Raw genomic sequence first — 288,358 nt, 5'->3', positions numbered from 1 at the left:
GTGGCTTCAGAGAGCACACCGGAAGCTCGCCGTGGGAAGCGGCCATAGAGCATCATACACGTTTTTAAACGCAGCCATGAATTTCGACTCCGCCAAGTCACGCCTTCTGCAACGCATGACGCTCGCTCGCGTGCTTGTGGGTTTGCAAGCGCGAGGGACAGCCACGCGTTTTATCATTTTCGCTTAGCTTAACCACGTATCTAGGACCCTTGTTACAGGGGCATATCTTTCACAAATTAACGATGGAAAGAAAAATCGAAAAGGAGCCGATAAGAAAAAAATCATGCGCTCGTGAAAATGAAATAAGAGGTGCATTAGTGGAAAGATCAAAGGCGAGGCATGCGGAGAAACAGAGCCGATTACTTTCCCGCAGTTGGAAAATGTGATACACAGCACGGTAAGAAAAAAAATCGTGAGAGAGAGCTTAAGGTCGGCGCAAGCTAATGGAAGCGCCATTGTCGCTAAGCTGATGGGGCACGGAAAGGTTTCGCATTTGGTCGGTGGCCGTGCCGTGCACTGGACAGTAACGATCGCCACCTACACAGTTGTCAACGCACCATTCTTTTGTGCCTTGTGAATGCGGTCCCCAATTAGCATAGGACGGATGCAGCTCCTTCGACGTTGCATAAGTTCAAGACAACATTCATTTGGGCTAGATAGTGCATACTTGATTTAGGAAGGAACAGCGCCAACTAAGACGATCACGAGAGGGAGAACGACACAGGACAAGTGTTCTCCCTCTCGTGATCGTCTTAGTTGGCGCTGTTCCTTCCTAAATCACGTTGCATAAGTTTGGTGAGGTGCAGTGCTGTGGAATTGTGACTTTCTGTGGTTAGGTACAGTAGAGCGTCAACTCGGGTCTAAGCACCGAGGCTTGAGGCAACGTGTTTCCGGGTGGTTCATTTCACTTACCCTGAATAAAAGAATGTGCCTGAACAAAATATTAAAAATAAGATTTAGTCGTAATAATGATACGTAATATAAATATATAAAGCGGGGATATTAGTAAGCGCAAACACCGATATATGTGTGAAGTACTCGGCAAAACGAAGTACAGAGTAGCGTTTCCTACGAATAACAAGACGCTGCCCAGCTTTTTATAACACAGAATAAGGTTTTACGTTTCAAGACCACATTCTATTTATGAAAAAATAAATTGTCTTGGCTATTATACACCTGCAGCCCTTCTTAAGAAAGCAGCTCGTCACCCGAGCGTGTAAACATTCTCCTCACAACAGAATGCGGTCTTTGACGCCGGGAATGGAATTTTTGACAGTATGATCAGCAGCAAGATGGTGTACCGTGTTTCCCAGCTAACGTTAGCAAAGCCGCTCTAAGAAAAAAAAAGATTCAAAATAACGGTGCAAGATTAAATGATAAGACGTACGGTGTTCGGTCGTCAGAGGTTTGACGACCGAACACCGTAGGCCCTAAAATTGTTTCTTGCACCGCGTTTTTTTAAATAATTATTTTCTTCGAAGGGCTTGGATTCCCCAACCTCGTTGAAGAATGGACACAGTGGGAGAAAAGGATTCAAAGCCCATTGTTTCAGGACCAACTAAGGGCCGTCCAGAGGGCCCATGATGTCGCTGAAAGGCTTGGCCTGACAGTGCCAACGTGGGAGCGGCCCGCCTTGACTCAAGAAGTCGAGCCTCCGGACCTCATTCCAATAAATGTTTTCACACACACACACCGCAGACAGGTTAATCAACGTCACTTACTTTATTTTATTATTTTTGCTTGCCCAATTCGGTTACTAATATCAACTACTCAGGATTTTGGTCTCAGATGCCTGGAACGTATTATTGGGAACACTTTTTATATGCAGCGTACAAACGCATACTGGCACTCCATCACGGTTTTCACAACCTTAGACCACAACCATCTGCAAAAGACTGTTGCTTTGTACGCGGCCATTGGTCCGCACTTGAAGCGCTGACGAAGTGTCCTGGTGTAAGATTAAAGGGCCCCTATAAAGCGCGCGTGACATATCGAATACATTTTAAATAAACACGCTCATCATGGGCAGAACACTGCAACAATAATCTTAAGTGAACATAGCAGCCAAGGTAAATATACCTGATAACGATGCTTCCATAGGAGCCCATACGTTCAAAACATGGCGGTTCATCGGCGGTTCATCGGCGGTTCATGGGGCTTAGCGCCATCTGTATGTGGAGGGAACACTTCTGCAGGAAGAAAAAAATAATGTGATGCCATATCTGTTAAAAGCAGAAATGACGTCATTTTGTTTTCGAAGGCGCGAAATTTGTTTTGTTGGCCTACCTTTAGAGCTTTATATTCAAATGTCCCGCCACTCGACTTTATGGGCGTTTCGAGCTTTCAGTGCCGAAAGCGATGCAGGAAAAGGCCAGCCGTAGGGTTGTCGAAATCGCACCCCTGCACAGAACATACTTTCTTTGGAGGGCGACGAAAGCTTTAGGTGTAGAGTACTGATCCTATCGTCGGATGCCAAGCCCGTCGGCCAGCGCAGTCGCACGAAAACAACTACTCAATTATCTGGCGGTCGTAACTCACTACTTTTGACTAAACAGGTTAAGAAGCGCTGAAGCTACCCGTGTCACCAAATTCAGACAAACTTCGACAAGCAAAAAAGCACAACGTGTGAGGGGGGCGGATTTGAACAGGTGAAGCTTACGAGCGCGCCTTTCTGCACACTCCAAGAGGTGCATTGCATTGCGAGTGATAGCGGCGTCAGCGCCCCCTGTAACGATGAGCGCTCAAAAGAAATGTATTTATTAATAATAATAAAATTCAATGAACTTGTTTTTTCTTAACTTGTCAAGAATATATAAAATTGACCAGGAATTTTATTTTCGTTGAATGAATCTAACTGTGGTCTCGCTTGAATTAAAAAAAACGCTTTTTTCTTTCGCAATGTTTGTTCCCTCCAAACATAGTTGCGCTTCAATAGCTGCTCCCACAACCACCCTTGCCTGATGTCGGTGACAATTTGTACTGAACCGCTTTTCGCCCGAAGCTTCGCGACCTATTTGGATTGACCTTGTAGCAGCGCTACGCATCACAGGGAAGCTCAAAAATTGTGGCAGAACGCACCTCACGATGACTGTCGATGATAATGCGTTAACATTGAATCAACGCAGCCACACAGTGTATTGCCACCGTCGAAACGAGTTATGTATGAGGTGTTTATACTGCAGCCGGACTCCCCTATATCGCGCTTCTCTAAGAACACTCGGCGCCATCTAGAGCAGCTGCTGCGAAGCCTGCGCGTTGCCTCCGAAATACATGGCACAATGGTGCGTGCGAACGCTGAGAAACGCGCCATGCAGCTACCGGGCGCCTCTTTCGCGCTTCTTTTTGGACACGCTGCACCATCCGTGGCAATGCCGAGAAGTCCGCGCGTTGCCTTCTGGACGAGAAGCGTAGCGTACCGTGCCTGCGAACGCTGAGAATCCACCTTTTTTCATGGAGCGACGGCGCATGCGCCCTGTCCTAGCGGATTAGTCGCAAAACGTTTTGGAAGGGTCGCGCGCGGGACGGTGCGCCGGAAGGTCCTCCGAAAAAGAAAAAAACAAGCACTCGGCCGCGCGCTGCTGCAAACACTCGTGCCATGTACCGCGTTCAAACTCCACCGGTAGCTCGAAGTCGTTGCGGTGCTGAAAACGTGCGCAGTGTAACACTGCAACTGCACTATAAAACAGAAAGGGGCCAGGACTTCGCCCGAGTGGTTCAGACTGCACCGTGAACCACGTAGTTGCCGCCTTTCATTGATAGCTAGCAAATTTAACAAAAAAACTCGTGCGTTACGCTTGAGCGACACTTGAAAGCATCACGTTGCTGATGAAGTCTTCTTGCAGCGCCTGTCCTCACTTGCTGGTGGGAGCGCGTGCCTGAATACACGTACTCGTTTAAGGCGCTGTAACACCGGGGCGATACGAGACTGACAAGACGTTCACGTCAACAATTGACCGACTCTTCAGCACAGTGTGCCGCTGAAACTATTCAATCATACCAGGCCGACAACGACGCAACAGACGAGCGGGAGTTGTCGTACTGTGACGGGCTTTCTTGTCGACGTCCCCCCCCACAATATCAGCGTGCCGACCCTCGTGGGACTCTGCGCGATCGGCCATCGAACTGACAACTCAATACTGACAGTGCTTTCGCTTGTATATATAACTAATCGCGCTAACAGTGCGTCGAAACATGCCTACGGAGTTAAAATGCACAAGCTTCAACCCTCTCAAGCCGTGCACATGATGTCTGAGCCAATGTTGATACTGTTCACCGAAGGTTAAGCCTGCAGCGCCGGCCAGTTTATGCTCCCGCTACCGGCGGACCTGAACTGAAATCTAAGCAGTTAGGCTGAAAGAAACTGATTTTATATTTCAGTTCTGTCCTTAGCAATTAGAAATCAACTGCACTTCACTTCGCACGGCGCGTACACAATAAGCGGCTAGCCGTGACGGAGCGCTGTGCCAACACCTGTACGTCACTGTTCCCGGCTGCCAGTCGCATTCGCTAACTAGATGGGTGGGTCTGTACGTGTTTTTATGCCGACATATTTCTCAATTCCAGAGGTGTACTGTTTACCTCTGCGTCAAAGAGGAAACAAGAGACATTGTATTCGGTTTTCAGCAGCCTAAACAACCACCTCGCTTATAGTTACCAACGGTGTCAATGATGGCATCCGCGTTTTCGCAAGAGAACAACACGGCCTATAAGTGAGCACTTATGAGAGCACAGTTTTCTCTAATAATACTTTATGGCACGCGCAAAGTGTAAGTATTATGGAGTTAAAGAAAAACGAGAATCAGAAATAAATTAACAGCCCGTAATATGTTATCTGGATCGCAGTTGCCGTAGGTTCGGCCGCTCATATTGACTTGTCTCAGGGTGGAACAACACGGAAAATATGCACAGATACGTATCTTTTGCTATGTTTTGACATTATTTCATATCAGCGATGTACCTTTTTCACAATATTTAACCCTAACGACAATCTGTGTCTGTATGTGTTGATGTAAACAAGCGCACCGCTTTGATAAATCCGGCGCGGAAGGCTGCGCTCGAACACTTCTTGAATATGCGAATTGTCTAAATAATGTTTAAAAAATACAAAAATCTAGCTCCAAGTGCAGAAATCAGCGACAACAAACTCCACGGCATCCGAGTCGGCAAAGGGAACTCGGCGTGCCTTTATATAGGCCGAACCGTTTCCACAACAGCGCACTTAGGCCTGCTCACCCAGTAGTCATTGAGTGCTTCATAGCTTCCAGAAACGACATTCTGCCCCGGAGAAGCCATTTCCATGTAAAATTTCCGAGCACACTCTATTTTCAAATCTTGTTTCTTTTCTTGAATCGAATTAATTTTTTTCGCCTTCACAACATGGTTTCCGCCAGACATTCTCGTGTGATACTCAACTCGTATGTTTCACTCACCGTCTTCAGGCTACCCTCGATCGTTCTTCTTTAGCTGACTGTATATTTTTAGATGTTTCAAAAGACTTCGATAAGGTATGCCATAATCTCCTTTTATATAAGTTGCAGTTACAATATTTGGATTCCAAACTGCTTGCGTGGCTCGAATGTTTTTTACTAAATTGTTCCCAGTTTGTCTCTGTTAATAACACTGACTCTCCTCCGAGTCCTTTTCCTCAGGGGTACCACAAGGATCGGTGCTTGACCCTCTCCTATTTCTAACGACTTACCTTCCTGCGTCTCTTCCCATATCAACTTGTTTGCAGATGACTGTGTAATATTTCGAGAAATAACTAGTCCTAATGATACTACTATTCTACAGTCTGATCTTGATGCTGTGTCCGCTTGGTGTAAGACTTGGTGCATGGAAATAAACGCTAAAAAATGCAAAGTCATGCGTGTAACTAGATCTACTAATGCAAATGTTTCATATCATCTTGATAACTTTCCTTTGGAAGTACTATCGTCATATAGATATATTGGCGTCACTATATCCTCAAAACTAACCTGGAATTATCACATTGAATCCATAATCGCTAGCGCCCACAAAACACTTGCATATCTTCGCCGGAATTTCTCACGCGCTCCTCAGGCTCTTAAACTTTTGCTTTATAAAACACTAATTCGTTCGAAGGTGGAATACGCCGCCTCTGTTTGGGACCCTTTTCATGACAACATAATCTACTCACTCTAAATGGTTCAAAATAACTGCACGTTTTATTATGTCTAATTATGCTCGAACGGCAAGTGTGACAATATGAAATCGAGCCTTGAACTACCATCACTAGCATCTCGCCGTAAGACTCATCGCTTATGTCTTTTTCATCGCATATTTCACCATCGTTCACTACACGAAGATTTCACCTTTCCTCCCCAGTACATATCATCACGCATTGACCACCTACATAAAGTAGCCGTTCCTTTTTGTAGGACTTCTACGTTTCAGCATTCGTTTTTTTCCCAGGACTTGTGAGGAGTGGAACCATCTTCCCACCACTACTGCAGAAATTACAGACCATCAACGCTTCAAAAATGCTTTAACTAACAGTAACTAATTAGTCCTTTACCTCATGTTATTTCTCGTTTTTTCTTCTTGTTTGTTTGTGCTTACCTGTATCATCTAGTCATTTTACATTGTTTTGTAGTTGGGTGATTTGTATTGATTTCATTTGTTAATTAGAGCATTGTATTTGTATTGGTACATTATATAACTCCATGTATAAGTGTATCTTTTCACAGAATTTTTTTTTTTTGCTGCTCCCCTCTGTAATGCCTCGCCCCTGAGGGTACGATAAATAAGTAAATAAATAAATGATGACTCGGGATCCACGAAACGCAAAACTGACGCGCACACAACGTTGGCGCAGGTACATAAATCAACTGGCGTCAACCCCGGCACCCTCCCAAAACGTTTCCAGCGGCGTGCGGCAGAGGGCAGCACAGGAAAATGAAAAAAAGGCGGCTGTTCCCTCTCTTGCCGAACACTCAGTGGCCCAAGTTGGCGACAGGTTCATTGAAGAGCGGCGAATACCCAGCGCATTCATGGCGCTGCTTGCTAAAGCATTGGCGGGAAACGCGTTCATTGAAAAGTGGCACATCTCCAGTGCATTAATGCGCAGCCTGCTAATTGGTCGGGTTGCTGTCCGTGAGGAACCCTTGCGACGTGGATTCGATTCTGCTCAGCATCAGAGAAATTTAACCGATCTTTCTCGTCATTGTAGAGCGGCACATTTTCAGAAGCACATACCTATGTTACCCAAGTTGGAGTACCGCTTCTACAGTGAGCATGTCAGTGTGATAAGGGTCCTTTGAAGAGTGACATGTATGTCTCATTGAAAAATACTCAGTGACTCAAGTTGGTGTCATGGTTGGTTTCAAACCCGGTTCCGTCAGCACAGCAGCCCGATGCGCTAACCATTCGACCACAGACTAGACTACCCAATGACCGAGGTAGGCGGGAAAACGGTTGTATGTATATATATATATATATATATATATATATACACATACACGCCCCCGGAAAGAGCGGGCATGCAATGACACAGTCCCCCCAAATATACTTCGAACGAATCACCGTAGCTGCACCGTGTCTTTCAAGATCGCATCGGCGCACCATTAGCCGGTGGAACCTCGGAGGCCACGTCTGCATGCATACAGGATACGTGAATAAGGCGTAAAGGATGACGACGGATTGCACAGAGCTGTCATGGCCTCCAATTTTGCAAGTAAAACATGCCTGCTGAAGTGATGCGGACGCACGAAATCGAAATAAATGTGAAAGGCAAATATTGAGGCGGAGAAAGCGCTATAGATAGATGACAAAAAGGCGACGAGGTCGCGTGCCTGCGACAGAGGTTTGCACTAAAGTTTCTGGAGGGAACTCATGCACTAGTGTCTGCGGAAGCTGATATAGTGGCGGATAAGCCAGCCCATGGCATTAAACGGCAGTAGGTGGACTTCAACCTTCTGGCCTCGAGGCCTTCTGGATCCAAACGACTTTATGACTTTCGAAATTTTCAACAAAATCATTTTCAACAAAATGTTGCGTTTTAAGAGCAACAATTTGCGAGGAATACGCATTTGCGCGGAGACTTAAGAATTAAATTGTGGGGTTCCTGACTTTGCCCAGCGGGTTATTGGTGTCGCGGTAGCGGAGGGTCCCGTATTAAATTTGACCATCTGTGGTCGGTGCACCCAAAGCATGGTGCACAAGCGTTTTTCGCATTCCGCTCTCATCGTAATGCTAAGGCGCAGAATTTTGTTTTCACCCCTGAAGCTATAGTTCCTAGCAAATATATATATATATATATATATATATATATATATATATATATATATATATATATATATATATATATATATATATATATATATATATATATATATATATATATATATATGTGTGTGTGTGTGTGTGTGTGTGTGTGTGTGTGTGTGTGTGTGTGTGTGTGTGTGTGTGTGTGTGTGTGTGTGTGTGTGTGTGTGTTACTTTTGCGGACCCCACTCACTGCGGTGATCAGTTGAAGCGAAACTTTCCTTACTGTTTGCTCTGATTGGCGTTTACGTGCTGATTCTGACGCTGAATTCTGTTGTTCCGCTCTTGGTGTAATACAACAGTGGTGAACTGATATTTAACCTTATCTTGTTTGGAGCACTTGCGTTTATCTACGCATTACCTACATTCCGCTTTAGGCATTAGGTGCGACACTGCGTAAGCTACGCGAGAAGTTCGGCGACGAAAATGTATCGCTCCGCGCGTTCCATCCATGCTTCGCTGCGCGCCAACGGCGTTCGCTCGCTTGACCTTCCGCGCCAAGCTGCCGCGACGCGCTGCCAATAAAAACCCGAAAAGAAAGGGGATGAAAAACAAATGGATCTAAAACAACGTATTTGACAGCTGTATACCACAGTTTGCTTCTGAGTATCAACACTTTCTTCATTCAATACTGAGCCGATATAAAGTACAGTTTCGCACAATTTAAATCAAGAATATCAAACCATTTGTAAGGGTAGACGCAGCTACTGCAAAAAGTCTCTCTATCCTCCACAGCGTTGCACCTGATGTCTGAAACGGAGTATAGAAAACACGAAGTAAGGCGTGTTAGCTTGCGGCGTTGTTGTGCGCCATCGTTTGTATAGCAAGCGAGAAGGTTTGCACTGTCACCGCCTCCCGCGGCGTAGCGCATCGTGGCCCAACTGTTGATGCACTGGGCAGCCGCTAACAATGCACTTTATAGTGTGCCCTAGGATAAAGGTATGTCACACACAATTTCCGAGCCAAATTCGGCGTACCTATTGACATAGTTGACTGAACGACCGAGCAACCGCGAACCCCTTTACCTACTGCTTTCTATCTGTCAACAACTGCCAACAAACTGGTAAGCGTTTTGCGTACGAAAAAAAAAACAATAATAACAACGTTGCAGCACCCGGTCCCTTTCATCAAACGGTGCGAGACTGCATGCACGCGCGGAATAATCGCGAACTGTTTGTGCGCGTTAGAGTACGCCGAAGGCTGGCTGGATAGCATACATTTAGCTCCTTTGGAAGCCTTAGTCAAGCGTCCTTGTTGAGCTCCCTGTATTTAATTTCCTTTCATTTCTTCCTCTCTCTGTTTGATAAGAACCACGGAAGAAACAAGGGCTGACTTGAGGCTGTGTATCCGATTACAAAAAAAAAAAAAAAAATCCGAGATTTTGGGTGAAAATCGGTGGTGCGGCCGTTAGACGGAAAAAAAGCGCAACAATTTCTTATGTAATGCAAATTTATTTTTATTTTATTTATTTATACAATACTGCACGCCCAAATGAGGGACCAAGCAGGAGGGGCAGAATACATAAATATTTACGTATGCACGTATATATATACATACAAACATGAAAAGAAAATACATAAGCAATGCAACATATGTAAACGTGATAAGAAAACAAAAAAATGAGAGCGACGACTAATAAGATTAAGAGAAGGTACACTGAAGGAAGGCAACTTGACAAACATTAGAACAGTATCACACGCATATATGAGCAATTGCAACCGCTATCGAGAGAGGGGAAAAAAAAAGAAGTACCAGAAGTTGAACGAGCGCTCATTGCAAAATACTGAAAATAATAGAAGAAGGATGATGTGGAAAGTATTATACAATATTCACGTGTAAAAAAAGAAAAAACAAAACAGTAACAAGGCTTACCGATATGGCAATACCCCCAGTATCAAAGACACAAGCTGTCAATAGAACCGGTGTTTATCAATTGTGATAATGGCCGGCTGTTCCAATCTGTTACAGTGCGAGGGAAGAAGGAAAACTTAAATAGGTTAGTTCAGGTGTTATAAGGCGTTAAAGAATCAGCGTGACGATGCCGTGTTCGGCGCGCTGTAAGTGGTTTAACATAAGCCTGTGGCTGGAGGGACAGACAGTTGTTTTTAAGCAAGAAAAGAAATTTCAGTCGCTGTATTTTCCTGCGTAGTTGTAACGTTTGGATACTATGTTGATTCATTTGGCTAGTAGGAGAGTCACTCAGTCTATATTTAGAAAAAATAAACCTGACAGCTTTACGTTGGACCATCTCTAAAGTGTTAATGTTAATTTTCTTATAGGGATCCCACACAATGCATGCATATTCCAGTTTCGGTCGGATGAGTGAAGTGTAAGCCAGTAATCTAGTACTAGAGGCAGCGTGCTTTACTTTGTGCCTGAGAAGACAAAGCTTCCTGAAAGACGAGTTACATACGTTAGAAATGTGGCTATTCCAGCTGAGGTCACTGCTTATTGTGATTCCAAGATATTTATATTGGCTGACCTTGGTCAGCGGTTAAGAGCCGAGGTTATAGACAAACGACATTTTATTTATTTTTTGTTATGGACATATAAACAGTTTTTTCTCTGTTCAATTCCATACCCCACCGACTGCACCAGGAAAGTATGTTTTGAAGGTCAGAGTTAAGCATTAATTGATCTTCGTGGCAAATAACCTCGTTAAACAACACACAAGCGTCAGCAAATAGTCTAACTTGAACAGGATGAGAAATATCGTTAGTGATGTCGTTTATGCAAATTAGAAATAGTAAAGGTCCAAGCACGCTACCTTGAGGTACTCCAGAGGTTACTGAAAATTCGTTAGAAGAGTAATTATCAATTGAAACAAACTGCTTGCGATTAGACAGATAAGCCGCCACCCAGTTAATAATATAGGCTGGAAGATCTATTGACTGTAGTTTTTCTATAAGTTTATTGTTAGATACAAGGTCAAACGCTTTCTTAAAGTCTAAAAATATTACGTCAATTTGGCTTGACTTGTCAAGAGCATTTGCAAAGTTGTGAATAATTGTGGTTAATTGTGTCACAGTAGAGAAACCCTTCCGGAAACCATGCTGATGAGGAGACAGTACGTTGTTGTCACTTAGGAATTTGGTTATTTCATTAGCTATGATATGTTCGATTAACTTGCAACATGATGAAGTTAATGATATAGGACGATAACTAGTTACTAGGGTTCTGTCACCTTTTTTCGGTATGGAAACGACACGTGCTGTTAGCCAGTCTGTTGGAAGATTAGCCGAAGATAACGAGGAACGGAAGATAACAACAAGAAAAGGGGCTAACGTTTCAGCACATAAGCGCAGAAAAGCGTTCGGTATGTTGTCTGGTCCTGGAGATGATTTAGCTTTGAGGTTCAGCAGCATCGACACTACATCCGGTTGCGAAGCAATATCAGAGGTCGAGTTGCATGACATGCGGTTAACGCTTATACCACCATCAAAATGGGAAAAAAACACTCTGAAAATAATTACTGAAGTGCTCCGCGGTGCGTTGTTTTTCGACAACGACATGGCCCTCGTGAACAATTTGGTTAATCGACTTGGTTTTTCTGCTTAGAAAAGCCCAAAATTTTTGGGGTGCCGTTTGAATTAAAGTTGGCAATGTATGGTGAAAATACTAGCGCTTAGCTAGCCGTACTTCTTGGTTTAATTTATTTTGGATTTCGTGAATTGAAACACGTGAGGTGCATCGTCGTCTTAAGCGCTTAACTTTTCTTTTAAGGTGCAACATCTTTCTCGTTATCCAGGGAGTAGTCTTGGGAAGTTTTTTTTTAGCTCTATTAGGAATAAAGTTGCTAAGGCAGTGAGTGATAATTTCTTTAAATTTGTCCCAAAGCACAGTAGTATTGTTACTGTGAAAGTTATCAAGGCATTGCTCAACATAATCCAAGACACTTTCGTCTCTGGCACGAGAAAAATCTTTAACAGTGGTTGTTTTACATTTTTGGGTGTTAAGCACTTCCAAAGAAGAAGAAAGATATACCAGACTATGATCAGAAATTCCAGGTTCAACCGAAACAAAAAAGTTTTCTAATGAACGACTTACAAAAACGAGGTCAAGTGTGGTTGCTGACGCACCATAGGTCCGCGTTGGCTGTCTCACAACCTGGTGTAGATTGTGAGACAGAATGATGTCATGCAAGTAACCAAAGTGTGAATTATTCCCGGTGCAGAGAAACCCGTTCTCCCAATCAATATCTGGTAGGTTAAAGTCGCCTATAAGTAGCACTTTATCGCTTGTGAATGAAACCATGTGTTCAAAAAGATCACGAAAGAATTCTGGGTGCGAGTCAGGTGCTCGATAAACTGCAAATAGCAAAAATGATTTATCCCAGCAAGTAAGCTTCGTTGTAACAGATTCCAAGTTATCGGCCTGACATAACAGAGTAGCGGACATAGTTTCTTTTATCAAAACTGCTATCCCGCCCCCTCTAGTACACCTGTCACGGCGATATGCTTAATAAGATGGAGGAAACACAACAGCATCTTCCATATTGTCATTCAACCATGTTTCTGTTATCACAACTACATCGTGATTGTAACCTATGATAGTTGCCTCAAGGCTTTCAGATTTATTAACGACACCGTGGGTGTTGATGTTTAAAATTCTCAGTTGTTTAGCACCAGGGGAAGTATCAGCGGAGGCAAGTCAATCATTTTTCGAAATATATACATGGCTGTCAATATTGATGCTCAAGTTCTTACTGTCATTCCATGTGAAAAGCTCATTGTTAATACGCATCTTAGCATAAATTAAGCGAACTTTCTTGCCTTGTTCTCTTTCACATTTAGCACTATACCACAAGGGTTTACGTTTCCTTAGTGTGCTGCGCGAGTAATCGTTTTGAATCGATATTCGACTACCCTTATGTTTGTACGCACTTTTTAAGACAAGCTGTTTTTTGGTAAAATCCTGGAAATAAATGATGACTGGTCTCTTGTTACATTTGTTACGAAGACGATGAATTCGGCCGACAGATTTGCAAGGAACAGCAAGCTTTGCAGAAAACACCTCGTCAAGAACTTTATTTTTAAGAATAAGTTTCGTTTCACGGACATCCTCCGGAACGCCAAAGACTACCAGATTGGATCTCCTGCTCCTATCCTCCGGATCAGTCAACGTCGCCTCCAGTGACCTTACTGTAACTTCAAGGTCATCTACACGCGAGGCTCGTTTTTCTAATTCAACGAATCTGGCTTCCCAATCAGCTATAACGTTTTCCACCTTATTCTGTTGCTCCCTGAGCGCAGTCACGTCAGCTGCCAACTTGTTCTGACCTGACAGCAACTTTTCCAGCATGGATTCGATAGAGACCCCACTACCGTCAGTGGGGCCGGGATTTAACTTGTGGGATGTCGTGTCTGCCAAAGGACGAATCCCAACATAAAAACATAACGCTTCTTTGTTCGACTAAGGATGGCAGCGGACGGGCATACCAACGCTACGTTCGTCACAGTAGCGGATGGTAGAAGGTGGTCTTTCTCAGCCAGGCAGCCTGTTTTTATAGCCACCGTCGGTGACGCATACCTCGGGTGACGTGGCGGTGGCGCTATGTTTTATCGACCATGCAGTCCAGCGTGCAGCTGTGTTATGCCGGGCCAGATGATAAGAAGACGGAGGGTGCGCAGAAATATGCGCGGAGTGTGTCGCCACAAACTCAATGTCGCCGCACAAGAACAGCAAGCAGACGCAGTACACATCATGGACAATAAAATCACACCGTAGGGGGCACGGCAAGACAAAAAGACCACGACAATCACTTCTAATCGTGCTATAGCAGTTACTAACCTGCAAGAGGTGACAGAACGGTTTAAGCCACATGCTAGTGGATGGTCCGCCGTGCCCACTGAAAGTGTAGGTCTGGAGCTGTTCCTTTATAAAGCGATGCGTCGACGTCACGTGAAGAATAGGTGGCGCCTCAAGTGACGCATCCCAAAACAGCGAAGGGTTGGCGTCATGAAAGCAGTGACGTGGCATCGGTGTTGCAGTTGTGGTCCAAGTGCACGTGGCGATGTTTGGTAGATGGGGATGGTCGATTTCATTTCTTGAAGACTGGTGAGGCTGCGGCAGTTGTGGTATCGTTGGTCCGGCCAGGCCATGAGCAAGCACCTACACGAGGTAGCAGAACGGTTTAAGCCACATGCTTGTCGATGGTCCGCCGTGCCCACTCTGAACTGCCCCCATACTTCCTCCATGCATTCGAATGAACTGCCCCCATACATTCGAATAAGTGCTTCAATAGTACGACTTGGCAAAGGGCCACGAAAGACGCCTGTTAAAGCCCTCCGATTCTCAAGCTTATATTATCTGACGGTATGTCATTTCATTAATGTAGAGAAAGACAGACTTGACATGTTGAAACCAGTTACGATAGAACATGGCCTCTACACAGTGGAAATTTTTCTAGGAATACACTCAATGTGAAGGTCTCTCAATGCGGTGTTCATGCTTCAAAACAACCTAGAATAATGAAGAAGGTGCTCCATGGGCAAAATTTTACGGAATCAAGAACTGAGAGGAGACAAGCTACGAATTACGTAAATTTTAGCTATTCTAAATGTTTTGTTGTGAGTGCGGCAGGTGTTTCAATTCTTTTTGCTGATTTTCTCACAACCCACTTTTTCACGTTTCCTTCATGCACCAACAACTATAAGTATATTGACACGAATGCGTTTTTATCTGTATACGGTGACAGCACTTCACCGGCTAACAAATGTTAAATGTTATCGCTCGGCGCATGACGCGCCTGCACGTGTCGGAAGTTTCGCGAAAGTTATCGATAGTTCTGTCGGTTGTCAGTTGTCGACGAACCTTGTATAACCTGATTGCATACGCAACACGAGTTTTGTAGTAGTTTCCGGAAGGCGCGCGGGCACCAGCGAGTACGCTAGAACTTTCGAGGAATGATATATGAAAGCTGACGCACTTGACCCTCAGATGAGATTTTCGACGGTCGCCGACTTTGCTCGCCGCTATCGTTGCAAATGAGTGTTGCTTTTGCCGGGCACAAGTTCGTCTAATAAAGAGTTAAATTTGTAACTCCCAGTTTTGATTCTGCATCATTTTTCACCGTCACTACTACGTGACAATATTTGTAACGCAGATTCTTCAGCGATACTTTGCACACCTAATTCTTGCATAGTTAGCTGTGCAGTGAGCTAACAAAAAACGAAATCGCACAACAGATTATGATACGATATGATACGGTCGTGCAGGTGTTCGCAAAGCTATCTTGTAGGCTGACGATGCTCGAGCGCGAGCGCTCATGTCGTTAATACTTCAAATTTGTAAAGAACTGTTGCCGCAGGCGTACATTCATTAACCAAACGTGTTCTTCATACTGATAATACAGTGGCCACTGATCCGACTCTGCATAGAGACTTTGTACAGGGCTCGTACGAAAGGCACCAAGTGCTAGGCGGATACCTAAGCGATAGATAGGATCGAGTAGCTTAAGTGCTGTCTTTCAAGCCGGCTGGTAAACAATACATCCATAGTCTATTCGTGACAACACAAGGCTTTTAAAAAGAGATAGGAGACAGTGCCTATATGTTCCCCACGACTGGTGAGATAAAATCTTTAAAAGGTTCATTGTTTTAACACATTTCAACTTCAACTCTTTTAAATGCTGCATGAAGGTTAGCTTAATATCGAAGCTTGTGTGATCTAAGTATGAAAGACGCTTCCTTGCTTCGTGAAATGTGTTATTTTCTTTGACTTTTAGTACAATGATTTCTTTTTCTTTCTTCCATTTAGGGAATGTACTGGAGTAGGCTGGATGGCTTCCTTCACAATTCACACAATGTGGAGATGAGTCGCAAGTGTCTGATGGATGTTCATTCGAGCTGCATTTCGCGCAAGTCTGCCTTCCTTGGCATGTCTGGGATCCATGCCCATACCTCTGGCACTTAAAGCACCGTCGAGGATTTGGAATGTACGGCATAACACGTACTTTGATATAGCCTGCATCCACTGTACTAGGCAACACACTGGTACCAAAGGTTAGTACAATGTGCTTTGCTTTGTTCGAAGTTGTTCGTTATTCCTGCGGATTAGAATTCGTTCTACCTTGATGGCGTCTTGGTCCTGAAAACCGTCAAGCAACTCTTCGTTACTAAGGTCCATGATGTCGTCTTCAGAGATTACTCCACGGCTCGTGTTCATGGTTCGATGTGCGGACACAGTGACCGCTACATCGCCTATGCATTTCAATTCATTATCATATTGAACTTGATCCTTCAATTCAAGGAGCAGGTCTCCATTGGTCATCTTTGTGGCTTTGTAGCCAGGTCCTATCGTATTGCCAAGGCATTTCGCCACCAAGAAGGGGGAGAATTTACGTACGCTCGTGTTGCTTTCACTATGAATTACATGGTAGTTAGAGAAATTTTCTTCATTGTTTTTCAAAAAGAATTGAAAGGTTGCATCAGTGCGCCCTCTTTTTAGAGGGCGATCAAGGGAAAGTGGTTTACTAGAAGCCATATAGAGGTCATGAGTTCGGCAGCATCGCCAACCGCCCACCACCGAGCCCAACATGGGGGCGTAGCAGGTCTTACGGGTAAGACAAGCCCTCGCCAGTTGTGCGGTGCTACTATAACCCAATCTGGAGTACCCAAGGTTGGCCACCCACACAAGGTTAGGGCATGTACTGGAGTAGGCTGGATGGCTTCCTTCACAATTCTCGCTACCAGGAAATTCGGAAGTAAGTAGAAGAGAGGAGAAGACAGGAAATATTGAAAGGAAAAGAAAAAGACGCAGAATGGAGAGGGGGACAGGAAAAGGCAACTACCGGTTTCCCCCCGGTGGGTCAGTCCGGGGTTGCCGTCTACGTGAAGCCGAGGCCAAAGAGGTGTGTTGCCTCCGACGAGGGGCCGTAAAGGTCCAGACACTCGGCATCGGCTCAACCCCCAGGATCCCCTTTTCCCCGGACACGGCAAAGCCGCGCACGGTTAGACACGGAAGGGTCCAACCCCCAAGTGCTCGGGTACGTGGTGTCACAACGCACCAAACGCCTGCTGGCGCAGACGCCCCTACGGGGAAGGGTCGTGTATTTTGAGTAATTACACTGGAATTACAGTCGCAACAGATAGAACATATAAAAAGCAGGAGTTCTGCAAAATATACGAGGGCGAGTCAACTGAAAGTGAGCCAATGCGAATATATGCCAAATGGTCAGTACTATATTAAAAAGTTGTCTCCATGAGCATTTAGACATTTGTCCCACTGACTAACGAGTAGCGTGATTCCCGTGTCATAAAACTCCATGGGTTGCTGCTTCGAAAATTCTGTAACAGACTACTTCACGTCATCCGACACGAATCTGGTTTCCTTGGGTTGTTTCTTCAAATGCCCCAAAATGTGGAAGTCCCAAGGCGACAGGTCTGGGCTGCATGGCGGATGTTGCAGCGTTTCACTCTAAAACTTGGCCAGTTTAGGTAAACCACATCAGCGACATGGGGATGGGCGTTGTCGCGGAGCAAGCTGACCCTATTCCTGAATTTTCCACATCGTTTGTTTTTCATTGCGACACAAAGCTGATCCGGCGTTTCAAATTATCAGAAACGAATTATAGCCTTTCCAGGTTTAGCAAATTCTAGCAGTAATGGCCACTGACGATCGAAAAAAAAAAGTCAACAACACCTTTCCGGCGGGAATGACGGCCTTTTCTTTCTTTGGCGGTGGTGAATTGGCATGCTTCCCCTGTAAGCTTTGCCGTCGTGTTTCAGGTTCGTAGTAGTGGCACCATGATTCGTTCCCGGTCACAATTGCAGACAAAAAGTTATTACCCTCATTGTGACACTGGATCGGCTGAGTCAAGGCAGCGCCGAACTTCTCTGTCTTCTGGCAGTGGTTCAAAATGTTGGGCATCCATTGCGCGCACAAGAGCCGATAACCGAGATGTTAATGAATTGTGCTGTAAACCGAAGCGTGACTGGTGCTCACACGCTCTGCCAGTTCATCGATGCTTATCCTCAGTTATTGTCTAATCAGCTCATCAACCTTGGCAACTGTGTTGGGGGCGATTGCACGGTGGCTTTGGCCCAGTCTTGGATCGTCTTTGCAACTATCGCGTCTTTCTTTGAACCGTTTGCTCCAACTCTTCACAGTGGTCAATTAAATGCAATGTTCAACGTACACAGCAGCCATACGGCGACTAATTTCTTTTTGGGAAACAACTTCAGCTGTCAAAATTCTAACGACACCGTGGTGTTCAACTTTTGGAGTGTCCGTTATGTCATGCAACCATGTTCAACCCAGTGAATGAGAGCATTAAAAGGCTTTATCCTCAAACGTGCGTGTCACTTTTGTAAATGAGAGGTGCCCCCGCGCGACGCGCATGCCTCGCACATAAAGAACCGAACCATTATTGCGTGGGGTGGGTTAGCTCATTTTCATTTGACTCATCCTCGTACATAAGAAATTAGATGATATAATGAAATATACAAATGTGAAGATACAAGTTGATAAAGGGGAACAGAGTGTCACTGGAAACAGAGTTCACTGCACCTATAGAGAAAACCTCGCAACAAGATATTTAGGTATACATGTAAGTCTCCAATAAATCTATGTATCTAAGAACAAGTCACTGTATATAATGGGTCAAACAAGGCAAATAAACATGTTACGAAATCAGAGATACAAAGATCACAGCGCCCCCTTTCTCCACTCCCCTTGATGTATCGTGCGCGACAGGAGGAGGCGCGCTTCCTCCCCGCTTTTCTCCCTTGCGCACACAAGACTGAGCCATCTCGTGAGCTCACCCTCACTCCCCTAGCTTTCGCTCGCACATACAGCATGCGGCGCGCGGTCACGATGTTATCGCCCTTGGACTTTATACGGAACATGAGGGCGATAGCGATGGCAGGAATGTGGCTAGAGTGTCCATATAATTACTACCGCAATAATATACTAAGATTGTCGGGAAACTCAAGCGTCCCGTGGCCCATTACTTTCGGCAGAAGAAGAAGTAACAAAATCGAACTTTCAGCATGCGATAATTTGCGGCACCGCAACAATATTTTTTTTTGGGGGGGGCGGGGGCATGGAAATAACAAGCACAAAGGAAAGCATGTTGTGCGCATTCGAATGCCTACTTTGAGCACCTAATGTCGCTACCGAAGGAATATCGAAGAAAACATGAGACGCTTGGTCCACAGAGATCCATACGCATACTGCTCGGTATACCCCATACCGGCGGGAAAAATTTTTTTGGAGAGGTTGCACTCAAGCGAATGCGTTGCAAGCCGTCGAGTCCCCGCAGTGATGGCGGCGAGCGACCATTGTTTATTTTTCTCGTCTGCTAGCCAGAAATCGTCCAAAACTCTGCCAGGCGAAAATCTACTCGGCCAGAGAAAAACGAACGCGCCTCGAAGTGCTCTGCGCGGTCGTCGAGGCAACACGAGAAAAGCGCATGCGCTCTGGCTGACTCTGGCAGCCCGCGGGTAGCGAGAACAAAAAAAAATTGAAGAGGCTCAATGAGTCCTTCAGAAAAGTCAAAGCAGAAAAATAAATAAGAACGTAGTTACATTTCTTGGCTTTAGTGTCTTGACATGGATACTTTGGAGCAGGTGAAAAAAAATTGACATTCTTCTCTGTGACATGACGGCAAAAATGAACTACCATAATGCTTCGTCTCATCGGACCTCGCTGCGTGCTTTGTCAACTTGTCTGAAAGTGTGTTCGTATGGCTTGTCTGGCTGTATGGTCCGATGTAGGACTTTAAAAAAAGTCAATCCACCTTTGGCCTCAAATGTTTATAACAACATTAAACCCACAATGTTCCAGAAATGAAAATCTAAATAAAGCATGACTTTGGAAATGTCAATGCACCTTGCATCAAAAGTTCATGAGAACTTTATACCCATGAAAATTCGGAAATGAAATTAATGCGCTCCGTGCATTCCGCGGCCTCCGCGAGGTGCCGCGACGAGCCCACTCGCCATCAAAACGCCCTTGAAATTTTGCTCGGAGGGGGCTGCTTGCGTTATCTGACTCCCGGTGCATGTGCGGTGCCGCGAAATAAAGTCCGATTTCGCAACGTTCGCGTTGAAATGTTTTCTCGAAGGTGAAAAGGACATTCTAGACAAAATCCAGCCTGATTTCCGGCGCCGGGGATTGTTTTCTTCAGCGCAATTTCGCATTCTATAAAGTAAATAACCCCAGTGCGGAACAATGGGAGGGTCTGCTCACCAGCAGCGAGCTCGCAGCCCAACGGGCAATTGTGCAGCACGCCTGCGAGGCAGCAAGACTCAGCGGTGCCCTGGAATAGGGGCGCCGACCTTGTGAGGCGGCCAGGACTCAAGACATGAAGATGCCTGCCCACCGCGAATCTCTATGAGATATAGGGCAATAAAGTTTTTCCATTCCATTCCATTTGGTCGGCGGTGAATGACAACATGAAAAAATTTCGGGGGGAGGGGGGCAAGGGCTTCATTCAGGGGTGCTTGACAACAAATCTTTAGTAACGAGGTTTTACCCGGTACAAGCACAGCCGCATAACTGAACCACATAAACCTCATGCGAAAACGTTGAATACGAGGCGATAAAAATTCTGAAGGATATTTTCCAAACAATGTTACAAGTGGTTTGCGGTCGGTTTCAAGCAAAATTTCGAGACCTTTGGCGTACCCTTCGAATCCTTCTGCCGTGTAAGCCATCGTCAATGCTTCCTTTTCAATTCGAGACTATGTGGTTTAAGCGGGCATAAACGAGCGCGACGCAAAGGCTACTGGCCGTGTTTGATTGTTTGGTTAAACTTGCACCATTACCGCCCCCAAACCGCATGATCACGCGTCAGCGGAAAGAATCGTAGGGTACTTTGCTTCATAGTTAGCCATGACGCGGCGAACGGATAACGTCTTTAGTGTATGACAGTGCTTGCCCTTGGGCTGGTCCCCACATCCATTCAGGACCCTTCAACAGCAAGTGACGTAATGGCGCCGTTTTCGAAGCCAAATCTGGTATGAATATTGTCAGATGATGAGCCATACCGAGCAGCCGTCGAGCGTGAGACACGTTAGCTGTGTAGTCAGTTCTCTAATAGCTCAATCTTTTTCAGGGTCTGGCTTGATTCCGTGTCGACTAAGCACACAGCCAAGAAATTTTATCTCGGTTACCCGAAAACAACACTTTGTTCAGCGTAACCCCAGCCTCTGTGAGACGATATAAATTTAGGCACAGGCGCTCGTCATGTTGAGTCTTGCCGCAGCCAAAAATTAGCGCACTATCCATCATGTTAATCACTCCTGGGATTACTTCAAGTATCTGCGACATTTTCTTCTGGAAGAACTCGGGTGCTGACGCCACTCCAAACGACAGCCTCTGAAGACAGTAACTCCGAACGGGCGTTAAGAATGTAGTTAACAACTGGCTTACGGGCGACAACTTAATTTGATAAAAACCAGAGTTGGCGTTCAGCTTTGAAAACACAAATGCCCCACTTAAAACACCGAGGCTATCATCAACAGTCGGCATGACACAACACTTGCGAATACACCTTTGTTTGGTTGCGTCAAGTCTACGCAAATACGAACAGCTCCAGATGGTTCAAGTACTGGCACAATTCCCGAGCACCATTCTGTCGTTTCATCTACTTTGCGGATTACATCTCGCTCCATACGCTCGAGCTCCTGTTTAACTTGGTCACCCAAGGGTAAGGCAATGCGACGCGCAACATGAACTGCAAAAGGTATCGAGTGTGGCTTTAGTCTAATTTTGTATTTTCCTTTTTGTAGCGCCTAGACCGCCGAAAAGCTACGGGTAGGAAGCTGCGATGGCTGGCGCGCAATTGACCGAGTCTGCGAACTTAGTAACCTCCAGGGCTTCAATCGCTGGGAGACCCAAAAGTACGGAGCGTAATTCGTAGGGCTTATTAGGGTTATGTGGCACTTGTCCAACCTCGTAGGCAGCTCGGGAAACGTTGAGGGTAGAACTGAAACTTCTGCACCCGAATCTAATTTAGCGAACACTGGAGTGCCGTTAATGACGACCTGTGCATACCGAGAATTAGAGAGCACCCCGTTCACCGCGCCAACAAAATACGCCCCCTTGTCTGTATGCAGAGACGAAAGTTGTTCCTTGTTTTGCTCACCTGCAGCCTTTTTCCGACAATGGCTGCAAAATGTCCGGAACAAGCGCAGTTGTTGAATTTCACTGCTCTTGCCGGACACGAGGCACTGGGGTGCGCTCCTTCACCCCAGTTGGGGCACAGACAGGGGGTGCCGGGACGGTAGGACTGTGCTCTGGTGTGCCGACCTTGTATGCAAGGTGAAAAGTTCTTTGACCAGCTGCCCGAATGCTGTCCTGAAGAATTTTTGCTGGGCCATGCTTGCTTGCTGACCGCGTCAAAGTTGGTGGTTGCCGCTGCAAGGTTTCGTCGCCGGATTCTCGCAGTTGTTGCTGCTGTCGTTGGACGGTCTCCTTTAAGCGGGCTTTTGCCAAAGTGTCGGCGAGTGTCAAAATTGCATCCATTTGAAATGACTCGGAGAGCTTTATATCATTGAAGCTGACAATAAACCTGTCGCGAATCATGCGTTCTCTTTCCTTGTAGTCGCACTAGTCCGCCGGCTCGTGCAACGCGGTAATGAATCGGTCGACTAACTCTCCAGGCTCTTGAATGCGTCGGTGAAACATGCGTTCTCATAAACAAAGTTTCGTGCGGCCACGAAGTGATTGTAAAACTTCTTCCTGATTACTTCGTACTGCTTCTGTCCTTCTTGAGATAATGCAAAAGTCGAGAAGATTTCTCTTGCTTCCATGCCTATCGTATATAGCAGAATCCGGAATTACGCTTCTTCATTGCGCTCATTGAAGCCAGAGGCAAAGCGGTAGTCATCAAAGAGTTGGCTCCAAGAAGGTCATTCGGACGTCCGGTCGAAGTCAAGGAGCTTGAACTGCGAACATGCCGTGAAAGAGCTTGACTTTGTTGTCTTCTGACAAGGCGCCGCTTCACGAAGATAGTGCAACGCCCCTCGTATATCAGAAGACGGTCACTCCTGATACCATGTGATGTTACGGCCCTTACCGAGCGCAGCAGGACTAGCCGCAAGAACTGAGCGGTAACTCCGATGGCGGGCTTGATAACAACCTTTATTCCATGCTAGCAGCCTGCATACATAGAGAAAACTCACAGACAACGTTTCCGACATCAGGGCCACAGCGCCAGATAACGTGGACACATGACACGTGGCATAGGCGCTCTCAGCACAGCTTCCTCTCAGCTGTCCTCCCTTGCGCGCGCCAGATTGAGCCGCGATCGTCATCTACACTCGCGCGCTTTCACTCGCGCGTACAGCATACGGCGCGCGGCATCGGTGTGATCTTCCTTCGACATTAAAAGGGACATCACGGCCACAGCGACGGCGATGGCAAAAATGCCCATGGAGGGCCCATATAATTGCAATATTAAGTAACCTCAAGTCTGCGACCTCTTTCCTAAAAATTTTTGAACTTTTACCATCATATGAGTGTAAATGGTATGATTTACAAAAATGAACTAATAACAGACATACCGAAACACATGGGTCGTCAGACCATCCCGGCACAATGTACCTTGTTTACGATACCCCTTAGCACGGGAGCACCCGCAGACCTAATGCACACGCAAGACGACTGAATGCACACGCAAAGTATTGGGTGGCTCGACGCCAAACAGGTTACAGGTTCGTAGTGTGGAGAGACCGCTCACGATGCCATCATCTTGGACCACGTTGCCCCTGGGTGGATTTCAAGGCCTTTAGGAGATAAAAAAACCGACCCGCCAATTTCTTACCAAATGTGATCACGTATGTCGAAGTATTGTTCCGGGGGCTATTAATAATAATAATAATAATAATAATAATAATAATAATAATAGGGGCTACAAACGCTCCATAATCTGGCCCTGATAGGGAAATTGTCGCCATAACAGGCAGATTCTGAACAGAGTGGTGATTTGGGCGAGTTGGGAGCGGGGCGGAACAGTTCAGTCCTGATGATGAAGTGCGCACTACGCAACACAAGGGACGTAAAACCAAGGCGGTAACGAGGACACTTCGCTGTATTCTCGTTGCATTCTTAGATTTTTGCCCGTTGTTTTGCGCAGAGCTCTCATCGCCATCATGACAGAACCGACGCTGAAACTATAAGCTTTTTTTTCGAAGGGGAAGGAAGGGGATGGCGGGCAATCCTGTATATCTTCTCTGCTAATTTTGTGTCTGTATCTTAGCGAAATTCGGGTATCTGTGAACGCCGGCCTGCAACCACAACTACGGCACTCATCTAACAAGTGGCTACGGGCAGAGTTAGGCAGGGAGAAATCATGCTTCCTAAGCATCTGGCGCTATGGCCCTGCATGTTCGCATGATTCCGATAATTTTTTTGTTTTTTTACATTGTTTTCACTACCAGGTAGCGCTTGTCGAAGATAGTTTTATATGCATTACCCTATATTAAAAAGAAAGACCCGTTGAGAGTTTGTGCTTGTGTGGTCCGCGGCTTCCCTTCTTTGCCATGTGTGATTGCGCTACCCACAGCATGGGTGTTTATGAAGGCTCTCTGTGAAACTGATCTCATCATTAAAATTACTGATAATTTCCTCCAGAGACTGCAACAAGAAACCATGAGGTAAAGTATAGAGCAGCTCCTGGACGTCAGCCCTAAAATCCTTGCAAAGGGTTGCTATTACTGAGGAAACAATCAACTCACTCAGAGTTAGTAACAAGAAAAAGTGCATAATTTATTATGCATCCTTACCAAATGCGGTGGTATCAACTCCGGGATGCCTTTTGATGCAAAGTTAACTCAATACATTTTTCGACGCTTGTCGTGGTTACAGAAACAAACTTTTTCGTCGTTTGCATCTCATTCAAGAAAATCACCGACATTATTCTCTGCTATCCATGCTTCAACTTACTTTCTTTACATAAAAGAGCGAAACTTTTTAGTTTCCTTCCTTTATGTGTTGCCAATAACTATTCAGTGTATTTGCCGAGACTTAAATTCAAGATGTAGCTTTCCATTCGCACTTGTGCCGCCTGTATGGCATTGAGCAATGTTAGTGTCACAGTTTTCGAATTGGGTAATACCGGATTTCAAAGGGACACACGTTCTGCTTTAGAGGTAATAAACGTGACAAAAATAAAGATTGCAGTAGTGTATAGATGTGTCAGATCTCTGTCGGCACACTTGTTGAATTTCTATAACGTCGACGCGGCTGTAATGCCAGAAATAGCGTAATGTCGATGTACAAAATGGTGGAACAGGCGCAATTGTGCATACTGAGACTTTCGCACAACCCTAGCAAACCCTTGACATATTTCGAGGGTTTCAAAAGAAGGAAAACAAATATAAAAAGAAGCGACAGAATGCGTTTGTTGCGTGCCATCACCGATGCCTGCAGGATTATTTCAGCCCTATTTTCGGCGGCTCGCTGTGCGTACGTTATTATTTCTCGCCTACATTATCTGAATGTAAGTCTCCAGCTCAGCAAGTTGTCGAGGGCTCATATTTTGGGGCGCCTGGAGCACTGGCCATCGGTACTGGGGCATGCGCTCTGCGACAAGCATCCGCATGAAATGCGAGGGCTGCGCGCCTCAGGGGTTGTTTGGTCTGTTGCGCGGCACTCGAGTTGCGTAAGTGAACGCCCGTGTGCGAATGAAGGACGCTGGTCTCTTTCTGCATGACTGCGGGGGGGAGGGGGGTACAGCAATCGAACGCTACAATATATATATATATATACACATCACGTACTCGTGGCGCCTGCGGCAGAAAGGATTTTCCCCATCCGCCGTCAAGGTTTACGAGTAGTGGCGCTGGCTAACACACGCAAGGTTAGTTCATGTAGTAAAAACATAAATACCTAAGAAAGTAGATGGGAAAACGGCGCCGCTGTAGCTGAGTTGGTTAGAGCATCGCACGCGTAATGCGAATACGTGGAATCGGTCTCCACTTGAGGAAAGTTGTTTTTATCCACTTTCACTGCCGTTAATTTATCATTTCTTTAATTCAATTAGTGAGTACGAGTTAATTTCCCATATGTGGCCATATATTTCCCATATATATATACAAAGAGAGAGAGAGAGAGATTGTCCTCTATAACCTCCTCTTTCTCGTGCACGAGGCGCAACGCTCTCCGGACGTTGAAAATTACGGACACCCAATTAAATTAACACGCTCACACACACAGTATGTGTGTGTGTGTGTCGCTGCCCTTGCAAGTGGCAATTAGCATTAAAAAGAAATTCTGGGGTTTACGCCACCAAACCAGGATATATGAGGCGCGCCATAGTGCAGGACTAATTTCGACCACCTGTGGTTCTTTAACGCGTACCTAATCGAAGTAAACGGCCATTTTTTTGCATTTCGTCCCCTTCGAAATGCGGCAGCCTTGCAGAGATCGAAATCTCGAGCTCAACAGCACAACACCATAGCCACTATTAGCTACCGTGGCGTGTGGCAATGTGCGGCAATAAGCCGAACGCCCTTACCACTCAGCTATATTTTTTTATTATTACTATTTCGCGCTATTTTTGTTCTAAAACAACTACGTGCATCGAGTGTACCTGTAGCTCGTTTTTTTTTCTTTTGGTCTCTCTTAGCTCAAACAAAGTTTTCAGAAACCACCTGTAGAAAAGTAGATTCACCTGCTCAGGTTGATTACCTGATGAGGCGGACATTACACGACCAATCATTATGTCCAAGCTGCTGATTAAATTGTTTCAAAAATTAGCTTTTTTTTTAATCGTCCATTAGTGAAATTAAAGCCGAGCATTAGTAAGTGAAGTCTTGGGTGCTTAGCGAAAATCGTGTCTGTATTGATCCTTTTCGCGGCGATCTCGTGGGCGCTGCCATGTTTGATCACGTGGTGACGCGTACATTGCTTGCCTTGAGCGCCTCCATTGCCTCCGCGTCCTCCATTGCCTCCGCGTTTACAATGGGTCTGTATGACGCCGGTGCGGCTTAGCAAACCTCTGTTTCGGGAGATATCGTAGACGGTGACTGGGTGGACTAAACGAAGCTTTGGCCACAGTTTCAGAGAACATGCAAAAGCGCTTTCGGAGCTGGTTAAGCTATGTCCAAATGGCGCGAGCAGCCTATATGTTGCTTGTTCTGGAAGTGGGGCTAAATATATATTCCAAGTTATGCAAACTTCCCGCTCATGAATTCGATCAGGATTAGTGTGTTTTGCTATTCGCTCTTTATTTGGCAAATATTTTGAAGCAGCGGCTTGTCACGTTTTTGATTCAATTAAGTTCCTCGATGCGGTCACTATCTGATTATTTTCTGCGTAATCGCTCGCAGGTGTGCTCACTTCTGATAAATTCGTTGTTACTGCGCACAAGGCTTGAAACATAGCTGTTTTGTACAGTGTAATACCTCGTAGCAAAGATCTATTATCGCTAGCAACTCGCTTATGTTACCCTTGTCGACCGTAACGAAACATTCGGCTTCGATCACTCGTGCGCTATCGGTGTAGTCCGCCATTTATTGTGCGTATAATAGTGCTTGTATATTGAAATGTGTGCCCATCGATTTATTGACACGTTCGCGATAGAGTGGGCGTGTGTTTCCGTGCCAGTTGAGTAGATACTGTGCGCGAAACGTACTATGAGAGCAAGCGGCTTTACACCCTTTGACATTGTTTAACGGGCGGTACTCACTCTTGACGACGTTCCGGAATTGAAGCCCTTTCCTTAAAGGTTAGTGATACAATGCTGGCGGATTAGCAACTTTCTGTAACCTCGAGGGAAGCCGTACATCTCGAAGTGGCGCTCACACGCACGGATAGTTGTAGCAGCGGTCCGTGAACTTGTCCCCACAGATTCATTCCATTCTTTAATATGCCAGTCCCTATTTTTGCAGTCAACTACTACACACGGCTTCGATCCATGTTATTCCATCCAGCATGACTGGAATACATTGGATTAGCGAAAACTCTATTGCATTTCTGACAGCTGATCGCACAGAAGGAAGGTGGAGACGGTAATGGTTTCGCATTCGTGCGCTGTCACTGAGGCCACGTGCAGTGCACCGCCTAAAGCGCCATCTCGTTTCTCTAGAACAAACTGCTCCGCGAAAAGGAACTGTTCCTTAACATTGGCATTCAGGTAAATCGTTTCCCAAAACCTTCACACCAAAAGTTAGGGACGATAATAACTGCAACGCGAATGCGTTGTTTAGCAGAATTTCGGGTCGGATATCCACCAAGTCCTGCTATTATTAGAATTTATACTAAGCAGACATGACTTCTCTACTGCTGTGCTTCGATTTCGCAACTTCAAGATTATTAAAAAAGTTATTATTCAAGCTTACTAAAAGAAATTATTAGAACTAAGGAATACATATTAGCGCTTCTAGGAAAGAATCACTTAGGAAGAAGGGAGTAGAAAGAAGCAGTACGGGCGCTCTGTTTCTACTCTAGTTGTCTAGTTCTCTTTTCCCTAAGTCTCCCTTTCCTTGTAGATTGAATATGTATTCCTCAGTATTTAACCAAATCGCTCAGCAACAAATTTTATTAAAATTATTAAAAGCACTTTTTGCTGAAATATCAATTAGCTAACATGGCGGAAACACCTGAACAGACCAAACTGTGCCATTTTTAAGATAATTTTCAACAATGTTCGAAAAAAAATATATCAGCAGGCTTCAGCACTCATTTACTGCGCTAGCAACAACCTTTCACATCGTACATCGTTCTCAAGAAAAACTTCTTTGCGATACATACGTTGACCTTGTCCGCTATATAGTATCTACATTATAGCCTTCGAAGTACAAGCACAGAAGCCACCACTCCCACGTTACTGCCAGTGGCTCCGCGGTGCCATTAAGTGTTGAACAAATTACCGAGCGCAAATGTTGCGTAGTAGCTCAGTGTTCAACGTGTCCGGCCCCCAAAGTGCACATTGCCAGTAAATGCGTTCAAGCCCTAAGAAGCAGAACTGGCCCTACTTTGAGGGCAAAATGCCGTGCTATATACTATATCTACGTGCCGGTTTATGCACAACCCGCAGCTTGAGCCCAGTAACTATGGCGTTGCGTTGTGCACTGCTGAGCTCCAGGTTGCGGGTTCGATTCCGGCCGCGTTCCTGTAGGAGCGGAATGCGAGACCGCGTGTGTACCCTGCAATGGTTGCACGTAATGTCATACACGTAATGTCATGCACGTAATGTCATGGTTGCACGTAATACGCAATGTCATTTGTACAAGCAAGTCTACGAGACAGTCACAAAAGAAAGAGCAAGCCTGAAAAGGAGAGGGCAGGAGAATATGGCAATTGAGGCAAGCCAGTGAAGGAACAAGCAAGGAACCAGCCGAGCTGATGGTGAAATCAGCGGTTAGCAAACAGGAAGCAATCAAGCCAGCAAGCAGAAAAGCCCCCATCCTAGCACGCACACATTGTCGTTCGTTCTAGCCGGCAGAGAACTGAGTATATATTTCTTTTCTTTCTTGCTGAATTTTTGTTCTTGTTTCTTTTTCTTTCTTTTTCCCCTTTCCTTCTCTTTTCCTTTTATCTTTTTTCTTTTCTTTCTCTTTTTTTGCGAACTGCGTGAACAATGCAGTGGTTGTGGTAGTCGAAGTTAGAAGCGAAATTCGGCATTTGTTCTAAGTTTTGTTTGTGTGAATGGTAATTCTTTTCCAAGGTATTCCACAAATTTGCACTTGCGTTTCAGCATTATGTCACGTCCTTCGAATACCACATGCGGTTCAAGTAAGAGTGCGCTAAGTGCTTTGGCTTCTACGGCTCGTTAGCCCAGAAATCTAGAAGTTAATTGTAGCTGGATCGAGAAAATGTACGAGCCGTAAGTGGTCCCGCGTACTAGGAGAAGTGCAATCTTATAACAGTTAGAAAAGATACCAATCGCTTGCCCTCGCGTGATTGGTCAGAACAGCGCTTTCCTAAGCAAAAGCGCCATTGTGACCACTCAATCGAAGGCAAGAGAACGGATGGCTTTCCTAAGCGTCATGTAACCGCAGCTGCTGTCGCCTCAGTTCTGTAAGTGTTGCACTTTGCCGACTGCCTCTCCAGTTCTTTTTTTTTAATTTTATTGTGGCGCCAGCACATTGTAGGAAGCTAGCAACCAATTTGGCATCACAGGGCAGGCATTTCCGGACAACTCAGAGAGAGAGAGAGTGAAAGCAAGGACAGAAAAGGCAGCGAGGTCAATCAGAAGAGCACCCGGTTTGCTACCCTACACTGGAGGGGTGGGAAAGGGTGGCGCCCTCACTGCGTCTATCTGAAGAAGAAGTTAGTTGCCCTTGCACAGGTCTTCAAATTTCTTTGCGGGAAAAACTGGGGTACACCAGTGCATTTTATGATGCAGCTGTACAGGGTACTGTTTCTCGGACTCCGGACAACCCAGGGTTCGTAGGGGCCAAAGCAGAACAAAACACCGTTCCACACGTAAGCCACGGGACAGCGGAAACACGAAGGTAAAATCGGGACGATTGGTCAGCCTTAATAATGTGCTAAAAAGCTGCAGCTCACTAAGGGGCGCGTGTAACTATGCAGCAACACTGTGAGTAGCTTGATCAACGGGAAAACCTTATCCACCGGCAACAAATTTTTATTTCTGGCAATAACCTCTCACCCATTTTTTTAGTCTCTACCGGCAAGGATCCTTTTTCAAAATACTAACGACAGGCAACGATTTGATAACAGGACTTCGCGATCTCTTTCTTAGTCTTTCTATTTTCACCAAGCCGGTCTTTGTTCATAGAAGACCCTTGGTATTTCTAAGCTCACTGTAAACTCAACACTGGCCCCGACCGCGTTGCCGCGTGGTTCCTTGCGTCAGCCGCAACCTCGGACACCTCGACGGGAATTCTCTAAAATACGAGGGGCTCTCGTAAACAGCTCTCGTAAATGATTCACGTTGTTCGGGTTGAGGCAGGCTAAGCTGCACGCCACAGAAACTGAAACACCTGTATTCAACTTCTTTCTCTTAACCTTACTAAGAAATACTTTACAACTTCCCTGGTTACTGATTTCTTTGCACCCGGAAATAAATACTCCCCAATTGCTGCACATTCGGCAGTCCCCACGTTTGTTTCTGTCATCTGCGCGCTTAACAAAAAATTATTTCCCAGCCAGTCCACTGCAATTCCTGTTGTGTTGTTGTCTCATGTTGTGCTGCTTAAGCATGCTGTAATGATCGATCTCTAAGCTGACTGTAAACTCATTTCGCGATTAAATGAATTCTCTCTTCACATTCCACTTAAGAAATGCGGTAGTAAGTGCGCAGTAGAAGGCGATGCATTATTAATGCCCATTTCATTCTTGTGGGGGATCCAGTGAGCTTATGGAGTAGCGGCACAGCACCTGCGTGACATTGACTAACAGAAATCCCAGCTAGTTGATAAGAATACATTGTTTGAAAACGTAGGCAACATAACACACGGATACAAGAGGAATGAATCAGAACATACAAGAACAGCGTCGCCTCATGGTTCTCCGCAAGCTGCTAGCAACATTTGAGAAGGCCCAATAACTATTCCACGAGCTTAAAGCAAGATACATTGCGGATTCAGCACAACCACAGTAAGCAGACTAAAAGATCACAGCGCTAGCAGATGAGAGTCTGATCGGCTTGATCACACTGACAGAATAACAGCGTTCCTTAGCAGAAGGAAAGCTGAATAAAGCGCTAGCACCGGACCAAGTTACAACACAGCTTCGTAACCTTACAGAAGCAGACCATGCATACTTACTTCAGCAAGTGAACAATGTATGGGAATCTGGCATCTTGCCAGAACAACGGAAGACAGCTAACATCATTTTCATTCCGAAGCCCCAAGCTATGTCGAATCTGCGTCCACTGTCACTTACATCTTCCGTCGGTAAGCTGATTGAGTGTGTCATGCTCAATATACTCCTTAGTCACCTTGAGAAAACCCAACACCTACCCCATAATTAGATTGGATACAGGCATCACTTATCTACTCAAGACGTTATGCTGTAACTCCGCGAAGAAATCGCGAAGGAACCAAGCAGCGCTCAGCTTAAAGGAATTCTTGCTACCAATCTAAGAAAAGTTTTTGATTATGTTAATCATGATGCTATGCTGCAAGAACTCGAAGCTAGTGGCTGAGGAACCAAGCTTTATAATTATATCAAGTTATTATAGAGCCGCCAAGCGAACCAATAGAGTGAAGGAGGCAGATAGGCTGCAACTGCGAAACTCACTAACTATGTCTCGGCTGTTGTGCCACCTGTCCTATACTAATGTCTGCCAGAGAATATCAATCGCCTTGATGCTCTCGTGCCGTAGGCAGCAAAGCGGGCCATCGGCATTCCGTTTAGTGCCCGCACTAAGCTCCTCCTTGACATGGGTTCCGATAAAACGGTGGCGGAACGAGTCAGTATTCATCGCCGTCGCCGATAACTCCATTTGCAAACACACATGTCAAGGCACACACATCCTCCATAGCATCGGTTATCATCCACGAGCTTCGCTTATTGTAGCGAAGCTCGTGTCCAATACACCCGAACCCACGCGAACTCCTAACCGTAGCTCCGCTGTCACGCCACATGAATCCCGAACGAGACGAGGAGAGGCGACGCCCACGGGCTGCCTACTTCAATTGGTATACGGTACACCCCTGCGTCCGCGGCCTTATCAAGAGGCAAGACGCAAGCTACCCAAGCTCAGCAAAGCACTCAGTCGTGAACAGAGTGTAACTTATTCGCCAGGGCCAGACTCAAACACTCCCTTTGCCAGCGTGAATACACTTCCTCCGCGGGCTCTTACCTGAGGATCCCTCACCGTGCTGACACTGTGGCCAACACCCGAACACATCGCATATCCTCTGGTCCTGTGGATCATCCCCACCCTTTCCTGCCTGTCCCCACAAACCTGTTCCCTAAACTCCATGCCGGGTGGCTGACAGAAGCCACCAGCGCCGACGACAAACGGTACCTTTCGGCATTTATCAGTGCTGCACTGAAGAATGACACAAACGAGGCTCTGGACTGATGGCCTTTTCATCAGACCCACCCGACATGAGTATGAAGTTTTTCTCTCTCTATCTCTTTCTTCTGTCTGCATTATGTTATTCACCTTGCGGAGGCTTTCGAGAGTAAAAAGTAGCCGGTTTCCTAGCTCATAGCTACTTATCGCAGTAAACTACTATAGTGAGAGAAAGGGCGACTGACAGAGGGCTGCGCAACTACAACGACCCCTGCACCATTCACTTCTGCTAGTCAAAAGGAAGTTATAGAATGGGTTACAATAAAGAGTGAAAGACAATATCCACACCAAATATCGCTGATTTGCTATTCATAAAAAAACTGCCTTACAGAGAAAACGATATCTTTCCGGTTCAGGTAAAATCAAGCGCCACAAAATCGGAAGCCTGCATAGTATGTCGAAGGTTAGGAAGGATGAAAATAATAGCAGCAACCAGAAAAACATTTCTACAGTATCGCCCTTCTCCACTAAGCATGAGTGAAGGAAAGCAGCACAAACAATATCAAGCATCATAAATGTGGCAACTTTTCCCGAGTGCAGTACATAAACACAACGTTCGTCAAAATAAATAAACTAATAAGGTAGTCACCAATACAAGGCATCCCAACAGATGTGGAGCACTTTAATTCGATCCAATAATTTGTTGAAAATGCGCGGCGTTTCCAGCGTGTAGCTCGAGACATTGTTCGCCGGACCGGAATATATCCAAAGTCACGTTATTCAAACAAAGTAACTTAGCACATTGAAATTATGGCCTTCTACTTACTTTTGTTTCCCCGGTCGCCTTAGCGGTTGTCGGACGTTGATGCCTCGTGCAGCACGAAGCAGGCAACTCGCTTCTCTTGTCTTTCATGCCTCGATGTCCCTTTAGATGAGCGGCTACACGGTATCGCCAATCAATCAGTGTCGAAGGGCGAGCTTTAACTCGCAACAGAAATAGGACGAGACTTCACGCATAATACACCCACAAATAAGTGAACGAAGTACGCCTAAAAAAAGTGTGCGCACAACTCAAAGTACTTGTTGACGTGCACTCATTTCACAAGATATTTTCTTGTGTCCCTGATCCACAAGGAAACACAAAGCTTGCTGGAACTCGAAAACACCAGCTTTTTTTTGTAGTTGTCGTAGTTGTTGTTGGTGTTGTTGTTGCCCGGGGAAAATAGGCTTCTCGTCATTTTCTCTGTACCGTAAAGTATGTTCATTCTATAGTCACGTGTGTGATGGAATTGGTTGCTTATAAAATCATGAATGCGTAGGTTACGTAGGCGCGTTAAGTCTACGTATATCCTATTTACGCTCAGCAATGTCACTTCGCTCTTCTCAATAGTCATACAATGCGCACTTCTACTGCAGCACTCTCGCCTTGCTCACTATAAAAAGGTATTTTAATGGGTGTGCCTTGAAAAAGATCAAGTTTATTGTGGGTTGTTTAGATTCTGATATTTATCCAATGACCTTCCAAATCCAATGACCTTCCGAATCCAATGACCTTCCAAATCCAATGACCTTCCAATTGAGAAAACGTAGTATCTCTAAGCAGGATAGCTGCTTTACAAGGAAATAAATACCAACAAAGTGGTACCTTTCTTCACATAAAAGTATCAAATGCAGCTCATAGTTGTGTATCAGATTTGCTTGTGCACTCTTATATCTCCCAAAATGCTTTACCAGATTCCACTGCAGTACGATGAGCTTTTTCTCAGATGACGAGATTGCCGAGACCTTGCTCATTCAGACCTCCCGCGCCAGCCGATCGTTGCATGTTGTAGCTTTTGATGCGCAAAGAAAGAATAGGCCGGCCTTCCCTGCTGCAAAGTACTAAAGGATGGTATCTGCTCGCCTATCCCTTACACTCGTGCCATTGGGTCGTCAGTTATCGCAAGAGAACAACGCGATAACTGACGACAGAGTGACACGAGTGTAAGGGATAAGTGAGCAGAACGCCTTACAGTACTCGACATGCCGAAAAGAATAACATAGGCTCAAACATTTCAAGAACTTCAAGGGAAAATCGTACTCAGACAACTGGGTGTGGTTTCGCATGTGTGATACTTCATTAAACACTTTCAGTACGCCATCTCGCCATCAATAGACGAAGACTAGCGTGACAAGGACGAAGCGCTGTCTCACGACATTGTTCGTTCTCGTTTTTTTTTATTGCGAACTGAAAGTATGGATTTCCCACATGATCAATCCTACATTATTGAAATATTTCATTGAAATATTTGACAATTAATCAGGTTCCATAACAAGAGTCTTCAAGCAAGACATCTCCAAACATACTAACATCAATACAAAAAAAAGTTGCCGTCTGTGTATACGGTGAGGGCAGTCATCACTTAAGTGCACTCGATTTCAATGATACTATGCATATTTCAATAGCGTAATCATGTAATAATTGTAAAAGCTCATAGTTTCAATATACATCATCTTCGATTCACGGAGTACAAACCTCCGAACAAAGCTACCATGTGGAAAGCCGAACATCGCGTAACTGTGTGCTCAGCTACACCTTATATGTTATTATGAAAGCTAGACATTCTTGGCATGTACGCTTTCGTTGTTTGTAAAATATTTGTAAGTGGACGCTTCAAATCTGCTTTTTCACGCTCCTCAAGAAACAACGACGCCGGTAGTCCGCGACAAAACCAGCCCGTGCAAGCTTCATTTATTTCCCCTGTAAAGCGTGCTCTTTCTGTAAGACGACGCTGTTCGACAAAATGCCCACATACTGGAAATGTATGTGAAGAATTCAGACGTCAAACTCTGTAACTTTATTACAGAAAGGCTGCCTCACTTTAGCTCATGAATCTGACGGGACGGGACCTTTCCGGGATCAAATTTGCATGAAATATGATCTGCGCGTTTTAGTGAAAACTGAGTTGAAGGGCGTGCGTCGAGCGTCTCATATTCCGTTTATTATCGTGTGATGCTAGGCAAGACATCAAAGCAAAACAGAAAATTGATGAAAATTATGGGATATTATCGCGCACTTAGCTGAAGCAGATAGACCTACTGTAAAGATAAAGCAGCTGCTCACAAACAGTTATCAATCATTTATTTTTTTCTAAATTTCTATGGAAGCGAAATGCTAAAACACTAGTCAGGATGTCTACCTAGTTGACATTTCCCAATTCCCCCAGTTTTCCAGGTTTTCCCTGAGCATCTTTGCTAAATTCCTTGAATGAGCCAGGACATTGTTTTATGTCAAGACGGGCTGACACCACGATGCCCGATGCTGTCACTCTCTAGTAAGCATGTTGAAACAAAAAAAAAATTGCTTAATCCAGTTTGAATAGTAAGGAGTAATATCTATTTTATTCAAAAGTAAAACAGAAGGAAGGTGTTAGTAAAATGCACAACGAAAAAAATGATAAAACCGATTCAAAATCGAGTCGAACATTTTCAAATACGACTAAAAAGGAGATGCATACAAAAGTAAATATTTTCGAATACGAGCTATTTCTATGAAGTGATAGCAAGCTCATCGGTATGAGGCCTGAACTTTGTCACAACTAAGATTTTCTCTCAGTAGCTGGGAAGTCAACGTCAACTGTCCTGACATACTCTAAGCTGCACAACATCTCAGTGCTGGGTTTCACTGCTTTAAAAAGTTTATTTTGGTTTGGATGAGGGTCACTTGCATCTCGGCGTCAGCCAACACTTTGTTTTTTGAGCTCAAGCTCCTCCAAAGAGGCGGCGGCACGCTTCCTTTCTCGTTAATTCCTCAGTGCGTCGGTCCTTTCTGTTCTCATCCTCCTTCCGCCACGCGTTCCCTCATGGACCATTTGAAGCATGCTCTTGGTCACTTGTACAGTCAACGTCCGTTGTTTCGGACTCCCTAGGGGCCGCAAGAACATGCGAAAAATCGGGCAGACCAAAAAAAAGAAATGTATGCATGTCTTTACCTGCCCTTAAGGGCTCAAATTGCCACAGGCACGTCCGAAAAAGCACTTAAGGCCTTCCAGTACACTTATTAGGCATATCGGTGCTCGTACTGTGACAGGAGACGGGGGTGCACGCGCGTATAATTAAGGAATACATACTATGTCCCGTGACAATTGCCCCTGGACACGCTTGTGATGCTTCTCTGCATTACAATTCTGTATGGAGGCGAAGCCAACTTGTAAAGACGCATTACCCGATGCGTTGTGCTTTGCGAGTTTCGAAGCCAATCGTGAGGAATACAAAGGCGAAGTCGGTGCTATTGCCAACAGCGGCGAAGTATTTCGATGAAAAACATGGCACCGCACGGCAAGAAGCTTAAGCGCGAACGTAGAAGCAGCTAAGTCTAACGTTGCCGCGGTGGTGGCTACGGCTGCCAGCGTATCTGCGTGCGAGAGTGTCGGTTCGAGGCGGCGAAATAATCAAAATGGCGGCGGTGGTGGCTTTGATTAATGCCATTTCAAACCTGCAGTCAGGGCAATATACACTGACTCTATGGAGTTTGTGGTGGTGCCGCGAAGCCGTGCAAATGATGGGGCATGTCCGAAAAATCGGGCGTCTGGAAAATCGGTCAACTACTCCCGCAATACTCCGTGCCGATGACACGGCGTCAGTGACAATTTGTTGCGATTCCTCAGTTACGAAGCCAGCATTAACACTACTTTCGTTCCCTTTCAATAAAATTACAGCTAATTTTACCTGATAGAAGCACAAATTCCCTGAGTCTTCCCTGTGTATTTCCAGACTGTTCCAATTCCCTGAGAATTACTGGTTTTCCCGGTTTTTCCGGTTGGTAGACACCCTGACTAGTGTACTTGGCCGCAGATTGAGGTGCACGTTGACGTCCCCAATGTTGTCAAAATTAACCCGGAGCCCCCACTATAGTGTGCCTCATAATGAGATTGTGGTTTTGTCACGTAAAATCTCAGATTTACTTTTCCTTTTTCTAGCAAACGTACTATTATTAAGACAACATACGGTGAAAATATCTGCTAGAAACCTCCTCACAAGATGTCGATGAAAATTTATTGAGATAGCCGTTCCAATCAGTGCAATGAAAGTTAGAGGTTATGTCAAGGGTGATGTGTGAGCGTTGTAGTGTGGGGCAAATAGAGGCGTTGGGGTAAATTGCCAAGGTTCTCCTAATTGGGCTCTGGAGTTCTATACGTTTCTCAAGAAAGCGCGATTTGAGAAGTATCGGGTGTATCAACATTAAACTTGGCGGGAATAACGAGTGTCGTTGGATGAATATGTTAAGGGAGTGGCAGGGGGGCCCTTTAAAGTTTACATGCTTTATCATCATCAAAATTTACTCTGCATAAAGGATTTCAGATGGAATGCAAGGAATCATCAAATACGGCGTAGCCAACATGAAATAGGACTTTCTCCACAGCCGCAATATTACCAGTAACGTATGTCAAATTTTTTTTATGTTTAAGCTTTTGGAAGGCCCGTAAGGCATTAATAAGGGAGGGGTACCTGAAATACAAAAAAAAAACAAGAACAAATACAGACATCAGAACACAACATTCTCGTCAAGTGCATTTTAAAAGAGATTGGAACTTAGAAACAATGAAGGTGGGCAAGTGGTTCTAGTCATTGCATGTTTGAGGAATGAGTGAATGAAAGCAATGCTTTGTACAAGGACAAGGAACATGCGCTTTATGACGATGGTCGATACGAGATGATACGAATGAAGGAAGTTGGTTATTCACGCGTTTTATAATGTAAAAATTCCTGAATTACCTACGAACATTTTGGTGTAACACCTTGGAACACCATGTAACACCTTTAAACAAGGTGTTACGGACACACATAGCTTTATGCATATGGCTGTAACTAACAGGAAACCGAGCCCCTTGGATTCATTTAGTCTTCTCGCTCTTCTTGGAACAAACTTTAGATCAAGGTGCACTTAAGTGGCACCGCGCAGTATCGTTAGATTAACTAAATTTTTTCCCACCGGGAAGCGACGCATTTTCACGGTACTCTCATTACGCGCACAAGCAAAACAAAAAATGCGACATGGAGGACTAGAAACTTTCAGAAAAAAAGGCACTATGTGCATCCTTTCTGTTGTGTGTAGATAAGCACGGAGCGTCAGCCGAAGCTTTCAGGTCGTCTAGTGAACTCAAACAGGCTTTTCGAAAACTAGAGGAAGCCGATGTCAATTGGACTGCAACAGCCCTGATGGCGATCAAACGAGCTAAATAGTAGGAACAGAGCATGATTGAATACTAATTGTGGGGAACGAGCAATTTGGAGAAAAATTGTGAACTCCATGAGGTTCTCACCTTCGGGTTAATTTCGCTTCCAATCCAGCTAACGCCTTTTTTTTTTCTTTCGTCTTCTCACTCGACGCAAAAAGAACAAACAGATAAAGGACAACAGGATGGTCGCCATGAAGGGCGTTGCAGCAGCCCACGAACGCGGCTGGAATTTGGAAGCCCCGTGTAACATCAACCCTTTAATAAAAGTGGGTGTTAAACAAAACAACTCTGTTGAAGGAAGTCAGTACTCGTTGACATTATACAGGACCCGAACAACGTGTTTACAGATTTGTCTTGAAAAGGGTGAGACATTAAACGTTAAAGTGTCTGACTGCATGAAAGAGTGGCTGCTGACTCATGCCTTATGCTTAGAAATTGCCTCGTAGGGCGCAGGTTTTGCGAACATTGGCTAGCTAGCAGTGTTCTTCGTGTAAGTACGAAAGATACGCTTCATATCGTCAAGCAAATCATAATTTAGTACAGCAATAGTACAGTACCGGACTGCTGAGATGTTCCTTCTTAAATGCCCCCCTTTTTCTGATCGAAGCGAGCGCATCGTGCACGTTATTATTACTTTCACACGCAAGTAGCGGTATGGGGTCTATGTCACGAAGAATCCGGTGGCGCAGTCTTCCGATTCGTTCGTGAGCGGAAGCCTCCGCTTATATGTACGTATGTGTACGTGACAGTGCAGCTTATCCACTTTCGACGACTCTGTCTTTCGACACAGCACAAGATGGAAGCACTCCGTGTCTTGTGGCCTTGCGGGTGGGAGAAGTTACCAGTTCCACCATTATTTTACCCCATTCTCGTTTTAAGTGCTGTCCGAGGCCGTCGAAACGTCTATATAGTTTATCAGAAAAACACATCTATCGTGGATAAATTAAGGACGTTTATAGGCGTGTAAGATCCTCTGGGCTGAAATTCTCCGCCATAAGAGAATCTCACAGCCTGCAGGGTTGTCTGACTGAGGTAACTTGCATTTTCGGTTGTCGTAGTCAGAAGTTCGAATCCTTGAGGTTTTTTTTTTGTGATCTGAATGTGATAATCTGCAATTCACCATTTCTAGTACTCAAACATCTCAAAGCATGGAGTGGCGCCTCACATCGGCTAACACGTCGAGAACCAGTGGGGATATACTAATCAAATTAGGAAGGCCCACTAAGCTACAAAGTCACTCCTTCACCAGAACAGGAATTTGCCTCCCTGGTGCAGTATTTGGCCATTACCTCCCTCATGGCTCCTACAACTAACCCATGGCCCTCAGTTCCCAGCAACTGCGGAGCACCTTACCAAGGCGGCGGTCGGACCTGTAACGCAGCAGAGGGTGCTCAGAATCTCTGGACACGGACAGGCCGCCATTGGAAACTGACCCTTGCAACCTTTACCACCCGAACTCTTTCGAGTGAGGCTAACCTAGCAGCACTCTTTGAGGAACTATCAGGCATTGTTTGGGATATCATTGGCTTTAGTGAGGTAAGAAGAATTGGCGAGGCTTATACAGCGCTCACTAATGGTCACGTCCTCTTCTATAGAGGTCTCCTAGATAGGAAGTTATACGGGGTGGGATTGCTAATACATACAAACATAGCGGGCAACATTGACAAATTCTACAGCAATAATGAGAGGGTAGCAGTAGTCGTAATAAAACTTAATAAGAGGCATAGATTAAAGGTGGTACAAGCCTACGCTCCAACCTCAAGTCATGGCGATGATTAAGTAGATCTGTTTTATGAAGACGTGGAATTGGCCATGAGAAAAGCGCACACTTAGAATACTTAGTAATGGGCGACTTCAATGAAAAAGTGGGGAAAAAGCAGGCTGCTGAACAAGCAATTGCCAACTATGGCATCGGCTCTAGAAACACAGGAGGAGAGGTGTTGGTAGAATTCGCGGGAAGGAATAAGCTACGAATAATGAACACCTTCTACAGAAAGCGTAGTAGCAAAAAGTGGACGTGGAAAAGCCCTAATGGTCAAACAAGGAATGAAATCGATTTCGTACTTTCTGCTGATGCCAGTGCAGTGCAGGATGTAAAAGTGTTAGGTAGGGTAAAGCGCACCGATCATAGGTTAGTGAGGTCTAGGAGTCACCTGAATTCGAAGAGAGCAAGAGTAAAATTGATCAAGAAGAAACAGACCAACTTAGACGCAATAAGAATAAAATCGGACCAGTTCAGGCGGGTACTTGCAAATAAATATGCAGCCTTAGAACAGCTAGATGTAGATGACCTAGAGGTAATGAATGAAACCATAACTAGGCTGGCTTCAGAAGGAGCACTTGAAGTGGGAGGCAATGCACCAAGGATACCAGTAGGCAAGCTCTCCCAAATAACAAAGGACCTAATAAAGAAACGACACAGAATGAAACAGTCTAACAAGAGAGATCAGATGGAATTCGCGGGAATTGTCGAAACTGATCAAGAAGGAGAAAATAAAGGATAATCGAAATTACAGCGTAATAAAGACTATGCTCGCAGTAATAAATGAACGCAGAATGAAATCAGTGAGAAGAAAACTTGGTACAGGACAAGTCAAGGTGTATGCACTGAAAGATAAGCAGGACAATATCATCAGCAATTTCGAAGATATAGTAAAAGCAGCGGAAGAATTCTATACTGACCTGTACAATACATAGAGCAGCCAGCACACCTCCCTTGAAAGTAGTAATGAGCAGGTTACAGAGGCTCCTTCTACAACTGACGATGAAGTTAGAAGGCCCTTAGAAGACATGAAACGAGGAAAGGCGCCGAGTGAAGATGGAATAACAGTCGATTTAATCAAAGATGGAGGAGACATCATGCTTGGAAAACTGGCGGCTCTTTATACGAAGTGTCTATCGACTGTAAGGGTCCCAGAAAACTGGAAGAATCCAAATATTATACTAATCCACCAAAAAGGAGACATTAAAAAATTGAAAAATTATAGGTCCATTAACTTACTTCCAGTATTGTATAATGTATTCACGAAGATAATTTCCAATAGAATAAGGGCAACATTTGACTTCATTCCACCAAGGGAAAAGGCTGGCTTCAGGAAGCGATACTGTACAATGGATCACATCCATGTAATCAATCCGGTAATCGAGAAATCTGCAGAGTACAATCAGCATCTCTACAGGGCTTTCACAAATTACGAAAAGACATTTGATTCAGTAGAGATACCAGCAGTCATACAGGCACTACGTAACCAAGGAATAGAGGAGGCTTACGTAAATATTTAGGAAAATAACTACAAAGATTTCACAGCGACCCTAATTCTTTACAAGAAAAGTAGGAAGATACATATAAAGAAAGGGGTCAGACAAGGAGACACAATCTCTCCAATATTATTCACTGCGTGCTTGGAAGAAGTATTCAAGCTATTAAGTTGGGACAGCTTAGGGGTAAGGATCAACGGCGAATATGTCAGCAACCTACGGTTGGCATATGACATGGTCCTGTTCAGCAACACTGGGGACGAGTTACAACAAATCATTGAGCACCTTAACAGAAAAAGTGTAAAAGTGGGGTTGAAGATTAATATGCAGAAAACAAAGATAATGATCAATAGTCTGGCAAGAGAAGAGCTCAGGGTCGCCAGTCAGCCTCTAGAGTATGTGTAGGAGTACGTTTACCTAGGTAAAATTACTCACAGGGGACCCTGATCATGAGAAAGAAATTAACAGAAGAATAAAATTGGGTTGGTGCACATACGGCAGATATACTCAGATCCTTATCGGAAGCTTGCCATTATCACTAAAAAGAAAGGTGTACAATCAATGTATTCTAGCAGTGCTAACATATGGGGCAGTAACTTGCAGACTCACAAAGAAGCTCGAAAACAAGTTAAGGACCCTACAAAGAGCAATGGAATGAATAATAATAGGCGTAATGTTAAGAAACACGAAGAGAGGGGTGTGGATCAGAGAGCAAATGGGCATAGCCGATATTCTAGTCGACATTAAGAGAAAGAAATGCAGCTGGGCAGGTCATGTAATGCGTAGGTTAGATAGCCGGTGGACCATTAAGGCTACAAAATGGGTGCCAAGAGAAGGGAAACGCCGTCGAGGATGGCAGAAGACTAGGTGGGGTGATGAAATTAAGAAATTCGCCGGCGCAAGTTGGAATCGGTTGGCGGAGCACAGGGGTGGTTGGAGATTGGAGGGAGAGGCCTTCGTCCTGCAGTGGACCTAAAATAGGTTGAGGATAATGATGATTGGTGAACCGTTGGGTGAATATTTTGCTCGGAAGTATGTGGCTGCATATGCCCTCACACAGCCTATCAAATCAAATCAAATCTGGTTATTTTAACACCAGAGAAAACAAGGGAACAGTTCCAACAGTGAGGCTGTCGGGTGAAAGCGAAAGCCATCAAGGCTGGACGAAGGGAAGGCTTTCACACCGTTTAACACATAGCCAACAGCAAGATGAATTGATGAGTGTTTATACAGTGGCAAACATGTCTTTGAGTATTATATCGATAGCATTTTAAATGTACCTAAAAAAGGATATTTGTTGAAAAAGAACAGTATCGTTCATTTATTGTGTAAAATCTGTTTTGTGTTAGTGGCAGTAAATAGTTCATAATTTGGCGACCTTAGTTGGTACGTGTGCAAGGGATTTTCCAATCATTAGTGACTCGCGTGCTATATGGACAAGTGCAGGTTGTTAAATGTTCTAAGTTTATAAGAAAAGAATCATGATTATTTCGGCAAGTACGATATCGCTTAAGTAATACCGAATTGTAAATGTCAGGTATTGGTCGCAAATTTAGGGCTTCGAAGATGGGTTTAGAGTATGCATCGCGTGAAGCATCTGTAATTACACGTACAGCTTTCTTTCTGCAGTCCATATATTCTGCCTAAGTTCTTTTCTGTTGTGGTGCCTCATATTAGACAACACTAACTTAGTGTAGATAAAAATAGAGAATCATATAGTAGGAGTTTAATTCTTGGTGCCAAGAGAAAACGCAGAGGCGATAGGACACCTACGATATGAGAAAGTTTAGGGTGAACAAGCTGAGCCTGACTGTTCCATAGCATATTTTCGTGAAACATCACTCCGAAGGTTTTCACTACAGGTTCAATTTAATTGTTTCCAGGCCAATCGTTAGGGTTACATCGCAGTTTACCGGCTTATTTTGAGGACGAAAGAGTACTGATTTTGTTTTAGATGTTTATATAGTTAACGAATTGCTTACGTTCGATGTGTTCAGTAAGTCCAAGGCACCGTTTGCTTTACCCACCAGTTTATGCAAATCACAGTACTTAAAAAATAAGCTTGTATCATCTGCATAAATAATGAAAGTTGTACTATTATTGATGTTCACCAAGTCATTTACATAGATATTGAAAAGTAGCGGCCCCAGGATACTACCTTGGGGCACGACATTTGATAATTCTTTAAGAGGAAGCTTTAGCTCGAGCCCAACTTCGCTGTCGCCAAGTCAAATATGTGTAAAACGCAAAAACGCTCTTGTGAGATAACCCCTAGACCGATTTTAATACAATTTGTTGCATTTGAGAGAGAAAGTTAAATTCTAGTGACTGTTGGAAGCAGTATTTCGATTTGGGGCCTTAACTCTCTTTAAAAAAATTTAGAGAATTCGCATGTTCGGAAAACATAGACCCGAGAAATTTATAAATTAATCGTTCTGCAACAAAAACAGATAACGAGGTTCTGTAAACGGCATCCATTAAATCATTCATAGCGGATTTTATATCTTACAGGAATTTGTTACGTTGTGTACAAGGGTTCGGAGAAGCTGTATTTCCATATTACTAAATTTTTTTCAGAATCATGTGTAACATATCAATTTTGTCTGCTTTAGATGTACTATTAGATGCAATTCACGGAAATGTGATATCATTCTTCCTTGCTGAGTTACCAGAGTTGTAAACTTGATAGTTTCATTTTCTGCAAACTTTTAATAAAATATTGTAAATTTAAATAAAAAATTCGAAACCAACAGTCACTAGATTTCCGTTTTTTCTTTTAAATGAAACAAACATCGTCAAACTTGGTGCAGTGGTTGTCGGGAAAAATTTATTATCCGTTTACATGTATTTAGACAGCAGCAACCGATCTAAAGCTTCCTCTTAAACGTAGACGCGTAGCCATTAATTTAACCTTTTTGCTGTCGGTATTCCAAATATGATTTTATGACATTTCAAGTTACACTTGAACCCATAGTGGTCTAGTTCTTTAATTAGCGTGATGTGGATATTTCTATCGAAGGCTTTTGAGAAGTCAACGAAAATTCTGAGTGTGTATGTTTCCTTTTCGAATGCATCCAGTATGATTTCTTTTTGCGTTAGTAACACTGATTCGGTTGAACGCTGCTTTGTGAAACCAAACTGAAAAGGCTTCATGATGTGGTGCTTGGTTAAGAACGAAACTATTCGTTAAATTTTAGTTTTTCAATTACTTTAGAAAAAAACTGACAGAATGGAAATGGGTCTTTACTTTGATATGCTATTTTTCTTACCACCCTTGAAAATAAGAGAAACTTGTGCTATGTGAAGAAGCCTACGAAAAGTGCCTAATGAAAACATTAAATTAATGATATACATTAAGATAGGGCATACAATATGAATAACGTTTAATTGGACGAATTTCCAGGCCGTCAGCGTCACAACATATGCTGTGCTTTAGGGACATGAAATCAGCCGTAGCCTCCTGAGTAGTTACCGGAAACAGAAATGCACTTTCGCTCGGTTGCGTGCCCATGAAACGGGTGAAATTATTGTCATGTCAGCGCTCTCCGATTGACGTAAGAGAGACAGAGAGAAATTTATTTACAGAAAGGCAGAGAGATGGGCCTGAGAACTAATGGACGCAAAGAATTTATTAAAGGCTTCGGCAAGGTCCTCACCAGTGAGGATCAGGTGGTCCACGGTAAATTTAATCGGGTATGGGCTGCCGTCCGAGCATGGCTTAAGCAACACATTTGACTTTTTTCCAGACGGCTTCAGATGTTTCGGTTTTTTCAGGGCTAAAGAGGTTAGTGAAATATTCAAGTTTACTTTTCCTTAAGAGATAATTTATAGTATTTCTGTCTTTTCAAAATGTCTCAAAGAGTTCTTTGTCCCTAAAAAGCGCTGGTAAAGTGCATATTTTTATTTTATTCCTTTAAGGCACTCTGAAGTAATCCCTTGCCTTGTGTGGCCGCTTTTTTGTTGTGAATGGTAAGCACTTGTTATGGGCTTCTATGAAAGTTTCAATAAATACATTATACGCTGTGTGTGCATCAGTTTAACCGAAAACGGCGTCCAATTTTATCTTAAATATGCATGCAGTAAACATAACAATAGTGCTTGGGCATATGTACCGGAATCGTGGAGGCGAGGGCTTTGCATCCTTAAATTGAAAGTTCTTTTGGCTATAAATTACGTATCCAAGTAAATGATCCCTAGCATGTGGTTTAAGGACACCAGGACAAATAGGTCCATTTGTGCTACTAGTTATAATGACGCCAATAAGTGTGCATAATTGACTATGCAATTGAGTATGTCTTTCTATAAAATATTTAAATGCGTTAGATTTGAAGGTATTGCAAAGTTCAAGATGTTAGGGGCTGAAAGTTAGCATGTCAATATTTAGATCACCGCCAATAGTAAGGTTGTAACCATTTTTATTTGACCAAGACAGAAAAATGTCCGAAAACATAAGAAAGCTAGAAACGTTGCATTCAGGAGGGCGGTATGTCACAAAAAAAATTCCAGAACTACATTTCACATTCAACATCTCGTGATCGTCCGTAATCATAGAAAAAGCCTTAACGATTTCACACTCGAACACATCATTTACTAAAAGCATAACCGCACCACACCTTATTAGCCAGCTTCAAGAAATAAGTAGCATAACTAGGTATTCGAAAAACTTCATACTCGTATCGATACCAGGTTTCGGTAACCATGACGACGTCGAAGGAGAATTCAAACGATTTAAGCAGCATCGTTATCTCGTCTGCCTTGTTCCTGGCTGATGGTACATTTACATGAAGGAAAAAAATGTGGCGTTTTTTTCTAGATAACGATAGACTCAACCCGTGTGGCGTCAGAAAATCTGCAGGCATATTGATGCTTTAAAAAAAGATAAAACTCAGCAAGTTTAGACGATCTGATGTAGATCGCTTTCATTTGTTATCTCAAGCACCCATGACTTCTCATCTTTTCGTACAAAAACTTGCCGCCCTTTGACCAGGCAAATCTCCGTTCGGGTTCCTTCTTGCGCGCAACAGTTTCTCCAATTAGCTGCAAGCATACGTGTTCATTTACGCAGAGAAAAGTCTTTCCTGGGCAACCAATATCAGCTGTCGTTAAACGCTTCTTCACCTTCTCCAATAATGCGTCGCGCTTTGACTGGCTCTTGAACTGCATAGCAATATGGGCGCAAGAGCCATCTTTAGTAGTGATGCGATGGCAAATTTCTATGTCACCTTCCCTCCCGGATTCGCCGGCAGCTTCATCAATTTTCTTAATGGTCTTAGTCAACTGTTCACGCTCCACGAAAGGGACGTTTTTCACCTCAATATTTGGATTTCGCGAATACTGCTCTAGGGTGGTAGTTCAATGTTCATTGTTGAGAACGAGCTTCAGTTGATCGCATTCAGTTTTGAGAACGTCATTTTGAGCCTTTAGCTCACCATTTTCTTTTTCAAGCCGCGAGCACTGGATCCACTGCTGCTGCCAAAGTGTGAATCAGCACACCGGCGTTTCCACGAGCTAAACAGTAATCCAGGTGGCGCTCACAGTGGGTCACAAGAAAATCACGACCGCGATTATCACTGTCCTGCCCTGATATGATACGGGGCGATGCGTCGACCTTATACAAGCAGCCGGGTCACGAGTGACTCCCGCTTTGACCACCTTCTTCCTTGAACACGAGCAGATGCGTCGACGATATGCCCTGTGGGTCGAAATAAAGCGCGTCAGCACCAACAATACTTGAAAGCAGAAATTCTTGAAGCTTTCAAGTTTCATGGCCGCATGGACACTGCCTGGAAGATGGGTAAAAAACTTCTCTTTCAATACCTCTTGCGATGACTCAGCCTAGAAAGAATAACGGACTTGAATAACCTTCTTGCTTTCCATTGTAAGCTATCGCAAGTTCTCCAATCATTTGTCCTTTTGAGACTCCTGTTAGTGATCACCCGCCGTGGTTGCTCAGTGGCTATGGTGTTGGGCTGCTGAGCACGAGGTCGCGGGATCGAATCCCGGCCACGGCGGCCGCATTTCGATGGGGGCGAAATGCGAAAACACCCGTGTGCTTAGATTTAGGTGCACGTTAAAGAACCCCAGGTGGTCAAAATTTCCGGAGTCCTCCACTACGGCGTGCCTCATAATCAGAAAGTGGTTTTGGCACGTAAAACACCAAATATTATTATTAATCCTGTTAGTGATCACATATCGCAAGTAAATTATGCATACTGTGAATGCCCAATTACTGGTTAACACTGAAAGGAAGGTAGCGTTGTTCGCAACTTGTGTCAGGTTTGGCCCTTCAGTACGTCTGAGACAAAGAACAAAGAAGGCTCAACTAAGATTAATTTCAACTAAATCTGCGCTTCTTGGCTTGTTATGATGAATCCATACGAAATTATTATGCTTGCCTGTGGGGCAAAGCAATCTCTTTGGTGTATTCACCATTAACACAACACATACACATAGCAACAAGTGTAACAATATGTGTCACACTTTGGTTAAGTTCTGACGTTAAATGACCTCGTAACCGCGTGCGCCCTACGGGGAGGCAAGCGGACGCTTCGAACTGAGTGCTTCAAATGGCTCCTGGAAAGAATGGCCATACGTATTGCCATTGGAAGAACTATAAGAATTCGTAAGTCGAATGCCATCTTGCAAAAACGTATTAGTCTTCACAAACTCTTCCTAAAGCACAGCTATACGGTGCAGGTACTGCACGTAAAGTCACATGCAGAAACAGTTGCGAACTTAAAAAGTCTTCCCTGATGCACTGCGGCGAGACCAGTACTCTTTTGCTGCAAATTCAGAGGTTTCACATTTGGCAACACAATTCATATTCTGCACTTTGCGTGTTTTTTCATAAACGTCAGAGCAGATAATCCGACTACCGCTTGCACAAAGTCGTCAAGCACGTGCGGGAATTACTGGAGCGTTATCGTGTTTCTACGTCGGTGCTGGTAAACGCCATTCACCGTTAGTTACGAACGGTGAAAACGGAAAAATAAATACATAACGGTTTTCTCCTATCTTGTATCCCTGAGCACCTATTTAAGTATGGAGGAACAGTGAATAAAACGTTACCAATCATGTCCCTGCATTGCGTCGGTCGAATTGTCGCCTCATATACAATTATACGAGAGAAAATGTAAAAAAAGAACATGACTTATTCGTGGTCCTTTAAGCATTGATGGCACTGCAGTAAGTGCCATAAAATTGCGTCTGAGTCAACACGTATTTTTTAATGCGTCATTACGCGATCGAATTTTATATACAACTAAAAGAGCAATAAAATAAGTACTTCAGCTCCTCCATGTCATAAGAGCAGATGAACTCACTGAGCTTTGAGGAGAAGCTTTATATTATTACACCAGCACTCGACGTGACGCCGCGACCACAAAGTCGGGCCGTAATGCCGCCGTGTCTTGCGCTGCAGCACTGCACCTGTTTTGCTTAAATTGACAGACTGCATGCGGCCATGTGCACCGATGGGACGGATCGATCGGCACATAAGCCGTCCCGGCAGAGACGTCACGACATATCTCATCGCTCGCGCAAATCTGCCGTCACCTGGCAAGCACGTATGTTCGCGAGCCCGCAACTCATCCAAAAAAGCGCCACGTTGGAGGCAGCCGCAGGAGGACTCCGAAGCCTACAGCCACAGTGGATGTATGGCGGCCACAGATATATGCGTTCGCAGCAGCCGCGTTCTTCCCAGGGAACAGGGCCCCCACCTAACGTCCACCTCTCACTCTCGTCCCAGCCTCCCCTTCCCCTCCTCCGCTCAGCCAGCCCTCCTCTCGTATTCTCGATAACGCAGTTGGCCCCTTCCCTTTTTCCTAGACCTCCCCCTTCCTCTATTCCTGCCGAGATCCGAGAATATTGGAAACAATAACATCCGCCAGTGCTCTCGAAAGGTTACACACGCCACACTAATACGCTTGCCCAGCCTGTCCACTGTGCTCAAGCATCAAGATTCTCGTTATTCGTTCTTTTTTTCGTTTCCCTAATGCCGCGGAATTTGCACCAAGTAGGCAAAGAATCTAGAAACTTGGCCTGTAGGACGGCCGTAAGCGGGTGGTGACCGTAAAGTTAACCACGAAAGTTTACGCAGCACGCAATCTCAGAAAACGTTTAATTTCATAGCAGCCTGGTATGCTGGTAAAGGCTGTAAATGCGAATTATAGGCTTCGTTGTCAGGCTGCGCAGATATTCAACTCTTTTTGAGATTTCGTCTTCAATAAAATTTTGTGGTTTACTGCTCAGAATCCACCTAATTTGTGAAACACCCGAGAATCTGCAGTTAAAATGGTACTCTAAACAGCTGGTTCCTTTGAATTAAGTATTAAATTACATTTAAATGCACTTGGCCTAACCTAAATTAAATTACTAGAAGTGAAATACGCCACATTTGTAGTAAAAAACGCGTATAGCGTCCAGCTCTCATGTGGCTTTTGTGAAGTCAGATCTCTTACACATGCAGACAGTGTTTTCAAGGTTTTGCATTTAAATTAAATAAAGTTGAAGCTTATCTTGTGTGTTGAGTGCGTGTATGTGTGTGTGTGGGGGGGGGAGCTATTTTTTATTTTCCTTACCCCTTCCGGCATATGAGGAGGTTCCCAGTTCCTGAATATGAATTAACTACATCTCCTCCTCTGAGAAAAGAAAGTTCGTCAGAAATATGCTTGCATTTAAAGGAATTTAAGTCGAACAGCATGAAGGCCGGCAGTTGTTTCCTTTCTTTCGTACAGTCATTAATTCTTATGCTCCGCGTCCTCTGGTGAAACAAGGGGGCTAAATTAAGGTTTTTCAACTAAACAGCCTTAGTTTCTCTGGTACACATTCAAAGCACCTTTATTCAGACGGAACGCCGAGGTTATGAAACATCATGCAAGGAGACGATGTGATTAGCCTCGAAAAATACTCATTCTTAGCTTTTTAGCTGGCCTTGGCGGTGCCAATCAGAGCCGAAGGAAAACTTCAGGTCTTCGAAAGATTTCTACACATGCTCAACGTTGGCTGCGGCAACATCTCCAGTGCTAGCATCCACATTGCTTCGAGTAAAGTGAAAGGGGAGAGAAAATCCCTCTTTCGCAAGGTTCAAAGCAAACGGGAAACCGTAAGCAGGAAAACAATTTAGCACGTTTTTGGCTTGCGTACTATTTGTTCCTGTGTAAGAGGAAGAGCTTTCAAGAAGAATTGAAAGAATGGAGTCTGCAAAGAGTACGTGATACTACGACCAAAACCCAGTCAACTACTGATACGAGTCTACTTGCTTTGTGCAGACAGATTCATCCTAAAGCTGGCCACAGCTGCGTTCTTTGTCAAAGTAAGCTGAGCTTGCTTGCGCGGCGTAAAGCAGTTCTGCCTGTGAACTATTCTTCTCTCATCTCACGAAAAGCTGCGCATGCAAAACAAAGTGGACGAGTGAAGAAAAGAAGGGCTTTCGCTTTTTATGTTTGATTTTGGGTGCTTTAGGTTAGCTTACTTTCCTTCATTGCTTGACAGCGTGCATACAAAGTGCTCATTGCCTGCAAATAGCGTACAGGCAGATGTACATGCAGGGGGACCGTTTTTTTAAGTTTTACGGAATTCTTTAAAATATCCTGTGACAGATAGCATAATTCTTTTCGTTGAGCTGGATTATTCGAAGAGGTTGACATTACCAGCACGATACATCGAAACATGTATTCAACTAATTGGCTCAAATTGACTAATTAACTTTTAGTTCTTTACTTTACGGAACATATTGCAATTAACGAGTTGTAGCCAGGGAGTTTGACGACGCATACACTTGAAATGAACGTCTAGGATGACACTGATATTGAGTTTATATTTCCCAAAGTGTGGGACGAAATACATGGGCGTTCCAGTTACTATTGTGCTTGAATGCATAAAATAGTGTTTTGGTAAAAAAAATGAAGGGGACCAACAGTGCATTTTGGCGGTAAGTTTGATGGCATATATCTCCAAACTTGTGTCATTCTGGAAATTAATTCCTACTGGATACGCCTGAAAACTCACCGGCTACATTTCGTAAACTTCAATATGCTCTGTAATACAATTAATTAAGAAATTAATTGGCGGATTTTTGTAACTTAGTTGAATATGCGTTTCGATTTTTCTCGCATGTCCGTGTCTCTTAAAAATCCAGTTCTAGGACTAGAATTATGATGTAAAATGATACATTCGCGTGCGCGCTCGTGCGCACGCACGCACCTTAGTACTTAGAAATACTAAAGTGCTAAGGTGCTAAGGTGTTTAGTAGTACTAAGGTAAGCAACTTAGTACTCTTTTTTTTAAAAATCAGGCAATTTACTGTGGCAGTTGCTGCACTGAATGACTTAGACTCGAAAATGAAATTTTCAGCGCAATTTCAGCAAGAAGACTGTAGTGGTAAGCGTAAAATCTCTTCTCAAACACGTTACGTGAAATATGCAGGACCCTGAATAAGAGGACACCTGTCATACTCTCGCGGTGAAAAGCTGCAGTGTACCTAGACATACTCAAAGTATGAGTCACCCTTAAAAAACAAGAGGGCTGCACTTGCTTTCGACGAATATCACCTCTCATACGAAGGATTGCTTCACTGCTTCAGTACCAATAATGACACTTCATGTCACCACTGGGACTAGCAACCGTCCTGCAGACAAGCTTCTGACAGTAAGTAGGCTTGTTTCCGGTTGCTTCATTTCTTTTTGGCCTTGAAGAGGCTGGCGCAAGCGTACAGTCTCTAGGTCAGCGATGCCGCAAACCGCAGTGGTGGCGCAGCCGTAAGGTATCCGCCTCGTATGCAGCAGGAACCGAGTTCAAATCCTGGTGCTGCGGGAAACCCACCGGTTTTTTACTAATGGGTATAGATGTTCCTTGGTCTGGTGCTCGGCTTCTGTGGGGGTTCATGCAGCATTGTTTGTTTAAACCCAGGCTGTTGGATAGAAAAGCTGTCTTTTCCACGAAAAATCGTCTATCCTTGTATAAGAACTTCCGAAAAGAAGCAAAAAAAAAAACTTATTGGGTTTAGTACTTCAAAAGACACTTGGTTCATTTCTCTTCGGAATAAATTCACTTTACTACTCTGATGTCAAAAACAATCATACCGACTGGATAGTCATCCGACGTTGCCGTACCAAAAGTTGTGATTACGCAATTAATGAACTGACGAGAATTGTCCTACCTCGTTTCCTTGATGGTTCCGAGGCTCTAAATTGGGCAGCCACCTCTCAGTAACAAGGACACACATTCACAATAAATACGCACTCATTAATCGCCCACGCTTTCATTTTATATACATAACTCGCCCCCTTCACCCTTGCTATGCCGCCGGCGCTTTTTCGCATAGAATTCTCGAGATCATGCAGAAGCCTGTCCTCGTAAGAACACCTACACTGCTATTTCCAATCCCTCCAGCGCATAGTTAGACTGCCGGCACGTGCGTAGCGACTGAAACGCCTTGCGATTCACACTCTTTCATTTAGGACCGCTCATGCACAAAACTTTCTCCTGCTTGCATGTTCTGAAGTTCATATGATCCCACGCGCGTGAGAGTAATACGAAACAGTGTTCAACGACAGAAAGAAAACTACTTTCATGGTAAAAAGAGAATAAGGTGCACCGGCATGTGAAGACGCAACGCAGCACAGTGAAGTAGGCATTCCATAAATGCCAACGTTCCTGTTACAGCTACACAAGGCATCTGAGTAACGAGAACATACTAAAGCAGTTGCTCCCCCGCACGAAGTGCTTTAGGTAGCTGTTGCACGGATCGGGAGCTTCAGAACCTTTTTTTTTTCGCGGGAATGTGCGATCACTGCTCAGTCTGAGGGTGAGCTTGTCTACATCTCTGGCTCTTCTTTTTCCTTTAAGCGTTCGACGCTAAGGGTGCGCAGCGAACGCAAGCCTCTTCTGAACGATCAACGGCCTGGAGGGCGGTAAGCTGGGCCGCATACGAGACGCCGCTTTCTCTCTTCGCCGGCTCACACCGTAGCATGTGTTGTCCTGAATGCGAAATGAAAACACCGCTTTGTTCCACAAGTGAAACTGACAGTGGCGCGCTTCCCTCTGGCGCACTGTGTCAAATGCGATGCACACGCAGCGTCGGCAGGCGGGCTGGGGCACTCGTATAGGGGTGCGCACGAAAATATCGCGTCTGTGCATCGCATATGAAACGCGAGCGGTCGTGAATATAACCACGCTTCCAAGCAGTCGGTCTTGCATGCGCTTCGCGCATCGGCCGCCACTCCAAAATATATCGGTTTTAGGCTTGAGCTCGGCAGCGCACATATTCTCGCTCTTTCTCCGAGCTCCTAAGCGAACGTAAGAAATTATGGAAGGCGAAACCGAGACTGCTACCAGACGCACACTAATTGCAGTATAATTACTGTATAAGAGTGGCATTACTATAGGAGGTAGAATTTTACGCGGACGTACATTTACGGATTGCATGTTTTCGCTCCTCTAAACTTCAAAGTCGAGGTTTCGAAATTTCCCTCCTATCAATGAATCATAAAAATCTGCGCGAACTTTCCCTCCCGAATTACGAACATTTAGCATTCCCTTGGTGCACCAAATTATTTGGAACACGACACCTTGAAGTCACTGTCATAAGGCTTCGCTGCCGTGATCTTTGAGATCCATACCTTGTCAGGAGATATTAGCTTTGCGTTCGTTCAGCAATGAGCCCGAAACAATTGATCGCTTTTTGTTAACACGTCGCAGGTTTACCGCTTTAAGTGGAACTACTTTTTCAAAAAAAAAAGAAGATTAATTCCGGGGTTCTACGTGCCAAAAAAATGACATCTGATTAAGAGGTACGCCGTAGCGGTGGCTCGGTATTAATTTTGACCTCCTGGGGTTCTTTAACGTGCACGCACTGCACGGTAGATGGGAGCTTCTTGCATTCCACAATCATCGGATTGAATCCGCATGCCGCGGCTTGAATTAAACCCGCAACCTGGATCTCAGCAACCCAACGTCACGGCTATTGGATTACTGTGGCGAGTCCGAAGTACTTTAGATATTGCCGTAAGTTTGAACGGTGGTTGCCACGCATATACATTTCTTTTATTTTATTAGTACCGTTATTTTTCAGTCACAGGAATACCTACACTACCATAAAAAAGTTTCACATTGAATCTCACCATCTACCCGCTTAACATTATGTTTCTATTTTTATTATTTTTCGGTCTGTTTCTGGGCTTCTTATATTTACCTACATTTGCCTTTTATTTTATGTATTTATTTCTTGCAGTCCTTGTCATCGTGCTAGTCTTGACTGCTCGCCCTTTTACGTTCTATTTTCTTTTTCAGTCTTCAAAGCTTTGGCGTACACAATACGCATTTGCACACTTTAAAATATTTCCTCCCCTTATGCCGGCACGTTCAGATTCTTTGCTGATCCCATACAGTGGGTATGTGCCCCACGATTTGAGGCTGTCATCCGCATCATCACCATATTAGTATCAGCATGCTACAGACCACTCCTTGTGCAGCCAGGCGGTACTGAATTGCAATATGACGTCCCATCAACTACGGCGTGTTGCTTTCGCACCGAGAGAGAAAAACCAAGATCACATGCACGAGCGCACAGTGCCTCGAATTCGAGCAGACCTTTTGCGTCGTTGTGATCAGAGGGTAAACTGCATCCTCGCAGAGCCGTCGACAGTGACTTACGGGCACGCGTCGACGCCTGGGCCGCCTTCGGAGAAGTCTTTGGAGACGAAATAGCAAGGCCAGGGATAATACGACGATTGTATTCCAATGCTATTTCTTTTCGTGCTTCGGCAGTGGTTGTAGCGGCGTTCCTGTCAACGTTATCAACGGAATCGCCTGGCCGTGAACAGTGGATGATGAGAAGGCAATAGAATCGAGCGAAAGAGTCGTGGCATCGTATCCCTCCAAATCGCGCTCCAGTAGCGAATAGCCCCAACGAGAGGGCGCTTGGAAATTATAATTCTAGTTGAGATTGGCAGTGGCTTGAGATTTTGTGGCAAATGAACGTGCTTTTTAGGGCTCCGTGGTGGCGACGAAATCATGTTTTTGTACATGCTTTGAGCTTGCTTCTGTTTTTGATTTGCAGATTTTTTTAGCCTTTAAATAATAATTGGGTAGTTTTCTTTTTTTGTATCCCCTTTTTTCGTGTGCGCGGGTGTGTTTCGGGTACATTTGGTTTTGCAGGATAGTCAGAGCGTCCTTTCGCGCCTCGTGCTTCAACACGTGCAACCGGGTGGGACGTTGAGTTTTTATAGACCTTAAATAGTAGCTTGGAAGTGGCAAAACTAATAGCTATTAGTGGTTTTACTGTGTGTGCGTTGGTAGGAAAGTGAGAGCGTGGCCACGTGGTTCAACACGTGCGAAAACGTGTCATACCTTAAGTCTCTGCGGCATTGATTGCTTTTTAAACATTGGTGAGAATTACTTTGCGACATTTTAAGGATTTAGATCCTGTGCGTATCGGTTTTTGCCAGAAGGCACGTGCTCTGCATTATTACAGTATTGTAGTATTTGCATTAGAAAAAGCCGTGCAATACCTGACAAGCAAGCCGGGAAAGCGGGCAGTGTGCGGGGGTCCCTCAAGGTGATGAGGGGACGGATGAGAATAGAGAGCGAATTGAGTCAATCGGCACACACTGTGATGTCGATGCTAAGCTGAAGAAAATGGAGGCTCTCCAGGAAGAGCTTGTAAGACAGGTTGAAGAGCTCAAAAATGATTTAAATAGGGAGCCTGATGCACAGAAAGTCGTGGAAAAAAGACTTGAAGCAGCCAAGGAAACGCTGCACAGGGCCGCCATTGTGAACGAGAATCGTCGTGGCAATAAAACGCAGTCTCCGGACGTCACAAGAAAAGGAGTGCCAGCAAACTACGTGGAATGTGTGCAACGTGGAGAGGGGTTAGCTGTAAAAAGCGGCACCTAGCTTGAGGCCGCCCCGCGGAAAAAGCAGCAGCGCAGGGGTCAATGCCACTCGTCGAGTCCGAATCACGGGGAAAAGGACAAAGGGAAGCAGGGATAGGTAGGAGACAGTGAAATAGTGATTATCGCCAGCGACTCAAACCTGGCTAGCTGCTCAGAAGCAATTGTGGAGAGGGTGAAAGGCGATAAAAGAGTGGCGGTAGGGACATTTCCGGGGCGGACGCTGGGTTCTGTCATGGAGCGAGCAAAAACAGAGCTCGCGGAAAATGCCCACATGCGCAACCTTGTCATAGTAGCAGGTAGGTTAAATGACGTCCTAAACAGTAAAGGCACAGGACTAGCCCAGCGCTTGGCGAAGGGGGTGGACGGCTTACGCAAAATATCCCCTCAGCTGCAGATCGTGGTGTGCACGGTGCCGTAGGTGCCTGTACTTGACAGTCACATACAAAGAGCCGTAGTGGCTGCTAATGAGGCGATGTGGAAAATGAGCCGAGAGAAAGGCTTCGAGGATATCGAAGTAAACAGGGAAGTGAGAAGGTGTGGTGGTTTTTAACAAAACGGGATCCACTTCAATTACAGGCTTGGACGAGAAGTAGCCTGGTGACTTGCTGGTCGCGCTGTTGCTTTTTTAGGTGGCCCACGGGCATTTAGGAGGCCAGAGTAGGTTTGTAATGAAGAAGCTCCCCTAAGGGATCCCCAGTATAGCATAGCCGTCGATAACACAAAAAGGAGGAAAGCAAGAAAGAGAGCTCGCCATGCAATAGGCTACATAAACATGCAGGACGGCAGAAGAAAGGAAAAGTGGGCAGAGATTGAGGAGCAGTTAAATAAAGAACAAATAGGGGTGTATGCGGTTACAGAAACGTGCCTTAGAGACTCGGAAAGGCCGGCAATTATTCAGAATTATGTTTGGGAAGGATGCAACAGAACTAAGTCGGAAAGAAAGGAAGGGCGAGTTGGGATGCTCATCCATCAGGGAGCCAAATTGAAAAGAGTATATTCAAAATGTCAAGAGCATCTTTGGTTGTCACGTACAATGAGTGGGGAAAAAACTTGGCTGGGCGTTACATATTTGTGGACCGGAAATAATTGCACAGAAAACAATAAAGTGTTAGTGGAATGCATAAGTGCTGATATTAAGGAGTTCGGGAATGATGCTGAAATTATCCTATTAGGTGACGTGAATGCCCACATACAGGATTTAGATGGCTGTACCTACAACAACGGGAACTCAATGCTAGACCTTTGTGAGCAACATACCCTCGTTATCGTGAATACAGGACCTAAGTGTGAAGGGCAAATCATGTGGTAAGTGGGATTCCGGCAATCAACCATTGATTACTGTCTGATGACAGAAGGAATTCATGATAAGTTAAGAGAAACGGTCATTGATGAGGAAGGGTACAGCAGCATAGGGAGCGACCATAAACGCAATATTTTGAAAATGGGATATGTAGTTGGGAAAGAGAGCAAGGAGTGCAAAATGGCCAGTCCAAATTTGAGCGCTCAACAAATAACAAATATAGTCACTAGAATCAAGGGAGAACTTGGCAAATGGACAAGAGTGAGAATATAGTGTGCTTCTAAGTGTAATAGCGACAGAAATACGGAAAGAGAAACAACATGTTCGTTGGAAAGGAAAAAAGAAACCTAAATGCTGGTGGAACAGGGAGATACGAGAAGCAATCGCGGAACGACAGAAAGCATCTCGAGAGCACAGGCAGGCAAAGAAGGCGTGGTTGCCGCAGGATGAAGTAGCCAGTAAATGGGAAATATACCGGGAGAAAAAGTCTATTGTTCAAATACTGGTGCAAGCAAAGATAAAAGGTTAAACTGAACGTTGGTTGTCAGAAATATGTGATAAAAAGGAGGCCGCACCTAGAATAACTTGGAGCCACATAAAATTATGAGGCAGGAAGTCAACAACAATAAACAACATATCCTAGACGAAGATGGAAACAAACTGTAAGGGGAAGCGGCAATAAATTACATCCGAAAAATAACAGCCGAATCTTTCCAAGGCCATGACGAGGTTGTACTTGAAGAAAAAAAGAACATGAAAGAGAACCAGGTGGAAAAGGAGATGTTGCTGACAAATTTCAACTGGAAGAAAGCCGAAGAGAAAATTCCTAAGCGCGAAGCCACAGGGCTAGACGAGGTTCCCGTTAGGCTGATTAATGAAGTATGGCCAATAAGTAAGGAAGCTCTGGTGAAAGCGGTGGAAAAAACTTTAAAAGATAAACGAATACCAGACAGTTGTCGACAAAGTAGAATGAATTCAATTTATAACGGTAAGGGGGAGAAATATAGAATTCACTCGTATAGACCGTTGACCATTACATCGGTAATATACAGGCTAGCAATGCAGGCAATCAAATTAAAGCTGCAAGCATGGGCAGACAATAATGACATTTTGGGAGAACTTTAGAATAGGTAGGCGTTAGGATGATAACTTATGTGTTCTTACTCAGTGTATTGAAATATCAAGAGTAGAAAGCAGACCGTTATATGCGGCCTTTTTAGACATTACAGGCGCCTATGACAACGCCGACCGCATCATTTTGTGGGATATTCTGGAAGGGGAAGGCTTAGGTGGCGATTGTCTACAGCTTTTGAGAGAGATTTATCTAGAAAATACCGTTTCCATTGAAATGGAAGCGATGAAGAGCGAGTAGAAAGTTGATATCAACAAGGGACTGAAGCAGGGGCGCCCTTTATCCCCGCTGCTGTTTATGATGTACATGGTGAGGATGGAGAGGGCGCTAGAAGGAAGTAATATCGGGCTTAATCTCTCATACAAACAGGCGGGTACAGTGGTGGAGTAGCAGCTTCCAGGTTTATTTTATTCGGACGACATTGTGTTGCTAGCTAACAAGCAAAGTGATTTACGACGTCTGGCTAATATCTGTGGAGAGGAAGGCAAGAATTTAGGTTTGAAATGTAGTGTTAGAAAATCAGGTGTTATGGTATTCAATGAAAAAAGTGAACAGACAGTGGCAATACAGGGCCAGGAAATACCTGGGGTAAGATCATATAAATACCTTGGTATATGGATAAACGAAGGCAATATATATATCGAAACACAGGAAAAACAACAGTGAAGTGTTAGAGAAATGGGCAGCCATAATGAAACACAGAGCGCTATGCGGATACAATATGTACGAGATGCTCCGGGGTATGTGGAAAGGTGTAATGGTTCCAGGACTTACTTTTGGAAATGCGGTTGTTTGCTTTAAATCAGGGGTACAATCAGGACTGGATGGGAACCAAAGGTCAGTGGGGCGCCTCGCATTGGGCGCTCACGGGAAAACCACAAATGAAGCTGTGCAGGGTGATATGGGCTGGACTAGTTTTGAAGTGAGGGAAGCTCGCAATAAAATTGATTGTGAAGAGCGACTGAGGAATATGGAAGAAAGTGAATGGGCTGGGAGAGTGTTGAGGTATTTGTACAGGAAAAAAAAAACATTGATTCACAGTGGAGGAAAAGAACAAGCTTACCAGCAAAAATCCACTAATTAAGTTTTTAATTAATTACATCATGACCCATATTGCAATTTGCAAATTCTAGCGGTGGTGTTCACAAGGCAAATCCCCTTGGGACGAATTTTCAATATTCCACCAGTTTCGAGATATAAATTCCCGAACTTTGCGGAGAAATGCATTGGCGTTGCAGTTAGTTTGTTAACAAAACGTCGTTTGATGCACCGAAGCACACAAGTAACTGGGACGCCAGTGCATTTCTCTGGAAAGTTCGGGGAATTTATATGTGGAAACTGGTATGGTATGGTATGAAGAACTTAATTTAGGTCCTGAGGGATCAGTCTGGGACCGATGCGGGCCGCTCCCACGTCGGAACAGCGAGGCCGAGCCCCTCTGCCGTTATACGGGCCCTCTGGACAGCCCTGAGTTAGTCCGCCAGCATTTCACTGTGCATAATCCGCTGCCACTACTGTTCACCTTGAGAAGCATCCCCGGTCAACGCCAAGCAGCGGCAAAGCATGTGTTCTAAATCGAGCAACCCCCCCCCCACCCCCCACCAGCTACAATAGACTGGAACCCCGCAGTCCAGATTAATTTTATTCATGACGACCGGGTTAGGGTACGTTCGTGTCTGCAGAAGCCTTAATGTAACCGCCTGTGGCCTATTTAATTTAGAATGTGGCTGGGAGAATGCCCTGCGCCCTAAGTAATAGTGCTTGGTGATCTCGTAGTAGGTTAACGGCTGGTCCCTGAACTCAGGAGCGGGAAGTCCAGCCCCTTCAGGGAGTACACGGCATACTAATCCTCCTGCCTCCCAGTGTGCCAACTCGTTGAGGTTCGCGAGGCTCCCTCCACTGTCCCCATGTGCGCCGGGAGCCAAGTAACTGTATGCGAAGTGATATCCCTACCCTGCAGCAGTCTGTTAGCCGGTTCCCCCACAAGTCCCCTCGAGAAGGCTTTAATCGCAGATCGCGAGTCACTCTTCTTGAATCAATTAGTGCTAGAGCAAAAGCCACCTGCTCGGCGACCCCCGGATTTTTGGTATAAATGGAAGCGGCGTTTATACCGCTCCCATTGCCATCTACCCCCACACCGAATAAGCATCTTTCCCATTAATCCATGCGGCGTCAACAAACGCAAACTTCTTCTACTGATCCTTTGCCTCTCGCAACTGAGCCCTACCTCTCGCGACCCGTCTCCCTACATTGTGCACGGGGTGCACATTCCGCGGAAATTGACGAACCATGATATTGGCCCTAAGGTTCACGTTCAACTCGTGTAGGGGCGCCCCATCGTGCGACACAGCCACCGATTCCTCAATTAACTTTAAAATATACCTACCCGCTGGTGCACCTAGCAACCGCTCTCTCTGTGCCGTACGCTGAGCCTCGGCAATTTTATGTAAAGTATTATGCAAACCCAGTCGTAACAACATATCGTTTGACGTAGTCACAGGCAGACCAAGCGCAGCCTTGACAGCTTTTCTGATTAAAGCTTACAATTTATCTTTCTCCCCCTTATTCCAATTTACCATAGCTGCCACATACGAGAAATGACACATAATAAATGCATGAACTAACCGCATCGCACTTTCTTCTCCTACACCCCTATGCCTATTAGAGATTATTTTTATAAGTCTTATGGCCACTTCCGTCTTCTTGGTAATACGCTGAATGGTTCTAATATTCGATCCATTCGCTTCAACTACAAGACCCAGGAGCCTGATTGCTTCAACTTTGGGTATCAAGGACCCTTCCCTAGTATGGATTCTAATGCAAGGCTCAACTTCCGGTACTGAATCCTTCGGCCTACGACCTAGCTCCTTAGATTTGAAGATCAACAGCTCCGATTTTTTAGTGAAGCACTTGAGCCCCATAAGACCTAGATACTCGTCCGTAAGGGTTACCACCTTCTGCAGCCTAGCCTTAAGCGCTCCATCCTTACCACCAACACTACATGTAGTAACGTCATCCGCGTAGATTGAATAGCCAATACCCTGGACAGTGTCCAGTGTATCAGCCAACTTCGACATCGCCAGATTGAATAAAATATGCGCGAGTACGGATCCCTGCGAAGTACCACAGCAACCCAATTTAAAGACTTACGACTTTATCTCCCCAAACCTGAGACACGCCCTTCTATTCAAAGGAAAGCCTTGACAAAATGGGAAAGCCGCTGCCCCATATTCAAGTCCGAAGCACCCGTAGAATGAAATAATGTCGGATTTTATCGAAAGCTTTTTCCACATCAAGTCCAACGCCTTGTACATCCAACGCCTTGTACAGGAAGAAGTCAATGGTGGCTTGGTAGAGTCGTGCCACAGAAAGACGTTCGTGCTTGTGTCTATTGTCGCGAAACTAGACGCAGGCCGCCCGCGGGCGATACGAGAAGGTGTAGGTCGAAGCTGGTTGAGCCAGGAATGTAGCCTCTCGTGCATCGCGGCCGTTCGCGGAGTGCCTTGCTGGGTGACGGAAAACTGGCATGGATCTCGGCTGCTGACACCGAGGTCCTCCTTGATTACTACGTGCAGCCCCAGTATAGTACTATACGGTAGCCTCTCCACCCAGTGCTGTCTGTCGAGCGTGGCGGTCAATGACGCCTTCAAATGTGGAGACGCTCGACTATGCCGTTGGTCTGTAGGTGATAAGCCGTGGTGTTATGAAGGCGCTTGCCGAGCAGTCTGCCAGCGCAGAAAAAAGCGAGCTTTGGAATTGTCGGCCTCGATCAGTAGTTATTCGCAAAGGACAACACCCACGTAACAACAAATGCTTCCACCACTGTTTCAGCCGTGATGTCTAGTAGAGGCGTCGCCTCAGGCCAACTTGAGTACCGGTCGACACACGTGAGGAGGTACCTGAAACCTTGGCAGGGCGGAAGAGACTCCACCAAATCTAAATTCAAGTGATCGAAACGGCTCTCTGGTGGTCGAAACGGCTGCACCGCTGAACGCGTGTGCCGGGTCACTTTCATGGCTTGAAGCAGGAGACACACGGTACGATTCGGCGCCTGATCCCACGTGCGGCGCTGCATGCTCCGGCATGCGGCATTCGACGATTCGGGGCACACGGTGCGTGCATCCGAACGATCGAGCGGCGCGTGAGCTCCGCCCACATCCAGCGCCCCAGCTTGTACACTCGGATGACGTCATATCCACGTCAAGAAACTCAATATAAACAATTTTGCACAACACTCATTTGCTTTACGCGATCACTGTCAATAAAATTATGCCCCTGCGAGTGACAGAACACTTCACGACGGTGCGTTGTCCACTGACGGCTCCGCTGACTGCCAGCGATTCGGTCGGTAGGCCTAGCTAGGCGGACGCCGCGGCCTACGGCGTTGCGATCTAGCCCGAGCTCAGCGAAGAGCGCTTATGTTTCCCAAAACGATTAACACTGTACACTTAAGCCGCCCGTAATTAAATACAAATGGTTTACTCGATGCAGTCGTTGCGAAGGGCAAACGTGCAAGCGAAGCGAGCAGCCTCGCTCAGACGGTCGGTATGTCTGCCAGCGAAATGAGCTCGCATAGCGGCTTTCGATTTCGCCAGTAGGTTAGTACTAATGTACTAGGCGCCGCTTTGCAAAACAGGCACACATTCGAGATAATTTTTCTTAAATGGTAACTATATTTCGTGCTACCCTTCGTCGTTGCTCAGTGGCTATGGTGTTGGGCTGCTGAGCACGAGATCGCGGGATCGAATCCCGGCCGTGGCGGCCGCATTTCGATGGGGGCGAAATACGAAAACACCCGTGTACTTAGATTTAGGTGCACGTTAAAAAAAACCCAGGTGGTCCAAATTTCTGGAGTCCTCCACTACGGCGTGCCTCATAATCAGAAAGGGGTTTTGGCACGTTAAACCCCATAATTTAACTATTTCGTGTCGGAAACAAACTGCAGCCGGCAAGGGAAAAAGTAAATGATGGCGATAAATCGGCCCGCCAGCACCGCCTCTGTGGAGGGAACGTCACATGCCAGCCGCGCTATCATCGGCAGCGGCTAAACGACGGTGGGGTTGTCGGATGCGTCGGACGATGAAAGTCCGTCCGGTTTGTCGCACGCCGGGCGTCCGATCCGGCGCTTCGGCACAGCAAAACACGTCGATTCCGCGCGTCAGACGCCGGATCCGACACCGAATCGGACTGTGTGACTCCCGCTTAATGCCGATCCACACGACGGACCAAATTGCTCTTTTGGGCCGCGGTCCGCGCATCACGTGATAGGACGTCACCAGTTCGTGCGTACCGCCGTTGGCCTGCGCAAAACCGCGGCCCTCGCGGTCCAACAAATCGCCAAGGCTTTTCCCGCTTCAGTTTTGGCGGCGGACCGCATTCAAACCGCAGCGATTTTGGCGTAGCCAACGAATGTTGTCCGGCAACAGAGTGTCTTTAGCCAAATCCAATCTAGTTTTCGGCTGAGCAAAAGCCAGTCAAGCCAGTCGTTTCATGTCCGCCGTTCCGCCTACACGTGCGTGCAGCAAATATATTTTTTAAACACCGTGTCCTCTTGGAGTGACGAGGAGGTTTTTTTTTTATTTTGTATCCCTCGTTGAGCAGTTCCCGGCTTTGTGGGACTCGAGCCGGAATGATAACAATGATAACACTCTGGCGAGAGTGTAGCTGGTTGGTCTGCTCTGCCGTCTGCTATGGCGGTCCGCCGTGTGGATGTGCTCTGCGCCGGGCCGGACCGCGGTGGGCCGTGACATCGGATCACGTGACCGATCGGCCCGCAGACTTGGTCCGTCGTGTGGATCGGCCTCTAACAGACTCGGCAGCTTCTTGTCCAGTTTCAGACATTTTGTTGATCCCTGGCCAGACGAAGCGGTCTGGGATAAGCCTCTGCGTCGCTCTGATGCCGGAATGACTTAGCCCGTGCAGTGAATCAAATATTGGCCGCCGAAACTGATGGGGCACGAACAGTCGAGGAGCTGCCTGCGATGTGTTGCAGGTGACCAACGCTGTTGTGTAGGGAATTGGTACCTCCGCAAGCTGGAGCGACGAGCCGTTTTCCGGCAATTAGCCCAGCTCGGGGTCATGTTGCTTGGCCGAGGCTAGAGCTTGGAAATACACAGGGCCAGCAGGCACAGCGCCGATCCCCGACGGTGCATCAACTGCCTGATTTTCGGTCCCAGAGATATGAAGGATGTCTGTAGAAAATTCGGAGATAAAGGAACGTTACTGAAGCTCACGTTCTGAGTACGATGAACTGTCGTTCTTGAAAACGAAGGTTAATGGCTTGTGGTCGGTCAGAATGTAAAAGCTGCAGCCTTCAAGAAAAAAAAACGGGAACAGCTGACAGCGCAATAGATGGACAACATCAACCTCCCAAAGGTGCTTTAGTGAGCTTCTGAAGGTTTGAGGCGCTTTGAAAAGAAGCCCAGCGGCCTCCAGTCTGTGTCTGCGTGCTGCTGCAGCGCTGCACCCACTACAGCGGTCGACGTGCCTACTATAAGGCGAGTTGGCGCATTGGGTAACGGATGAATCAGCAGCACGGCAGTCACCAACCGCGTTTTGGCTTCCGGAAAAGAGTGTTCGTGCTCCGAGGAGCAGTAAAAGGTAGGCGGTTTTTTGGAGACGCGATGCAGCAGGTCGGTAAGCAGCAGAAGAACTTGCACGCTGGATGGTACGAAGCGCCTGTGAAAATTTATGAGCCTCAGAAACTCGCGCAACTTTCGGAAAGATGTTGGAGAGCGGAACTCCTTGATTTCCCGCACCCGTGATTCCCGTGGTTTGATGCCTTGAAATGTGAAAGCCGAGAAAATCAAGGGCTTCAACTCCGAAAATACATTTCTGGGTCTTTAGGACCAGGCCGTGTTCCTCCAGTCGCTCAAGCGGAAGGCGAAATTGCTCTTTGTGCTCTTCATCTGTGCGCCTCTGCAACGACATGTCGTCAAGGTAGACGAAAATGAGCGGGACTGCGGGTGTAACCTCGCCGATGAACCTTTGAAAACATTGCGCCGTATTCTTCAAGCCGTAACGCATACGGACAAATTTATATAGGAAAAATTGAGTCGTGGTTGCTGTGTTCGGAACGTCGCTGGCTTCGAACGGAATTGGATGGTACGCGTTCATCATGTCGATCTTGCTGTATATTTTGGTACCTGCGAGACGAGCGCCGAAGTCATGTATGTGGGGCAGGGGATATTGATCCGGAGTAGTGACGGCATCCAAAGCTTGGTAATCACCACAAGGACGCCAGTCACCCCTGTCCTGCTTTGGAACCAGAATGAGAGGTGAAGAGCAATTGCTGGAGGAAGGACGGAATAACGCCGAGCTGAAGCATGTGTTCGAACTCACGGCGGCCGAATTCCAACCTCCGTCCAGCGAGCCTCAGTGGCCGCGCGGCGACAGGTGGGCCGGTGGTGGTGATATGATGCGTCATTTTGTGTTTCATGGGCAGCGCATCGTTTCGGGGCTTCGTGAGTTGCGGGTACTCAGCAAGTATCTTGCCGTAGGTTGAGACCGGCCGAAACGTACGGATGCCAGTTGAGGCGGGGTTGGACGGCAGGCCAAGTACATCGAGGGATGTGACGTTATCCTTTAAGCGCCCATCGTGGACACTCACATCTAGGTGGAAATGGCTAAGGACGTCCGCTCCCAGTATAGCAAAGCTGACGTTGCCGATCACGACCACCCATACATGCAAGTGCCGGAGTCCGATGTCTAGCGTTATTGACCGGAGACCATACGACGTGATGCCAGTGTTGTTCACTGCGTGGAGCGTGGGTGTGGATTTGCCGCGTTGGCGATCGGCGGCCGTGGCGAAAACGATAGACAACTCGGTTCCGGTGTCGACGAGGAGGCGGGTGCTGGTGATTCGGTCAACTACGAAGAATAGGCGGCTTGCGCAAGGACCGATGTCGCATGCCGGTGCGTTTCGCGTCCACGAACAGGTCTGAATGCAGCGGCTTGCTTGTTCGAGAAAGCGACGGTGATACCGGAACAACTGCTGCGACGAGTCTCTAGGTACGCTGCGAGATTGTGAAGGCGAATGATTGTGTCGAAGTTGGTCGTTAATGTTGCCGCCTACCGTCAGCTTCTCCAGTGCACTGGTAAGGCAGTCGACTGTTTCCTCCAGGCGCGAGAGTCGATCACCTGGCTCTGAGATTCTTGCAGCGGCGATAGGTGGCTGCGCCGCAGACGTGCAGTCGTATATGCGGTCAGCGAGTGCAGCTAACCGATCGAGACTCGCCTCGTCGGAACCCGCCAGCACCACGCGTGGGAGGCGCCGCAAGAACAGCTCTCGCAAAATTGGAAGCTGGCTCTCGTTGTCGGGGTGGTCATTCAGCAACTGACTCAATCGGTGCAGGAGTTGTGACGATCGTTGGTTGCCGAGTTCCTCGGAGAGGAGGCGTTGGAGCCTACTCTGTTGCGATGGCTGGAGGCGCTGCAGGACGATGCGTTTCAGGTCGTCGTATGTTGTGGCCGAAGGTGTACCCGCTAGCAAGTCGTCTATGGCATCGGCGATGTCGGAGGATAGCGCGGCGACGACATGCAGGTACCTCGCTGTCTGTGAAATGATGCGCCGGCGTTGAAAACGGGCCTCTATTTGCATAAACCAAACTCGGGGATTCTCGGGTCAAGAGCTGGGAAGCTGAAGCTCTGCGGCGATCACAGGAGGCGTAAACGTGGTGTCGTCTCTGACAGCAGGAGTAGGAGCAGCGTCGTCCATGGCTAGTGTTCGAAAAAAAAACGTTAATGTCCTGGGTCACTCCGCCTTGGCAATACACGTTTTGACAGGTTGAGAACGGAGAGTCGACTGGCTTTATCCTAAAGTAAACTCAGGTTTGCCGAGTGGCTGTGGCGGTGCCCCAGTCGGGCAGCCACCTCATTTTCAAGAAAGAGCACAGGGCAATGTCCCCCACGTTGAGGCAAGGCGAGTAAAATGGATTTCCCAGAAGCGGAGACAACGTATAGTGACGGACAGTCGCTATAACTCCATGCGACGTTCTAGAACAGTCGCGCCTCGCAACCCGCCTGCTCTACAAGCAACAATAACGGGGACGTTGTGCGGGGCCATGCAACAAACACTTGGTAACAGGAACTGGCAACAGGAAATGCGTCGCGCTTGTATAAATACCTACCGACATAGCGTAGCGTGAAGGTACAATTACAAAGAAGAAACACAGAACACGTCACAGGCGTTCACTAGTAGTATATAGTAATAATGCCGTCCGTTAGCTATCGCGAACATCGGAAAAAAAGAATGTAAAATGAGGTTACCATTGTTTTATATTTTATCCATTCCCGCTGAAACTAAAACTCTTGAGTATAAATGAACTTATACTTTGTGACTGATTTTTATTGCGTTACCTAGCGACAGGCCAATGACACGCCAGACGCTCCAGATGCATGCCTCATGCACCAGACACGCCACGGCTGCGCATGTGAGCGTTCGCCTGTCCAGCGACCCGTTCGTCTTTTCTTTTTTTTTTCTGTTTTTAAACTAACCTGGTTTGTTGGGCTCCCGGCGCAATCTTGCGTTCCTTCTGCACTTCGACACGGCACCACTGTACTACTGGACTATGGCAAGGTGGGAAATCTTGTGTGACAGTCTGCGACCCATTTCAAGCAATTTAGGCTCACTGCGCGGGTCTGACCCTTGTGACGCACTTAGCGAAAAGCTAAGTGCGTCAGATCTTTTCTTAATAATTTATCAGATCTTTTCTTAATAAGTTATGGTATTATTTGGGATATGCCGGGTACCCGCCGTGGTTGCTCAGGGGCTATAGTGTTGGGCTGCTGAGCACGAGGTCGCGGGATCGAATCCCAGCCACGGCGGCCGCATTTCGATGGGGGCGAAATGCGAAAACACCCGTGTACTTAGATTTAGGTGCACGTTAAAGAACCCCAGGTGGTCGAAATTTCCGGAGTCCTCCACGACGGCGTGCCTCATAATCAGAGAGTGGTTTTGGCAAGTAAAACACCATAATTAAATAAAATAAATTATATGCCGGGTATTTTCTACGCCATGTATGTAAAAGCGAATCGCTTTTGTTTGTAATGCCACCCATTTACCACTTTCGCACGTTTCACCTCTACCCACATTTTTCCTATAAGGTCTAAAACCAAAATGACACATGCTTGTAACTTATTCTTTTCAGCTGTTGCCGTCCGGTGGAACTTCGTACGGTAGCTACTGCTGCTTACTTGGTGCTACAACATTGGAAGAAGGCACAAAAGGCCTGGAACCAGCATTTATATAGAGCAAAACAAACATTTCCGCATTTCACAAGATGTCTTGCGTCTTCGTTATGAAATCGCAAGTTGCACAGATTCGATGGAGACTTGTAAAGATCGTTCGAAATCATTTTTACTAAATAATAAAACGATTCCGCACTAACCGCGCGTGGTTGAGCACCATAAGCGAAAGATAAAAAGAAATAGACGCGCCGATCAGTGCAGCCGGCGTGACGCGTTCTAGCTAGCTTTCAAAACGCGCGCGTCCGAAACTGAACCCAGAAGTATGGTTTAGGTATTTAATGCCGGTGGCTTGGTGCGCTGCAGCCTATTCGGTCGCTGGGCTCTAAGGGAGTGTCTACTCTTGTAGAATTTCTTTCTCTATGCTGCAAGTGAGCTATGTGTGAAATGCTCGCCTATAGTCGCTATCTCTGTATAACTGCGTATAGTTATCTTCTATGCTATTCTTTCTCCCTGTCCTTTACTCCAGTACGTCACCCCCCCCCCCGCGCCCCTTCTTTTGACCTCTGTTCAGATGTCAGCAGCCAAAGCTAGGCAGAGTGTGTCCAGCATCTATTTCCTGCCTTTCATATTTTCTTTATAAATTAAGTAAACGACAATCAACTACTATACAACTATTTGCGAACTGCGCCTCGAAGCGTCATTCAAGATGGAAACTGTTGCGATTGCTGCCATTCGTACGCGCGCCGGCTTTCGCACCAAACTTCAATAACCAACAAACTTGCTCTTCCTTTATGACGAACAGGCACTACAGTGCAGTACAATCCAATCCATGCGCAAGCCAGCGTCTGCTATTACGTACATGTATTTACCTTGATGCTTTTAACTTCTTTTATTGCGGGTTCTCTTTGCGCATTATCATAGCGCTATGGTTGGAATAGAATTTAAATGTAACGCGATGATGCTAGCTTTTGCAGGGCGGTTCCTAGTGAGGAAAACGCGGTAGTAGTGATGCACTATGCCCATCCATGTATTTGAAACACAAAGACACAATTAAGATGCACATATTTTAACGACATATTCTACGCCAACCTGGTGGATTCAGCAGCTTTATGGCTTCAGCCGCAGAGGTGTCAAAATCTAGCAGCCCTCGAGCGACTGACCCAAAATAGTCACTTATTTGCAAAGCGAATCATTTTTTTACAAGAGCGTGCGCTTGCAACAATTTCTTTGCAACGAAGTAAGTCGCGGGTTCTCCCTGATTAGCTGGTGTGCTTTGAAATGAGGGGGAAATGGGTGGAGGCAATGCAAGGCGGTATTTCTTGAAGTACGCTGAATGTAACTCTTTTCATACAACGCGGATAGCAAGTAACTGAAGCTGCCACACCACAGTAGCTTTTGATAGCGAATCTCAATATCGACACGCGCCTATACACAAACACATGCACATGGACATACGCATATCACGCAGTCACAAGATCACACTCACATGCAGGCATTGTATTGTGCGATAAGGCACAGACATGAACCAACTCTGAGGACCCCAGGAGAAATAACTTAAATGAGGCTAGAAGCACAAAAGGAAACACAAGAAAAGGAAGAGAAAGAAAGAAAAGTAGACGCAGCGGTTATCCAGATTTGCAAAATACAGTCTGTTCACTTAATCGCGCATCTTCTGCAACCATCCAGAAATGCAGTGATGCTTACTCGTGGAATGTGCTTTTCCACGGCAAATATTGGTTCGTGCGTTCATGCAGAGCTAAGCATCGCAAGTCTTAATGCGTCCAATACAGCGCTAGTGGTAGCTGTGCACTGCTTTGCATTTTTGAGAAAGAGTGCCGACAGTGAATGGCAGAGAGCCCAATGTACGACTCCTGCAGGTGCGAGGACACCATCAAGCGCCTCTTATGTATCTGTCCTCGCTACGATGTACAACGCCTCTCTCTCAGGACAACTTGAAACCGACTGGACTCGAGTCCGTTCTCTGAGTCAAAGATACTCGGACCGTGGCCACAACCGTCATTGACACAAGAAGCGACTCGTGCACTAGTACAGTACTTGAAGTGCACCAGTTTAAGAGAGCGCTTATAGTGTTCCTGTACATGCTCCCACGTGCACTCTTTTGATCCCTCTCTTCCTCTTTTCCTCTTTATATTACCCCATTCTCTCATCCTCCAGTGTAGTGTAGCAAACCAGATGGTCGTCTGGTTGACCTCCCTGCCTTTGCTCTCCTTGTTTTCTCTTTCTCTCTCTCTGTGCCAACAGTACTTATTATCATCTGTCTCTGGCCACAAGGGTTTGCACGCCCGCCATGGTCTAAGCGAGCCCGCGCTATCGACACAGTTGTGCCTAATGCAGTATATGACAGTGCAGTATAGTGCAAACTGTAAAGTTGCCTTGCTCCGAATTGGAAATTTTGCACAGCTGTCGCGCATACGATTTCAAAGAAATATCTGCCGCTGTGTAGGGTCTGTGAGAAACTCAGCATATATAGTGCTACAGTTCTATTGTGACGGCGTTGCTTACTGAACGGAACAAATCTGGTAGGCCGATGACAAGATCATCACTACCACGGCCTTCAGTAAATCAAGGTTTCTTTCTGCGTCAAGTGTTAATCTGTCGTCTCCCTGTATCCTTTTCTTTTTATGCGTAAAAAAGGCATCGTTTTAGTGCGCTAGCGCTAAATTATTGCTGAGTATGGTAGATTATTTTTCCGGGAGCCCCATTTGCAGCGGAGAAGCCGAAAAGAATGCCACTCATGTCAGCGATTTCCGGCGCCGTTAATTATTGTGCGCTGTCAGCGCTTCGTTGTCTTCAATTAACTGTAAAACACCCAGAAGCTTTATCACACGCTCCGAGCAAGCTGTCATCGTTTCGCATATATATAGGTGCCGGGGTGGCTGGATGTCGGTCTATACACATGTTTTTTTCATTATATCATTTACATAATTATAAAAAATTGCCTGTGGCATGTAGCACGATTCGCCTACATCATCTGAATTAATCTCAGAGGTGGACGCTATTAGTAGGAGAAATTAAAAAGAATTTTCGACTAATTAACAATGTTTCGCTAATTAATTTCCAGACTAATTACTTTGCGGCGCATATTCCAATATACAAATTGCAGCCGGTGCAATCGAAAATCATGCAGGAACGAATTCTGTGAAAGTTCGACGAAATGCATTTGTGTTCCAGTAACTTTTGAGCTTCAATGCGTGAAAGAACGTTTTGCTAAAAAAAAAAAACGTGCGCAGCTTGCACTAGTGGTGCAAAGCTGGAGTCAACAGCGGAGCTTGTGATCACCTAGTTTTTGCACGGCTTGCCTAAATTGTTTGTAGGTTTTGCGAGGTTATGCTATGTTTTGCTAAGTTGTTGGTAGGCTTAGCTAAGTCGTTTCTAGGTTTCGCGAGCGAATGGTAGGCTTGGCTAAGTTGTTTCTAGGTTTTCCTAGGTTATGCCAAGCTTTGCTAAGATGTCTCGGCGGTCTTGACGCTGGGAGTTTTCGAGCAGTCGCAGGTCGGGATCGCTTTCTCGGCGGCGTCGAGCATTCAGGCGCCCTACTCTCGCGTTTCCTGGACTGAAACTCCGGATCCTCCACTCGGCGTCGCCTCTTCTAGCCGCAGCTTCGGCACGGTGTTCCGGATGAGCTTGGCGGCGACGCAACGCTTCTCGTTTTGCAGTACGGCGCTCTTCCTGCTAAGCGGGTTCTTCTTCGGGCGTCCGGACTTTCTTCGGACTTCCCATGGAGGCGAGAAGTGTGTCGCCGCGCTGGCTGTTCCGAGCTTTTACTCGCCTGTAACGTCACGACTCCGCCCTAAGCACGTAGGGTGCGAGTAGGTGAGGTGGCTCAGTGGCTCGGTGCTCTCCCAGGTGGTTGCAACGCGAGGCGGCGCACAGCTGGGCTGAGTTTACCTGTAACACTCCACGGCGCAACTAAAAGCTTAAAGAGCTTCGCTGTTAAAAGTATGTAGAACACCAGTACGTAATCACCTCAAGTTTGCCAGCTCCTATTTCAAACTTGGTGCTATTTTCAAAATTCTTTCCAAGTGGTTGTGCCCTGTGAAATCACTGAATTCAGTTCCTGTATTGCAATACGTGCGCTAAAGTAATCAGTTGGAAAGTTGGCTTGTAAAGTTTTGGTAATTATCTAGTTACACATTTCGATTTCCAGTGTTAGTAATGTCTGCCTCTTCGAGAAATCCGACCCAGTAAGGTTTTGCGAGGTTATGCTATGTTTTGCTATTTACGGCAGTCTGCTATATATGCCACCGACGATGTTTGAAAATTCTGTTAACGTTGGAATCAAACGCCTAGTATATACGATGACAAGGTGACTTTCACAAGCGGCTGTCATACATATTTCACAGGGTGTTTACAGTTTGAAATAAGGATTTCGACAGTGCTAAGAAATTCCACCATCTGATGGTAACTATAAGCTGCAAATGTTTGCTAGTTATTGGTTTTGTAAAGTTTCAATTAATATGGCGGTACTCGTAAGAGCTGCTATAGCTATAGATATATCTATGGATGGACAAAATGGCGTCAGTGCTACAGCAGATATGAAATACAAGCGTAATTAACGAATACAGTAGAGGCGGCGACTGGCCTTCGCGATCCGCCCTTCCTTGTCCAAGCGACCAGAAGCACAAAGTAAAGAAACAAATGGAAACGCAATCTGTGTTCCCTGCCTTGTTAGCCGCCGCTGTGGGTCAGTGGTGGTGGCATGCCTCTGAGTCCAAGGTCGCGGGTTCGATTCCCAGTTGCTGCAACCGATTGGCCGTTGTGACGGGGTTGAGCGCCAGAAAGCACGTCTGTCGAGGATTCCGCACACAAGAAGTAACAAAGGGTCCGAATTAATCTAGATTCGATCGTTACGGTGTCGCACGTTGCATTAGCGTTGCTTAGGAACGTAAAGCCCAATCAATCAGGAAGCCAGTCTGTGTGCTATTTATTTACTCGCAGACGCGTTTTTCCCAGTGATCTAGTTGCGCGTCTGTAAGCACATATCATCCATTACTTTGTGGATCGGTCCACTCGCCTTTCCGTGCCCATTGTTTCTGTGATTGACACAGGCCGGCTAGCTTGCGCTCGCTCCGACCTGTGTCAATCATGTGCCCTGTGTCGTCCTGTGTGCATGATGGTATACCATCATGCACATAGGACGACACAGGGCACATGATTGCACACGCCCGCTCTGGGCCTGAGGTGCGTGATGGTATACCATCATGCACGTCAGGCCCAGAGCGGAAGCGCCTGCTTTTAAAGAACGCTGCAAACATTTCTAATTAATCAAGTAGTCAGATTACGCGCTGCACCTGAAATTCCATCACAGAGTTGAAGACGAAATGCATACTAGGCAAGCTAACACACTGCGTACGCTATATCTTAGACAAAGACTGGAAACGTAAAATACAGAACATGAGGGCGAAGAGTCCGGCAGAAGGAAGAGGTCTGGACACCGACCAAAATGGTTTAAAATGGTTATTTACGTTTCAGCTTCCCCATGGGAGTCTTGTTCACAATGAAAGAAGCGCAGAGCTGGCGCCCCTTTTTATGTGTGTCTCAAAACCTGACTAAGGCACCTGGCATACACGGGCGGCAGATTGCCTTCGTTGCGATTAAGAGTGTGCGCCGTCCGGTACTGCATGGTATCAGTCAGTTTGAGATTAGGGACTTGACCTCGCTGTTATTGTGTTGCCCAGTTTAGGCAACTACAGCAAAGCGTAGGACGAGCCCACACCTGCTGTATCGGCCAATAACCGGAAAGCCGGCCAACTCGGAACAAAAGGGCACAGGGGCCGATCTGAAGGGGAGCGTTCGGGGAGACGAGCGTGAAGATGAAAGAAGGGGGGTGCTTGAGGTCACCGCCACCGCTAATGCCCACGCGCTCCCCAAATGTCCCGTCACGGAATTTGGGCAACGCGACGCTGCCCAGCCGCTTTGATGTTTGGCATCCGCGTGCCCCTGCTAAGGATTCCCGTGAAAATGGCGGTAGCTTTATCCCTTAGCCGGCACACAGCTGCACGCGAGACAGATTTCTCAGTATTGGCAGGGTAGCCCGCTGTCCGGCGGATATGAAGTTAATAATCCGCGATTTCACGGAACATTCTCGGCAGCTTGTATGGCGGCCGGTTGCAGGTGAAAAGAGGGAAGACATCAGGGGCGGATACTCGCAGCCCAACGTAGGGGAGAGGGAGGTGGCACGTGTCTTTGAGAAATCCTATCCCCTGGCGTGTTCTAAAGAGTGCCACTGTTTCCACCAATGCCGTGTGCGGCACGAAAGTGGTTGTGCTATTGGTTACAATGATGTGAACTCGCATGTGTGATTGGCTGGTTTGCGAATCCTTTGTACAACTGAGGGCTTAAAAAGTCATGTTTGGTTGTGTGAGGGAGAGAGCGGAGCTTCGGGCTTGGACCCGGACAGACGCTTCGGCGTTTGAATAAAACGTCACTTCGTCGGACAACGGCTCTTCCTTCGCGCTGCCACCGTGCACTCGAATCATCGAGGGGCGCCGACTTCGGACCTTCATCACCTTCCCTCCTTGACTAGCGTTGAAGCTACGAGAGGACAAGGGAAAGGAAATTAACTGTATCTCTTTTTCATGAGCGTAACATGAGAATTGCAGCAGATACAAAAACCTAATAATACTTTAGGCTGAGGATCTCCCAGTAAATATGTGGACACACATCTCCCAATATATCTGCATCATAAATCTTACGCTTAAAGAAAGCACTTCTTGGACCCCATGACACAGCGCTCGTGGCTTCTGGTCTTCCTTTTGTCCTTGTGTAATTTTCTAGCCGTAATTTCAGCACGAAGGACGTCTCACCAGACCCGTCATCAAAAATTAATTAGTGCCCGACTTTGCTTTCGTTAATTGTGAGCTTGAGCTTTCTGTCTTTCTTTTTCTTTTCTTTATAGCTATACGCGCCATGTTTTCTTGCTTTTTTGTCACGATTCGCGGAGATATATAATTTGTGCATCTTAAGAAGTAAAATTACTAATCTCGTTAACGAATACATTCCTTCGACGACAATTTCTCAAATATCAAATTGGTTTCACGGAACGCTAGTCACCTTTGAATAAAAATAACCATTTGTTTCGTAGAGTCACGGCTGACGATAACTAGCATGTTTGGTAAGTTCATGGTCATGCTATCTCCCTGTTTCGAAGCGTAGCCAAGGAAGTAGAGCGTGACTTTTTTTTTCGGAGCACATTTTCATCATTACTGGTAGCCAACACTAAAGTATGGTTTGGTATAAGCCAATACATATGTTCCCTGAGGAGAAAGAAGAAAAGGAGAGGGAAAGACAAGGACGTTAGCCAGTGTGAGTGCGGCTGACTACGCTGTTCTGAGGAAAGGCGTAAAGGGAATAAAATGTGATAGAAGGAATAAAAAATAAAGACAATTCCCAGATGCGTGTTCGCACTCCAGGGTAGGAGGCGGAGAACACGTGACAGCGTCGCGCCTGACAGCCGGAGAACCAACGCGCAGTGATAGAGCCCGAGATGCACTGGGAAGCATTAAAGTACTATAGCAAATTTTTGGAGAGCTCGAGTGACATGAATTTAAACAAAAACTTTATTTGACAGCCTAAACACGCAACCTGAATTCGAGTGCTAAAATAAACGTTTGTATGTTGCATCAATGCAGTTGCATGTACCAAATTTACGTTAGACGCTTCGTCCCAAAAGAAGACTTAACATTTTCGCTGCCAAAGTCGTCTTGAGAATTTTGCCCGATTGTAGCGACAAAGGCTGCCGCCGCCATATTCATTTCGCACATAACGCGAAGACTCTTGGCCCCATTACTGCCACCTTCACAAAACTGAATCTACATTTTTATGAAGCGCAATCTTTCTGTTATCGCTCTTTACATCATCGCTTCCGTGAGCACTGGTGACGGCGGCCGCCTTTCGGCACTTCCGCACGCTACGCTGGAATGGAGATGCGACGGACATGCTCGCAGCTGCATTCTCAAACATTTCCCGCCACATTGCAGCATCGGTCGGCAGCAAGCGGGGAGCGCAGTCTGCACATTTGTACAGATAAACTGAACCGGAATAAACAAAAGACACGGAAGCCTCGTGCTCTGCATCCGCAACGAGGTTGCGCAGTGCTTCCGCCCGGCGCAGCGGACGTCGCTTCTGTTGACATTGATCTTCCGGCAAGGCCGTCGGAGGGAGGAGCTAGCGAAGGTAATACCAGAACAGCGAGAAGAGCCACGCGACGGAAAAAAATAAGAAAGCAAGTAACGGACTTACTCAGCACCGAACGAGCATAGCAATATAGGGAGACGGGTTTTCCGGTAACTTTCCTGACTGATGCAGTAATATAGGAGCGCTCTTGATTAGCTCCGGCCGTCCTAAATAATTTTTATGTACTTGCTTTTGTGTCAATTTGTACGGAAAGACAAGCATCAGCAAAGTTCCAGCGAAACGTAATTAAGGAGCGCTAAAGAGCCTTCCTCGTTTCGTTTGTTTCTTTCTCGCTCATATTGAATACGACAAGAATGTCTCACGCTGTGTAACAATGTGTTTTGTTAAAGTGATTTCGGGGAAAGTCTTAGGAACTTATCAATAAACAGCATAGCTTCACACCTCGAGCTTTGAACAGTCTTGAAAACTGTAAAAGGGGGCAAGGCTAATATTTGAGGCCTGACATCTGTCACTCACGTTACCTAATAACCGAACAAACGCAAACGCTGCAACTTAAACGCCTGCTGCAATGTTCCGGCGACATTTTCATATGCGTAATTCTGCATCGACAACATGCGTGTGCCGCCGCTCCGTGCATCGCGGGGTCCTAATTATAGCTCCGACAAAGACTGCTGCCCCGCTCGCGTAAGCCACCGGCAGGCACAATGTGCCTGTCGAGTGTTCTATCCGTGGCTCACGACGTGTGAGCCGTTGTTCAGCAAACTCAATTTTGCTTTCGTGCTGTCCTCTGTTGAAATTGTGGTTCATGCCGACTTTGCCGTCCACATGCAGTCGTTGTGCCGTCACCGTGACATCGCTGTCATCGACACCATGCCGTTTTCGCCATAGCCTTCGGGCACCTATGGCTGTTTCCGGAAGCAGCGAAGGCTTTCCCCGTGGCCGGCCTACAACATTTATATTCTATTATATTGACAATTGGCATCTCCCTTCCGTTACAATGAGAAAAGTTTTGAAAAGGACTGTGCGAGTCGGTGCGCAAGAATAAAGAAAATTCCAATGTGAATTCTCGTAATGCAACCTCCTGTTTTAAACCCAAATGTATAGAAATACGCGTTGAATGCTTGTTTTTGCCTTATCAACGCAGGTCGTAATGTGGCACACGCATATGACCGAAATTGTAGCAAGTACTTCGCATATAAAAGGGTTTTTTTTTTTGCGTTCAGCTGAGTCTATAATTGCAAACAAATTTGTGACTATTGGAAACAGAATGAGTGCTTCCCACGTATACTTTCGGTTTTGGCTGAAGACAAGCACAAGGAAGAAACAAAACTGCCTTGTTGTTTTTATGGTCAGTGACAACGTTTCTCCAGGCTATCAAATTACATTTGAATTTATTCACTATTCTGACCTTGCGTTCGGTTCTGGCCCCGATACTGTATCACATACACTACTTATGCTTAAACTTGACAAACTTACCCTTGAGCCGCATGTACTGTCGTACATTAAATACTTTCTTCAAGACTGTTCACAATATGCCGACACTAAAATCTGTCTTCGGATGTTTTACCTATAACATCTGGGGTGCCACGAGGATCTGTTTACGGGCCTCTGCTCTTTCTTATTTATAGTAACATCTTACCTGGCAGAGGTAACTTTTATTCTAATAAATAATTTGCTGACGATCGTGCAATTAAACAGAAAAGGACTAGCCCTGATGATTTCGTTCAGCTACAAAATGACTTTAGCAGTATTTCTTTCTGGTACAGCGACTAGCGCATACAAAGAAATACTATCAGATGTAACACTACGCGCATATTTCGTTGTCCTCCCCCCCCCCAACCATCCCAACGTACGTTCTTATTCCCTTAATTGTACTATACTGGACTACGTTGTTTACTATAAATAGATTGGCCTTCATATTACTATAAAACTTTTAGGGCATGTACATACGGAGCTTTCTAGGTGTTTATAAAGCTTTCTAGGCTGTTTGATGTGACTGACGATAATTAGCGGTTGATGCTGATGGCGAATGTGTAATTTCTTCGCCGTTTAGTCCAATGCGAGTGTGATGAATAGATGTTAAACGCTACTTTGCGTGCACCACTGGTGCTTGTCTGCGTAGTGTACAAAACACACAGGGAGACATGTTTGCTTGAGGCGTTGTTGTGCGCCATTGTTCATAATCTCTGAGAAGGTTGAGGATTATCATTGCCCAAAATGGCGCATCGCATTGTGGCCGAATTGTTAAACTGTAATTGAATCGTGGGCCCAGCGGCGCCATAGTGGCGGTCTCTGGATTAATTTTCACACCGCAGTGTTCTTTAACGTGTACCTAAATCTAAGTGTACTAGCGTTTTTGTATTTTTCCCCGTCGAAATGCGGCTGCCATGGTTGGGATTGACCCGCGACCTCGAGCAATACCATAACAGTCCAGCTACAGCGGTGGCCTCAGAAGGGTTAATTTGACGTGCGACCGCTTCCATAGCGTCGCGTAGACCCTACAGAGATTTAATGTGGCTTTGCGTCTGCACGCCCTGCGTCAGTTGTCCACTTTACAACTTTGCATGGTATTTATTTTTCATAAATAGCAGAAGTGAACCGTACCGTACCTCCAGTTCGCCCGCAACCGCTGTTTCCTTGGCTTCTCAAGTCATCTTTTCGCTCTCCAGCCTTCTCCTTCTGTAAAGGAACTGCGATAGTGGCAAGGCTGTTATTCACTCATTTCGTGACCACGTCGGTTCTTCTTATTTCCTGCCTCCTCTACCCCCTCACGGGGCGCGAAAGTTCCTCTGTAGCTAATGTTACCGACAAAGTTTCATATGTACATCATCAAAAAAGAAAAAGAAAACCTAAAGAGATCGTCCTCGTAGAGTTTCTTGCAAGTTAAAGGCGCATGCGATATCGTAACTCATGAAGCCATCCTCGACATCTTGAAGGATGTTGGATAAGGATGGCATGTCTTTCGGTGGATATACAGCTATTCAAAGAATAGTTAATTATTTATACAGACAGAAGGATCGTGCAACATCGCGCCATGGTACTTGCAGAGCTGTAGCTCAAGGTGATGTCTCTGAGCACCACACTCTTTAACAATTCACTCGTCGTCCTTGTTGACAGACGCCCCGATCCGTTGATGTGTCAAGCTACGGAGGATATATTCGCATTTGGCAGTCTCGGGTACATCTCAAAGTTCGTGCTAGGCTTTAGAAAGTGCCCATAGTAACGTATGAATACATTCGATGACGAGGAGTGGCTCTCACCGTCGAAGAAATCATCTGTCGTTCATTTAACGAGCAACGCAATGAGACCGTAAGTCATTAGCATTAATGAACAGGAAATCAGCTATGGGAAGACCCGTTGCTTTAAAAATATTTAATTATGGGGTTTTACGCGCTAAAACCACGATCTGATTTTGAGGCGCGCCGTATTTGGGGACTCCGGAATAATTTGGACCACCTGGAGTTATTTAGCGTGCACCTAAATTTAGCTACCGCGGGTGTTTTCGCATTTCGCCCCCATCGAAATGCGGCCGTCGCGGCTGGGAGTAAAAACAGATCGCAACCAGTCCAAGAGAATGCATGTCTTCTATTTGAAACAGTGATTTAATATGGCGCCCTAAGTACTAATATTTCTTGCGGGAAAGTCCTGGGGTGTATTCGTGCGAGCGATTCTTCAACTCTACAACGCACTACTCCCGAGTTTCCTACACTACAGCTTGCCTGTGCTGGGCAAGACCTGTAGTTCGAACTATGTGGTGCACGCTCACGGTTTGAGAATATGTCTTGGCCTTCCGAGGCGTGTACCTTCTGCGACGACTTCATTGTCATCGCGCATGACCATCCAATCACAATGTAACTTCCAGTGGACTCTTTGAGGATGAACATCAGACACCTCGCCTGGTTTTGCAATTGCACTATCTTATCTCCCTTTTTTGCGGCTAGGTCATGCTCACAATTTGGCTCTATTACTGCTGCCCATCATGCAACTTTGCCATCGAACTTCACGCCTGCAGCTAGACAATGTTTACCACGGTGGTGTATACATGCCCTAGAAGCCCTCCAAATTACCATTCCTGGCATAAAAAAGAAAAGCGAGCTGTCATCCTAAAACAGGATGTGCTACTATTTTAGAAGAGTTAACTGCTGGGCTAGTTGGTAATCTTGCATACTGAAAAGATTTTGCGCCAAAAAACAACACACACAAGAAAGACGACGACACCACGGGCGCTTTGTGTGTGTTGTTTTTTGGCGCAAAATCTTTTCAGTATGCTACTATTCCTGCTTAAATATCAAAGTAGACTCCTTCACGTCTACATAGATGGTTCCGTTTCATCTCCAAGATCAGCAAGTGCAGTGGTCATTGCCACGAGAGCAATCATCATCAAACTTATGACATGTGATTTGACGTCATCGACGGCTGCAGATCTCCCCGCCTTCCGTGATGTTCTGGAGTTCATAATTCAAAAGGCGTCACCGCCATCGACCATCTTCTCTGGCTTCTCTGACCATCTCCTCTGAAGAAAGTTCTGAAGTGACTTCTTTCGCCCCCCCCCCCCGTTTCATCTCAAAGCAAAATTAACAACCAGACGCTACCATCAGATCACTTCATCACCATGCCATCGATAGACTAGGCAACACGGCATATAAATGAACACCAGGCGATTGCGGCAGCTATGACAACGTCCGTGCGGATGAGGCCATCCAATCTGCCCATGGTGGTATGTATTGTGTACTACTCACTAACGAGAATCGATGCATTTACAAAGCTTCACTTGCTAGCACGCAAGCTTACATTGACACAATAGAACTCGACGGAATTTAACACTCGTTTCCATAGGTTCGATACCCGTCTTCAGCTACGTGTTCCACCTGATATATGCATGTGAATTCGAACGAAAAATTCATCCTAATAGATACTTCACCTTTATACAAATTTTTAATTTGTTGTATGTGAACAAAAAACATAATATAGACCAGGCAGATTACAGCTCGCTGTTGTGGAAATAGTCAAGAGGACATGCTGATACGTGCTAGCTCTATGATGCCCTGCAAGCCCTGCGCTGATAACCCGAGTTTAAGAAACACTTCTCTGCCCCCTGTAGCTTGGTGTGGCTTTCACAAAAGCCTATCCTTTCTGCTTCGCACTGCCATACAGCCCTAGATACAACAGCTTTGGAAACGGAGAGAATATTGCGCATCTGCTTTGTGAATGTACTCGCTTCAGTCGAGCGATATAGGAATACTCAGCCGTGCTGGATAAACTGACGGATTGCCCTTCGTCGGACTACACCACACTGATGTGCAGCATCTTTCACCTTTTTAATATTTTAGCTATTCCCTCCTTCTACCAGCTTTAATTCATTTAAACACATCTAATTCCTTTAAATCAACGACTCAATAGTTGTGCAAGCAATGAAGCACGGGAATAGAAGGGTATGCATATAGGGAATAAACTTACTTGCGCTCGTAATTTTTCACCACATACTTTGTCTTCACTCACTTCGGTGATTTGCGCTGCGTATCATTAAGTGGATCCCATGATGCCCCAAAGGATTGGCCTCCCGCAAGGATTGATCGTAAGATATGAATGGCCGTCATTGGATGAAATCTTCACACGTCTTGGTAGGCAAAAGTATATCGTGAGCTCTATATTTCGGAACCCGAGCGGCCTTGAATGCAGCTCGAGAAAATTCAACATTTAACTTACCCGGCAGATCGGTAAGTTTTGGGAGTCCTCCATGTGACGGACTTGAGCGGAGAAGAGAGCCAATCCAGTAGGAGCCAATCGTTTTCAACGGGAGGTAATACGGGAAGCGCAAATGTTACTTCCGGGCTGGCATTCGTTTCCTGTGCTGTGCTTATCGACGTGCGCCGAGTGGACACGGACGTGACATAGTGCGCCCCCTTGGACTCAATAATTGAGTGAACAATGGGCAGACAGTTCGTCCGCCTGATTCGACAGCGCGTTCTCCGACCCTAGAAGAGCTCGTCAATTTGCGCTCGGACCCCTGAGATCGTCCGGGCAAATAGATGTTCAATCACTTTGCGCAGCGCAATGCTTGTAGGGTATCGTAAAGCTTCTAGGTACCCACGTGTCTTGTTTACTATTTCCGCAACTGCGAACTGTATTGTGCCTGGTCGACAATGTCATTTTTTCTTCTTCACATACAACAAATTGAAAATTTATGTAAGCATGAGTTACGCATAGGGATGCATTCTGCATTAGGATTCACAGGCGTGTCCCGTAGCTTGTCAGTTCTGATCAGCACTGTGCCTCCATTGCCCTAGTATCTTCTAGTAAGTGCAATCGTAAAAGGGTTCAACTGCCAAAAAACACGCCAACACTGGCTTGTACTGAGATAGTACAATTCAATGCTGTGAGTTATTCACGCCCTGTTTTGTACCTTCTGAGTGTAAACTCTCTGGTGCAATGCGCTTCCTGAATAACTGACGCCATGTTCATGCATACTGTAACTATATTCACTAGCGCCTAACTCATATTTGAAAATTTTGCGCACAAAAACAAAAACAATATACTGAATACTGTGCAACTGGCAACACAGTACATCACTTTAATTTGACAGGTTAGAATAAGTTATAATTGGAGAAAAAATGTGCACAGGTGCCTCTTTGTCATTACCTTTTTCTTTTCTTTCCTTTTTTTCATAGGATATTCAGTGAGATGACCCAAACTGGTTCCTATGACACCCCACAATATTTTACGCAGTGCTGCAGGAAAGTTCGCTGCTAGTCGTTCCAATGAAGTGCTTGGAAGACGCTCCCGGCAGAAATATTAAACCGTCTTGCTTGGAGGTGTCTTGCTGCGAACAATCTACGCACCAAGCTCTATGTTCTTGCTGTATTGCATATGGAAGGATCTCTGCAAGGCATAGGTGCGAAGATGCGTTTTGAGTTGTGGACCTAGAAAATGTTAAATAGCTGTGTTGCCCATGATCATTAGGCTCTGGTCTTTTTGGGCGCTTAAGCTTTACTGTCCTAAAGTAACACATGTACAGCCTGTTCGCACAGGTTCAATAAGTGTGGCTGGCATCGCCCACATCAAGAAAAAATCGAGCGTATTCCGCACTGTGAAGGTGGATTACCAGCGGAGCTGTTAAGATTGGGATGAGAAAACTTGCGCTAAGGACTTTCGTGCATCGCCATGGCGACAGTAACGACGGTCACAGTGGCTTTGTTGTCGCTGTGATATACACTGATCGGCACACTCGCAACTGCCAACACATTCTTTGATAATGTCAAATCTATGCACGAGTATTGCTGGGCGGTCGGTTCGCCCGGATGGGTGTGGCATCGCCAGCGATATGTTTGCAACACGAAACGCGTAAACCACTCCCTTTTCGGTCCCGACACATTCACGTTGAAATCACCGACAACGACCACAGGGGTAGCGTCATCACAACAAATGCACGCAAAGTGAGTAGTCATGAACCTTACGGGGCTATGAGCCATGGCATTTTTTGCTTGCTTACGAAGGTATGAGCCATTGATTATAAGAGTACGAGCCATTGATGATGACAGTTTTCGACATGATGTTCTGTATGTTCTATGCGTCATTAGCAAGAATGTAAACACTGTTCCCTCCACATGCTGAGTGCTTGTAGCCTCTGCCTTGCGGGGCTATGAGCCATTGCATTCTTTGCTTGCTAACGGAGTTATGAGTGCGAACGGGTGTATGACCCATTGATGATGATAGTTTTTGCGAGCGGACACGAAAATTCTATGGTATCCTAGCCATGAACAGCTCCGTTGTAAAAAAGAAGCCCTTTTAGCTAAAAATTCTTGTATCTTTTCTGTGTGCGTCAACGTCACTCCAATACGTACAAAAAAAAAATTAAAAGTATGACATGCCACCTTAAAAAAGGGAGCTAAATCTTAAATCGAATAGGTTTCGAATAGGTTTTTCCACGGCTAATTAGACGAACAGGGTCACCCCATTTTCCCCAGCAGCGTTAAGATACAAGTGTGACCACTTGCGACAACTTCTCTAAAAAAATAGAACTGTGACAATGGTTTACACAGCTGCGCAATGGATTGCTTCCGCCATGCTGTCTGTAATTTGCTGCCACATTTGCAATAAATTGGCTGCACCCTTAGGCGGTGGTTTGGACCTATCTTTATGATAGATGACTTTATTACTTTGTGGATTTGCCGGTTTTGGTAGCTGCATAATTTTCGTGACGGATCACGTTGATCGTACTTACGAAAAAAAATATTTGTGAATTCAGCCTGGAAGTGCGATTTAGTATCACCATCATCATCATCATCCCATTTTTTGTCCACTGCAGGACAGAGGCCTCCCCCTGCGATCTCCAATTACCCCCGTCCTGCGCCAACCGATTCCAACTATAGCGCCCGCGAATTTCCTAATTTCATCGCTCCACCTAGTCTTCCGCCATCCTCGACTGCATTTCCCTTTTCTTTGTACCCTTTCTGTAACCCTAATGGCCCAACGGTTATCTAACCTGCGCATTACATGACCTGACCAGCTCCATTTTTTTCTCATAGTGTCAATTAGAATATCGGCCATACCCGTTTGCTCTCTCATCCAAACCGCTCTCTTTCTGTCTCTTAACATTATGCCTAGCATTCTTCGTTCCATCACTTTTTGCGCGCTCTTATTTAACTTGTTCTCAAGCTACTTTGCCAATCTCCAAGTCGCTGCCCCATATGTCAGCACCGGTAAAATGCACTGATTGTACACCTTCCTTTTCAATGATAAAAGTAAGCTTCCCGTCAGTAGGTAACAATGCCTTCCGTATGCGACCGAACCCATTTTTATTCTTCTATAAGTTTCCTTCTCATGATCAGCGTTCCCTGTGATTAGTTGACCTAGGTGAACGCACTCCTTCATAGACTCTACAGACTGAGTGGCGATCCTAAACTCTTGTTCCCTTGCCATTCTGTTCATCATTATCTTTGTCTTCTCCATATTAATCTTCAACCCCACTCTTACACTCTCTCTGTTAAAGTCCTCAATCATTTGTTGTAACTCGTCTGCAGTGTTGCTGAATAGAACAATGTCATTGGCAAACTGAAGGTTGCTGAGATATCCTTACTCCTAAGCCTACCCAGTTTAAAAGCTTGAATACTTCTTCCAAGCACGCAGTGAATAGCATTGGAGAGATTGTGTCTCCCTGTCTGACCCCTTTCTTTATAGGTATCTTCCTGCTCTTCTTATGTAGAATCAAGGTAGCTGTAGAACCTCTGTAGATGTTTTCCAAAATATTTACGTAAGCCTCCTCTATTCCTTGATTACGCAGTGCCTCTATGACTGCTGATATCTCTACGGAATCAAATGCTTTTTCGTAATTTGTGACAGCCCTGTAGAGATGTTGATTGTACTCTGCAGATTTTCATTGCCTAATTGATTACATGGATGTGATCCATTTTACAGTATCGCTTCCTGAAGCCAGCCTTTTCACTTCCTTGACTGAAGTCAAGTGTGGCCCTTATTCCATTGGAAATTGTCTTCGTGAATATTATATATGATACTGGGAGGAAGCTAATGGGATTCTTTAACGTCTCCCTTTTTGTGGATTAGTATAATGTTTGCGATCTTCCAGTTTTCTGGGACCCTTGCAGTCAATAGACACTTCGTATATAGAGCCGCCAGTTTTCCAAGCATTAGGTCTCCTCCATCTTTGATTAAATCAACTGTTATTCCATCTTCTCCTGCTGCTCTTCCTCGTTTCGTGTCTTGCCAGGGCCCTTCTGACCTCATCTCTAGTTATAAGAGCAGTTTCTCAATCCTGTTCGTTACTGTTTCTAGTAAACGTATCCTGACTCCTCTGGGTACTATACAAGTCAGTATAGTATTCTTCCGCTGCTTTTACTATACCTTCGAGATTGCTGATGATACTAGCCTGCTTATCTTTCAGTGCATACATATTGGTTTGTCCTTTGCCAAGTTTCTTTATCAGTGATTTCAGGCTGCGTCCATATTTTACGGCTTCTTCACTCTTTCTCACGTTATAGTTTTGAATATCACTTATTTTCGAATTTTTGATCAGTTTTGACAGTTCCGCGAATTCTATCTTATCTCTTGAGTTCAACACTTTCATTCTTTGTCGTTTCTTTATTAGGTCCTTTGTTACTTCGGAGAGCTTTCCTACTGGTTCCCTTGGTGGCTTGCCTCCCACTTCAACTGATGGCTCTGTAGCCAGCCTAGTTACGGTTTCATTCATTACCTCTATGTCATCTTAATCTCTCTCTTCTAAGGCTACATATTTGTTTGCAAGTGCCAATCTGAATTGGTCTGCTTCTTTCCCCAACTGCCTGTTTCTTCTTTACAAATGTTACTCTTTCTCTCTTCAAATTGAGGTGAATCCTAGTCCTCCCTAACCTATGATCACTGCACTTTACCCTACCTAACACTTCTACATCCTGCACTATGCTGGGATCGGTAGAGAGTATGAAATCAATTTCATTTCTTGTTTCACCTTTAGGGCTTTTCCAAGTCCAATTCTGTTTCTATGCTTTCTGAAAAAGGTGTTCGTTATTCGAAGCTTATTCCTTTCTGCGAATTCTACCACCATCTCTCCTCTAGCGTTCCTAGAATCGACGCCGTAGTTGCAAATTGCTTGTTCGCCAGCCTGCTTTTCCCCCATTTTTGCATTGAAGTCACCCATTACTACCATATACTGAGTTTGCACTTTTCTCATTGCTAATTCAATATCTTCATCAAACTGATCTACTTCCTCATCATCGTGACTGGATGTTGGAGCGTAAGCTTGTACTACCTTTAATCTATAGCTCTTATTAAGTTTGATTACGACTACTGCTGCCACCTTATTAATGCTGTAGAATTCGTCAATGTTGCCCGCTATGTCCTTATGGATTAGGAATCCCACCCCGTGTTGGTTTTTATCTGGGAGACCTGTATAGCAGAGGACATAATCGTTATTCAGCAATGTATAAGCTTCACAAGTTCTTCTAATCTCACTAAGGCTGATGATATCCGAAACAATATCTGACAGTTCCTCAAACAGTTCTGCTAAGTTAGCCTCACTCGACAGAGTTCGGCTGTTGAAGGTTGACAGGGTCAGTTTCCATTGGCGGCCTGTCCGAACCCAGAGATTCTTAGCACCCCCTGCTGCCTTAAAGGTCTACGTTACAGGTGCTCCGCAGCTACTGGGGACTGAGGGGCATGGGTTAATTGTAGATATCATCAGGGAGGTTGTGGCGGAATACTGCATCAGGGAGGCCAATTCCTGTACTGGTGAGGGACTGTCTTTGTTCAAGCTTAGTGGGCCTTCCTAATCTGGTTGTACCTGGATTAGTATAGCCCCACTCGCTCTCGGCATCTTTTACCGGTGTCAGGCGCCACTCCAAGCCTACAGATGTGTACTGGAGGAAGTGAAATTCAAGCTCACCATTGGCAGATTAAAAAAAAATATTGTAGAGGGATTCGAACATCCGACTATGCGAACCGAGCATTCGACATAGCTCAGTCAAATAATCCCGTAGCCGGCGAGGCCACCTCATCGCCAAGTAAATCCCTGAGGACTCTACTTGCCTAAAAACTCAAGTTAGAACGATTTCTAAGCGGTTCTGGCCGTGTAGTTCCGGAGTTCTCGCGTGCGCAGGCGGCCGTGAACTTGGCTAGGCAAACTATACAGGCGCTCCGACGGCCTCGGACAGCACTTAAAAACGAGTAGGGGGCAAAATAAAGGTGGAAGTGGCCGCTTCTCTCACCCGAAAGGCGACGAGACACGCGGTATTTCCATCTTGTGCTGCGTCGAAGGGCCGAGTCGTGGAGAATGGATAGCTGCACTGTCACATACACCTACCTTTATATACGCGGAAACTTTCGCTCCCGAACGAATCGGAAGACTTCGCCACCGGGTTCTCCGAGACACAGAGCCCAAACCGCTACTCGCGTTTAAAATATTAATAACGTGTACGATGCGCTCGCTTCATACACAAAAATGGGGGTATACCACTATGCACATATTGGCAGCGCGCTTCGGAAATTCCTGCAAACCATTTCGTAAATCTGACATGCCTAAAAACTTATTTCATTTATACGTGATAGATGTATTTTGCTGATTGCGATGGGTAACTCAATATAGAACGATTTCTAAGCGGTCCTGACTGTGCAGTTCCGGAGTTCTCGCATTTACAATTGGCAATTACAGAATAAACTGTTGAAGTAATGTGGCTATTTCACCTAAACCAGACAGTACACCGCCGCTGGACCCACCATGGTCCAACGCTGGCAAAACCTGGGAGAAATATTGGCCCTATATAAGAAGCGGTACCATGACACTGCATTGGGCCAATATTGTCATTTTATGCCGGGCCATACCTGGCCCGACGGTGGCTGTGCTAACGGGTGATATCCACTTGTAACGCTGGTTTTGCTATTACAGTTTATCACGTGTGTCCCCAATATTGGCATGCAGCCAGCTACAGTGGTATATTCATTATTTCTTGACTACCTTTCCATTGGCTGTGCTATTCATTACGTCCTAGTGTTTTTATGCATGCATAAGAATGCTTGCTGCCAGGACTTCCTGCTCTAGCCAACAAGCAGTGATATTTAGTAAAGAAAGAAAATACTGGCAGTAAAATTTTTACTCCACATATATATGTATGTATACAAATATTATAATGCGATTTATTTACAAGACGTTGTAAGGCCACAAAAGCAGTCCAAGCCCATGAACGTCAGGTGATGTGTCGCGCCCGCCGAGCTGGTAGCGCCGTGCTCTCGTTCTGCATTCAGCGTCCACCGAATAATGTTTCTTTTCCTCATTACAATATGTACATATATTCCAGCTTCGAAAAGAGTCTTGCACTTCGTTCTGTTATCCGCTTCGTCACAGGTGACAACTCCATAGAAATGATACTAATGCTATGACACCACACTTCAAAGGTATGAACCTCAAATAAGGCAAAAATCAGAAAGAGATATCTCCTTGTTGGCAGTTATTACAATTTTCCCTTTACTGACACCCAGCTGCGTTGTCCAAATTCTCACTTGGCCGCCGCTTATTGCCGACTTCCTGTCCATAGAAATTATCAGCTCTTGCATTTGTGTTCAAAAGAAATTCGCAACCTCATTGGTAAAAGAAACAATTTATCATATTCAATGCTTTTGTGATCTTGTGAACTTTCTTGTAAACAAAGTTGTAGAACACACTGTCGAGAGTGTAATGTCGCTCCGTTGTGTCGCGGAAATTATTTATCAAAACATGGCATATCAGCCACTTATAACTTCTGCATAGCTTATCGTCCTATTTATGTGAGCAGTAAACACAAACACGTCAGATGGACGATCTAGTTTCCGAGAGCTCCCGCAAAGTTTAAAAGCAGTACTGACCGTTACTAAGAGTACTGAACAGTCGCTTATTGCAGCACCGACAATATTATATATCTGTAGATCAATGTAGTTTCAAACATGTGAACAAGCCAGTCAGTCAAAGGTAAAATATGAAAGGTAAACACTTAGGAACAACAATGTATCGCAAATTAAGAAAATAGTAGTTGAGGTGATGAATTTCTGGCTGTTTCACAGGTCCACTTGAACCCTTGGAGAAGCTTCTGGGTGAAGCTTTTGGAGCCATGCATCAATGTTTGCGGGCACACCACCCTCGTAGCTTAGTACTATGGAGCTCGACATACAAGTAAATCTATCATGACGAGTTGTTTTTTTTTTCATTGCGCGCTGGTGGCAGCAAAATGGGTATTTAAATTACGGCGTCTTATTTACACACAATGAGGTACCCTAACAAGAAATGCAAAACGCCATTGAACACCTAGTGAATCAATATATATGGAGGGCCAACTATATTCTCCGGTGGTGTCACTCACAGCTGCGCAATTAAGAACTAAATCACTACGGTCTCTCATCATCTAAGAAGTTTTTATTGGAGCCGGTTTTGGTGCAACTAATGAAGTATTTTGTTTAATTTTTCTTCATAACTTTATTTCCTTGTACTTTTATGTTTCATGACACGCGCAAAGTCATCATGGGCACATATAATTAGAACCTACTGAAGCGCGTATGTTTCTTTCGTGTTATGTTGAGAGCTGTACGTTATATGTCTGGCGCTTACCAGATTGGGTAACTGTTCTGAGTACTATAGGGGGCGATTCACGGCACGCGTTTTCCGTGGGAGGGAGAACTTGCTGGCTGACGTCATTCTACTTCTTTGTACGCAACATTTCTGACAATGTACGTCATGTGTTCATTATTCATTTAACACCTTTGTTTTGATTTATTTAATGTCGTGTTACTCGATAAAAACAATGTCAATCAATCAACAAAGTTTCAAGCAGTACACTCGTAACAACAATTTCGCGTCCTGTTGAATTACTGTCGGAAGTATTGGGGTAATAAAATTTTTATCCTGTTGTGCAAGCAGAGGTTCGAACTATATTAGAGAAGTCTTACAAACTAAATGAAGCTTTTGCTGTAACCATATGAAAATCGATATATCTGCGAGCTTTTTACCTAAAGTGATCTCAGCTCACGACTCTTATTACATTTTCCCAATAGAACATAAGCATTATTCTTTCTAAAAGGTTTAACAAGGATTAAGTGCTCACCTTGTTGGCCTTACATAGTCGTTCTGGTAAATTAGCACTACATTGTGGCGAACAGACAGGGTGTTTCAGCTAACTTTAGCCAGAGTTTAAAAATATGCCGATGCACTCTAAGACGACGCAAACAAATACATGTTGCTCCCTTTTGTATGCAGTGTGTGAGGCTATTTTTGTATTTTGCTTAATTAAATAATTAGTCAAGATTCTTTACCAACTTCTGAAGCAGCGGAGCTAGGAAAAAAATTCCGATTAGAAAGCTGCAGAGCGGCTTGCAGAACGTCCGCATAAACAGTTTCTGTCTTTCTATCTATTAAGTATTAGTGTTTTTCAGCTTACCGCGGATGCCAGCGAAATACAAAAAAAAAGCACCACCTCACATGCCCACTTGCACGCCGTGATTGCAGCGCTCCGAAACTGTCCACGTACAAACGAACATAGCATCTAGCAGAGTGTGCTGCCGCTTAAAAGGCGACAGGGCAGTGATGAAGGCGTTGGCAACGCGTTGTTCCGCACTGTCAGAGCATTTTAAGCCTTTCCTACTAGAATCAATGTCTGGGAAAAATTACCAACTGCCAAAGGAGTTAATTTCATGGCTACTGAATGCAAACTTAGATTAAGCTTAATCTTAATCCCTAGGGATGCGAAGTACTCATTGCAAAGCAAAAAAAGATTGCACAAATATTTCTAAAGATAAGTTTAAGCTTTTGCGAATGCCAGCCCAAGTATCAGTCTTTCTTTCGCATTTTTTACTAGAAAAAAATGCTTTCATACTGTTAAAGATACGCAACATGTTTGCCTTAATTGTACTGTGAGTCACGTGCAAGCCATATGTTACTTTCTGAAACCACGTCTCACTTGCATAAGAAAAATTCGTTGACAGTGCCACTCCCGTTACACACTTTGGTCGGCCTAGTAAACCAGCGCCCTATTCAGATATTGTCAACGGCGATTTCTGCTCGTGTTGGCACTCTTTTAATGTATCGTGACATCCCGCGTATATTGCCACCCCCAATCCACATTTTACGCAATATAACTACTTCCTACATGCCACCGATAAATCGCACGCCCCTGTACATTGGGCTGTAGCTTTACAGCTCTGCACGCGGCATTTCTTTTTCTGTTTACCTGTCGGTGGCTTAATGCGAGAACGCAAGGGCGGTATTCGCAAGCTGAACCAACGACTGTCGTCCTCATATAATGCTGCTGCATTCACATATGCTCTAAAAATCATTGCGAGCTTCCAAGCCCACCGGTTTTTATTTTGATCCAGGTGGCGATGCTCGTTCTGAGCGACGTATGCAGGAGACCTTCCGCTACATCACTCGAAATCACTCGGCAGAGCCGCGACTATTCATCCGACGCCAGATTTCTTCGCACTTAGTTCATGAAGCTTATCGGCGTAAATACAAGCCATGAGGCCCCCTTGGCTCTCTGCTGCTGGTATGGTGTTAGGCGGCCACTGGATGCACAGTGTTAAGAACGGCCTGCTGAGGTGCAAGTTTTGCCAGCCAGGTGCGAGAGCGGCGTCGACTTTTCCTGGAAAGCCACCGCCACCCTCTAGCCACACGGCGTCACTAAGTCTACTCTGTGCGGAGAACAATACGCCGCGTCCTCGACGAGATGAGTTCGACGAACCAGGCTTTGTGACTGAACACGCCACCGCCGACCCGGTCTACCGTGAGCAAGGGAGGTCCGGAGGGAACGTCTTTGGAGGCCCTTTCCCACGCACCGTTCCTGACGTAAGCCCGAGTTCTGCGAAGTCTGTCTGCCCTCGGTGGGGTCCGTGAAACCGGTGCGGAAGCGTGTTCCGGACGTGAAACCGGTGCGGAAGCCCTCCCGCTCAAAGGTGGCTCGTCTACTGATCGAACGTTTCCCTCACCTAGGGATCGAGGGAGGACCGAGTGGTTATAAACCGGTGTTGTGCGGCTGCTCAGTGTACTTTCTCTCGCAGTCATGCTATACTGATGAACTGCAACGTGCTTATGTAGATATTGTACATAAACCCATATTCCTCGTTCTCGATGAGAAGCAGTCCTTCCCTTCAACCACGTCCTCAGCGTGGATAAGTTGGACGACGGCATGGGCCAGCTACCATCTAATTCATGCCCGACTCCAATCTTGACAACGGGTTACGAGCGGTGGGATTGACCTCCCAATCCTCGCAACAGCGATAGGTCTTTTGGGTTCTTTTTTTTCGTCTTTCCTTTTTTTTTTGTCGCCGCTCTGTATTGTAACCAAAATCGTTGAGATTGTGGACTTTCTGCATTTGTCGCCCAAAAACCCTTAATATTAGGAGAAATTAAATAGTGAAACCTTCAAAACCCGACTTTCTTACTGGACGTTCTTACTTGATACCAAGCAAAAGTATTGATAACATCCGCGATTGTCAATACGTTCGTCGTTCCTTCTCTTTTATGATAGTGGTATTTTGTTCACTTTAGCAGCCTGTATATTTTATTTCAGTTATTTTGTGTGCTCGCTTCGTCAAATGACGAAAATATTTGTTAAAGCACTGAGACACTGTTGTATACCATACAAGTACAAATACAAATTTTTATTTTCTTCATCACTCTTTATAAAAGTACAATGATGGTTAGCATACCGACGAAAAACTAGGAAAATTTCATCATGCTGCGTCTGTGTTACACACCGCCCGAACCTGACCGCACCCGACTGAAGAACTTTCCGGAGCACAACCACCCTGAACAGCTTGCCTATAAAATTTAGACACGGGTCCAAAAGGGTATGGATTAAGCGCTAGGAAGTTTCTTTTTCTTCTCCGAATTCTTGCACACGTGGTGTGTATCTCATTCACTTCCACACAGATGACATCTGGAAAAACGTGCGTTTAGGGGGAAATATGCAAGGCGGCGTAAGTTAGTAGCTTCTTTTATAGCTTCGTGCTCTGGTGGGTAAAGGAGGTTTCTTTAGAGCGTAACAATTAGACGCTCGATCCAGCGTTGAGCGTCGGCGTGCCTCGGCGTCGTCCATCGGCGTAACAGAGCGAATGAAAAGAGTGAAGCATGAAAGAGCGAACGCGGAGCGCAGCGACGGATGAAAGACGGCGAAAACGAAGACAGCGCGATGAGGACAGTGGAGGAAGCCACCTTGAAGCGTCACCGTATGGCGCTCACGTCCACGCATCGGCAGCAGTGGTGGCACCCAGCCTTACGGGGTTAAATAAAAAAAAGAACCATAACGCTCGCCTTCCCGCAAAGCTTCGCAGCAATCATTTCCCGGTGAGTTTTCCCTGCATAAGCTGCAGTAGCCGGGAAGCGTTGCGAGTAGCGGCTTTGCCAGTCGGTGCAGGGGTCGGTGCGATGCCTCAATATATCGCGAAATGAAAACACTCGTAGAGCTGCGCTCAAATTTCGCATTAGGAAGTATCTTAATCGTTGGCGATTTTTTCTTTTTTCTTTAATTTCATAGGTAACATCTACCTGTGAACGGAAGGATAGCGGCGCAGGAATGCGACCGAAAAGGGAAACAGTTAACGCAACATTCTAGCTCACGGGCTAGAATTATTGCATCTGCCGCAGGCAATTTTTAAAAAATTTTGAAAGTGTTTGCAAAACACGCGGTAGAGGAAAGAGAAAGGGGGGACGGAGGGGGGGCGGACGCGTGAAATGCGGGCCCGCTATGAGTTACGCCACGCGGCTGTCCAGATTGTCTCGTGTGAGCTCTTACGAAAGCGCCAGAATGAACACCGCCCATACAAGCGCGGACTAATGCTAACAAGGAGCAAACGGCGAGGAGTTATGCAAGTTGCTATCGTCACTGAGCGAGTTGTTTCCTACAACATGGAGGTGTGGAAAGATATTTTCCAGTGCCGTTAAGCGCAATGGTGTTACGCGATGCCATTGCGTCATCGCAACCGTAATTATTGGCACAGGGCACCCACACAGCAGGCCTGAGCAGTTAGCGTGTCGCATGTGTCGTGCTAGCGAGCGAACGATCGCAGCGCTGAGTTGCTCGCCACTTTAGGAAAAGTGGTAACGCGCCTGCAGTTGCCCACACGAGGCCGGCATTTAGGTGGTCCGACTCGGTGCAACATCGCCTAAATGAAGCTCAGCGCTTGCGGGCTTAAGAGCCTGACGTCACACAAGTGTTTTCATGAACGCCAGCAGTCGAGTAAGAGTGCTTATCGCATTCGAGCTATCGTCACACCTAACTTGGCAATGGGAAAGTTGGTGACGTGATGGTCCCAGGCGAGGAGTGCGTCGCATCGTCTAGTGTTGTTGCCCTCCGCACAACAGCCGGTAATGAAAGAAACACTTTGAAGTGAGACAAAAAGCTTGCACTGGTAATATTGTCTGCACATAGGCTACGAAAACATAACAGGGAGGTTTTTAAAAAGCGATGTGCCGACAAGAGCTAACTGAAGGGGAAATTATTCGAGTTATTTGAAGCAAGGCGGCAGCTACAAAAGTCGGCTAATGAACCTGCAGCATTGTGATGGTGCAAGAGGTTTTAGCTGGTCTGTTTGGTTTAAGGCGTTTGCAGCCGTAAAGTAAACCACAATACAGCCTTTACTTCGATGACGAAGAACAAAGGAAATTCTCGTACGAGTCAACATCCTCCCTACCCTCCCACCCGTCAAGAAAGGAATGAAGGAATGCCGCGTCTACATTTCCTTAAACGCATATTCGAGCGTCGCTTCTATACCGGAATAAAAAAGGGAAAAGAAGGAAAACTAAAATTAGACAACGATAACCGACCCCCCAAAGAATGCAAATAGCTAAAGCACTAACAATCTCTGATGTGCCTTGCCACTGAATGTTCTACATGAAGCTTCGGTCCTGTAATCTTAAAACGTTATTATTATTATTATTATTATTATTATTATTGTTGTTGTTGTTGTTGTTGTTGTTGTTATTATTATTGTTATTATTATTATTACAAGATGGCTCCTAGTACCGGACGTGTGTATTCTATGCTCGCAGCCTTTTTACGGCAAACAGCAGCTTCATCGCAGTATTTCTCGCTGAAAACGTGCATGCGTAAAGTGTATTGCATGGCCCGAGGAGGACCTCGAGCTTCTGAAGTCCGATGATAGGGCTTTCACGTGTAACCTGTGCCAGAACGCCAACATTCCTGCGGCCAGGCTTAGGTATGACTACACGCATACTGCTTCCCCATCGGCGGCCCCTGCACAGAGTGTTCCTCTCGTTGGGACCTGTTTCGAGGCAGTCGGTGACATGGCTGCCCTCCGTGGCCTTCTGCTTCAGGCGCTCGAGGGAATCTCCTTCCTCAGCGTTGAAGTGGCGAGGCTACGGAGTGACAGCGAGCGTCTGCGCAGGGAAAATGCGCTGGCATCCCCACAGCAGGCCCAGGCTTAAGTGCGCTACGGGTCGAGGTGCGTTCCCTGCGTGATGGGCTTGGTGCTGAGCGCAAGCCGTCTTCGCCTGTTTCATGAGCGCAAGCCGTCTTCGCCGTCTCCTGCTGCGCTGCCGGTCCAACCGCACCACCTGCGACCATCTGGACTGCTTCGCCGAGGGCTGCCGCCGTTGACCAGCTCTCCAAGCAAACCCAGAGTGAACGTCAGCTTCCCTGCCTTGTGTCTTCGGAGAGCAAGCGAATATCGGTGGTTTAAACTTTAAAAGCGCCCCGCAACCAAACGCCATTTTTTGTGTCCAGGCTCTCTCCTAAAACGTCGTCTGCTGATTTGAAGGAGCACCTCTCAGACGTCGCAGCATGGCCCATTGCCTGCAAACGCCTCAAGACGAAATGTGATTCGTATGTTTTGTTCCACGTCTGCGCCGATGAAGCCGTCGATGATGAAGAATTTAAGCGCCTGAACGACCCGTCAATGTGGCCAATGGGATGCATGTTCAAACCGTTCCATGGGGTGTTACACGACGACGTGCTTCATGCTTCCGAGATAACCTCCAAGGACCAAAGTGGTGTATAATTTGGACATCTTTTGCCATAACACTCGTGGGCTACACCAAAGCTCGTGAATTTTTCTGCAATGTTTCTCCAAGCTGGTGGCGTACTGATTGCTGTTGATAGTTCACTAAGATGCGTTCGACACAATCACATAGAAAACCTACAGGAGTCTGTTTGCCTAGAAGTCAGCCTATAGTGCGCTATGAAACATTTTTAATTGTGTCTTTGTATCTGCTGCCTAATATTTTCCCTGTCTTGTTTTATGAGGCAATCTTTTCTATTTAAGCTTTAATACCTTCCCATAGCTAGCACAGGATAGTCCTTGGTGATTTTAATACACCTGGAATTCATTGGAACACGCTCAACATTCACATTACAGTCATTACATAGAGAACAAATGCTGCTACTGCTACTGCTGAACTTTCTGCCCTTTTGTCACCTTCAGCAACACCACTTGATTGCCAATTCCTCTGGTAATGCCTTAGGCCTTTGCCTCTCGAATGCTCAAGTTATAGATGTCTCTCATTCGGACATTTCCCTTGTGCGTCCCGATGAGTTTCACCCGTCGCTAAATATAGCTGCACCTGTACCAGCCCTGAGGCAGAGCTCCTCCAGTGGCATAAATGAATTATCTCACTTTGATTTCAAGCATGGTGATTATTTTGATTTATATGGTTTCTTGTCGACCACCAATTCCACTGGTCACAGACAAAACCAATGTTCATGACCAAGTAGATTAGTTTACGAAGCTTGTTTTGAGCAGTATGCGACAATGCAAATAGCCAGTAGAGCCCTAAACGTATGAATATCCCCACTGGTTCTCATCTGAAGTTATAACTACCCTAATGTATAAAGATAGCGTGCAGCATAAATCAAGAAGTCCTGCGCCTAATGAATGGAGAGAAGAATTGCGCTTTCTTCAGAGTCTGCAAATGCCTCTATAAGTGGGATCACGACTCATATATTGCAGTCTTGGAAAACAGTGCCTCCGACCGGCCGGCGGAATTTCGGAAGCATATACGCAAGCGCTCTAGTAAACGTGGAAAGTGTTTCTGCCTTCTCGATTCTAGACGATTAGAAGTCCAAGCAGTGGCGTATTGTTCTGCTGCCCATTTATCATCCTTATATAAACATTAAGATTTTAACGCTAAAGTCAGCCAGCAGCACACGGCGGTTCCTACATCTAGGGCTGTGTTGTTTGGTGTTCTGACCTGTTTGACCTGTTTGAGTCTGACCTGTTTTCGCTTTCTAAATGGTTCAGAGATTATGACCTCCCCTTGAATGCTGCAAAGACCAAAGTAATGACTTTCACTTGCAAAAGAGCAGGTTTTTTTTGTTATTCTATAGATTTTGTAGCGTTGCGTAAGGTGTGTGAAATCAAAGATTTCGGAATATATTCTTTAGTACAACCTCACACCCGAGCTAAACGCGTTGCCATTCGGGATGAGCGCTCTCTGGGCACTGTTTGCAGACTATCAAGGGAACTGAATTCTATTACAACTTTCCGCTAGTTGCACACAACCATCTGTATTCTACGTATCAATCGTCTGGAATGGCATTGCTATATACAGCAGTGACATTGTAGAACGGTTCCAGGAAAAGTTTCTAAGCATATATCCTCACCGCTTTGCTAAGACGGACACTGGATCTTGTTCCAGCACTGTTGTATTATTGGCAATGCCTTACTTAGATGCCGACGTAATCTTGGTGACCTGTTTTTTTTTAATATCCTTCACTGTATCCTGACCTGCCCCGAACTCCTCAAACATAGACCTTTCCACGCTCCTGCCTGTCATCACCAACACTCAACCGTTCACAGAATGCGGAGTCTTTATAATGCTTATTTTAATGATGTCGATATTTTTCATAACTCCCTGCCATTGCTTTATTCCAACCTTTGCGTTATTGTTTCATAATATCCCACTTTGGTTCAACGGACTTTCTTCTTTTTCTTTTACATTTTGTTGCATGCGCATTCTTCTTTTTAGTATTGATCTTTTTATTCATTGGGGTATTTCTAATTATATTCCTGTGTTGCTTTTTTGTTTCATGTATGCGTGCGGGGTGGAGCACTAACTTAGGGAGCGCCACAACGTATACCCCGATGCCATGGCTGGTTTTAGAAGAGGCCGTTCCTCTATTGACAACGTCATCGACCTAGTCATGTCTGTACAACAAGAAAAACACCACAAGCGTATATCGGTTGCACTATTCCTCGACGTGAAAAGCGCCTATGATAATGTAACGCATGAAGCCATCCTTGATGCCCTGGAAAATAATGGAATTGGTGGACGCATGTTTCGGTGGATTCGGAGCTATCTATTCAAAAGATCCTTCTTTGTGCACAGTGCAGATGGCCGAACTGCTGACCATTACACTTACCGTGGCGTCCCTCAGGGTGGGGTTCTTAGCCCCACTTTGTTGAACCTTGCAATCCTTGGCCTTGCCGACGTTCTACCACATACAGTAAACCTTTCCATATATGCTGACGACATATGCATATGGGCCTCGGCAGTTACACGTCTCCAGGTGCGTGCACGGCTCCAAAAAGCAGTGACCCTAACATCATCGTACCTGCGTGCGCAAGGCCTCAGCATTTCGACCGAGAAGTGCGCCTTAGTCGCCTTTACCCGCAAGCCCATGACCTGGTACCCCATTTCTATTGACCACCAACCAATTTCCTACGCAAAAACTCACCGATTCCTAGGAGTTATTATAGACAGAGACCTTTCATGGAGCCCCGACATCACATACTTGAAGAAGAGGCTTACTTCTATCTCCCATATATTAAGGTTTCTTGCCGGTAAAACGTGGGGCACATCCGTGGCATCTATGCTTCAACTATACAGGACGCTCATCCTAGGATACTTGCGATACAGCACACCAATGCTGTCCAATGCTAACAAAACTAACATCCATGTCCTACAGAGCATTCAAGGCCAAACCCTACGAACATGTCTAGGGCTACCTCGAAATGCTCCAACCGTGGCAACAATTGCCACCGCGAGAGACCACCCAATAAGGACCTATATAGATATCGACGCACTCCGGGTGCATGTTCGCCATATATCCAGAGTCCCTGACCACCATCTCGCTCGCTTGCCTGAGAAAAGACCCAAGGCAGCGTTCTCCAGATCAGTTGCGGCTAACCGGCACTCTTTGTCTTTGAGGCACTCACCCGCAACAAGAACGCCATCCCCTATGTGGTGCTTGAAGAAGCCTCCAGTGTACCTTGCTGTTCCTGGCATAGTGAAGAAAGCTAGCCTGACGACCGCGGCTCTCAAGCAGATCACATTGGAACTTCTGCATTGTTCATACGCTAACCGAATTCATGTTTACACGGATGGTTCCGTCTCGGAAAATTCTACAGGCGCCGTTGTTCTACCATCTCAATCGGGCGTCATCAAGTTTAAGACTTCACATGTAACGACATCTACAGGTTCTGAACTGGCCGCTCTTCGCGCTACTGTCGAATACATTGAAAAAGAACCGCCCAACAAATGGGCAATATTTTGTGACTCGAAAGCAGCCCTACAGAGCTTGCGAAGTTTACGACGTGGCAATTATGAACAGCTGGTGTCACAAATCAACGAAACCTGCCATTGTGCATCTGAAAGAGGACATGATATCATATTTCAGTGGCTGCCAGGACATTGTGGCATCGTTGGTAATCACCTCGCCGATGACGCTGCCCGACGTGCCCAGGCTGGCTCACCGACACTCCTTATACCTTCATCCAGAGTCGACGCTGCAAGAGAGCTTCGCAGTCTCGCTCGTACAATCACGTTAGGTTACTGGCATACACCACAGAACTCTAAGTGTCGTTTACACAGCCTCGACCCATCACTGAAACTTACATTACCAGCGAACCTTCCACGACGTGACGCAACACTGCTGTGTCGGCTGTGCGTAGGAGTAGCATTCACCAACTCCTACAGCTATTGTATTGGAATGGCGGATTCACCAATGTGCGCTAAGTGCAAGTGTGAAGAGACCATCAATTACCTTCTGTGCCACTGTTCTCGCTTTGATAATCAACGTGCGACTCTCCAGTGTGCCTTGAATAGACTGGATGACAGGCCATTTACGGAAGCGAAGATCTTGGGAGCCTGGCCTCACAGCTCATTGGCCCAGAAAGCAGTTCGAGCGCTTTTTTCGCTACCTGAGGGCAACAGACTTGAGTGCCCGACTATAGACATCCTACACCTACGTTCTCTCTCTCCCTCTCTCACTCCCCATTCCCCTCCCCACGTGTAGGGTAGCAAACTGGACTCAGTCTGGTTAACCTCCCTGCCTTTCCGTCTTCCCTTCTCTCTCTCTCTCTCTAACTTAGGGTTGTTCCTGATCACGGTAACTGATTGACTGAGTGATTTATTTATTTATTTATTTATTGATCGCGGGATGATTCAACCCTTATAGGGGATGCCAGCCACTCTTTCTCGCTTAGTCAAACAGTACATATCAAAGTTGTTACAGCCCGAAGAAAGAAAGAAAAAATAAATGTAAATGAATGTCGAGTCGCGCTCACGTATCCTTCACAGAAAGAATATTATACGTTACAATAAGCACATATACCACAGCAAGTAATGAGGTTTGCAAATTGAAACATAGTCATTCTCAGTTGACATTCAATTCGAGTAAGTACCGTTGCAGCACAGCAGTATGCATGCAAAAAGTTTACCGGCGATTGCGATACTCCCTAACCCGAAATTTGATCGCAGCGCTATACGTGTTTTAATGTGGCTGGCGCGGACAATCTGTCTCGTGCGGCACGTTCCAAACTGAGCGAAGCGTGGCGCGACTGCCTCGCTAATTGGGAGATCGCGAGAGGCAGCACACGGCTGACGCGTGGGCGCGATTCACAGCAGCCGCCGCCGACAGACCCCCGTTCATGCAGTGCTTTGGTGGACAGACGACGCGCACAGTGCCTCGACGTGCGCGCCCCCGCGAACGGAGTGGAGGCGAAGCGAGTGCATGGAGACACCCTGACCACGCGCGCTAGCCTGGTGTCAAGCCCGCCGTGGTTGCTTTGTGGCTATGGTGTTGGGCTGCTAAGCACGAGTTCGCGGGATCGAATCCCGGCCCCGGTGGCCGCGTTTCGATTGGGGCGAAATGCGGAATCACCCGTGGTACTAACATTTAGGTGCACGTTAAAGAACCTCAGGTGGTCCGAATTTCTGGAGTCTCCCGCTACGGCGTGCCCCATAAACAGAAAGTGGTCTTGGCACGTACAACACCATATACTTTAACTCTGGCGCCATCTCGTGGCCATCGTCGCCATAGTCCCACTTGCGCGGCACCACGCTTTTCTTCTCAGGCTTTCGTCATAACCTCCTCCTCCACTTTTCGCCTCAAGGCCCCGCTGCATCCGCCACCTCGCGCTATCTTCCCTCTCGCCGTCTTCCATCGCCCGCTGCGCTCCGTGTTCGCTCTCATCTTTCGCTGTGCTCATTCGCTTGGTTACGAGGTACGGCGCCAACGCTCGCCGCAGGAACAGGCGCCTAAGAGCTGCGCTCTAAAAACACTTAACAGAGAACATTCATGCCGCGAAGCGGATGATCGGCGCCGCAAGGTCCTGGGAGCCTAGCCTCACCGCTCTTTAGCGCAGAAAGACACACGTGCGCTTCTTCAATTCCTTCAACAGTACCTGATTGTCTACGGTATGACTCCTCCAGAGCCCGTATTCACGAAGCCTTTGTCCGTGCATGTTCTGAATCAGCTAATGGTCTCGAGGCCTAAAATTCAACCATCCTCACGCCTCCAAGTTTATTTGCTTATCTATGCGGGCTGATAATTTTTAAGTTTTATGGAATTTTACAAGAAATAATCTGTTGCAGGTAAGATGATTCTAGTCCTTGAGCTGGATTATTTGGAGCGGCGGAGATTACTTGCATGCGAAATCGAAACTCATAATAAGCTAATTGTCAGACTAATTACCTTGCTAATTAAATATTTTACAGCACATAGGACAATTAATATATTGCAGCCGGTGAGTTTGCAAGGTGTATCTACTTTGAATTAATTTGCGAAAAAAATTGGAATTGGTAATGAATAAGATTGCCCAGTCTATGCGTGTGTTCGAAACGAGTAAGAGGCGTGGGCAGGGTGCGCCTGTGTTGACACACGTGGCTTTCGCGTGTTCCGTGGCACCTTCATCACTGACTTCCCGTCGAGCAAACTATACGGCGAGTGAGAAACTCTGGCCATCCTGCATAGCACACCAGGGGACGAATTAACAAACCTTTTCGTTTGCAGGTGTGATTTGCCATTGACAGACCACCTTCGCAAATTTGTCCGGCATCGTGATTGGCTAAAATTTTTCTTAAGAGCAATTCTAGCGTAAGAGATCTTTTTTTAATACGGGCCCTGATTCCCGAGCAAGAGCGCGCAGCACTTCTGACTCGGCCTATGTTATGTAAAAAACGCTTTGTACTCAGATCCTACAGAATAAATATCCTTTGCCTCTATCCTCTGCCTTTTCCCTTCCCCTGCCCCCCTTCCCCCTTTCACTGCTGACCTCGGTTCAGATCTGAGCAAACTGCGCTAGATAGTGACTGCGTTCCGCAGCAATTTTCCTTCCCTTCCTTTTCCTTTTTTTATCTATTTATTTAAATAAACAAGCAATTACTACAGATCTTATAGGCGCACTCTGTCTGTTGCTGTCTCTATTCAAGTGCTCAGAGTGAGTGCAATATTAAATTGTATATGCGTGTAAATTTGAAATGAAACAGAAATTCTTGAGTACCATTTTCAAATTATGGATCTCTCTAGGTGTGACTGCGGAAATTTGACGCAAACTTTTGTGTGCATATGTTCATGTCATTGGGTTTCCTATTGCACGGATTATAATGGCTAATTGCTGATAATCCCTGTAAATCAGGGCCCGTAAGCTAGAACTGTCGGTAAGAAAAAGTTCCCGCAATTCTGATGATGGACATTATTTTAGCGAACGCAGCTGGCCAATGGCTACGAGCATTTACGAACGAAAAGCTTTGTGAATTGGGCCCCAGTTAACTCTACGGCGTATACGTGTCAAGGGTAGAACTGTGATGTAATGTTAAGCATACAGCGCGCATACAGAAGGATGCGAGCGCCCACCAAAATTGACACACGCGCGTTTCCCCTTTAGCCCAAATGTCATTCATAAAAAACTAAGGCTTAATTTACAAAGCTTTATCGTTCGTAAGTGTTATTCCCCATTGGCTTGAGCCGCTTTGGTAACAATATGCCCAACATGGCGATTAATTGATATCTGCTCTTGGGAATGGAATAGCTTAAGCATAATAACACTATAGGGGCGCTAAAGAGAAACTCAAGTTTATTTCTTTAAGCTACCAGGTCCACCTCACGGGCAAGCAGCATTCGGGGTGCAGGCTGTGGAGCCAATTATTTGTTGTTGCATTAGGGCAGGATAGCACTTCAAGAAATGGCGAGAAGCTGCTGTAACGTAATTTCGTATGCAATGCTCAGACAGCTTCGGAGCGCAGGTGTCCGTTATTTATTATTGTGCGGTTCCTCCTTCGTATCCTTTCTCTGTCTCTTCGTTGTCTGTTCTTTCCTTTTGATTGACGTCTAAAAACGTTTTCAGTGGCGCGCACAATTTAATGCATCCAAATACTCCTCGAGGAAGCTTCCCTTTCTTTAGCAAGCAGAGCGCGTGTAAGAATCTTCGTAACGACCGCCCTGATTCAAAGAAACGATGGCGCAAGCTGCAAGTCCCACTCCCAATTCGAGCGAATGCGCGTCGCGCCTTCCTGTGAAGTATGCAGGGTCTCACATATCGGGTTTCGTATATATATATATATATATATATATATATATATATATATATATATATATATATATATATATATATATATATATCCGTGTCGCAAGAGTTCACTGTAGCCCTTGAAAAACGTCGGTCCACCGATCGAAACTGTTGGGGCAAATAAACCGAAGATAATCGTGAAGCTGTGCTTCCCATCTTTCGAATTGCGCTTGGTCCGTTCAAAATTCCAGTTAATATATAGATAGATATATATATATATATATATATATATATATATATATATATATATATATATACCTTGCTTTTGTCTCATGCATCACGTGCCGACTCATTTCGCCCTGTCCCTGTTTCGTCGTTTCACCCTGTTTTGCCCTGTCCTTTTCTACAACGCGCGATTGCGGCAATTGCGCATCGACCTTGCCCCCATCCCTCTTTTTCCTCTCTCCCCCGCAGCATTTCCTCACGCGGCCTCATTATGCTTTCTTGGTTCGTTTTTCCTTCTGTCGTTCTCTAATCTCGTACTGCACCTTTGGCGAACAAGCGAGCATTGGTTAGGTTATTGGGAGTTCGACATGCGCGTCGCATTCGACACGGACTGCGCCTTTGATGAACGCGTGCTGCGTGCTCTGCCCACTTTGCATGGGCCCGTGCCACCATGCGGAAGGACCGTGGCGGATCTCTAATAAGAGCCGACTTCTGCAAGCGCACGTTTCCGACAGTCCTGCGCTGTTTACCCCGTCGTCGTGTGCAACGCTTCCGCTGATTGTAAATTACGGCGCCTTCCTGCACGCACAAAGCTGTTCAGTATAACGTGGAGTGCCAGGCAGTTGTGGGCGATTTATTAGCTTCGAGCGGCCGAGCAGGCGAACCGTAATTTTCAACAGCGAGCAACTCTCCAAGCAGCGAGGAACGTTAATCACTCGTTAGCGAGCCCGTCATTATATCCGTCCTCGCTGGCTTCGAGGTGCGCAGCAAGGAGGTAAGGGCAGAATTACGCACGGCGCAGCCAAAAAGTGGAGCACGCGCACTCAAGATCTCCTTTGCGGAAACGGTGCTGCAATATCCCCTGCGTGCACCACTGCAGTCTTAAAGGCGTGGCGCATAGTCAGGTGGCGATAGTGACTGCTGGAGCTAAAGCACGAAATAAATAGCAATGCGCAAGGTGTCGTGTTTCGAATCAGTCTATACGGCACGCGTGTGGTACCACAGACGCCGAAGTAAAGTGCTCAGAACAAAGCTTGGCTATCTATGATTTATCGCCTTACAACGTAGCCTCCATAAAAATCCCCTTTATTGGTTCGCAGCAGTTGGAATGCGAAGCGCGCACACGTATGAAAAAAATTTTGCTTATTAGAGTAGTAAACTTCGGCAGAAATTTTCAACGTTACTCGTGCTAGTGGGGAGAGAGAAAGAGAGAGAAAAGGATAAGTGAAAGGCTGGGCGGTTAACTAGGACTGAGCCCGGTTGGCTACCTTGCACTGTGGAAAGGGAAAGAGATATTTTCTTTAATGCAACGCCTTCACTATGTTGCTGCGTGACTGAGAGATAAGCCTTGCGAGAAATAGTTAATAGTCTAGTGGCTAAGGTTCTAGTCACGGGTAAGAGGAAGGTTACAAGACTTCTCTGCAATGCGATTTTTATTACTGTATGCTGTTAATGGTTAATGGTTAAGAATGTTGAGGTTAATGGTGTCAAAGTTTTTGTTAGATCGAATACACTCCCAACAATCCAACCTTTATCAAAGGACATTTTAAATTTATTTGTTAAAGTTAGGATCACAAATTTGCTTGAGTAACCTGGCAGAAGATCATGCTGTTTATATGATAATAGATTGAATTTGGCTAGGTAGTATTCTAAACGTGTATAAAAAGGCACAAAAGTATGCAGACACGTAGCACCACGTGAGTCTATTCTTTTGTGCTTAATCGTGTCCTTGCTGCCTGTCCGCGCTACGACTTGCTCGTGCATGAAAATGTATTTCAAATATTTTACTCAATAAATGAAAGAGTACAGATAGATCTGTAGTTACTGGTGAGCTCCCGACTGCCTTTCTCGTCAACAGCTGTTATTCTGCCAACTTTCAAAGAATCGACAAATGTGCGTGTTTTTAACATCTTGTTGACAATGTCTGCTCTGATAGAAGTTCATTGGAAACTAACTTGATACGAGATTAGAGAACAGAGTCTATAGGTCAGATATCCAGTAGGCTAAGTGAGGATGTTACATGAAAATCTTTCTCTGCGCACGTTAGTCGCAAATAGAAAGAATGAGGATGGTGATGTAAGTTTGGTAATGGTGGATCTAGTACTTTAGAGTACCAAGTAGAACTAAAATGCTCCCTGAAGGCATTCGTAATGTCAGTAGGACGGGAATATGTTTGCGTGACATTCTTTTCTTTCTCAGCGTGCGGAGATTCGTTATTTAAAAATTCATTATAACCTGCCAGTTCCGCCTCGTATTGTTCCCATTATTTAGTTTCTTTTTTCTTAAAGTAATCTCAAGCTTAAGTAAAGTTTCACGCTTAAGTAAAGCTGCAAGTGCCTTAGAATACTTTTTTAAGGAATTTTAACTTCAGAGTTTAATGGCTCACAATGTCTTTTATGAAGCCGATTTGTCTTCAGGGCACATCGAAGCAGCGCCTTCGCCGCCCACGATTTCCTAGGGGAACCTTCAAAAAGTGAAATTTTGGAGTTTCAAGCGCCAAAACCACGATATCATTATTACACACGCTATAGTGGAGGACTTCGGATTAATTTTGACCAACTGCATGGGGTTTTTTGATGTGCCGCTAAACCTAAGTGCATCCCATGGGAAATAAAAAACAAAATCAGTTGCTATAAATGTAGTCGGTCGTGCATTCGCGAAGGCAGTTTGTAACTTCACTCAAAAATAACCGACAGGCCTTTTTCAACGCGGGACAAGTGGTACTGCAGTCCAGTCAATCGACTAGATCATGGAAATAAATTTTCCGGAGTCAAGCATACTCTCTCTTTGCTTTGAGTAAATTTAGAATTTTCTAAGTCTAAAGTCAGGAATATAGGATAGGGGTCCGCTATGCTGCGCTCCATAATTACTGCTGTGTGATATGTAGTAATGTTAGTTAATATGTAATCAAATAACGTATCAAAAGAAGCAGAAAACAGAATGAAAATAATAAAATAATAAAACAAACACTGCACGCACTGTAACACCAGTCGCAAACACGCAATTTGGCGGTCTTGACATCACGCTGGGAAAATCTCCCATAAAGAAATTGCGCATAAACTTAATGAGTAGAGCATGTAACGCTGAACTGGCACTAAAACGCGGCTAAGAGAGTGAGTGGCACACCCTTTACCCACATAAACCATATAGTATATTCATTGGCCAATTTGAATGCGGCACGTGGGCCCTTAAGAAGTACGGCACTGGGAAGGTGTAACGAACACTTTCATGATCGCTGCGCTAGGCGTAGATTGCCAGTAACGTCAAAGCAAAGCGAATGCAGTGAACGATCCAGAAGGTATATTCAAGTTCGCTTTTTTAAACAAAATTGGAGGAGAGAAAAAAAAGAAAAGCAACACAGTAGATCTTAAGCAAGAAAAAAAGAAAGCTGATATGTCATGCATTGAAAATGTCTTCTTTAGAGTAGAGGCATGTTGGCATTCTGCATTGCGTTAACGGGAGCAGGCACTCTCACTTCCCGGTATTCTAGAATTACAGAGAAAAAAAGTGGGGAGGGGGATAGTATTACGACGGGATCTGGGATTCATCAATGCTGGAAGCCGGAAAAAGAGAGAGAGAGAAAAAATATAAAGTAGTGAAGAAATAAAAGAGGCTGGAAGGGGCAAAGAGCAGAGAAGAACGTCGCGCGTAACACACATGTATACAGCAGTAACAATAAGGACGAGAGGAAGAGCACGAAGACGAGTACATCAGACGCCAATGCTGGCGATGTGCCATAGATTCAGGCAGCACGCGACGTCGGTGCGAGCAAGAAAACGCCCGCAGAAAACGCTGCCACGCGCTATTACTGCCAGGGACGGCATTTCGCATCGGCACACACAACGGCGAAACGCTAGAGTCCCCGGATATATATGTGATACAAGGATGAGAGCAGTTCGGAACGACCACCGGAGGAACGATAACAACGGGAAAAGAGCGAAATTGTGAAGCGCGGAACGCGCTGAAGATGGAAAAGACCGGATAAAAAACTACGCGGCTGCTTACATTGCTAAGCTAAAAGAACAAAAAAGCGGGGGGGGTTGGAGTATGAGTGAAAAGTATAGAGGAATTCATAGAACGGGTAGCTTACGTAGACTATAGTAAATTGGTTCTGAGATGCTGTTGCGTGACCCGGAGAGCGAAGCGGGAGGGGATGTTTCTGCCGCATGCAACGCATTGTGTGAGCAGAACAAGGTTCAAGCGTTGCATGAAGGAACCTTGTCGCGTTTGTACTCACTGCGACAGTCATTTTGCGAACCAAACCGCCAATAACTTCAGAAACTAAGCGCAAATTTCGATTCAAGATCACGGTAATCTGCATAACCGATTTATTTCTAAAACATACTTATTCTGTCGCATTGCGACAAGAAACTTGATCGCAAGGACTTTATAATTGCATGATTTCTTTTTCATGCTAGCACGGCGCAGTCCCCCGCAGCGCCATAATATACAGTAGGTTTAAGGGTCCTACAAAGCACCTATAGAAATCTCGCAGGCAGTTTTGCCTGGCCTATGATAGTACTTTCTTTTCAACCTCCTGTACTGATGTATAAATATCCTACAAAGGTAGCTGCCTAAAAAGTGCAAGACTGCACGTTCACAGACCGTCCATAGACGATCATGGATACAAATTCACGATTCGCGTACCATTGCTGACGTTGCGTAAGACTGCGTGGCCGAAGCATGCGTGGGACTGCCCACAGGGGCGTGCCAAGGTTACCAAGCTTGAATGAAAAACTGTTGAAAGGTCCCGATACAAAGGGCGGCAAAAAAAATAAAATAAAGAAAGAATAGTGTATTGGAGAAGCTGCATACAACGACATGAAGTGGATCGAGGGGCGAAGTGGCTTGCTGCCCAAAGCAAAGGCGGAGCATAGACACGAAGGGAAACCGAGAATAAAGAAGAACGCGATGCTCTACCACTGCAGAAAGCCGGCAACTTCAATGGCGCTCACTTCGAGCGCAGATTTGCGAACGACTAAGTGGCGATGCGTGTAATATTTGTCATACGCCGTGGCTTATGCGAGCCATGTCTTTGTCTGGTTTACAACGGCGCGTACAATGCTAGGCTTTCTGGAAGCGCTTCGAGATAAAACACTATATGGAGAATCGGAAACTTCAAGAGCAGTGATGGCCATATGCCACGCTCCAAGCGACGCAGAATAAGAGCGCATTCAAAATATATAAACATAATTTAGCTTCGGAAAGCTTAAATGCGTGCCGCGCAGATAAATCTACATATCGATTTGCGTACTCAATTAATTTACGGCGTTTACAATTTGAGAAAAACAATGTATAATAAGAAGCCCCTGTCGGGAAAATATCTTGGTGACCATATATATCTGCATATCTGCATATATCTGCATATCTGTATATATGCAGTACTAGCATTTGACCTGACCCCATGCTCAAACATTTGTTTCATTCTTAAAATTATTAAATTATGGAGTTTTACGTGCCAAAACCACTTTGTGATCCTGAGGCATGCCGCAGTGGAGGACTCCGGAAATATCGAACACCTGGGGTTCTTTAACGTGCACCTAAATCTAAGCACACAGGTGTTTTCTCATTCCGCCCCCTGCGAAATGCGGCCGCCGTGGCTGGAATTCGATCCCGCAATCTCGTGGTCAGCACCCCAGCACCAAAGCCACTGAGCAACCACGGCGGGTATTTGTTTGATTCTGGCTCATCCATGTCAAGTTCTAAGAAGACTGTCTGGGAACTTCGACGCTATGTGCCAAGTAAACCGCAAGGAACGTTCGATACGTATATTTTGTTAAAACTTTTCGACATATAGAGCCGTGCATGGATTTCTTACAAGAACCCTTCGTTTTAGCTTTTTCTTATTGTTACTTCGCCTGAAACAACCAAATATTCACAAAAACTACATAGTAAACTACATTGGTTCGCACAGTTATCTGAATCGCCAGGTTAGCAATACGAATTAGTAATGCAACGCGCGCGCATTCGAAAGCATGTTCGCGATAAGTATTGTGCTGGCCGTCGCACCCTCCCCCCCCCCACCGACCCCCTTCTTGTCGCAAAACATCGGCTTTCAACCTACTACTTTGATGTCCATTAACGTACACTTTAATGCTTGCACTATCCAAGGTGCCCTGCTTAAATGGGGCGCAGGCCACGTGCAAAACGGGAGCGCAAACACCTGCTGCTGTCACGGAGCAAGTGTATATTTACATTTTTATTTTCATTGTAGTACTTGCGGCGTCGATATAATTATTATTATTATTATTATTATTATTATTATTATTATTATTATTATTATTATTATTATTATTATTATTATTATTATTATTATTATTATTATTATTATTTAATCAACAGAGAGATATATATATAAATAGGATGGGAAAGGCCGAGAGGTTAACCCGAAAAGATTTTTGCTTGCTACCCTGGACTGGGGGAAGGGTAAGGGGAAATGAAAGACAGAAATAATATCGGAGAGAAAAAGTAAAAGCACGAAAAACAAATCGAGAAGGTTGGGAAAGTCCGTGAGAACTAGAGTCTCTCTACTAGTCCACTCGAACGCAAAAATTTCAAGAGTGCCTTGACCAACGTGTGCTGTGACGACTGCATAGGACAGTGTTCCAAGATTGTCTGCTCCGAAAGCGGCTGGTCGTCAAGACGCGCCAGCGTGGTCACGAGTGACCGCCTGTGTGTGCAGTATCGGGGGCGAAGGCAAAGAACGTGTGCGATAGCTTCCTCGCTGCCGCACTGGTAAGACGAAGCACCATAAGCGCGGAAAGTTTTCATTTTTCCGGGAGGGGGGGGCGTTATTATGTGTATATATTTATATATTTGTTTGACTATATTTGTTTGAAAATAAATTGTTTGACTCATTGTATTACTGTTGTGTCTTACCACCTTACTTGATTGAATAATGCATTGTAATATTGTTGTGTTTAACCACCCTGCTTGGACCTGTTTTAGGTCTGCAGTATGAAATAAATAAATAAATAAATAAAAAAATGTACATACATACTGTCACTGTCATATATATGTCATATATATATATATATATATAAGTATTTACAAGACCTCATAGTAGGAGACAGTTCAATTTCACAGCCTGCGAGAGTGAGAGAGAGAGAAAGGCAAAGGAAGGACAGGGAGGTTAACCAGAGATTATCTCCGGTTGGCTACCCTGTACTGGGGGAGGGCCACGGGGATGCAATAGGTGAGAAAGAAAGCAGGATAAAAGAAAGAAAAAAAAACCTAAGCACACACACGCACGTACACACGAACTATTTCTGTGGGCACTGTCACGCAGCCCGCAAAGGCGTTCCTAGACTTACGCAGTGTCACCGTACAGTCCTACGTCACACAGTGTACAGTCACAATTTGTCAGAAAGTGCCTTGTCTTTCAAGTATCACAGCAGCACCTTCATAGCGGATCGCGCTGATGTTCGCGTAGGCCAGGTTCCAAGGATCTTGTTTTCTGTCATTCGGCGTTTGTCCAGTTTGTCTAAGGTGGCTGAGAGGACTGCCCTTTGTGGGTTGAAACGAGAGCACTGACAAAGAAGATGCTCGATCGTTATGTTGCACCCGCATTGTTGGCCATTCCGATAAGGAAAAAGTAGGCATTTCAAAATGCTACTCCAAGCCATGGACGGACAAGAAGGGTGCAGTCACGTCGTGGAAGCTCGGGCTGAATATGGAGCTGTAAATTAGGGTCCAGGGTATGGAGGCGTGCACTTGTGAAATCGGATGAATTCCATTGGGCTAATGTCAGGTCACGCGCAAGTGCGGAAAGTTTTTTCGCTGCATCGGCTCTCGAAAGAGGAATGGCAACGCAGTTGACGCCGTCATGGGCAGATCGGGCAGCTGCGTCTGCTCGATCATTGCCATGTATGCCACAGTGACTAGGCAACCACTGATAATTATATAGTGTCCTTCGTCAACTAGTCGATGGTGGACTTCTCTGATCTAGGAATAATGTCTAGGAATAATGCAGCAGTGAGTCCTTTCCAACGTTTTTGATGCTGAACAAACGTAACCAAATCGATGACATTATCTATGGATGAGCGCCCATGCCGGAAGCCAGACATAGCATCTGGGTACACGTTGTAATTTTCCAGGTACCATTCCAGGCGCGTCAAAATCATTATTTCCATTATTTTCCCTATGCAGCTCGCCAGAGCGATGGGGCGGTGCGATGACAAGTTTAACGGTGATTTACGAGGTTTGAGAAGTGGGACCAAGCAGCTGCATTTCCATTCACGTGGAACCAAACCGTTGCGCCAAGACTCGTTGTAATGGTTTAGCAGCATGAGTCGTGCTTTCTGCCCAAGATTGGCGAGCGCCGCATAAGTCCCGTCCGTGCCAGGTGAGGAAGAGCGCCTGCAAGTCGCCAGTGCCGCTTCAAGCTCCTCCAGCGAAAAAATTGCATCCATGCGGGAATCCCGTGGCACAGGAGTGGCACATGGTGTAATTGCGCGTTGGAACTGCAAGCTGGAAAGTCTTGAGCAAAATTCTTCAGCAATGTCAATTTCGCTGCGACCTTGGTGCAAAGCGAGGGATTTGAAAGGAACACGCTGTTGTGGTGATACGCGAAGCCCACGCACGGTTCTCCATATCTGAGATAATCGCTGACGTGGATCCAACGACTCAAAGAAACGTTTCCATCTTTGAGATTGTAGTGCATCGATGCGACGTTGAATCTTCTTTTGCATCCGCCTTGCCTCTCGGAGATCAAGGATCGATTTAGTTCTCCTGTATCTTCTTTCAGCCCGACGGCGAATTGCTCGTAGTCGCTGCAGTTCTGCTTCGAATTCTTCATATTTCGTGAAAGGCTGGAAACTACGCGTAGCCCTTTGCATGGCTTTTTGAATTTCGTGTTCCAGACTTGAATGGTTCCCTTGCTGACATACTCCCTCCACGTGCGACCGAAACGCCGACCAGTCAATTCGCCGGAGCGTCATGGAGGAGCATTTCGATAGTCCCTTGATCTTCAGGTACGTCGGAATATGGTCGCTTCCATGTGATTCGATGTCTGTGAACCATTCCACGTTTCTTTAAAGACGCCGAGAAACCAGGGTCAAGTCTAGGCAGCTGCTGTACGTAAGCCCGCGTAAATATGTCGGACTACCATCGTTAAGGCAGTAAATGTCGTGCTGTGTGGCAAAGGATGCTAGTCGCCTTCCCCTGGAGTCCATCTTCAAGCTCCCCCAAAGCGGATGGTGAGCATTAAAATCTCCTGTGAGAATCGTAGGGCCGGGTGTCGCTGATAGCACATCGTGCAGTCGTTTATAGTCGAAGCCACTTGAAGGAGCAATGTACACAGCGACGAGTGTGAACGTAAGCTTATTTGTTTTCACGATTAAACAAACGTACTGGCTGTCGTCGTGAGGCGGGACTTGGTGCAACACGTAAGTCAGATCACATCTAATATATGCAATTACCTTGCTCGCATCACCACAGGTAGAGGACATGAATGCCTCATAGCCAGAAATGCGTAAACCATTCTGCACATTCGGTTCGCAAATTACGAGCATGGGAAAACGGTTTTCGAAGACAAAATGTATAAAATCTAAAATTCTCGATTTGAGACCACGGGCATTCCACTGCAGTAAAGATGCTTTCTTGATTTCCTTGTGGAAAGGCAGCGAGGGGCGGGCCATTGTGCTATGCGATGTTTTCAAGTACGGGAGTCAGCGCGTCCAATACTTGCAGTGCGCTACGAGCAGCCGGAGTCCCAATGTTCGTCAGTAGTAGACGAATGACATTCGTGAGCGATTTGAGCATGGCAATCACTTGTGAGTCCTTGTCTTGCATTTGGTCAAATGTAGTGACATTTGACTTCAAGTGGCGAGTCATTTGCTGTGGCTCTGGCGCGTGGCATGTCCTCGGCAGTGACGGCCACGCCTCACTTGATGAAGCATGGCCACTTCTTTCGTTGACATTCGTGCTCTTACTGGAGACCGATGGAACAGGAGGTGGCGTTGGCGGACGAGACATTTCCCTTGAACCGGAAGAGGATTTCATAGACTTTCGTTTCCGGGAGCGATGTCGCCTTATCGCTTCAGAAGCATCTCTGTGTGACGATCGTCTCTGGCCATTTTTCTCAAGATTTTCTGCTCTTTCTTTAGGTGTGGACAGTCTTTTGAAGATGCAGCGTGCAATCCTTGACATTTTGGGCACTTGAGCTCTGTTGCACGGCAAGTGTCAGTGTCGTGTTATTCGAAACATCGTGGGCATATCGTTGTATTTCGGCAGACAGCACTCACATGTCCAATTCTTTGACACCTTCTGCACTGAAGTGGTTTGGGTACGAAAGGTCGTACCACATGCCGAAAATGGCCGACCTTTACATGTGATGGTAGGCAGTCACCTTTAAACACGAGCCTTACACAGGTCGACTTGCCAAGGCGCCGAACTTGTAGTAAGGCAACACCATCTGTCGCAGGATTGATTAAAATTGGCAGGTCCCTGTCGTTAATGGATGTGTCAATGTCATAAACAACACCAGCCGTGGTTTCGTTGTCTTGCGGAATGAGGTAGTGGACATTGATGTTGCCCAGGAGCTTTACGGCCATCAAGGCATTGGTTGCGCTTCGGTTGTGGACGTCAATAGCCAGGACGTTCTTTCGAGTATTAATTCTGATATCTTTGATTTCTCCTGGGACAAGAGCCTCCAGAGAAACGGAAATCGCTTGTCGATTAAGGCGATTGAGGTTGTCGGCAGGTGTGTCCGGCACAAAAAGAATTGTGTGCGCCTATGGCCTTCGCTGTGGAACGACGGTAGATTACTTGACGAAGACCGTCCGCTGATGTTTCTTCTCTTGGCCTTCCGGTGTACCACTCTTTCGAAGCCTTCGTCATCTGAGGCGTCATCGCTTGAGCAGGAGTACAACACAGTGTCCTCGCTGTCAGCTTGACTCGGTGGGCAATTTCTCTTCCTCGGGCCGGTACCTGCCGAAGCAGTCACGTCGCGTCGGCGTTCTGCCGACTCCACTTCCATTGTCGTGGCAATGGGAGCGGCGTCTCCCAGTAAAGCACGGGAAAAAGCCGAAAATACTGCAGCGCGAAGGAATAGTGGTCTCTACCCACAGCCTGCGTCTTCTCACATCACCAAGCATCTGGCGTCTCTCGGTGGTGTCATCTTACTTCGCGGAATTGTCGTATGCTTCGCTATCACTACTACAGCTTCGCCTTTCCGGAGAAACTGCAGCCTCTCTCTCTCTCTTTGTTTCACTGTGAGTCCGTGTATAAGCACTGCTGCTTTTGACTGCTGGTGATTCTGATTTCGAGTGAATCCGGCTTGGCCTCATTTCGGTTATTGAGTTAATTGTACAGGGTGTCCCAATTATCATGCACCAAGTCTTTAAAGGAGTGCAATTGCGTTACTCGAAGAAAACATAGTGCATATGTTTTCCAGTACAGTGGAGCCGCCGCCAGTAATTTCCTCGGTAATGAGATTTATTTAGGTAATTGTAACTGATTATCTAACTTGAGAAGTACTGTCCTAATTACGGAAGTGTCAATGAGGCATTTAAAGGCACAGCCAAGCGACATCTAACTGCGGTATTTTCAGCGACATACTAATTGCGTACTAATTTTTTTCCGACTGTTAAAGAAACCCCACGAAGCATCAAAATACCACGTGAGTGCGCTCCTACCCACACCATAAAGCAGCGCCTTCAAATAAGCTGATTGAAAGCAACTGCTTTGCTGTCTCGAACCCGAAGAGACAGCGCATCACCTTGATTTCGCGGCTTCGCAGCTATTCCTTCCCCTCATTCTACGTCACACTTAATACCCGTCTCTCAAATCCGACTGATCACACTGATAAGAAAAGGCCCTTGATAACGCGGCCTAAGCGCCGCTCTGCAATGCATGCAATGAATCCACTTTATCACATCTTCAGTGGCATTCTCGTTGATCAACGTTGGAACTTTACGGCAGACATCTATTATCCTTGCCTCGAGCTCATCTCATGTCGTCGTCTCTATCATATAAGCACGATTTTTCACATAACCCCAAAGAAATAAATCTATCGGAGAGAGGTCAGGTGATCTAGCCGGCCAATTTACAAGCCTGTGCCTCCCAAATGTTGCGCATGAAAAGTCGCATCCAGTCAGTTTCGAGCTCGGCTGCTGCTGTGTGCTGGCGCCCCACCTTGCTGATACCAGAGAAGTGGAAGACGTGACAGCGGGACTTCGCTGATAAACTCATCCACCACTTCTTCAAGGATTTCGGCCACGTAACTTTGTCCGGTGAGTGTGTGATCGAAGAAGATGGGACCGATTATAGTACGGGCGTAAATTCCGCACCAGACATTGAGGAACCACTGGTACTGGTGCCGATTGCGCTTTACCTCGTGTAGATTGGAGTCCCTCCAAAAGTGTGCTTTATGCAAATTTACCTGGGCGTTTCTGCAAAGATTGCCTTCATCTCTGCACATGATGTTGCTCAAAAAGTCCGATGACTCATCGGCTTTTGTGAGAACCCAGTTCAAGAAATCTAGATGATTCTGCAGGTTCCTATCATCCAAGCATTGATGCTGCTTAAGGTCGTACGAGTGAAAGGCCGAGTGATTTAGAATCCTCCAAACTGACGACTTGGAAATTGGTACCTGGGCGGTTAGGTCCCCAACGCTAGTGTGAGGGTTTGAGGCCATAAATGCTGGAACATCCGTGTGTAGGCTAGGACTCAAAGATAGAGTCCTCCCCCGCTGTTTCTGGAAGCTGCCGATTTGTCTCAGGTTTTTATAATTTCTGATGATAGTCGATGCATTTGGTATACCGCCGCACTTCCATTACTGATATATATTTTCGGCCTTCCACTTGTTGCTTTTTTTCAGATCCCATGGCAAGGGTCATGTTTTACTTCATCAGAGAAAGACATGACGACTGGGATGAAACAAAATGGACCTTTAAATCTTTGCACTCACATTATCAATTCGTTTTTGCGGTGATGGGTTTCGTGGCGAAAAACAAAGAGGAAAGAACCGTCCGTGCACTTTACGCTAAGACAACAGCTACCACAGTTTATTTCCCACTAACACCAAATGCAACGTGTTACTTCGGCCGGGACACGGCAGATAAGGCATTAGCTCGATCACGATTTTTTTCTTTATTTCCTTTATTTCGTTCTGGCTAACTAAATAGGAGCCTGTTAGAGGGTGCTACTTTATGATGTGGGTGTGAGCGCAGTCACGTGGTATTCACCATACTTCGCGGAGTTTATTTACCAGTCGGAAAAAATTATTACGCAAGTAATAGGTCGCTGAAAATACCGCAGCTAGATGTCCCTTGACTGTGCCTGCAAATGACTCATTGACACTTTTATATTTAGGATAGTACCTCTCGTGTTAAATAATTATTTGCAATTACCTAAACGCTTCATAGCGCTAACAATTACTTCACTACCCATGACTACCTGTAACCTGTCATGCAAATAATTATAACGAAGATAAAAAAGGGTTCGCTGAAACCCGCACGAAACTACTTTTTCAATAAATTGCCATGGTTTACAGTTTCAAACGATTTCGCTAAATCCGAAAACAAAGCACAACTATACGGGTTCTTATCTAGAGCAGAATATAATTAATCGGTGAACTCTTCTAACAGTGTGATAGTACTTCACTCGGCAATAAATCCAAGCTCTCTTGGTGTTAGGAACGAAAATTTCTTTAAGGAAGTCATACAATCAAACAGAAACTTTTCCAGTATTTGGGCGAGTATAGGCAAAATAGAGATAGGTCTTTATTTTCAACATCATTTTTTTTCCTGGTTTATACATCGGCTTAACAATCGCTGTTTTTAACGTCTCCGTAATTGATGCGGTGCTTATAAAACCATTAATAAAAAAGCAGTGTGTCTGCTAATGTGTCAAAATTTGTTAGTGTGGCAACAGCCAGCCCATCTATACCAGGTTGTTTATAAGGTCTGAAACTGAAAATTATTCTCCTCAGGTCTTCCTTCGACAACGTGGGCAAAAAAGCAGATGCTTGAACAGTTTGTTTGAGCGAACAGTTTGTGTCTCTGCGACTGCATAATGTTAGACAAACATGTGAAATAATGAGTGAACTTACCCGCCACTATATCTGGCTTCTCTGAAAAAGATTCTAAGAAATCCGTAGGCGCGACACTATTGCCTCGGAACTTATTTATTAAAGCTCAAATTCTTGCTGAATATTTGTGTGCTTTATTTGACCGCCGTTTTGCTGATCTCAAGAGGGCAACGACCTTATTCCTCGCAATCTTATATTCCATTTTCAAGTCTTCATTTTTCGGCACACGCCTGCTCGTTTTCCACAACCAGTCTCTGTAGGAAATAGCTCTCATTATGTCGGTCGAAAACCAGAGATAATTTTTTCTTTGTTGTTTAGTTATTGCGTACATGCTAGGAGGAGGAGGAGGAATAAACTTTCTTTGTGCACAAGAGATTTGAGACCTCGGCCTCTCTACCCAGATGACGGCCTCGAGCCCTTAGGCCATGGCGGCCTCTTCGGCCAGCTGGATTGCCTTGAGTTGGTCTTCCGTTGCGCACCTGAGCAACGCGGTCTCCCACTGCTCGCTGGTCTTGTTTATTTTATTCTGTGTGGGTGTCCGAGTATAAGCCCAAACCATATGTTGTAGGTCCGCCCTTTCTTGACATAATCTACATCTGTCCGTGTAAAGGTCCGGGTGGTAGCGGTGGTAGGTCACCGGGTTCGGATATGTATCTGTTTGTAAGAGGTGCCATGCCGTCACTTGCCGTCTGCTCAGCGAGGAGTGTGCCGGGGAGAAACGGGCCCTTCCCAATTCATAGTGTTTGGTGATCTCGTTAAAGTTGGGTCATCCGGTCATCAATTGTTTTCCTATTAAAATGTGCCCTTCCAGTTGATAACAATTATTGTTTTCTTCTGACTTGTCCTTTCCGGGAAAGGGTAACTGTGCACTAAGGCGACATGCCACAATATAGTTATCCGCGATCTTTTGCCTAATGACACGCGGCGCTAATGAATAATTCGCTGCTCGTATTGTTATGTGGTCTACACATGAGGATACTAGTCTATTTTGTACAAGTTCTTCACTCGTAGATTGACTTATAGTCATTTGTAAGCCCCATGTGAATCAAATGTAAAGGTAATCAGGCACAATAGGTGAACTAGTGTTCAATATATTAATGTTTAAACCACCCGCCAAACAAATCGGATCTGCTGCTATTTCGCCTTCTGAAATTTCTTCAGCTTCACGCCAGAACCTTGCGACGCTATTATTAGGAAGACAATAAATAGCTAAGCGCAACAATTCTGTGCTAGTAAGCGTGATTTTTGCTGGCAGGCTTTTGGCTTGGTTTAAACAAATGTCCGTATCCACAGTATCTTATTTTGTCTTAGCAAACAACGCTAAGCCACCTCCTCGTCTTTTGTGCCGTGACATAACATGGGCTTTGTAAGCCTTGAGTTTATACATTTTAGTGCAATTCTCTGGTATATTTGTTTCTACTATTATAAGTGCATCGACTAAATTTGCGACTGATTCCGCTACCTCCATAAATTCCACCCGATATGTTCGTAGTCTTCCGACACTAATAAAATCATGTTCACGGCTGGTAAAAAATCAACCATTGAACTCATTGAAATTTTGAGACAGAGGAAAAACTCACTGCCAAGTTGCTTATCAAATTTTAAGAATTTCAGCGAGAGTTTTAACTCGGATCAGTAGTGCATTAACATCCCTCTTCATGAAAATTTTTCCGGCCTTAACCCATGCAAATTTGTAGCTCTTTTCTTTTGCTGCAGTTCTGCATTATTATTATTATTATTATTATTATTATTATTATTATTATTATTATTATTATTATTATTATTATTATTATTATTATTATTATTATTATTATTATTATTATTATTATAAAATATCATTATTGTTTGCACTGTTCTCAGTGTACTTGAACTTTGTGCCCGTTGGACATCCGCCTTAGGCTATATTTAACGTATTCACACAATATTTCGCAAATTCTAGTTAATGGTCCGTGGTGTTTTAGCAGAATACTTAGACCAAAAATAATTACAAAACTGGGAAACGTACACGCATGCACCTGCCACTCAGATCTTAAAACTACGGAGCATAGGATTCCCATGAACCAAAGAAATTAAAGATGGGTCGCATTTTCTGACAATCAGTTTCACTTCCCTTTTTTTTCCCCACTTCGTCATTGGCTCATTCGAAACCACGCATCCAGTAATTCCAGGATCAGCCACACGGCGTGACAGATTATAAAAAAAATAAGAAAGCATATGATATGGATCGTTGCCAAATACGGACTCGGAGAAAGTGGCCGTGCACATAAACGCACAGAGGGCGCCTTGAAGTGAACAGCAAGAGAGACAATATGAGAAAAGGATAGCTTAAATGAGTGTCTGTAAAGTCAACACTTCCCAAAAACGAAACACAGCCATATAAAAAACGCATCTAGCAAGCGTAGTAAATGCTTGCGAAAGTTGATTGTCGAGATCCATTATCCTGAAGCGTCCAAAAAACGAGTAATTCTTCTATTTTTTCTTAATACTTTGCTTCGTTTGAAAAGGTGCGGCGAACGCGTCAGGGTTCTTTTTGCGTACCTCAGAAGCCTGTTGGGCTTTACAAAACACGCAGGGGTATACCGGCGCGTCGATGCAAGTGTATGCCAAAAAGCAGGGAACGCCATTAATGGCAAGCACCGATAACGTCATGTATCCGCGATCCCCCGATTGGGCGGCAGAAAGTGCTTAGGACAAACGGAAAAGTGCCCTTATGACACTCTCCGTGAGCAATGATTGCAGCAGGCATGAATCGGTGCGGAAGCACCTAGGGATCCACTAGCGTGAGTTCGGTTGCCAACTTCGAAAATCGCAACCTCATCGCCAGCAAAGTTAACTCTGTATTACTAGCTGAAATACGATAAGTTAGGATCTGGAGTTCCGATATGAAATAATATAGGGAACGCGCAGTCTGTATAAGTATACTGTGCATCTGCATCCACGAGCTGTCATGCATGATCATATGAAGATAACGCACTTTATGTTGGATCGCTTTAAATGGCGTGCTAAAGGTGCATCTTTGAACAGTCTGTTTATGCACGAGCTCAGAGAACGACCCACCGCGCTAATGCTCATCATAACTGATGGATGGAGTTTCAGGTAACTCGCGAAAGTATATATATATATATATATATATATATATATATATATATATATATATATATATATACTGCGCCTAGCTAATGGGGCCAACGGAGAAGTGCCACGATTGGGTGCTGCCATTTCGTCCTCCCGTTGCCGCGCAATTGCATCTGCTCAAGAGTTAATACGTTTAGCGCTAATTTCTGATAAGTATGTTGCGTTCGTTCACAACTCGGTAAAAAACAAAAAAGATAGTTGCCTCCGGCGATTAAACAAATTAAACAAACAAAGCGTAAACAGGCAAGGAAAAATTGTAAGTATTGCCCACAGGCCCAATAAAAGAGCGAAGCTCGAAGTAGAGTTAACAGGCCCGCGTATGAACCATAGAAGAGGAAAACAAACAGCGAAAACAGGAAAGGCACAGAAAACTAGGAGAAATAGGGACGTGGGGACACCACGAGGAACCGGTTAGCAAAGCAGAAAGCGAGTGAGTTAATTTGCAGCAAAAGGAAACAAAATTAACTGCTACATAGGTAGCCCGTGGAAGGGTATCAATTCTGAACGTCAACATCAGAGTATCTAGCAGCCGCAACTAAAAACAAAGAAAAAAAGAAACAAAACCTTGAAGCGCCCATTTTTCGCCGATAACTGTAATGACACATTCAAGTGAATTGGAATTTGTGTCAGAAAATACATGGTGTTTTTTTAGGCAATACAGATTTTTTTATTTTAAAAGGCTGTAAGTGCTACCAACGTGGCGTTCTTGCAGAAAAATTCCTATGCGAGGCGGACGTACTTTGCCGTTAATAACGTGAGCTTTACAAAACTAATTGACGAATGTATTAATTTACTTTTTTATTACTGCCTTAAGGGCAGTTTTGTAAATTGTGAATTTGAAGGTGGTTACATTTTAATGCACCCTCATTTTTTTTTCATTTAAAGTCGCACCTAATTCGAGATACTTATCTTAGAATTTCGACGCTAAATCCAGGCAATATCGAAGCCGAGCGTGGCGGGAGCGCAGAAGAAGCGGCCCCGCTATGTCAGACCGGAACGCCCCGTGACAACACGCGTGGGGAGGTTGGAAACCGAACGGGGGTCTCGGCCAGGTCGCAGCAGCTAGTGACGCTACGTCACGCTTCGCTTCATCAAGCATGCGCGGCCGTGTGTTGGATCGGGATTTGCCCCGGCATGCTATCATTCAGGTTTCAACCCACACTTATTTACGGGGCGTTGCCGTCTGTGGCGCAGCGGCAGGCGCTCGGTCTCGATACTGCCTCGATTGACCTTTGGAATTCGATTATGAATATATCGAATCAAGCACGATTTCGACGTAATGGTTCTGCGGAAACCCTCAAGGTGGATAATTACTTCTCTCCACCTTGCGGGTTTCCGCAGAACTATTACGTCAAAACTCTTGCGTTTGCCTCTGAGTTGTTGATAAATTCGACTTCGCCCGCCATCTGCTAGCCGCCTGGTTAGCTCAGATGGTAGAGCGGCTCCCCCGGGAAGGCCCAGGACGAACTTCAACTGCGAAGCTTTTCTTTCGAGGAACCCGTATGGGTTTCCTTTGTAGCACTTAGCTACGTTGGGGTGGATGTCTCATTTTCCCTTAATGAAGTACGATTTTCAAGATTTTAAGAAAATGGGTGTGCATTAAAATGAGACGGCCTCCAAATTTTCCATTTCGACAACTGCTCCCAAGGCACTAGAAGAAAGGTAATTAATGAGTTCCGGTTAATTAGTCTTCAGAGCTCATGCTATTTGTGGTAAAGTATGTCCGCATCGCCTAGGAACTCGTCTGCAAAACCACCCCGTTCACTGCGCTTAGAGTATCTTTTTTTTAATTCTTTATTGTCTAAAAGAAAAAAAAAACACCCTGTATATTCGACGTATTCAGCCATGCGTAAGTCATGCTAACGATATTAGCAAAAAAAGTTTGTTGTGAAATGGAATTTTTTTAGCTAAATATGCGCATTTCGGTGAGCTTGGCTTTTATCTTCTTTAAAGGAAGCGACTGCAGAGGGCGCAGAATATTCTGCCAGAGTCGCAGTTTTCAGAGATCAGTTGTAAAATCTGTGCGGATAAGTAGAAATAAACCTGTCCGTGTGCCAACCCTTGTCCATGAGGTGTCCGAGGGGTTTTGTTCTCGCAGATGCAATCCTCTCGCAAGCTGGATTGATTTTAGCGTAGGTCCGCTCTTGTTTTCCTGGCGCCACTGGTCAAAATCATATCGGGCGCACACGGTGCTCCATATGTCACTACTTGTGTTATCGCGCGAGTTTCGAGTTTCAAGACCCCGTAAGCTATAGTGGGAGAGCCTTCATGCTAGTATTGTGCCTGCCTGCAGGCTCCCTTATAGGGAATGTTGCAGTGCACCGCGTAGCGAGAAAACAGAGTCGGAATATACAGAATTTTGTGGCATGTAGTGCAGTATAGTGGTCGTGTAACAATTTAGGTAAGCATCGGAAACGCACGACGAACCCCTTCAAGCGAGACTATGAAAGTGCAGATGTGGGGAAAAGCCATAACCACTGCAGCTTCTACATTAATTGTTGGCTCTCAAGCGTTTGCAGATCTGCTTGCTAAAGGTTTTTATTTTTGTTGTTGTTGTTGTTGTTGTTGTTGTTGCTTTCTGAAAATCGTAGGAAGTACTGCACGCAGGCTCATTCAGTTATAGTCCAAAGGTGCATTTGTTTATTTTGTTTTTTTTTTTAGGTTTGTGCTTTTAAGCTATGTGCGCAATAATTGCTCATGATGGCACGCGATCTTCTCCGGAGTGTGAGTGCCCTTCATTTAGTGGCACGGGCCGGTAGCGTTACTGAAGGCGAGTCGTACAATTGTCTCTGGCAATATGTTCAGACATCTGGACAAGTGGGGGACCCCAGTTCTAACAAAGCGAAGTGCGCAGTGAGTGAAAGGTCGCCTCGATGACTTTCGAACAAAACTTCCAATTCTGCCAGCACCTCAGAATATCCAGGTGCTGTAGCCTGTTTTTCGAATAAAGTCGCGAGGACGCTCTATATCCTCGAGTTTATAACTCAGATAGATATTTTAGCCTGGTTCCGTATATCAAGGGCTGTACAATTTAGCCTTCGTTCTATAGAGAGAGAGATACAAATGAGAGAAAGGCAGGGAGGTTAACCAGAGTTAAAGCCTCCAGTTTGCTACCCGCGGGCTTTAACTAATTATACCCGCCATAAACGACTTTTGAAACTTGAGCACCACGCCGCTCATCTCCATATTTCTCGTCAGAATAGCCAAGTTTCAAGCTGCACTTGGCATTTGAATCGGCATTTCCGTAACGCTTTCCCTCTATCCTTATCCTCCGCTTTCATTTGTTTTTGAGAGTAGGAAAATAACAAACTGCCGACACATGGCAACCATAGCTAATAAACGTATTGAAGCTCTGTCCGGCGCCACAGCGCGGCACGTCTTCTTGCCCGCGGTAGATAATATTTTCTCCGACAGAACTTTCGAGGACAGCACATACTCATTTAGCTTAGCTTATAGACGCGACTTCGAGCCGCACGGCCCGAAGTCGCGTTCGGCCACTGCAGCGTATAGATTAGGACAGAAGCGCCGAACTACTGCCGTCTGTCGAGTTAACAGCTTCTGGCGGCGCTTTCGAGCTGCTGTGTACACGCGCTCTCTCGACCGGCAGGAAATGTAATTTGAATGCTCGGGACGAAGAGAGGGGGCGTGGTGGGGGTGGTGGCTAATGGTTCAGCGACGGAAGCGAAGATTGCGAGGGTGCAGAAACAGGCGGCAGCTGAGCGGATCTTTAAGAAGAAAAACGATTAAAAAAAAAAGAGGATGACGAAGGCGAGGACGGGGGGTTGTGAGAAGCGAATTCCACGAGCAAAGCGACAAGACACGTACAGGAGTACGCCCGTAGGCTCATTTGTACCCACTAATGAGTGCTTAGCCACCGGAGCATGCGGCGCGAGCGCGAGCCCGTAATCGAAAGCGTCTTCTGCGCCTCGAACGCACGTGCCGTGGATGGCTGGCCGTGCCCTCCGAAGATATACTACACAGCAGCGAAGCCGCCGAGGCCTGCCTGCGAGCTATAGGCCAGCGCGCGTGCTTAGGCGCCCGCGGGCGCAGCCAGAGGAAACGGCGTTTGACGAATCGCTTATCCGACGCCGCGCGTGCACTGCTGTAGCATCGTCAGGGTATTAATGAGAGGGCGGAAAATGGTGTTGCCAGCGCGCAATCACTTTTACGCGTTCCTTAACCAGTCGAGCGCTCTACACTTGAACTCGCAATGAGACCCCGTCGAGGACAACGCAAAAGCAATGAGCAGATTGATGAGGAAGCACTGTGGACGCGGTTTCTAGGCGATCACCGGAAGTTTTTTGTCTTAGGTACACGTGCAGTGCAAACAAGACAGCGGGAAGCGTGCGCGGCTGCCGTCTTTAGGAGATATAAAGTAAACTGAAATGCACGGTTCGTTAGTATAGCGTACATATAAAGGCTAACTGGGAGCTTTGTTCGCGTCGAAGTATTCCCTCGAAAATGTGCCAGTGTGGATGTAGCTTACATCGGCGTGACAGAGAAACCAAAAGTTCAGTGAAAATAATGTGATTGCATCCAGTCTCATTTACTGAGCTTACTCGCTGCAGACGATTTCCTGGTTAACGTTGCTACCTTCACTCTTTCTTTTCTCTATCTACTCGCTGCACCCAAATGAAGTTCCCAACGGGGATCAAGAATAAACTTTAGTGGCCTGTCAAATGCTAGAAGGGTGGCATTTATGAAAGGGCAAGGTAACGGAAATTCTGGGTCACTGATATCGGAGTATCAAGTGTACACTTTAGCTAAGAGTTGCACCACAATGAAATACTATGGGATAATATTTTGATCACCCTGGTTTTCTACGTGTGCTCCTGAATCTAAGTACGCGCACGTTTTTTTTTATTTTATTTGTTTATTATACCTCAAGGGTCCCATAAGGGACATTACATGAGGGGTGGGTACAAGGGATATAACATAATTGCAGTAAAATTGGCGTATACAGGTCAAAGGAATACAAGTCAGTTAGTAAATACAATGCGTGATAAATAAATAATAACGATGCGTAACAGTATACAGTATCATCCTATGGGTTAACGTGAATGTGTGATTTGTTCGTCGACAGATTTAAATTCTGCAGGTTCGGTGATCGTAACAATATGGCAGGGAAGGCGATTCCAGTCGCGTGCAGTACGAATAAAAAATGATGGCTGAAATGTTGAGGTGTGGGCATGTGGAGAGACAACGGCGTTTGCATGGGTGTTGCGTGACATGCGATGGACGGGAACCATGAGTTCATTTTTAGGCGGCAAGCAGTGAAAGAACTTGCCATAAAGATTTAGTCGAGAATTTTTGCGGTGATGAGCCAGGGCGGGTAGATAAAGTTGTGATTTCAGTGCTGTGATGCTATATTTGGTAAGAGTAATCACTCAAAATGAATCTAGCCGCGTGGTTCTGGACTGCTTGGAGTGTCAATTGGAAAGGGTCATATACTGCACTAGCATAATCTAGTTTTGAAGGGAGTAGTGTGTTGTATGCCAAGAGCTTAACAGAGGAAGGTGCAAGGGGGAGATTGCGACGGCTGTATCCCAAAACACGGTTTGCAGAATTAGTAAACTGATTAGCATGATTGGTCCAAATTAGGTCGTGGGAGATGTGAACACCGGGGTATTTGAACGACTCACCGGGAATTATAGGACAATTGTTAATGGTGTGTTCAGGAGTTGGAAAGTTGCGACGACGGTGAAATGAAATTAGTAGTTTTATTAACGTTGAGAGACATTAACCAAGTTTTGCACCACTCTTCCATGTGATGAAGATTGTTCTGGAGGATATAAATATCGGACGAGTCTGTTATAGGGCGGTATAGAATACAATCATCGGCTAAGAGGCGCATTTGCGATGACACATGAAGGGGTAAGTCTTTAGCATACATTAAAAACAGAAGTGGCCCGAGGACCATGACCTGGGGGACACCGGATAAGATAAGATAAGATAAGACGGAAACTAGATTGTTTGACCGCTGGGTAACGTAGATTTGTGAAAAGCCAGCGCATGCGGGTATGTGTATATATATTCATGGGTCACAGCCCAAATTAAACCAGTTGGAAGTGCCACCCGTGTTGTCTTTATGTGTGTTCCTTTTGTGTGTGTTAAATTCCAGCAAAAAAAACATGTCTTTTAGCAAGTACCAACTAGGCCAACAAGCAGTTCTGCTGCTTGTGAAAATGATGATGAATATGTATTAACATAGGCGAATTCATGACGGTCTGTTAAGAATGCTTGAATCCAACTAAGAACTGATTTGTGTCGATTTAATCGTGAGAGTTTGAGTAGTAAACGAGCATGAGGTACTTTATCGAACGCCTTTTCGACATCAAGGCCAAATGCAAGGACAGGTATGTTACTATCAAGGGATGAGTGAATGTCGTGCAAGAATAAAGCGAGCTGCATCTCGTAGGAATGGCCTTTACGGAAACCGTGTTGGTTAGGATGAAAAAAGTTGATGGAGGATATAAATTTCGCTACACTAGAGAAAGTGACATAGTCGTGATAATCGCGATAGCAATTATATGGACGCTCGAGGCGCGTTTGCGCCGTCACCGTTGGCGTTGTCGTGCCGTCACGATATCGACGCGTCCGTGCGCGGAGGGTTAGAAGATCTACAGAGACGTGACAGTACGTTTGGCTGCAAAAGCAACGAAGCCAAGTTGACGCACCGGCTGGCTTCGCTCACTTGGCCCTGCCAGAGCTAGAGCAGCGTTCCGGCTTCTGCTGTCGGTATGAGCGCTGTACGCGCACCACACCAAGGGGGGTACACGGGTCTGAAGGGAACGGATGTGGTGGTGGCGCGCTGTAGCTACACGTGGGTTTAGCCTGGCGATCGTCGAGGCCTGCAATTGCTCCGGCTGAGCGTCTCTTTCATTGCCACTAAGGTATTCAGCATCTGTCGAACAGTTCAGTGTCTCTAAAAACGTGAACCAGTTGGCGTCAAGCTAAATCTCTCTAATGCTTTCCTTGGGTGCCGACAAACGCCGATGGCTTTCCTTCGGTCTCAGCTCGTGCCCCATCCATGTCCACGTCTGCAACGCCACTGATGGTGCTCGTCATCACGCCAGCTTTCTAGGACGCTTTCAGCGCAACGCTAAACCTTGATATCGCTTTTAATGCTTCGCCTTCTGGCGAAACTGTCCAGTTTTTTTTCTTATTTCTTACCTAATCAAAATACCGCCGCCTAAGCGCGTGTGTCACCCTCCTTTGTTGTTGCTTTATTAACTGCGACACTATGGAAAATATGGCCTACTGAAGAGCTCGCTATCCTAAAATCCTAGCGAATAACGAAAAGCCCTCAACGAAAAAGTAAGATTTATAAGAAATTGAAATAAGCAAAAGCTTTCACGTGGGGACAACTTCCCAAGTTAAGAAAATATTGACGCTTGCTTATTGTTCCGGTGGTGGTTTCCATGTCGGGTTGACTTACCGGGAAGGCACGAAATTGCTATATTCTGCAAAACGAATTGCAGAGGATGAATCGTTTTATAGCATAGCAGTAACCACTTGACAATAGCTTCACTTAACAAAGGTTTTTTTTTTTATATCGATTTAGCATGATGACTTTTCCATGTTAGCTTCACCTGATGTTTAATGGAAGACTGTCCTTTGATTTGCCGCGATGGCCCAAGTGATCTCTTATGGACTACAGTGGTAGAGCGCGGATTTAGGTCGTAGAGAGGCGCTTGAATGCAGATCAGGGACGTTGAGTTCGACATCAATAGCTGTCTGTGAAGAAGGATCCTTCAGTATATAAACTAACTGTGCGTTGCGAGTTGTAGCTGCAAGGAGGAAAGAAACTTGAGTTTCGTTGTTTCTTGAGCTCCTGCGGTGACAACCAGCCGCATGCCGCCGATGGTCAGGTTGTGAGGAAATGCTTACAATAAGTCGTTACCGTTTCGCGACTCGTCAGTTTTACCTCTTTTGTCATTCTACACTATTTACACTATTTTCTTTTACTATTTTCTATACACTATTTTTATTTTACGGGAATATAGTGGCTCACCCTGCAGGCACCGGCACGCATTCCGGCACGTTATTCGGTTGATGCCTACAGTCGAATAACGGAGGAGAAACTCATACGTGTAATCCACTGCAGTGTTTTCGTATGTGCTCCCGTGATTTATTTCATGAGTATTCCGACATGAATGCGCATGTTATTCTTTAATTGTTATAGTCTCTCTATCATTTGTTTGTTTGTTTGTTTGTTTGTTTGTTTGTTTGTTTGTTTGTTTGTTTGTTTGTTCAACTGTACCTTACCGACCTCATCTGAGTCATCGTTAATGAGACCTATTGACCGACGAGTCCGGATAAAGTATTATGGTCAGCCGCGCCCAACGACTGGTGTGCCTTATGGCATAAAATTGTTGGATTATCAAATGCTGGAACTATTTAATCTCCCTCTAGAGATAGCCTATATACATAGCGTTATAGACTCAGTATTTTATCATCATTAAAAATCTATGCAAACCTCTTAGAGGTATAACTGTCGAATTTTGTAATGTAATCGCGACTTATCGTAGGTTTGCTCGTGAAAATGTCCTTGGTCAAACGTGCAGAGCCACTTCAATGCAATGGAACACTGTCTTGCATGCACTTGCACTTCTGATTGCGTGCGTCACTTCTGATTTTGTCGATTTCACTGTCAGGCTGTTTCTAAATAAGAGCTACACTACTGCACTAAATAAGAGCGTTACAAATAATTATTCAACCATCATTTTTTTTCCTTCTTACTTTTTCATGCGCCAAATATTAGGTTAGCCTGATGTCCTCACTGAACTAAAGGAGGCCACTTCGTTATGTTTGGTGAATGTAAGAACAAGGTAATGAGTGATGTGTAGGCAAAGTTCAATATAGATCATTAATTGGTGCTTTCCCAATAAATTACGTCTTCAAGCACTCTACAGTGCTATGAGCGTGTCTAACGAGTAGGTAAGAATTGAGTCCGCTGTCCTAGCAGAGCTATAAAAGCCACCAAGACCAAACTTATCGAAAATTGGTGGTACGCTATGGAAACTCGCTGTGTGAACTTAAATACCGTTGGATCAAACACAGCCTTTGTAAAGAATTTCTTATTCAGAGAGAGAGAGAGAAAGGCAAAAGAAAGACAGGGAGGTCTACTAGAGATTATCTCCGGTTGGCTACCCCGTACCACGGGAGGGTCAAAGGGATGCGATAGGTGAGTTTTAGAACGTGTAATGTGCCTGCTATCAGCTATGCTTCCCAGTGTCCAGACAGCTGTAGGTCACAACCGGTTTATATTTCGTGGGAAAGGGAGGGGAGGGTCATGGTAAGTGCAATACGTGACAAAATATTTAGGTTCCTGGTCCACTTAAAAGCATCCATTTAAAAGGACTACAGAGCTGCCGTATTTTCCGCTATTTTCACTCGTCACAAGATGTTCCTACTTGGTCTCAGCGATGTTTTCGGTGGACTAAACAAGATACTTTGTTTATATTTGGCGAAAATAAAGGGCGCGTTATGGGCAATATGTAAGTAAACGTCAAAGACAGGGGAGTAGTTATGACATTTGCAGTAAATTGCGCTTGCAAGCAATCCCGAGCTTTATAATTGTGTTTTACAAACAAAGCAGCATTAATCCAGCTGCCCTGGGATAACTTTCAACTCAACCGATACCAAATCTAGCAAAAATTAAGTGAAGGGGGGGGATTCAGGAAGGGGGGACATCATGGTAAATGCTATGGCAAACTAACATGTGTGTTGATGAATCACTGCCTTTCTTTTTTAATTCCGAACACGAAGTGATCAAAAGCATTACGTGCCAGCACGGTTTCAAACGGAACAGTCATATACGGGCAGCATTTAGAGCGCAGCTCTTACGCGCCCGTTCCTGCGGCACATATCGGTTGCGGTGGAGTCGGCGTCGCAAACGCGCGAACGAGCACAGCGACAGATGAAAGAGCAAACGCAGAGCAGGATGTGAAAGACGAGAGCCGCGAACGGCGGAGACCAATGAGAGCGGCCCATTCAGTGACGTGCGCGCGGGAAACTAGTGTCATGCGTACCCGCCCACCCGCTCGTTCTGTACTATCGTGTGCTCGAGTCAGCTCTCGTTCTTGCCTCTTTCGGTTGTCATGGTTTGCAATTGTTTTGTAATCTGATTGTAAGTGCGACGCGAATTGTGTAGTACTTTCTGGAACCCGCGTGGCACCAGCGATTACACTGGAAGCATCGCCGAGTCATGTATAAAAGCCGATGCGCTTGACCCGCAGATCAGATTTTCGGCGATCGCCGACTCTGCTGCACGTCTCTCTCAAGTTCTTTGCCTCAATATATCGCGAAATGAAAACACGTATAGAGCTGCGCTCAAATTTCGCATTCGGGAGTATCGAAATCGTCGGTGAATTTTTTTAAACGTGCGATATAATTACAGGAAACTGAAACTTTTATTGCAGCACTTCGAAAGAAACAGCTTCGCTAGAAATCGGGTTGTAACTCTCCAAGGTCGCACACATGTTGTCATTCTTTCTTGGGAAAATTGCAAGTCGCTTATGTTGATTGTACTTCATTGTGTATAGCCTGAAGACTACTATTACCTAAACTAGTGATACAATTATGTTGTAGACTGAAACAACAAGTAAAATTATTTGTTTAAATATTAAAATGGTTTGTAGCGAATGCAAATTTTTGATGTGCGCTGTACTGCTGCTACTGGGCGGGATCTGAGACTTCTGTGAGGCACTCATTGCCTTTTTCCTTGTATCATCTTGAGATTTTATATAATTGAAAGAAATAAAGGCAAATTAAAATAATTTTTCGGGCCCCCATGTTTCACGAGGGGCGCAATTGGATATCGTTCTTCGAAACGCGCTTTCAGTTTGCGTTTAATTTCGCCTCACGCGATTGGCCTAGGCCGCGCCGAGTCGTGCGGCTGACGACTCACACCTGGCGCTACCACAGACCTACTTATCCATACCACCTGGAGCTGATGCCCCAGGTGTGATCGACAAATAGGTCTTATGCCTGTTGAACATAAAAATAACTTACAGACGAATTTTCAGGCTCTTTTACTTAGTCCAATAGTCATTGACAATATATATATATACAGCTTGAGGACGCACGTACGAAAAAACCATGCTTTATTTACTACGTTTGGGCCGGGGTCCGGCCTTCGTCACGGAATACACGAAATGGTAAGGCGTTGTGATTATACGTATATTGCTGTAGGGTGCCCCTATGCGCTTATCCACTGCCAAGACACATTGTTGCTGTAAGGAGCTTGCACTCGAGACGAATCAACAGTACGATGTCAAGATAATATATATATATATATATATATATATATATATATATATATATATATATATATATATATATATATATATATATATATATATATATATATATATATATATATATATATATAGAGAGAGAGAGAGAGAGAGAGAGAGAGAGAGAGAGATGGGGGTCAGCAGGTCGTTTACGATTTCCCCTCCTCCCTCGAGAAATATTTGGCATGCCACAGCGCCAAGCTACGTTCCAACTTCTTTGTGACTCACCAAACGTCGTCAGAATTGTCTGTTGTTGCTTCAGAAATAGATGCACAGGCATGCCCAGTGTGACGACGCTCTGATCTCCTCGCCGCGCGAGAAAAAAGCGTAATTTGCAAACCAATGAACGCATAGTTGCCTAGCAATGACCACGAGCTAGCTTATTGCAATGGCTGGTCTTTACTTCTTGTTTTTTTCCGAAATTCACTAACTTCGTTCTTCGTTGGTCTGTTTTATTAATTCATGTGCATTCGCGATACCGAAACCACACAGCGAAGGGCTCTAGCTAGGTGTCAGTTTCTTTTGAGAGACATCCTGGCCTTGACTAAAACAGCAGGGACTCTACTCTGACAGCAAGGCGTCCATAAACGCGCATGGCGATAGGACGAGTGCTTAAGCGTCAGCGGCACCTGTTTCCCCGTGGCGCTATCAGAAACTCTGCCATGAGGACGAAAAGCGCACTACTTTCCAGAGGCCTGTATATCTGCCATACGGGACGCCCTCCAAGGGAATTAAGTCCCGCCAAACAGACGCAGATGAGGAACTGGCGCCGTGCCGGCGCGCGGCAGCAGGCGCATTGGTGAAACTAATTCTGGCACTCGCTTATCTCAGTAAGCCCTGGTCCCGTGCTTTGAGAACCCCATGTCGTATCCGAGCCGACCAGTGTATAGACGCGGCACCCACGCCGCTCACCGATCGATACACTGGTTGACTCTGCACAAAGGTTTCCGGAGAAATGGCCTCAGTGCGCGTCTCGACTCCAAGCGTCCCCTTCGCAATGTGTTGGCTCAGCGGAAAGATTCGAGGCAAATTGGGTTACAAGTGCGCATTTGTCAGAGCCCGATCCTCAGCTGTCAAAAATACCCTCTGTGAGATCCGAAAGAAACAGTCTGAGCGCCTATAATACAACGCTTCAGATGAAACGATGCTTTCCGAAACGCTATAATACAACACAACACATCCCAGTACATTATAGCAAAGATCAGTGGCACTAACGTGCTCTGCTAGCACATAGGCTATTCGAAATGCCGACAAAAATAACAGCGGAATAAAGCTTTTCGACTTTACCAACTTCGCTAATCTTTCAGGGAAAACTCCTTATGCGAATGCCAAAGAGTTTTCCGAAAAATAGATAAATGAACTAGGTTTTGTCAATGTTGAGCAAGTCTTTGAGCCATCAATGCCCACAATCCGGAGTACCCTCAAGCAATGAAAAACATTTAGAACTCCGAACTTGTTGAAGGAATTGCCACGCTGAAATCTGACATCTTGTTTTGCCATCTACACAATATTGATGCCAGGGTCCGTGTGTGACTTCAGCACAGCTTGTCAGTCACTCACGGCCGATCGTTTCACCGACATGATATCGACAAGCGCGGCCTTGGCTGCTTCTGTTTCTCCAGCTCGCACAACGGGCTCACGAAGGCTAAAATACGTGCGTGTTTCTTTTCTCTCTCGCTTTTTTTTTTTGTAAATAAAGGGCGTGAATTGAAGTATTGAAGTTGACGTTTGACAGTGTGATTCTGCGGAAGCGATTTACATGCAAGGCCGATGTTTGCTGTATCTTAGTATCCTATCATTACAGCACTCCTATGCGTAATCATCATCCCTCTCAATGCAGTTCTTGAGAGTGCCAACGAAAATTTATATTTGTTGCAGTGAACTTCTTCGTTCATCTACAGAAGCCCGCCTTCACGCGACCCACTTGCAGTGAGTGCGAACCAAAAATGTAATTCCTAAAATTATGGCAAGAAAACACAGAAACAGTCCACTGACAGGCGCCGAAAACATCAGGCACAGTACAGCGGCTTGTTAAACAAAGCTAAGCGAGACAAAGGACGGCGAAAAAGAAAGGTGGGACGAAGACGAGCGCCTGCCTTCATGCCATCTTTTTCGCCGTCCTTTGTGTCGTTTTGTCGCTGTTTAACAAGATGGAAAACCAACTGGCCCGGTCTCATACCCTAATGTTACAGTGTGTCGCACATTTGATGCATCCGGATATAAGGCATAACGCGAACGTGAGAATAGATGGCGAATGAGACACGAATGAGGCTACGAGAAATAGACGCTGGCAGTCAGACATAGACAATGAGGCACCCTCCGCTGCGGCGCAGTGGCTTTGGCTTTCTACTGCTGAGCACGAAGTCACTGGCTCCATTCCTGGCCGCGGTGTTCGCATTTTAGATGGGAGCGAAATGCAAAAACGCACGTGTGCGTACACGTAGGTGCATGTAGAAGAACCCCAGACGGTCAATGTTAAACCGGAGCCCTCCACAATGGCGTCTCTCATATAGCCCCGGTGTTGCTCTTAATGTTACACACCGAACATCATTCCAGACCAAATTCCAAGTCCAACTTTGTCACGTTTCTTTTTTACTTTTCTTCCATTCTTTCTCTTTCTATTAGAGCCTTTAAATCACTCATCCCCTCCGCCGTGAAGAGAAGCATGTAGGCGACTATACAGGGTGTCCCAGCTAACTTTAGCCAGAGTGTAAAAATATGCGAATGCCACGTATCTGAACAGAACAGAGGTAATGTCGTTTGCCGTCGCTTAGAGATACTCGAATTATATTTTTCCTTCCGCCTAATTCATTAAGTAGTCGTATTTAATCGATCAACTTGTCAAATATTATAATTAGATTAACAGTGTCAATGAGAAAATTGTAGAGCGACATGAAATATTCCCGATACAGCTTTCTGTTGCTCCATACGTGCTACATAAAAGTGCTTTTCTGAGCGTGAATGAAGCACACAAATGCACGCAAAATTACCGCGCGACTGGCCGATCGAGGCGCTTTGCCTGTATTCGCGGGATTCTTTCAGGCTCGGAAAAACACGTTTATATAGCACGCATGCGGCTTCAGAAAGTTGAATCAGGAGTTTTTCATGTTGCTCTACAGTTTCCTCACTGACACATTTCATCAAATTATAACATTTGAGAATTTGATTAATTAATTAATACTAATTATGTAGTTAGGTAGAATGAAAAGATAATCTGAGGAAGTCCAAGCGACGCCAAACAACATTACGTTGGTTCTGTCCAGCTACGTGACATTCGTATATTTTTAAACTTTGACTAAAGCTAGCTGGGACACACTGTAGACAGGCCAGCAGAAAGAAGCCTCTACATTTCATTAGAGATATGTCTTTCTCTTGCTCTGGAACGGTAAATTCCATCAAGCAATCAATCAATCGAGAATAAGGCACAACGCGAATGAGACAACGAGGTAGCCAATGTGCCTGCCTGGGAGCCACTTAACAATAGTTTCACAACTCGATAGTCACCAAAATTCTTTGCGGTACTTGACGTTGGCCTTCGCCGTGGTTATCCTGGTTATCACGCTGCAGGCTACGAAAGAGTGTAGAACCACTCGTTTTCAGGCAGCGATGTTGGACGGCAGTTTATCATTCTAGAATTGGAGACGGTACAGACAAGTATCGAGTTCTTGCAGTACGTTGGCTTCAACCAAGAGAACCGAACGTATAGGAATCAGCAAAGTTGGTGTAAAGAACAGTATGAGCAAAATGTCGGCACGAAATGCATACAAGCTCTGGCGCAGGGGGTGAAAGTTGACCCCTCTTTTCACGAGGACATCGCAGTCGTGTTCGGCAGACGGGCGAATGGCTTATCGGTACGGTGGTGTTAGGACTTCTCAAGGCACCCGAACTCCTCAGTGGCGGGTGGAGATCACCTTCTGCTATTCCATTCGATGCATGTAAAACCAAGGCCACTCTTTAGAAATACACAAGGTATTACAGCCTTGTCCGACTCCGGGACGCTATCATGGGCCTTCCAGCAGACTGGCAACACGTTGGAAGTAGGACACGTGCGTTCTCGTGGATGTTGCAGTCGGGAAGAAAATTATTTTGTTTATTCATTTTTTGGTGATATTTTTTGAATTTTTTATTGCGAGAGCACTTAAGTGCTGGAAATTGCGTATGCCTTGTCCGTCGGCCCCGTCCGTCCGTCCATTTCGTTACGCTGACGACGATCGTTGTCGTCATCGACAACACACAACGATGACTTTTGTCGTTATCGCGCCCCTTCGTCATCCCCCAGCTTTTCCATTGCCACAGCGTAAAGAACAAGAAAACTGCTCCGCAACAGCCTCCACCGTGATTTGAGCCAATGCCAGTGAGTCAATTTACATTTAGGAGTTCAGCGCGCTAAGCACTCAGCCATCGCGAAACAGCCGTGCTATGCAATTAGTGCAAGGCTTTGCGCTCTACACAGACTTCGAGATGAGTGGCGTCAGAGCAGGTAATATGGCGGCCAGAACGAGCAATACTGTAGCAGACGAGGAGTGCATTATGCGTAAAGCATAGAAATTGTTATTGCCATGACTGCGGTGTTCTTGTGTGCGATTTTTCGCTGTCATGCGCGTGAAAACAGCGTCGGCGCCACACAAATGAGACGTACATGACACCGATGACGGTAATCCTGATGCAGCCGCGTTGTTGCACAGTAGCGCCCAGGATTCACAGCCGCCAAGTGCCCCATACTTACAACACTGCAAATGTGCGGAGAAAATGAAATCGCTCACGTTTTGTAGGTGACACTGGGCTATTTGGGCCATCACATCAGCTGTAGAAGAATTTTTTTTGGCTTCAGAGTTGATTAATTCCCTAGCGAGACCTTAGAAACGAGTTATCCAGCCTGAAAATCTTGAATCCTGTAACACAGCAGCTTCCCTCCTCACCTGCGGCCTAAATAAAAGGTTACCTTTAAAAAAGGTGAACAAAAAATGGTGTAAGGAGGCTTACATTTACAGTAATGTCAAAGACTACGCTCTAGTCACGTTAGAGTGGCTAGAATGGGGAGGTGTGAAGACTGGCCTCCGGAAGCTGGCGCCATAACGCATTCCTGCCGCGTGACGGCGCTGCCAGCCGGGGCGCCGTTTAGGGCGCCGTAGTTTCTCGCGGCCTCCCCATATCTCCGAGCGGGCAAATGATTTGGTAGCGCTTAGTTTTTGCGTTTGAATGCGTTAGACTCTGACGCGATTTTTTTCTCTACATTGCAGATGCCGAGAGAATTTAATGATGTGTTTCGCTGCTCTCATTCCACATGGAAACAACGAGCACAGACTACGCAGCCGATACAGCGACGGTTTTTGCGACCACCTCTTGCCGAGGTTAGCACCGCTTATACCTTGCCGAAAGTATAGTTCATAGGAATCACCGTGCAAGGTCAGCGCGTTGGAATAACCTTGAATGTGTCGCCCGCACATGAGTCCCGTATTTAGCATTGTAATCTTACTTTAGAGAGAGGATGTTCTTGCAATATATCGGCATTGTGGAGGAGAAATTCTAAAAAATACAAAGCGCATGTGACTTAATACATGTTTATTGGAAATAACACAGTTATTTTAGAGCATCACATTTTTACAAAACGCAGGGCTTAACCTGCTTGGCTTTGTGGTGACTGACACACTGATTTAAGCCATTGAGGAAAAAGTGAACACGTGTGATGCTATAAAACTTAGGCACCGATCCTGTTAGATCCGCGGAATGCTTCTTGCAGCCAATCTGTGGCACATTGACTGCTAGAAGCAAGAATTCTTGACAACTTTTGCGTGCAGTGGCATAGCGCTAAATGCACAAGTGAATCTGTCCTCGAGGGTCTGAATGAGGTTGTATAGACAGACTGATGGATACAGAAGACCCCCCCCCATGTCCCACTGCTTGCAAGCGTCTGCTGGCAATTGGTGCGGCACACTTTCTTTTGTCACAAGGCAGGCGTCCCTGCATGCCTTGCAATTAGGCTGCATATCCCGCAATGCAATAGACCAGGCGGGCACCACTGCGTTGCTCCACATAGTCTACATGGTCTACGGCAACTTATGCGACTTCGGCAGGTAGTCCAGTGTCATCCAAGGCCGTTTCTTCGTTTTCTGGGAGTAGCTTGTCCTCGGACAGCAAGGACTCCAAAAGTCCAGGGGACGCATTTCCTCCCTTGGGGCTCTTGGCCAAGCTGTAAAAGCTTATGCACCTGCATACACGCAAGAAAATTAGACAAATTGACACTTTGGATTACATGCTTTCTATTTCAATGGACCAGACGGAAATGCATAAGCTTGCATACTTCCTTATAATGATGAACTGCGCAGGGGTGGGGTGATCATTGGCTCCGCTGGACTGTCTAACAATACCAAATGAACGCTCCAAGCAGTCCTGACGGAGGCGGGAAGTCATCGAGAACCTGAACCCAACCTTTTAAGTTAGATACGTCAAGAGGTCTTTAGTGCAATGTATGGTCACACGCAGACCTTCTGATTTGCCCTTGCTTAAGAAGCCGAGCCCTTTTGTATGGGCCTCCCATTGATCCAGAAATGCTAGCATGCTGTTAAGTGCAGTTTCTTGAGCACTGCCACATCTGAAACAACACGAAAAGCATTTACCACCGGCACACGAAAATGAGCACAGTGGTTGTATGCATACCTCAAAGCTTCAGCTGGAAACCGTGATGTCATGGCTTCAATTGTTTGAGCCATCACGTCAATTAACACCCTTGTTGGCTCCAGATTTAAGTACTGTTGCTCAATTTTTTCTTTGTGTAAGTCCATGGCGTGCACAACTGCACTGTTGAAAATTTGAAGGCCAGATTTACCCGCATCTTTTCAAATCCACTAGGGTATATGTGAATATGTCAACTTGGGTGCAACTTTCAATTTCAAGGCACTGCTGTCGACCTTCCATGTTGTTACAACACGTTCCCAATGAGCCTGCCAGATTACATAATGGTTATTAAACCAGCTTCTTTCCAGATGCACGACATTTTAAATAATGAAGACAATAAAGTAGCATGCGCACTCGGCCCTTGTGTGTGTTTAAGCCATGCCTAATGATAGCGTAGTGTTTCGCACGCATTTCAGGAGATGGGGAAAATCTGAGATAAAATGCAGAAACCGATTCTTATCGCATGGATGTGGCGCCTTGCTTCGCACGTGCTTAGCATTTCCGTGTACACCTATGTTATGCCACATGGCACGGTTCTATAATGCGCCATCAGTACAGACGTAGTCCACATGTAGACCAGCTGGCTCGCATAGAAGAATTGCTTCCAAACTTATCTTTGTCAGCGTTGGCGACTTGACATTTCCATTGGTCAAGCAAAGACACCTGAAAGAAATGAAGAAAGTAGGCATGAGTGCAATTACAAAAAAAAACACATCAGTGCTTTGATGACTGCTAATTACCTAAGACCTGTGTCCACTTTCCCACGAAAGGCTGAAACATAACAACTAGGCCGTGATCAGCTTTTGTGTGCTTGTCTTGTGCTTCGGTAAACTTCCCCAGGTTTACGAAGCCCTCAATATCCGTAGTAGATTTGAGGTCCAGTTGAGTGGAAAGTTTCATCTCATCTATAACTAGCACACCATGCCTGTTCATTTCGTCCATTTCACTGGCCTTCTCCTTCACACACTCAAGAAGTTTATGGCTAAAACCATAAGATGCTTGGAAAGCCTGCAAATGTAAGATACGAATGATTAAATTATACTCAATAGGAAAAGGTAGTCGCACACCTTGATGTACTTTTGGAGGCACGCACGGCTGGGAAGTACAAGGATCTTATGGCCCCTCAAATGCTCGTATAATCGTGGGCTCGTCATCCTTTAAATCATGCACTCCAAGAGACACGCTTTATTATATCGATATCCCTGCAGGGATACGCGCTTCCATGCCTCGAAACATGCTCGGACAGCAGGCGGTTGCTTTTTTGAAAGCTGCTTGATCTGAAACAAAGGCACAAAACAGCAACGTTTATTTAAAACGTCAATTATGAAAAAGTACAATAACTTACCTTTGGCTCAAAACTGTTTTTCTTTATACGGTAATTCTTTTGTCGTAACTTTCGGACGACTTCATGCAGGGTGTGCACTTTCCTTTTCTGCCACCTCAAAGTGCGAACAGCACATTTCAGTCACCTTGCCGCGGTCAGTACCAGTGCAACTGGGCATCGCACTTTATTTTTCAAGCGCAACAAGCGAGCCATTAGGATTCGCCTCACTTTTCTGCACGTCAAACACCGCTGAGAAATCTGGGTCGACACATCTGTGAAACAAACCAGAGAGGCGTCAGCCATCAGTTATCTAAAATAAGTTTTCACACTTGTGATTCCCAAGAGGCATCTACCAAAAAACAACATACCTGTGACATGGATCAATCACACACATTGGAGAACAGGCCAAGTCCAGATAATGTTGTGCAGTCAGACACATCTAGTGGCCGGAACTCGTTGGTCTTTCCAACTCCATAACGTACAGAGAGTTTTTCTGCAGATACCAGAAGCTCTTGGGCCTCTTGCTCAGACTAAACAGTTCGCCGGCAGTGAAGTTGACCAGCCAGGAAAATGGTGCAGCATGCTGAAGCTTGTTCTATGATTTCAAACACGGCTACCTTGTTGAAGGCAACTGGAGGTACTTTGCTTTTATGATATTCAGCTGTTTGGTAACATACTGCATTTTTGTGTTAGAACGTCTGGCGTGGCTAATACTCTGTTGGTAGTTGAAGCCCAAAAATGGAGTGCTTTGCAGGTACTTCATCAATCGTTCTGTCCAGTTCGTCATTTGGAGTGAGCTAAACCGATTCGCATGCCGCCGAATCGTCAATGTTTCTGCGGCCCCTTTTCGCAGGCACGGAAGAGCATTCTCCCACTCTCCTTTTCCTCTCTTTCGGCAGCGTCTTTGTCATGTACGTGGGAAGATTTGGAAAAACTGTCGGAAAAGCACCGTCTTTCAGGGCAGGAACATCGCGTGGTATTAAAACTTCCTTCCCGTTCACGACGTGTGCGAAGTGTCTCATGATAAACCCGCAATAATATAATAAAAAGTAAGCATAGCCTCTTTTAAAGGAAAATCCCCGGATTTACAACCACTGACAAAACAGTACAATTGCTACTACAACTCAAGATAACGCACGTTCAGGCGCGTTTCAATGGAGTCAAAACGCAAAATGCATCTATGTGGTGCACGTTAACAAACTTCCGATCGTCTATATCAATCTGGAGCTCTCCACTAGAGCTGTCCTCATAGCCCGTGCCTCGCATGGGGTCGTTAAACCCCAAATTTCTTAACGCGTGCCAGCCTCAACTTGTTTTAGATCCTTAAGCAGGCACAAACGTGCCTTGTGTCGAAATGCCTTTCGCAAACCGCAAAATGTCTTGTAGCGGCTTGTCAGCCCTTGGTATGGCACGTGCCCACTTTTCCATGTGATCTGTGAAGGCAGGCACGCGGAAGAGAGGCCCTCTTTGTCCGCACGACTTGCAGCCAGCGTCGCAACCTGGCACAAAACACCACCTTTGCGGTTTTTTTTCCTTCCCGTTGATGGCATTCTTCACAGCGTGTCAAGGGATAGCGACAGCAGCTCACACCGCCTACTTTGAAGAAAAACTTAGGAAACGCGAGAAAAACACAGCTGCACTACACAGACCACGAGAGCTACTTTGCACTGCGCCGTGGCCTACAAGACTGACAAGCTCACGGCACCACCTTCGGAAGCGCCGAATTTTCTCCCAGTGGGAGGAACGCGCAGCAAAGACTCCCTAGGTAATGGCGGCGGCGCCGCGATCTTCACATCTCCCAATTCTAGCCACCCTAGTCAAGTTAAGCAGGTTAGTGATTGGATGCTGTCCTATTGAACGAAGCAAAGAAAAAAAATGCCACTGTTTTGCACAAAACAACCGAAAATAATCATGATGCACCAAGATTATGTTAAATAAATATATTTAAATAGTAAAATGAAGAACTACCTCCACAAAAAAAGCAAGAGAGAGAGAGAGAGAGGAGCGTTCAGGAAAGGCAGGGATGTTAACCAGTCAATAGTCTGGTTGGCTACCCTACACTGGGGGATGGGAGAAGGGGAAGAGAAAGAAGGGAGAGAGAAGGTGTAGGTACGTGTACGGACAGCACTTCAGTTAGAGTCGCTCGAGCAAACCAGAAGTTCTGAGAAAACACAAAAGTGCCTTCACTGCCTTCTGAGCCGATGATCGGTCGGGACGGTGCTCTAATATGGTCTGTTCACTCAGAGGACGATTATCGAGTGTCCTCAATGTGTTGGACAAAGACTGTCTTTGTGCTTGAAATTGAGGACAATGGCACAATAAGTGGTCAATGTTCTCCTCGCATCCGCAAACATCACATGCAGGAGTATTAGTCATTCCAATTAGTGCTGAGTAGGCATTCGTGAAGGCAAAAGCAAATTGCCTGTTATTATTATTAGTTGTTTTGAACACATATACACATATACACAGTTAACAGGAAAGGGAAAGCGACGAGCAGGCTGGCAACTGCCACCGGAAGGGGCACAACGCCTGCCTGCTCTTCTGAAGGGAGGTGACAGCAACATAGAAATGGAAGATATGAAGGAGGGGAGAAGAGAGGAAAGGAAGAGCAACAGGACAAATCTAAAGACTAAAGTAGAGCACAGTACACTACGCACGTTGTTCTGCCGAGTTTCGACTCTGCAGCCGGGATTAAAGTGACGCCGCGTCGAACAGCCTCCACAATTATCAATCACATCCATGGCTAGTTCGCTATGGGGCTAATTGTGCGCTCCACGATGAGACGCCAAGTACAGCTGCAAGCAATCACGGTTTCACCGGTAGTCGGTTCACAATATACACTACAAGGTGTTTGAACCCGCCACCTCCCATATTCGAAGGAAGAAGCGTTAGAACACAGTACAGATCACACACAGTATGGCCGGTCACTGAAGGTCACGCGACTACAGAATGTTGAATGTTCACGCTACAAACGTGAACCTAAGTTAGTTAACTCTAGAAAGGTTCGTAGGACGCGATGGGCCTGATCACGTTTAGATGCACAACCAATGGGGTATAAACATTCCTCTAGTGTCTCACACCGCAGGCCAAGGAGATGGTAGTTTCTCACTAGCGACATGCGCTGCGCACTGAAAGCGGGAAACTCAAATATAAGGTGCTGAAGTGTCTCGTAGCAGCCACAAGACGTACACAATGGACTTGCCACATGCCCTTGTCTGTATAAACGTTCGTGCACATTCACGCAACCAACCTCAGCTTGAGTAGTTGTGCTCTAGCGCGACGAGGCAAGCTTCGACCACGAACACGGGGCGGGAACGTTCCATTTGCGACGCGCTGATCTGGATGCTGCTTGAATAGGTGGCGACGAATCAGCAGACGAGCGTCATCAAGCTTGCACAAAATTTCTGGGCAGTCACAGTTGTTATGAGCGCAACTTGAAGGGAGCCAATCAGCCTCTTCATTTCCGGCGATTCCTACGTGTGAAGGTATCCATTGAGCAACGAGAGATACACCACGTGATGTAATTTTGCTCGCAGAGTCAGTAGTGCTACGCACAAGTGGACAATCAAGCTCACTGCGTTGTAACCTGCTAAGGACAGCACGGGAGTCCGTAAAGATGACAACCTTCGATATAGTTAACTCCTCTTGCACGTATTTCAGTGCAACATTAATCGCTGCTAGTTCTGCAATTGTTGACCAAGTTGGATGAGGTACTTGAAAGATATCTCGTACTTGAGTTGATGGGCAGAAAAAAGCTGCAGAGGCGCCTTGACCGTCGTTGTGTACAGATGCATCTGTGAAAACTTGAAGATAATCTGGAAACTTTTCGAACATGTGAGACTGAGCCAATTGGAATATTGCCGAAACAGCCATATCAGACTTTTTTTTTATGTCGGGGATTGTGAGGTAAATGGGAATATGTGCCTCGTGATACATTTTGGAGGCGGAGACGTATCTGAAGCAGCATGTTCAGAAATGGTAGTGATATCCATAAATAATGCCGCCATTTTTCCCATGCGAGAGAACGGGCGGTGAATGAGACGATCAAGGAGCGATTGGCCATTCGATGCGTGGTGCAGACGCTCAATATGATACAGAGCTCTCTTATCTGCTTGCAGCCTCAGGGGTAACTGATGCGCTTCAGTGAGTAATGCAATAGATTGCGCCTCACGAGGTAATCCAAGCATTAGTCGAAGGCCAACGCGATGATCTCGCTCCAGTTAGGCCATCAAATTAGGTGGTATGTCCAAAATTGGTAATGCGTACAGCATGCCTGAGAGTACAGATGACTGGTACACCTGAAGAGCCGTTGTTTGGTCGCAGCCAGAATCTCCAGCAGTCAAAGCGGCCACATACTTAAGGAGGAAGTGCGATTTGCGTCGTACAGATTTAACGGCAGGATGCCAAGAGATGCGGTCATCCGCAATTCACCCCAAATAACGGTGTTGTCGCACCCAGTTTATAGGCGTTTTGTCAAGATACAGTCGGCTCATTGTTCGACGAGCGCGTTGTTTAGGGTGATATGCTATTGCAGCCGACTTAGCAGGTGATATGAGCAGGCCAACTTCCCCCAAGAACTCCGATGTAGCGTTGAGAGCTCGTTGCAAGCTTGCAGGAAGCCGCGGACCGAGGTGCGAAGGGCCGCTTATCCACAGAGCAATGTCATTTGCGTAGACAGCTATGCTCACAGGGAAGTAATTGTCCCGAGGCAAACGACTTGGAAGCGCGGCAAGTACGGTGTTAAACAAAAGCGGCGATAAATCGCTGCCCTGTGGGATACTGCACTTCACATTTCGGGATTCACTTGTTATTCCTCCGACACGCACTTTCATCCGGCGCTCCGATAGAAAATTATGCACAAATTGGAGCAGACGACCCGAAATTCAAAACTGCCTAGCATTTCGCTAAACAGCCGCGAATAAAGGGCTCCATAAAGTTTGCCTTTCAACAAAATAAATATAGCCTACTGAGACGGGAGGGGTCTCAGAGTGATAAAGTCTGCAGCAATGTGAGTAGTTTGAATTCCGCTACATGTCCTACTATATCATACAGAAAAGATATTGCGTACATCACGAAAAAGACAAAAGTGGATAATCTACACCACTCTTCTTTACTATCACAAAGTTATATTTAGCGTTAAAATGCATTCATGTTCATTTACGTATTTTAATTCTTACTTTGAAATGTTAACGTTTACATACGACCGCGCCCCTCCCCCTTACATACGGCTCTATAACCAGTCTGCTTTTGTCCTGTGCCCGTAGTGGGTGAAACTAATTATTTGAGAAATTAGCAAGCAACCGAAAATAATATGGTGGTCTTCACTGTGGAAGGACGTTGCTGCCGCAGTCTGTTTGCTAAAGTCTGTTTTCTTACATATTTTTCTTGTTATTGTGACGACTTTTCGGCCTATGTTCTTCCCGAACAAGTGACGCAACTTTTCTTTTCATTGTCGGAGCTTCGAAGCTCCGTCTCGTGGTTCCTAATTCATACCTTTGGCCTAGTTTTCAGGCAGAAGAGCACGTTATCTATCCAAGTGTACGGTTTCAGTACTTGTGTTGAGGCACGTATTCCCACAATTACCCAGCCAATGCTCAGCATCAACGTCATTAGTGCCACAGAACGTCCGTTCATCTCGAGTATGTAGAAGGGCAGCCAACGTTGCAATTTCTGGTGCAGTCACCGTCAAGTATTAAGATGATCAAAGAAATTCAGTGTTGTTCGGAGCCGTTATGTCCAGTCCACGTCATTTGTTGCATTCTAGACATGTAATTAAGATTACTGAAATACATTTTTACATACTGAGTTTATGCTCATATTTGGTTCTTAGCATATCAGCGTTTGAGCAATTAGCGTGTAATAGAAGTAGTCGAAAGCGCCTTCCGATTCTAGACGTGCATCTCGTGAAAGGGAGAAAATGGCATCCACCCCAATTTATGCACGAAGCTACAAAGAAGCTGCATCTCGTTCCTTCACAAAAGGTTCATTTTCATCTACGTGTTGTGTTTCATTGGGGATAAAGCAATGGAGTCCGGCGCAAAACACTATGCTCAATGCGCTTACTTTGTCTAATTATAACTTGTAATCTTGTGTCGCTATGGGGGAACAATGAAGTACTTTTATTTATGTTTATTTATTTATTTTTTGTTTATTATACCCTCAATATACTTTGCAGAGAGGAGGGTAAAGATAAGAGGCAGGTACAGAGGCAAATAAAACATACTTGATTATAGATAGAAAAAATATTACATATGGATGGATGGATACAACTTTCTTGTACGTCCGGCAAGATTTAACGCGACCCGGGCTCAGGTCTCTCCCGTATAAGCAAAAAAAAAACTTCAAAGAAAAGATCACAGGCAGACACATGGCAGTCAATAATTCATAAAAAGAGAAAACGAATTGTTCCGGAAGTGTTCGATGAGTAGCTCAATACAATACATGGTAAAAGTATGGCAATCATGGCATGTAAAATGGTAAGAATGGGAAACAAAACACGGCCCGCATAACAGAAATACATGGCATAACTATAAAAAAATACGTGGCATAACATATAAAAAAACATGTAACATATAAAATACAGAGCATAACTTTAAAATATGGCATAGAAACAGGTATTATACAGAACAAACTGTCGATCACAACATTAAGTATAATATTAAATTTTGAAGTTTATCGGTGGCAGTTATGCTTGTAAGTGACGTGGGTAAGTTAGTCCAATCTTTGCTCCTAGCTGACAAGGATGCCCGATCTGCCCACGAAGATACCCAGACGCGTTCAACACCTTTGGCGAGATCGGACGCTGCAAGGGAACTTCGCCTACTAGCACGCAAAAAGTCACAAGATCTCTGGATTTCAAGTGCCTTCGATTGCCGACTACGTAAACTGGACCCCACGCTACGGCCAGAACTGCCATCTAGCCTTTCTCGCGGCGAAACAACCTAGCTGTGCCGTTTGTGGCTGGGAGTGGCGTTCACGAACGCATACTCCCATCGTTTGGGAATGGCCGAGAGCCCGATGTGCGACTCCTGTGGGTGCGAGGAAACCATCGAGCACCTATTGTGTAGCTGCCCTCGCTACGATGTCAACGCCTCTCTCTGCGGGCGACTTTGCACCGACTGGACTCAAGACCGTTCACTGAGTCAAAGGTACTCGGACCGTGGCCACACCCGTCACTGGCACGAAAAGCGATTCGTGCACTAGCGCAATACTTGATGTGCACCTGCTTAAGAGACCGTTTATAGCGTCCTTCTGTATAGTACCCCTCCCACATGCATTCAGTGCTTACTCTCTCCCTTTCTCCTCTTTATGTCCCCTTTCCCCTACACCCAGTGTAGGGTAGCAAACCGGGTGCTCTTCTGGTTGACCTCCCTGCCTTTCCTGTTCTTGCTTTCTCTCTCTCTTGCTCCTGTGGGGAAGAAACGAATCTGAAAAGTAGACGGCGTTGCAGTACGGAATGTTTACCTTTTGGCGGTGGGTAATGCGAGATGAAATCGATGATGGCGGTTGAACAAAGAGACAATGTAAGTATGACTTGTGATAGTAGCTTTTATAGAAAACTCATAGACGAGGTAGTTTTCTGTGGACTGATAACAGCGGAAGGTGTAGGAGAGTTTTCATGTTAGTAACACTCACAGTTCATTGGTAGTTGTTTAGGATGAAATGAGCTGAGCGATGTTGTATTGCCCTTAAGGACTCTATTAGAGTGTCATGTCCAGGGTCCCATACCGATTATGCGTGTTTGAGCTGTAGACGAACGTAAGTTGTATACAATAATTGTTTTAGCGATGATGGCCTCAATAAAAATTTCCTGCAAAAGTATCTCAGCGTAGGAGTGGCCTTAGAGGTTATGTGGTCATTATGAGTCTTCCGGGATAGGTTACTCGCAATGGGAACCCTCCAAGTATCCGTATTATGTTAGGCATTCTAGTGGGATGTTATTAAACGTATAGGAGGGGAAGGTCATGTTAGTGTGGGAAATCCTCATGGTCTTGCGCATTTCAATGTTTAATTCCATGCGCAACGTACGACACCACTCATCTATGTCATGGAGAGCCTCCTGAAATGTCAGAATGTCTGAGGTATTAGCTATTTTGCGATATAAGACGCACTCATCCCCAAACGACAAATGTTCCAGAAAACGTGAGTAGGCAAGTCATTAATATAAATTAGGAATAAGGCCAGAGACACCGAAGTCTATTTACGCGCGGGAATGCGAAAGCATTTGAGTCTCTTTGGTGGAATCTTTACGATTGGTGTTTTCGACATGCATTAAAGCCCTTTCTACTAATTCGGTGTATATGTTTGCGTGTATATTGGCCACAGACCGGCTCATTTTATACAATCATCACATGACATAGAGAGTCGATCGCAGTAGACACAGCACCCATAAAATCCGAAGAGCAAGAAACGTGCGGGAGGCAGTGCGCCCATTTTATACACTCAAGAAGCGACGTCACCTCCTATACCCATTGGCTGCGCCGTCACGTGAACACCGGCGCACGCACTAGGCCACACCTTTAGTTATCTAGAACCGTGGAGCCGCCGTGTCGTCGAGCAACCGTGCTCGTCTCGCACCCCGGTGGCCCGGGTTTCATTCCCACCCAGACCTAACTTTTCCATGCCATCAATTTACTTTGTTTACAGGAGTCTCCCTGAGAAATTTAACGCCAATCCGAGCCTTTTCGACGCGCTTTTACTCTTTGCATCGTCGGCAATCTTTAGTACCCACTTTCCGTCACGCCGACGACATCCACGAATTTTCGCGTAATGGGGCATATAATTTGAAATAGCGTAGGTTTGGGCATGTTGATACTCCATAACTTTTACGTTTTTAGCGCACGAAAAGGGACGAGAGACAAAAGTACGACGCGGACACAGGGTATATAATGCTTTCCCATAAAAAAGGACCAAGCGGCACATTGCGGGACACCTGAGTCAACTAGAGCTAAAGGAGAGTTAGCGTCATTGGTGGTTACAAATTGACCAAGTGAAGCTAGAAAGGCGCGGATTCAATTAATTACGGCTGAACCGTATTCCACAGTGTTGTGTAAGAACTTAATTAGTATTCATTGATGCTTTATGTTTTAATTCCTGTGTTATGGCTTTGCTACCAGTTGAGTCAAAACGATGGGATCCATTAAGTGGCAGTTAATAGAATATATCTCAAATTAAGCATCGAATGAGAGGGACCTTAGGTGATGAGAATGACTGAGTGAAAGTATTGTTAAGCACAGTAGAACACATCAGTGCAGGTACTGGGTTCCCAGAGCTTGTCAGCAATGTTATTCCAATTTTACGGGTATTTCCTCGTATAGTTTCCTAAAACCGCCTTGGATTAATGTGTAATAAATTTGGAAGTGCACAATTAACGAATAAAAAGTTGGCTGACCTGAGGGCCCTATGATATGAGTTTGCAGCGTTTTCATATGCTCGTCAATGTGTCAGTTTTGAAGAAAGCTTCGCTGTACGGAATAAACGTTTTTTCTTGTTCGATAATCGAGCCAAATATGTGTTTTACCATGGTGCTTTATTGTTAGCGTAGACGGTTCGAAGGGCGACGCGCATGTTGATTAGCGCACCTGTATTATTTTTGAAAATGGATCAGTTAGTTTCTACGGAGCGTTGCAGATGAAGGGGCAGGAAAGTGTATAGAAATATGCAGAGTTCTCTGTTAACGGCTTGATAGTTAGCTTCTTATAATCTGGAAACATTCTTCGCGGTCGGCGGTTTTTTTTTATGCGTTATTGTAAGTCTAAGAGAGAGAGAGATAAAACTTTGTTATGTCCTTGATGGGGTTCAGGGGTGGCGGGGGTCGGGAGACTAACCCCCAATCCCCCCTTCCTCAGACGGCGGCCAGTCCTTGCTTTCTGGCGGCGTCTTCGGCCATCCGGACGGCCCAGAGCTGCTCCTCTGGGTCCAAGCTGAGCAGCAATGTCTCCCACTGCTCGGCCGTAGTTATGCGTGTGTTAGTGTGGGAGGTGTTGGTGGGTGAGGCTTTGGGGCATTGCCAGATAATATGATCGAGGTCAGCGCGGGCCTCGCACGCTTTGCAGAGTGGAGAGTATGCATCGGGGTACATGCGGTTGTAAAGCACGGGGTTCGGAAAGGTTCGTGTCTGAAGGAGTCGCCAAGTGGTAGATTGAGACATATTCAGTGTTTTGTGTGCTGGGGGGTAGCGTAACCGCTCCCTGCGGTAGTGAAGGAGAATTTCTCTCAACGTGACCATTCGGTCCCGCGCGTGACCGCGATGCAGAACAGAGGGCTGGTCGGGATCGGAAGACGCAGGAGAAGGATGATGCGCCCGGTGTGCGAGAGCTCGGGCGGCATCGTGGGCGGCTTCGTTTCCAGCCAGACCCGAGTGACCAGGGGCCCAGATGATCTGCACGCGGCGTTGCCTTGAGGGAGGAGTGCCAGAGAGAATCTTCTGTGCTTGGGGTGCTATCAGTCCTCTTGTGTAGTTACGAATGGCCGTTTTTGAATCGCTTATGATGCAGTGTGCATTGGTAGCCGCGTAAGCCAAAGCGATGGCCGTTTCTTCTCCTACTTCGGGTTGCGTGGTGAATATTGATGCGGCCGCGGCGAGGCGGTACTGCGAACCCGCTACTGCGACGACCGCCATGGCATTTTGGTTGGAGTATTCTGCTGCGTCGACGTAGGTTACGTCAGCGGCTTGGTCGTAGCGCTTTTGTAGTCGTTTAGCTCGTTCTGCACGTCGCTCCGGATTGTGTTCAGGGTGCATATTGCGAGGTATGGGTGGGATAACTAGTTGAGCACGAATGTTTGGAGGGATGGGTACTTTTGGTCCGAATTGGGTGGTGTAGGTTATGCCTAGGGTGCCTAGAATGTGCCTGCCCGTGGTGGAATTGGCGAGTCGTTCGTATTGGCTAATACGCTGCGCTTCAATAAGCTCGTCTATGGTGTTATGGATGCCGAGGGCGTCCAGTTTCTCGTTAGAAGTGGTGATGGGAAGATGTAGGGCTTGTTTATAGGCCCTCTTGATCATGGTGTTGAGTTTGAGCTTGTCAGTTGCATTGAGGCTAAGGTACGGGGCGACATAGGTGATCCTGCTCAGGGCGTAGGCGGTTACCAGGCGTATAAGGTTGCTTTCTTTCATCCCGTGATGTCGATTTCCGATGCGTGCAATGAGGCGAGTGGTTTGGTGTACATGATTATCTAATTGCTTGAGTATCTCCGTGTTTCTTCCGTTATGTTGGATGCGTAAGCCAAGGATACGAATGCTAGGTACAGTAGGTATGCGTTGCTGGTGCACGTGGAGTTCTATCTCGGGCGGGTGAGGGTCTGGGCGTCGACCTCCCCAAGTAGGCTTGTACAGAAGGAGCTCCGATTTCTGTGGGGAGCACGCCAGGCCGCGCGGTTCTACGTATGCAACGACCTCGTTGATGGCTTGCTGCAGCGTGTTTTGGATGTCCCCGTCGCTGCCCCCGGTGACCCACAGGGTGATATCGTCTGCGTAGAGGCTATGCTTGAGGTTGGGGATGCTAGCTAATGCAGGCGGTAGTCCGAGCAAGGCCACGTTGAACAGAAAAGGGGATAGAACCGATCCTTGCGGCGTGCCTTTGCTGCCGAAGTGAATAATTGGCGACTGCAACCCTCCGATGGTAATGGTGGCCGTGCGACCTGTAAGAAAATTCTTCACGTAGTTATATGCTCGATGACCAACCTGAAGTTGTGCTAGTTGGTTCAGTATGGCCTCATGCGTGACGTTATCGAATGCCTTGGTTAGGTCTAGTCCCAAGATGGCTTTGGTGTCCAGCCTGGAGCTTTTGTCGCCATCGATAATTTGGTGCTTGAGCTGAATCATGATATCTTGAGGAGAAAGTTTCGAGCGGAAGCCAATCATGGTATTGGGGTAGAGGTCGTTGTCGTTCATATGTCTTTGTAAGCGTGTGAGGATGACGTGTTCGAGGACCTTTCCGACACATGAAGTGAGGGAGATAGGACGGAGGTTTTCGAGTAGGAGGCGCTTCCCGGGTATCATGATCATGATCGCTCAGTCCGGGCATGTGCATTACCGCAGACAAGTTATCGGCCGATGACGTTAGAAAGAGGTCCAGGAGGGATGATGAGTTTTGTGCTACACATGTTGGAAGTCTGAGAATCTGCGATAAGCCGGATAGCAAATGGAAATGAACCGATTGGCCTCGGCCGACGAAGGATTAGAATAGGGGTTGGCATGTCACCAACCAATGTTAGGAACATTGAAATCGCCTAAGATTATAAATTCAACTCCAGAGACACGCATTGTAATCTTATTTAAACAATGATATAGGTCACCGCAAAATGATTAGCAGCGTGATGGGAATCGGTAGCGCACATCTAGTATTATATTTTAAATGAATAATTAGGCAACATCAAATTAGTTCTAAATTCGTATTAAATGGCACAGAAACACCACCATTTCTACCTGTTCGGTCACTTCCGGAAATAACATTTTGGTTCTCACACTCAAACAGTTCGGGGTTTGGTATTTTGCTGCTTAGCCGTATTTCTATGCGGACAATAATATCAGCATGACAGTCGTTATAATGGCACAATATTCATTTTTCTTGGAGAAAGAAAACTACATATGTTAGGTAAATAAACTGAACACCCGCAATCATTTATTGCACCTCCCCCCGGATGGCTCTAACTTGTCGGTAACCAACCGCCAGAACGATGAGTTGTCCCACGTGTACGCTCTTCTCTGCATATTTCATAAATGCTGGGTTTGGCTTTGTCATATCTGTAGCATTTCCCATCGAAAGTTAGTTTTTTTTTTATATCGGAGTTTGATAAACTAGCATTGTAAGCGACGTCATTCCTTTGTTCGTATAGAATGCCTAACAAAAAGAAAAAAATTTTAAGAATGCGACTTTCGCTACAGTGAAATCAGTCTATTACTCAGTAATTGTATATTATTCTATAGGGATTTCCCCTATTCACTATTGCACTATATTACATTTGTCTATTACACGGTAAGACATTTCATATCGGTTCATTCTCCTTAGGCGCAATGAAAATGATAATGTGCATGATTGCTATCTGGAAGTATGCGCCGCAGTTCAATTTACGTCGATTAACCTCACTCACTGGTGGCACATTTCCACCGTACCATGGCGTTCATTCTGTATACGCGTATTCAGACAGCAACAGGTGACGGTGTATACAAGTGTGGAACGGCCGCTCTTCACAGTGCGCACGATATTTTCTCGTTCTTTCTTTTTGTACACATGGCGCGGAGCCGCCGTGCTCGCTCCTTTTTACCGTCCTAACTCCGCACTATCCGCCTATGGTACCCACCAGAAGGTCAGGTCTACGCAATCACGTCCATGCTTTCATCACTCCGTTCTTTGGCAGCCGTCCATTACTGGCACCACTTTTTTCTGGCTATTTCTGTGCCCTTCCCGGAGCACGTGTGGGGCTTCCCTTTGCCGAGTAGCTGTTCCGATTCTTGCGGGTCCCCCTTGTTCGGCACGGCGGTCGTTCATCTCTCCGTTAGCCGAAAGGAAGACCTTTTCGCGCGCATCGCCAATGGAAGGGTGTGCACGCCTGCGAAGCTGCCTGCCACGGCCGATAAAGCCCTGCTGCGACCGCCCCGCGGTGGAACGGCGCTGAAAGTGGCGCTGCGTTGTCGCACCGCAGCGCAGTGTAAGTGAATTACGTGCGCGCCCGTGTGCGCGCGTGCGAGACGCTCCTCTTCGTTCCCCTTCTTTTTTTTCTTTCTTTCTTCTTCGTTGTTCAAAGTTTGAGCGCAACAGCTTCGGTGTTTGTCATCCCACTTCGCTTCCGAGACGATGTCGGGCGAAAGCGGGCGCTGAGTCACCTCTTCTCGTCCGAGGCCTTGAAGGTACCTGCGGTCGCGCAAAAAAAAAAGCCCCGAGTGCGTAGGGCAGATTTGCGCAGTGCTCGCCGACACCGCCACCGTATGAGCAAGTACCCACATCTCTAGTGCCTTGAATACTTGCTGCCCTGGGCCATAGCAAGGAAGCGAGGACGAAGCCTCAAGTGTTGATCACCTCTGGGATCAGGGCTTTGCAATCTGGCTCTTTCCCTTCCGCGATCGTCCAGAGCATGAATTTGCCTTTTTTACCTCGATATTCAGAGGGAAAGGGCGTAAATACGCTTCGCTTAAAGCTTCTGGAGACTGTCACGTTTATTCCAGGAGGGAAAACACGCCAGCCGGGGCTTACTGGCGTTCGAGCTTTCCTGTGGAGCGTGCGGCATCTTTCAGTAATGCATTTATCGGTTCAACAACGTAGGATTACGTCCTAGCATTTAACATAAAACAGCGTATATGTTCCGTGTCGATGCGAAATCACGGTATCCGAGAGAAAAGAACTTTCACAAGCTTGACAGTCCCCGACGGCCATATTGCAGCTAATCTTATTACGCAATACTATCAAAATGGTTGAAGCTGTTACGCCGCGAAGCAGCTACATTAGAAGCATCACCTCATAGGGTCAATAGCGCATGCTGTGCTGAATGCCGAAACTAGGAGCGTAAAACAATCAATGCTTACGGCCACGCTTATTGACGCATTATCTCGAAGCGGAAGCTCAGTGGCCATGACGTCGTGCTGCTGTGCACAAGGTCGTCGGTTTGATGTGCCCCACCACTGCAGCCGCGTTCCCATGCGGGCGTAAGGCAAAACTCACAGGTGGTCATGCTACACCTGAGCGATCATTGTGGCCCCCTGTTATTCAGTTACTATCCACCGACATCCACATGAACTTTCTCTTCTGTCCATAGAAGGTTACATAAACAGGAATAAAGTGCATTTAGTTCACCTATCAAAACGTTGGTCAGCCTTTCTGATGTACCTTATCCCTATTTATGTATCTTCTTCACCACAGTGTGTTACTCCATCTGTCGGCACCTTTCTTGATTTTGGCTCTGCTGTCCGTAGTCACCCGCGAGCTGCTTCTGACCTTTTATATTCTACCGACTTCTGTTCTTATGATCTCTATTCTTAATCACTTCTTGATGCTGTCACCTCTTTTCTTTTCCTGTGGCTTTTTTTCCCCTTCTTTTATCAAACAGAAATTCGTACATGCAAACTTCGCTTCATTTCTATTTTACTCGAGTATTTCCGTCTCATTAAGCACACTGCCGTTTTCGGGCTTCTCTTATTGATTGTTACCGCAAGGCGTTATTTGCCTTTATCAGCCACATTGCGCCTGCGGTCCGTGTTCTATCTGGCCTCGCCTCAGCACTCTTCAACTACACAAAAGAAAGCTACACCCCCGTGGTCGCCCAACGCAATCGCAGGAAGCTCTATCCTTACGCGACAGACGCATGCCATAGAACATTTGAATAACAAGGACCTCCCCACTATCCTTCCCTCGTGCTAGCGCACTGAGACGGCAGCGGCGTGCGTGACGTCGTATATAACTACAATTTGCTTATAAAAGCAAAGGCTAGCTAGTTTCCCTCATCCTTCCCGGGTTGGAGATAACGCTTTGAGGGACTATGTCGCATTGCCCCGCTTTCTATACCTGCCCCAGTTTGCCTTATGTACTACCATTGAGATTGGCTCACATGGTAACGGAACAGGTTGTAACGTTTCTTTGTAGGAGTAGAATAAATGAGTCATCATGCCATCGTCGTTGCCATCGTCGTCATAATATCGTTGTCGCCGTCGTCATCAAGCCATCCTCGTCGCCGTCGTCATCACGCCATCGTCTTACCTTTATCGTCAAACACACCCACCCATGTCAAACCCACAATTGCTCACCTTGAATGGACACGTTCAGACATCTGGTAGCACTTTGTGTAACTCCAAACGAAGCTGCATACTGAGATAACTCGTAAATGCTTCACGTAAGATTGTTTCTCACAGTGCGTTGGATCTGCATACTTTTTTTTCCTTCCTGCTTATCACTCTCGTAGTTTTCTTGCCCACTATGCGCTTTACACTGAAGCTTCGCTTTCAACACAGCTGAAGCCTCCACCTCAGAAAATTTACGGGACGCGGCCTCTTGGATAACGATAACACTAGGGCCAGCGTTCCTATTTCGCCATCGCCGCCCACACACGTCGCTTGATGATGCAGCACCGGGAGCATACTCCAACGCAGCGGGGGCACACTCCAGCTTCACGTGATCGGCAGTTGGTTTGCACAATCGCCGCCCGTGCTAACCCCCTCCTCTCCCCAATGCTACCGTCGTTTGCAGCAAGCTAAACATTGCGTGTTTACTTTCTCCGGAAAATAGAGAAAGCCCGCGAAATATGGAAACTACCACGTGACTGTGCACCAGCGCACACTAATGGTTCCCCACTGGTTCCAATAACACCTTAATATGCTGCACTGGTAGAGCGATGCGTCACAACTACATATGAAGCTACACGCCGCAAGGTGGCTGCATCCCCTCATTCAAGGGGCACGTTCACTGGAGTTTTCACTGCTACAGCGGCCAGTTTACCCAATGTAGCAATGGCCACACGAAATGCGGATTTCATGTACCTCGCTATGGCAGCATTCAACAGCTTTTCTCGTGTTCTTTTTTTATCCCACTTCATTTCGCTATTGGCGTCCCTGAAAACATTGCGATAAATATTGTTGAGAGTTTGTTGTTTGTTATGAAGTAACAATAAACAACTCTGATGCTGGTCCTCTCTGTTGTCTTTTTTTTTTTTATGCGATGTGGCGCTCAGTGCATGTACCGAATTATATAAATGGACGACCGCGAAGCTTTCCTTTTTTTTTTTTTTTGATCAGTTTTCTCAATACTGCCACTTTTATGTCTGTTCGGCAACAGATGAAGGCGAATTGTCGAGAAAACCGGCCATTCGCAGCCTAAGCGCCTGCAAATAGAAGCTTCAACACATAGTGTGATGAAAAGACCACGGCAGGGCAGCCCGCAAACATGATTTGAAAATGACTACCTTCGGGTGTGCGCAGTTAAAGGCTAGGAGGCCCTTCTTTGATCAGGAGGCATACTGCCAGACCATATAGTCAATAGACAAAATTCATTCTAACTTTGTTTAATTCTTCTATAACGTAGTCTTCGAAATACCAATTTCATGCGGCTGTTGCTACATCGGCAAAGCCCACTGGCATATAAATAACGGCCTCAGGGAAAGTGCCAGTTTGATTAAAGGAAGTGTGGGCGGCCAAATTGCAGCGCATAGCTCCCTCTGCGTTTATGAAGCATTGTTCAATGACTGCACGGTACTAAGGCGTTATCAGGACCAGTGTTGCCGCGAAATATATTAGGCTTATTGCATCCACGGGAAGGGCGACACATATAATCTCCAAAGAAATCATGCTTCTTTAATGGGCATAAGTGGCATCCATAATTTGTTTTCTTTTTTCTAATTTTCGTATTTTAGTTGCTTGTCACCGCCTCCCCCCTTCCGGCACCTTTATATATTTTCGTGCCCGCAATAAAATTTGGTTGACAGTCAGCGCTTCACCCGTTCAATTCGTTTGTCCAGGGGCGGCTTTCACGAACATTAAATAACGAAAATATTAACAAATCTAAGAGCGCGTTCTAGCGCGGACTAGGAGTTGTGTACGGAACACTTAAGAACATGTTCTTAAATTGGTTATTATTTTCGTTATTAAATGTTCGTGCAAGCCGCCCCAGGTCTATGCGTTCTTACTCCATTACCTATAACGCCCACCGATTAGTGGGTTGGTTGTTAATGTAATCAACGGCACCTCGTTTGAAAACGAAAGACATGACCTCTGCACAGCTCTCGATCAGCTAGATAGAACACCGTTCCCCTTGAACAAGATCTTGGGACCATGGCCTCGCATATCGCAGCGACAGTATGCCACAAAAGCGTTGCTGCGATTTTTGAAAGCTACCGGATTGAGTCACCGTCTGTGATCCGGAATGAGTGACCGAATGATATCCCCAGTAGATTTTCTCTTCTTTTACTCTTTCTGTCCCCTTTTCCCTTTCCCCAGTGTAGGGTAGCCAACCGGGCTCAGTCTTGGTTAAGCTCCCTACCTTTCATTTATCATTTGCTCGCTCTCTCACCTATAACGCATTATAAACAGCCCCAATTGGCACTCTTTTGAGGAACTGGAGCGAACAGCCTTGAAAGTTAGAATGTTTTAGGTGACATCTTAATGATGTTATGGTGTTCCCTCCTCTGTAGTACAAACCTCTCAACGAGCTCGGAACTATTGAACCGCTGGCAGGGCAGGAATCTCCTGACAGCCCCCCTCTTTGTTCGGCTTCGGACAGTGCTGCAGGACCTGAGTCGTATTCGGCGGACAAGCGACCCTACAAAGCTAGAATTCGTACGTGCTGTAATGAGCGGGCTGTTTGCTGCATGTTCACTGCAGTCGCTATACAGCACAAAAGGCTTCGTGTACTGCTGCGCTAGCCATGGTAAAATTGCAGCGCGCACAAATTACGAATCCGCCGAAGCTTTCAGTTCCTGTGCGCTATCCATTGGTGTATCTGTTTCACAGTATAGGTAATTGGGGGGGGGGGGCGGTTGTTTGTTGAAGTTATGCGGACGCTCGAGGCGTATTTTCCCCACCACCGCTGTCGTCGGCATTGTCGCGATGTCCTACTATTGACGGCGCATGCGAGACCCGCACGTGGAGGACCAGATGGCCAGCCATAGAGGCGAAGTTCGTTTGGCTCCAAAAATCGACCAAGCCAACCGGACACAAAACTTTCGCGCTCCGTTCAAATGGATCTGCAGAGGAGCCGGGCTATTGGCTTCCACTGCATGACATGAGCGTTGTGCCCGCGAACGTGAGCGTTTCCGTCGAGCAGCTGTGTGCACACGACACTGCGGTTAACGTCAAGCGAGGTTCATGGACGGTTTTTCTTCCCCCTCTCATCTTTTCCACCCTCGAGGCGCGACGCCTGCAACGCCGCTGCTACGCTCCTCATCACGCCAGCGGTCTGAGACACCATCACCAGCGCAACGCTAAATCCTGGTAACGTTTTCAATGCGTCGCCATCATGCGAAAACAGTCTTTTTATTTATTTTTTTCTGGGTCAGCGCTCTCTCTCGTTTCCTTCACCAGGCAAACTTCTGTAAAATTAGCTCGCATCTCTGCATTCGCGCGCAATATACGGCGCTAAGAATCCATTTAAGAGCGAGCAGAAGGCTTTACATAATTTTTTTTATTATTATCAGCAACAGAGTAAGTGGACTCTATTTTGATGGGACTGTTTCTCTTCTCAGAACACCACTCGCATTTCATTCTTAATTTTTGTTACGTCACTGCATCCTTTTTTTTTTGTAAAAAATACATTAAAAATTCAACACGTGGATTACTCCGCTACGCAGTGGAACCGCTACGGGCTTGTGAAGCCGCTACTGTGTCGTGAAAGGTCGAGGGATTAAAGAAGAGGAACATTTTAGCGAGCTCGTACGCAACAAAATGACCCGCTATGGCCATTTACTTCACACGAGCTTGCGTAATGGACTTTATTCGCTGGCTGTTGGTTACGCAAAAAACGGGTGGGGATTTCAGGAAGATATTAAAATTCCTGCGTTCCTTATTTTTTTTTTTCCTCCTCACTGCGTGCTTCTGCGGCCGCTTGTCCAGTTCGCGCAGCGTTCCCATGTTTTTGTTACATCACGGCCGCCGCGCGGATGCATTCCCAGTCTCGGTTCCTACCGCTGCGATTCTTGCATTTCTTAGTGTTGTCCGCTCTCTCTCTTCAAAGCACAATTCTCTGTGCCCGCAATATCTCTCGCAGTTTATGGTACGACGCCGCGAACTCACAACGTAAAACACATGCGCGTTCTGCTCTTGTAGCTCAGTGATGTTACTTCGGCGACGGATAAGATGTTTGATGCGTCATGCCTCGATAAACAAGCTCACTGACCCCATGGCCATTTTGTTCGGCCGTTCGTGAACCGACATATGCGACCTCCTCTTGATCGTGTATTTGGCCTCTTACTGAAATGAGGTCAAATCTTGTTTCAGTCTGTGTGCTCGTGTTGCATGAAAAATGTGCCTTCAATAAATGCTAGCCGAGCGTGTGCCAGCGACGTTCGCAGAAAACCTTTTTCGTGGATTAGAAGACTTGACCCCCGTGTTTAGCAATATTTAGGCGAAAAACCATCTTCGTATTGTAGCGTCTGTCTTTATTTCTCAGTATGACAATATTAAAGGGGCCTTTAAAAGAATGTTGATGCTGTTTAATCGTGTTAGTGTTACTGTAATGTAGTGTTGCTGTCTGTCTGGTTGCTACAGAAGGCACCAAAGACAGCAAACATGAATTCATTAACTGAACCGGTCAGTTGAAGAGATATTTACCTTCCGGATTCGGTTATTCTAGTGGACGCCAACCTGTAACCAAAAAAATTGCTCTGCCTCTCGAGTTTTACCGGGAGACTTGAAATTGGCAGGGCGAGGGCGAAATAAATGCTTAATAAATTAAACAGTTTTGTATATTATTCATTGTTTATGTTGCCTACCGAAAATACCAAATATCATCCAGATACATTCGTTCATGAGGCAGTGAGCATGTCAATGCATATGACAGACTTGCTCAACCGAAGGAAATATTCAAAAGCCTGGGCCGCATTCTGGGTCGAACACTTCCAGCGGATGTCAGGGGCAAGATAAACACAACCGCGCACGATGAAATAGCTTTCGAGACGGCGCATTTCACGCTTGAGTTATTTTCCCGGCAAGTAAATGTCAAAGTGCATCGAAAGGACGGGAAGCGGAATAGAGATCATTACAATGGGATACCGTATATAGCTGCCAATAAGGCCGCAGTTTCCTCCCGCCCCCGCAATATCAGTGGAACATAAATTAAATTAAATTAAATTAAATTGAAAATAGGTTCAACATAATTGTGCATGATCGGCCTAATATAATGATTGTCGGTGCATTTTATATGTTCTATCGAGTGGGTTTGCAATGACAAAAAAGGAGTGATTGGGCATCGGAATCAAAAGAAGAAAACTGCCTCGCCCACAAGTGTTAAGTGCAAAGCCCTTAAATATATTGCGTAGAGTGCAATAGAAATGCATTACCCGAATTCCTTTCAGGTTCATAGCATTCCTACTGTTCCGTCTTGCCACTTCTTATAGTATTTATTTATTTATTTATTTATTTATTTATTTATTTATTTATTTATTTATTTATTTATTTATTTATAGGAAGTACACAAATAAGAAACTCTACCGAACAAGCAACTGCCGGCGGGCTTACTTGAGCGCACTGCTTTTTGTTGCGGGTGGGTACGTAGTCACACATCCTTTATACCATCTCTCAGGTTTTCCTATTTTTTTTTGTGTGTGTGTGGGGGGGGGGGGGCGTAAATATATAGGCACGTAACCAGCATCTAACTCAAAACATCTCAGTTGAATGTTGACCTATAAATTGTCTACAACTACTTCATTGACACCTTCACGATTATAGCTGTAACGCACGAGCTACGTAAATAATCGCAATTAAATAACTCAGTCATCAATATAAATTAATTGTAGATGCACAACTCGTTTGTGAAAAGTACGGCCTTTATTTTCTTTGTGTAAAGTGATCGATCTTTTTTTTAAACACTCAATATATGATAATCGGGACACTCAGTATATAAGAAGCCCAGGTTACGCAGCTGGGCTCCCCCTTCGATCCCGTTCAGACAGGTGCCCACAGCAGGCGAAGCGGCAGGTAGAGCAACAGAAAATTTCCGTACCATTACCGTCTCCATCATTTGCGGGGGGTGAGCAGCTGCTGGATGTTCACTGTAGGACCAGGTTACTCGAACGACTCCTGATTGAAGTAAAGGCACTCTTCGTCTCCGGTGATTCGAATGCTCGTGATGACGATGTCCAACGATGCGGACACCGAAGCATCTTACCAGAAATCTACTGTGTTTGAAGGTTCTACCACTGGCCGGTCCCCTGTCGGTTTACTCAATGATGCCACCGATCCCTCGATGTTGCTTCTGATGCCGGCAGTTGTATCGACGGGATCACCGCTTGCGGCACTCTGTGTTCTTAGTATTGTGTGCACAAAGAAGGGGGACGCACTTTGGCCATTTTCTGGGGACCGATCACCACGATCTCTGTCATGATTAAAGTCCATCCTGGAAACTAGCCGGGGCCAATGTTGGAAAGCCGTGGCCCCGAAGATAGATAGAATAAACTTTATTGTCCAACGGATAAGGTTATCTACCCACCCCCCAACACGCAGGTCAGGGGGCGAGTGCCGCGGCCTCAGATGCAGGCTGGGAGGTCTTGGGTCCCAGCAGCCTCTTCAGCCAGTTGGACGAGCCGGAGCTGGAGCTCAGAGTCCGAGCTGCGCAGCAGGGTCTCCCAGGTGTCTCTAATACCTATTTTGTGCGTTCCCCCGGGAGAGTGCGGACATTCCCATATTATGTGGTCGAGGGTCCCTCTCGCCCCACAAAGATTACACCTATCGCTCCTGGCCTCGGGGAACATGTGGTTCGCCATAACCGGGTGGGGATACGTATAAGTTTGTAGTCGTCTCCGCGCGACTGTTTGTCTGTTGTTTAATTTTGGGTCTGGCGGGGATACCAGTCTACGAGCCAATCTATAATGCTGCGTGATCTCCCCATATTTTAGCATGCGCTCTCTGCTCCCTCGGTCATCGAGGGGCCCCGTAGCGGCTCGGCGGTAGAGATCTCGATCTCAAGCTCGTGGGCCGCCTCGTTGCCGGGGAAAGCTTCGTGCGCCGGAGTCCAAATTATTTGAATTTTTCTAACTTCCTCTGGCATAGGATTCTGGCCGCTAAGGGCGAGATCCTTCCCTTGCTAAAATTTTGTATGGCAGTTTTGCTGTCACTGATCACAAATTTCGCGTCCGTTCCAGCGCAAGCTAATGCGATCGAAATTTCCTCTGGAACTTTTATGTTGCGCCCGCGCAGAGTGACAGCGGTCACGGGAATACCCCGGCCGCTGACGGCCGTTGCCACCGTAAAACTGCCGCTACCTCCCGCCGCGTCTACATAGGCCACCTCATGTTCCGAAATTTTACCGAATCTAATTTTTAATGCTTCGGCTCGTTTATGCCTCCTGTCTATGTTATGTTCCGTGTGCATGTTTTTTGGCAGGGGGAGGATAATCAGATTTTTTCTCACTTCCCTATCTACTTCCATCTTTTGGGTGGGGCCTCTGTCTGGATTTATTCCAACTTTGGCCAATATGGCACTTCCTGTCCTCGTGGTGCTAAGTCTCTCAATTTGAGAGGTTCGCACCGCTTCCGCCAGTTCTAACCATGTGTTGTGCACTCCTAGAGCCATCACTCTCTGTGGATGTGCATATAGGCAGCCCCAGCGCTCGTTTTGCGCATTTTCTCATTAGAGAATCAATCTTTTCTCTTTCCACCACTTTCAAATCGAGATATGGCGTTTCATAGCTCACCCGGCTGAATATGTACGCCTGTATTAGTTGAATCAAATTTTTCTCTTTTAACCCTCGGCCTTTGTTGGCCACCCGCCTAATTAGGCTCAGGGTCTGTAATGCGTGATTCTGCAGCCTCTTGACGGTCTCGCCATTGTGGTCGTGTGACTGGAGAATCAGGCCCAAGATTCTAATTTGCTCGACTATTGGTACCTCCTTACCCGCCACTTTAATTTTGATCTCCGACGGCGCCTTGCACCTCAAGTATTTCGGATTGTATATAAACAATTCTGATTTCTGCGACGAGCATGCTAGGCCTCTCTCGGCCGCGTAAGCAACTATGATGTCGGTGGCGGCCTGGAGCAGGCTTTCGACGGCTGAATCCCTTCTCCGGTTGACCCAGAGGGTGATATCATCCACATATATACTAAATTTTAATCCTTCGAGCTTTGTCAATTGCTCGGGGAGTTCCCTCATAGCCACGTTGAAGAGTAGGGGAAACAGCACTGATCCCTGGGGCGTACCCTTACTCCCTAGCTCAATTGTGGGGGATTCCAGCGTTTGGAACCTCATGCAGGCAGTTCTTCCCGTCAGGAAGTCCCTGATGTATCTATATGTTCTGGTACCTACATTAGTCTTGTTCAGCCATTCCAGGACCGCCTCATGTTTTACGTTGTCGAAAGCCTTCATGAAGTCCAATCCCAGAATCGCTTTTGCATCTTTAGACCTTGAGTCTATTATATCATGTTTGATTTGGAGCATGACGTCCTGCGTACACAAGTGAGGTCGGAACCCTAAGTCCCAGCCCGTAAGCTTAGATGTAGATGTAGATCCTTGGGAAATATTGGCACTTACCCGTTCTGGGGGATTAGCTAAGAATTGGGTAGGTCAAAGTGAAGTACAAAGTCGACAAGATTTTACGATAGGTAAATTAGAACCAAAAGATAGAAATTGGAAAGCCTGCGTGACTTCATGGAAATGAAAAATTATACCACAACCATAAAATAAAGCAATTCAAATTCAATTTGACGAAAATATTGAATTCAGAGTAAATCTGATTGATCCTAAAAGAAAATCTTGGATGGCAGCGCTAACCTTCCCGCCGCTCTTCCCATGTGTAGAGGCACCCAAAGATCGCAGATTTTACGTTAAGGGCCCCGTGTCACAGAAAATCCGCTGAAGGCGTCGGCGGCGTTGACTGTTAGAGAAAAATTATCGCAAACCATGCAGGCCCTCCACGTGGCGCATAGGCGTTACTGAACTAATTGAATTCCTCAAAGTAAAATGCGTCCGAAAATTCGTGAAGTGCAACTTACACACTACGTTCAGACATGATAGCGTTGGATGGTAACTTTAATATACGAGAAAACATAATTGTGTTACGCGGAAACATAAACACAAAGCCCTTTTCCAGCTGCCGTTCGAGCTCTGTCTCAGTAGGAGCGGCGCGACCCATTAGGTTCCTTGCAATAACATCACAACACCAGCGGCGGCGCCCGCTGTGGGGGAGGGGGGAAGAAAAAAAGGAACCATAAAGCTCCCCTTCGTGCATAGCGTGCACCGCCAGCGTTTTCAGGAAAACATTACGGTTACATAAGCTGCAATTGCTGGGTAGAGTCAGAAGCCGTCAGGGATCATTGAATGCTATTGTGTTCCACTCTTAAAGGCGAAGCTTAAGCGCCCTCCAAGTTTTGAACAGTTAAATCTAATCCGAGAAGGCAGAGTGGTTTTTGCAAGGTTCGTTTTCTTAAGCGAATAAATCGCCGACAAGAAAATATATAATGCTATCTCATCTTCGCTACACATATGACAAATCGGCGAGGGTGCCAGACCACTCCTGTATAAATAAAAATTTTAAGAAGGTATACGACAGGGTAGCCTACTGACAGCTGCTTCAGTGTTTCTCATCTGACATACATTACTTTTCCAGGGGTACAATAAGCGTCTAAGATTCGAGGAATTTGTTATAGATGTCACAAAAAATTCTCGAAGCATCATTTTCCTCCGAAATCTTGCAGTTGTGATCAACGCGGATGTCGGGACAATTTGAATGGCTGAGTCAACTATCGACGCCTTCGCCAATGAATCTATCATTTCATTTAGAACTAGGCCTGTTTGCCCAGGTACACACACTAAATAGATATTACTTAAGTGTTGAGGTACTAATGATTTAAACACTCGCCAACCTGAGAGTCATTAGGTGCTGTGAGCGAAGTACAAAAGGACAAAGAGCCAGTTACAATGACTACAGAATCTATTGATGGACTTAATTTACGAAGGACCAGAACTACCGCTAAAAATTCTGCAAGGAAGGTTGGTACCAAGTCTAGAACCGGAAGAAAAATTGACCAATCGAGAAAAGGGCTCAATATACCAATGCATGCAACATTTTCCTTTGTTTTGCGTGGCATCAGTCGCTATGACCACATTTGTTTGTGATTTCGTTAAATAATTCTCTAAAGTAGCACTTAAGATTCGGTAAAAGTGGTGTATTGCCTTACGTAGAAAAAGGTTGTCAAATTGTATGTAAAGAGAACTTTCCCCATCGCACCATGGGCTTCACGTTCATAATTCTAACATTCAACGGAACGAGAAGAGTTTGGGCATAATTAACTTGATGTGTACGGAATCAAGACCAATGTATGTACATAGAAAAACCTAATAGGCCAAGAAATTAACGCTGTTTCACAAAGTCTTATTCGTGATTCGTACTCCCTTAAACAATGTTGTAGAGAAAGTACGTGAAACGGAGTTACAAAAGAAGAAATTCTTGCTTCTAGATAAAAAGTAGCGCTTGCTACAAATTTAGGTACCCATAAACACACTCTTAATGCCTGCTTTTGCAGAAGAACAACGGGGCGAAACTCATAGGCAAGCTTCATCAGCATCCTAAAGCATTCCTCGTCTTCTTCGTGAGGACACAATGGCAATGTTGTTGAGTTTGCCATGCATGTCTATTGCACTCATAGCAAAAAATAAAAAAAGGAAGAGAGATATCCTGATTCCATTGGACAAACTTTATTAAAGCTCCTGCAGGACGCACGTCAGTGCACAGTGGGCGTCTCCCACTCAGGTACCGACAGGGAGTACCTGGCGGCCGCTGCTCGAGCCTGCTCGGCTGCCGATTGCTGGTCTTCGAGTACCGGGCTTCATAGGGTCTTCTCCCACTTGTCCGCGGTAGAGTCGGGCGGAGCGTTCCTACACTCCCAGAGCACGTGTGCGAGTGTCGCCGAGTCGCCGCAGGAGGGGCACGCATCATCATGGTAGACGCCCGGGTAGATAATGTGTAACCTGGCGGGGTTGGGATAGGTATGTGTCTGTGACAACCGTAGCGTTAGCGCCTGCGGCCTGTTCAGTTTGGGGTGCTGGGTTGGAAAGAGATGTCGTTCCAAGTAAAAGTGTTTCCTGGGGCGTCCCTGTCCGCCTGCAACTCGTCGATACGCGGCTGCCCGGGGGTGACGGCGCGGTCGGTAAGCGCGCGCGCATCGTCGTGGGCTGTCTCGTTGAAGTTGGACGGGGCGCCCGGGATCCGACCCAGCTGGGCGGGACACCAGATGACGGTGTGGTGTTTCAGGGTGCTCGGATCAGCGCCGCGGAGGACGCGTAACGCATGGTCGGCGACCACTTCTCTCTCGAACGCTTTGATGGCAGGTCTCCAGTAGCTGAATATTACCTCTCGCTTGTTTGCGACTATTTCCAGGGCTATGGCCACTTGCTCCGCCACCTCGGGGTCGCGTGTGAGTACCGTGGCGGCGTTTAGGGCCCACTGCGAGGACGAGACCGCGACCGCAACGAAGGCTCGGTTGTATAGGTAGGCCGCGGCGTCCACAAAAGCGAAGTCGTGCGTTTTCTTGTCTATGCATTTGAGGAATGCGGTGGCGCGGGCTAGGCGCCTGCCTGGATTGTGTTCCGGATGTACGTTTCGCGGAATGGGTGCCATCGTGATCAGGTCGTGGAGCCCGCGGGGAACCGGCGTAAACTCCGGTGGATCCTGGGTGTTCGGTGGGAAGTAGCCGAGCTCGCGCAAGATGTCTTGGTTAGACTTGGCGGTCGTCAGTCGTATCATCTGCGCTCTCTCCTGAGGCTCAACGATCTCTTCGAGCGTATTGTGCACCCCGAGGTCGAGGCATCCTGAATATCCTGAATGCAAACTTTTTTGCAAAGGTACTTGGCTCGTGGCAGTGCACGCTTTACAGGCGCCGCATGTACAATTTATTTTAATGCGAATACCATTCCTGGAATAGTTGGCGCACTTTCCGGTATCTATGTCGAAGCCTGTCTCTCACCGTTTTCTCAAACCCAGTGACACCAGTTGTCGACAAGCTTGAGCCACTAGGTATGTGCTCGTAATCTTCATTTGATCGTGGTTGTTGCATCGTCGTCATTCCAGCTTCGTCATCCGATTCTCCTCATGCCGTCGTCGTAACACACTTGTCGTCATACAGGTATCATCACCCCATCGTCGCCATGCCGTCGTTGTTATACCGCCTTCGTCGTTCCACCAACGTCATTCATCATCCCATCGTCTCATTGCGTCACCGTCATACAATTATCGTCATGTATTCGTTGCCATACCGGCGTCATGATGCCGTTATGGTAGTTCCATCTACGTCATTTCGTCTTCGTATTTATACTTTCGTCATGTCGTCTTCGTCATCACGCCATCGTCGTCACACACTCATCATCATCCCATTGCACTCATGCCGTCGTAGTAACGCTGTTGTCGTTATACCGTCGTCATCATTTCAGAATCGTCATTGCGCCGTCGTCATGCAGTTGCCGTGACGCATTCCTTGACATACCGTCATTATGATGCCGCTGTGGCTGTTGTATAATAATAATAATAATAATAATAATAATAATAATAATAATAATAATAATAATAATAATAATAATAATAATAATAATAATAATATAAGTTTATTTGACCATCACGTCAGACATAATGATGCAGGGTTCATCATAATTCCAGCTTCTTCATTCTACTTTCGTCATACCGCCGTCGTCACGTCATTGTCGTTATCTTTAACCACAATTGCATTAAAGTCGACAGCCATCGTGAAATGGGTTCTGCCGGAATTTGTTTCAGAGCGCAGGTCTTAGGCGCTCGTTCCTGCAGCGAGCATCGGCGTTGCCCCTCGCAAACGAGCACAGCGAATGATGATAGCGAACGCGGAGCGCAGCCGGGGACGGAAGATTCGAGGAGTAAATGGGAAGAGGAGGTGCAGAGGAACCATAAGGCAGAAAGCGGCGGAGCTGAGCATGACGAAAGGGTGAGAGCAAAAGCGCAGTTCGGTGACGGTGGCTACGAGATGGCGCCGGAGTAGCGCGCGTTGTCTGGTAGGTCTGACGGCGGCTGCTGTGGATTGCGGCCACGCGTCACCCACACACTGGCTCTCGCGGTGACCAGATTAGTGAGGCAGTGATGCCACACTGCGCTCCATTTGCAAAGTGCTTCACGAGACAGATTGTCCGTGCCAGCCACTATATCGCGAAATGAAAACACGTATAGAGCTGTGCACAAATTTCGCATTAGGGAGTATCACACTAGTCGGTGAAATTTTTCTGATTAAACTGGTGACACGTACTGCAGCAAGTTCTTGAAAGGGGCCCTGTAGCACGCTTTGTCGAGTCATGAAAATCACTTTTCATGAGAAAATGGAAATGCAGAAATATTTTGGAGCAAAATGTATTTGAATGCAATCAGTAGAAGCAAAGCTATCAGCAATTAAATATCGCATTTAATACCCGTCGCAGTGCTTCAGCTACTTCTTCAACTGTTTTCCTGCGGAGGCTATGGCGGAGCGGGGTGGTGCCCGCAACCACCCCTTTTTGCCTTCTTGAACTTTCGATGTGAAAAAGGAGCGCTTCAAGAACATTTGTTTGTGAAAGTGGCATTTATACCATCCAATTTAACACAGTTCAAAGAAGGTCACGTGTGACTAGTAACGAGAACAAAAGCGTAGAAGATACTCGATTGTATTATCATTTATGCACGAGCCACGCCCAGGTCTCTTAGGCGTTAACATATTAAACGGGTAAACAGTAGTTAAAGACATGCTAGCAAGGAGTGGTAGATCGATGTTGTGTCGCAGTAGCACAGACGTGGAGGTAGTTACATATTCAAGGAAAGCTTGATTGGTTCGCGCGCGGTTTAACGTGGCAAAACAAGACCCTTGCTGCTAGAGGCATCGGAGTGGAGGGGTTCATTTTGAACACCCCGGTTTCGTTAGTGTTTACTACCTAAATCTACGTATAACGAAAGTTATTTGCATTACGCCCCCGTCGTAATGCGGCTGCCGCGGCAGGGAACTGAAACTGCAACCTCGCGCTCAGCAAAAGAACTCCAAGGCAGGTACCAAATGATCAAGTGTGCGGTAGCGGACGTTCGAGACAATTTGAGTAATTAGGAAAGCTTGCATCATGGTACGAGCAAAGAAAAGAAGTGCGATGAGGGACTGCTATAACCTCCAGCACCACAAGATGCATCAACAACAGGGCACTTAGAGTACGAGTATAGAGAATGAAAGTCAGGTAGGAAGACAGGTAGGTTAACTTTGACCGCGCCCGGTTGACCACCTTATACGTGGGTAAGGGGAAAAGAAAGACAAGAAGGATTTTGAGTATGGACCATATCTGCAGATGAGCCTTCATTCACATTATTATATACATATAGTCACAAGCGCTCGTCTAATCCAATTGCCTTCAAGAAGTGCATTAGCACTTTGGTGGCCGTGTGCATACTATAGTTCAGGTCTAGTATGCTCAGATGGATAATGAGGACAGCTGACCAAATTTACCGCGACAGATGCACAAACTCCGCAACTCATTATGGGCATTTTTTTCAAAGTGGGTTAGCCTTACACTATTGCTCACTGCAAGTCCGGAATGAATATTTTTTTGTAATTTCGTACAAAATTTTATTTTGTGCATATTGCGACATTAGCGTATAGTGCGACACCACTTCCACTCTAATTGCCTGCATTATAAAATACAACCACAAAAGTCGGATTCAAGTGTATGAGCCACAGACGTTTTCTTGCTTTCTTCTTCTACTAATATTTTCTAGCGTAGCCTATATTGATCCTTCAAGGTAGTATTGTTCAATTTAGTCTCGTCTACAACTCATTGATTGGGCATTTTATTATGTGACGGTAGCGCCATATCAAGAACGGGCACACAGCTTCTATTTCCTCGACAGAACAAGAAATAACTCGACACATATCTAGTCTGTATCGGGCCGCTATTGCCCACGCTTCAGCAACACGCACGGTTGTCGCTCGGTGTAGTAGCTATTTTGTGGGTATAAGAGAAAGACTCCGTTCCCACGCACTCGGAAGCATAAAGGCCATGGCGGAAGGTCGTGAGACTCTCGCCCCCGCCGCGATCGAGTATGGACCGAGACGAGACCCGCGGTGGCATCAAAGCACCAAGTTGTACGGGCCCACCGAGCGAGTCAAGGTGCTTGAGAAGCATGCAAGCACGGGTAGTTGTCTCGAACGCGAGAGGCCCAATTCAATCAGTGTCATCGCAGTGGCTTGGCAGAAAGCTTTGAATGCCCCCTTCTTCCTCCCTCCTTCTTTTTCTTTATTTGTCTCAGTTGTCGCCTCTCGAGTGCTGCGATCGATGCTTCACCTCAGGGCATCGCCCGTCATTGTTTCGGCGTTTGTCACTGCGAGACGGCGAGCTGACGCTGACAGCGGCGGCAGGCGTCTTGGCTGCTTTCTTCTCCTGTTTCTGTCTCTCGCTCTCTCTCTCTCTCTCTTTTTTGCGTGGAAATGACCCACCTATCTGTTCCGGTGTCCGGTAACACGTGGCTCAAAATCGGCTCCTCGGAAGGAAGCAACAAGCCGCGCCCTAAAGGAGGCTGGTGGGCGGAAGGTCGCGCCACCAGCATCGCCGCTATACGTGATGGAAGGAAAAGAGCAAGCGCGGTCGGTGTAGACGTCCAGTCGGGCCGACCCGAGCAAACACCGCGTCCGATAAGGCGAACTGTTTTCAGCGGCTGCTGGAACAACGCGGTAAAGAGGATGACAGCTTGCTTTTGCGTTTCATAGAGCGATAAATAAGGAAACAAATAAGAGAGGCACGGGACACGAGCACATCGTTGGAAGCTCTTTCCCCGAGGCGCACCGGCCGCGCGGAGGGAAGGAGCGGGTTATTGCTGTGGGCGCGCTCGGACGGCATCCGTCTCTGCGTCGCCGACGTGCGGCTTCTATTCCATTCAGAAAACTATATTTCGACCCTCAAAATGATGCAAGAACGCGTAATCTCCTTTTTATCTCGCTCCGTCTCTCTGTTTACTTTCTTTTTCAATTCTCTATCGTTGCAATCTTCTTTTATATTCTTGTTTCGAGTTAAATTGAATGCAGTATTGTGCGAGAAATTCTGTATGAGAATCTGTAGCGTGGCTGCAATGTTGCAAACAAGTGCACAAACTCTCACGCTCTAGAAGCTTGTTACTGTGCATGCTTGAGCTTGTTACTTGCGCATGTTGTGCGTGAATATTGTTTATGAGCGGGTGGAAACACAAACGCACACACGCGAACAGGCGCGAGACTGCTCCCTTGATGACCTGCCTGTGATGAATGAAATAAAAAAACAAAGAAAGCAAACAGAAGCAATTTTGTGAATATGAGATTTTACATGGTAAAACCACAATATGATTATGAAGCAAGTCGTAAAGGGCCCAGCACCATAGCTAACTAAGTAACCACGGTGGGTCAAACAGGAGCTACTTGTGACAAAAATGCGCACTGAATGGTAAATTGCTTCCCTGCAGCGCCCGTGCGAACTTGATGGACAGCACCGTACAGAAATGTATAAATTTAATTAGCTGGCTCTCATTGTCACAGGCTCAAGAAATCTGTGCTCACTTTATTTATTTATTTATTTATTTATTTATTTATTTATTTACTGAAATTAAAACATAACAACGATATGTAGTCACCCTATAATAGTGATGGCTACTCTTTTTCTCATTGGAGAAATAATATATTTAAAGTATACATAGTAGGAAAATGAAAAGAAACAACGTCACAGGGCCTGAAATCTACAGCACACAGCTGTATACATCCACGAACGTATAAATATAAAAGGCAAAGGCAAGTAGCACCAGAATGAATTTGTAGACAAAGTCATACACAAAGTCACGCAAGCGGTCGCGATGTAGGCTAAAAATTAAAATTATAGGGCTTCACGTGTCAAAACCACTTTCTGATTATGAGGCACGCCGTAGTGATGGACTCCGGAAATTTCGACTACCTGGGCTGCTTTAACGTGCACCTTAATCTAAGTACACGGGTGCTTTTCACATTTCGCCCCCATCGAAATGCGGCCGCCATGGCCGGGATTGGATCCCTCGATCTCGTGCTCAGCAGCCCAACACCATAGCCTCTGAGCAACCACGACGGGTACGATATAGGCTCGCTGAGATGAGCTTGTAAACAGATAAAAAATTACACAGAGTTAAAATAATACACACACCGAATATGACAGTCAAGAGCCAGTTTCAGTACAGTATACAAAACAGTATAACACGTAATATACACACGCTAATAATTACAAATACTCAAAGCAAGTTGTAGCTACATTGTGCGTCTATTCAGTACAATATTTAGTACATGTTAAGGATGCTTGTATAGTCGTCAGAATGTTCGACTCCATTCGAGTTATTTTCGATGACCCTGGGCCCAGCAATTTTGCGAGTGAGAAAAGTTCTAGCTGCCACCTTCCCGTCACGTGTCTGAGGCATTCGAGGAGCAGATGATGAACATCCTCATCGCCGTTTCCACAGGAGCAAGCCGGGGAAGAAGCCTTTTTTATTCGATGTAGATGTTTGGTGTATGCTGTCCCAAGGCGCAGTCGATGAATTAGTGTCTCGGTATTTTTCGAAAGTTCTACATCCAGCTGGTATTTGAGCTGAGGGTCCACTTCGTAAAGAATTGATTCCTTAGTATTTTTATTAAGCCAGGTTGACGTACACAAGTCCTTCTTTAGTACTCTCAATATGCGTTTATTGTCCATTGATCATAAAGGGATGAGTTGAATTTCTGCATCTTTATGGGCCAATTTTGCCAACGAGTCCGCTAATTCGTTGCCTGCTATACCAGCATGTCCCGGGACCCACTGTAATACCACTTCGTGTTTTCTTCCATTAGCTTGAGTTAAGCTGTTCAGTACTGCGTATATTATTCGTGCATGTGGTTGGCTGTCATCAATAATTTCAAGACATGCTAAAGCCGATAAGGAGTCCGCGCAAATTACCCGCTTTGTTGGTGTCTCATATGTTTTGATGAAATAAGTGGCTTGGAGAATTGCCACTAATGCCGCAGTTGTTGGTGACGACGTGCGTCCTAGTCGACAAGCGTACTGTACCTTAAGGATGGTGTAACATAAGCTGCAGTCGCACTTTCTTTGATTAAGGAACCGTTCGTTTAGGCGTGAATAGTTCCCTGATACTTGTCAAATAGCTGATGTAACGCTAATTGTGTCGCTGCTAATGTGGACATGTCGCTTTTCTTTTTGTGCCCTTCGATTGGCGTTCCTATTTTCGGCGCCTGATGAAGCCATGGTGGGTATTAATGGTCTGAGTACCAAAAAACTGATCGTGGAAATCGTGATTGATGCTCCTGAAACATGGCGTGTATCTGTGTATCTTTATCAGAGAGAGAAGTGCGTGCGCAGAATGCTGGGTAGAAATTCTGAAGAGATGTCGGCATGTTTCCAAGCTGCGAATCATGGTGAAACGTGGTTCCCGCGTTTCTGCAATAGTGAGGTGACTGGACGCAGCTTGCTGGACTCCTAGGCACATTCGTAAACTCCGAGCCTGCAACAGCTGTAGCCGGTGGAGGGACGTCACACATAATTTATGCAATACAGGGGCGGAGTAAGCAATTCTCCGACGGAGAAGTGCTGAGTGACCATGGAGCAGGGATGCCGGTGTTCCACCACACTTCGTGCCTGCGATTCTGCGAAGAATATTTATCACACAACTACTTTGGTCCTCCAGGGCGGACAAATGATGAGTCCATCGAAGCTGGTGGTCTAAAATCACGCCGAAGAAAATGATCTTTCCGAGCCAGCTCGATCTCATGGCCTTCTGTAAAAGACCGAAATTTCTTACTTTTTCTCTCATGAAGGGCAAAATCGCTGACTTTGCATAAGATATCTGCATGTCCCGTTTTCTTAAATATTCACTTAATGCATTTAAAGCTTCCTGCAGACGATGCCTGATAACCTCTAGAGACTTGTGCGATGTCCATATGCAGATGTCATCAGCATACATAAATATCTTCACGTGCGCCCGAAGTACTGCTGGTAAGCCTACTATTTATGCATTGAAGAGAAGTGGACTTAATACACTTCCTTGTGCAACTCCTTCGTTTATGATGTGTGCATCGCTTTGTCCGTTATTTGTATATACATATATATATGTGTGTGTATGTACTAGAGCATGCATGAAGGTGACTGACCGAGTCAAAGGCCTTCTTACCATCAATAAACACAGCTACGGCAATGTTCCCACACCTAATCTCGTGGTCAACAAACGTTACCAAGTCAAAGATGCCATCCATTGTGCATCTATGTTTTCTGAAACCAGCCATTTGATCTGATAGACGACTTCGCGATTCTGTCCCCAATTCAAGTCAAATATCGATCATTTTTTTCATCCCTTTTGAAAAACAACTGGTTAAAGTGACAGGACGGACGGAGTGTAGAGACAGTGGCGTTTAGCCAGGTTTTAGAAATGGGACCACGTTAGCGATCCTCCACTGACGCTCTGCTCTCCATCTAACTGCTTGGAGTCGTTCACAGTCTGTGTCGACACTGTAATGGCCTTCCGAAACAGTTGTGTATCGCGTAGCCCTGGAGTAAGTACTAAGTAGCGATGTGATGATGAACTTGTCCAAGCCGTGTACTTGGTTCAGTACAGCAGAAATATATTCTCGAAATAGTTGCCAATTAGTAAGTTTAATGACTCCATGAGATCTCGCCAGATGCATAAAGGGATGCACAATGAGAATCGGGCGGTGGTCCCTACCCCGTACCTTAAAATCTATGCAGCATCCAGTATCACGCGTGAGATCAGAGGAGGCTATAATTAGACCAAGGTAACTAGCATAATTGCAGCCTCTTAAAAATGCTATCGAGCCGTCATTAAACACAACAAGGCCGCATGCGTCTATAGCCATATCTAAAGATCTGCTTCCATTAGCAGCGTTTTGAACTGAACCTTACAGGCAACAAATTCAGGTTCATCAGAATTCGAGGGGAAGACAGGAAGCTAGATCGCGGCTGACGCATAACGTAGTTCTACTAGGGCTCGTAGGTCGTGAAGATGTGTACATGACATAGTTTGAGAGGCGAAAGTCGCGGCCTGCACCGGCTTCGTTTAGGCATGCAATGGGGAACCTGTATTGGAAAACAAGCTTACTGAAGTCTGCACTCTTAGATCGAATGCCATTTGTATTCCATTGAAACACGGTTGTCTTTCGAAAACAGTAATCCATCTGGCGAGCCATTACGCTGTGTTGTAAGCTACTTCTGAATTACCAGCGGTTCTAACGAAAAAACAGCGCTCACCTGTGGAAGGTTGCTCGTCAAAAAAAACATGCCCGCAGAATTGCTTTTAATGCAACAAAGAGCATAGACATCACCATATGTTGTTGATATGGGTCCGATTCACGTGGGACATGAGCAGGTGCTTGCGTTCTCGAAGGGATGAATGCCTACTGAGAGACATGATATTGGCCAACAACACCTGAAGACGTCTTTCTTGGGCTGTTTTTCCGGCTTGGTTTGCCTTTTATCTCCTGCACACCATTAGCCATCATCGCATACGTTTTCTTGCGTTCTGCTGGTTGTAACGGAGAAGCTGCTTTCACTGCGTTGACAGCATCTAAGTTCGGAGAAGGCAAGCCTTACTTCGGGGTCCGATCATGTAATATTTCTTGTCGCCTGAGTAATGAAGCCGCTTGATGCTTGGGACATCCGGCGTATGAAGCTGTATGGTCTCCGTTGCAGTTGGTGCACTTAGGCTGATTTCAGGAGGTGCAGGCTTTACAAACATGCGCTGTAGCACAGATCTTGCATCGCAATTGGCCATGGCATGACTCTACAACGTGGCCAAATCGCTGGCAATTGCAGCAGCGAGTTGCAGGTTCTAAATATTCTTCTACTGGATGACTCGTGGATCCAAGCAGAAGGCGTGTTGGCAGTGGTTTATCAGGTACCAATTGTAGGATGACGCTCCCAAGTGCACGTGGTTCCATTGCTTCATCTTCTCGCCGAAGCCATCTGGTCCGATTCTTGACAGAAATGACGCCGCTATCTTGTGAGTGCTCAAGTAGTTGGTCTTAAGTATATTGAACAGAATACGTCTTTTTTTTTCCTAGATTTTTTTTGTGTACGGTGGTGGTACGTACAGTTTCACTGCAAGGCCTGCAACATGAGTGAACTCAAGTAGTCACGTAGAGGCAGCGAGAGAAGACATTCTTACAGGAAAATTATCTTCCCTCGTTACATGAAATGACTCTACTTGCTCTCTTGCTGTAATAAAAAGCTCGCTGGACAATTTGTTTGGATTCTTTTCCAGAACGACGCTTCCGGGTCGGTGCGCTTGAAGATTACTGGTATACCTGCTTGGCGTGATTTCTTGTACCATGGTAGACGATCTGTCTTCAGGTTTCATGTCTATGGTTTCAACTATTATGGCATCGCTATACGGATCTTGATCGTCAGTACTTGCCCTAGTTGGAGAATTAGTCTCGAGATCAGCATCCGTTGTCGCACTTGGGTTAAGTGGTCACTGCCAGCCGGCTGCCAAGCGGGGGTTTGTTATTCTGCGGTAGCATTCAGCTCTCCCCTGGCATCAGGCAAGCGCTTGGAGGAATAGGGACCCTTTTTTACCAACTCCTGCGGTTGCCGTCCGAGCCGCTGGTACGGCTTGGGGGCCAGAAGGTCCTCCCGCCTGGTGAGGCCGGAAGCCGTCGACCGAATTTTGGCAACTGAGTGCTGAGGTCAAGCGAAGGAACTCACAAATTAACACGACAAAGCAGGTCCCTGGGGAGCACACGTACGGTGGTGGTACACTTCGTCGTCTTCTTATTTATTTATTTATTTATTCATTCATTTATTTAGCTAATGTGGCCAACAAATATGTCATCGGCTTCTTCACAATGTTAAATAGTTGCATTAATGTAAGGATAGCTCAAACTGAACTCAATTGTTACACTATTCATGCAGTTTGCTACCACACGCACAGCAATCATTTGCATAAAATTTTAAAAAACGGCACCACACCAATATAAATATAAATCTTTTCAGATAAGATGCTACATGAAAGTGTTCTAGCTGAAGCGGTATTCTCGGTCCCTAACTTTCGCGAGACTAGTGCCAGGCTCGTAGGCAGCAACAGCAATCTCTTTGCAGGCAACCGTAATAGATTACTAAGAACGAAAGAAAACATCGCGTCAAAAAAGAACGGAGGGGGGGGGATGCAGGTCTCGTTCAGTTTACAACACTAAAAGGCATTAGACAAACCTACCGGCCCAAACTCGCACTAACGAAAAAGAAGAACAAGTCGACGAAAACCCGCAATCTACTACAAGAACGAAGAAAATTAAGTCAGTGACAGGTCAAGAATGCAGCAGCATGTCCCACTCAAAGGGAACGCATGCGGCCAGCGAAGCGCACTCAAACGCGGTTGAATGTGGCTTAGCTTCCAACTGCCTGCCCTGAGCCCTAGGTAAGCCGTGTGAGCACCAGCTGGCAACAGAAAGCCTGCTCATAGTGGTCAAGATCAAAGAGCGCAAAGGGGGAGCACCTGGACAAGAAGAGAAGGACAGCCAGTTGTTGTGCCTTAAGTGCGCCACCTGTTGCACAGCCTCAGGAGGACGACCTGTCAAGTGTGGCTTTCACGGGCTGTTCTCGGTACCGGACAAGTTGGCACACTTGTGTGAAATCATCAACAACAACAAAAAAGACAATAGTCACTCCAGCGAAAAAAATACTAAAAGGACACCACTCCTATCATCATATATGCATAACAAGAATTGTTTGCACTATTCCCCTGTAGCCAATGCTACAGCTGCCAGACTTGGCAATCTATATCCGACATATCGAGAGAGCGTTGTGATGAACCGGCTCAGGCACTGGCGCTGTCCGATCGATTTGACGAAAGCCTAATCATTCCTTATTGGAATTTCACGCACATCCGTGTGACACTTGCGCAACAGTGATGACACAATCGAAGACACATTTTGTTTCTGTCATTGTTATGATGTCTAAACAAGCGTTCTTCGGAATGTGTTAGACCAGCTAGGTCATAGACGATTTCCATAGACAAAAGATTCCTCCACAATGGCCCCACGCATCGCTTCCTAAGCACGTGGGGCCATACAGTTTCTGAAATTGACAGGCGTCGGTGGCCGACTGTAGGCGTGATGGACAGCCGCACGTGTTCGCATAGTACTGTAGAATAGCTGCCAATGCATACCTTAATTTCATACCACACGTGTTCGGGGATTGCACAAAGGGAAACGCAGCTTAATCCACGGAGCTCATTGCATGAAAAAAAGGAGCCCGATAGCTGTGTGAGCACCACGCCTATCGCAGACTCATATATATATATATATATATATATATATATATATATATATATATATAATACTATAATTTATGTCAACAGTTGCGCGCTACATGCCTCTGACAAGTGGTGTTACGCATGCGCAATGACTTGAGTCCTTCAGACCCTATCCGCGTTATTTTAGTATGTTTTTCCTGGAAGTTAAATAGATCAAAGGCCAGCGTTGTTCCTGTCCTGCCATCTTTTGTGTCTGCGTCTAAGGCGCGTCTTTCTTTTCTCTAAGCGCTGAAAATCTCTGAAATCGCGGTTCCAACCAGACCAGGACCCGTATTCATAAAAAGCTCTTACGTTTGTATTGTTCGAAGAGAAAATTCCACTCAATCCTGATGTTGGACATATTACTAGCGAAGCTGGCTGAACAATGGCAAAGCGCACTTATACGAATGAAAAACATTGTGATACTTGCCCAGTTTCTTTTTTTTTTTTTGCAGCAGCAGCATTATATGCCGCATTACGCGAAACTCCGGTGTCGACGGCGGCGGCGGGACCGAGCGATAGTTGCAAAAATGACCGACGGTGTAAAGAGTAAAAACACGTCAGAAATATTCATTTTGACGTTAAAATTTTGAGGAAGATTCCTGTAAATAAAATAAATCAACAGCTTGCGAAAGAAAATTTTGTACTTTTCGGTCTCGGCGGTAATCGACCCTCGGCTTCCGGGGGGCGAGACGAACACGCTTCCCCGACGCCACGGCGGCTCGGTGGTTTAGGCTGACTAAAGGTGGGCTTAGTTTGTGCGTCATTCCACACGTCATGTCGCAGCCATCTCGCTGAATAAAGACAAGGCCTTGTGGGTGCGTCACTGGGCACGTGACGGCGCAGCCAGTGGGTACGAGGGGGCGACACGTCCTGAGTGCATAAAATGAGCGCGCTGTCTCCAGCGCGTCGCTTTCTCTTCGGATTTCATTGGTGCTGCGTCTACTGCGATCGACTCTCGACGCCACTTCATGAGTGTATAAATGTCTGTGGCCAACGTATGCACAAACACACACACCGAAACAGCAGAAATAACTCTAGTGCAAGTTGAAAACATCAACCGAAAACATTTCACAGAAGCGACTATAATGCTCTCGCATTCCCACACGTAAGCAGTCGTAAGTGTGTCTGCCAAATTTTTGCCTCAGCTATTGCGTTGTTTTGAAGCTCGTTTTTCATCGCAAAAATTTCTCTCTCAATGAATCCGTGCCAGATCGTAGAAGTATCCATGTACCAACCATAATTCTCAGGTGGCCGAACTGTAATGCCAGATTCTCCTCGTAAAACTTTGGGTAATTGAGTAAGGGAATTCAGAGTGACTAAGGTGCGGCGATTTTAACCTTTACGCCATGCCCTGCCTGAAGCAAAGCGTGACGAATAAACCATTCAGCCCTATCAACCAATTTTATTGCAAATAAGAACTGTTCCCAGTAGCAAGCTGTCACTGAAAGACGCGTGCAACGCACGTTGAAAGGTTATCGCCCAGCACCCCGGCTGTTGGCACACAAGGTTGCACGATTGTTATAGGGACACTGAAGAGCAAAACTAGATCATATTTTTTGCAGCACATTTCGTCAAGAACTGCAACAGCGGCGCAGACATCAATGTTCACAAGAATCAAATGAAAGCGAAGCAGTTGAAACATGGCCGACTTGGTTGGAAAGAATTATCCTTTACCTACTTATTAATGTTTCCTAGAGTTGCAATACAGGAGTAGCTTGTCATTTATTTATTTATTTATTTATTTATTTATTTATTTTTGTTGACTAGCTGCATCGTAAGTACACCAAGGCCAGTGTTCTCGGTCGATGACATTCCAGAACACTTTCACCCGCGAGGTGGGTCAGCCACAATGGCGTTATGCTGACGTGCGCGAGGTCTATTTCCTGTCGAGACGGCCGCATTCAAATGAGAACAGAATGCAAAAAACGCTAGTGTATCGTGCTTTAGCTGCACGTAAGTGGACTCCATGTAGCCGAAATGAAACACCGGTGCCCCAGTGCGCACGGCGGCCTTCGTAGTTCGTGTGTTGCCTTGGAGCATTAAATTGCGCAACATTAAACGACAAAAAAACTGAGAAAGTCGGTAGGGATTCTTGGTACGCAAAGGCAGAACACATGATTTTAAACGATGTCATTCATTCAACACATTGGGTGCTACACACGAATGTCGACAACGCCTGTGGAGGGTGCGCAGTATCGTCAAATATGCACTCGCACGCTTTGCACAAATCTTTGCCCACTGCCGCCATTGTGTTTCGAATTTAGGTCCGTGCGGCAATGTGCACAGTACAGCCACTGCGCTATCGTGCGACATTCGCGCTAGGTAAGTTTCACAAAGTGTTGCGTCCCACAGAGACTCCGAGTATGGTCTGTGCATATATTGCGGACGCCACGATAGAAAATATTTGTAGCGGCAGTAGGACTTCAAAAGATGTCAAATGTGAGAGCTTGCTGCTCTCTCAATAAACCGCAGGAGTTTGCAGATGTCTTTTTTTTCTTTTGTGTGCTTTAGATGACATCCTGGATCACTGGACTGACGGCCATCCCACCAGTGAGTCAGTAAATCAATGCGCACAAAAAAAAATGATGGCTTCAAAAAATGATCGATCGAGAATACGCCCCCAGTGCCTTGTTCCAACACGGTCCGCTCACAGCGAGAAACGGGAAAACGATTAAGTCCGCTCAGGAAACAGCGCACCGGGTAAATGCTAGGCTCCCCGAATTCGATACTGTGAGCACAACTAACCAACCAACCAACCGAACAAGCAAAAAACCCCAACTGCGAACGGTACGCTTTACACACGGCATCGTTGCACTCTCCATCTCGCCAACCCGCAACGTTCGCTGCAGGAACTGAACCCGGCAAGCAAATAAAAAGGCCTCGCCGAAGATGGCTTTCTTAAATTTATTTATTGGTAATACTCAATATCAACTGTGACAGAAGGAAACAAAGAACACCTCGTGACATTTCAAGACCGATGATGTGGCACGTCACGGCCGTTGAAGCGTGTTGTGAAGTGCTGCAATCCGTACAAAAGAAGGATACACCAATGCGGCTTTTCTGTCGTTATATGTGAACGGTTAAGACGGGGGAGGGAGGAGAGGCGCAGATATCTGCAGGACAAGCAAAAAGCATGAAGAATCGAGAGGAGAAATTGTGTTATGAGTGCCTCTGTTTGTGCGTCGTGTTGCTGCTTTTTCGAGGATAACAGTTTAACGCTTTGTAAGAAATGACCGCACCGTCAACGCTACTGTTCTTCCCTTGAAGAAAATTCCCTGACTTTCCCGTAACACCCGGCGTCCAGTTTTTATCAAAGTTGTCACAGCTAACGAATCGTGTGTGTTTGTGTGTGTGTGTGTGCGTGTGTGTGTGTGTGTGTGTGTGTGTGTGTGTGTGTGTGTGTGTGTGTGTGTGTGTGTGTGTGTGTGTGTGTGTGTGTGTGTGTGTGTGTGTGTGTGTGTGTGTGTGTGTGTGTGTGTGTGTGTGTGTGTGTGTGTGTGTGTGTGTGTGTGTGTGTGCGCGTGTGCGTGTGTGCGTGTGTGTGTGTGTGTGTGTGTGTGTGTGTGTGTGTGTGTGTGTGCGTGCGTGCGTGCGTGCGTGCGTGCGTGCGTGCGTGCGTGCGTGCGCGCAAAGCCATCTGCTTTGCGCGCAATTTGTTCCATCGAAAAGCACCTCTTCTTGGTGTAATCCCAACTTTTTGGCTTCTCGGTGATCCCTAAACGCCTGCTTAGGCTCTTTTATAGCTTGCTTTATTTCCTTGCTCCACTCGTTACGTGGTTTTCTCTTTCCAGTCCAACAGTGCTTTTTTTTTCATGTCTGCTTATCTCCTTCTGCATAACCTTTACCAGTTCCTTATATTCCCAGACTGTTATAGGAAACCCGTCTATTTTCTTCTCTATGTTTTTTTTAATCTCCGTTATTTGCTTTTCATTATTTTTAGGAATGCTGATGCTATTGGTTCGTGTTTTGCGTTAGTATCTCTCCCAAATTTTAAGGTTAACCGTTTAGGACCCTACCCAGGCTAACTTTCCCATGTTCTTCTATCACCAACGGGTCTTGCCGTTCGTGGACCGTTTCTGAGACTAAGGCGTAATCAATACTTGACTGTCTATTTCCGCACTGCCACGTTACCTGCCTATGACACTTATTCTCCCTGTTAACTACTATAAGGTTCCGTTCATCGCACAGATCCAGTACTAAAGAATCGTTGTGATCAGTATATCCGTCTAAATCATCCATGTGCGCCGTTCATATCTCCCACTAATATCTGCTAGCCCGACTTCTTGAACACATTAATATCGTGTTTAATGCAGTCAATCAATTCCTTATTTTTATTTCAGTCATTACTACCTGTCCATAAGTAAGCTACTCCCAGCCACGTCTTTTTGCCGTGCCATGCGCCGCTAATCCATAAATGCTCCTTACGTGCCTCTTTTACCCTTCGCCACTTCAGACCTCGCCTAATTAGCATGCCTACGCCTTCGTGTTTCCATGACCCAGTCATTCTGTTGCACCCTTCCCATACCAAATTGTCAATAACATGCGGCTGCTACAAATCTCGACGATGCGTTTCGGTCAAGGCGTTCGCGTTAATGGCTTCGTCATTCAGCTGCGTTTGAATATCCAGCCATTTTTCCTGCTTGCGACGGCCCTGCATGTTTATGTGACAAATTTTGCCTTCTGATACATTGGGCTACCGTCATTCTGCAGCCCAGTGCATCGGCGAGGCACTTGCTTGGACCAGACTGAGTTCAAGGCGCTTTGCTGCATGCACACACAGTGTTCACTCTCTCCCACTTTTCTCTTTCTATACCCCCTTTTCCTTCTCTCATTGTAGTGTAGCAAACCAAACGCTCGTCTGGTTGACCTCCCTGCCATTCTCCTCTTTGCTTTCTTTCTCTCTTTTTTACCTTTTCTATTCTTATCCTTTGTGCGTCGTTTCCTCATTCCTTGTGGTCCAATTCTGCCCTTTACTGGTGTGCTGCTACATTCAGCACTTCATCTTCTTTCCGATTGCCTGGCGTCCGCCTAAAAAAGCTGCAGCCCGCGCCGCGAATCGACGTCCAATGAGTGCTGCTACACTTTCGCTAAAATGTAACCCGTCACGCACAAAAGCACCTTCGCGGCCTGCTCGGTGCAGTTCTCGGTTGATGTCAATGACAGTAAAATACATTGCCTGAACTAGCATCCAGATTTTCATGTTTAGTGCAAGCATTGCACTTTCAATTGCGTACCCCTGCCTTTCAAACTCTGGCACAGTGCACACTGCGATTTGTACTTCCTTTGAAACGTTCTGCAGGTCGCTGACCCCTTTGGCTGTTTGCATCGCGATCCCTGTCCCTCAACCTTGCAGTACATCATTCACTCCTCCTATTATAACAACTAGGTGCCTCTCCTACATTGTGTCCCACAGGCGTTCCTTGGTATTCGCTATCACAGCCTAAGTTGGTTTTGTGCTAGGGGAAAGGTGGTGCCCTCTTTTGGCCAGAGGCGCGATTTCTCAGAGCGCTGCTTTTCCACTTACAACGGTCGAAGATTCGATAGCGCATTGTAAGTTACACAAAAACCTATATTAGACAAAATGTATTGAATTTCCGTATTACAAGAATGCCTAGGTGCCGCGTCCACTGATAGAAGGTCACGTTATAGAGCATCTTATTTATTTATTTATTTATTTATTTATTTATTTATTTATTTATTTATTTATTTATTCATTTATTTATTTATTTATTTATTTACGAATACCTTACAACCCTTTCGGAAGGCATTGAATAAGTGGTGATTACGGTTATGGAAGCGCAAAACTAGCGTTATTCTAAACAATAAAAAAAATGGATCAGCGTAACAAAAGCACTTTTCGTACAACACAATAGCACGAAAGATCAAAAGTCAATACAGAGATTCAATTGAAACAAAAAATAAAACAGGAGCATGTAATGCTTTTTCCCCATGGAGGTGCCAAAGAGTCATTTTTCGTGACTTGTAAATAATTTTTAAGAAGTGGCCTACAATCCACGCTGGGAAGCTGGTTGGACAGTGATGCTGTAAACGACAACTAGAACCATTACCCATTGCGACGTAGGTTGAAATTATTGACGCGACGACATTCACATGCACTTTACCTAATTATTAGCCTAAGGCGTTTCGACAGCCTGCGACTTGCCTTGCACAGCTACTTCGTGCACCTACAATGAGTGGACCAGAGAGAACAGAAATTCGTTGCAAATCGTGGGCACGCTCCTCTTCAGGAGTCCTCACCACACGTGGCCTTCCCATGGCACTGTCACAACTCAAATCAGTTGCTGAGCGGGTTCTTCTTTTACGTACGAAAGTTTAGTCACGTCACTCACTGCTTCGCTTGCTACAGTCAAGCTGTCGCCGCCACGGCAGCTTGCGCAACAGTAATCTTTACAGGGAAACTGTGCGGGGAGCGCTACGTGCTTCGGGGAAGGTGGGGGGGGGCGTTGCATGTAGGCGCAGGAACCCTTATGATCAATTATTTGGTTCAGGTGCTTGTTTTGAGCATGTTCTTTATTGAAACGTATACTGTTCTGCATGTTGTATGCCTGATTCCGAAGAATGTATGCACTGTTAGCTTCACTTTGCTGAGTGCTTGTAGCCTCTGCCTTACGGGGCCATGGGTCCTTGTTCTCGTTCTCGTTCCCTAGTGAAATGGCGCAACCCACTCTGGTGGATCGGGTGTGAGTCATTGCATTTGGGTGTATAAAGGCGAAGAAGAACACACAATGTTTTCAATTTCAACGCCGACGAATCCGTGAAGTTTTGAGCTGCAACCAAATACCAGACTGTTGTCAGTGGTTGGACTTTTTCAAATCTTACGGCTCTTTTTCAGTTCGACCACGCCGCCGATGGACCACAAGAGTTCGTGGCGGGAAACCGCTCCCGGCCTTTTGGCCGCTCGGCGAGACCTCTTCTCATGGAATACACTGTGCAAGCGGAGGAACCTCCCCCCGACGATTTTCTAGAGGATTCCGGCGTGCAATTAGCCGACCAAAGACACCATTTGACCAAATCGTCGAAAGCCTAGCGTGGCGCCCGGACAGAACAATCGGGGCAAGACCGGAGCTTGTGTCAAGAGCCGCATTAATCATCGTGGAAGAATGCCGCCGCTTCCCAGGGAGGACATCAAGATTGTGATTAGAGTGAGGAGAGGCCTGAATATATCCAAGATAGGCCCGACTGTGGTGGCTGATGCAATCAGCACCACTGCTTGCATCGAGGATTCCAAGCGTGAAGCCGACACGATCTGTCCTAACTATGAACAGAATATCGTCGTGTTCAGCACCCCCGAGGAGGAGAATGCAACCAAGTATATCAGGATCAAGGATATTTTGGTGGCAGGTCGTCTGCACGAGGTAGCGGCACACCGCACGGCACCATATGCACCGTGCAAAGGAATAATACGAGACGTTGCCCGTTGTGATGGGCCAGAGGTGTTGAAGCGCAAGAGTGTTAATGCAAGAAACCCCCTGGCGCTGGCAGCCGAGAAGATCAAGGACACCGGCCCCGTCATAATTCCCATTGACGGATACCGGGTACCCAAATGCGTCAGGTATGACAATGCATTGGTCAGATGTACTTGATTTCGTAACGAGATCGACATCTGCTACGTCTGTGGAAGGCTTGGCCATCGTGTCGACGTATGTCCGACGCCCGAAGAAGCCATGCGCAGAGGATGTGGAGCCCCGAACACAGATGAGCAGCATCAGTACATGCCTAAATGCAAGTTGTGCGGCGAGAGACATCTCACAGCAGGGAAAGAATGCAGACAACGCTTTCAAATCCCATACGTCGTTCAACGACGTCGAAGAGAACGAGCCAGAGCCGAAAGGAGCCGTATGAGAAGCTCTACCCCGGATTACCGCGGCGCGGAGCGGCAGTTCCCCGAGCTCGACCAGCATCGCCCCCAGCAACCAGCCCCCGAGGGAGATCGCCGCCGCTCCAGATCACGGTCTCGGCGTCGCCACCGTTCCAGGGGTTCACCGCGGAGCCGTTACCCTGGTCGGTCCAGGGGAAGATCTGCTTCCACGGTTCACTTCGAGCCCAGAAGCCGATCCATGTCCAGATCCAGAGCCAGGTGACACCAGCAGCAACTGCAGATCGTCCACAAGGAGGGCCGCCCCACTTGAGCAGATCGGGTCCGTGGAGGACCATCGGAGGTGATGTCGAGGTTGCTGCCAGAGCGTGATGATAGTTTGAAAAAAATCAAGAAATTAGAGCGCGAGAACGCGGCCATGAGAGAGAACATTAATAGGCTGATGGCTGAGATAGCGGAGATTAAGGGGGCTAGGAATCCGCAACCCACCGCTACCGTCAACGTGGAAATCCTGGACGTCTCGGCAGCCGAGAGTGGCGACGGGTCGCGATCCCCGATGAAGAGGGCAATGGCTTGCGATCAGGAGAACGTGTCATGTAAAGCTAAATCACAGGTGCGTGAGATGTTAACCGCCCTCAGCGAAAGTATGAAACAGTTAGATGATAGGATCAATGAGATGCAAAGCAAGATGACGATGTTAGAAGCCAACAGCAACCAGCGGTTGGCCGAAATGGAATCCTTTTTCGAGTTTGTTGTGGGCCCGGTAGCGCTACCGAACCCACCGATGTCTTTCTCACCCAGCAGCTAGTAATGTAGCCATGATTCTACCCCCACCTAGGATCGCTGTCCAGCTCGTAAGAGATGGCTCCGCCCCTTGAGACATTCCGAATTTGAGAGTGGAACTGCGAAGGCTTCTCTAGGAAGAAGGCTCCCCTAAAGCAATATGTATACAGTTTATCCTATTACAGAAAACCCTCTCGCCTGGCGTCTCGATGACTAGGTTTCGCCCGGTCGCCGTCCAGTCGGGGGGGCGGAGGGGGGAGGTATGCGCTCTCGTTAGTAACAAACTCACTGATGTAACACAAGATGTCAAAATGGCTGGTAGTAATATCGGGTATGTCATGGTAGAGATCAGACCTGGTCGGGTCAACCGAGGCAGCATATATGTTCTCAACATTTGTAGTAGTCTTAACGATAGAAGGTAGCGGTTTAAGACTCTACTACGCAAAGCTGTAGACTTGGCAGGCTCTCGCCGTCTTATTGTCGCAGAGGCTTTAACCCCCCGCTTCATGTCTGGGGTTATAAATAAGGGTAAGTTGGCAGAATGCCATGGATCTAGACCTGACGCTGATCACTCACCATAACTTTCCGACCAGTATTGGGACATCCACGTGTAGACACTCTACCCCTGATCTCATCTTTGTCAAGGACGGGACTGAGGCCAAATCGAATAACTTGACTGAGAACCTTGGTATTGGTAATTATGACAATTATATGTGTGAGGCCCAGCTTCCTATCGTGGGTAAAAAACAATCCGAATTCTCTTACATGGACTGGGATAAATTCCGTAAGCTTCGGGAGGAGGGGCCTCCCTCAGATTCCCGACCTACCATTCAGCAATGAATTGGATGGATCCAAGAGGATGTTCGGCGTGCAACCTCTAAGGTCTGCAGCGACCTTCCAGTTGAGAAAATGGACAGCAAGTTAGCCCATCTGTTAGAGGCCAAACAGTTCGTTCTCAACAGGTGAAAGGGTCAACGACTTAATGGTAGGCTATGCAAAAAGATATCTGAGATAAACTAACACATTGAGGAGCATTGCATAACCCTCTCTAAACAGCAGTGGGACGACGTTTGCAATTTCATAGACGGTCAGATGCGTAATGATAGAACTTGGAACTTGCTTAAGCACCTGCTTAATGAGATTAAGTCTAATCAGAGGTATGTCATTGGTAGAACCATACATGAGGCTGCACGAATGATCTTTGAGGATGGGTTAATCCGTACGCTTGCTTACAAATATCTCGCTGTCAGGTCAGGGCGGTCTCTTGTACATTTCGATTACCAGGGCCAGGATAATTCTTATCTGGATGCGGTGTTTGGCTTTGAGGAAATTCGTAGAGCTCTACATGGACTCAATGGTAGATCCGCACTAGGGCCGGATGGCATTTCGAACAAGACGTTGCGAAATCTGGATGATAAATCAATTGCATACCTCACAGAGGGAATTAATGAAATTTGGAGGAATGAAGCCGTCCCATTGCCTTGAAAGACTGCTATCGCAGTACTCATCTCCAAACCTGGCGAAAAACTTGGCGTTGACAACTTGAGACCCATCTCGATCCCATCCTGTGTGGCCAAGGTAGCAGAGCATGCGGTCCTCAATCGACTATCCCGGTTCTTGGAGAATAATGACGTTTACCCCCATAGTATCATAGGATTCAGAGCGGGCCTATCCACAAAGGATACTATGAAACTGATTAAGCATCATATCATAGACAATGGCTCTAGCAACACTCAGGCCATTCTGGGACTTGATCTTGAAAAGGCCTTCGATAACGTTCTACATTCACTGATCCTAGCCTGACATCTCGGCTCAATCTGGGCGTGAGATTTTACAAATACGTCAGATCGTTCCTCGCGGATAGGAAGGCTACCCTCCGGGTGGCCAATCTCTAATCACAACTGATGGAACTTGGCGAGAGGGGCACGCCACAGGGGGCGGGTCATTTCCTCCTCTTCATTCAATATAGCCATGGTCTACCTTAGCAGAAAACTTCTCCAAATTGAAGGCATAAAACACACCATGTATGCTGATGATATCACTATATAATGCACATGAGGCAATGATGGTCAGGTTGAAGAAGTCTTAAAGGAGGCCATAGACACTATCTAAACCTATCTCGAGCTCACCGGTCTCAGATGCTCCCCCTTGAAGCCGCAACTCCTGCTGTATAGTCCTAAGAAACGTGGTCGAATGCCCAAGGGATGGACCTCATTAGAGGACAGAGACATCAACCTATGTACTAGAAACGGTTGCCGCATACCCAGAATCGATTCAACCAATGTCTTGGGCATGATCGTTGAGTCAGGAGGTACAAATGACAAGACTATAGGCAAGCTAATTGCTAAAACTGAAAGTGCCGTTCATTTAGTTCGGAGGGCATCAAACTGGCATTATGCACTCAAGGAGGATGACCTCATTCGGCTGATGCATGATTTCGTTCTGTGCCACTTTACATATGTGGCAGCCATACATAGATGGAAACGGGCAGAGTGGAATAAATTGAATACGCAGCTTAAGAAGATTACTAAGCGGGTTCTCAGGCTGCCCGTATACACTTGTACAGAGCTCTTAATGCAGCTTTGCATTCACAATACTCTGGAAGGGATTGCAAAGGCCCAGGAGTGCGCACAGGTAACTTGCCTCATTACAACTAAGGCGGGGAGATACATCTTGCAGGAAAGCGTATATCACCCCTATAGAGTAGCGGAGGATTTCTCTGACGTTCCTCTGTCGATTTGTGAGAACATTACGGTCGCGCCCATACCTAGGTACATGCACCGCGATAATAATCGCGGTCGAAGGAGGGCAAGGGTGGCCAACTCCCTTAGGCAAATACACAGTGATCAGCGACTGGTCAGCTTTGTGGATGCCGCCTCTTGTAAGGAACGTCGAGCGTTCACCATCGTCACTGTCAATGGACGGCAAGGAATCACCAATGCTGCCTCGGTTCGGACCAGGGGCTGGGAAATTTCTGAAGAAATGGCTATTGCACTAGCCCTGCCGGATAGCTCACGGGATGTTATCTATAGCGATTCAAGGTCTGCAGTTAGAGCATCTGAAAAAGTACCGTTTCCAAACAGGCCCTCAGACTTTTTGGGCGCAGGGACATCACGCACCACTTCATTTATTGGTTTCCCGCACATCATGGTCAGATAGAGGGTGCTCCTCCCAACCTCAATTAGTCGGCTCAAAGGGCTGCGCGCGAACCTGCCCACCGCGCCACCCCCGATCAATCGGATTCCGACTCCCCAGAGAACAGGGACACGCCCTCCACCTACAACGATATTACTAAACACTACTATCTCAGCGGTAGAACCTACTTCATTTCTCGTCCACGGCTCAATAGAGCTCAAGCACTAACGCTCCGTCTACTACAAACGAATACGTATCCCAATCCGTTGCCCTTAGATACAATCAATCCGGATACTTACAGCGATGGTACCTGCCGCAATTGTGCAGAAATAGCCACGTTAGAACACATGCTCTGGCGGTGTGTCCGGTCACGCTTTATCATCGATAACAGCTCGGTCAGATGGGAGGCGGTTCTCCGCAGCCCTCGCCTGGCTGACCAACTTAGCCTGTCCAGCAGGCCCTCGATGCGGCCCAGAGGCTTGGCCTTCCGGTTCCCACGTGGGAGCGGCCCCCTTCGTGACGACTCACGATCTGCAGGACATCAATGAAGGTTTACCATACCATACCATGATTCAAAGATTAGGATAGTTTTGTGTCGACATTAAGGCACGAAGAAACCCCAGGATCCTAGCCATAGACAGCTTCGCTATAAACATCCTCGGTGAATGAGGTAAAGAGTGTTCGTTTCAGTCAATACAAGACACGATCTTTCCATCAGGGGCTATCTCATTTCATATTCTGAACGGCTGTCTGTCCTTCAGCCAACCAGCCAACCAATCACTTACAAACGAAAAGTTATGTGAATTTCAATTTCACAGAACTTTTCACCCGTAAGCGATATTTGTCATTGACCAGCCGCCTTCGCTAATAGTATGTCAAGCATCAGAATTGGCTGGTATGTGCTCTTACGAACAAATTTTGCGAAATAGCTTCGTCTGAATATGGGCCCTGATTTCCGAAAGAGCGCCATCTTGCAACAATCAGCTAACTTACAGTGTTTAATGATTCCGCAGGCTTTCTTATCTCAGACACACCAAAGTTTATTGTGGTGCATGCGTCAAATGAGAGCAAGGGCCGGATACTGGAAGGGAGAGCGTCAGGGCCGCAGCGTGTTCACACACCATGAGCACTCCGCAATCAACAACGGTACAGAGCGGCCATTTCACGCGCACAAAGGTGTGCCAACATATGCCGAGCCATGACTTACAGCCAACGAGCGCATTTCTATGTGGTGGCAAGAAAATAGACAAGGACCTCGCCTTACCGACAAACTTGCGTTTTCTGCAACCTTTCGCGGGATAACTGTTTCTAGACGACCACGCGAGGCCACGCGCGCGGATATACATCTTTTTATAACTATTTATTATGTTGCCATTTTGGTTGAAGTCCCGCCTAAGTGCCTATAATAAACATGGCTCGTATTCACGAAACTTCTCCTATCTAAGAGTGTTTCCCCATTGGCCGGTGTTCGTAATCCCACCATTTGCGGTGTAGCAATCGGCGTGGAAACCAAACAACAGAGAGTGTGATCAATCACACACGGCCCTTTAGGGAAAAAGAAGCCTGTGCATAAGCTCCAAATGGCCGTATTTTTTGAAGCTCCTTTTCATCCGAATAGTGAAGACACGGCTTCATGTAAGCCAATCATGAAGGGCAAGCAGTACAGAAACTTAAAGGAATTAGTTGAAAGCGTCAACGACAAAATTGTAGAGTGACATGAAAAACTCTCGATACAGCTTTCTGTTGCTCAATACATGCTACATAAAAGTGTTTTTTCGAGCCTGAAAGAAGCCAGCGAACACACGCAAAGTGGATCGATTGGCCAATCACGCAGCAATTTCGCCTCCATTTGGGGGCTTATTTCACACTCGGAAAATCTTTTATGTAGCACGTATTGAGCAACAAAAAGCTGTATCGAGAGTTTTTCATGTCGCTCTACAATTTTCTCATTGACGCTTTTCATATAATATTTGAGAAGTTGATTAATTATGTAGACAAATTGTCTAATTAGGCGGAATGAAAAGAATACCTTGGGTATCTCGAAGCGACGGCAAAAAACATTACCTTTGTTCTGTCCGTCTACGTGGCATTCACATATTTTTAACGTTTGGCTAAAGTTAGCTGGGGCACCCTGTATATGCACAGCAATAACAGACTCGCAAGAACAGACGCAGCAGTACACTTCGCTCCATGGCACGCGATAGTACACTGACCTTGTGAAATTCAACGAGTTCCACGAACAGTCAACTGCATTCCCTGGCTCCCGACTTGAAGATCTACGAAACCGTCTGGGCTACCAAGGTATGAAGTAACTCTGCTACAACGGCTGTGGCTTGCCGTCGCGTTTATTGAGTCATTTTCGTTCATAACTTTTCTCTTTTTATAATGTGCATTTGCCCATATTATAGTACGGACAGACAGGTGCTGTGTAGCGCGTTAGATACACTAGATAGCCGGCCACTGTCAGAGCAAAAAATACTTGGACAGTGGTCACAGCGGACCTGCGCCCTAAAAGCAGCCAGAGCTAGCTAGTTCGCTTCCTGCGGTCTACAGGAATTTGAGATAGGCCAGGATAGCGACGTGTGCCGTTCCAATGTTTTGCGCCGATTTCTGTTTCCATACTCGGCATTCTCCCTTCCTGTTCCTTTATATTCAGTTTCCCCTTTCCCCGAGAAGGGTATCAAAATGGACATTTACCGGTTAACCCCTCTGCCTTCTTTTTTTATCGTGTTGGCATACGCCAGCAGCGTGAGTGGGTATCCGTCCTGCTAGTAACCAAGGCTAGTTATAGAAGTGATAAGGCACAGGAGCTTGCGACGTTCCGGCGGCGAGAGCGTTGACCTTTCCGGCGAAAGTTGCGACCTCATGTCCAGATGGACGCACTGTATGTATGATCTACAGGACACCGGTCTTGAGGTAGCGGCCGAGAGCGACAAGAGGTCAGATTTCCGCGGTGAAAGAAATCGGACAAATGAGAAGTAACGAAACAAACGCGCGGTTCTCAAGTTTCTCGCGCCCATCGTTGGAGACGGGAATATGGGCAATGCCCATATTCGCCTGGACAGACAAAGTGCATGCGCCGAGTGCCGGTAGTTTCGTCTGCGTTGTGCTTTCGATGTTTAGTTCGTGTTGAAGTGAGAGACATCACTAAGGTCAATTCGCTCGCTGCTGCAGCCGCACTTACTCCCTCCAGCGTTTTGACAGCGAGTTTCCGCGGTCATCGAGCGCAACGTGTTCATGTTTACCTACGCACTTGTGACGCCATGCTTGTTAATTTAGTTAGTAAGCTAATGTTTAGAACGTTTTTTTTTTTGGACTGCATAATTTCTAAAAATCACCTGTGACAAGTCTAATCCTTGATATGGAAGACTCGAAGAGGCGCGGACATTACTTCCACGAGAATTCATCATCATCATCATCATCATCATCATCATCATTAGCCTTTTTTATGTCCACTGCAGGACAAAGGCCTCTCCCTGCGACTTCCAATTACCCCTGTGTGCGCCAGCCGATTCCAACTAGCGCCCACGAATTCCCTCATTTCATTGTTCCACCTATTCTTTTGTCGTCCTCCATTGCGTTTTCCTTCTCTTGGTACCCATTCTGTAACCCTAATGGTCCAACGGTTATTTAACCGGCGCATTACATGACCTGCCCAGCTCCATTTTTTTCTCATAATGTCAAGTAGAATATCGTCTATCCCCGTTTGCTCTCTGAACCACACCACTCTCTTCCTGTCTCTTAACGTTATGCCTAACTTTCTCCGTTCCATCGCTCTTTGCGTGGTCCTTAACTTGTTCTCAAGCTTCTTTGTCAGTCTCCAAGTCTCTGCCCCATATGTCAGCACTGCTAAAACGCACTGATTGTATACCTTGCTTTTCAATGATAATGGTAAGCTTCCAGTCAGGAGCTGGAAATATCTGCCTTATGCGATCCAACCCATGTTTATTCTTCTGTGGATTTCCTTCTCATGATCAGGGTTCCTTGTGATTAATTGACCTAGGTAAACGTACTCCTTCACAGACTCTAGAGGCCAACTGGTGATCTTGAACTCTTGTTCCTTTGCCCGGCTATTTATCATTATCTTTGTCTTCTGCATATTAATCTTCAACCCCACTCTTACACTCTCTCCGTTAAGGTCGTCAATCATTTTTTGTAACTCATCTGCATTGTTGCTGAATAGAACAATGTCATCGGCAAACCGAAGGTTGCTGAGATATTCGCCGTCGATCTTTACTCCTAAGCCTTCCCAGTTTAATAGCTTGAATACTTCTTCTAAGCACACGATGAATATCGTTGGAAAGATTGTGTCTCCCTGTCTGACGCCTTTCTTTATAGGTATCTTCCTCCTTTTCTTATGTAGAATTAACGTAGCTGTAGAACCTCTGTAGATAGTTTCCAAGTTATTTGCGTAAGCGTTCTGTACTCCTTGATTACGCAATGCCTCTATGACTGCTCGTACCTCTACTGAATCAAATGCCTTTTCGTAATCTATGAAAGCCATATAGAGAGGCTTATTGTATTCTGTGGATTTCTCGATAACCTTATTGATGACATGGATGTGATCCATTGTAGAGTATCCCTTCCTGAAGCCAGCCTGTTCCCTTGGTTGACTAAAGTCCAGTGTGGTCCTTATTCTATTGGAGATTATTTTGGTAATTCAGTGTGCGTAATCAACTACTTAAGAAAATTTCACTAATCAAGCTTTTTACTAATTTCTGTATGGCACATTGCAATTTTCTCTTTGTAGCCGGTCGATTTATAAGGCATGTAGACTTGAAACGAATTCTGAGGATTGCACCGGTATTGAGATATGCGCCGTCGTACTCGCGGTAAAAATACACTGTTCTACTTACTAAAATAAAGATCGTTCTTTTTTATGCAATGAAACACAAAAGTAACTGGAGCGCGAATCTATTTGTTGTACACTTTAGAAATCAACATTTCGAAGTTGGTGTCATCCTGATAATTCGTTCGAAGTGGATGCGCCTTGTGGATTCGCCCACTACAGTTTTTTTTTCATTGTGATACATGTCGGAAGTAAGTCGATTAAAATTTAATTAGTGTAATTTTATGTTTATTTTATTTCGCAATTTGATTTCCGGTACAAGTAACGTTCGCCTCTTCGAGTAATCTAGTTCAAAGATTTGAATTCGGCTATCTGCCACCGGAGATTTTTAAGTATTACGTACGGTCTTGAAAAATCTTTTAAAAAGATACCCGGTATATGATACAGTTAATGAAGGCGCTGTGAAATAAAAGTGTTACTGCTTATCGTTGTGGGCCACGAAAGCGCCTTGTGATCTTCGAGTTTTGCATGTGCGCTCAGTGCTCTCTTGAATTTTATATGCCTTCAATTTCCACTCTGTGTATTTGTGCGCGATGTATTCTCCGGTTCATCCGTAAAGCTGTACATTTGGAACCACATCGTGCAACTCGTTTAATTTGGTACTCGTATCATTACTATTCATGGCCCTTATTCACAAGAACGTTCTTACGTTAATTTTTTTTCGTAAGAGCAGACGCCAGCCAATCATGACGCCAGAAATATTATTACAGCACTTAAGGAGGAAAAGTTCTGGGAATTCGGCTTCATATTCCTAAGGGAAAGCGAGTAGCCTTCACTAATGTAAGTTTAATAAGTCTCCTCGCCTTATTTTTATTTGAATGTAAAAGCCATGGTCACGTATAATGATAGGCCCGTACGCCGAAGAAGAGTCATTTGATGAAGCGCTGACGTAGAAAACAGCCATTATCCCAGATGATCCACAAAACTATTTTTCTTCGACGAATGATCTATATGGAGTTTATTCATGCCATTCAATTTCTGTACAATTCTCCTTTAGAATGAAAAAAAAAATAAAAAGTGAACGGAGATGCATCGCTTTAGAAACTGCATACTTGAAAGGCAAATTGATGTCTATCTATCGGGCCTTTCCTCTCTCATGTAGCAGATCTCTATATACATATGATGAGCCGTATATCTTAGCGGACGTATATACAAGACACTGGCGCCGCAATTTGGCTCGAGTAGTCAGAGTGCATAGTTTGTACAGTGGCATAGCTCGGTGCTGTGCCATAATAAATGCGTATGGGAGCTTTGCGCTATATCAAGTAGGTCTGATAATATTCTTAAGAGGACGCCCGACTACTTTCGTACATTCCAATATTGACATGATAAATTACACAGGACGTCTTTCTCATTCCACGGAATGACGGAGGGGCTCGTAAACAAAGGATTGTTTTCGTAGGTTTCTTTTTATTGTTACGTATAGTGCTCGCACTCTTTTGTTACCAACACACGAAGTTAAGGTGCCAGAGTTTCGGTACGAAGATAACGTTATAGAAATAACATTGGCCATAAACGTTAATTTATATTTCCCTTTTCTGACTGATATCGATAGCTATATACTTTTGTTAATACCCTAAAATTTGGACGCTACTAAACTACCGCAATCAGAGGAACCTCAAACATGGTTTGGTCACTGTCGACTTTCATTTTATTTCTAAACACGCAGTTATCGGTGAATAGCGCGATTTAAATATAAGCAACATTCATTGTGTAGACATTTTCTTAACGAATATGTGAAAAAGCTGAACCAAAGTATCGCTATTTGGCATGCTAAATTACGGCGCTAACAAAAAAAAAAGGATCTTGATTATATTACAGTTGCCGTCCTACCTACACTGCACATCGTTTTTCCTTTTATATACAGACCCTAAAAAAGCCTTGATGTCTAAACTATTCTGAAGTGTCACCACGATGTGTCGTATCTTCGACCTGTACCACCGCGAATATCGCGGGCACTTAGTAAGCATCACTTGTGGAGCAAATTGCTGGTAGTAGATCGAATCTGAATGATTAAAATTTTTTGACGAAACCCTTTTTCAACGTTAGCAAAAGAAAAGACAAAGAACATTTTGGTTCTAGATATTCCCGTGCTTAAAGACAATGTTTTCCCTAACGATTCACCCCCACTTTTTGTATCGGGCTATGTGTTTCAAGCCTCTTCGTGGGTCGATCCTGGAGGTAGCGCGGTCCAAAGCCGGATACACCTCTTACTCCCCATCCTCCAGAGGGGACGCCATAGCGTGCCGCGCGCAGCAAATGCGCCTGCAGCACGTGGAGGAGCGCTACACTGCATTTGCGCCGTAAAAATTTCAGTGCATCGGGTGAGCATTATGGAATGACACCGGCGCTCGCTCGCTAGTCGCCTTCGCGTTGGCACGGCGCGAGTGAAAAAAAAATATGGGGTTGCATTGCACGAGGAAGTTGGAAGGCGATTCAAATTCTAGTTTCACGTCGATCAGACGATGTGGCTCTAGCGCGGTTCTTACAATAATTTGTATGGTTCTACACAAGCCAGTTTCAGCCACAACTCGCTCAGGAAGACATTGCCTTCGATAGAAGTAAAACTAGAGGTCGAATCGCCTTCCAAATTTTTTTTTCTATATTCAGGAAGCTCCGTGCGAGTCTGTCTTGCTATTTTTTTGCTACACCTAAATTCGTGTCAGCCTAACGGCCTCGTTGCTTTCGTTTAGCGGTTGTATTTTGTTCTCGAAAATAATGAAATATAAACAATACAACTAGCCCGAATATATACGTTGATGAAAAACTAGCTCACAATACCGGTAACCATGTTGTCCAAGTATCATTCTGGGATTTACAAAACGCAAGCAACATCGGCGAAACATTACAGCTGACCCTGTGTTTCGCCTTGGATTTTTACTTCTAAGCCTTCCCAGTTTAAAAGCTAGAATACTTCTTCTAAGCACGCAGTGAATAGCATTGGAGAGATTGGGTCTCCCTGTCTGACCCCGTTCTTTATAGGTATCTTCCTGCTTTTCTTTTGTAGAATTAAGGTAGCTGTAGAACCTCCGCAGATATTTTCCAAGTTATTTACGTAAGCGTTCTGTACTCCTTGATTACGTAATGCCTCTATGACTGCTGGCATCTCTACTGAATCAAATGCCTTTTCGTAATCTATGAAAGCAATATAGAGAGGCTTATTGTACTCTGTAGATTTCTCGATAACCTGATTGATGACATGGATGTGATCCATTGTAGAGTATCCCTTCCTGAAGCCAGCCTTTTCCCTTTGTTGACTAAAGTCCAATGTTGCCCTTATTCTATTGGATATTATTTTGGTAAATATTTTACGTAATACTGGAAGTAAGCTAACGGGCCTAAAATTTTTCAATTCTTTAACGTCTCCCGTTTTGTGCACTAGTATAATGTTTGCATTCTACCAGTTCTCTGGGACCCTTGCAGTCGATAGACACTTCGTATAAAGAACCGCCAGTTTTTCAAGCATTATGTCTCCTCATTCTTTGATTAAGTCGACTGTTATTCCATCCTATCCTGCCACTTCTCCCCGTTTCATGCCTCGTAAGGCCCTTCTAACCTAATCGCTAGCTATAGTAGGAGTTCCTGTATCCTATTCATTGCTGTTTCTAATTCAGGTATACTGACTCCTCTGGGTACTGTACAGGTCAGTATAGAATTTTTCCGCTGCTTTTACTTTATTTTCGAGATTGCTGATGATATTACCCTGCTTATCTTTCAGTGCATACATCTTAGTTTGTCCTATGCCAAGTTTCGTTCTCACCGACTTCAGGCTGCGTCCATTCTTTACGGCTTCTTCAGTTTTTATCCTATCCGCCGCGGTTGCTCAGTGGCTATGGTGTTAGGCTGCTGAGCACAAGGTCGCGGGATCGAATACCGGTCATGGCGGCCGCATTTCGATGGGGGCGAAAACACCCGTGTACTTAGATTTAGGTGCACGTTAAAGAACCCCAGGTGGTAGAAATTTCCGCAGTCCTCCACTACGGCGTGCCTCATAATCAAAAATGGTTTTGGCACGTAAAACCCCATAATTTAGTTTTTATCACGTTATAGTTTCGAATATCTTTTATTTTCGCCTTGTTGATCAGTTTTGACACTTTCGCGAATTCTAGCTTATCTCTTGAGTTGGACACTTTCATTTTTGTCGTTTCTTTATTAGGTCATTTGTTACTTGGGAGAGCTTGCCTACTGGTTGCCTTGGTGCCTTGCCTCCTACTTCTATTGCTGCCTCTGAAGCCAACCTAGTTACGGTGTCATTCATTAGTTCTATGTCATCATCTGTGTTTGCTATCGGCCACCTCACGGTGGCGTTTCCTCCTTTTTTAGCTTTTTAGATTCACTCCTGGAATTTGTTAACTATTATAAATATCAAATAATTTTAGGCGGCGATTTTAATATTAATTTACTTGGAGATAACCATTATAAAGCTGCCTTTGAATCTGGCTTAGATATACACAATTTCCAAAATGTAATAACATCACCAACGAAGCTGACAACAACAATAGAAACTCTTCTTGATCTCTTCATTACAAATGTTGATTTGCACCGTGTGCACTCTGGTATTATAAACTGCTGCCTCAGCGACCATTTTCCAATATTTATTTCTGTAAATGAATCTTCTAAAATTATTGACCACTCTACGCCAGTAGCACATTTTCCTACAGATCAATTAACCCTCCCACATTAACCACTTTTCGTGAATCTATCGCCCAGGTAAGCTGGGATGATGTTTTGAGTGAATGTAATCCGGAAATCGCCTACGAAAGGTTCTTAGAAAAGTTTACATCTATCTACAATTCATGATTTCCACAAAAATCATTTACCCGACCAAAGAAAGCTCGTAAGCCATGGATAACCACTGACATTTTGTATCAAATAAGAAAACGAGAGCAGCTATATAAAACATTCATTCAAACTAGATGTCCTCATACGCTTAGTGCTTTAGAAAAGCATAGAAATCATGTCACTAAAGAACTTCGTGCTGCTAAACACAGGAACCATTATAACCGCTTAATATCGAGCCAACGCTCTGGAGACATGTGGGGCAAACTAAACACGATATTTGGCAAAAGTACTGAACCTACTACAAAGATACTGTAGGACAACGTCGAAATTTCTGGAACAGAACTAGCAAACGCATTCAATGATTCCTTTCTGTCTAATCTCCCATCATCATCTGGAGGTGACAGCCTGTCTTAAATGCAGCCGCGCTGCGAACACACAATGTTTCTGCTGCCAGTATCTGAATCGGAAGTTATTACAAAGTACACGAGCTTAAAAAACAGCACAGCCACAGATATGATGTATCTGCAGATAAAACCGGTAAAATTCGTTATTGACCTGATCGCACATTGCTTAACGCATATAATTAACAATTGTCTTTCATGTGCGGTATTTCCTCGTAAAATGCAATGTGCAAAAATTACAGCAATCTACAAAAAAAAGGTGATAGGAATGATCTTACAAACTACCGTCCAATCTCTATTCTACCAGTCTTTTCAAAAGGTCTTGAGAAAATAATTTTAACGCGTTTAATTTCATTTACTGATCGGTACAACATGCTAACTGGCTCGCAGTACGGTTTCAGGAAAGATAAGTCTACAGAGCTGGCATTGCTCATGCAAAAAGAAATAATACTTCAAATGTTTGAAAGTATAAGAGCTTTATCCTTGGTTTCTTTTTAGATTTCACAAAAGCATTCGATCATATTAATCCCAACATACGGGTGAAAAAATTGGAGCACTATGGCATTCGAGGAAAAGCTCTGTCACTCATTTCATCATACCTACAGAATCGGTCACAGTTTGTCATGATTAATGGTCACTCTTCTTTAGTAAAACCAGTTAATTTAGGTGCTCCAAAGGGAAGCATTTTTGGTCCTTTTCTCTTTGTTCTTTACATTAACGATATTGTTAACATTGATCATATCGCCAAGTATATATTATACGCTGACGATACTAGCCTATTGTTTACCGGTTCGGATGTCGCATGCCTATCTTTTCGCGCAAATGAAACACTTCATCGCATTCACTTGCTACAAATAATGAACTAAAGCTAAACATTAGTAAAACTAAAGCAGTTTTGTTTCATCCACGAAACAAATTCTGCAAAATCCAACGACTACTGCTAAACGATATCGAAATAAAGGTTGTAGAAAGTTTTAAAACCCTTGACGTGATTTTCTCCCATAATTTGTCCTGGGATGCTCACATCAACTACCTAACGAAAAAACTGTCCAAAGTAATCGGCCTCATGCGTCGACATTGCTTTGCGTTCCATCTTTCTATCAAAAATATTTTGTACAATGCTCTATTTTCTTCTACGCTAAACTATGGTGCGCTAGTTTGGGGAACAACAACTAAAGAAAATATAAAGAAACTTCTTTCTCTTCAGAAGCGGGCAATACGCCTTGTTTTAAAGCTCCTTAACTAAGTCATACACAGGACATGTTTAACACGCTTAAGCTTGTAAACGTACAATCTCCATACAATTTCAGTATACTTCGACAACGTAAACTGGAAGCAAACAAGAAAAATAACCTTCTGAAATCACTGGCGAAGTTGCGAAAAAATTCCCCTGCATACAACACACGCTATCCCGAAACATGGAAAGTTGATAGATGCCGCACGACCTACGGTAAGCAAATGTTAAAGTACACATTACCGACCTTGTTAAATGAGTTGGCCAAAAATGGCACGGAAATGGAATTGATCTCTTTCAGTCAGCTACACAACATATATGTATAACTCTCCATTGTTCTATTGTTTGCTGAAACACTACTTGTATTTTTCTGTACTTCGTTTCCTCGTTTCTGATCTAGTGAATATTCATGTATTTTCTTTATGCACGTATTTGCCTGTTGTTTGCGTTGTTTTTGCATTTTCTGTAGTTCTTGCATTTCCTGCAAGTTGATTTTCTCCTCTGCTTTTTGTGTCGAATTGATGCCACTCTCTGCCATGCCATGGTGCACGGACCCAGTCAAGCCTTTTCAGGCTTTTTGTCCGTGCTCCAAACATCTGACAGATGTTGAATAAAGCTGAATTGAATTGAAATAAATTGAATCTCTCTGTTCTAAGGCTGCATATTTGTTTGCAAGTACCAGCCTGAATTTGTCGGCTTTTACCCTTACTGCCTCTAGGTTGACCTGCTTCCTCTTGACCGGCTTAACTCTTCCTCTCTTCAAATTGAGGTGAATCCTAGCCTTCACTAACCTGTGATCACTGCACTTTACCCTACCTATCACTTCTACATCCTGCACTATGCTGGGATCAGCGGAAAGGATGAAGTCAATTTCTTTTCTTGTTTCACCATTAGTGTTTTTCCAGGTCCACTTTCTGTTGCTACGCTTCCTGAAAAAGGTGTTCACTATTCGAAGCTTATTCCTTTCTGCGAATTCTACCAGCATCTATCCTCTAGCGTTCCTAGAATCGACGCCGTAGTTGCCAATAGCTTCTTCACCAGCCTGCCTCTTTCCCACGTTTGCATTGAAGTCGCCCATTACTACAGTATATTGAGTTTGTACTTTTCTCATCGCTAATTCAACATCTTCATAAAACTGATCTACTTCCTCATCATCGTGACTGGATGTTGGAGCGTAGGCTAGTACTACCTTTAATCTATACCTCTTATGTTTGATTACGACTACAGCTACCCTCTCATTATTACTGTAGAATTCGTCAATGTTGCCCGCTATGTCCTTATCGATTATGAACCCTACCCCTTATTGATTCTTATCTAGTAGACCTCTATAGCAGAGTACATGTCCATTATTCAGCAATGTATAAGCCTCGCCAGTTCTTCTAATCTCACTAAGACCCATGATATGCCAAACAATGTCTGATAATTCCTCAGAGTCCTGCTAAGCTAGCGTCACTTGAGAGGGTTCGGGTATTAAACGTTGCAAGGGTCAGTTTCCATTGGCGGCCTCTCCGGATCCAGAGATTCTTAGCACCCTCTTCTCCGTTACAGGTCTGACCACCGCCTTGGTCAGGTGATCCGCAACTGCTGGGGACTGGGGGCCATTGGGTAATTGAGTTAGCCATTTGGGAGGCGGTGGCCAAATACTGCACCAGGGAGGCCAATTCCTGATATGGTGAGGGAGTGTCTTGTTGAAGCTTTGTGGGCCTTCCTCATTTGGTTGTACCTGGATTAGTATAGCCCCACTCGCTCCGCTCTTGTGTCGCGCGCGAAGCACAGGGAGGAGGCGAGGCGGGGCAGGGGCGTTCTACTCCTGCGCCTGCTGCTTACGGCGCGGCCACACGGGCGTCGTTTCTTGCAAGCCATCTGCAACGTGTACAAAGTACGCGCCATCGCATTCCTCATCTTCAAAGCGGATCTGCGATGAGGACAAAGTACGCGGAGTGCCGGTAGCTTTGTATAGTAGCTTTGTATAGTAGCTTTGTAGTAGCTTTGCCGGTAGGCTGTGCTTTCGACGTTTAGTTCACGTTGTAGCGAGAGACATCACGAAGGTCAATTCGCCCCCTGATGCAGCCACACTTACTCACTTCAGCGTTTTGACAGCGAGTTTCCGCGGTCATTGACAGAGATGTATTCATGTGTACATGTGCGCGCGTGACACCGTGCTGTTAATTTAGTTAGTAAACGAATGTTTGCAAGTTTATACGGCCGATAAGAGTAATATGCTTACTTCGTATAGCTGTCTACTAATTTGCTATTGCAATCGATGCTTCAGCTTTCGGACAAAACTGCGCCTTTTTTTGTTGTTGTTGCTACTTTCAAATTCACTTAGAGCGTTTCAGCTAGACGATTAGATGAGGCAAATAATTAGTTGTGGCAGTTTTAAATTACGTGACTGCATTCCGAGCGATGGAGGCGGCGAGGTGATTGCAGATGGACGCAGTTCCGGACACGAAGAAATTTACACATAAATTTCTTCGGCAGCTCCAAACTTGGTGCTTTAACCTGTGATTGATGCGTGATGATACGCACTCAGGTGATGTGCCACCAATAAATACTTCTTGAGGTCTAGAATGGTATGATACTATTTCACGTGAAAAAGTGTTAACTGTGCGCAAATGCTTAGTTGTTTTCTTAACTCCTAAGCACCAACGTCTGCGAAAACATGCAATGCTGTCTGGCCTGTCGATAATTGGGCGACCGCGGCTTTTGGCCGACAATTTTCCTGTTCACAGTTAACTGGGGATGCCGTGTGGTTTTCTTGAACAAGCTGTGACATCACTCGGCCGGTGACTCGCAAGGCCCGAATTCCATGGCCGGCACGAGCTCGGTTGTTTTTCCTATCGCGTGTACGCGGCTTCTTGCTACGACGAATAAAACCAGACGTGCAATGCCTTTCGTGTTAAGAATTGAATGGTGGCAAAATGGACTGCAAGAGCGAAGATGTGGAATAGAAACTCGTTAAAACCTACACGCTCCGGTGAAGTCGTTCTTTCGAAATTGCTACGCAGGTACAAGCAAAAAATATTGCAGTTTCGGCGATTTCTAACTGACAAGAAACTATATGGACAGATATCGCGTGTGAAAATACAGACGAGCTCTCTTTCCTCATGCCGAAGAATTTCTCCTGTTAGTTTTCTACCTTTTGTACGGGGTGTGTTCTCCATCGACGATTTCTGGAACGGTCGGCAACGGATAAGAAAGGTTGGGACGCCAACAAGTTGTCTCGAGAGTGTGTGAGCAAAAGAGGAACACTATACCCAGAGTACCTGAATTCTGCAAGCTTGGAAGGAGTTAACCGCTTTTTCTTTTCTAGGAGGCCTTCGGTAAGGTTGCAAGAAAGCAAGAATGCTGTGCTATATATTAGAAATCAAAAGCTCTGCAGAGTTCTAGAAAGGTCACCGAGTCACTCAGCACATAAAGAGAACGGCCGTGCACTTTTCGGGGAGGCTAAAAGACACATGAAACATCAACAACTAACCCAACAAAGCAGGCGCAATTCGCTAATAATAGTAAAACAAACCCAAACGCATTATGTGAACACGGAGACACGGACCAATTGATTTTATTAGTCATTCTGTGGCAAGCATTTGAACAACATAACATGTAATCAGTTGCAAAGCAGCGTGTGGCCCCCTGCTTCACCCCAGGTTATTTTTGAGAAAGCAAAATAATCTTTGAGCATTGGAATAGCGGTGAAGCCGGAGGTGTCAGCAGCCAACGTAGTTAAAAGAGCAGCACCTGGTTCGACAACTGGCCCCCTAAAAAGGTAAGAATAAAATATTTCAATTTTCCCTCTCTACGTTTAGCGGCAAAAATTCAATCTCAGTTCCGTAGCTCAACGTGTCAACAACACCTGGCACTTAAATGGAACGTCAGCGTCGTGTTTTTCAAACCAAGAGTTGAAAACCGATTACAGACTAAACCTACAAAATATTAGTTTGAGAAAAAGGAAACGCAATGGAGGAAAAAGAGCGCCACGCAGGTTAGACAACGTTGCGCAAGTACACGTCAATGCCAGGAGTTAAAAAAAAGAAAAAAGGAAAGAAAGCTTTTACACAAATAACAGTGGGTGGAGAAAAGGACGAACCCTATAGGATTGTTGTGCCTCCTGATTCTTCGCTCCTTACGACATAGCGTGGCAGTCGTGTGGCAGTCTGCTATTTTGAGGCTCACTTCTACACGAGCCGCTTTTTTAGCTACAGCGATTGTACGATACGAATTGCTTCGAGAAGGACAATGCAATGCTGAAATATACCGTCTGAGAAAAGTGAGGTACACCTTTGCTCGGTGAACAGGGTGATAACAGACAAGGACTAAGACAAAGTCACGCACTAGCGCTTTTTGTTTTTCATTGTGTCTTCTTTAGCAGGGTTATTGAGGTAGAGGTTAGGGTACATGAAACAGCAGAAGAAATATTCTGACTATTTCTATGGGTATCTTCGATTGGTCGCCTGTATCCCTCGAAGCAGAGTCGAGGCAGATCCGACCGTCGCCAACAGCAGCGACGCTGTACTGTGATGACGCTGCGGGAAACGCTTCAATCTCGACAACTGCGCCGACGACAGGGTTCGCAGCGCCTAAGAGCGCTCGAAGTTGGAGGAGAGCGATGGAGAACAACCAGCCTAACGCAGGGCGCGCAGCTTCTTTCAACCAGCCGAAGGGAACGCCGCTCACGAGAGCGCTCTAGAGCGCTCTCGTGAGCGGCGTCCAGATGATGCCAGAGTGGCGTTCAACTCAGATGCCATATGTCTCATTCTAAAACCTCTTCCGATTTAGCGTTGTTTATCCAATATGAACGTAAATCAACTGCCCAACCCCATCCACGTAACAAGAAATAAAACGTTACTGCTCATGACCAACTGATCAGGTTTTCTTGCGGTCGCAGTTGTACCTTTGAAAAACTAAAGACGACTCGCATTCTAACAGAACTCTGGCCCATCCCAGTAACAGAGGCTCAGGCACGAATTAGTTTTTTTTCTCCCAGTACAGGAATACAGGTATTAAGTTACTTCGAGTAAAAGAGGTGAGTCAGGGTTGGCGCTAAACAATCAGCTGACAGCTCCATAGGAGTCGCTTAGAATAGCAGCCTCTGATGGCTCATACATTCCTGCACAAGAACCAAAATATCCCACTAGTTCACCTAGCTGGTCAGCTGGGCATGCGTCTCCCCCTGGCAATGAGCGCATTCATGTGACAGCTAGGGGCCTTACCCTCCGGGCGCCGGTGGAAGGCCAGTCCAACTCAGACAAGGTGGAAAAGATACCACTTATATGCGCGCATGTACTACAATACTACAGACAATCCCGTAGAACAATCCCTCCACCACACGCAAAACTAAACCGTGCAGATGCAGCCGCTTGGCGCCAGCTCCAAACTAATACGTTCCCCAGCCTTGCTCTCCGCCCCACTTTTTAGCCTACACAATACCCCAACATATGTCCTTTCTGTGGAGGACACGAAAACCTCTACCATTCTAAGTGGGAATGCTCCAGACCACCCGGCCTTCCTAGAATACCTAACGCCTCCCCATCCCAGTGGGAAGCCGCTGTTTCCAGCCCAGCGTCGGACGACTAGCGATACCTGATCGACTGGGCCAGCCGGTTAGCAGCAGCAAATATGACCCTGCAGTGAGAGCTCCACCCTCTGGAACTTCATTACAGAACAACAAATAAAGTTTTCTGCAATTACAATTTCACAATTTCGAATTTCACATAACATATTTAATTAATGCGTAATAGTTCTGCAAATGCCGAATATGTCGCAGAACCTACTTGAATAGAATTCTGTGCTGCAGGCTTTGCAGAATAAGACGCAGCAGTTGTACTACCTCCATGAACAGAAGCGTAGGTGTAAGTCTTAGTAAAATTTGTATATTTATTTCCTTATTTCTATCTGTGTCTTCCACAGGAGACGTTGTTAGCTAAATATAACTGCCTCCAGATGGTTCTGTGCCAGAACATTAACTGCGCACTAGAGGATAAACAAAGAAGAAAGAATGCGTGGTCTCTCTAACATCGTCCACATGACGCCCACTCCAATAGCGCCAGCATATAACAGTATATGCGTATACTGTACAAACCTATTAAATGAATAGGTGTCTAATATTTATTGCGTTGTGTATATAGTTAGCAAATTAATAACACATTAAATGTTCTGAATGAGTGGTATATCACAGAAATCATTAATATTGCCGATGCGATGCTAAACGCGCATGCATCCGCATTTGCTCACCGCAGCCAAGAGCACTTCTCACCCGAAATAGATAATCGATATTTTTACCACCGCCGCCAAACTGCAGCGTTGAAAGTAAGTGCAAGGACCGCAAACTGTCACATAAAGGGGGATATGGAAAAAAATATGATAGGTAAATTGAAGTTGAACTGTTCTTCGGAATGTTACCTGGACCAACTGCGTTTCGGAACCACTGTGGCCGCTTCGATCATCCTGGAAGCTCTCCTATTCAACATGGTTTCAAAACTTTGAAGACCGAGAAGCAGAAACTTTCAATGGGGAAGAACTTCGCACGCAGCGCACGCCTTTGAACTTATTGTCTGCAGAGAGGAATATTTTTTCGCGCGACGTAGCTAGACGTGATATCAACGCACGACGACGCGATGCTGAGGCAAGGTTGCCTGCATATGCGAAGACATTCCATTTACCAGCCGTATCCCTTCGCATTCAGGGCCAAACGCTATGAAGGCGACATACAGTACAACAAAGCAAAGTGGCGTCTTTTGCGACGCGCGTCTGTCCTCGGTACGAATTTGGTCTCAAACCCAAAGAGACAGTGGAGCTTGCAGCAACAGGCTCTGCGCGTGCTTTGATACTTGAGAGCGTTTATCGAAGCGCGAAGGCAGAAAGACGGTACCTATTCCCGCCGTGATCGCAAGCTGCTGGCGTACGTGCATGGAACACCAAAAGAAGCAAAAAGACAGCACGGGATATGCTGTGGGCTCCTCTGGCTCGGAGCAACAGCGTGCAAAAATGCAGATGTTAGAGCTGCCGACACCACTCCTGAATGACGCGATCAGTGTAGCAAAAGTGCTCGCCTCGGCCTCACCTTTTTAGGACTCTCTCGAAGTGAAGAGCTTCATCCCTCTGCTCAACCAGCTGCCGTGCACAAGCTGACAGAACCAAAGTGAAATATGCTCTGTGTACGCGGGTCACAATTGGTCTAGCAACGCTCGCGTGCGCGGCTTTCTACATTCGTGGCACTCCCTTGTGATAACCACTGACGTCATCGGCTCCGCTGCCTGTGATCGACTGTGCTCGCCCTAGACGTGTTTACATTTCTCTCTAGCCTTTTATAATTCCTTGCTTTTTTTCCTCACTGTTGTACCGCCTGCACTCTGTGTGTTCTATAGAGCAGCTGCAGCTACGAGCCTAACTTCTTCCTTCTTGCTTCAATATAGGCACATGTTTGTTTTCTTAATTACCGAAGCTATATTATTCAAAATCATGAAGGCCAGTATTCGCAAAACGCTCTTACGTTAGTAGTTTTCGTAAGATGAACTTCCCTGATGCTGTACATATTACTATCGAAGGAAGGAAGCAGGAATAGACGGAAAGACAGGGAGGTTAGCCAGTTCTCAGACCGGCTGCCTACCCTGTGCTGGGGAAAGGAGATAAGGGGAATAAAAGAGCAATAAAAGTTAATAGAAAAGAGACCTGACAAAAAAAATGGAAGGAAGAGCGAAAAACAAAGGGGAAAAGGAAAGGTGAATACGGCACTGCTTAACGTCTGCCTCTCAGACTAGTTCGTCGCAAGAAGCGCAACAACGCTTTTAAAGCCTTCTTTCCTGAGGACGGTTTCGGCCAGTGTCCCAGGAACTTTTCCCCAACAAAGGGAGTTTGTCGAGGGAAAGGGAAAGGAAAGTTATTTCCTGGACGCACTGAAGCGGGGACACTCACAGAGAACATGGCCAATTGTTTTCTCACACCCACAGTTATCGTATGTAGGGCTGTTGCCCATTGCGATCCGAAATGAGTAAGCATTCGTGAAGGCCACGGCAAGCCACAAGCGGCACAGAACTGCCTCCTCAGCTCTAGATAGCCCTGGCGGAAGGCATAGCCGTTGATTTGGACCTAAGTTGTGGAGACGAACGTTGGTAGATTCCGCCAAGTTCCACTGTGAAAGCGTCAGTTCACGTGCGAGTGAAGGAAGCCCTGTAGCTTCGTCTCTTCTGGATAAGGGTACAGCTACACAGTGGAGGCCATCATAAGCAGATCGGGCGGCCTCATTTGCACGGTCATTACTGTAGCTACCGCGATAGCCTAGTATCCACTGATAGACTATGTTGAGTCTTTTTTTCTGTATTTCGTGGTAACCAAGAAGTATTATGTCCATGGGCATGGTCGAGCAGCAGCAATACACTCGACTAAAAACCATTTCTTTTCTTCTAATCCAGTTGCTCACGGCAATGGCGTTGCACGCTTATTGCCAAGAAGCTTGAGCTGACGGCCGTCACCTACCTTCAGCAGCTGTTGCCACCAGGAACGGTGCAACGACGTCCTCGCCTTCGTGCCCCAGTCCGCGGGAGAAAGTTGTCCAAGGCGGACCGCCAACGTTTCTGCAGTCTTCTCCGGCTTCAAATACAGAACATGCTCGGAAATGTCCTATGTTAGAGAGCGTCCCCAGCCTGCGTGCAGTCGCTCCTCTAATCTTCGGATTCTCATTAACAACGTCATCACTCAGCCGCAAGTTTATGAGCAGTTGTCGTCGCCCGGGCGATTTCCGTGGGCATGGTCGAGCAGCAGCAATGCAGTAGACTGAAAACTAGTTTTTTTTCTTCTAATCGAAGTCGTCAAATTTCATTCCTAGCTGTTACTCTGAAAAAAATCTAATAACCTGTGCCTACTGCTTGTACCATGTCCAAGTGTTCTTATGTATTTGTTAGTGCTTTCACGTTGTCAAACTATTGCTCATGAGTGGGCACGTGGAATCTAATCTGGGTCCCAATGTTCTTCCTGAAGGGCTGGCTAAAGTTGTTAAAGCAATTAACGCGCACGTAGACGCACGTCATAACGAATTAAAACAAGTCCTTGATGAGGTCAAGTCAAGTCAGGTGATGTTGGAAAAACTGTCTCCGATATTAACTCAAGATTGATTGCTGTAGAAGCTCGCGTTACTTCTTTGGATAAAACGCCACCAAGTGATCTGCAGCAAACTATATCTCATGCTGTGGGTGAATGTCAACTGTCTTCACGCCTCAATAATGTTGAGGATAGATAACGACAAGAGAACCTTATATTTTTCGGAATAACTGATGCCGCAGACGAAATTTGGTCGCCGTCTGAAGATAAGGTCCGCTCGATTATCTCAACTCTATTTGTCCAGCGAGCGTTTGATGGTATTTCACGCGCGCACACACTTGGCTCATACGCGAATAAGTGCCGTTGCGTAAATATAAAGCTTTATACCTTTAAGATTAAGGAAATAATTATAGCAGAGAAAGCCAAATTAAGAGGTACCGGGGTTAGTTTAAGTGAATATTTTTGCGAAGAAACAAGGAACACACGCAAAAAACCGCACGAGTACGGAAAGTCGACTGGCCAACAATATGCAGTGCGTTACAACAAGCTAGTTATTAATAAAGAACGCTTCGTCTGCTAAAGCCAGACTAACAATGTATATGAACTTAACCGTGATTTCGTGTCTTCACTCTCTCCTTCAGTTTCCAATAATTTGAACAGTGTTTCACCCACTTCCTAGCAATCTCAGCCTACTAAACGTGTCGCAAAATTAAAACCAGTTTTTGTCTTTTTTACAAATCTTAGAAGCGTATTAAATAAACACGATGAGTCATCTTACTTGGTTGACGACTGTTCCGCAGACATCGTACTACTAACTGAAACCTGATTGTCGAGTAATGTTGGCGATACTGAAATTTTGCATTAAAAAAACGACTACAAGCTTTGCAGGTCTGAATGAATAACAAGGACATGTGGTGGCGTTCCCATAGCAATATCAGATAAATGTCACCCTAACTTAATTATTCAGGCTTCGCCATTTTAACTGGTATGCGCATGCGTTCGCTTTGGATATCAAAATGTTTTGCGTGCTTGCTACCGTCCGCCTCACTGCTCCCCAAACATTTGCGAGAACTTGCACGACTGTTTGAACGCAGTATTTGTCCGATACCCAAATACGCAAATATTCCTAATGGGCGATTTCTACATTCCAGACATTACTTGGAGCAATGCGGAAGGAACAGTGGCCTGTCATACAGTGGAAATCAAAGTTTTTATAAATGTATGTAATGATTTTAATTTAAACCAATAATTCTCTGAACCCACGCGCATCACAGCATTTTCTTGTAATACACTTGACTTGGTTTGCACAACAAATCCTTCTGTCATTCAATCGACTTATTATTTACCTGGTCTTAGTGACCATCGCATCGTACACTTCACTTGTGCACTTCAACAACAGCGTCCTCTGCGTGCAACTAAAGTTATAAAAAATTATGTCAAAACTGATTTGTATCTATATGTGCGGAATTAGAAGTTTTTACTGAACAATAGATGGAATGCGCTTCAGATGGCTCTGTGGAAGAGAATTGGGTATCGTTCAAAAATAAGATTAACTCACCAATAGATGGCCATGTTCCCGTGCCCCAAACTGTTCCGCTCTCCGTGGTTTACATCATAACTTCTTCGCTTACATAAAAAAAGAACAACTGTACCGCAGCGCTATATCATCTGATACCACGAAGAGATGGGCGGCTTATCACAGCGCAACTTTAGATTACAAACAAGCATATGCAATTGCTAAACATGCTTTCTTTGGCGATACACTTCGTTCCCTTTTACAGTCTCACCCTCGGAAGTTCTGGAGCATTGTTAGGGGTCCGAAAAATAAAAACATTGAACTTTGTAGTGAACTTCGTTCAGCGATTGCAAGTGACAGGTGCTATGAAGCCTTGCAGAACGTTTTTGTAAACGCATTTTCTACTGACAACTCTAATGGTTTACCAATTCAAGCTGATCCTGGACTGCCTTGTATTTAACCTATAATTATTGATCAATTAGGGCTTTTTAATGTCATACTTAAAATTAAAACATCATCACCTGGCATGGATGGAGTCGCTCCTCAATTCCTGAAGCAGACTGCCATTCGGTCATTTTTTCGCAGCTTTTTTCACAGTCATTGCAACATGCTTCAATGTCCAGCAATTGGGAGGCGGCGAAGGCGATTCCTGTGCATAAAGCAGGTGACTCATCTAGTCCTTCTAATTACACACCCATCACGTTAACTAGTATACCGTGTAAGCTTATGGAACACGTTATCTATTCTAATCTAATCCAATTTCTCGAACAAAATAACTTCCTTTACAAGAGTCAGCATGGTTTTAGGAAACACTACTCATGCGAAACTTGACAACTTCTCTTTACTAACGACCTATTTTCGGGATCTGACACAAGTTCTATTATCGACTGTATATTTCTTGATTTTGAAAACTCCTTCGATACTGTTTCTTACAGATTGCTTTTACTAAAACGAAGCATGCTAAATATTTACTCGAATTTATTGCAATGGATTAAATACTTATTATCTAACAGAACCCATCATGTAACTGCTAACGGTCATAACTCGCGCAATTGTTCTGTCACATCCGGTGTACCGCAAGGCTGCGTCCTCGGACCCCTATTGTTTCTAATTTACATTAACGACCTTCCCACCTGCATTACATCAACGATCAGGCTCGACTGCCTCCATTGCGGATCATCAATTATTCAAGAACGTCATAGCTAGCACTGCTAAACTAGGAACATTTTTTCTTATATATATATATATATATATATTGTAAGGGAGATAACGAACGTGCGCACAGAGTAAGCAGCATCGGCAGCATCAAGCGCGCAGCAGATGCTCGAGCTCGGGAACTGCTCGGTGCATCCTAGAACCGACGGTCGCTACGAACCCCAATAAATCTCTTTTATAATACATACATATTTTCTTTATTACCTCCAGTTTGTTGAATTTACCCGCTTTGCTCGTAACCAATGCCCTCTATAATGCCGTAATGACCCTGAGAAATAAATAAATAAATAAATTGCCGATGATAGTGTCCTCTACCACGTAATAACCTACGCTCATGATGCTTTCCAACTTCAATGTGATCTTCATAGCATTATCATAATCTTGGTGTTCACTCTGGTCCATGAAACTGAATGTTAACAAATGCAGAATAATGAGGATTTCCCGAAGAACTGCTGACTGTACTATCCCTGTTCATTCCATTACTAATTTTCAGCTGTCATCTGTCAATACTTATAAATACCTAGGTGTCCACATAGCTAACAATTTATCGTGGAATACTCATATTAACTACGCCATTAACGATGCGCATCGCACTCTTTGTTTTTTTGCGACGTAACTCTGCTTTGGCTCCTGTTTCTTTAAAACTTCTTTATAAAACTTTAGTCAGGTCGAAACTCGAGTACGCTTCTTCAATCTGGGATCCTCACTCATCTACGCACTAGAAGTAAACGCACTAGAAGCCATCCAAAATTGTTAATCTCGGTTCATTGTTGCTAATTATTCTCGCACGGCCAATATTACTTCAGTAAAAATTTATCCAGCCCTTCCTAACCTTTTTATCAGAAGGAAGCTGGCCCGTCCATGTCTCTTTCATATAATCTTCTTTACAAATCCTGAACTGAAACGCACATTGTTCTCGCCACCTTGTTACCTTTCATTCCGGGTCGACCATAACTTCAAAGTTCAAGTGCCGTTCTGCCAGACCAACATGTACTTCCACTCCTACGTGCCGAAGGCATAATCCGAATGGAATCACCCTCCATCGCCAGCAACCCTGAGCCTGCATCATTCAAGACTGCCATGTTGAACTTGTAACACCACCCCTCTCTGTAACGCCACAATGGCATTGACAGTACTTAAATAAATAAATAAATAAATAAATAAATAAATAAATAAATAAATAAATAAATAAATTGTTCATTCGGTCTATGACGAAATGGTCACATAATGCACTGGGGAGCGGCCTTGGAGTCCGATAAGACTGACCATGTCTGCGATGGTTCTTCAGTCACGCGTTCTAGAGCAGCACGGACGGTGGCGTGTTCTGCAGCCGTCAATCTTGTCAAATGTGATATCTTGAACTTTATAGTGACTGACTTCGCGGAAATAACTACTGCTCCTGCTGAGATTGCAGAATAAATTGAACCATCCGTGTAAATGTGAAGACGTCTGCTCTGTTTCTCATGCAGGAGCAGTAGTGCGGCTTGTTGTAGGGCTGAAAATGACGAGTGTGTTTTCTTTTGCATTCCAGGAATGGTTAGGAGGGCTTCGAAGGGATGTAGGCACCACAATGGTAATGGTGGTCTAGCTGTAGGCGTGAAGTTCGAGGGAAGCATTGGACGATGCGAAGCAATAATATCGCCGAACGCAGAGTGTGGCCTAGAAGCAGAAAGTAAAGCGAAGTGGTGTGATGAAATCCGGGCGAAATGCCTGATGTGTATTCTTAAGGCATCGATGCGAATATATGTTGTGATTGGTTGATCACGCGCGATCACGACAGTCGCTGCTGAAGGTGCACATTTCGGAAGGCCAAGGCATATTCTTACTGCTTGAGCTTGAGTCGACTGGAGGACGTGTACCTTTGTTCTTCGGATCCTGCCCACCACAGGTAAACTGTAGCGCGTGAACTCGAGGTACAGTACAGTATAAAGTTGAAGCATCACTCGTACATACAGATGCACCCCACGATTTTCCCGAAAGAAATCTTAGCACATGGGTGATTACGGTGAGTTGCTTTTTCGTGTAGGCAGTATGAGGGCTCCAAGAACGGTCGCGATCTATTATTACTCCCCAGAAAGAGGTGGGTCTTCTCATAAGTAATAGCCTGTCCATGATTTTAATATGTGCCAATCACCTTGCGCGTGAAGGCAACCAGCGAGCACTTCAGATGACAGCTCTAGTCCATGTCCTTGAAGGTAGTTTGACGTCAGTGTAACCGCTCTCTGAAGCCTGGCACGTACGTGTAGACGCCTCACCCCTGATGTCTAGATGCAGATGTCGTCTGCGTATATTGACAGATGCACGTACCGTGGAAGTACATCAACAAGACCGATGAGCGCAAGGTTAAAGAGAGTGTAGTTCAGGACTCCACCTTGAGGCAAACCGCGACAAGTACAACAGTGCGTTGTTGTACCACCTTCTCTTTGTACAAAGGATGTTCTGCCTTTCAAATAACTGTAAATCTATTGATAGACACGGACCCCAATCCAATGTTCCCCAAGGCATCCAGAATAGCTTCATGCAATACATTGTCGCATGCGCTTTTCATGTCCAAAAACATCACTGCAGATAACCTCTTTAGGCGTTTCGTTGCTGCATGGACGAGAGAAGGTCAAACACGTTATCTATCGAGGACCGTCCACGTCGACAGCTGGTCATAGCATCAGGGTACATATCGTTATGCTCCAGGTACCACTGCAGGAGAGTCAGTACCATCCTCTCGATCACCTTTCCGAAACAGCTGGCAAGTGCGATGCGGCAATAGGAGGCCAGGTCCAGGGAAGATTTACCTGATTTGAGCAGAGGAACGAGGCGGCAGGACTTCCACGAGGGAGGAACCAATCCATTGCACCACGACTCGTAAATGGTTAGACGGAGACGCCGAGCTGTTTGACCGAGGTAACACAGGGGCATGTAAGTGACACCATCAGGTCCAGGTGATCAGGAACGCTTGCATGCTGCCAAATTTGCTTGAAGCTCCTCTACAAAGAACATATTGTCCAACCGGGAATCTCTCGACATCGGCGTGTTTCCTAGATTACTCGCGGTGAACGCGGACCCATTACCGGCAACCCTCGCGCAGAAGTCTTCTGCTACTTTAATTTCACGATGACCCTGGAGGAGAGCAAGGTACCTGTAGGGGCGATGCTGCTCTGGCAACGTTCGTACGCCGCGGACAAGTCTCCATATTTGAGATAGAGGCTTGTGTAGATCAAGCGACTCGCATAAAGATTTCCATCTTAGAGGCTGGAATGCATTGATTCGACGCTGAATCTTCTTCTGCAGACGTCTCGCCTCCCTCAAGTCGTAGATGGATTTTATGTGCCTATACCGTCGTTCAGCACGACGACAGATTGCTCAGAGCCTATTAAATTCCGCTTCATATTTGCAAAACTGTGATGAAGGTGTAAAATTACAGAAAGCGTTTTGAATAGCAGCTTTGGTTATGCCCGCTAGGTTTTCAAGTGAACCTTCTTGATTTTCTTGACACCACGTGCCTGTGAATGACCTGTACTTTTACCAGTCGATGCGTGAAGAAACTGTGATGCGCGACGTCCCTGGGCCCTTGATTTTTATATAGGTGGGAATATGGTCACTTCCATGGGTTTCCTTGTCCGCAAACCACTGAATCTTGTTACTTAGCTTCCGTAACACAGACGTTAGGTCGAGGCACCGGCTATATCTCAATCCCCATAAGAACGTAGGACTGCCGTAATTTACACAATCTGATTACACAAATGATCTGATGCAAAGGAAGAAACTTGTCTTCCCCGACGATCCATCTTCTGGCTTCCCCATAGTGAGTGATGAGCGTTGAAATCACCGGTAATAATCCACAGCCCAGGTGTCGATGATATTAGAGCGCTTAATCTTGCAGTATCAAAACGACTTGAAGGTGAAATATATACCTACTAGCGTGAAAATGAGGTTATTTCGTTTTACTGTCAGGTACACGTATTGGTTCTTATCATCAGGTGTTACTGGATGCTCAGCACAGGTAAGCTCAAACCTGATATAAACGATGTCTTTACGTGGTGGTTGCAGGTAGCAGGTTTCAAAGCTTCGTAGCCAGATAATCGTATCAAATTGTGAAGGCGTGGTTCGCTAATGACGATAATGGGAAACTGATTCCTAAACATGAATGGCTGAATATCCGAAATGCGGGGTTTAAGGCGTCGGGCATTCAATTGGAAAATCGAAGCTTATTTGACTTCTTCACGGAATGGCCGCAGAGGAGGAGCCTTGGTGCTTTTCCAGAATTGACAGCCCCGGGTTTAGAGCATCCAATATTTGAAGTCCACTATGAGCAGCCGGAGACCGAATGCTAGGCAAGAGCAGTCGAAGGGTATTATTGAGGCTTTTTACTGTGGCTATGACTTCATTATCTTGATTGTTGCTACAGACTCAGTCCGAAGTGACCTTGGACGAGCGATGCTACGGCTCTGCTGGCGGGTTTATTGATGGCAGCGCTGGCCACGCATCATGTCGGCCAATGTTTTCGTGTCCTTCTCAGGGTGCTTGTTGCTGGCATTGCTGGGCGCTTGTGCTGGTGGGTGGACAGTCCGGGGAGAGGCGCATCCCTAGCTTCGGCAGCAGGTTTCTTAGGTCTCTGGCAACGAGAACAAGCCTCCCTGTGGGTGAAACCGTCTCTGTCCACTTGCTTCAACACTTGCATCTCCTTGTTCATGTTTGGGCAATCCTTTGAATCCTTTGAAGTGAAGGCCGTGACAATTGCCGCACTTGCGATGTGCTGCATGGCAGGCGTCTCTACTGTGTGACTCTGAGCATCGTGAGCACACGGCAGACTTTGTACGAACAGTGCTGACGTGTCCCATCTTACAGCAGTTCCGGCACTGAAGTGGTCCTGGCACAAACGGCCGCACTGCATGTCGAAAATGACCAACTTTGACTTGTGACGGAAGGATGTCTCCTTTGAAAACAACTTTTACACGTCGTGAATTGCTAAGACGACAGGCTTGCAATGTTAGGAGACCTTCCGTCACCGGCTTGATGAGAATCGGAAAGTCACTTTCGCTGATGGAAGTGTCGACATCGTAAATAACAGCTGCCGTAGAGTCCTTGCCGTCTGATATGTAAGATCATACATTGATGTCCCCCAACACATTGACTTTGTTCAATACACCCAGCGCCGCGTTTCGTAACGTCGATAGAGAGAATATTCATGCCTCTATTAATCCTCACATCTGTGATTTGTCCTGGGGCGAGGGTCTCAAGAAACACAGACGTGGCTTGACGATTAAGCCAGTTGAGGCTATCAGCAGCATTCACCGGTACAAAAAGGTAGTATAAACCGCTGGCTCTCGCGTGATCATGGTATCCTTACTTTCTGAAGAGGAGGACATAATTAGTCTTCTCTTTGCTTCACACCTTGTCCCGGGCACAAAGTCAACTTCATCCGAAAAAAAAGAGAATGGGGTTTTACGTGCCAAAACCACTTTCTGATTATGGGGCACGCCGTAGTGGAGGACTCCGGAAATTCCGACCACCTGGGGTTCTCTAACGGGCACCTAAATCTAAACACACGGGTGTTTTCGCATTACATCCCAATCGAAATGCGGCCGCCATGGCCGGGATTCGATCCCGCGACCTCGTGCTCAGCAATCCAACACCATAGCCACTGAGCAACCACGGCGGGTACCTTCGTCCGAGCTTTCGTCACTGGCCGTAGAGTATATCAGCGTGTCCTCGCTGTCGACGTCGTTCGGGTTGCCGGAGCGCTTTCTTGGAGCGGCTGCAGTCGACGTGGAAGGTATGGGCGGAGGCCTCGGTGATTTCACGTCCATTTCCGCAATCACATGAGCGGTGTCTACCGCTAATACACAAAAAAATAACTTTAAAAATTACAGACTGAAAAGCAGCGTTATACAGAGGAACCACTTCGTCTTCTTCACTCAGTCATTACTATCGAAAGCGGCCAGCTGATGGCAAAGAGCACTTCCCAAGGAAAAGCTTCGTGAATTCATACCAAGGCACTTGTTCCCCGCTGTAGCATTATACCGCAGTACCATTGTACACTACAAAAACTACCGCTGGTGTGAGTAGTTGATGATGTACTACGTAACAGTGTCGGTGTTGATGCTACTACGCTACAAGCCACCAACCGCGGTGGCCACGGCCATCTCCGGCTGATCACGAGGTCGTCGGTTCAATTTCTGGCCGCGGTGGCCACACTTCGACAGAGGCGGGATGCAAGAAAGGTAGTGTACTCAAACCCTCGCATTTATTCCTCGAAAGAGGAAAGAAAAACCGGGGAGACCATGTGATGCTAAAAGGGGCCCTCGAACAGTTTTCAGGGAACCGTCTTTTGGTTGCAGGTTGCTTAAATCGGTGGTTTTATAGATAAATTCAACAAGAATGGCATCTATAGGGGTACGCAGTCTGAAGTTATTCATCCCAGAAATTTCAACTTCCAAGAAAAAAGAATACAAGCCTTCAGATCAAAGTTTGCGCGATCTCCTGTCTAAAGCCCCTTAAACTTCATAAAGTAGCGACACGCTTTGAAGAATGTCGCCTCCTCCTCACGCGGTCTGCCCGAGGCCGACGCCGCGTCGGTATTGGCCTGTAGCATCACGTGGGCTCTCGCGCCGGCTTCGTTTGTTTACAGTCGTGCTTCAGCGCCATTTTCGCTCGAGTGGTGTAGGCGGCGTAACGTCGAAGAGGGAGCGTGAAAGAGAGGAGAAACAAGGAGGAATGAAGGCGGAGGAGGAGAGTGTCCCTACTTCACGAAGTGTAAAGGGCTTTACTCCTGTCTCCTTTTCTCTTAACCAGCGACATAATCAAGCGCTGTCCATTGTAAGAGCTCGAAGAGACTGCGTAGCGAAACTCTGCACTCCGTGGTTGCCTCTATGTTCGTTATCCACGGATTCCGGATACTCCAGTGTGCTGATGGCGCCGTTAGCATGGTTACAGTGAGCTCGCTGTACCATGGCAGCAAACTACCTTTGCGCATTTTAGCACATTTCATGGTTGCCTCTACTGGTCGGTTCATCCAGTGATTGCGCAACGTCTATTTTTCTTCGTTCGTAGCCTGCGCAGGCAGCTTAGCACAGCACCGCGAAAAGCACAAAGAAATCCGCCCCATTCCACCCTGTGAAAGTGGATGTACCGCGAAGCTGGTGCGGACGGTAATCCCCACCCCAACTGACGTTAGACGACGTTACACAAGCACCACCACAACAAGCGATTTACCCGTGCGGAAGTGCAGCATACATCATTCATTTAGGCCGTCCGTTAAGCGCAAGGAGCTTATTTGATTAAATTATTATTTAAACGTAGAATGCGTCGGAATATTCGTAAAGTAGGACTTACACACAACCTGCAGGAATGATAGCATCGGACTGTAACTCTAATATATGAGAAAACGTAATTCTGTAACGCAGAAACTCAAACTCAAACCCCTTTTCTAGCTGCCGTTTCTTGGGTGAGCGCGCCACGAAAAATCCCGACCAACTAAACGCTAACAGCTTCGCTGTAAAAGGCTGCGGCCACAATAATGCAGCGAGGAGCGAAACTTGCGCCGTGTGAACAACACACCAAAATATTGCACTTGCAAAATGACGCGACAAGGCTGCTCACGAGCGTACATAAGCGAGAAGATAAGCTTTTGTGCGATGCCTTAGAAGGGTTTGGTTGCGAAAAGTTCGCTCCTTGGAGCGAACAGTTCGTGTACGCCCCAAGGAGCATAGAGTAACGCTTACAGGTCAGAGGCGAAATAACAGCCAGCACCCTTACCGTGTATTCTACGTTTTTTTTTTTCTTGCATTTTTTGCGGCCAACTATATTTGTGTTAACTTAAAAAGTAAAGCACAAAAGAAACTAAATCCCAATTTCTCGCGTTTTTGCGGCGGTGCAGTGGTTATCAGTGACATTCTTTTTAACCAATCACGGACGAGCCAGTGGTGATGTCGACGACACGATGATGCGGTCGGCAGAAATAGCGTGACTTATTTGCGTGATTAAAATATTGAATATTTTGATATCGGTGCTTTGACCTACGCTAGAAGCATCTCTAACCACCAGTCTACGCAACCTGCAACCGAAAGACGGTGGTTTGAAAAGTGTTCGAGGGCCCCTATATGTCACCGGTTAGGCGAGAGCAACCCAAAGAAAGGAAATAAATGAATATTGTTCAGAACAACCGAGGCTACGTATAAATACATAAACGTGCTTGACTTCGGTTAATGCAGCATAATTGTTCACGTTTGTGATAAATAGGCCCGAATAATTCACGACGCGAGAATATAGCCGAGTAAGACACCGCATTCCCCGCTAACGTATCATGCACTTCAATTCGTGAAAAGGAGCTGAAGTCTCGCAGGCAAGGAGGAAAAAAATAGAGGAATGGTGCATAGCCTCCTCGGATGAAATCCATAGATATCCGTAAGTCTGTCACAAAGGTTCAGCCACACCGTTTAGTTCTGGCGCTATAACTGACCATGTGGCAATGTCAGAAAATGAAGATTTGCTTCCGTCAATACTTCAGTGGTTCCATCGTCCCGGAGACAGTACAATACAAAAGGGAAAAATCCCAATGTGTGCGAAGCACTTGGCTATACAACAAAATATTCGAACAGGCTTTTGTGTCCAATTATCTTTCCTAGAGAAGAACGGTGGTGCTTTCCGCCGACTTGTAATGCCGCCGAGCTGTGTTTGTGAGCAGTTTTTCGCGGGTTGGACATCAAGACATCCAAGCACCTTCTATGACTAACGTTAAGTTTTGCGCATAAAGCATTCCAGTGTTTCAGCTCGTATGTATTATTTTCAGGATTTTCTATCTCGCTCTTTCTCTCGCTATCTTGCTATGTTACCATTACACCGGTTTTTCGCCATGTTGTTGTTGTTGTTGTTGTTGTTGTTGTTGTTGTTGCTGTTGTTGTCTTCGTCGTCGTCATCGTCGTCGTCGTCGTCGTCGTCGTCGTCGTCGTCACCATCGTGGTCTGAAAACATGGCTCATACTAACGAGGGGTACTAAACATAAAGAAGAAGATGATAACTGAAAGAAACAAACACAGGAAGAAGCAAAGAAACAAACAAGGGAAGAAAGAAATAGCTTGTGCGATCGTTTTCATTTGTATTTTAGTTGTAATAAGAATTTCAATTACCTGTACTTAAGCCGCACACATCATAACTCTGCCCGCGTGTGGCTCATGACGTGGATTTCATTTCGTTGATGAAAATTGAAACTTTGTCGCATTTCGTTCCCTCACGACACCGGGAAAACATTTACCGGCGTGTACTGACATGTTCGGGTCATATAACGTAAAACTATTCCAATGTGTTTTTATTCCTATTTCCAGACGTCAAACTTACGCAAGCGACGACGCAAGCATGGTGCAGTGACTCGCAGCCGGACAATGAAACGCTTTTCTTGTTTATAGGAGGTCGCTGTTGTTTGCTTTCAAAGCGAATAGCATGGCATTGCCTTACTTGGCAGGTTTCTCTTATCTATTTGGCTGACAAGAGGCGAGGAGCGCACAGAAGTTGAAAAGGGTTTGGTGTATCCGGTCTAGCGCAGTGAAAGTAGACAATCTGATGAGGAGGGTGGCGTCGGCGTCTGCGATTGGCCCGCGTCTGCTTGCTTAGCTCTCGGTGTCTGGTAGAAAATCACTACGGCGTACAATGGAAGAGTAAAAATGCAGCTGAAACATATCCATAGCGAATACAATTTGGCAGAGCTATGTCGTGGACGTGCCGAAAAGAATCTACAACGTTATACATACACACAAAAATATTTATTAGACACAAATGAATTCATTCTTCCCGGCTGCTCCAATAGCCAGTGCCAAAGCGATCGATGGCCAGCCTTCTTCTTTTCATTTCAGAACGGCACAGTCTCCGAATATTAAACAAACTCTGTTTTTTTTTTCATAATAGTGCAATCTTTAATGCGTACACGTCACTTTGATTGGGGCAGTTTTCGTGGTTTTGTGACATGGCGTGACAGACAGGCGAAGTGGGCGCAGCCCGAAAGCTTTTGACCAATTGTGGAGGGTTGATGTTGAAAAGGTGTAGAATCAGAAACAATTATTTCTCTTTTGTTCGATCTAATCGTGCATAATTTCTGTGTGCATGTCCTATTAGATGAGGAACTTTCGCAGTTTTCCTGACATCGCATGACAGATTAGCGAAGTGGAGGTGGTCCGAAATAATGTTTCAAAAATCTTGGAGTGATGATTGCAGAAATGTAGTAGAAAATTTTGAAATAGCCTTGCGTTATAGTGCCCTTGGTTCCCATTCATCATCATCATCATCATTATCATCATCATCATCCTAGTTACGCCCACTGCAGGGCAAAGGCCTCTCCCATACTTCTCCAACTACCCCGGTCATGTACTAATTGCGGCCATGTTGTCCCTGCAAACGTCTTAATGTTATCCGCCCACCTAACTTTCTGCCGCCCCCTGCTGCGCTTCCCTTCCCTTGGAATCCAGTCCGTAACCCTTAATGACCATCGGTTATCTTCCCTCCTCATTACATGTCCGGCCCATGCCCATTTCTTTTTCTTGATTCCAACTAAGATGACATTTACCCGCGTTTGTTCCCTCACCCAATCTGCTCTTTTCTTATCCCTTAACGTTACACCCATCATTCTTCTTTCCATAGCTCGTTGCGTCGTCCTCAATTTCAGCAGAACCCTTTTCGTAAGCCTCCAGGTTTTTGCCCCATACGTGAGTACTGGTAACACACAGCTGTTATACACTTTCCTCTTGAGGGATAGTGGCAACCTGCTGTTCACGATTTGAGAATGCCTGCCAAACGCAACCCAGCCCACTGTTATTCTTCTGGTTATTTCAGTCTCATGATCCGGATCCGTGGTCACTACCTGCCCTAAGTAGATGTATTCCCTTACCACGTCCAGTGCCTCGCTACCTATCGTAAACTGCTGTTCTCTTCCGTGACTGTTAAACATCACTTTAGTTTTCTGCAGATTAATTTTCAGACCCACCTTTCGGCTTTGCCTCTCCAGGTCAGTGAGCATGCATTGCAGTTGGTCTCCTGAGTTACTAAGCAAGGCAATATCATCAGCGAATCGCAAGTTGCTAAGGTATTCTCCATCAACTTTTATCCCCAATTCTTCCCACTCCAGGCCTCTGAATACCTCCTGTAAACATGCTGTGAATAGCATTGGAGAGATCGTATCTCCCTGTCTGACGCCTTTCTTTATTGGGATTTTGTTGCTTTCATTGTGGAGGACTACGGTGGCTGTGGAGCCGCTATAGATATCTTCCAGTATCTTTACATATGGCTCATCTACACCCTGATTCCGTAATGCCTTCATGACTGCTGAGGTTTCGACTGAATCAAACGCTTTTTTCGTAATCAATGAAGGCAATATATAAGGGTTGGTTATATTCCGCACATTTCTCTATCACCTGATTGATAGTGTGAATATGGTCCATTGCTGAGTAGCCTTTACGGAATCCTGCCTGGTCCTTTGCTTGACGGAAGTCTAAGGTATTCCTGATTCTATTTGCGATTACCTTAGTAAATACTTTGTAGGCAACGGACAGTAGGCTGATCGGTCTATAATTTCCAAGTCTTTGGCGTCCCCTTTCCTATGGATTAGGATTATGTTAGCGTTCTTCCAAGATTCCGGTACGTTCGAGGTCATGAGGCATTGTGTATATAGGGCGGCCAATCTTTCTAGGACAGTGTTCCCACCATCCTTCAACAAATCTGCTGTTACCTGATCCTCCCCAGCTGCCTTCCCCCTTTGCATAGCTCCCAAGGCGTTCTTTACCTCTTCCGGCGTTACTTGTGGGATTTCAAGTTCCTCTAGACTATTCTCTCTCACCTTATCGTCGTGAGTGTTACCGGTACTGTATAAATCTCTATAGAACTCCTCAGCCACTTGAACTATCTCATCCATATTAGTAACGATATTGCCGGCTTTGTCTCTTTACGCACACATCTGATTCTTGCCTATTGCTACTTTCTTCTTCACTGCTTTGAGGCTTCCTCCGTTCCTGAGAGCCTGTTCAATTCTATCCATATTATAGTTACTTATGTCAGCTGTCTCACGCTTGTTGATTAACTTCGAAAGTTCGCCAGTTCTATTCTAGCTGTAGGGTTAGAGGCTTTCATACATTGGCGTTTCTTGATCAGATCTTTCGTCTCCTGCGATAGCTTACTGGTTTCCTGTCTAGCGGCGTTACCACCGACTTCTATTGCGCACTCCTTAATGATGCCCATAAGATTGTCGTTCATTGCTTCAACACTAAGGTCCTCTTCCTGAGTTAAAACCGAATACCTGTTCTGTAGCTTGATCCGGAATTCCTCTAGTTTCCCTCTTACCGCTAACTCATTGATTGGCTTCTTATGTACCAGTTTCTTTCGTTCCCTCCTCAAGTCAAGGCTAATTCGAGTTCTTACCATCCTATGGTCACTGCAGCGCACCTTGCCGAGCACGTCTACATCTTGTATGATGCCAGGGTTCGCGCAGAGTATGAAGTCGATTTCATTTCACCATTCAGTCTCACCATTCGGGCTCCTCCACGTCCACTTTCGACTAAGCAGCTTGCGGAAAAAGGTATTCATTATCCGCATATTATTCTGTTTTGCAAACTCTACTAATAACTATCCCCTGCTATTCCTAGAGCCTATGCCATATTCCCCCACTGACTTGTCTCCAGCCTGCTTCTTGCCTACCCTGGCATTGAAGTCGCCCATCAGTATAGTGTATTTTGTTTTGACTTGACCCATCGCCGATTCCACGTCTTCATAAAAGCTTTCGACTTCCTGGTCATCATGACTCGATGTAGGGGCGTAGACTTATACTACCTTCAATTTGTACCTTTTATTAAGGTTCCCATTCAGTACTCATTAAACTTTGCACAAACATCACATATAAGGTGACCCAAATTTTCTACAAATATGAAGATAAGTAAGTCTCAGTTACCCCAGGTCTGTAGTCAAACATTCTACAATCGAGCTTCCTGTAACGCCGGAAAATAGAGAGAAAACGAGCGTTCACTAACGATTCCTAAAGTGTATAATTACGCCAGAAACGGTAACGATTTCACCACACATTAGCCCTAATATGCCCCTACTTCCATTGAATGTGAGCCTGGTGTTATGTACCCCTCTCTCAGGGCCGGAGCTTGGAAACATCGTCGTATATTGCTGTCGAGAATTTGTTTGAGGAATTTTCCACGAAGACCGTAACTCAACCACACATATGCACACATATACATCGGCAGGCACGTACCCAGGATTTTTTTTTCGGGAGGGGAGGTGAGGGGGCCCAAGCCAAGGTAACTTTTCTATGCAAATGAGGGGGGGGGTGCCTTTATTAGTACAAATGTGAATAACGCCCACCATTCGCGATAAAAACGCGTAAATCCACAAAATAGAAAGGAAAAAAGGCGTATTTTACAGGTACGCCTGTGCGATACACCTCTCCTTTACTTGGCAAACAGAGAACTACGTCGAATGGACGACTCGCGCAGGAAAGAAGCGCAGGAAAGAAGCGCAGGAAGAACACTGTCATCGCCAGAACAAGTAAAAAAGCGAAAGTGTAAAATAAAGAATACTTTGGTAAAATAGAACTAAAGAACCAGCAGTTGGCAACAAAGGCACAAGGACCACACGGAGTTGTGTTACTCCGCCCGCCAATCACAGAAGCAAACAAAATCGTCGTCATGCGGCCTTTTCAAAATGGCTTCGTACTTGATACCACCGAAGCGTCTGCTTTTCTTGAAGAGTATTTTCATCGGCGTAAACAATGAGGTGTGCAACAGACATGGACAAAATGTATCGCGGCTGAGTGTTTCGCTCTTCAAATCTTTGCGGTGCAGTTCATTTTACTGCTAAACCCGTTTTACTCATGAAACTTCACTGCCAACTGAAGTGAAACTTCACAAAAAATAGTTGTAGCGAAGCAAGCATGTTATTTCAGTTCAATAAAGAATTAGGCATTTGCCATTCCACTATAATAGGCGAGAGAAAAGATATAAAATTATGCGGTAATAATTTCATTTTTGTAGTTAATTGAGTAACAGAAAAAGTTTGAAGTACGAATTATTTGCAGCCTCGTGGAGGAACAGTGGCTGACGGTTATGAGGGCGTAGGCGGAGCTTCATTGCCGACTTAAGTTGTATCAGACTATAGTAGCGGTTTTTTTAATTAGCTCTGGAAGAATCATGCAGAAATATATATTTGCGGAACAATTACAGTTCTTCTGGATCCCTCGTTTACTGCTCTAACAAGTTAAGTGCCACAACGGACTCGTATTGCTATTTGGGAAGTTACTCAACCATGCGTGGCCGCCAGTCGCCTATAACTGCATATAGTGCAGGAAGCTGCAATTCTACAAGTACTACGCCCACCGCGGAAGGTTCGAAAAACAACTACATAAGCACAGCAGAGAAGTGGCTACGTTAGGCGGCTCGAATGATAACTGTATAAGCGTCATTCAGAACACACGGAATTGTCCTTCACTTCCGACGGCGTTTTCTCTACTTCCTTTTTAAATAAAAATATGTTGATCCATAAATATTTTCATAAACAACGGTTAAATGTGGTAATTTTCGTTTTTCCTTCCTGTTTGGCTGTTGACTTGGCTCTCTCCCTTAGTATATCACTTAATTTCTGAAATCCTTGCGACTCTTGTTTCCAGTTGGCAATTTTGAACGAACTGTACAATTAGGAAAAAATCAGACGATTTAACGGGTGACAGTGATATTGCCTATGAGTTTAACGGTTATTGCAGGGTTTGATGAAGGAGGCTGTTTCGCATTATATTATTTTCCACCTTATCTAACCCATATCACGGATATATGGTTCCGAGGACCTGTCAGCGTCGTGGCGAGCCGTCACTGGAGGAAATAACGAAAAAAAAAAGTTAAACGCAATTGGCATTTTCTCTGGCCACAACTCGTTCCACGTGCATACAGACCAGCTGACCACAAACTGAATCCCTTTCCTGGTCCCTGGATCAGTCTAAACGAAGAAGGCTCAACTAACGAAGCAACAACGATGCGCATGACCATTTAGTAGACAGTGACAACTGATTGCATCTGGAGTTAATTGCGAGGGCACAGAATTGATGAGGAAACTGGCCTTCACATCCCAAAGAGGCTGATATAGTACCGCCATCCAAAAGGAGTGGAAAAGGCTGCAAAATGTTGACCGCCGAATAGCTGTTAAGTCTCAACATTGATTTGGCGGATCTTTAAGAATGAGTGTGAGAAGTGGTGGCATGGTCGTGTCTGCACTTAGTCATTTCGGAATGGAATCATCTCCCAAGTAATATAGCTGAAAGAACTGGCCATATTATATTCAAACAAGCACTTAATGAAACATTCGTGAATTAATAACATTAACATTTCTTCTTGCATTTCTTCAGATGTCAGATTATTGTTCGTATAATGTAAGAATTACTGGCGTATGATGTTGTCAAATTAGAAGTGATGTAAAGGTTGTATAGCATGTACTACTTCATATAAGGATATTCTACTTACAATGTATATTGTATACAGGCACGTACCCAGGGGGGGGCCCGGGGGGGCCCGCCCCCCCCCCCCCCCGAAATCAAGTGGCATACCTCCCCCCCTCCCCACCCACGCCACCACTCCTCACATATTTCTAAAGCGCCGCCAGATCAATTTTGAGACTTGGCAGCTATTAATCGGTCAGCATTATGCTGCCTTTTTCACTCCTTTTCGATGGCGGTAGTTATCGGCATCTCTTGTAATGTGAAAGACAGTTTTCTCATAGATTCCGCACCCGTGCGATTAACTCGAGATGCGTTCAGTTGTCACCATCTATTCAACCGTCACGCGCATAGCTGTTGCTTTTGTTAGTTCAACCTTCATTGTTTAGGCTGATCCTGGGACCAGGAGAGGGATGCGGCTGTTACTGAGCTGGTCTGTACTCTCGTGGAACGAGTTACGGCCGGAGAAAACGCCAATTGCGTTTAACTTATCCCTTTGATTCATTATTTCCTTGAGTTACGGCTCGCCGCGAGGCTGGCAGATGCCCGCAACCATATACACGTGATATGGGTTAGATAAGGTGGGAAATAAAATAATGTTAAAGTGCGTCCAGCATGAAATCCTGCAATAACCCTGAAACCCATAAGCAAGATGACTGTCGCCCGTTACCTCGTCTGTTTTTCCCTAATTGTATAGCACTTTTCGTGCAAAATTGGCAACTGGAAACAAAAATCACAAGGAGTTGAGAAATTAAGCGATCTACTAAGGGAGAGAGCCAAGGCAACAACCAAACTGCAAGGAAAAGCGAAAAATAAAAGAAGTTAACCGTTGTTTATGAGAATATTTATGGATCAGCATCTTTTTATTTAAAAAGGAAGTAGAGAAAACGCTGCCGGAAGTGGAGAACAATTATTTGCTTTGAATGACGCTTCTACAGTTATCGGTCGAACCGCCTCACGTAGCCACTTCTCTGCTGTGCTTTTTGGGTGGTTTTCTAACCTTTCGCGGTGAGCGCAGTACATCTAGAATCGCAGAGTCCTGCGCTCTACGCGGTTGTGTGGGACTGGCAGCCGCACAGCGTTACGCAATTCGCGGAACTGTCAAAACTGATCAACAAGGTGAAAATAACTGATATTCGAAACTATAATATGAGAAAGACTGAAGAAGCTGTAAAAAATGAACGCAGCCTGAAATCAGTAAAAAAGAAACCTGGCTTGGGACAAACCATGATGTATACACTAAAGGATAATGTCATCAGCAATCTCGAAGATATAGTAAAAGCAGCGGAAAAATTCTAAGCTGACCTGTATACAGTACTCAGAGGAGTCACGATACCTCACTTAGAAACAGTAATGAACAGGATACAGAAACTCTCCTATAACTAGCGATGAGGTCAGAAGGGCCCTGCAAGAAATGAAACGGTGAAGAGCGCGGGAGGAGAAGGTGGAATAACAGTCGATTTAATCAAAGATGGAGGAGACATAATGCTTGGAAAACTGGCAGCTCTTTATACGAAGTGTCTATCGACTGCAAGGGTCCCAGAAAACTGGAAGAATGCAGACATTATACTAATCAACAAAAAAGGAAACGTTAAAGAATTGAAAAATTATAGGACCATTAGCTTGCTCCCAGTATTACATAAAATATTTACCAAAATAATCTCCAAAAGAATAAGGGCAACACTGGATTTTGTCAACCAAGGGAACAGGCTGGCTTCAGGACGCGATACTTTACAATAGATCACATCTACGTCATCACTCAGGTTATCGCGAAATCTGCAGAGTACAATAAGCCTCTCTACGTGGCTTATATAGATTACGAAAAGGCATTTGATTCAGTAGAGATACCAGCAGTCTTAGAGGCACTACGCAATCAAGGAGTACAGAACGCTCACGTAAAAAGCTTGGAAAATATTGCTACATGCGTGTGGTATATGTTTGTTTGAACGATAGCGCGTGGGCGCCATCACTCCAGAAAAGAGGAGGAAGAACGAACTGGGCTCGCGGTGTGAATCTAAGCGGTCAGCGCTGCAACCGTTGTTGTAAATATAATCTGTAAATAGTTTCTCGCCTTACTGACTCGTCCTTCGCGTAAGAATATCTACAGAGGTTCTACAGCTACCTTAATTCTACACATGAAAAGCAGGGAGATACCTATAGAGAAAGGGGTCATACAGGGAAACACAATTTCTCCAAAGCTGTTCACTGCGTGCTTAGAAGAATTCTAGCTATTAAACTGGGAAGGCTTAGGAGTAAAGATCGACGGCAAATATCTCAGCAACCTTCGGTTTGCCGATGACATTGTTCTATTCAACAACAATGCAGACGAGTTACAACAAATGATTGGAGACCTTAACTGAGAGAGTGTAAGAGTGGGGTTGAATATTAATATGCAGAAGGTGAAGATAACGATAAATAGTCGGGCAAAGGAACAATACATCAGGATCGCCAGTCGGCCACTAGAGACTGTGAAGGAGTTCTTTTACCTAGGTCAATTAATCACAGGGAACCCTGATCATGAGAAGGAAATTTACAGAATAAAAATAGGTTGGATCGCATACGGCAGACATTGCCAGCTCCTGACTGGAAGCTTACCATTATTATTGAAAAGTAAGGTGTGCACTCAGTGCATTTTGCCAGTGCTGACATATGGGGCAGAGACTTGAGATCAAGTTAAGAAACGCGCAAAGAACGATCGAACGAAGATTGCCAGGCATAACGGTAAGAGAGAGAAAGAGAGCGGTTTGGATCAGAGAGCGAACGGGTATAGACGATATTCTAATTGACATCAAGAGGAAAAAATGTAGCTGGGCAGGTCATGTAATGCGCAGATTAGATAAGCGTTGGACCATTAGGGTTACAGAATGGGTACCAAGAGAAGGGAAGCGCAGTAGAAGACGGCAGAAAACTATAGATCGTGCGATGAAATTAGGAAATTCGCGGGTGCTAGTTGGAATCGGTTGGCGGCAGGACAGGGGTAATTGGAGATCCCAGGGAGAGGCCTTCGTCCTGTAGTGGACATAAAACAGGCTGCTGCTGCTGCTGCTGCTGATGATGATGATGATTGTGATGATGATTATGATGATGCTTATGATTATGATGATGATGATTATGATGATGATTATGATGATGATTATGATGATGATTATGATGATGATTATTATTATTATTATTATTATTATTATTATTATTATTATTATTATTATTATTATTATTATTATTATTATTATTATTATGATGATGATGATGATGATGATGATGATGATGATGATGATGATGATGATGATGATGATGATGATGATGATGATGATGATGATGATGATGATGATGATGGTGGAGGTGGTGGCCCCCCCCCCCCCGAAAAAGAATCCTGGGTACGTGCCTGATTGTATATCATTGTATATTGTATGTCAATTGTTCTCCCCCCCCTATGTAATGCCCAAGCTGGGCCTTTAGGGTAAATAAATGGGAAAAAAATGGAAATGTTTACTTTATGGCACGTTGGGTTCCTTTAGGACACTGAGGAAATGTCCTGCACGGTTCGCAAAATACGCTTCTGACACTCTGTAGCGAGTGTACAAGTTATTTTCTACAAATGCTATAATTAACATATACAGTTTAAACTTTGGCCGTGTAGCAGCCACAACATGCCTCAGATAACGTCGAACGTGGCTTATGTGCATTGTCTTTTTTTCGGCAGGAACCCTAAAAGGTCTTCGCATTAGCAGCGTCTCGCAGTTTGTGCAAGTGCTTTCCCCTGGTAGGCAGAATGCGCGAAGGTTAGCCAAAGATGCGCTTATAAAATTAATGTTGAACGTTTAACAGCGCGTACAGACGAAGGACAAGACGATATGGCGACGCACAGCGCCAGTGCGTGTCGCCATCTCGTCTTGTCCTTGGTCCGTTCAGACAGCGAAACGCTCACCATTATCGAGACCCAACTAGCCCACAACGAGCCATAGCAAAGCTTACAAAATTCACTTCGTTTAAATTAGTTAAATGTAACAGTCATCCGAATCTAAGGCCGCCTTGACTTAACTCGACATAGTGATTGCTGATGCAGGAAAGGGAAGGTGACTCCAGAAAAATGCGGGTCATCAACGCCATGCGGAGGGCAGACGTGAAGTGAAAGCCTGAATAATTACTATCATAATACCTGAGTCTATACAGTTTCTGTATGTAAATAATGTCTCACTCTAGTGAACCGGTTTAGCGGCAAGGAATTTGGCATATTAACCCACAGTGTAGTGCCAGGGAGGGCATGTGTGCTCTTCATAACCGAGCTATAAATCGCGACATAATATACTTGTATACAGGGGTCTTTCTGCGAAGACATTAAAGACATTGTGTGACTTTAAAAATAATCTGTGGCAGATAGCACAATTATAATCCTTGAACTTTATTGACCTAACAGGCGGACATTATTTCGACGAGAAATCGAAACGGATACTCGACTAATTAACAAACGTGCTTTAATTAGGTATTTAACTACTTTACAACACTTATTGCAATTTACAAATCGCAGCCTCAGAGTTCGCAGATAAATCCAATTAGAACGAATTCTCAGGATGACACCAGTTTCGAGATGTCAATTTCCGAACTTTGCGAAGAAATACACTGGCTTCAATGCATAAAATGGCATTTTGTTAAAAAAAAAGTAAGTGGACTGACAGTGAATTTTCACAGCAAGTTTGATGGTGCATATCTCGAAAATGATGTCCTCCCCAGAATTCTTTTCAAGTAGGTATGCCTTGCAGTCTCAGGAGCTACCGTTTGTAAATTACAACATATGACATAATGTAATCAGTTAAAACACTTATTACTTCTTGTTAATTAGTGGATTGTCAATTTCAATTTTTCGTGCAAGTAGTGACCGCTTCTTCGAGTAGAGTAGCTCAAGGACTAGAATTGCGCTATCTGGCATAGGCGATTGTTAAAAATTACTTAAGCTCCGCACAGAAACAACTGGTATATCTGGGGGGCTCTTAGGTACCTCTATAGCACACAAACCTGTTCATAGGTGTAAGGCCGCACGATGTTCTATGGTTTCATTTATAAAGGTGCAACACCTAAGTTGTTGCAACATCTAAGGCGTTGCATACGAACTGAAAGCGCGCGGAAGGTCTCCTGAGAAGCGCTAATACGCGCTTGAAGCATCAAACTCTTCATTTCGATGCCTTTTCGTAGCCGTTTCTTCGTCCGAGGCACCACTCCAACTCAAAAACACCACAAAGCGAGAAGTCAGTACGAGGCCGTCTCTGATAACGCTGCAATACTATCCACTATCTGTGATATAAGGTGCACCATCTGGTTACTGCTGCCTCAATATAACGAAATCAGCTAAACCATTGTTGACACTACAACAGATGGATGGACAGGAAACGGGCATTGCGAATATTGGGAAGGGACAGGGGCGGCTCCTGTGATGCTGCCACGTTAAAAAGAAATAATAATAATGGTGATTTTTGTTTGTTTCACTGTCACAGAAACGCAGACACATTTGTGATTTTTAAACCATGACGGGAGCGATACTTTAGTATCGATCGTTGTGCTGCTTTTACACCTTTCATGTATGTGGAGACGTCGCGATCTGGCAGAAGAATAAGAAATGTGAAGGACCTCTGTCACCAATACAGTTCCAGGTTGCTGTCTAAACCCTGCAAGAAGGCAGTCATTCGTTAGGGTCAATGGATTTGTTCTGTTTTGTTTTTCGGACAGAGAAACATTGTAGCTTCTTTTTTACTTTTTTTACTTGCGGCGTAATATAACCCTGTTAAGGACTTTCACTCTGATGACACAATCTTATTCTGAATGTGAAAAAAAGAAAGAACACAGAAAGAATAGTTTTTGGAAGCAGAAAAAAAAAAGCACCGACGGAAATCTGGGTAATTTAAAAAAGATTTTCGTCCCAGCAGGTGCCGGCCAACCACGACGGGGAACATATTCGCGAAGGCAGCCACTTACAAACGAAAAGCTTTGTGAATTTGACACCCAGCAGAGCTCTTACTCACAAAAAGGTTCTTACATTAGAATTGTCCGCCATTAATTGGAAAGGCCGCCGCATACGTCCAATCGCAAGCAGCTCCTATGGGAACTTTGCGAATTCGGCCGCATGCAGGCGCTGGTACACCGTCTCGCGCTGTGGCTAGCAAATTCGCCGTACAGATAAGCTACGGTTCTGGCCCACTGACCGATGACAGTGCACCGCTCCGATTTGACGCGCTAGTCATAAAGCGATAGGCTAGCGCAGTCGCAAGTGCGGCATATTTGGGAGCGCAAGCGTGGGCGGCCGTTCCACGAATGCGTGGCCACAAGTGCGCACCCGGACGCGCAACAAAGGACGAGACGACGAGTTATCAGCGGCGGCGCAGTCTCCCATAAAGGAGGCGAGGAGCGGCAGCAACCGGAAATAGTAAAAGAATCGGAGAGTGCATCAAAAAAAAAGAAAGAAAAAGAACGGGGGGGAAAAGTAGCGGCGCATCCGCTTCTTTGATGACAACAGGGTCCTGCAAGGACGCATCTATATATAAAAAGCCCCGTCTCCCCGACCGGAAGTAATTGGGCCTGCGCCCAGCAGATCTGCGCTCCACTTTTATAGAGCCGCCACAGGATACTGAGACTCAGTATGGCCCTTGCCGCAGCTTCGGCGGGTGCTTGACATTGGCCCTCTCAATTATCATGCAAATAGCTTGCGCACTGCGGGGAAGCGTGCAAGAGCGTCCAATCGTGCGTCATGCGGAGCGAGCCGCCTGGCACAGCTAAATGACTCGCTCGACTGTATGTACAGCTGCCGTTTTCAAATGAGACTGCAGAAATCACGGAACGATTGCCTGCGCACAGAGAAGGCTGCTTCCGAAAGGCCAAGAACATCCATATATAGGGATACGAAATATCCACGCCAGTGGCATTCTTGTTAGCGTTGCTTAGGCAATTCCACGAAGGCTTAGCCAGGCTTTGAAAACCCGTTTCGCTTTGTTCCCGCCACGCGCAACGTGGGAGCAGGCAGCGCGTGTTCTCCAACGTATTTGGGGGCCGCGGTGCGAGTTGATGAAGAAGCACGCAGACACAGATACAGGTTAACGGTGGCAAGACAATGAGGGGGCGTAGTGGAAGCCGACCAAAATGAGATCGATGACACAGGTACCGACCGCTCTGCGCAAGCGCGGTGGAAGACAACACACTCGACATCAGACAGCCATCAATGCTTGCCCGGCAACTCAAATAGCGCCCCTCGAGATCACAGTAGCACTGTAACAGGTCTTGAAATTCTGACCGGACGGAAACTTAGCAAAGAACTCAAGTTGTGTGTTTTTTATAAGAGCAGAAAATGTGTCACACAGCGCACCGCCATAAGATCAGTTTATTATTATTATTATTATTATTATTATTATTATTATTATTATTATTATTATTATTATTATTATTATTATTATTATTGCACGTTTGAGTTAACATGTACAGGCTCTGTATCGTAAACACCACAGCAAATGGCTAAGAAACTGTTTTTCCTTGGTGTTCACGCTTTTCTCTCTGTGAGCGTATATATATATATATATATATATATAGGGCGTCCCAACTAATTTTAGGCAGAGTTTAAACATATGCGAATCCCACGTGGCTGGACTTTAATGTGGTTTGCCGTCGCTCGCAGATACTGAAATTATTTTTTACAGCGCAGCTGTTAAGGGCTACTTTCGCCACTGTTATGTCTGCGTGTAGAAAGAAAAATGCCGAAGATAGTGCAGTGCCAGGTCGACCCGGGGCGGAGGTGACGCAGGCTATAAGCAGTTCCCATACGTGGGCCGATCCCGAAGATAGTACAATACTGGGCCGACACGCGGCGGAGGCGAGTTTGCCATTATGGGGCCCACATACACAGCTTTGCTGGTCATCCGTCTTCACAGAGTGGGAAGGCACTGAGTTTTTCATCACGCCTAATTAGAATTAGTCTTAATTTATTAAGGATTAATTAATGTGTTAAATATTATAATTAGATTAAAAGTGTCAATGAGAAAATTGTAGAGCAACATGAAAAACTCCCGACACAGCTTTCTGTTACTCAATACGTGCTACATAAAAGTGTTTTTCCGAGCGTGAAAGAAGCCCGCAATACACGCAAAATTACCGCGCGAGGCATTTTGCGTGTATTCGCGGGCTACTTTCACGCTCGGCAAAACACTTTTATGTAGCACGTATTGAGCAACAGAAACCTGTGTCGGGAGTTTTTCATGTTGCTCTACAATTTTTTAAGTGACACTTTTCATCTAATTGTAATATTTGAGAAGTTGATTAATTAATTAGGAACAATTATGCAATCAGCTAGAATGAAAAAAGTAATCTGAGTATCTCTAAGCAACGTCAAACAACATTACCTTAGTTCTGTCCAGCTACGTGGCATTCGCATATTTGTAAACTCTCGCAAAAGTTAGCTGGGATACTCTGTACACCGGGTGTTTCAGTGAACACTTTGAAATGTTTTTAAAGGTTGCCTGTGGCAAATAGCACGATTCCAGTAATGTGGAAAGTTGGCCTCGTTGGTGATTGAGCATCATACTTTGCTGGTGAAGCAGCGCACTGACATGGACACAGGTGACGAGTGTCGTCTTGTGTGTCGTCTCTGTGTCCGTGTCAGTGCGCTGCTTCACCAGCAAGGTATGATGACGATTCGAGTTCATGAGCTGGTCTACTCGATGAGGCGGACATTACTTGCACAAAAACTTAAAATGTATAATCGACTAATTAACTTCCTAAGTACCCTATGGCCCATATTGCAATTAACAAATTCTAGTCGTGGAGTTCGCAAGACGGATCCTCTTGGAACCAATTCTCAGGATGACACCAGTTTTGGAGTTTTCACCGTTTTCGTGACGTCGCGTGACCGACAGGTGAAGGGGGGGTAGCCAGAAAAATTCTTTACCAATAGTGGTGTGGTAGTGGCAGAATAGAAAAAGATTGGAATAGCTTTACGTTATAGCTCCCAAGGATGCTGAGGAGTTCCGTGTTCGGACGTATACTGCCACCATAATCAAGCTAGCGTTGCATGCCGCTCGAGAAACCGGGCTTAGGGAGGTTAAGAGCACGGCTGATGCATATGCTCTAGCTGATAATAAGGCGGGGAAGTGAAATCGCGCAGCTAATTTATTTGCATGGAACCGGTGTTCTCTTGTGCCAGGGGAAAGGAAATGCGATCTAAGGCGGCGGAGTACTATAATGATTGTATTATATAAGAAATTTTCGCCTAGGGTATAGTTCACGTTAGCTCAGTATACGGACAAGTCGAAGGCTTTGGGAAAGGCCGGTATCTTGTAGCAGACTTTAAGTAGGCTGACATTAACGGAGTACGGACGTTCAACAGAGCCCATAAGAAATTCTGTCAGCCCAGATCAGAATTTAGGCGAAAACAAAGTACAAAACATAGAATGAAACAAAATGCGCTACTTTATCCGGCTTGATTTTTCGCGTACCCGTAAGTTGTAAGCTCATCTGAGCCTCATTTAATTAAACGCACTTGTGCTCACAAATACCTCTCGTTCTCGTCCGTTCATGCGAGGCTTCAGAGGAATTTTTTTTTTCAGTTTTTGATCTAAGCTTTCTTCATTCCGTTCCATTAGAATCGACTTCCCAGTTCTGCGCCAATTTGTAACCGATGATAGAGAGTGAGGCTCAGTAAGTAGTCACAAATTGAGCGATCCACCTTTCTTCAATTAGACACTTCACTGCCACGATTCCAAGTAAGTCTCAAGCCCAACGGATTGTACAGGACAGCCAGAACTAAAGGCAGCATTTATCCGGCTCAATCAAAGCCTTTAGCCACCGCCACAAGCCAAGCATCGGTGACAGGGGTCAAGGGCAGTCACGCTAATACGGCAGACCGAAGGCGCCTGCTGGCGTCGGTTTCGGCCGACACTTGTTGACCATCCCCAAGCAACCCTACATTAGTCTGTCTCTTCTTTATTTTATTTTGTGCCTACAGCGCAAAAACAAAGTGGCATGGAATGAGTCGCGGGGACAGACCTCTCACGAGCAATACGTGACAATTTCTACGCGTATACGTAGAACTGTGGTTCGTATTACGAAAGAAACTCTGAACGAAGTAAACAGGGGCCCGATTTCTCATAGCTTTTCGTTTATGAGTGCTGTTTCCCATTGGCCGCATGCCTTTGATAATATGTTCAACCACGCGTTAGGCTTGCATCTACTCTTGCGAACAGTTCGAGCGCATATTGATTGTTTTGAACTATACCTTATCGCCTGCCTCATGTCCGTTGTAATTGCTCTCCGAGTCTCGGGCCCTTTGCCTACTCATCCACCACACGTTGGCAACCGGAGAAGGGCATCCCTGCTCGAAGTTCAAACAGTCCAACTCTGGGGCTACCCTCTTCTGTGCAGTAGATGAGGAGGCAAACATGGCGACCAAACCAAAGGTGCATCGCAATAAGGCACGGGGAAAAGGCCCTGAAGATGAAGTTCTCCGAGCCGGTGGCCCTGTTCATTCACAGTTATAATATAATTAATATTAGTGTTCAAAATTTTACTTACTCATTTTTACGTCTATCATTTACTTTATGTATTTTATTATTAAGTTCATGTTACTGTCCCTATCTAGGCAAGGCTGAATCCCTTATTATACACTACTGTATTTCATTTCATCATCATCATCATCATCAGCCCGGTTACGCCCACTGCAGGGCAAAGGCCTCTCTCATACTGCTCCAACTTCCCCGGTCATGTACTAATTGTGGCCATGTTGTCCCTGCAAACTTCTTAATCTCATCCGCCCACCTAACTTTCTGCCGCCCCCTGCTACGCTTCCCTTCCCTTGGAATCCAGTTCGTAAGCCTTAATGACCATCGGTTATCTTCCCTCCTCATTACGTGTCCTGCCCATGCCCCATTTCTTTTTCTTGATTTCAACTAAGATGTCATTAACTCGCGTTTGTTACCTCACCCAATCTGTTCGTTTCTTATCCGTTAACGTTACACCTATCAGTCTTCTTTCTATAGTCCATTGCGTCGTCCTCAGTTTAAGTAGAACCCTTTTCGTAAGCCTCCAAGTTTCTGCCCCGTACGTGAGTACTGGTAAGACACAGCTGTTATACACTTTTCTCTTGAGGGATAATGGCTAGTTACAGAACTTTCCCTGTTTCAACAGAGTTAAGAAAATGTCCCCAAGAAGCCCCCCTGTTTTTCGGGTCTTGACGTCCGTATTTGGGTAGGGCCGAGGCCCTTCCTGTATTAGACTCAGTACCCTTATACGTGACGCCAAGTAGCCTAAGCTTAAGTGACGCCTCGTGTGGTTGTTTTATTTTGTTTTGTGTTATGTACTGGGGTAAGTAATTAGGGAAAGTTATGAATTATTTATCGACAGTGTGTATATAAAGAAAATGCTTTTGAAAAAGACACTAAAGGTTAGCGAACGAGAGTTGCAAATCGACTCAAAACAATTATGCTCCCTAGCAAAGTTCGCACAGACAACCAACCCACGCCCCTTTTTGACAAACCCAGACATTCCACGGCCCTTACCGTTTCCCTGCACAGCATGGATCTGGCTCCGAAAGCCATGCCGTAAATGCCCACTGTCTTATCCGGAAAGATCTCCCGCAATGCCGCATATTTCCTTTTCTTGGAGGCACACATTCTGAGAAGTATGTCTTCACTGGCGTCCCAGGTGACGGCGAAGTCCACAATTGTCACCTGGTTACCGTCTTCAACTACAAGGTCAGGTCTTAGGCGAACATTGTCTTTTGTTACCAGGAGTCTTTCTGTTTGAACATATGCTCGAGGGTTGCGCTCTTTTATCATCCGAACTACGTTCTTAGTGATAAAGTTGTGACGTTCAACTCTAGGTAGGTGGACACTGGGGCATTCCTGGAGAATGTGAAAGGTCGTTTCTGGTTTCTGGTTGCATCTGCGGCACAGACGCGAACTTGGGTCCGTGGCATGCCTGTTAGACAAAGTTCGGGTAGGAAATGCATTTGTACGCAGACGCAATGCCTTGATGCGATCTCCATCTTTGAGTTGTCTTGAATCGTAGGCCAACCAGGAGTTTGCCATGACTTGCGCCTTGTGGGCAAACAAGTCTTGGTTGCCGTACTTCGCCATCTGCTTTTTCCACCAAACCGCAGAGCCTCTCTTCAAAGCGGCTTTAACTTGGGCAGCATCTGTAATCTCAGTGGATGTTTCGAAGATCTGCGCTATGCGTTGTCTGCAAGCAGACAATACTTCCCTAAAGAGTTCATCTACAAACTCGTCACCAAGACGAACTAGACGGCACAGTGCCTTATATTGTGTGATTAAGGCAACTCTTTGAAGTTGCAGCATCCCCAACCCGCCACTTCGAGTAGGCATCCATATGTGACTGTTTGGGAAGCCCTGAGGTAGATACAGTGCCGTCTTTACTTCTTTCGCAATTCGCCTGTCGAGGCGCCCAGCCTCTGCCTGCACCTGTAGTGAATTCGAAGCCTCATACAAGTATGCCGGTCGAACCAGCTGCCGCCAACAGTGGATCTTCTGGAACGGTTTGAGTTTAGCAGAACCAATGAGTTCCAAGAGCTTGTTTGCCTTTTCCGACTCGACTGAGGGTGCCTTATTGATAAAGAAATGTAGCCCAAGATATCTGATCGGTTGATCTTTCTGAACAGGAAGGACGTCTGTCCCTGCTACAGACATCGAATCAATATTGTAGTCAAATCCCTTCATTGTATGGTTTACCCTCCAACCGAAGTACTGAGATTTGCGAGGGTTGATTTCCAGACCAACATTAGTAATGAATGTTTCAGTCTGTTTGATCAGTGAAGAGAGTCCCTCATATGTATCCGAAACCAGAATTATGTCATCTGCAAATGCCATCGCTGACATGTAAGTACCACTAAGCTGAATGCCCAGTTTCAGCTTGTTCAGTCTCTCTAGCAGAGGATCTAAAACGCAGTTGAATAGGAAAGGTGATAGTGGGTCACCCTGTTTAATACCCCGATGAACCGGAACCCTTTTCGAATCTGTTAACCCCCCGCACCAAAATGTGGTGGAGCAGTGCTTATACATGTCCTTTAATATGTGTTGCATGCTGTTCATGATCTGAGAATACCTGCCAAACGCACCCCAGCCCATTCTTATTCTTCTGGTTATTTCAGTCTCATGATCCGGATCCGCGGTCACTACCTGTCCTAAGTAGATGTATTCCCTTACCACTTCCAGTGCCTCGCTACCTATAGTAAACTGCTGTTCTCTTCCGAGTCTTTTAAACATTAGTTTTCTGCAGATTAATTTTTAGACCCACCCTTCTGCTTTGCCTCTCCAGGTCAGTGAGCATGCATTGCAGTTGGTCCCCTGAGTTGCTAAGCAAGGCAATATCATCAGCGAATCGAAAGTTACTAAGGTATTCTCCATTAACTCTTATCCTCCATTCTTCCCAATCCAGTTCTCTGAATACGTCCTGTAAACACGCTGTGAATAGCATTGGAGAGATCGTATCTCCCTGCCTGACGCCTTTCTTTACTGGGATTTTGTTGCTTTCTCTATGGAGGAGTACGGTGGCTGTGGAGCCGCTATAGATATCTTTCAATATTTTTACATACGGCTCGTCTACACCCTGATTGCGTAATGCCTCCATGACTGCTGAGGTTTCGACTGAATGAAACGCTTTCTCGTAATCAATGAAAGCTATATATAAGGCTTGATTATATTCCGCACATTTCTCTATCACCTGATTGATAGTGTGAATATGGTCTATTACTGAGTAGTGTTAAGAACGGCCAGCTGCAGTGCAAGTTTGCCAGCCATTTACACCAGCGGTGGCAACGTCATCTTGGAATGCCGCCGCCAACCTCTAGCCACGGCGTGACTAAGTCGACTTTGTGTCAGGACCAGTACGCATGTCCTCCGCTCTCCGTCGCTTCAGCTAGGATGCGTTTGACGAAGCAGGCTTTGTGCTGAAACCGCCACCGTTACGCTCTAGCCTCGTCGCCGTTGTGACTGAAGGAGTTCGACGAAGCAGGCTTTGTGCGCAACACGACAACGCGGACCTGATCTGCTACACGGGCGCGCTACCCGGGGGGCTCCGAGTTCTACGAAATTCGTGTGGTGTCGGTTTCGGACCGTGAACACGTGTGTGTGTGTGTATGTGTGTGTGTAAACCGTCCCGCGGAGAGGCGGCTGGTTTACGGGGACTAAACGAACGTTCGCGTCACCTTGTATCGCGGGAGGACCGAGTGTTTAAAAACTGCTGTTGTGCGGATGCTCGACACACTTTCTTAAGCAGTCAGGTTAGGCTGAGACACTTTCTTAAGCAGTCATGTTAGACTGAGACTCTCTCTCAAGCAATCATGTTAGACTGGTGTACTTTCTCAAACAGTCATGTTAGACTGATATAAATACTGTAAATAAACGAAGTGGCGGGTCGATGACACCGCCACTACGCGTAGTGGGCCCTCGGTTCGTGGTGTTTAAGGTGACGCCAACCACTTCCTCCTCCGTGTAACGGGGGAGCCACTGTTTGCTGTTTGGCCAGGTACGAACTCTTGCCGCTTCGTTCGAAAGAGCCCGGACGCGCGCAGTTCCATCGCGTGCGGCCGCATAGAGCGCTCAAGAACGAGGAAGTGTTCTCGTGACGACCATGGAATGACGACTATGCCGGAGCGGCGACGATCGTATGACGACGAATAGTGTGGAAATGACTGCGTGATGACCATGAGATGGTGACACTAGAGTGACGATGCTGGAGCACTGAGATGCACTGCTTTTAGGCTTCCACCGTTCCTGAGAGCATGTTCAATTCTATTCATATTATACATCCTTATGTCAGCTGTCTTACGCTTGTTGATTAACTTAGAAAGTTCTCCCAGTTCTATTCTAGCTGTAGGGTTGGAGGCTTTCATACGTTGGCGTTTCTTATTTCATTTATTATCGGTTTATTCATCTACGAATATTCATTTATTTTCGTTTTTTATTACTTGTTTATTCATTAACAAATTAATTTCAATTTTCGATCACATTACCACCCGGTTCATGGCCTCCCCCACAGTGGGGCTTGTGCCATTAATTGAGGCGTCGTCATCATCCTCTTTGCTTCTCTTTTTTTTACTTCAGTTTGAACTAGTTGTTTACATTGTGCCTGGACTTCACTGCTCAGTAATTCAGTGAGAAAAAGTGCAGCGACCTACGAGCCCATTGAAACTAGGTACGAAGCCTTCTTTGCCTTTTCTTTCGGAGTGTCTCCACCTGCTACGGCGGTAGGCAGCTGAGAACGGCGGCACAAGCCCTATGACCTCCAACGTGTTTTGAGGCACACGAGTGCAACGCAGGAACGCGTCCAAGATTCTGCCAACACACACCATGCGCATGACATCATCAAGCCGGCACGGCTAGTCCTTGACTATGAAGGTGCTGACAGCCCGCCTAAGGTGACCACCATGAAACCCAGTGAAGGTGAGAGCAAGAGACCTCCGTCTTTATGAAACACCCAATCAGGAGAACGACAGTACTTCGAACTATGACCCAAGGGATTATGAAGCCATTGAGTATGATGAAGCCCCTTTCATATTCGTGTCCTACAAAAAGAAAAGAACTGAAAGACTCCCGGCGGTGCTCCGACCGTCAGAAGAAGGACGCAATTTTTGGCAAGTTAATTCAAATCATGCAGCCTCAGAAATTATCTCGGTGGCAATGGAAACACCCAGACGGCACACTTTCGTCCATAGAACAACCAAGGGATATTTCTTTCTGGACATCCGGATGTCCTGCGGACATCCATTTACCTCCACAATACATCTGATGGACATCCAGTGGACCATCCGTAGCCAGACCTTTTAACATACATAGACAGGTCCCTGGGACGTCCACAGACGGATATTCGGATATTTCTTGCAGAAAGCTTGCGGACCTAAATTTAGGCACTAATCACTTTTTACATGCTTTTCACTCTTAAAACCATGCAAGCATAGCTGAAAACTAAGAATTTCATGACCTACACGGAGGTTTTAATACTTTTATTTCAGAAATGTAAGCACGAAGGTACAAAATATATAGATCTTCAAAACATAGCAGCAAACTCGCTGTAGTACAACACACAGTTGGTACATTAAATAATGTAACTAGACTATCACACTTTAAACAATGCCATAATGTAAAATAGCGATCTTTTAAATAGCGCAGCAAACTCGCAGTAGTAAAACACCCACTTGGTACATGAAATGATGTAACTAGACTACCGCACTTTCAATGCCATATTGTAAAATATACATCTTCGAAGTAGCGCAGCAAACTCACAGTAGTAAAACACCCGATCGGTACATGAAATAATGTAACTAGACTGCCGCTCTTTAAACAATGCCATAATGTAAAATATACATCTTCGAAATAGCGCAGCAAACTCACAGTAGTGAAACACCCTCTTGGTACATGAATTAAATGATGTAACTAGACTGCCGCACTTTCAACAATGCCATATTGTAAAATATACATCTTCGAAGTAGCGCAGCAACCTCACAGTAGTAAAACACCCGCTCGGTACATGAAATAATGTAACTTGACTGCGACTCTTTAAACAATGCCATAATGTAAAATATACATCTTCGAAATAGCGCAGCAAACTCACAGTAGTGAAACACCCGCCTGGTACATGAAATGATGCAACTAGACTGCTGCTCTTTAAACAATGCCATAATGTAAAATATACATTTTCGAAATAGCGCACCAAACTCACAGTAGTGAAACACCCGCTTGGTACATGAAATGATGCAACTAGACTGCTGCTCTTTAAACAATGCCATAATGTAAAATATACATCTTCGAAATACCTCAGCAAACTCACAGTAGTGAAACACCCGCTTGGAACATGAAATAATGTAAGAGACTGCCACTCTTTAAGCAAAGCCATAATGCAACTAGGCTTAACCTTTTTAAAACAAAGCACTACTCAGGATATTACAACACAAACTGTAGCCACTAGAATAGAACACTTGGCACCATGATGTGACTAGCAGTAGTGGTGTTTAAGCATGGTCAGTGGTGCTTTAATGCAACTTGCAGAACTAGGACACAGGTCATGACTAGGATCATAAGGTGAGTTATTGAGAATCAATGCAGTTTTCAACTTTTTAAATAGCAGTAATTGCCTTATAGCAAGAACACATCTGTTAAAGGAATGCAACTTATTTTTAGTATTGATCTTCTCGTTTTCAACTAAAGTCCTACAACTACAACCTTTTGAATAATGCTTGGCACACCTCCCAGCACGCTAAAGAATTTGGTATAATGTATTTTCCACAGTCATTCTCGGTTTTGGTCATCAGAAGGTGGCCACACGGGAGCAGCACATTATGAGGCTTTGACACTTCTACTTGCTGTCGCCGTTTATGCTGCCTACCGGCTGAGGCCCTATGTAGCAGCAAGCAGATGACTGAGCAAGCCGTAGTGAGTGTCAGTGAGTGTTCTGAGTAAACAGAGACGGCAGTTTTTCAGTGAGCGTTACCTCAGTAGCATCAGCGAAAAACCTGCTTTTACTGCATGAAGGAGCAGGACTGAGAGTTATAAGTCCTGCATACCCGCTTCGTACACTCGAAATGTCGGAAAGATTCGTCATGTGCCACTTCAGTACACTGAAGGACAACTGCTCGAGTTTTTGAAACATCTTGGAGTTATATCAGTCCGCCAACAAGCAAGATACTACCATCTGGAGCATGCACAGTTCAATCCCGCTGTTTGCACAGGATAATCCTTCCCTCCAGACAGGATAATCCTTCCCTTCAGAGATGACAAACCAATGCCTCAGAGATTCCACTTGAGCTTCACCACCCACCCGGTGGAAGGATACCTTGGTCTGGCCGTGAGCTGTTATAACTGTCACAGGTTTGGACACCTGGCAAAAAACTATCGTGGATCCCGTCGATGTAAAATCTGCTCCGAGAACCATGAGCATGGTGAATGCAAGTCTGTGCGACAGCCTAAATGTGCAAATTGTGCGAATAATCATATGGCTTCCTTCTCATTATGTACACAGAACAAGGGCGCATCCATGCTACGCAAACATGAATTAATTTATGGGAAGCAACCACGACACATGGAGCCTCTTCCGAATCTTGATGCAGTAAGCCTAGCGAAAAATCACCGCTTCACAGCCAAAAGAACGATCGTATTCGTCAGCATTAAATCAACAAGCTGGGCAAGGGTCTCAAAGACAGAAGAGTCATCATTCTGCTACAGTCACTGAAGGCCACACATCACAACAATATCAGCGACCTAACCTAGGAAAACCTCAGCGATCGTCTCACAACACCTCTCAGCGATCACTGCAGACGGCGGCCGGAACTTTAGCATTCCGGGATAGCACCGCGCCACTCAATGTTGTACAGATGATTCTACCCATGCTGTTTGCTGCTGTTCAAGCAATTGTCACAGCTCTACCTATGGCGAACAAGCTTCCAGAGGTAAAGGCACTGTTGTCTATGGGGCCATTACTGATTCAGCTGTCCACATCAGTGCTACCGGATGGCAATCCTTGCTAATTAGTACAAAAATGTCGCAATATTTCAGCGAAACTGCGACAACAGAGCGACGTGACTGAGTTGGTTATTTTGTGAGCATGGTCTTCCGTGTTAAAACCATCGCACGTGTGCCAATAAGCGATGCCCCGTGCCTACATAAACCCTTGTTTTTTGTGCAATAATCTTGCAAAATCTGCTGCTGCGTCCACATCGGTTATTACAGAAACGCTAATAGTCTTCGATCCAAATCTGCTTATTTTCGCAAGTTAGTTGCACAATACAGCTTCCCTGTTCTGTGCAAACAGGAGGCTGGAGTACGTGATGACTTTCGTCTTTCTAATTACGTAATATATAAATCTTCTCGTCCTGCTGCAAACAGGAGAATAATGCTCTGCGTTCGAAATATTTGCCCTCTCACTTTATTCAATCAAGCAGTTCAGATTTTCCTGAATATTCAGCCTGCAAAGTATATCTCGCTAAAACATGTGTAACAGTCCTAAGCATATACCTGCAAGCATCGAGACGTATTACGATTGATAATTTGGTAAATATTTTTAGCATCACAAGATCAAACATGATCATATCTGAAGACTTTAACGCACACAACGTAATATGGGGGAGTAATCACTGTGATTCCCGTGCGAATATCGTTCAATGCGCCACGGAAAGATGCAACTTGTCAGTATTGAATGATGGAACTGTGACATTTATGCGTGGATCTCGCTACGCTAGTTGCATAGACGTAATAATCTGCTCTAATAATACTGTTACCGATGCCGGGTGGACAACAGACGCAGAAACACGTGGACGCGATCCCTTCCCAATTCTTATATCACATCCACGATTAACAAGTACTGCAAAATAAAGACACGTGCATATAACAAATTGACAGTTTTTTCGTCAACACTTGTCCGGTCAACTGTACTGTGAAGCTGATGTAGAGAAATTCACATCAGTGATGCAAGAAACCATGAAAATGTGTACGAGACAAGTGACCATTCCTGAAGAGTACACAGCAAGTGATAAAAATTATTAACATTTGTGTAAGAAGGTCAAAAAGAGCTTATCGCCTAAGTGGAAATACAGAAGCGTATAGAAATCCGCAGTAAATCCACTCAGTCATGCGAAGACGACTACAAAAAAACGGGAGGGGGGGGGGGGAGATGGCGTGAATTTTCCGATACGCTGCCTACCCTGACGCCGGTTCCTCGAGCATGGATGACTATTCGTGCTTTAAGCGGCTCTCTTGTTCAAACACAACAATTTTATGCTTGCAAAATAGCCAAGGATACTTCAGAATTTGTTTTTGCTGAGGAATTCTGCAAAGTTATAACTAGAACCAGCGTTTTTATTACTTGCGCTGAGTTTCAAAACGACCAAACAAAAAGGTTTTGCGTGTTCTCAGTCGCAGCATGGACATTTAGACTAGAATTCTCTATGATTGAGCTAGAATGAGCGCTTGCGTCTTGTAAGACAAAGACTGCTGCAAGCACAGATTTCATTACATGCAGTGTGTTGCAAAACATGGGACCTAATGATTGATTGGCACTTGTGGAATTAATCAATTATTTAAGGGAAAAGGAGTGTGTCCCTGATTCTTGGAAAAGAGCCCGTGTGATGCCTATATTGAAGCCCGGCAGAACTCCTCCTTCTCTTGAGTCTTTTCTTCCTGTGAGTCTGACGAGCTGTTTATGCAAAGTCATGAAGAAAATGATCGACACTAGGCTGCGATGGTGGTGTAAACAAGCAGAAGTACTTTCTGATCACATAACAGGATTTCGAAGGAAGCAGTGCACCATGGATGAAATATTGGGTATCGTTACCTATGTTGAACATGAATGAACTAGGGGAAATGTCCCCATAGCATTGTTTTTAGACATTAAACGAGCCTTCGACAGTCAGCCACGCCCGTATATTGTGTAGCCTGTTAGAACTGGGAGTCTCTGGAAGGATGCGACGATTGATATCTATCTTCTTGAATAGCAAATCAATATTTATTAAGACAAGCGAAGGAAAAAGTTCCTCTCATAATCTTATTAACGGAGTTCCACAAGGAAGTCCGTTTCTTTTTAATTGTGTGATGGTGGATTTACCGCGGAGATTTCCAGCTGCACTACACTACTCTACATATGCGGATGATGTTTGTAATCGGGCCTCTGGTTGCAGTACCAGCCTTGTTCAATCAACTTTGCCGGAAGGTCTAAACATTGTAAACAAATTCTTAAATGAAAAAGGAATGGAGCTGTCTTACAGTAAGAAAGCTGTGTTATACCCTTTACCAGAGGATATCTAATGACCTTTAGCGGTGCCTTGAGGGACAGCCTTTGGACATGGTAAAACAACACAAAGTTGTGGGGGTTATATTAGATAGACAACGTTCTTGGAATTCTCACATTAAAGCCCTTCTAGAACAAATCCACTCAATAATAAATGTTCGCCAGGTAGCAGGCACGACATTGGGGAGGGTTGGTTTCATCACTACTAAAAGTACATAATGCACTTACAAAGCAAAAGACAGCATATTCTTCCCCTGTTCTGCACGAAATCTCCCGTTCATCAGAAGAGCGACTTAATGATAGATAGCTAAATGCCTTAGACTATGCTTACTCATTCCTCGACCAACCTCAAGTTCCTCAGCAAATTGCAGAGGCACGTAATCCTCCATGTTCTATTATGAGGATGGCTTTAACCTGTCGACATTTCTTTCGCGTTTCAGTGCAGCACAAAATAGACCCACTAGCAATTACACTTATTGAGACAAGGCTCGCATCGATAGAGTTATTCAGGTGCACAAAAAGCTGCTACCACATCCTGAATTTTGTATCTCAGATATCTCCTGCCGTCCACGGCGACTCGTCGCCCCGAAGATTTAACTTTCAGTTGAAGGAATTATTCGCAAACGAGACATGTTTATGCTAGCAGCACAACTAGCGTTAAACCGGATATGCTTTCAATACTCTGACTATATTCAAACGTACTCAGATGGTCCTTTTCAAACAAATTCTTCTACAGGCGCCTTTGTCATTCAAGAATGGAACCGAATACAGACGTTTAAACTGTCTCACACGACATCATCAACTCAAACAGAGCTTTTTTCAATAATGGCTTTGTTACGAAACATAAATTCAATGCAAAAAGGAAAACAATGGGTCATCCTTTGTGACTCGCAGGCAGCTTTGTCGTCATGTCATGGTGGCATCAGCAATTCGTAAAACATGGCGTTAGTTTACGAGACAGTAAAGGAACTCTCAAAAGCAAGTGAAGAGAATCGCACAAAATAATGTTTCAGTTGATCCCTGACAACTGTACTATCCTTGGAAACGTTGCAGCTGGCAAGGCAGCTGGACAAGCGCACGTTAACAACGTCGCATCTGGTCTTTCTCTAACACAAGGCGAATTGCGGCACATACTAAGACAGATCTCAGCCCGTGACTGCAAAGCAACAGTTTGATCAGAACTCGAAATCTTCAGATTTATTTCCCACTGACCCATCGCTTCAATTTAAAATCCCGTCCACATTGGGTACAACCAGAGCCTTTGAAACCCTCATTCACCGTCTGCGGTGAATGAGCGTTTCTACGAAAAATTTGTACGAAAAAAAAATTTCTGCGTACACTTTCTACGAAAAATTTTCAAGAGCTGGTAGTTCGGAGTGCACTTGTGGCCACGAGGATAACATGCAGCATCTTCTGTCAGAATTTCCGCGACACGACACACAGAGACAACATTTAGCACGTGATTTAATGCCATTGGACCGCAGGCCCTTCAGCCTCAGGGATATCTTAGGTCCGCGGCTAACATATTCATTGTAAAGGCGAACGTTACTGGCCCTCCAAAGATTTCTAGAAGCGAGCAATATTCTGCGAAACTATTGATTAGAGTGTTTATCTATGATAAGCTCACTCTATGTGATTAATTTGACCCGATTTTGGCCCAATAAATGTCTGAATTCATGTGCCTTCGTTTGAATCTAATCCGTGTTTTGTTGTGCGCTGTGACCGGACTTTGTGTTGACTTCAGTACACTTATGCTGTGTTTCTGAGCTGACTTTCAGTTTTAGTGTGGCGTTAGTGTACTTATGTGACTGGACTTTGTGTTATGGTGGTTTGGAGTTCACGTTTGTTTTAATGCTTCTAAATTAATTATTTCTTTTTTCATACCTCTGTGTAAAAAGGAGTATCCGGCGCCAATTAAAGGCGACATCTGCTATGCATCATACAATAATAAAATAATAATTATATTCCAATTATTTCACTTTACCCGCTGCATCAGTGGCGTCAGTCCCGTCAGTGGCTGAGATGTGGCCTTTACGTGGCCGACGCTTCGCGTCCCTTCCTCTTTCTTTCCACGTCTCCCTCTCTCTTCACTTCTTTGTTCCCACTTTGCACTTCGCTCAATGCAGTTGAGGTGTCCACCATAACTGAGAAAATAACTTCGCTTTTCCTCTTTATAAGAATCTCTCTCTCTCTCTCTCTCTGGCCAAGATGTACCCAGCCTACGTTATCAACAGGATCGGCCGGCTCGGAGCTGTCGATGATAAGAGAGGAATAGAATCAAGCAAAAGAAGTTTGTACATTATACCAGCCTTAGATATACGAACGCTGCTATTATGACAAGTCACCTTTTGACGAGAAATGGGCCCGCATAGCATAGTGATTCCTTTCACTCCAATATGTTCCTTTTTTTTCATTTTTCATCACTACCCCTGACGAGCAGCTGACGCTGGTGATGGCGTAGGTGAAGCGCCACTCGGTCTACTGACGAAGCGCGAAACGGGAAAAAAACAAAAAAAGGGATTAGAATCGTTACAATATCCCCACCATGATTGCCACACAACGTCAAGCACTTCATTTTTTTTTAACCTGAGGCGGACATAGCTTGATAATGTAACAATTGAAATGCTAGTCCTTTTCGCGCTTCGCCAATGGTCCGAGCAGCACTTCACCCACGTTATCAGCGGGTAGACCGGCCGTGAGCAGTGTATAACAGGAAAGGAATAAAATCGAGCGGCAGCAACCTTTACGTTGAACCAACCCCCGTGCCACCACTCATCTAGTCTAGTGGTCTTTCTATGACCTAAATATAAACCTTTATCATATTTAGTTCAAGCTTCCTTCAATAGCACTTCTCACTAAGGCGCTGAGTTTTATTTTACTCGTCATCGGCGCTTTGAGGATGGAAGGTTTTGTTTTAAGCGACATATTCAGCGTTGACACCAACCATAAACCTCCGAGCCATATACACTTGGCAAAAAGGAGCCAGCGTTTCGAAGGCAACTACGCATAGTGACGCGTGAGCTGAGTTAGATGTCTCTGACCAGCACGAAAAAGAGGAGACGAAACCCTGCGTGATACACTCGATCTGAGGCGCATAATTGCACGACCATCATTTAGTGGTTACGTGAACCAGGCTTAGCTGTGCCTGAGGCGTCTTCTCACTGAGCATCAGGAACACGGCTCTGATGCCACTATGGCGATTGCATTTTCTCTAGCAAATAAATTGGGGGCACGTTTCTGCTTTGATTCTTTGCAACAAAAGTTAACCTTGTAATAACACAGTCAAGACGTATCGATAACGTCATCAGTCAGGTAGCAGGTAGCGGCTACTTCAATTCATATGCGTCAGCAACCTTGCCGTGCCAGTGCTTTCAGGCGTAAGGAACAAAGGAGATTATACGAGCAACATGTGTGACGCGGCATATCCTGGACGCACGACGTCATGTCACCGACTTGCCCGCGGCTAACAATTTCCTTTCGCTGTCATCTGCAGTTTCGTTAGCTAGGTGGAAGACAGCGGCGATTATTAGATATATATATCGATAAAAGAACCTAGTAATGTTCTCTCTTAAAATATCAGAAAAAAACTTTATCGTGTGAAATATTAATAGCGTAAACAAATTAGGGGCCAAATTCACAAGGCTTTTCGTTCGTAAGTGCTGTTTCAGATTGGTCATCTGCCTTCGCTAATATTATGTTCCACGTCACGACCGGCTGGCATCTGCTAGCTTACGAGCAAATTTAGCGTACGAACTTTCCTCCGAATTAGGGGTTAGGGAACCAATTCACAAAGCTTTATCTTCGTGTTGTGTCGTTGAGCGGAATAAGGGCGGAAGGAAAGGATGTGGACAGGGCATTAGGGTTCTTTGCTATTGGCCGGCTACCTTCGCTAATAGTATCTCCAGCATCAAAATTGGCTCTAAGATTTTCTTACAAACAATTCTAGCGTAAGAGCTTTTTGTGAATATGCGCCTAGGTTTCTTATTGTTAATTCGACAAAAATCGATGAAAATAACTGCATGTAAAGCAACCTGGCGACCCTGTTAACAAGCCGTCACTCAGAATAACCTACCTCGATTAACTGAATTTGGCCACTGTGTATTTTCGTTTCATCATCATCATCATCAGCCTAGTTACGCCCACTGCAGAGCAAAGGCCTCTCCCATACTTCTCTAACTACCCCGGTCATGTACTAATTGTGGCCATGTTGTCCCTGCAAACGTCCTAATGCCATCCGTCCGCCTAACTTTCTGCCGCCCCCTGCTACGCTTCCCTTACCTTGGAATCCAGTCCGTAACCCTTAATGACCATCGGCTATCTTCCCTCCTCATTACATGTCCGGCCCATGCCCCCATTTCTTTTTCTTGATTTCAACTAAGATGTCATTTACCCGCGTTTGTTCCCTCACCCAATCTGCTCTTTTCTTATCCCTACGCGTTACACCCATCATTCCTCTTTCCATAGCTCGTTGCGTCGTCCTCAAATTCAGCAGAACCCTTTTCGTAAGCCTCCAGGTTTCTGCCCCATACGTGAGTACTGGTAACACACAACTGTTATACACTTTCCTCTTGAGGGATAGTGGCAACCTGCTGTTCATGATTTGAGAATGCCTGCCAAACGCACCCCAGCCCATTCTTATTATTCTGGTTATTTCAGTCTCATGATCCGGATCCGTGGTCACTACCTGCCCTAAGTAGATGTATTCCCTTACCACTTCCAGTGCCTCGCTACCTATCGTAAACTGCTGTTCTCTTCCGAGACTGTTAAACATTACTTTAGTTTTCTGCAGATTAATTTTCAGACCCACGCTTCTGCTTTGCCTCCCCAGGTCAGTGAGCATGCATTGCAATTGGTCTCCTGAGTTACTAAGCAAGGCAATATCATCAGCGAATCGCAAGTTGCTAAGGTATTCTCCATCAACCTTTATCCCCAATTCTTCCCACTCCAGGTCTCTGAATACCTCTTGTAAACATGCTGTGAATAGCATTGGAGAGATCGTATCTCCCTGTCTGACGCCTTTCTTTATTGGGATTTTGTTGCTTTCTTTGTGGAGGACTACGGTGGCTGTGGAGCCGCTATAGATATCTTCCATTATTTTTACATATGGCTCATCTACACCCTGATTCCGTAATGCCTTCATGACTGCTGAGGTTTCGACTGAATCAAACGCTTTTTCGTAATCAATGAAGGCTATATATAAGGGTTGGTTATATTCCGCACATTTTTCTATCACCGGATTGAGAGTGTGAATATGGTCTATTGTTGAGTAGCCTTTACGGAATCCTGCCTGGTCCTTTGGTTGACAGAAGTCTAAGGTATTCCTGATTCTATTTGCGATTACCTTAGTAAATACTTTGTAGGCAACGGACAGTAAGCTGATCGGTCTATAATTTTTCAAGTCTTTGGCGTCCCCTTTCTTATGGATTAGGATTATGTTAGCGTTCTTCCAAGATTCCGGTACGTTCGAGGTCATGAGGCATTGTGTATATAGGGTGGCCAGTCTTTCTAGGACAGTGTTCCCACCATCCTTCAACAAATCTGCTGTTACCTGATCCTCCCCAGCTGTCTTCCCCCTTTGCATAGCTTCCAAGGCGTTCTTTACCTCTTCCGGCATTACTTGTGGGATTTCAAGTTCCTCTAGACTATGCTCTCTCACCTTATCGTCGTGGGTGTTACTGGTACTGTATAAATCTCTATAGAACTCCTCAACTGCTTGAACTATCTCATCCATATTAGTAACGATATTGCCGGCTTTGTCTCTTAACGCATACATCTGATTCTTGCCTTGATTCTGATTCTTCCAATCTGATTCTTGATTCTTGATTCTTGCCATCTGAATCTTTTTTTTTTTTTTACAGGCAGAAAGGGTAGGGGGTATATGTGTACAGGCAGTCAATTAGACTGTGCATAAAGTTGCTACTTAACCAGTACAAGAATGGCAGAAAATGTGAAATTGGTTTTGTGAATAAACAACAAAGTGAGTTGGCAAGACAAGCCAACAGTTGGCACTTCATATACAGGGTGTCCCAGCTAACTTCAGCCCGAGATTAAAAATATGCGAATGCCACGTAGCTAGACAGAAGTAAGGCAATGTTGTTTGCGTCGCTTGGAGATACTCAATTTTTTTTCCGTTCCACCTAATTACGTAATTAGTCCTAATTAATTAATCAACTTCTCAAATATTATTATTACATGAAAAGTGTCAATGAGAAAATTGTAGAGCGACATGAAAAACTCCCGATACAGCTTACTGCCGCTCAATGCGCGCTACACAAAAGTGTTTTTCCGAGCGTGAAAGAAGCCCGCGAACACATGCAAAGTACCTCGAGCGGCCAGTCGCGCGGCAATTTTGCAGCCCAAGAGCGCGTGTGTGGACTGTGTGCGCGCAGAGCCCTAGCTAGGATTAGTGGCAACATGGAACAATGCGCAGCATGAAGCAGACAGGTGACGCCCAAAAGATTTGTGCTTATAATAAATGTTATTCCACAAAAAGTATGCATTCAGGTACCAATCAAATGCTCTAGCATATAGGGAACAATAGGCAAAGGTCTTCCTTTATCATTTTCGTAAACAATATATCTCGCACCTTCCCTCTGAAAATACCCCATAATGTATCTTACACATTTATAATCCTTAGATTCCTTAGTCTTTACAAAAATTGCAATGTCTCTTCATTTCAGAGCATTCAGCAACTACTATAGTGAGACTGCCGCGAGAAACTAATAAATTTTACAAACAATCTTCAATTTTAATAAATTACAAGTTCTTACGTTACAGTTTCTCCACACTCCCGGGTGAACAAAATAATTTCTGAAACCTTGCATTGAATCCCATCACATATTTATGAGAAGCATTCGTCTAAGACGTTGCTCACGTTAACCTTTTGCAGTGGTTAATACGAAACTATCCTTAAGAATTTTTTACGACATCTTTACTACCTGAAAGAGCTTTGCGCTAATAGAACTTTCATATCTCCCTGCACCACGGTGCCCTGCACTCAGTCGACAAAATGGCGACATCAGTCAAGCAGTACGATCTGCACTAACCCGCCGTCCTCTACGTTGACGAAGGAAAGGCAGCAGCAGCAGCAGCAAATGACTTTATTGGGGTCCTGAGGAGCTAAGCGGGGGCCTGCAGGTCCCTACCCAGCCGTTGGCTAGTCCCATGTCGGAACAGAGAGGCCATGCCTCTCCGCTCGTTCACGGGCCCTCTGGACAGCCAGGAGCTGGACGTCCTGTCTCGGGTCTGTGATGGCCTTCGTCCAGTCTTCTTCTGTATTAAAATCCTGTAACACAGGGCACTACCAGAGCATGTGATTTAATGAGCTAAATTCAGTGCCACAATCTGGGCAGAGTGGATCGATGTCCGGGTGGAGGATGTTCAAAAAGCCCCTAGAGGGGTAGGACCCCGTCTGGAGCGTGCGAAGCGTGCTAGCTTATGGCCTGTTGAGCTTATGATGGGGGAAAGGACAACTCTGCCTATTCCCTCTGTAATGAGAGGTGATTTCATGAAAAGTAACCAGTGGATCACTGTGGACGAGCTCTCCCGAACTCACCCGAGACACCATCCCGTCGCGGCATACGAAACCTCGCGCACGGTCGTGGGCTATCTCATTGGGGTTCAGGTGACCCGGTAATATGTCTGGTCCCATGTGAGCTGGGAACCAGACTATGTGGTGAACAATGTCAGAGGGCTGTTTGCCGTTTAGAATCCTGGCTGCTTCTTTGGCTATCAATCCCGATGCGAACGCTCTAACGGCTGCTCGGGAGTCCGTGTACACCGTAGTGCGTTTTGAGTCCAGTAATCCGAGAGCTATAGCAGCCTGTTCCGCCACATCGACCGAGGAGGTTTTCAGCGAGGCTGCCGAGAGGAGTTCTCCCCTGTAATTGACTATGGCTACGGAGAACTTGTTGGCACTGGCGTGTCGCGCCGCGTCAACAAAGGTCTCCGTTCCGGATATGTTCTTTAAGAAATTTCTAGCCCTCGCTAACCTTCGACCTTCATTGTGTTGCGGATGGAAATTTCTTGGAAAAGGGTCTACAATAAAGGAGTTCCTTGTCTGAATATCAAGTTGCGTGATATTTCCCTGATTGAAGCTAGGACGGAGGCCTGCCGCATCCGTCCTATCACCCGATCACCCTTTTGATACTTTTGCGCATAAGCGTGTCTAATTTATCCATTTCTGTTTTCGTCCAATTGAGGGCCGCGACTATGTAAATGACATGGCTGATGAGGAAAGCATGGTGAGCCCTAAGGAGTATATCCTCGCCTATGCCACCTTTCTTTTGGGACACTCTCATAATTAATCTAATAACGTTTTCAGTTTTCGTGGTGAGTTGGGCTATAGTCTTAGCGTTGCATCCCTTTGAGTTTATTGAAAGCCCTAGTATTTTGATAGAGTCTACTCTCGGGATGGTGTGCCCATCTCTTGTACGAACGCTAATGGGCACCTGATCGAGTGGGGTGAGTCCCCTAGCACCTCGTCTAGCCTGTCTGTACAGCAGGAGTTCCGACTTTCCAGGCGAGAGTGCCAGTCCCGTACCTTTCAAGAAAGACCGTAACATCCAGAGCCTCAGGTAGAGCTTGTTCGACCGTAGCCTCCGGTCCTCCAGGACACCAGATTGTAATATCGTCAGCATATAATGCATGACCTACGTAAGGAATTGCTGCAAGGCTTTCCGACAACTTGCGCATTGCTATATTAAACAGAAGGGGTGAGATAACTGCCCCTTGGGGAGTACCCTTGTTTCCAAGTGTGAAATATTCCGAGACTGATTGCTTCAACTTTATCGCCGCCGTCCTGCTCTCGAGGAAGGATGCAACGAAGGAGAAGAATTTAACTCCTAAGTTCAAGGCCGATATCTCCTGAAGGATATAGTCATGTGCAATTATATCGAATGCCTTGGATAGATCCAGTGCGAGGACCCTTTTTACATCTTTGCTTTGAGAGTCGATTATCTGTGTTTTGAGCAGGAGCATGACATCCTGCGTTGAAAGCAAGGGCCTGAAACCAACCATATTGTAGGGGAATAGTTCCTTGCACTCAATATGTCTCGATATCCTGTTATGCACTGCATCTTCCGCTACTTTGCTAATGCAAGAAGTAAGGGAGATAGGACGGAGGTTCTCCAAGCTGGGTGATTTACCTGGCTTGGGGATTAAGACCACTGTGGCCTTCTTCCAACTCTCCGGTACAACGCCCTCCTCCCATACCTCATTTATCTCATTCACTAAAGCTTGAATTGCTTTGTCGTCCAAATTTCTTAAGAGCCGGTTTGTAACTCCGTCGGGGCCTGGGGCAGACCTTCCGTTTAAATTGTGCAGCACTTCCCTGATCTCAGCTTCCGAGAAGGGGACGTCCAGCTCTGGGGCAGGCGCGCCCTCATACTGAGGGAGGGGAGAACCTGGGCTTTGGCCAATTGGAAGGTATTTGTTCGCTAGTTTCCGAAATATGGAGGCCTCTGAGATGCCTTCCATTTTTTCCTTATTAATTAATCGGTCTATGACTAGTCTCTGATTACATTTGGATTGTCCATCGTCTAAGAGATGTTTAAAGAGGGTCCATTTGCCTCCTTTGCGCATTTTTCCATCCGCTGCCGAGCAGGCGTCTCTCCATTGCTGTTTATTAAGTTCGGAGCAATGCTCCTCAATGAGTTTATTGAGCTCCGCGATCTTTTTCCGTAGCCTGCGATTGAGTCTTTGTGTCTTCCATCTCTCGAGGAGAGAGCGCTTGGCTTCCAGGAGATGCACTAACCTTGCGTCCATCCCTGGGGCATCAAAATCCGTAACTATTTCCTTGGTGGCCTTCTCGACATCCATTTGTGTATGTACAAGCAGTTCACTGAACGCGTCGTATACTGCCTCATCTTCACCTCTTATTTTCCTAAAGAGGTCCCAGTCTGTGTACTTATAGGTTTTGGGAGGGGCTGCTATTATTTCCATCCTGAGTTCTATGATGTAGTGGTCGCTCCCCAAGTTCTCCTGTAAGTTGGACCACGTGGCCACAGCATTTCTAGTGAAGCTGAGATCAGGGGTCGTGTCTCTGGCGACCGAGTTTCCCAGCCTCGTGGGGAAACGTGGGTCCGAGACCAGCGTCAGGTTTAGCTCTGTACTCGCTGCAACTAGGTTGGCCCCTTTCTTTGTTCGTGTTACATAACCCCAAGCCGGGTGGGGAGCGTTGAAATCTCCTGCGACTATTAAGGGCTGCGATTTCGCAGCGGTTGCGACCCTATTTAGTAGTGACCGGAGATTATGCTTATGAGCGGAAGGAGAGCTGTACAAGTTGAGAATGAAAATGTTTCGTCGGATTTTTATGTGGGGGATGATTTCAATTAACTGTGCCTCGAGACCGGATTTCTTATCCGAGTTACAAATTTTGACTTCGTGCTCCTGAAAAGAGGTGTCTTTCCTGACGAATGTGGCGATACCTCTGCCATTTTCCCCTTTTTGGCTAACCGAACGGTAGCCCGATAAATTCACCTTCTCACTAAGTGTTTCTTGCAAGAGCAGGACGTGCGGCATTATCGCTTGTGCTTTGATGAGCTGCAATAGAGCAGCCTTGCGCCTTAAGAAGCTGGCGCAATTCCACTGCCAGATAATTAGGTTTCCGGTTTGTCCCGCCATTTTGATTTCTATTGAACTAGCAGAGCCTGCAGGGTACTCGTGTTATCGGGATCCTGCTGTACTTTCTTAGCTTTTGCAGTGGTGCCAGTGGAGATGCTTTTGATTTTGCTAGAGTCTATCATTTTCATTTTAGACTCGAGGATGCCAACTCTACGTGTTAGGTGGGAGATGTTACTGTCCATATGCTCGACAGTGCTAGATTGAATAGCTAAGGCCTCTCTCATCTGCGTGAACGATTCCTCAATTACCTTCAAAGACGCGAGTATGTTCGGCTCTGGCTTAGGGTCCTGAGCGGGGGACTCGTCAGTTTGCATTGGCTCTCTTTCCGTGGTCGCGGGGGGAGAAATAGCTTTGCGCTTATTCGACCCTTCTGCTTGAACTGGGATGGGTAAGGCTACTTCGCGGGGTTCACGCGAGTTACGGAAGAGCTCGAACTCAGCCCTCAGCGTTCGTAGTGCCTCATTTAGCTCTGCATTTTCCTTCTTAAGCATTAAAATCTCAGATTGCTCTTTTATGCTCCGGCGAGATGCCCTGTGTTACCTTTTTGCCGCTGGAGATGTTCATCCTGGCCTTGTCTGCCCAGGACATTGGTTCCTGGATTCGGACCCTGGAACCCGATCGTCCTCTCGAACGGGAGCGTCTGCAGCTTTTGTCGCGCCCTCTGGGGCGAGAGCGCGATCTGCTGGATCGCCCTCCGGATAGGGAGCGGGAGCGTCCTCTCGATGCCGATATGTTGCGGTGAGGGGAGTAGAAGGGTTTCTCTCCCGCCATTGCTTCTCCGCCGCTAGCTGTGTCGAAGCCACGCGGTCTTGCTGCCCGCTGCGCGTGCTGTGCGCGCCTGCGGCGCCGCCGTCTTTGGCGCACGATGTATGGCACCTGGAAGCGCTGTTTGCACTTGCGGTCTGCCGTTTGGTGTGCCCAACCACAGATATGGCACACTTGGGATCACATTGATGATCCTCTGATGGTGTGAGCATGCCACATCCGCGGCATTTTTTCTGGTCTTCGCCCTTCGGGCAAACGTCGGACCTGTGGCCCAATTCTCCACACGCATAACAAACGTCTACTTGCCTGCGATACAAGGAACAAGGGTAGCGAACACCATCACATACGACGTTTAGGAGGACCTTGTGTCCGTCGAACAACACGATCACTGTTGTTGTCTTCTAGATTCTTCGAACCCCCAGAGCGCCGGGGTTTCTCCGGTTGACGATCATCTCCGTCATTTCTGCGTCACTGATGTCCACGTTGATTCCGCGGATCACTCCTTTACATGTGTCGTCCGACGCAGCCCCGTAGGCCGCCACTTCTATGACGACACTTGCCATACAAATCTGTTGAACCTTGGCGTAGGCGCGCGCGTTCACCTCGAACGGCGTGGCAACCACGAGAATGTTCTGGAAGGGGTTCGGGCACAACGTGTCGTCGAACACCTGCTCCGCTGTTAGGGAAGCCGCCTTGGCGAGCGCACGCTTGAAAATAATAAGGTCCGTCTTCTTAACATCCAGCCCTCCACGAGGCCTTATAATTCCTAGGAAGGTTCGCGATTCTGGAAGCTTCCACAACTCGTCGCAATACCTTCTGTGGTGCAGCATTGCGGGCGCCGCCATTACCGCTTCCTTTCGCTGACGTGGGCGCGTTAGGATCACACCGCTCGGCAAGTTTCTTCTTCTTGCTCACGACTTCTATCCAGCCTGAGCACTCCGCTTCCTCCGGATTGATTTCCATGCCTTCTACAACCGAGGTATTGGGGTTGGAGGCCATTTTCTAGCTCGACGACGCGTTGGGCCTAGGCTCGACGCCTGCCCGACTGCCCCGTATGGTTTGGCTCGTGTGGCGTAGCTGCGCGCCAACGTGGCGTGCGGTGGAAAAGTCTCGGAAAAGTCCGAAAAATCCACCCACCGGTAAGATTTCCGTAGCCGCCTGTTCCTTGGAGTAAACTGCGTCGTTTGATGAACAGTTCCTGTGGGTTGAGGCAAGAAATCTGGTCCAAAAGGTTTGTAGAAACGGGAGCCGACGCGCTCGCACATGTGCGTTCGAAAACACCACATTTATTCCTTCAGGAATAGACTTGTCCAGTCTGCTCTGGCAGCGCGCGTGCAAAACAGCTTCGTTGTCGGAGCCACCTTAATACGCAAGTATGCGTAATTTCGAAGCAGCTTTGTGGCAGCGATACAGTTGTAATAGTCAAATCAACTACAGGTCAACTATAGGTCAACTATAGATACCGGCCCCAGGGAGGCTATGTACCAACAATTTACACGGGTAAACGGGAACTTGGCTCTTTCTATAGTGCGCCACTATAGGCGCGCACGTCGGTTCCGCGCCATGCTGTGCCGTCCGCCGGATATAAGCAGGTGCTCGACTGCCCGATTTCCAAATGAGGACGGCCCTACTGACGACATTCCGCGCTGACGCGTGCACACGCCGTCCTCGCCATGCGCGCGATGGATAATGTGGAGGCATTATTATACGCACAGAGCAACCGTTGCACACCCATACTGCGCAGAGTCTGACAAAGGGGCTCGGGAGCAGCAACGCCGTGCGTCTCTTGAGAGAGGAGGCCGGCAAGATCAGTGGGTGCCCGTACCACCCGGCGCAGGAATTAAGGGTGCGAGAGATGTCAGCCAGCATGGAGAGGTTCGGCGAGTACAGCCGGACGGTGGTCCTTTCTGTTTAGTGCACCTATAGGCTACAACGAAGGCCCACCAAGACAACTACGATGCACTGAGAACTGCGAGAAAACAAGCATTTGTGCTTGCCCTTTTCGAATCTGTCCACACATATAGGCACAATTTCGAAGAAGCGTCGGGGTCTTTATTGGCTGTTTATTTACATAGTTATTTTCCAACTGCTCCGACAAGTGTGCCTGTTTACGACTTATCTGTCGGCGCCAAATAGACGCGGCGCATAGGCACGTTCAGTCAAGCGCATATACGTGACGTGACCAAGCGCAAAACTGGAACAATGTTCGTATTGCCTCCCAGTGTGACGGCGCCTACGGATAAAAAGTAAAATCGTCCGCATGGGTAGATAGAACGTAGTTTCGTGAATTATGCAGAGCTTTGCGTCCCAGAAGAAGAGTCTGATAGAACCGCTCGAAGGTGTTTCCTTAAAGCAACTAATTGGTACAATCAATCTTGCGTATCGCTGCGAATGTTGACACACGTTATTTCTCCTGATACATTTTTTCTCGAATAAGTGACCGCGCAGTAAATTGGTTTGGAGCCCACCAGATTCGGATTCTTACCACAATATATCTTATGCATAGAGAACCGGTGCTCCCCTCGCCTTTGCGGACTGCGTGACAGTGCCCACAGAAATAGTTCTTGCGTACGTGCGTGTGTGTGTTTAGGTTTTCTTTTTTCCTTTTTTCTTATCCTTCTTTCTTTGTCACCTATTGCATCCCCTTGCCCCTCCCCCAGTACAGGGTAGCCAACTGGAGATAATCTCTGGTTAACCTCCCGGTCTTTCCTTTGCCTTTCTCTCTCTCTCTCTCTCTCCATTAACTATCACTCACCTTTTCAAACTTCTGGTTTTAGGCAATCGAGCCTGCTGGTTTTAGGCAATCCAGCTTACAAATGTCTGCTTCTACAGAGCGCTGTGATGAGTGGACACCGCATAATAGGCAAATACCAATTTACTCCCGTGCGTCATTGCCCCAGCCTGTTTGCGTATGGGCACGTATTATTGGTTAACAAGTGTTTAACACTGGTTTTATATGGCCTATAGATGCCTATTTCTGTCCTTCTTGCCTATACATATGTGCCTATTTTTGCTTTTAGCACGCAGAACCTTTTTGGGGAGCATCCTTTTTGTTTCTGACGAGCATTCAGTCGTTTTTTTCAACAATACCTGGTAATGTGAGCCAGCAAATAAGCACCTGCGTTGCCAACGCTAGTTGAGCTTTTTATGACCTTTCACCATCCACCTTATACAATGGCTAGCAATGCCAGAGGAAAATATCGCCAGATATATTCTTATTTGGAAGTCGTCACGCAATCCCATATTAGACTGCAATTCGTGAATTTGAGACAAAGGAGAAATTCTAGAGAAGTATACGGTATACTGTAGCTTCAAAACACTGTTGACTGTAAAGTGCGCTGCGTGCGTATTACGCGGAAGCGTACACAGTCCTCTGGAATAACCGTCGAAGGTAGTTACGCAGTCTCCTTTTTCCACCCCTCCGCACCTTTAATAAACAGACACACCAGCCGATGGCGGCTCATCTAATATATGCTATAGATACCCCTCGATGATAAACTATGCCCCTCCCCCTCCCCGCTGTACTTATTGTATGTAAGGAGATACATGCTCGTGCACTCCAACGTATGAGGAGGAACGCTATGCGAAGATAAGGTTACTGCGACATATAAAAAGCACTTAAGGAAGAGTTCTTGTAAACAGTTTACGAGTTGCGCCACAGCTACCGCACCATCCTATGTGTTTATTGCCTCCAATGTCTATGGCAGCAGCTGTCGAAAGAGTTTCTGAAAATATGCAGTCGGTCTTAGACAAGAAACATGGATGTTTTTTTTTTTTCGTTGAAATAAATTATGGAGGTTCATATAGGTGAACACTCAAGAAATAAAAACTGCGTGAAACCAACAAAGATGCGGAAATACAACAGCGTTCCTTCTTCTTTTATCAATGTTCAGAGCTCCTTTCCAGCCTACAACCTAATAAAATGCCAAGCATTTCTTTGCCTAGTCGGGGCCAAAGTAAGAGCAAGGTCACACCTAAGGACACAATGACGTTCTGATCCCGTTTTCTCTCCGAAAAATAGTAGGCCGAGATACCGGAGAAAAGCAAGTCGAAAAACTGGGATATAGTGCGAACCAAGGCAGCACGATTAGCCAGAATCGGACATTGTGCGAACAAACACCGGGTATATTACAAATTGGAGTGGCCCGATTGGCCTGTACGGCACATCGTGCAAACAGGCACCAGATATATTGCGAATAAAGACGTCCCGTGGCGGCATGTGATGCACGTGAGCGCCGACGTGAGCTCCAACACCAACATGTCGTCGACGTCATGCTGTTGTCCACATTCCGCCGTCATTTCATTGCCTTTATGACAATGTGATCATTCTTTCGTTGTCATGACATCGTCATACTTCCGCCGCTTTTTACTCTATTGCTTCAATGTGTTGTCATGTCGTCGTCATCAGACCGTGTTCAAGCCGTCGTGTTCATCATATCATCATCATCAAGCCATTTTCGAAGTCGCGTCGACATCACAAAGTCGCCGTAATGCCGTCGTAGTCATTCCATGGTCGTCGTTTTGTCGCAAGCCCATTGTCGTCATGACATCGCCGACACGCCGTCGTTGTCATCAGTCGTCTCCATACCATTGTCGTCACGCCACCATCGTCACACCAGCTCCATCATTCCCTTGGTTACACCACCATCGTCATGCAGTCGTCTTCATACCATGCATCGACATTAATCCAGATCGGCATCCCATTGTCGTCACGGCGTCGTCATCGCACCATTGTCGTCATACCAGCGTCGTCACTCCACCATCGTCACTCTAGTGTCACCATCTCATGGTCATCACGCAGTCATTTCCACACTATTCGTCGTCATACGATCGTTGCCGCTCCGGCAGAGTCGACATCACATGGTCGTCACGAGAATACTTCCTCGTTCTTGAGCGCTCTATACGGTCGCACGCGATGGAACTGCGCACGACCGGGCTCTTTCGAACGAAGCGGCAAGAGTTTGAAACTGGCCAAACAGTAAACAGTGGCTCCCCCATTACATGGAGGAGGAAGTGGTTGGCGTCACCTTAAACACCACGAACCGAGGGCCCACTACGCGAAGTGGCAGTGTCATCGACCCCGTGTTCACCAGATGGGTTCATCTAACCATGTGTATCGCAGGAGACGAAAGATCTGATCAAGAAACGCCAATGTATGAAAGCCTCTAACCCTACAGGTAGAATAGAACTGGCAGAACTTTCGAAGTTAATCAACAAGCGTAAGACAGCTGACATAAGGAAGTATAATATGGATAGAATTGAACATGCTCTCAGGAACGAAGGAAGCCTAAAAGTAGTGAAGAAGAAACTAGGAATTGGCAAGAATCAGATGTATGCGTTAAGAGACAAAGCCGGCAATATCATTACTAATATGGATGAGATAGTTCAAGTGGCTGAGGAGTTCTATAGAGATTTATACAGTACCAGTGGCACCCACGACGATAATGGAATAGAAAATAGTCTAGAGGAATTCGAAATCCCACAGGTAACGCCGGAAGAAGTAAAGAAAGCCTTGGAAGATATGCAAAGGGGAAGGCAGCTGGGGAGGATCAGGTAACAGCAGATTTGTTGAAGGATGGTGGGCAGATTGTTCTAGAGAAACTGGCCACCCACCCTATATACGCAATGCCTCATGACCTCAAGCGTACCGGAATCTTGGAAGAACGCTAACATGATCCTAATCCACAAGAAAGGGGACGCCAAAGACTTGAAAAATTATAGACCCATCAGCTTACTGTCAGTTGCCTACAAACTATTTACTAAAGTAATCGCAAATAGAATCAGGAACACCTTAGACTTCTGTCAAGCAAAGGACAAGGCAGGATTCCGTGAAGGCTACTCAACAATAGACCATATTCAGACTATCAATCAGGTGATAGAAAAATGTGCGGAATATATATATTAATGAAAGCTATATACCCTTATATATAGCTTTCATTGATTACGAGAAAGCGTTTGATTCTGTCGAAACCTCAGCAGTCATAGAGGCATTACGGAATCAGGGTGTAGACGAGCCGTATGTAAAAATACTGAAAGATATCTATATCGACTCCACAGCCACCGTAGTCCTCCATAAAGAAAGCAACAAAATCCCAATAAAGAAAGGCGTCAGGCAGGGAGATACGATCTCTCCAATGCTATTCACAGCGTGTTTACAGGAGGTATTCAGAGACCTGGATTGGGAAGAATTGGGGATAAAAGTTAATGGAGAATACCTTAGTAACTTGCGGTTCGCTGATGATATTGCCTTGCTTAGTAACTCAGGGGACCAAATGCAATGCATGCTCACTGACCTGGAAAGGCAAAGCAGAAGAGTGGGTCTAAAAATTAATCTGCAGAAAACTAAAGTAATGTTTAACAGTCTCGGAAGAGAACAGTAACTTACAATAGGTAGCGAGGCACTTGAAGTGGTAAGGGAATACATCTACTTAGGGCAGGTAGTGACGGCGGATCCGGATCATGAGGCGGAAATAATCAGAAGAATAAGAATGGGCTGGGGTGCGTTTGGCAGGCATTCTTAGATCATGAACAGCAGGTTGCCATTATCCCTCAAGAGAAAAGGGTATAATAGCTGAGTCTTACCAGTACTCACCTACGGCGCAGAAACCTGGAGGCCTACGAAAAGGGTTCTACTCAAATTGAGGACGACGCAACTAGCTATGGAAAGAAGAATGATGGGTGCAACGTTAAGGGATAAGAAAAGAGCAGATTGGGTGAGGGAACAAACGCGAGTTAATGACATATTAGTTGAAATCAAGAAAAAGAAATGGGGGGGGGGGGGGGCATGGGCAGGGCATGTAATGAGGAGGGAAGGTAATCGATGGTCATTAAGGGTTACGGACTTGATTCCAAGGGAAGGGAAGCGTAGCAGGGGGCGGCAGAAAGTTAGGTGGGCGGATGAGATTAAGAAGTTTGCAAGGACGACATGGCCAGAATTAGTACATGACCGGGGTTGTTGGAGAAGTATGGGAAAGGCCTTTGCCCTGCAGTGGTCGTAACCAGGCTGATTATTATTATTATTATTATTATTATTATTATTATTATTATTATTATTATTATTATTATTATTATTATTATTATTATTATGAACCATGCGTAAGCAGGTCTCGTACTTCAGTACACAGAGGTCACTAATATATAGGATAGGTAGTATCTATTCGGCTGAAGAAGCATTAAAGAAAGCCCTTAGAAAATAACTTTACCCACACATTTGCGTCGTCTATAGCTTTCGGAAAATGCTTCGCATGACATAGATAATCCTCAAGGATGGTTTCTGCTTTACTTGTTTCCGAGTAAGAAAAGCCAAAATCTTGAACCCCCAAAGCTGGAGATAGTAGTGTGTTACGCACTGTACATTAACGAATATTTGTAAAGCTACACCATTGAACGCTTCTTTCTTACTGGAACATTCGTTAACCTCAATTCAGTAGGCACTATTTAAATATTTTCTATTGTTTAGCAGATTTCATGGCCTATTTTGTGCATTTAGGGGTTTCTCTGCCTGATGCGCCATTGTAAGCACGAACGCTTCGCTCTGAAATATACACTATCTGCTCATAGTTTCAGAACCAATCTATTAGGTGTGTTGGCTGCAGTATGCGGATCACCATACGAGCGGCGTCTCGCGTGCCAAACAAAACCTTGTGAAGCGATGACTTGAACAATGCGGTTACGGCCTTTAAAAACCTCATAAGCGAACTCCACGTGTTTCTTACCATAAGAATATGCTACCCACATTCAAAAGTTAAAACATGTCGTAATTTCCTAACAATTCATAGTGCCTACTTTGGCCCCTATCATGAGACTTTAGATGGCGGTATTAGACGGCCAAAACCCACATTTCTAGTGCCTACAAATTCAGGCTTTATCGAAGAAATAAGCGCAAGAGAGTTTGTATTGCGTTCAGAATGACGTGGCCCCTGTTGCGCAAGTAATAAAGCTTGACTAACGTGTTAGAGAGAGACAGAGAGAGAAACAACTTTATTTAGTCGCCTGCCGATCGACACCATGACTAAATGGTGCCACGACGCGAGCCCTGACGTCTTCTCAGCGGAAGGTCTCAACTCAACTCCAGCGCGTGTTACTGCCGCGGTCGGTCGCCCTGAGGGGCAACGTTCCGTCGGTTTCGCTCGGCCTTTGTCTTTCAAGAGCCGCCATGACTAAATATTCGCGAGTTCTGTAGCAGAAAATAAAAGCTTCCTTTTAACAATTTAGTCGTATAGTATACATATACGTATACGGTAGTTCCTAATGCGATTAGCATTCTTACCCTATATTTCAGCAACTTTTTATCTATCTATCTATCTATCTATCTATAGCTACTCGTTATGTCAACTTACTGCTGGCAGCTCCTTGACAGATAGTAGACAACTTCGGATATTGTGTATGTGCGACAGAGTATGTGCCCGGACAGACAATTTACATTCCATAATTGCATAACATACACATTACTACCTCTAACAATTATTAATTTATCATCACCAAATTATATATGCCCCACCAATTGAATGCTAATCGCATTAACGTAGGTAATCATGCCCAAAGGATGCGTTCTGAATGATTTTTTATTGTTAATATTTTTTTGTCATCCATGCCTCCCCCCCGCCCCCCCCCCATTTAGCACAATTCTATTTCTTGAGCTGGATTACTATAAAAAGTGGCCATTATTTGCACGAGAAATGAAAAATAATAATTGGCTAATTTTTAGTTACCTTTTGAACTGATTATTTTACGGTACGTTTGGCAAATTACGAATTGTAGTCCTTGAATTCGCAAGCAGTATCCACCCAGAACGAATTCTGAGGAAGACACAGGTCTTAAGATATTCGTTTGCAAAGTGTGCCGAAATATGTGTTCCACTTATTTTTAACCTTCAATGCATAAAAAAGGCATTATATATTAAAAAGTAGGCAGAACAATAGATATTTTTTTTACCGCAAGCGTAAGAAAGCTGATGGCTAAGCTGGTGTTAACTTCAAAATTTGTTCCAAGTACTTTGTAAAACCACTCTTTTCAATTCGTAAGTTGCAATATTGCGTGAAAACAACACGAGATACATGTTGCATTACAAATGGTAGAACGCTATAAATGGCGTGCGAGCGTCCCTGTGGTTGAAGCACGACGAAAAGGCCAAATATGGCGCACCTCTTTCTCGTGGTTCCACTGTTGGCATCGCTTGATTTAATTAGTTAAATTAAATTAATTAGTGAGAACGAGAAAGAAAGCAAGGGGAGGGGGAGAAGCCGGGAGGTCAACCAGACGAGCGTCCCGTTTGCTATACCCTACAGTACAGGTAAGAGAACTGGGGAATGGAAAGAGGAAAATGGGGATAGAGTCAGCCCTGCGTGCACGCGGGAGGGTGCACAGGAGGACTATAAACGGTCACTCAGGCCAGTGCACTTAAACAGCACAAGCTATTTGCGCCTGCGAAGAATGTAGCCATTGTCCGAATATCTTTGATTCGGAATATGCCCTCGCGTCTTCTCCGCAGAGAGGGGTGTTCGACGTCATATCTAAGACAGGTAAACAACAGGTAGCCAATAGTTTACTGGCGCATACAGGAGCCGCACGTCGGGCTATCGGCGATTCCAATACGGTAGGTAGGCGCAAGAATTCGTAAACGCCACTCCCAGCCATATTAGCGGTACAGTATGATGTTGCTTCCCAACAGGAGGTGGTAGATGGCAGTTGATATAGTCGAATAGCGAAGGGTTCGGATTACGCAACCAGCAATTGGAGACACTCGGAGAACTCCAGGAAACTTGCGTCTGTGTATCATCATATTTCATCTTAACTTTATGCCACGCATAGCTCATTTATTTTTAGTACAAACATGCTTAATTGAAACACAGCTAATTTTAATCTAAGCGCCAGCCAAATAAACTCTTACCTGAACATTGTTGAAGAAGCATCTGCATGCGCACACACAAAGAAAAGAAAGAAAAAAAGTAAAAACTGGCACTGTCGTCCAAAGGGCGCAGCATTGACAGCTATACCATAGAGAAAGAAATTATGCAGGATGGGACACTCGGCGAAAACTGTCAACAGGAAATACGTCACGCTATTATTAATGCCGTCCGTTAGTCGCCGCCAGTATCGGAAAAGAAGAATGTGACATGAAGTTAACAGACCTTGTTTTACTTATTTTTTAATTTTATCCCACTAAAACTAAAAAGCTTTACACTTTATGCATGCTTCAGACTAAGTGCTATCCAAACCTGGCCCTTTTCCATGCGATCACTCCAGAGGCTTTTAGCTCCACTTGCCCCGACTGTAGGGCTGTTAGAGATCTCGCACACAGGCTCTGGCGATGCCCCTCGTTACAGGGACCCAATCGCATCACGGAAGAAGAATGCAGTTCTGCCATCCAGAGCTCAGAACTTTCACGTCAAACTTGGACTGTCCAGAGAGCCCACGATGCGGCGTTAGGCTTGTTTGGATCCGGACTGCTGGTACGATCTGTTGGGAACTCGGCGCTGACGCCCGTGGTTGTACCTGGGTCGCAAGCCCCAAGGGTAGCGTTGGCCTGGCGGCCTGGGGTACAACTGGAAGCATCCGAAGGTCCCGGCAAAGCATGAGTCGACTGGTAACAACGAAACAACTTGTTTATTTTAACATCGCAAAGAGTTGGCGGTCAGGTTTGACCGAAGTAGAGAGACGGGAGAGCACTTCACTCAACAGAAGAAATCGGAGCCCTCCTTTTGGCGTCCGGGGGCAGCTGTTTTTATACTCTCGCAGTTGAGGGCAAGAAGGAACCCCTCAAAAGACGAGCACGTGAATGTACAATGGGCTAATGGTGACGCACACTGTCGTAGCGATGCCGTAGCACCATGTCGAGCACGATCTCGTAGCACCCTGTCGTGGCGCTGCCGGTCGGACACAATGACTGTAATGAGAGGATGGTCCCTGCTTTGGCCTCGCCTGTTTCGGGCACAATGACTGGAACGAGATCCCTGCTTTGGCATCGCCTGTTTCGGGCACAATGACTGGAATGAGATCCCTGCTTTGGCATCGCCTGTTTCGGGCACAATGACTGGAATGCGAGGATGATCCCTAGGCGGTCGCATCGCCGCAGTCGCGCCTGGAAACACCTGGCGATGAGTGTTGCGGCGACGACGATCGGGCCAAAATGTCTGCCGCCCCGCCGCAGTCGCGCCGGCAAAACCACGTGTCGCAGGCGAAACGCAACAGACCGCCCCGCCGGGGGAAGGAGATCCCGATGGACAGGGGACTGCATCCGCTGTCCGGAGGGATGTCGCTCGATGATGCTCATAACCGAAGTCGGGCGTCCCTCGACGTTTCTTGAGCGCAGCGCACAGAGAAGGCCTCGTTCTCTTGTTCAGGTTCGCACGGGACACTGCAAAGTGACTTCGGGAGAGTTCACATTTTTGTTCTCGTTCCCGGCAAGCGTTAGAACTACGCTGAAACTCAACCGCTCAGTCAGCAAGCACGGCACAACCCTCACTAAGCCCTGCCAGGCTCTTTCCCCTTTTTATACCACTGCCTAGTTCCTTACAGTAGTCTAGCATCACTCAGAACGCGTCCACAAATTGAAAAATTGCACTAGAAAGCATATCATCACTTTGAAACACTAAACAAAAGCAATATGTAAAAAAAAAAAATCCTGCCTCAGGAAGAAAAACATCAGTAACAAACAATTTTGAGGCTGATTCCTACGTTAGGGGCTTCGACTTAAGCCATCGGCGTTACCGTTGAGACTCCCCTTTTTGTAACGCACCTCAAAGGAATATTGTTGTAAAGCGAGGCTCCAGCGCAGGAGGCGGCCATTTTTGGGAGAGATGGTCTGCAGCCATTGGAGAGGGCAGTGATCCGTCTCAATGATAAACCTCGAGCCGGCTAGATAGCATGACAATTTCTGAACGGCCCACACGAGACATGCACACTCTTTCTCGGTGGCGCTATACGCCTGCTCACGACTGGTCAGCTTACGACTAGCATACAGGACGGGGTGTTCTACTTCTCCATTTTCCCGTTGGCACAGTACAACGCCCATGCCTCGCTCACTAGCATCGCACTGAACAATGAACCCTTTTGTATAGTCTGGCGATCGTAGCACAGGCTGGCTTGTTAGGGCACTCTTTAGGGCGCTAAAAGCTCTTTCCTTGGTCTCGTCCCAGACGACTGTTTGAGGCTCTGTCTTTCTTAGAGCATCCGTCAGGGGAGCCGCGATATCAGAGTACCTAGGGATGTACCTCTGATAGTAGCCGGCGACACCTAAGAACGACCGAATATCGGTCTTCGTGCGCGGTTGCGGAAAGTCTCGCACAGCGGCCACTTTTATTTCAGAGGGGCGGCGACGACCCTGACCAATCACGTGACCGAGGTAGACAACCTCGGCCTGTGCTAACTGGCACTTAGGAGCCTTGACTGTCAAGCCTGCTTCGCGCAGGCGGGTTAGCACTGCCCGCAAGTGTGTCATATGCTCAGACCAGGATGCGGAGAATATCGCTACGTCGTCTAGATACGGTAAAGCGAATTCTTGCTGTCCCCGCAACACTTTATCCATGAGGCTTGAAAAACAGTATGGCGCGTTCTTCAAACCAAAACTCAACACTTTAGGACGGAATGTTCCCATTGGTGAAATGAACGCCGCATACCTACTAGCCTCTTCTGTAAGTGGAACCTGCCAATAACCCCTGACAAGATCTAGGGTGGAAATAAACTGAGCGCTACTAACTTTCTCAAGGCGCTCCTCGATGTTAGGGATCGGATAAATTTGATCCTTAGTGATGGAATTAAGCCTGCGGTAGTCGACGCAAGGACGAGGTTCCTTGCCCGGTACCTCAACTAAAATCAAAGGGGAGGTATAATCACTCTCACCTGCCTCAATAACACCGAGCTGTAGCATTTTCTTTACCTCAGCCTCCATAATATCGCTCTGGCGGGGTGACACCCGATACGCCTTGGATCGTACTGGCTCTGTGGAGGTAAGTTCTATATCATGAGTAAGTACAGAAGTCCTACCAGGCCTCTCAGAGAACAGACCTTGAAACTCTTGTAATAGCTGGTGTAGTTCGGTTTTCTGCTCAGGCGACAGCGGCGCTTTACTGATAAGGTCACTAATGACTTGACCGGTGTCTTCCCTGTTCGTCACTGAGCCTAGTCCCGGAAGCTCGACCGGAAGCTCTTCAGGAACGTTTACCATCATGCACACCACTGCTTCCCTTTGTCTATAAGGTTTGAGCAGATTACAGTGGTAAACTTGCTGTGCTTTCCGCTTTCCTGGCAGACTTACCACGTAGTTAACATCCGACAGTTTCTGAACAATTCGTGCTGGGCCCTCCCACTGCACGTCTAGTTTGTTGTTTAGCGATGTGCGCAATATCATGACCTCATCGCCAACCTCAAAACGACGGGCCCTGGCTGTCCGATCATAATAAACCTTGGCCCTCTGCTGGGCCTTTGTCATTGCTTCACCTGACAACTCCTGTGCCCTTCTTAAGCGTTCGAGGAGCTTAAGTACGTACTCCACCACGACTGGGTCGTCGCCCCTACCTTCCCATGATTCTCGAAGCATGCGAAGCGGAGATCGAAGCGAGCGACCGTACACCAGTTCAGCTTGCGAAAACCCCGTAGCCGCATGCGGCGCGGTCCTTAAAGCAAACATCACCCCAGGCAGACACAGCTCCCAGTCAGTTCGATGTTCAAAACACAACGCTCTCAACACGCGCTTCATGACGGAGTGGAGCTTCTCAACGGAATTCGACTGTGGGTGGTACACTGAGCTGTGTAGCAGCTTTACCCCACACCTTTCGAGAAAAGTTGTCGTCAAAGCGCTAGTAAACACTGTGCCCTGATCTGATTGGATTTCCGCAGGAAAACCAACTCGCGCAAATATGGACAGTAGTGCATTGACTATCTCAACTGAGCTGAGTTCTTTAAGCGGCACTGCTTCAGGGAACTTTGTCGCTGGGCAGATCACAGTCAAAATGTGTCTGTACCCCGTGGCTGTTACCGGCAGAGGTCCCACTGTATCAATAACGAGCCGTCTAAAAGGCTCCGTTATGATAGGTACCAATTTCAACGGCGCCCTCGATTTGTCCCCTGGTTTGCCCACCCGCTGACAAGTGTCACATGTCCTCACGAAATGGTCTGCGTCCCGAAAACACCCTGGCCAATAGTACTCTTGCAAGAGACGGTCCTTAGTTTTCTTAACTCCTAGGTGTCCGGACCACGAACCCCCATGTGACAAGCGCAACAGATCCTGACGATAGCATTGAGGCACGACCAGCTGATCGAACTCCACTCCTCGGCGGTCTAGATACTTCCGGTACAGGACTCCACCTCTTTCCACAAAACGCGCAGTTTTCCTGGCGATACCTTCTTTGACATTGCAGCGCACGTTTTCCAGGCTGCCATCCTTTTTTTGCTCGGCTATCAAAGCCGTCCGGCTGACTTTTAGCAACCTATCAAGTCCGTCTGACGTAGGCGCGATGAGCAAATCAGTAGATAGCTCTTCTAACTTTCCCGTGTCGGGCATTTCCTCTCCAGTATCTGGCGCCTTTAACGTTACAGACTCAAGTTTATTCAGTTCGGGCGTGCTCGGAATATCAGCTTGCTGCGCCTCTGACCCTTTTTCGTTGTTTGATAACGTCGGCCCCGCAACTACCGCCTTTGCAGCGAGCTCCCGAACCTTCGATCTGGTTAAGGCCTGAACACTAGCTTCACCAAACAAAAGCCCCTTCTCGCGCAGGAGGTGATCGGACCTGTTTGAAAATAGGTACGGGTACTGGGGTGGCAGCATAGATGACACTGCCGCCTCTGTCTCAAGCGCTCCGAAAGGTCCTTCAATAAGCACTTTTGCTACCGGCAGACACACGCTATGAGCTTCCACGGCTTGCTTGATCCATGCGCACTCGCCCGTGAACATATGGGGTTCTACGTAAGACGGGTGAACTACATCCATCGTAGCTGCGGAATCGCGAAGCACTCGGCACTCTTTCCCGTTTACGAGGAGGTCTCGCATGTAAGGCTCGAGAAGCTTCATGTTCTCGTCAGTGCTGCCTATTGAAAAAAACACAACTTTTGGTGTTGTTTCCGGACACTGCGCCGAAAAGTGACCCGGCTTCTGGCACGTATAACAACCGCCCGCTCGCCTCATCTCGAACCGCTTTCTGCGTTCGGCTTCGGCTGCCGCCGTCTCCTTAGGTTCGGTCGCACTGCTTCCACTCGCATCCGCACTACGCGTGTTCCCCTTTGCTCTCATGGGTGTGAACTTCGGCCTCTCAAACTTCGAGCCAAATTCACCCTTTTGACCGTCCTTAGCTCCGCGAGCTCGACGCGTCACAAACTCCTCGGCTAGCTCAGCGGCTCTAGCCACCGTACTCACGTCTGGCCTATCCAAGACCCAGTATCGCACGTTCTCCGGTAACCGACTATAAAACTGTTCTAGCCCGAAACACTGCAGAACTTTATCGTGGTCACCAAACGCTTTCTCTTCTTTGAGCCACTCCTGCATGTTCGACATAAGCCTATACGCAAACTCTGTATATGACTCACTTCTGCCTTTCTCATTTTCCCGAAACTTCCGACGGAACGCCTCCGCAGACAGCCGGTACTTTTTTAGAAGACTCGATTTCACTGTGTCGAAATCCTCTGCCTCCTCTCTATCCAAGCGAGCGACTACGTCGGCCGCCTCGCCGGGTAATAAAGTGAGCAAGCGCTGTGGCCACGTTTCCCGAGAGAACCCCTGCTTCTCGCACGTTCGCTCAAAGTTAACCAGGAACAAACCAATGTCCTCTCCAAGCTTAAACGGCCGCATCAGGTCCGTCATTTTGAACAATACGCGTTCTCCTGCACCGTGTGCCTGACTTCCATTACGAGCGCGTTCCATCTCTACCTCAAGACGCTTCATTTCCAAAGCGTGTTGACGGTCACGCTCTTGTTGCTCTCGCTCTTTCTGTTCTTTACGTTCACGCTCTTCTTTTTCTTTTTGCTCTTTAAGTTCGCGCTCCTGTCTTTTTGCAGTCTCTCTCTCTTCAATGGTCTCAAGGCATTCCGACAGCTCGTCATCCTCAGCCTCTAACTCAAGAATAGCCTTTATCAGTTCTGGTTTTCTGAGTTTGTCCGAGACATCCAGACCCAACTCTCTTGCAAGCTCCAACAATTTCGGTTTGCGCAACGACTTCAAATCCATGGCTGCTCTGAATGCTGCTTTCTCTACTGCTTACTATTGTCTTGCCGCAACTAACCCGGCAGCAACGACAACCACAATTACCAGCTCTGTTTCTAACACTAACAAAAGCCTGGCAAAGCTCAGAAGAAGAAAGTCCCGCACTCACCAAACCTCGCAGGCAGGAATTCCGCGCAGTCGTTCCGCTGCAGGCAACCAGTCGTCACACAGGGCTCGTTGCACTGCTCCCGGATCGTCGTTGAGCTGCTCAGCATACAGTCAACTGCATCTCTTCGCTGCTGGCCTCCGTTGTCGCGATCTCACCGCTGGCAGACAGTTGTTTGAAGTCGGAGGCGATCCCACCGCTGCCACCAGATGTTTGGATCCGGACTGCTGGTACGATCTGTTGGGAACTCGGCGCTGACGCCCGTGGTTGTACCTGGGTCGCAAGCCCCAAGGGTAGCGTTGGCCTGGCGGCCTGGGGTACAACTGGAAGCATCCGAAGGTCCCGGCAAAGCATGAGTCGACTGGTAACAACGAAACAACTTGTTTATTTTAACATCGCAAAGAGTTGGCGGTCAGGTTTGACCGAAGTAGAGAGACGGGAGAGCACTTCACTCAACAGAAGAAATCGGAGCCCTCCTTTTGGCGTCCGGGGGCAGCTGTTTTTATACTCTCGCAGTTGAGGGCAAGAAGGAACCCCTCAAAAGACGAGCACGTGAATGTACAATGGGCTAATGGTGACGCACACTGTCGTAGCGATGCCGTAGCACCATGTCGAGCACGATCTCGTAGCACCCTGTCGTGGCGCTGCCGGTCGGACACAATGACTGTAATGAGAGGATGGTCCCTGCTTTGGCCTCGCCTGTTTCGGGCACAATGACTGGAACGAGATCCCTGCTTTGGCATCGCCTGTTTCGGGCACAATGACTGGAATGAGATCCCTGCTTTGGCATCGCCTGTTTCGGGCACAATGACTGGAATGCGAGGATGATCCCTAGGCGGTCGCATCGCCGCAGTCGCGCCTGGAAACACCTGGCGATGAGTGTTGCGGCGACGACGATCGGGCCAAAATGTCTGCCGCCCCGCCGCAGTCGCGCCGGCAAAACCACGTGTCGCAGGCGAAACGCAACAGGCTCGACGTATACCAGTCGCCACGTGGGAACGCCCGCAGTTCTGCCCTAGGGCAAAGCTTCTCAGGACCCTGTAAATAAAGTTCTTTGTCTGTCTGTCTGTCTGTCTGTCTGTCTGTCTGTCTGTCTGTCTGTCTGTCTGTCTGTCTGTCTGTCTGTCTGTCTGTCTGCGCATAAACAAACTTATGCTTCGCGACTTACTTTTCTTTAGTCACCTTGCAAAAAACTAACAGCACGACCTACGCGCCAGATGCATGCGTCATACGCCAGACACTCCCCCGATGCGAGCGAGGTCGGCTGCGCATGTGAAGTTCACCGCTTCGGCGACCCGTCTCTTTAATTTTTGAAAATTTTGGGTGGTATTTAGCCTGGTTTGTTGGGCTCCCGGCGTATTCTTGCATTCCTTCTGCACATCGACATGGCACCACTGCCCTATTGGACTACGGCAAGGTGAAAATTTTTGACAGTCTGCGACGCATTTCAAGCAAAGTTAGGCTGAGAGCACGAAACCGAGACTTGTGACAGCGAACAACAGCTCGGCCGACCTGGCGCAGTTAACTTGAGTTATACTGTGGAATGTTTGAGATCTAATGGGCTCCTACATTATTGTAACTTATTTCGGTAGTTTTTGGGCATTCTCGCCGCACCCGGCTATGTGACGAAGTTAGTGAAAAGCAGCTCTTGGCCATGTGAGGCAGTTTCGAGTGTACTGAATCTTACAGGACCAAGTTCGTGAAGCTTTCTCTGACCCGCAACATTATTCTAATTTTGTTACATTTTGCGGTACTTTTGAGGCATGCTCGCTGCGCCTGGCGTTGTGATGCAGTTAGCGAAAAGGAGCTCGGCCGTGGTGACAAAGCAAGTGTGACACGTACTGAATCTCGGTGGGTCAAGTTTGTGACGCTTTTTGTGACCCCGCAACAACATATACCTTCTTTTTCGGTATTCACGCTTGTCGAAAACGCGACGAGCGATTGTCAGGATTGATAAGTGTGTTGCTTGCGCCGGCAGAACGCGCAAAACATAACGTCGAGGAGCTCAAAAACCAGGAACTTGTAACTCAAGAATTCGGTCTTCTGAACGACTAAAAACAGGCTTTGCACCGACGCATTTGTCTTGAGCGCGAGTAGAATGCATTCTGAGAGCGCCTAGAATGGTCTGGCTGAGAGCCTATGTTGTGACCAGCTCTGCGTACGTAGCGCACCATCGCTTCAGCTGTGGCCAAGTTGTTTTGGAAACGCGGAGTTGCCCGTGTATTGGTGCTCTTAAAGTGCAGGAAATGATGCCCGGGTACCGCGGAATGCTTGGCAATCACATGTTTTCTTCATATTTTATGGTATTGTTAGGGATGGAGTAGGGTATTTTTGTACGCCATGTACGTAAAAGCGAATTGTTTTTTATTGTAATGTCGCCCACTCACCAGTATCGCACGTTTCACCTGTATACGCAGTATTCCTATAAGGTCTAAATACCTAAATGACACTTTCTAGTAATTTATTTTTTCAGTTGATACCGTCCGGTGGAGCTTTGTACGGGAACTAGTGCTGCTTACCCGGTGCCACAACGCTGGATGCATGCGCAGAAAGCCCGGAATAAGCATTTATATACAGCAAAATAAACATTTCCGCATTTTACAAGGCGTCTTGCGTCTACTTTATGAAATTGCACGTGGCACATATTCGACAGAGGCTTGTAAATATCGTACGCAATTATTTTTGCTAAATTATGAAACTATTCCGCAAGAAGACCTCGCTCGGCTGAGCAGTAGAAAAAAAGACGTGCAGCCGGCGATTCGCGTTCCAGCTAGCGTTCAAAACGCGCGCGGCCACAAACGGAACCGGAATTGTGGGTCAGGTATTAATGCCGGCGGCTTAATGCGCTACAGTCAATTCGGCCGCTGGGCTCTATGGGAGTGTCCGCGCTTGCTGAATGGCTACAGTAAGGTTTATCATTGCGCTTGAACTCCTCGAACAGCGCTCTAACGATACGCGGGGTCAGCAGGTAGGCGCCACACGGCATGCATCTGCTGCCGGCCCGAAGGAACGGCGCCCGGGCCGCTAACCAGCAGTTGCGGTATTCCCAGACGATCACTGCAGGAGATACTCTATTTCGCGAGATTTCGACTGACTATACGGCTCGCTTGGCACTGTGCGAAGAATGCTGTCGCTGGTAGACGCCGATGCATTCGACCCTATAGTCCCGTGAAATCTCAAGAAAGTGTTCGTTCGAGACTACCACCCCTCAGAACGTTAGCTTCACGTTCCCTGTTGGTTCCGCTCAGGCCAGCGCATAGACGGCAGGGACGCCATAATGTGCCCGCAATGGAAGACAGAACGCTTCCCCATTGTTGCATCTGGGTCGCAAGCCCCAAGGGTAGCGTTGGCCTGGCGGCCTGGGGCACAGCTGGAAGCATCCGAAGGTACTGGCAAAGCATGAGTCGACTGCTAACAGAACAACTTGTTTATTCTAGCATCGCAAAAGAGCGGCCGGTCAGGTCGACCGAAGTGGAGAGACGGGAGCGCACGTTTCTCGACGGAAGAAATCGGAGCCTCTCCCTTGGCGTCCAGGGGCAGCTGCTTTTATACTCTCGGAGTTGAGGGCAAGAAGGAACGGCTCTGGATGGGGTGCACGTGACGGCGCCGCTCGGGCACGTTGAGACTAGAAGGTGACGCATCCGCCGGGCCGGCGCCGATCAGACCTCCTCGCTTCACAGTTGGGGAGCTCCTCTCCCCGGCTGCCGCGCTTTGACAAGCGTGCGCACCAACATGCACACACGCACACACGAAGACACGTGGCATTGAAACAGGCCTGGACGCGCTTGGCGGGGAGGCGTTGCGGCAGCGCTGAACGAGCCAAAATGTCCGCCGCTTTGAACGAAGCCCCGGCGTCCGTTGCATCCGCGCCGGCTATACCGCGCGTCGTAGGCGAAACGTAACACCATGCTCGACTGCTAAACTGATTGAGCGGAGCGTGGCTGTGGCTCTCATGGTCGTCCACAGGGTTTCGTCGCTTTTTGCAAACAAACGCACTCCGCGCGTGGGCTGTGCACGCGCCGTTCATAGCGGGACAGCACGACGGCGGCGGCGCCAACGGCCTGAATGCGCCTCGAGCGTCTATATAATTGCTGTAGTGACTGGAGGAGAGGAACATTTAATATATGTAAATAAAAGGAAACCCCTTCGGTGCCTCCATTGATGTGCCTAGACGTCTACTCCTCAGCAAGTATAACTGTAAGCAGTTGTAGATGGCTTTCCAGTGGGCAGGGGTTTCCCTTTGGAGTCGTTTAACGTGTACCAATCAACTCTGTAGTCAAGAAACGCAGACGTCTCGCCGTACGGATAAGCCTAATAATAATAATATTTGGGGTTTTACGTGCCAAAACCACTTTCTGATTATGAGGCACGCCGTAGTGGAGGACTCCGGAAATTTTGACCACCTGGGGTTCTTTAACGTGCACCTAAATCTAAGCACACGGGTGTTTTCGCATTTCGCCCCCATCGAAATGCGGCCGCCGTGGCCGGGATTCGATCCCGCGACCTCGTGCTCAGCAGCCCAACACCATAGCCACTGAGCAACCACGGCGGGTACGGATAAGCCTGAACACGTCCATATAGCGCCTCCAGCCACAACTGCACTGAACAAAGCGGGGCAAATTTCTTCGACCGAACTCAAATTTACACTAAGAATACTGACGTCCTAGCATTAAGATTTGATCATCATATGACAATCACACTGAGGCCAAGTTTTTAAAAAAAATGTCACACACGTGAAAGTCCTGTTCGCAAATCAGGCCACGGCAAACAGTAGCAGCCCGTTTTTCACCGGACATTTTCAATGTGATTTGACTCGCGTTCAAGTCCGTGGCCACCTGTTGGTGATAATACTACACAAAGCTGTTCTAATAAAGATTAATAGCACCATTCATTCCTGATACATTGCTGGAGACGGTAGCCTCCGTTCTGGTGATAGCCTCCGAAGTCACCTCTTGCTGTTTTCGCCAGTAGAAAAAGGGGATGCTGTCAATTGCTGTACAGAGCGGTCCACTGTTAAAGGGAGCACATGAGTGCAGAGCACGTTCGGATTTTCCTCTCTCGCAAGGGTGCAATCGCCTAGATTTGCAGCAGATAACTTTTGGTTGGTAGCTCAGACTCCTTTCGATACACATGTGCAGTGCACTAACATTGCGTCCACAGTCACTTGCAGGTAGGCGCATCTTTGAGTGTTCCCTTTAACAGTGGACCGCACTGTACATACAGTTTAATTTTGCATTTACTTTTTAGTTTAATTATATTATTTAGTGCCCTGTGACAGAAAGTGCTATTACACCTTTTTAGGCAGGTCGACTGGAATTGCATGATAAATGGCGATGGTCAGGTAGCCAGTTGAAATGAGTCCCTAATTACATTTTGATTATTTACTTTGGGCATGTCGCAAATGCGAAATTAAAGCCGTGCAGTAATGAAGTAATATTCATTTAGCAGAGATACCGTGCTTAGCACCAGTTGGAGAAATGTGGCTTCAAAAGTTCCCAGTTACTTCAGCATAAGCTCAAGAGGATGAAGGTGAAAGCTTGCGCGCACACGAGAGGCTCATTGCATGACATTTCAATTATAATGCGTTGTTACTCCCTATTACTTGTTTTCTCCCACCAAAGGTGGTCGGCTCGACTGCCTTAATTAACTCTACCTCTATGAACTATGTATTAATTCACTTTGCCATAATTAACACGAAAGGTGAAGGATTCTACTGCCCTAATTACCTCTGTCTTAATAAACTGGGCCTTAATTCGCTTTGCCGTAACTAACACCAAATGTCGTGGACTCGAGCGCCTTAATTAACTCTAAATGAACTGTGCCTTAATTCACTTTGCCGTAACACCAAAGGTGGTTGGTTCGACTCCCACCAAAGGTCAGTGGTTCGAGTGCCTTAATTAACTATATCTTAATAAATGGTGTCTTAAGTCACTTTGCCGTAATTAATACCAAATGTCGTCGGTTCGACTCCACCAAAGGTCGTGGGTTCGAGTGGCTTAATTAACTCCATCTTAATGAACTGTGATTTAATGGACTTTGCCATAAATAACGCCAAAGGTCGTGGGCTCGGATCCCACCAGAGGTCGGCGTTCGACGTACTGCCTTATTAACTCTATCTTCATGAACCGTTCCTTAATTCTCTTTGTCGTAAATAACGCCAAAGGTCGTAGGTTCGGCTCCCACCAGAGGTCGGGGTCTGACTGCCTTAATAAATTATATTATAATGAACTGTGCCTTAATTCACATTGCTGTAATTATCACCAAAGGTCTTGGGTTCGACTCTCACCAAAGGTCGCGGGCTCGACCCCCCTTTTGGTGCCATTGAATTTTGGTGCCATAACACCAGACGGTAAAATTTTCGTAACGCCGAAGCGCCAAATTTTCGTCCCATGAGCCGTCTAAGGCTTTCGCGTTACAATTTGGGACGAAATGCATTGATGTTCCATTAACACTTCATTTTCCCACAGTGCTGATAAGTGTTAAGAGGAAGCTTTAGCTCGGGCCCAACTCCGACGCGGCCTATTCAAATACATGTACAATGCAAAAACGTTTTTATGAAATAACCCCTGGACCAATTTTAATGAAATTTGTTGCATTTGAAAGAGAAAGTTGAATTCTAGTGACCGTTGGAAGCGGAATTTCTATTTAGGGCTTGAATTTTCTTAAAACGATTTTCAAATATTTGACCGTTTGAAAAAAATAGAAGCACAATTTTTAAAAATTGATAGCTCTGTATCAAAAACAGATATCGCGGTTCTGTGAACGGCATCTATTAGATCATTGAAAGCGGACAAATTCGATGTGTCATTTTACATCTTACGTGAATTTGTTACGTTGTTTACAAGGGTTCTGAAAAAGCTGTATTTCCATGTTACTAAATTTTTTGAGATTCATGTGTAATATATCAATTTTGTCCGCTTTGGATGTACTATTAGATGCATTTCACAGAATTGTATTATCGTTTTTCCTTCAGGCGTTATGGAGTTGTAAACTTGGCAGTTTTGTTTTTTGGAAATTTCAGATTTTCGCCAGTTTTTAATAAACGATTGACGCCCTAACTCAAAAATTCCAAACCAACAGTCACTAGACTTTAAGTTTTTCTTTTAAATGCAACAAACCTCGTCAAAATTGGTGCAGTGGTTGCCGAGAAAAACGAATTCTCTTTTTACATGTATTTAGATAGGAGCACCCGAGCTAAAGCTTCCTCTTAACTGGAGCATCGATGCATTTCGGCAAATATTTGGGGCGTGCTCCCTGAAACTACTGCTACTATCAAAATTTCTGCTCGAAGGATGCGACTTTGGTACTGCATGGCTTCATTTCTTCACATTTGATATGCCGCTCTTGCAAACAGCTATGAAATTAGGATAAATACAGAACACGCTGACGCGATTTTGGATCATCAGCGTTAAATAAGAGAGAGCAGTTTCCGTGTAAAAATTGTAAGGTGCTTTACATGTGATATTTGTTATACCCATGGTTCCTCCTGCAAGAGTGTAATCGACTAAACAAACAACTTATTAAACCAATGG

Source organism: Dermacentor variabilis, chromosome 1, assembly GCF_050947875.1.
Source record: "Dermacentor variabilis isolate Ectoservices chromosome 1, ASM5094787v1, whole genome shotgun sequence".
NCBI classification, from domain to species: domain Eukaryota; kingdom Metazoa; phylum Arthropoda; class Arachnida; order Ixodida; family Ixodidae; genus Dermacentor; species Dermacentor variabilis.
This window is presented reverse-complemented; position numbering follows the sequence as displayed.